Source organism: Rhizophagus irregularis, chromosome 4, assembly GCF_026210795.1.
Source record: "Rhizophagus irregularis chromosome 4, complete sequence".
In the NCBI taxonomy this organism is placed as follows: Eukaryota; Fungi; Glomeromycota; class Glomeromycetes; order Glomerales; family Glomeraceae; genus Rhizophagus; species Rhizophagus irregularis.
In genome coordinates, this window is record NC_089432.1 from 5,552,498 (window position 1) to 5,795,286 (window position 242,789).

A 242,789-nucleotide genomic window follows, 5' to 3' on the forward strand; every position below is an offset into this window, starting at 1 on the left:
TCGATAAACTTTATTTTTGTAAATTAGATAAATTAGATTGAATTTATTTTGTTTTTGTAATTTTTTTTAAAAAAAATTCAAAGTAATTAAAAATAATAAATATATTATCATTGAATTTTTTTTAAAAAAAATATTATCTAAAATATTCTTTAAAATGAATGAAAGTGATGATCAGATTTTGCATAGTCATAAGCAATGGTGTTACGTTACAAAAGTCACTACTCAATACAAATATGTATATTATCACCTGGCTACTAAGTGGTATTTAGGATTTTTTCCCGCAGGTTATAAACTTAGTATATCTGGGAAGATAAAAAGTTATTGTTTAGTATATAAATGGGTTATCATCCGAAATAACTAATAAACTAGACTATTTTAACCAATCATACTAAGGTTTAATTCATGTTTGAAATTTCGAATATTCAAATGTTTATACCGACATTACTATTACTAAATTTTATAAATATGATAAATGTGTAAATCAACTGACATTACTATTATTAAATTCTTGTTTAATAACTTAATTTTTATATCGAAAGATACGAAGAAAGTCAATTACCGAAATTTGATGTATTATCTTATCAGAACTTAGGGGAAAGGATAATCCTTGATTCCATCTTTCATCAAAACAACTGTTTCAAAAGAACGAAATTAAAAAAAGAAAAGGATTTTTCAGACAAAAACCAAAACGTTAATTTAAAAAAAATCTAAAAATGAATCCAAAAAACGCCGATGTTATTACCAAACCAGTCGTCATTATTCCTATTAATCCTACCAATCAATGTTCTATAATGTAAAACGACAAATTACTTATACAATATATGAAATTGTTCAGGATTACGACTTCGAATTGGATTAAATTGGCTCTTAACCCTGGTCCTGGTGCTAATGTTATTTAAATTCATGATAAAATGATCGTTTTATTATTCATATACTATATAACATAATGTATTTATTAATGTATCTATTTTTATTTTTTACGGTATTTATTGTATAAATAGAATCATATATCAGACATCAAATTATCATTTTTTTTAATCTGTAAAATATTCTTTTTATTTGTTGTTTATATGTATAGATAAATATTTTCATAGATTTGTGGAGTAATTTGTAACTCCTGTTTACCCAATAAATTTAAATCTTATTACAAAAATATCGCTAAACTATTGTGTCATTATAACAGAAAAATAAACGAAAAACGAAAACTTGTATTAAGGGTTTTTTTAAAGCCGAATTCGACTTCATTTGGTTAAACGAGTGTCATAATATTGACTTGAATAGAAGATGATCGACTTTTAGACTAACTACTATTTTATCCGGTATTTTTATAATTGATCGATGATCAAAATATCATGTGTATCAGGTAAAAGTTTAAAAAAAGTTTGATGGTTACACTGGATAAATCCCTTATTCGATCGGCACTTCGTGGCGAATAACTATTAATAATAAACTATTTTGCTGAATCTTTTCTTCTTTTTTCCTGTAAAAAAAGTCGATCCGTTTTTTTATATTTCATCTTTTTTTCGTAAAAAGCTCGTATTCCCGGAATTAATAACCTAAATTTATCATTTTCCGTGAATGGATCCGTAAAAGGCTCATTTTTACGAAGATTTTACAGAAATAACGGATAAAATTTTTTTTATAGGGTTTGAAGCGTTATTTTTCGGGTTTAAAAATAATGAGACATGATTAGTTTCATCTGGTTCATTTGGTATAAGTGCACATGACAACAATCATTTTAAATATATTCGTAATATTGAATAACGAAGTGCCTAATAGTAAAATTAATTAACTATTCGTGTGTGTTACACAAAAATGAAAGTTTTTATTTAATAGCTTAATAGTTTGATAGTTTATTTGTCTTTTCTCTTTCTCACGAAAAAAATTTATTATATCCGGCAATAAATGATATCCGGTAATAAATGGTATCATGATCTTACGAGATACCGGATATAATTTATTTAACATCATACATTTATTTTCTCAGAAAAATTTTATATATGAATTTTAACTAAAAAAAAATTATTTTTCGCAGGTGTAGAGGCGCAGATGAATAACACATTGGACAATTCAAAGATTATTTATATAGGCTAATCTAAACGTTAGTCACACAAACACAATTTTTTTAATTATATAGATGTACTATCAAAACATAAAGGCGTACGTCTAAGCTCATATCAATGTACTATTTATTATAAGAAAAGTTTTTAAACAAATGAAGTTAATTTAGAAACTTTTAATAAATTTTATATAATATGCCACTGACTTAATCAGATGTTCAGCTACAAATTTCGAATGGCTTAGTTTTATACAACTTACTTGCAATGGCTAACGTGGCAAACTTCAATTTATTGATTATTTAGAACGCATTGCTTAGTTTTATACAACTTGCAATGGTTAACGTGGCAAACTTCAATTTAGAACGCATGGCTTAGTAAAGAACTGCCACATTATTCATTGAATATAAAAACGTAATATTCACTAATACATTTTGTGAAATATTCTAAATTTTCATATTTCAATAAAACAATCTCAATAATTGAAAAAATGAATGTCAAAACCCTTTTTACTAGTATCTTCGTGATCGTAATCATTTCAGCCCTAGCGTCGGTTTCTGAAGGTAAATAATCAAATAAAACTTATTATTTTATTACTGTTTAATTTTTCTTTTCCTTATTTTAAAAATATAATAATTTATTTTCAAGCTCGACCGGTCCCTGTAGGTAAATAATTAAACTTATTATTATTTTTTTACTGTTTAATTTTTTTTTTTCTTTTTTTAAAAAAAAATAATTTGTTTTTCAAGGTCCATGGTGTCCTCCTTTTTGTCCATGGTAATATTCACTGATTTAGTGGCTTCAAACAAATTAACCTAATTATAATAAGAAATTTTGTCTAAAATTCTATTTCTCTTATTGATAATTTCTTCTATTCATATATTTTTGTTATTTTGCATCTTGTTCACAAATAAAATAAATATCAATTATTTTTTAACTTGTATATGCTTATATCGGGCCTTTACTAAATACAAATAAGCTATTTATTATAATATACTTAATACAAACTGCTATAAATCAATAAAAACGTTAAAAATCACTGAAATCGCTACAAATCACTAATTTACTAATAAATATGCCCGGTGAAATAGTTAAGATCATATTAGACAAGATTTATAATAAAACTGTGGAAAGCCAGTTTCTCCTATACTCTTACTCTTTCAACTTTTTATCTGTAAACCAGTATCATTAAAACTATGCTAAGCATGGAGCGCAAGCTTACCATAATATGTTTACCGCAAATCTTCTTTGGCCACAAATCTTTGTAGAAAATTCTTGAAGATTATTTATTTATTTTCATCCACCTTATCCCGAATCCCAATCTGAACCTAAAGGACACAATAAATAATTATATATATAAAAAAAAACAAAAAAAAATTATATACAAAAAAAAATGTTATAAAGAAACTTAATAGTTGTTTTTTATAAAAAAAATATATAAAACATTTGATCTACTGCCAGGAAGTCTCACCTAGAAATAAACAACTAAAGAAAATTTTATATTAAATATATAAATAAATAAAGTGATAAAGTCTATTAAGAAGTGTATATTTTTAAGAAATTTAAAGTTTTTAAGGAAAATTTTATATTGAATACATTTTTCCGTAAAGTAATAAAAATGTGTTGAAGAAATGTGTATTTTTTTTAAAAAAAAGAAGTTTGAGAGTATATATATAATTGTAAAAATTTTTTTTCACAAGCGTAGTACTACCTGCTACTTTGTTAGGGAGTAAATGATTACATATATTCCATTACATAAAAGTATTTTGTATTTTCCTACTGTTTTTACTACTTCAACATAACCTGCTTTTCAGAATACTGAAAAAAAAATGTCAAAATGACGTTAGAGTTGTCAAAATGACTAATAAATAAATCATGGAAATAGACTTTTCGGCGGATACAGCTTTAAATCAAAACTAGTCATTAATTTATTTATATCAATTAATTTTATATTATATTTGATTCTCTTAGTTTTTTTTTATTATAATCTAGTAATCATTATTATTAAAAAGTACAATTAATTAGCTTTTTTGTTGATAAGTATAATCAACTGCGGCTTATCAATTTAAGCAATGTTTTTATTACCCAAACTAACCAGATTAGGTTAATATATTTTCTAAAATCAAAATCGGGCGTTTAAATTTTTTAGCAATGGAATGATAAAACCAATAATTTATATGAAACGTCATTTTTTTTTTTACAAACAACGAGCAAAAGAATTTTAAAATTAGATTTAAATGAATATTTTGGAATAATAATAATAATATATATATAAAATAAATAAACCGGTACATCCGTACATAAAAAGGTAGAATTGATCAAACCAATTTTGTAGATCTTTCCTTTTATAGATAACGTCAGCCAGATTGCCAGCTGTTGGCATTATCGTAATTCCGGCCCTGAAAAAATTTTGATTAAATTTGGTTTAAATCATTCCCCTTTTCACAGATAATTAATAAATCGGTTATTTACATTTTACAAGGTAAAAAAAAATTATTTTACTCAATGTCTGAATTCTTCTCTTTATTCTTTTACCGTTTATTATAAACAATAACTCCTACAATTTGTTTGTGAATAATTTTCTTGATTTGATTGCTAATATGATAGATACATTTACAGTAAGGTCCACTTCCTTTTACTTTTATTATTTTCAAAATAACAAATACGAATATTCTAAATCTTTTTAATTTTGGGGAATTTTTCATTATTTTATTCTGCTAAATAATTCCTTATTATAATTTTTAATGATACAATGTTGCTACTTTAATTTATTTTCTTAAATTGATTGGTAGGAATTTAAAAATATTTTCCTATTAATTAGGTGGTAATATATTGGTAGTAAGTATGGTATTTTTCTACTACATTAGTTTTGAAGTTTTGAGACGTATATTATGTAATATTTTGTCCACTATATAGTATACTGTACGTTATATACTGTACAGTATATATTTATTTCATATAATTTTTATTGATGCATACAGTATACAGTATTTATATCGTGATTAGTACAAATTCGACAAATTTTATGTATTATTAAAAAAAGATTTTTAATTAAACATATACAATTTATTTAAATTTAAATAGACAAATAAAAAAAATAATTTTTATATTACAGTTTAGCAAATACAAGCAATATAAGACACTACACAATAACAACAATAACAATATATCATACATACAAAGTAAAAATTCCACAAACATACTAACTTACAAAATTTCAATAATATCTAACACTTCTTTAGAAGATGGCCAACATTTGTTCATCAAATCTACATAACATTGTGGAGTATGTTCAATAATAGCAAAAAAAGCGTCAAATTAGATCTAATCCTTGTTAGACTAGCAGTCCAGCTTGCGCTAAGCGTCGAACTAGCAGTTCATCACTGTTCAGATTAGACCGTTGAATTAGAGCTAATCCTTGTTAGACTAGCAGTCCCAGCTTGCGCTAGGCGTCGAACTAGCAGTTCGTCACTGGCGACTAGCAGTCCCAGCTTGCACTAAGCGTCGAACTAGCAATTCATCACTGTTCAGATTAGGCCCTAATCCTATTAACAAACACCATTAATGAGCATACTTACCAATTCTTGCGGTCGCTTCTGTTAAACAAAGTTAATTATAATTACCGAAAACTTCTTTACAAAATTTCTCACGAGATGATCCAATTAGAATTCATCAAATTGTTCATTATCACGATATCTTCAAGGGTATTATATGGTATAACAAATGGTACGTACTACGAGCACATAAACCTCTATGCCAATCATATAATAGTTCACCATCCGGAAGACTTTTAGTGAACTAGCACCTACTCATGCGTCCATCGGCAAACTATTAATGATACTCACCACTTTAAAATTATGTGTCCTTTCCTTTGGTCATACCGATTCAGAATCTATGGACATGATGTTGACTATTTCATATTCTTTGATGTCATATGACAAACATTACACTTCAAAGCGGTGCTACGATCTGTTCATCCGTCACTTGGATATCTTTAGTGTATTATTTTAATAAGCGGGAAATTAGCTCTTATTAAAAATAAAAATTTATACAAGCTGTACAATGGTATTGCTTTGCAAATAATTATTTATGAACCAATTGCACGCATTAGCAATATAACTTTTTTATAGTTTCTGTTGCTGCGCCACACAAGAAAGCGAAGAGGGAATTGAAGCAGGTCTTTGGAGTAACTTCTTACAGTATACTTCTCCAGTGTTTTTATTACCTGAAGTACTGAATAGTCTATGGCCAACAGGCTTCGTAACTTACTTGCCAAAGGAACCTATACTTTGGAGACATTGTGATAATTGTAGAGGAAAAAATTTCTTAACAGGTATTGCATTGGTCACTTTTTTTGATGGGTTTTATGTTATTGTGTCGTTGTAAAATTTGCGTTGTAAAATTTGTAAAGTAATTAAAAAAAAGGTTTTTTTTATATATATATTTTTTTGTTGTCTTTTCTATGAATTATGTAATAGAAATAGTAATAAATACATAAAAAGTTAAATTGTAATACTTATAATACTTATGAAGTCTATATTTTATATATGAAAATTTTGCAATGAATCATTACAACACTGATCAAACTGGTCTTGTTGTCGCGTTGCGTAATAAATTTTTACTTTTACGCGTTAATGTCGCGTAGCTTTGACACGGCTATGTACTATACTACAATAAATTTGAACAAAAATATTGAACTACACGATTTTATTGCAACTTCGATTACATGAAAAACATTGACCATGCCAATCGACTGCTGATGAACCGGTAACTTGTCAAGAACTTTTAAACTACCAGATTATTTGTATAAATAATTTCTCTTCCGTTCCAAAATAAAAAGGAATGTTAGTATTCAATTCTGTCCTATCTAAAAAAAAAAAATCATGAATTAAATAAATAAATAAATAAATAAATTTTTTTAGTTCATCGAAAGTGTTATTCTCTTGTTTTTATCTCAATGTTTAAAAAATTAAAAAGATGCGAAAAACATTCTTTTAAATTTAACAAAAATGAAGTAATATTTTTTTTTTTTTTAACTTGAAATATTTCATAATTATCAATTTCGAAGTTATTTGTAATATTAATATTATTGAACAGTTGAAGCTCATATGGTATGAGGTGATAGTGACTAAAAACTTTGTAAATTTTGTAGGGCACTTGCATCGTTAGAAAAGATCCGATTTAATCAATTTTAAATTTTAAAATTTGCATTTTAAAATTTATTAATGGTTATTCAATACATTTCTTATTCAACTCAAGCGTTACAAGTGGAAGTGTAAGTAACGAAATTTCATTTGTTCCAATTACTGGGTTAGAACTTTCCCCAAATAGAAAATCGAGTGGAACAGGTGGTATTTCACAGTATTTCATTTGAATATTTAATTTTTATAAGGTATTAATGGATCACTTGATATTGTACTGTATCGCGAAACTCATTTATGTTAAATCCAATATTAATTAATTTTGAACTTGAAATATAGGGATATATATAATGAAAAATGTCGTTTGATATAGTAAACTTTCGTTAAACTCTTTAGTTCGAGCTATATCAAATTTATATTTTATTCACTTATTTTATTTCTTAGAGACTTACAATCTCTGATCTTCCTTGAGTTTTCCCGGAAAATTTTTTATAGGTGTCGCCGATGCGATGCCGGGATCATTGACTGTCAAGATTATGATTGTCAGGAAAATCCCAGGAATAGTATGAAGCTCCATAATGTTCATCACCCAAGGTAACCAGGATTTTGAACAGTATGATGCTTTATAGTACACTGTAGTCAATTTAATATAACGAATGTAAAGCATTTTTGGGTTGAAATTACGATATTTCAGAGTTCATGCTTTTTTCAGTTCCAAGTAGTCTAAATTCTGTAGTCTATCAGTATTCAGTAGTTAAAAATTGTAAAGCCCTTCGTGATATAGACCAGTTATTTCACGTTATTCCACATGAAGCCGTAGATATCATTGATAATCACGGTTCCGCCGCAAGCTTTTAGGTGACTTGGCTCGTTTAAACTAATTTGAATTTGGCTTGTTTCAAGACCGAGCCATATAAATTTTGGCCCGAGCTGAGCCAAGCTGGCTCAAAAAAATTTTAACTTGCAATATTTTAAGGTGCGTTAATTTAGATAATTTAGCAATTTAAAATGATTATTATTAATATTATTTTATTGAATCTTATTTATTTATATTTGAAATATATTATATTTACATTTAAATGTAAAATATTTAAAATTATTTATATTAATCAATTATTCAATGAGACACTTGATGAATAGTTTCACCCTTAAGGCTGCAACAGTTTTGCACTACTTTCTATTTCCAAAATTGTTGGCGAAGAAACCCTTTTAAAATTTAAAAAAAATTATTATTTTTTTATTTTAATAAAAACAAAATAAATCTCGATTGGCCGGTTAATTTATAGAAAAAATATGCGGCTGGTCATTAAATTATCCAGACAATCTATACAAAATTCGCAAAAAAACATTCTAAAACAAATTAATTATATATGGCTCACGAGCTAGATTGATCGAGCTGTACAAAGCCCGGCTCGAAATGAGCTGGCTTGAGATATTGCGAGCTGCGGCTCAAGCTCGGTTCGCACGGAGCCTTACTGAATAACTTATTGAAATATTCAAATATATTAATATATATCTAAATTATTAATGATAAAGTAACAATTTTGATTTATCCATTTATCAATTTATAACGAATATATAGTAAGAAAAATTTTTTTTATTTCTTTTCATTAAAAACATCGAACCTTCCTCCATTTTGTAATGTCTAGTGACCCATTTGCTTAAAACAGCCAACCCGCCACGGAACTAATGTGACTGCCCATAACCGCAGAAACAGTATTGAGGACGTGTAAAACACTAACCTCGTCCCTTCCTAGACTTTGGTTTTAAATTCTCAAGCATAACCAACTTACCCATAAGCCTTCCAAAAGGAAAGCATGTGCAATGCATATGCATGTTTGCAGTTGCAATTTCTGGTCCCCATCTCTTATTGCAAGATCTCCATTTTCAATTTCTTCACGGGTGAAAGGCAATCAAAAATTGACATTCTCAAGCTTTCTTCCAAATCTAATATTTTAACCAACGTAATCGGACGCGAACAATATAATTTTCTTTGAATATGGTTCTCTCACAACCTCTTTGTCTACTTCATCAACATCAGCTTCACATACCACTATTTCTCCCAAAAATGGGGATGCCCCGCAGGAATATTATATATTGTAAGCAATATATGTAATTAACCGAGGTGGATTCGCAATGGACGAGGAGGTATAAATCGAGGTCTCACGGTTAGGTCAACATCAACATCAGTTTCACTTCAAATTTGACATCTGAAACATTCTCAACATCATATTTCATTTACAATGTCCTCATCTGGAAGATTTATCCAGATGTGAACTATCAATGAATTTGAATATTACTTTTTTACTGCATGTATCAATGACTTCTTGGAGTTGATCTTGAATTTCTTCATTGAGAGCTGTCTTTAGATATACTCAGAAAACCCTCCCCATTTTTGGTACAACTTCTACCCTTCTCACTACTAAAAGACTGAAGACGGAGCCGTGGATCTCTTTGAAAATCTCTTTCCTGCATGTATCAATCTCTCTCCAAGACCACGCTGGCATGTATCGTATACATAGATTAAGTTTACCAAAGTCTATATAATAATCTGCCAATGGGGGATTGTCTTGATATCAACTTTACTTGGTCTTTTGCCATCCACAATATATCAAACATTAGGATTGTTCAGATATTTTCTAATCTCGTCACGATGCATTCCACGGAACAAACTACGAATGACGGGCACCCGGAAAAATTTCTTGATACGCTAGTTAAATCAAGATCTGCGCAACAGTAGAAACAGGAAAGGGAAGCACAAGATTAAGTAAGTATTTAGTATTATCGGAGATGAGTGCGAAAACAGCAAATTTAAACACATTATACCATTATTGTTAATAACTATCTCATCATTTTTGATGGAGGAATTATCTGCTTCGCTGCAGTTCTTATAGATTTCTTTAAAAGATTAAGAGAACGAATCGCTCTAAACATAATAGACGATTACTCAATAAAAGTGTGGTTTGTACAGTTGTGTGTTCCAGATAGAGAAAAATTTAACGATTTATCATTTTTTTTTATATATATAATTTTTAATCTTTGTAACTGATTAATGATATTTTAAGAAATTTTAACGATGAATTTTATTTACTTATTTATTTTTTTTTTTGGTTTAAAATTTATATTTTAAGAAAAATCAATTTACGCAGGTTACTATAAAAAAAATAGGGGGTAAATACTGTATATGAAGAGATCTGATTGATTGATTGATTAGTTGTGGCTTTTGTGAACACAAGAATGAGTTTCTTTATTGGTACAAAAAAAATAGATGAAAATCACCCGAGTTTATTTTTACGAAAAATTCTAGAGAAGCAAGAGAAACAAACATATGGTGCCATCAAATAGAGAGGGAGTATGTGGATCCTAGCTTCCTAGGCCATTTTTATGCAAAGCCCATAATCATGTTCTCTCACCTCGTTATAAATATTTTATGTTGCTAATTAGTGATTCGTATATAGGATATATTAACTGTTAAAAAAACGAACGTTTGGTTATTTATTAATTTATGACGCTTTGGAATAAAATATTCGTTATTACTTATTATATTCGATTGAATTTCAAATTCCTTAGTTTGGTTTCAAATGTTTCAAATGTTTCAAATAATCTTTTTTTTAATCACTATAATAAAATACGGGATCTTTGTGTCACCATACTATTGGTTAATTGTAATTTTTTTTCTGTGATCAATTTTTTGGTTTATTGAAAATTCAACCAACGTAATCAATTACATTTAAGGCTTCCTGTGAAAATAATAATTATTATAATTCATGTGTAAAATTTCATATCAGCTTTTCTATACCAAAGAGCTATTTCTATCCATTTTTATGACAGAAACCTAGACTACTTCAAAATTCAGCATATCAGCCATCATAAATTAACAAAACTAATAAAAACAAAATTAATAAAGTTATTGCAGATTTCAAAGTGGTTGAAATTTACGATAGGTTATATTCAAAAATTACATTCCCTCCATCAATAGATTTACGAAATGACAATAATGAAAATGGTAGTGAAAGGACAATTTCTCGTGATAATTAAAATTATGGTTTTAAAGTAAATTTATAAATGACAGCCCGAAATTCTGTAATTCACGTGATGCACAATTTCGTCCGAACTACTTTTTCAAAGAATTGTTTAAGAAAAAAAAAATATTATGACTGATACATAAATTTCTTCACCTCCGTCACATCCTTTCTGTTTTCATTTTTATTTACGGTATATAGCTTTATCTTGATCAATAATAAAAGATTCTTTGAAAAAAAAAAAGATTTTACACCACTGATCCACTATACAGTCATACAGTATCGTACAATGTAAATAAATTCTTTGAACTTCATTTTACCTATTAAATTGATCATCAATCGCTTTAAAAGTAGCCATAAACTAAAAAGATTTTAAAAAATAATGAAATAAATTATATAAATCAAAAGAAAATTTTCCCAAGTTACTCCTTAAAGAGTCTTAATTGTTTGTACAAAAAAAAAAAAAAAAACTGCACGTTTTAAAAATTAGAATTTGTAAATCAAATTTTATCTTGAGTTCTATTTAAGGAAAATATTCACATTTAAAAAATTAGAGAGAACTTAAAAATTGCTTGATTTCGTTTCGAAATGATCCATTTTCTTTTTTCTTTCTATTTACGAAGGCAGAAAAAAAAAAATGGGACGTACTTTTGAAAAAAGTTCTAATCTTTATAAACCTTGTTTACCATCGAAATCTAGTATATACTGTATCTTTGATAAGGTAAGAGGTTACTATATTGCAAAAATAATAATAATTAATAATAATAATAATAATAATTTATTATATTTAATAAACTGAAAAGAAGCAAAATAAAGATATTACTATAAAGAGAATATATGATGATGATAATACTAACATCGATAAAGACGTTGATAAAGATATTGTCTTTGTCAAGAAAGAAGAAACCGTCGATAATGCTAGTTCTAATGAAAGTAAAGATATTGTTGATGTCAAGAAAGAAAAACCGATTTATATATCAAGACCAATGATGCAACAGTTTTTCATTAAAAAGTATGTATACGAAGAAATAAAATTATCCTGTAAAGGTTCCCTCCAACAACGTAGAGAAACTCTCATGAAACGTCGAAACAACCTTTTGAAACAATCTCAAAATCGTTCTCCTGAACAAAAATCTCTTAAACGAATGCAAAAAAAAATTGTTTCTCAATATGAAGATGGTATTGTAAGACCATTTGTTTGTGACGAACCAGGTTGTGGAAAGAGATACGTCAAATCACAAAGTTTAATAATTCACACAAGATCACATACTGGAGAAAAACCTTACGTGTGTACAGTTAAGAATTGCGGAAAAAGGTATAGCCGATTGGATTCTATGAAAGATCACGTTAAAACTCATCAAGGAAAACCTTACAAGTGTAACTTTCCGGGGTGTAACAGTAGTTATTATTACTCATCTCATTATCTTAGACACAAAAAGAGACATGCTGGAGAAAAGATTAATGTTTATAAAAAAAAGCCTGAAGTAAAATTGATTCACAAGTGTATTGTTCCAAGGTGCGAAAAAAGATATGAATTTGCTAATAGTTTGGCAAGACACATGTATTCTCATTCTAAAGAAAAATTCAAGTGTGATTTTCCAGGTTGTACAAGGCAATATACATATCCTGAAGATATTTCAAGGCATAAAAAAACTCATAATGGTTTATTTCCCTACAAATGCGATAATCCCGGATGTAATAAATCATTTAATAGATCATCTAACTTAGCAGATCATAGACAAACTCATAATATTGAAAGACCTTTCGTTTGTGATATTGGTAACTGCGGAAGGAGATTTAAAAGGGCAAAATATATGAAAGTACATCAGATTAATTTACACTAATTAAGTAATAATTTGTTGAGTTGTAATTATTCTGTTATAAGGGAGTTTAAATTTTGTATCATTTTACATCATTCATAATAAAAGTCTATTTTCGCGTTTTATTGTTCATAATTCATAATCTAATTAGTTGATGTCATATATAACATTATAAATTTGTTAACCATAATTGGTATATCCTCACGCTATCACGCTATAATAAATTCTCTATCGTGTACAGAACATAAGTATATATATAAGTCATCTTTTTTTTATCAAAAAATACTTAAATACCTTGACAAAAAAAATATATTCTTCAAAAAATATTTTTTCTCTTCAAAAAAAAAAATAAATATTATTCCTGTTCAAAGAAAAAAGTTTATTTACGAAATATCGGGTAACGTTTATTTTATTATATAAAATTTTTAGGCGTCTCTAAAATAAGTGAAGCTTATTGTATTGCGTTTCTTTTCTTTTCTTTTTTTTTATAAAAATAAAAAGGTAACAAAAATGACTGCTAAATTATTTGAACATAATATGTTTTCTATGGCACCTTTTGGAACGATACCCTTCGATAACTATAACTATGATTATATTGCTTCTGAAAGTGATTACGATAACTATAACTATAACTATAATTATTTTGCTTCTGAAAGTGATTACGATAACTATGACTATGATTATATTGCTTCTGAAAGTGATTGTGATTCTACGAATTATTATGTAAGTAGAAATTATAATCGATCTTTACTTTTCTCCTTTGGTTTATTTATCATATACTTTTAATTCTTTGAAGGCCGATAAAGAATATAGTGACGACGATTTGGAAGATAGCGAGAGAGACGATATTAGTGACGTTTATACTAAAGAAGAAGACGATACAGAAAGCTTTGATAATCTCTCGGAGAGAAGTGTTGAGGATGATTTATATGGTCCCAACAATGATTTTGAGATGGATAACAGCATTATCGACATCTACGACGAACATGTTATAATCAAAATGGAAAATTCTTCACCTTTTGGCTCCGAGAAACAAGTTCCAAATTTTGTTAATCACTACACTGGAACAATTCAAGCTCAGAATCCTAATAACGAGTCGAGTGATGAAACTGTCAGCATTAAGATGGAGAGATATGAGTACGGTAGCAAGACAAGTGGCGATGAAACTGTTTGTGTTAAAATGGACTCACGTGAACTTCTTAACGATTTGGAAGATGACTTACCTGACAACACAATTAATAAAATTAAAATTGGATCATGTAAAGATTCTAACTGCGAGAAAGGAGATGTACATGAAAATTATAAACCTGTTGAAATTAAAGAAGTTAAAGATAAAATTGGATCATATGAATATTCTAATTTCAAGAAAAATGTACATGAAAATGATCGACCCGTCGGAATTCAAGATGATTTACGTGACAACACACTTCATAAAGTTAAAATCAGGCCATGTGAATATTCTAACTGCGAGAAAAGAGATGTACATGAAAACAATGATCAACCCGTTGAAATTAAAATTGAGTCATTTGAAGATTTAAAAAGTCTGGAAGAGTTTTTACGTGATGAAGCTGTTAGAGCTAAAATGAGTTCACATGAACCTTTTAGTGAAAGTAAGATTAAAACAGAGCAAACTGAGAATTGTCCATCTTTCGATAGCTTGGAAGAATTTTTACGTTATGACGAAACTATTAGAGCTAAAATGGAACCATGTGGAAGATCCTTTTACGATGAGGAAAGGAATTTAAGCGCCAATAATCAAACTGTTCACGTTAAGATGGAACCAAATGAACCTTTTTACGGCGAGGAAAGAAACTTAAACGATAATAATCAAACTGTTCACGTTAAGATGGAACCATATGAACATTTTTACGGCGAGAAAAGAAACTTATCCGATAATAATCAAACTGTTCACGTTATGAAACCATATGAACATTTTTACAGTGAAGAAAGAAACTTAAACGATAATAATCAAACTGTTCACGTTATGAAACTATATGAACCTTTTTACGGCGAGGAAAGAAACTTAAACGATAATAATCAAACCGTTCACGCTAAGATGGAACCATATGAACCTTTTTACGGCGAGGAAAGAAACTTAAACGATAATAATCAAACTGTTCACGTTAAGATGGAACCAAATGAACCTTTTTACGGCGAGAAAAGAAACTTAAACGATAATAATCAAACTGTTCACGTTATGAAACTATATGAACCTTTTTACGGCGAGGAAAGAAACTTAAACGATAATCAAACTGTTCCCGTTAAGATGGAACCATATGAACCTTTTTACGGAACGAAGGGAAACTTAAGAGATAATCAAACTGTTCGCATTAAGATGCAATCATATGAACCTTTTGGAAATGAAAGAAATTTAAGTGATAATAATAAACCTGTTCACATTAAGATGAAATCATATGAATCTTTTTACGGAGCGGAAAGAAACTTAAGTGATAAGAACCAAGCTGTTAAGATTAAAGTGGAGCCATACGAATCTCTTCACAACGAAGTATATTTAAGCGGTAATTATCGAGCTAAAATTGATTTATCTAAGCAAAAAGAATTTGAAGACAGTTTAGAAGAGTTTTTACGTTATGACGAAACCATTGGACTTGAAATGGAGCCATACGGATCTTTTCGCAATGATAATCAAACTGTAAAACCATGCAATGAGGAATATTTAAGTGATGATAGTTATGAATCTCCTAATAGTAATGGTGAATACTATAAGACTTTTAACGAAAATTTGAGAGATGGCACGACTGTTAATATTAAATCAGACAAACTAATTAGAAGTGAGGAATTAAATATTGACGATAGTAATTTATCTTTTGTTAATGGTGATAATTGCGCAGATTTTGTAGACGAACAAATGAATGAATATAATTTACCTAATTATAATAGAGGTAATGCGTATTCAGATTTTGAAGGCAATAATAATATTGCCAATAAAATAGCGGACAAATCTGAAATCAATCACCACTTTTGGAACTATGTACCATTCTTTGATATATATTCTACAACTTCACGACAATCTTCAAAAAGGAAATTTGAATATGAAGAACAATATAGTAGTGATTTATCATCTACAACTAAACAAAATGCATATACGACTTCACTAAATGAAACAACAGGAGAGAGTTCACAAAAAAGAAGTCGGTTAGCATACCGCATGAACGAAAGACACAAATGTAAATGCGGAAAATTATTTAGAAAGCCTGCAAGTTTAAACAGACATCAAAACTTGGCTCATCATCATTAATATTGCCATCAACTATAGATTAGAATTTATTTTAAGAAAATTGTATATTATTTATTAATTAATGTATTGCTATCTAAGTAAATTTTTATTTTATTTTTAAAAACAAAGAAATAATTAATTATTATTTTACTATGTTTATTAAAAAAAAGTCTTCGATTAACAACAAGTCTAGATGACTTAATCATTAGCAATGTATAAAATTCAATATTTTTATTATCTAAATTTACTAGTTTATAATCTCAACGCATTAAAAACATATATTATGTAAAATTCTATAACTTAATAAAAAATTTCTAAGCAAATTGTTTTGTCACTTATAAATTAAACAGTTGTTTTAATTTAATATAAATAAAAATTGAAGTATCAACAAAGAAATAAAAAGAATAATTAAGAAATAAAAAATAAGATACTTGATTTTTAAATATATACTATATAGACGCATTATTATTAAGTAAAATAACAACTCATGCCGTCATCTGTCCTGCATATTTAACAAAAATTAACAAAAATTACTATACATTTCTACAGACTTCAGGAATCATACAATTCTAAAAATATTTGCAATGTGTCACAATGTGGGCTTACTAATTACCAGAATTACCAGGTGCATATATTACATTTGAAGGATAGTTAAATTGTAAATATAAAATTTTTTAGGGTATTGCCGGATGTGATGGCCACTCACCGCCGGTGGTGAAATTACGATTTAATGCCGGATTAGATTTTTAATTCTGGGCAAAAGTACATCATGATGGACCATCACTATATATTATTTATTTATTAAATTATTTAATTTTTATAAGAAATTTTATAAGAAATTAGTAAATTATTATTTTAAAAAGAGTGTAATAATACTTTTTTAAAAATAAAAAATTATACTCTTATATTAAAAAAACTTAATTTGTAAGAAGGAGTGAGCTATTAAACAATTTTCAAATGTATGTGTCCTACATAGATAAATCCATCAATTTTTAACCAAATGATTTAAATTTTTTACTGAAAAAACTTTAAGGTTTGCTTTATCTTTAAAATAATCTTATAAAATTCAAAGTTTTGTAATTAATTTTTAAAGATCACCAATTAGTAAAATTTTTAGTAAAAATGTACATGTATAATTTCTGTCTAGTAAGCATCAACTATGAGTTACCAAATTTATAAATGCATACTTTTGAATATATATTAATTGATTACTAAATAAAAAGTAATATAAAAAATAAAGTATTTCTTATTATATTTTTCTGTTTTAGAACTTTTCTGAATAACAGATTATCTATTAATCCTACAGAAATAAATATAGTACCATTTAATGCATTTCATTAAGATGAATCTAATAAGCTATATTTTATCCTTCTAAAATAATTCACTGAATGATAAATTAATGCAAATCAATATTCTTGTAAAAATCGTTAAAAATAGTATTCTCCACAAATTAAATTTTTCCTTTAAAATTTGATTCAATTCAGGCTTGATTCAAACTTGATTTGATTACAAAAATAATTATTTCAGAATTTGGTAACTAATTTCAATGATCTTTTTTTAATTAATAGCTCTTATTACCTTGATTAAAATAAAAAAAAATCATCAAAATCAAACTGCTAAATCAAGTTATTCACAAAATATGTTTTTATCCTTCAAAAATAATCAGAGTAGGATTAGGACCCTGCTTACTTATAAAATAGGTCACCCCCAGGCCTAAGGTAAAAATCATATATAAATTTTTTGCAGATCCTACTATAAAAGGAAATTTTATGTTACATTGTTATGATTTTTTTTCTTTTTAGCTAATTAACCAATAGAATTTAAGAAAAAAGTAAGGTAAAAACTATTAGTAAAGGGCCAATTTTCTATGGTAACCTTTATTATAAGTAAGCGGGGTCCTGTAAAACCCCAGAAAATATATAAATAGGTAAGATTTCAAGTTGCTTAGAATTTGCCAAAAAATTGTGTAAATCTTTCCTTTTTAGATAATACCGGTCAGAGATTTAATTTCCTAATTTAAAAACTAGCTAGTATTATTATAATTCTGGTCCTAAAAAAATGCTTAGAGCTCATAGTAAAATTTTTTGGACTGGATTTTACCTATTTATGTATTTTCCAGGATCCTATTAGAGTTACACTGTGTTATAAATTGATTTATGTAAACACTAACTTAAAAATTATGAAAATTTCACTTTTTAAAATTAAATAATTTTATAAATATGGACTTTTAGACCTTAAAAATAATTTGCACATATATTCTGAATATATATAAAGTATTTTTTTTCAAATTTTTGAGATTTTAATTTTTTCAATTTTTTATTACTCTTGTTTCAAAAGTTTATGTTAAAATTTTAAGCTTTATAAAGATTATTTAAATATATATGTAAGATAAAGCCAATCTTAAAGTTTTTTAATAAAAATTTTTAAATCATTTAGCTAAAAATTTATGAATTCATTGACATATACATTTGAAAATTACTTAATAATTTACTTCTTCTTATCTGAATCACAAATTAATTTTCTTAATATTTAAATTTGATAAAAATATAAATATTAAATTCTATTTTTAAACAAATAAATTTTAGTATTTATTTATTTTATTATTTTTTTTTAATTTTTAATTTATTTATTTTAAATCCTACTTAGTCTAGATTATAATACTATAAATATTACACTATAATCTAAATACTACATTAACTACAATATAATCTAAATAATATATTATAATCTGAATACTATATTATAATCTGAATACCATATTATAATATGAATACTATGATATAATCTAAATACTACATTATAATTATTGGTCAGAATATTCCATTTCATCTAAATTTCAAATTAACAAATATTAAATAAAATTTGGTCTAAATTCAACCAATTATTGCCAAAAAAATTGTCAAAATTATTATAGACAATTTGTATAGTTTACCTACTACTTATCAACAAATTGATTAGTAGAAATTGGTAACAAATTAATAACGATTATTAATAAAACTGATTTTTGTTTATTTAGCTAATTTTAATTTTATAATAAGAATTTATTAATTCATTTTATTAATTCATTTTATTAAAATTACATATTAAATTTAATATTTATCTATCATCTATATATACTATTTACTATCTACTATTCATCATTCATCTAATATCCTCACTCAACCTGATAAAAGTCTGAAAAAAACTTACAAAAAAAAGGAAAAACAGGCAATAACCCATTTTTAAACAAAAAAATTTATTTCAAAAAAAACTTACCTAATTTAATAAAGTTCAAAAAAGGAAATCTATAAAAAAAAGTAAAAACATAATTAGTTAACTGTTTCTTTTTTAATAAAAAAATGAAATTTTAAAAATATTTTAAAATTTATCCATTCATCCAGAAAAAATCTACAAAAAAAGAAGAAACTATTAGCAAATTGTTTTTTTAATATGAAAAAATGAAGTTTTAAAAATATTTCAAAATTTACTTACCTATCCAATAAAATCTAAAGAAGAACCTATAAAAAAAGAAGACTAGTTATAAATAGTTTTTCAATAAAAAAAATGTTAAAGTTTCAAAAATTTGAAATTTACTCACCAATTTGATAAAAAAAATTTACAAAAAAAAATAAAGAAATGTTGAAAATTTAAAATTTTTTTATCAATCCAATAAAGTCTAAAAAGAAAAACTATAAAAAAATAAAGAAACAATTAGTTTAATATTTCTTTAATAAAAAAAATTAACGATATATATTTAAAAAGTAAACAGATAAATTATAATGTAGTAATCAGGTTATTTTTTTAGATTATAATATGATATATAAATTATAGTTTTTTAAATTATATCATAAATATTTAAATTTACTAGTCAAAATCATTTCTTTTAGCATTAATACCTTTCATCAAAAGTTTGTTATCATCATTATATGATTTATCAAACATTCAGTCAATTATAAAAATTGAAAAAAAATTTAGTATAAATCAACTAGTCAATTTTTGGTTGATTTTTAATTAAGAAAAACCATAAATTGACCAATATTTTTTTTTAATTAATTTTTATTAATAATAACAATTGATTTGTTAATTTTTAATAATTTTATCAAAATTAAAAATATCAAACTATTTAAATAATAGCCGAATACATATCAAAAAAGTAAAACTCAAATTTATATTTGACTTCTTTACAAAAACTTAACATTTTTAATCAATATAGAATTGATATTGTTAACGGTATTGTTTTGATATCGAAATGATAATTAAAATGACATTGAAATGACATCTTTAAGTTAAACTTAAAGATGTTGTTTCAATGTCATTTCTATTATTATTTTAATATCATTTTAATACTATTTTGATATCAATTTTTTAATAACCAATCAGAAATTATGTTACAGATTATTTTTGGTGATAGTAACTCTATAATATAAATGATTATAAAGGAGTTTTTAATTAATTTTAAGTTGAATACAGATAAATATGTATTTACAAAAAGTTGTGATTAAAGCTTCAAATAGTTTACATTTTTCAGTTCTTTTTTGATTAGTTAGAGCCTATTTTATACAATAACTTGCTATTCAGTGATCAAAAAAAACTGATCAATAACTTGTTGGAATCATCTTGTTAAGATGGTTTGAATAATACTAAAATCATCTTTCTAACATTGATAGTTGATGAGTTATTTTTTAAAAATTGGCAAAATTAACTTGCTATCTATTGATATTAGAAAAATGATTTTAGTATCATTTGAACTATCTTAACAAGATAATTCTAACAAGCTGTTGATTAGCTTTCTATGATTACTGAATGGCAAATTATTGTATAAAACAGATTTTAAACAATTAGAAAAGAATCAGAAAATGGAACTGAATTGAACTATTTAAAATTTTAATTGTGATTATATAGAAAGTAATTACATAAAGGTCTGATTATATTATATATATCTTATTTTTTTTACAAAAAGTTGTCTAAACTTTCACATACTCCTACATACTTTATATTTTACTAAAAAAAATTAAGGATAATTGTATTATTATTTAATACTAAAAATTCTATAAAAGTATATACAAATAAAATTTTCATACTTTTTTACATGTAGATCTACTGGAAAGATACATAATTAATTTATGCCTGATGATCTTAAAATTATAAAGTTTTCAGCTTTTCATAATATATACTTTTATTATCATTATTGACTTGTAAGACAAATATACATATATATTTCTGCGCTAAAAATTTAGGATCACTTTATTTTTAATAATATTAAATAAAATTTTATTCTTATTTATATGTTTTTTTTTAAAAAAAATTCTTTACATTGTAATTTCTTAAATAAATATAAAAAATTATTATATTGATTTTTATAAACTATATAATATAAGATTTTTTTTCTTAATGATAAATTTTTAACTTTTCAATTAGAATAATTATAAAAATAAGTATAAAATTTAAATAGTTAAGATTATATTTCAAATTTCATAAAGATCAAATCAATAATTATTAAAAAATTAATAATATTTTATTAAGTCTTATATATAAATTGTCAATTTTTAATTATCAACTCAATTTTTATGAAATTTGGAATATAATTTTATTATTAGCTAAATTATTAGAATTTTGTATTTATTTTATTATTATTTAATAGCATAAATACACTTGCAGAAAATAATATATAATTGTTAAAAAATTTAAAGAAAAAAAATAACTGCTTTTATTAAAGAGTTAAAATTTTACTATTAAAAAAAAAAAACTTTATTTTATATGATTTATAAATGCAAATATAATAATTTTTTATATTTATATAAAAAATTATAATATAAATTTTTTTTTAAAAAAAATAAATTATATAAATAAAAATAAAACTTTATTAATATAATCAAAAATACAATGTAATGGAAAAATTCTTTCCCATAGTCCTATACCATTCATATCTATTTTTCACATAAAAAACAAACCGCATTTTTCTTATTATATTAATAAGAAACTAACAGTTCAATATTAAGGCAAAAGTGTTTCTTGGTTTAAACAACACATATTTTATTATCAGTCTTTTACATTATCAAAAATTTATAAGAACTTATTTTCCTTTATAAAAATAGTTTTACTTTCTTGTAAAGTTTTTCTTCAAAAGAAAGCGTAAATACAGTGCATCAATTAAGTTGACAATGCCGAAAAAAGAAATTTCTATCGGCTATACATTTTTCCATTCAGTTAGTGTGAAACAGTATACTGGGGCCAACACATTATATTTCACTCGAAAAGAAAAGTCTTACATCCTTTTACACGTGAATTTACTTCAGAAAGAGAAAGATATGTTGATGATTATAACTAACAATAGATATATTGTTAAGAAATATGAATTTAAGATTACTTGTCTAAACCTCTTCAAAATTCTATGATTGGTTTCGTCAAAATTTTACTATAGATTTATTATAGTTTTGGCAGAGTTTTGGCAGTTTTGGCATTTATAATAGTAAGTTTTGGCAGTTTCACCTTTCTCCAAAGTTTTGCCAGTTTTTTAATATAACTTTAATATAGTTTCAGCAAAATTTCGCTGTTTGGCAAAACGCCATCTTGCCTAAACCCCTAGGTTTCGGCAAGCAACCTTAAATAAATATGATAAACCTTTTAAAGTTAACTTAAATAGGGCTATTATGAATATGAAATATATGGATATCAAAATATTTGACAAGCGTATTTTGTGGATTACCTATTGATTTAGAAGCTAGAAATAAATACTATTCAAGAATACATCAGTTATTATTAGATAAATTTGTCACGATAGAGATAAAATTAAAGAAGCAGGATAAGAATAGACAAACTACAATATATATTAGATTTAATTATGGCAAACAAGTATAGTATTTGAGTTATTATATTCCATGCTCTCTTTGTAGTAATGTCTATCCATATGTTATATCATGAGATAGAAAAGTATGTCAAAATTATCATCCTAAGGTAATAGAAATACCTTTACCTCTGCTGCAAAACATGTTCCAAAATTACAGTCAGATTAAATAGGTAATAAGTAAACGTATAGGTGTTACTTATACTAGTGTTTGGAATCATGTAACAGTTATTCGAATAACTCGAGTATATTCGAGTATTCGAATAAGCATAGTGGTTATTCGAGTATTCATTTAGCCAGATATAGTATAGTTAAAATTCTAATTGGGCATTAAATCCTTAAATTTGACTGAGTTAAAATCATAATTCAGGCTAAAAATTATGTAAATCATTACTATAAAAGGAAATTTAACTTATTCGAATATTATTTGAATACACTTTATAAATTTAAATGAATACTCGAGTATATTCGAATATATTCGATTCCAAACACTAACTTATACAAATAAGTAATTATGCAGTTATATATTTAAACTTGAGTTTTAATAAGCAGTTCAAAATATGTAAGGAACAAGAAAAATATAAAAAAGATTTTTTAATAGCTTAAAAAATAATAAGAATAAATGGCGGAATACAAGTAATGGTTTTGTATCAAAAACTTATATTTCAAATATCGGTTGTAAAGATGTTAGCCTTAATTATTTTTTAAAAAATTTTGAATTACGGCTATAAGATTTTTATAGCCTTAATTAATTACGGCATATAAAAATTTTGTATTATGACACTTTTTTGAATTACGGCTAACATCTTTAATCAGTTGAAATGTAGAGAAGATATTCTTAAGAAACAATATATATCAGTAAAGGAAATGAAGTTTCTTATAGATCAAGTGTCAAGTAAAACAGGATATAATATATTAAAAAAGGAAATTTTTATTAATCATTCTTTCGACAAGAAACATTTTTATGAATTAAGAAAGAAAAAGAAATCTTTATTTGATCTAGAAGATAATATTGTGACAGAAAAGTCAATTAGTTTTAGTAAAGAGGCTAAAATTGAAAACATCATGCAAATTCTGGAAGTTTTGAAAATTAGTGAGCAAGTGAATCTTGCTTTCTAGTAAGAAATTTTAGAAAAAGTGATGCTCATAACAAGACCCAAATTTCATAGAGAGTTGAATAGTGTTAAAGATCTGAATACATTAAAGTCCTATGGTAATGTGGTTAGAAGAAAGAAAAGAGCACCTGGCATCACTTATAATTATGTAATTACCTAACATGCAATTAGAGTTCATAAAATTAAAAGAGATTGTGGTGTTAAAGGAGGTTAAAGTATACAATTAGTTATTCTTGTTTTGGTTTTCTATTTTCTTTTGTGGGATGGCTAATTGTTGAGAAATAAATAGGACCCCGGATATCTAATATAAAGGTCATAATAGACTTTTGGCCAAAAACACCCCTTTTTGCTAAAACTCAAAAAATCATTTTTTGTAAATATCTCAGCATCCAGTGATTTAATTTTAATAAACTTTTTTTATTTTGTAGCCCTCATTTAGCTTTACAATTTAAAAAAGAGTTCATCAAAATTGGCCTACTGGATGCCGAGATATTTACAAAAAACGATTTTTTGAACCCAAAAAAATGGGCCAATCTGCCGAAAGTGTGACTTATAACCTGTTTTGGAGATATCCGGGGTCCTAAATAAATTATCAAAATGGAAAAAATGAATAATTATTTATTAGTTTAATAATATTTCCTATTTGATAATATTTACATAAGGCTATTTAGTTAGAAAAAAATATATATAGATAGATATCTATTGAATTTTATTTCATACATATCATTCCATATTTGATTATATTTACATATGGCAAATTTCATTTGAAAGAAAAATATATAGACTTCTTTTAAGTAGTTTTAAAGAATTATTTTTGGTACAATTGTTTGTTTATTTTTTCATCATTCTGTATTATTCCTTAAATAGTTAAACTGTAAAGGCTAAAATTAATTTTAAAAATTTGGAATTTTTACAGTATCTTAAGATCTAGTAATTATAGAAAGATGAAATTATATTTGTTAGATTCCTTTTATTAAGACGCATTTAATAGTAATAAAATCATAACTTTAAAATTGATAAATAAAAAGTTATATTAATTCATAAATTTTTAGCTTTTATAAGTTATCCTGTCACATAATATTTGTAGAAGGATAATTTTATTTCTATCAGATTTTTCTCATTAAAATGTATCAAATGGTGGTAATTTTATATTTCTAGGATTAATGGATAAAAAGATATTTCAATCTAAAAAATTTAGCTACTATTTGTTATAATTTGTCAATCATTTACTTTTAAAAAATCATTAATCAAATTGAACTTTTTTTTTGATTTTTACTTAGAAATACTATAGAATTTATTATAAAAATATTGGTTTATATAATAAAATATTTTAAGGTATTTAAAAGTGACTTTAATTAAAAAATAAAATTGCAGGCAAATTTGGCTGCAAAATAGGTTAAGGGATACATACAGCTTTTATTAATAAAGAAAGAATTATACATACATATTATTTATAATGTGTAGAAAAGAAAAAAAATATAATATTAGTAATAAAAACAAAAAAAAGAAGTCAAAGTCAAAATCAAATAGTAAAAAATGTGATGGGAAGCACATTATAATAGAACAGAGTGAGACTAATTAGCTAAAACAAATGGAATGATTTAATATTCTATTGAGAAGGTCATTGGGCAAATTTTTAGGTAGATCTTAACAGTCACTTAAAATTTTTAGTTGTATCATTATTTATAATAGTAATATAAGCATTTAGGTGACAGGTCGACTTTTTCTTCAGAGGAGTAGTCTTTTTTTATAATGCTTAGTTTTTATAAGATCCCGCTTACTTATAAGATAGGTTATCCCCAGGCCTAAGGTAAAAATCATATATAAAATTCTTTGCAAATCCTACTATAAAAGGAAATTTTATGTTACATTGTTATGATTGTTTTCCTTTTTAGCTAATTAACCAATAAAATTTAAGAAAAAAGTAAGGTAAAAACTATTAGTAAAGGGCAATTTTCTACGGTGACCTTTATTATAAGTAAGTGGAGTCCTGTTTTTATATATATTATATTTTTCTTATTTTTATAAGTTTAGTATATGTAAATAGGTATAGTTATATTAAAACAAGATCGCATCTATAGAAATTAATAAATATATATATATATATATAATTAAAAATAAGGTAATTCTAAACTTATTGTATAAAAGAGGACCACCGAATAATACTAATATAACTTACAAGTAAACTTTAAATACTGAAGTAAAAACACATTTTATGACATAATTCTGTCAATATTGATGCTATGAATTCATATAAATTTTAGTAAAATCGAATTACTGGTTATATTAAAAACATGGGTATGTAAGATAACAAAATTTTAAAAATACTCCTGTAATATGCAACTTTTGAAAAATTTTAATATAAACTCTACACAAACTCAAATGTGAGTTATATCAGTATTGTTTAGGGTTCTTATGGAAGTGTATATACCAAATAAAATAGCATAGAAAAAATTCATTTTTTTTTCTAAAACTTTATTTTTTATTAAGACATCTAATATACTTAGAAAAAAAATGAAGGAACAAATTAAAATACTTTTTCAAATATCAAATTTTACTTTAGAAAGTGACTTAGTAAACTTTTTAATTTTTTTTTAAAACAGAATTGCAAATAGTATATATAAAGATCTGTTTTATTTTACATCCTAGTTCCATCCTATTTTGCATCTTAATATGTCTAAAATATATTGGAAATATAATATAAATGTGCTCTAATAATTCAAACATCAGGACATAAAATTGGTATAAATATATTAACAATAAATAAAAAATAGTTGGGTTGCAAGATAACATACTTTTTGGCAATCAAATGACTGGTTATGATTATACTTTTCGTCAAAATGATAAAATACTAATTAAATTTATTTTGACAGACGTAATGTATTTTTTGATAGACGTAATTAATTCATAGTAATTTTATAATAAATAGTGAATTGGTCTGTTTACCAAAATATGACATAATTAATTAGTGGAGAAGTATAGTTATGATATATATATTATATAGTTGGGAATACAACAAATCATCAAGTTGTTTCAAATTAAGATTTTAAAAAATCACGTAATATATATAACACTAATTTGCGATTGGTTAAAAATTAAACCATATCGGAAATGTTTTACTTTATTAATCATCAATATTTTCAAAAATAAAATTTGAAACAAATCTTTCACAGCTTTTTTTCTTTTTTTAGCTATTTTTTAACAGTGTTGTACTTGTCTCTTTAGTCATGTTATGGAAAAAAATTCTATGATCTGCATTACCTTTCAGCCAGTCATAGTTCTGGCCTAAATTATAGAATTTTGTCAAATTCTAGCCAGAATTAGATGTTTCAAATCCTACCGTTTATTAAGAAAATACTGAACTTTGCAGGCTAATAACTTTTGATCTAGATCACCAATCAGGATAATCTTAACATCATTTTGTAGTTTAAGTTAGTAACAATTAAACTATGTTGAGTTATTTTAAATATATGCATCCAAATATTTTTATTAAATTTCTAATTTGAACAATTTTATTTGATGAATTATTGTGTCCCAAACCGTATTATTAATTTTTAATCAACTGGAAATACAATATGAATGCACTTTAATAATTCAAACTTTAAAACATAAAATTAGCATAATTATATTAGTATAGTTCCAGAAAATCAAGCAAATAATTATATGATCAAATAAATAATTAGCCAAAAAGATAAATAATTAGAAGAATAAATGATTTATATAATGTAATATTCATAGTTATAATAATGAGATCATTATAAAACTAGTTTTACTAAATTATAATAAGAAGTAATTTATCATTTAAGAAATTAGTTTTACTAGTATATAAATGAAAATACTAGATTAAAAAACTAATGTGTAAATAAGAAATAATTGTTATAATATTTGTAAAATTTGATTAATCTTGAACTTTAATTTTTGACTTAATAAAAACATGAATTATTAAAAGTTATTTTAAATATATTTATTATTCACTTAAGCCATAATTAATATTTATTTTAGGATAAAATATGGAAAAGGATTTTTAAAGTTATATTTTTATTAATCATATGCTTTATACTACTAATTTGATTTATTTTATTTTGTTATAAATTTGATTTGATTAATTTTTGCTACTAATATTTTATTTCAATAAAGATGATTTAATGTGACAATACTTTAGCAGAGATTGTAAGCTTTACCAGCAATTAATAAGCAATAGTTAAATTACAAAAGGATATACTTTCTGTCAATTAAAAAACTGGTTATAGTAATACTTATTATACCTTTAATTTTTTAACTAACTACTTTAATTAAATCAATATTTCTATTAAAATTCTTAAAATGCATATGATTTTTTTAGCATAGTAAGGCATAGTAAATTATAATAATTTTGGTTAATACTATTTCATAATTTCAGCTTGAACTTTAGACATAAAAATTTGGTATCTAAACTGGTATACAAGTGGTTAAAACTGGCGAACTAATAGAATCTTTCTGGTTCTTTACTAGTTTTATAATAGTTCTAGAAGAGTTTTAGATATTATCAGATCACTACTATAATACCAACTTAGGTTTATCAAATTATATACCAAAGATTAACTGGCATTATACCATAGTGCTAATTGAATTTAAATATGAATTTACATCATATTAATGCACCACTTAATATGATATTTTTTTTGCAACTAAATAACACCTAAATTAGCATAAAAGAGTACATAAAATAGTACTCAAACTGATACAAAAGGGAAATATCTGGCATTTAAACTAATATTCAAATAGGTATAAAGGGGTAATTAATATTCTTAATATAAAATTTGGATTATAAAGGATTCAGAAATAAAAAGAAAAGAATGGTAATTAGATTAAAGAGTGATAAAATTAAATTATAATATAATAATAAAAAATATATTAATATAAAAATGCAAATAACAGGAAAGACTTAAAGAAGTATTTAGAATAAAAAGAAATATTTCAAAAAAAAGCAGATAGATTATAGTGTAATAATCAGATTATTTTTTTAGATTATAGTGCAGTATACAGATTATAGTTTTGTAAATTATATCATGATATTCAGATTATAATATAATATTTAGATTATATCATAATATTCATATTATAGTGTGATATATACTTCTCCGCTAATTAATTACATCATATTTTGGTAAATGGACCAATTTACTATTTATTATAAAATTATTATGAATTAATTACATCTGTCAAAATACATTACGTCTGTCAAAATAAATTTAATTAGTATTTTATCATTTTAACGAAAAGTATAGACTGTATAGTGTAATATTCAGATTATATTGTAATATTTAGATCATAATGTAATATTCAGATTATAATGTGATACTATAATTTAGGTTAAGTGGAATCTTATTGTCCAGAGTGAAGCGAAGGACTATATATGTCTATGCACTATGATGATCTATGGAAATAACGTGTAAATTTTCAATCATGTGAGTTTCTCTGTCCAGGAATTCCAAGGCATTATGCTGCTAATCAGCAGAAAATTACCAGAATTCCAAGGCGTTATGCTGCTAATTAGTAGAATATCGCTACATCTTTATTTATTATACTGCATTCGACTTACAATGGTTCCCATTTTTTAGTATTTAAATCTTTTAAAGATTTAAATGTAGAATTTCACTTTATTATTAATTATTAATAAATATTCTTTATTTTAACTTTTAACTATTAATACTATTAATATTATTTCTAATTTTTTAATTTTCAATTTTTTTATAAACTAAAATATTATTATTTTTCTTATCCCTTAAACTATTTTGCAGCCAAATTTGCCTGCAATTTTGTTTTTTAATTAAAGCCACTTTTAAATACCTTAAGGCATGATCTGCCTAAGAACGGCAGCAAACTACTATATAAATTCGGGGGAAAAAATTAAAACCAAAAAAAGGCATTATCTCGTGATCCAGTGATTGAATTTTGATGATCCCTTTTTGAGTTTATAGCTTTTGATGTACTCTTTAAAATAAAAAAAAGATATTTAAAATTGGACCAATATATCACAAGATAATTGCAAATATAATTTTTTCTGGGCAACGGAAGATTTATCGGGGGTATCGGAAGATTTACCTGGAAAAAATCATTTTTTGTGATTATATTGTGATATACCAGTCCAATTTCGAATTTTTTTTTTTGTTTTGAAAGAGTGCATCAAAAGCTATAAACTCGAAAAGAGATCATCAAAATCCAATCACTGGATCATGAGATAAAGCCTTTTTTTGGTTTTAATTTTTTCCCCCGAATTTATATAGTAGTTTGCTGCCATTCTTAGGCGGATCATGCCTTAAAATATTTTATTACATAAACCAATATTTTTATAATAAATTCTATAGTATTTTTAAGTAAAAATCGAAAAAAAAATTTCAATTTGATTAATGATTTTTTAAAAGTAAATGATTGACAAATTATAACAAATAGTAGCTAAATTTTTCAAATTGAAATATCTTTTTATTCATTAACCCTAGAAATATAAAATTACCACCATTTGATGCATCTTAATGAGAAGAATCTGATAGAAATAAAATTGTCCTTCTACGAATATTATATGACAGAATAACTTATAAAATCTAAAAATTTATAAATCAATATAACTTTTTATTTATCAATTTTAGAGTTATAATTTTATTGTGCCTTAATAAGAGGAATCTAACAAATATAATTTCATCTTTCTATAATCACTAGATCTTAAGATATTTTAAAAATTCAAAAATTTTTAAAATTAATTTTAACCTCTACAGTTTAAGGGATAGCATTTTTTAAAATTATTTAATATTATAAAAATTTATTATTTAAGAATTAAAGTATATATTATGATAATTTTAATAATTATATAATAGAAATAATAATTTTAAATAATATATAAAAAATTGAATTAATAAAAAAAAATAATATATACCAAATATCCAAATCATTTTTATAATTTTTTATATAAATTATTTAGAAATCTATTATATTTTATTAAATAAAATATTAGCATTTATATAAATTTTAAAAAAACTTGTTAATTTTTTATTAATTTTCTAAATAAAATTTTAATAAATTATTATAATAATTATAAAGTAAGTTTTATTTTATTATTTATTTTCTTTAAAATAAAAAAAAAATAAAATAAAAATAATTTAATATTATAGTTTATATATGGGTTTATTTTTTATAATTTAATTTTCTATAAAAAAAAAGTATAGTTTCTGTTTTTTTATTATTAATTCTTATTTATTTCTAATAAACTATTGCATATCAATATTAAATATTTATTATTAATAAAATAATAAAAATACAATCTTTCTATACTATAAATTAAATTTTCAATTAAAATTTATTATTTTCATATCTTTTAAAATAATCTTTAAATATATATTTGATTGATAAAATTGTAAAATCATTTGATTATTTAAAAGTTTCAAGTTATTTCCCTTTATTTATTTAATTTAACATACTTTATATGTTTATTTAATTGGTCTGGACTTATAAAGAAATTTTATATTTTATTAAAAAATAATAACCAAACTTTGTGATAAATAATTTAATAAAATTCTTTTTAAGATAATAAAAATTAATTATACAAATTATTAAACTCGATTTCTATGAGGATAAATAAAAAAAACAAATTATTAACTAGATCATCTGATTGATAAATTTACAAGAAATTACAAAATTACAAAATCACTTTTAATATAAAAATTTTCTTTTGCCACAACATAACAATATACCGATGTACAAATTATGATTAATATTAAAATAATATAAAGAATTTACAATTTCGTATTGATATTTTTATAAGTGATGTTCATAAGCGGTAGTATTACGGGGCGATAGCTCAGCCTCGATCTATCATGGCGGAGTCATGATGATCAATGATATTTACGTCTTCCCGTGAAATAACTATTACTTTTATACCACGGTTTCTAATAGTCATCCATGATTTTTTTTTTATTGATATTTTTACGGATTATTAATAAAAAAATTCATTCAAGATGTCCTCGTGATATAAACATGAATCCTGATGATCAATGATATATCTATGGATAAAGGATTCTGCCGGTAGTACAAATCCAACCTTTGCATCTATGACGGTATCAGATAATGAATTGAACCCTTTACAGTAATATGAAAAAAATTTCAAATTAACGTTAAAATCTGAGCTTATTTAATTCGACAAACATATTCGGTGGATAGGCTTGTTTTTTGATCGTTTCTTCTCTATTACTGAAAGTACTCAATATAATGGCAGTTGAAATTGGCAAAAACGGTGCTTATTAGAAGACGTTATCTATATTACTGCGTTTATTTATACGGCGCAAAAATTTTTATGAATGAAATGGATGAAGAATAACCTTAACAGTTAAATATATTAATATTAATATTTTAGAAACCAATACGATTATAGTGCGTAAAGCAATAGAAACATATTAACAAAGTCTAAATTCAGATTCAATCGGAATTATTGGATTTGAAATTTACGCATGATGGCCGTTTTTATTAACAAAATTCACGACAATCGGATGAAATTGCTTCGAATGTAATGGAGAAGAATATGAACGAATGCATTGAGTATTTTTGATAACACTATTATCGACATACAATTGACATATATTAATAGTAACATAACAACAATAATAATAATATAGCGTTATAAAATCATAAGTCTCATAGTAACTTGATGAAGAACAAAAAAATATGAGTAAAGATTTAGTTTCAAAATTCAATTTGGGCTATCTGATTATTCGATTTATTGTAAAAGCTATGTAATTTTTCTAAAAAATTAAAAACCGGAAAAATATTATATAAAGATTATAATTGTACACAATAAAATAAGGTTCATTTCATATATTCCTTTTATTACTCCTTTTTTTTACCAGTTTTACAAGGGTCTAGTTGGAATTCTAATGTTTTATTTTATATGTTTCCTTAATTATTACTTTATCTTATAATTGTTCTCTTAGTAAAACGAACAATTTCTCTTAGCACAGTAAAATCTCTCAGTGGTAATAATTCGCTAGAGATTATTGACATATCAACTGATACATTTTCAATCTCAGGGAGCCAAAGCTTCTTAGGAAACTTTCATCTTTTGCATGCTTCCCTCAGTTCTATGAACGACAATAAGTGTGAAAATAAGAAAAAGAAGATACCTGTGCTATAATCTAAAAGTGTGTCCGTAATTCAATTAGTAGTTGCTTTATTTTCATAATATGTTGTCAAATATTTACACGCAATCGAAAGTTTTACCTTGATTGTTTATCCACGGATTCTCTTAGTTCTACTTAGAATTTCTCTCATTATGACCTCGACTCTTGTCTTTGTCCACTACATTCATCCAAATTCATTTTTCCTAGTAAGCATTTTAGTCTGTTGAAACACGCTTACTTATACTTCTCTTCACCCAACGTTTCCAGTCTAGCCAGAAATGTTGCCACCTCTACGCGTTGGTATACTTCTTGAGCAGTGTAGTGGCATAAAATTTGTATTGAAGCGCGAATGTACGCTAAAAGAGAATATTGCGTGAAAACAATATAATTTTCAGTGTATGGTCACGGCGTTAAATGTTTCTTTATTAAAATTATATCATTTTAACCATTTCATAAATGTGTTCAATAAAAAAAAGCACAGCAGAAATTTATTCAAGTTTAAGCGATTGCACTCAGTAATATAGTCACTCTTTACTATTGGATTTATTGTAATAAACGGTAAAGTAAGAATTTCCGGTAATAAACTGATGTATAAGTAAAGAAAATTATTTTTTTCAATTAGGCAATAATAGATACTCAACTATTAACTTTATCTACTCATATTATACTTATTTTATTACTGTAGAGCGTTAATTGAGAGTATTAATTGTATAAATATAAAGAAATAATATATGAAATTTATAATATCATCACATTAAAGTTAAGAACTTTATTATTTGTTAACTTTTGATATTAATGATTATTCTTACCTCTTCTCTAAAAAAATTGCATCTTCCCTTCCCATTGTAACAAAGACTTGTAGCGTTTTTCTCTTCCAATTTCTATAAAAGGTAAACCGAAAAAAAGTCAATGAAATTTGAGGAATATTTTCTGATGATCCTTTATTATTACAACTTGTGTAACGGGAATATGGAAAATAACTATATATAAGCAGTACATATTCGAATCTGTTAATTGTTTTTGCAATTACTCGTAGTTGCTGTAACCCTCACGCTTTTTTCGCCCGTTATCTTTTTTGTACCTTTTCTAGTAATTGAAAAATTATATTTTTGATTATAACAATTAAAAATTTTTGTTATTCATTGTCTTAGTATATGCCTTTTTCTTATAAATTTCTTTCTTAGTATCTTTTGTCCTTATATTATAGTTCTTTGGGCTATAAACATTAGTTACAGTTTACTGTACATAATTATATTGAACTATTTTGTGTTAAACTTTTTGATCTGATCATATTCCTAGATATTTATTTCTTATAAGTACCATGAATTCTCTTGAAAAATTCTTTCAAATCTTATATAACTATGATATGGCAAAAGAGGAAAACCGCAGAAAAGGAAAAGCATTTCCTGTCAAATCTCCTAGGCTCACCATGAGCTTTGATTTTCCTGACGTGGACCCACCGATCGTAAATGCACCACATGAAATCCTATTTGACATGGAAGAAACCCCAAATCTTCACGACAATAATAACGACGAAATGCAAAATCGTTCCCGTTCTCATTCAATCTCTTCATCTCCAAATAATTCGATTATCAGCATCAGCAGCGATGATGTTATGTCTGAAGACGTCAAAATGACTGATGCAAGTATTGATGGCGGGTTGACAAGCGAAAGTGACTCCAATACTTCGCCAACTACTAGAACATGCCACCATCCAAAACATAGGATATACAAAAGGCGAGGATTAACAACGAATTCATTCGTGAAGATAACGAAAAATCTTGCTTCTATTGTTGGGATTGATGATAATTTAATAATTTGCAGAGGATGTATGAAACAATCTCATCAAGACAAAGAAGTATAATATCACAGAATTTTTTTTTCTTTCATGAATTATAAAGCTTTTGTGGCTAACTCAGTTTATAAATATCTTTCTTAGTACACTTCTCATCAAGATTATATTGCGCCGAAGAAAGCCAAGAAGGAACATATGTTAAACAATCTGAAGATTGAAATGGTAGGATTTAATCAACGTGGAAAAAGAGTAACCCGTTCACATAAGCGACAATAATCATTTCGGCAAGAAATTTAAAATCCGTTACATATCTTATAATTCATAAAGTGCCGAGTCGTTATAAAATATGGTATTACGTTAATAATAATTCGTTTTTGTATTAAATAGAAAAAAATTATTCTTCATTTTTATTATCATGTTGTTTGTCGCTAATAAAACAGAATGTAAATTCCGATCAAATGAATAAAAATAAAACTTTTACGCTTGATTCAAACTTTGAGACGCTTGGGACAGTAAATATGACAATAGACTAATTGCTTTTAATTTAATATTTTAAGCATTCAATATCATGACGTACAAGTAATAAGAATTGAACCACATTGTACCCCTCATTTGTCGAGGGTATTTATAAACAGGAATGAACTTGCTCTTACTTTCTGAGCACTTTTACGATCTTTACACGATGTAGTCGGTGCAAGCAAAACGTAGCATAATAAATAAGTACTAATATCCGACCTTCTGATATTTGTATTTATTTAGATATTTGGGATAATTGTCTTATACTTACATCTAAATTTTCAAAGATTTAATTATGTAACGAAAGGTATTCTACTAATGAGATTATCGTTCATTTCCTCATTTCCTCTATATGAAAATTTGTGAAATTATCAATTGCTCGCATCGCTTTAAATATTTGTTATGCTTTACATTTTGTCTTATACTAAACACTGACATTGTCAATTAGCTGGTGTCTTATACTAAATATTAACATTATCAATTAGTTGGTTTCGCTTTTTTTTAATACATATGAAAATTATGTCACACGTAAAGTAATGTGTTACATTTGAGCAAAAATTACCTCCTCGTGTTATTTTTTTGACCCGCATATACTGTATTACATATAGGAGGGTCAAAAAGGATGTCGTACAGGGTCAAAAGCTGTTATTGTATCACTTCAGAGATCACAGTCTTAACTTTAACGGTCTCTTTGACGAGAAAAACGTGAACATATTTTCGATTAAGAATTCTAACATAAATGTTTTTTCTTATTATTGAAAGCAACCCTCAGTTTTTATACAATAAATAGTTATGGAACCTATGTATTTACCAATCTCATTTCATTACGCATATTTCTCTGATTTTTTATTTGAGCGGGGAAACGGGCTTCTTTTCTGTTTTAGCAAGCAAATAATCAACTGATCAATTTTATTATTTTCCTTTGTTTCCTTTGTTTCCTTTGTTTCCTTTGTTTCCTTGTTTCCTTTGTTGCTGTATTCTATTCAGTCGCGTTATTAGAGATGTATATTCGTCCTGTTGAAGATGTTGAAGAAAAATGCAAAGAAAACGCGTAATTTAAGCACGATATCATTATCTGTTATTGATTGTTTATGGTGTGACAGTATGATTCTTTTGTATGGACTAATTTTAACTTTTAGCTTAATTAATAGTCTGTTTTTAAATTTTCGTTATAACAGATACTGTACATAGAAACAAAAACATGTATGACACGTTTTACGAAAATCTTTGTGAATGATTGCAGCATGTTTTGTATATTTATAGGAAGTTAACTGTAAATATTTATTTGCAATTGAGAAGTCGATATAAGAAAAAACTTTTACTTATAGTACTATTATATTAAAAAAAATCAAATAATAAATATACAAATTAGTTTAACATATGTAATATTATTACTATTCTTTTATTATCCACATTACATCCTCTTTTTTTTTATTTCATATACACTTTGAAAACAAAATTTTTTTGTTATAAAAAATATATTTTTCACATTTTTTTTTTTAAAATGTCATATATTTTAATTTTGGCTAGCATTATATAATTTTGTTCAAAAATCAATAGATAATAGATAAATTTACTATATATTAAATAATTTTTTTTAAAAAAATAACTTTAATTTTTATTCTAGTAAATTTTTAATAAATCTAATGATTTCAGAATTTTTTTAATTATAATGTAAAAGATTTCCAAATGTAAAGATTTTATTTATTACTATTTTCAAATTAGTATTATAATTTATTATAATAAAAAAAATAAACTTTAAGAAAACTTGTGATTACTTATAGTTGCATTTTTCCATTTAAAATACAATAAAATTTAAGTTAAAAATTATAATTTTTAAATACAATTTTCAATTTTAAATAAGTTTACTATTGAAATGATAATATTACATAAAATTTAAAGGATACTTATAAGTAAACTTACTTTAAAATTGTAATTTACATCTTAAAATTTATGATTTTTAATTGTAATTACACCTTTTTTATTAAAATTTAAATAATTACAAGTATCCTTAAAATTTTTTTTTTTATTAATAATATTAAATCATATTAATTTGAATAGCAATAAATTCATGATATGTTTTATTTAAAATTTAATGAAAATTACAATTATAATTATAAAAACTTAATTATATAATTAAAATAAATAATTCTATAAAATTATATAATAGGAATTATTATAGTAATGAAGTTGCCAAATAATAATACTTATAGAATAATATTTAATAAAATTATAAAATTAATTAATATTTTTATATATATTTTTTTTACAAATTATTTAATAAAATAAATAAATAATTTATTACTATATAAAATATAAAAAGCATTTAAAATACTGTCAGATATTACCTAATATATTAGAAAAAAAAGGGTAACTAAATATATATATATATAAGTTATATATAATACTATATAAGAAATTATATATATACTGTATATATAATTATACTTCTCCGCTAATTAATTACGTCATATTTCGACGAACAGACCAATTCACTATTTATTATAAAATTACTATGAATTAATTACGTCTGTCAAAATACATTACGTCTGTCAAAATAAATTTAATTAGTATTTTGGCATTTTGACGAAAAGTATATATATAATATATCTTACCTAGGGAGGAGGGGTAAGCTTTTATATTAGAGTAATATTAGGTAATATCTGACAGTAGTAGTACCCTTATATATATAAATTTGTATTATTCATTACTTAGCAGAAGTTATATAATCTCAAACAAATATTCAAATAAAAATTATATATTATTAGTATTATATTTTTATTTTTATTTTTATTTTTTAATATTGAATCATGTACTACTTATTAGAATATATTTGGATTATATAATAATCACAAATATTCTATGAGTGATACTTCCAGCTCCAGGCCAGTCTAATTAAACATTAGATATTATATCAGCAATAAAATTAAGAGTAAAAATAAACAAAAAGTAAGCTAACATAACATACTATAAACTGGAAAAAATAAAAAAAAATAAAAATAAAATTAATAATAAAAATAAATTAATAATAAAGTATATTTCTCAAATTATAAATAAAAATAAAATTATAAATAGAAATAAAATTATAAATAAAATTATAAATAAAAATAAATATAACTAAGAATAGATAAAAATTTAAATTAATCCAGTAATTTTTTGCTAATCCTTATATATGTATTTCTTTATGAAGGTATCTATTGATTTCTTTACCAAAAAAATTGACTTTTGTAATCAATCTACTTTTCTTGTTTGTAAATCTTTCACTTTATCTAAAGTTGATTTAAATTGTTCTTTACTTTAGATTCTGAAAGTATTATATTTTTATTAAAATAAAAATTATTATATAATTTTTAAAAAAAGTAATATATATTATATTATTATTAAAAAAAAAAATTTTATAATAAAGATGAAATTTAATTGAAAATTTTTTTTAAAGAATTTATAAAAACAAATTTAAAAATCAATTAATTATATAAAATTATATTATTATTTTAGATTTACTTTTTACTATAAATTTATTTATATAATATAATATTATATTATTATATTATTAAAAATAAATATACAATTCTTAAAATTGAAAAAAATAATATATTCTAAAATTATTATATAATATAATAACTTTAACTAATATAATTAGTATACTTATAATAAAAGATATAATTATATTAATTGTAATATTTATTAAATTGTATTATATATATAAATCAATCTAATTATGTTAAATTATTATCTACTTATATATAAATTGTTATTTACCTATATATAAATTATTATTTATATATAAATTGTTACCTATTTACTATTTTTGACCTGAAATATAATTGAAGAAATGGGAGCAAATGGAAGATTTTTTCAAATTGAAAAATAATTAGATTAAGCATTTGGCAGAAGACTTTGGCACTGAATCTGAGCCAAACCCAGTGCCCAGATCTCAGACTTTATTGCCTCAGCATAAGAATAGCGATTATAAACCCTTTGAGTCACAAATTGTGGAAAATGGCGAAATATCTAAAATTACCAATATGTATAACTACTAAATTTTACTACGAAGCAGTGATCATCCTGTGCAATAGCTAATTCGATTGAAAAATCTTCTAACTATAAAAAATGCATACAGATAATTTACTTGATCTAAATTAATACAATTTATTCTAAAGTCTTCTGATTCAGGATCTCAAAAAATGTTGTAATATAAATGATATATGGGAAAGAGAAGTGAATCTTGAATGGTCCAAAAGAATTAGTCTCAGAGATTTTCAATTTGGGAAATTAGTTCAAGGCAATAATATGGTAAAAGACTTTTATTCGAAACTAAAAGAGTGCAAAGCATCATATATGGATTAGATTTACTAGCGTTAGATGAGATGGTCGAATGTTTAGTTTGATAAAAAAGGGAAAAGAATTAGGGATCGATATTACGTCCGTGCATAAAGATTATGTTATTAATCGACAATTTATTGATAATCAGGATTTGTTATTTGATAGGGGTGTTAAAATATCATCCGAACTGCGAATTTATACATTGATTCTTTAACCTGATCAATGCCAGTCTAAAGCAGCTCAGAAGAATTTTTTGCTGAGCCGCATACATGTACTCATATGCGCCTAAACGAGCATATCTGCACAATTGTTAACCCCCTTTTTCAATTGAAAATTCTTCTTATATAATCAATCTATTAGCAAAATGTTTGACGAGGATATAAATGCTGAAAAGGAGAAACCTTCAATGAGTTTATCAATGAATACAGTCAAAGAGAGGAGGATTGGTGTATTGAGCTGGCTGGGAGGAACTTTTTTGCGACATCAAAATCTATTGGAAGACAAAGGCAATCAGGCGTTGGAGAAAGAAAACCCTTGAGAAATTTGTATATAGTCTATCCAGTGTAAGGAATCCAACATCATTATTCGATGATTGGTTATTTGGGAATTTGGTTTGATTATCTATTTAGAGGCTCATTTGATTGTGTTAAAAAAATTGGTCATTTTCGTTATTGAAGTCCTGTGGCTGTATTCAATCCAATGCTCTTTATCTTCCGCAAATTTAAAGCTTGATAGAATTGCCATATAGTGCTGAGGAACTTAGATTGGAAATATGGCCGGATGGTATTGATACAGACGATTAGGATTGGATGATGTAGATAAGTTACGGTGTGGGTTATTGTTTCAAGGCAAAGACTCAATAGCGGATTATTATTCAAAGGTAAAGAGATGTAATGATATTGTCAATCTCTGTAAAAGACATCTTGAAAGTGAATTCTTTGATGGACCGACGCCAGAAAATAAAAGGCATATTGCAAGATCTGGATTTTATCATGTTCATGATCTTGATAAAACGGTAGAAATGCTTATTAAGAAACTGTGCCTGATTTTATTACCGCATTTAATGATTTTCTTAGACAGGCTGGTGGTGCTCAGAATATTATTATTTCCGCATTTCTTAGTAGGGAATTAACACAGCCCTTTATGTACTCTACCGATCTAACTAGTCTGATCTCCAAGACTTTTTTGCTGAGCCACAAATTGTGCGAAAAAATAGATGATCACCAAACAGATCTGTGCGACATATTAATTTTTGAATATTAACCTCTGTTCTTTATTTTTTCCCAAACAAATGACCAGAGGAAGAATAGTGTGAAAGAAGGTTCACATGCAACACAGGACCTTTCCCACATCTGGAAGGTAAGTAAATAATGCCGACAAAAGCATATGTTATGAAGGGCTGAGGAATTCGCAATTCCGAGATCGCCAACTTTACGTCTTTCTGGTAGAACTTGGGTCACTCTGTGACCTCTCTCCATGTGAAGAGGTATGAAGTTTCCGTATTCATGTGCTTTTGCTTTAGCACCTTTCGGCCATAGCTGATCACTCTTCTTATCTCCTTCAGCAAGATATAAAGCATGTAGGAGTTCAGCCAACTTTCCCGCGAAAAACATTACTGCAAAAATAACGCAAATGTGTGTATGCCAGAAGTTATATATGTATGGGAGCGAGTTTTAGTTTACGATCTCACTATGGGCTCATGTATTTAGGAAAAAAAGATGTCTTCCACCTCCACTCTAGTTGATAAATTAAAGAATATGAAACGGAAAGTCTTATCAGGAAGATCCCAAATTAAAAACGCATAGAAGTTGGTGACCTTTTACGAAGCTTGAGGAAGAAAAAATCACTGGTAATTCGGGAATACGGAATGACATTAAAGACAAGCATTAGAACTTGAGGATTATATTAAGGAGCTGGGTGGGTGATTAATTTAGTCTCAGGCGCTTTGCATAAACGTTCTAGCTGAAATCTAATGAGCGTTGTTCTGACTGTCATTACCTTTGGTAACAGGTGTTCGAAAAACTATAACAGATTTAAAAGATTATCTTCACCCTCAAAAAAATAATTAGTATTTTTATTCACATCATGTAAGCGATCTATTCGCAAATTTATTTTTGTATCAGTTGCTTTCGGCACGTAAATAAAGTATTATTATTTTATCGAATACACACGAGAAGCGAGTCACGTGTAATGATACAGAGGCCATCATGAGCCCTTTCACAGAAATAATTTTATAATTTTATCCGAGCTAATATCCCTATAAAAAATGTTATATCTGAAACTAATACTCCTGCTTCCACCTCTACCTCTGTTGCTGGAAATGAGACGGTCACGCTAGCGGACGATATTAAAAAATATAAACGAAGGAGCTTATCGATTTTTTGCGACTTAGAACTTGAGGAAGAAGACTTGAAATAATTCGCAAGCAAAGAGTTAATTTTCAAGACATTTACAGAAAATTTCGCTCACAATTCTGTCCTTTATGCAAAAAATATCATGAAGATCTGATTTGTGAATGGTGGATCGATAGTCAAGAAAATAAAAAATGTTATTTGACTTGTGATAATATCAAAGCACCGGGAAGTCCGGGAGCTCCATTTGAGGAGGTATTAGAAGCATATTCTGAGAACACAGTCCTAAATCAGTCTATCCTTTGAAGCTACGCTCTTAAGTTCCCTGATAAAGTATAGAGTATAGCAGTAAAGGCGTGAAAACATATATAGAGAGGGTTATTTTATTTCATATACAGTATTGCAAGAGGCAACATTTATTGCATAATATGTAACTTTCTTAAAAAATGTTTCGCAAATATAAAAAAGTGTTTTATTTGTATGAATAAGTCAATTTTAATTTTAATACATTAAAATTCGACTATTTCGACCATTTTGAGGGTCAAAATTAACCTAATTTCGGTTTTATGTATACTTTCTATATAAATATATACGTATTAGAATTAATATTAATCCTAACTAAGCATCTCCTATTGAATAAAAAAGATGTCTAAAAAAAAGATTTGCAAGTTTGTCATCATATGATCATAATTGATTTCAGATATAAATATGTCTAAAGTTCAAAATTAAAAGACAAGGCTAGATTTTTTTTTACATATAATATATGCTATAAAATTATATAGAAATTTGCAAATCTTTAAAAAATAGTAAACCTGGTAGAATAAAACTAATTTGAATAGATATATTAGCAAAATAGGTTATAGCTTTATATTTTATTAACTTTATATAATAAATTTAAATGTAATTAAAAACTGAATCACTTTTTAATATTAATTTATTACTAGTTTTTATTTTTAAAATTTAAATTTAAATGTTAATAAATTTATTTTACTTAAATATATATATTTAACTTTATTTTAATTACTTTATTAATAGAAAATATTAGACATTATTATTATAAATGTTTTTATTGAAATAAATTTAATATTATAAGTAATATATAATATAAATAATTGTTATATAAATTATTTAAAATATTTAACTAGTGATGGCAGGTTCACTGTACCAGCATTATGATGTACTTTTGGCCAGAATTAAAAATCTAATAAATATTGACTAGCATTACATCATAATTTTATCATCAGTACTGGTGATATTTAGCAATACCCAAATATTTATATTAAATTATTAAATAATAAAATAATATATTACCATTTTTTTAAGTTTGCAAAATTCTATAATAATCATATGGCTGATTATTCACTTTTTAGTTAAGTCAGCTGACCAAAATAATCGAAATAATTAAACGTGTTTCTGCAAAATGACAAAGAAGATTACGGCAAAGACGAATATTATGGCAAAGAAGAAAAGAAAAGATGATGACAAAAAAATTCTACTACCGCTATTAAATAATAGAGCGCTGTTTTTCAAACCGATTAAACATTACTAGGTGTAGGAACGATATCAACTTTTATTATTATTTCAATTTAAAATTAAATATTTTTTTTGTAAAATACATTAAAAATATATTTATATTTAATAATTAGTCAATCGTTTACCTGAAAAAGTATAAAAATTAAATTATTTAAATAGTTTTGTGCCACCAAACATTACTCTCGGAGATGACATACAAGGGCGTGACAGATAGATACTGTAGAGAATTAGAGTTATTAGACCCAGTTAAAATAGTTAATGTCGATGTGAGTAAATGTATTTACAAATGAAAATAAGTTTCGGTTAATTGGTATACGTTGCTTTCAGACTAGTGATTTTCTATGTATTTACTAGTAGGTATTAGAATATGAAAGAGTATTTGTATTTTATCCGGAAACAAAAAACAATCAAAAATAAATTTACCTTTTTAGTAAAAGTAAAATAACAATTTTACCAAGAAATAAATTCTCACAGTATTTGTCACTGTCAGATTTAAAAATAATACTAGAAATCCCAATGTAAATCCATTAATAAGCAAGTAGTCAAAAAACAATTTTACCTATTTTAGTAATAAACATCATTTAAAGATATCCGCAGTACGTAAAATTAAAAAAGTTCCTTTTTTTTCGAATCAAAAAAATATTTTGGTTTGGTTTGAGAGGTTTAGATCCTCAATAATAATAAAAATGTTAAATTACATTACTCAAACCTTACGTGCGATATTTTATGGTACGGCTTTATTCAGGTTCGAAATTTTACAACTTTTTTAACTTTTTTTTTTTAAATAAGAATAACTTTTACTTTTGCCCGAGATGTATTTTATAATAAAATGAAAATAAATTGTTAAATTGTTCTTTGATTGTTCCTTTTAATTTTGATAGTTTTGCTATTAGTATTAATATCGTTCAGATATGTTCTATGTTATTGATACCGTATTCAAGAAGACTAGTATGGGACATTAATTCTAGAGGGGCTGCTCAAAGCATGTGGTGGGTCATGCAGGTACGAATATCCTAATTTCTTTTTATATATATTATTCTAATTATTGTCCTCAAAAACTTGAATTTTTTTATCTTCAGATCTATAATTTTTTTCTTTTACATTAAAATACTTAGTATATATTTGAAAAAAAACATAAAGGAAATATTACATTTTCAGGTGATAAAGTTCCACCAGACGAAAGTGCTGTAGTAATTAGTAATCATAGAAGTTTTACAGATTTTTACATGTTGCACTCAGTTGCTATTCGTAGGAACATGTTACCTCACGTTAAATATTTTTCCAAAGATTCTTTAAAATATGTACGTATAATATGAATATATGTATATGTATTTATATTTTTATTTGGAATTGAATATTTAAACATTTTTATTTTTGATTTTGTGATGTAGATTCCTTTCTTTGGATTTGGTATGTGGGTAGGTTGCCATTTTATTTAATATATTATTGATTTTTCTTTATTTTATTTATTTATTTATTTATTTATTTTTTTTTGAGATTAACTTATTTCTTTTAATATTTGATTTAGCTTATGGGTATGATTTTCATTAAAAGAAATTGGACTCAAGTAATTATAACATTAGTTGTTGATATTAGTAATCAATTAATCATTCTATTGAAATTTTTAACAAATTCCTTACCTTCTTTTTGTTATGGTTAGGATGAAGGACAGTTAAGGAAAATATTTAAAACAATTAAAAGATATGCTGCACCTATTTGGGTAGTTAATTTCGTCGAAGGAACTAGATTGACTCAAAAGAAATTACAAGAGGTAAGTAAATAAATTTTTTTTTTTTGATTAGATCGTATTGTATAAATTAATAAATTATTACTATTATTATTATTTAATTAAAGAGTCAAGCATTTGCTAGAGAACGTGGATTACCTATTTTACAAAATCTTTTGTTACCAAGAACAAAAGGTTTCGTTGCATGTATACGCCAATTAAGAAATACTCATGTGAAATACGTATATGGTATTTATCTAAAACTCCTTCCTACTGAAATTATTCCTTTTTTTTTTTTTAATTATGTATTAATTTTCACCGCACATTTTTGATTTTGGGTGATAAAGATTTTACTATCGCATATCGACATATTAAAAAAGGATTGCAATGTCCACCAAATTTATTACAAATTCATTCACTTCCGATTATCACACCTCCGTGGTATTTTCATGTACATGTAAGAAAGTATTCTATTGAAGATTTACCTAGTGATGAAGAAAAACTAGCTGAATGGGTTAAACAAGTTTTTGTTGAAAAAGATACTATTTTAGAAGACATGAAAATAAAATGGACTAAATGTGAAAAATTAGGTGAAATTCGTACTGAAAAATATTTTTAAATAACTTTCTTTTTTTAAGGGAAAAAAAAGTTTGTTATTATGAAACAATAGAGTGAAGATGCGTATGAATATAATTTTTTTTTTTTTTAGAAATGCTAAAACTAAACTAATAATTAGTAATTAATAATTTATTAAAATTAAATAAGGGAATTCTTAATTCACATTTGCAAACATTGCTAGGAGGTTTTGATAATAAATAAAACCAGATCGGCTATTTAAGTGATCGACAGTTATCCATTTTAATCATCTTATCATTTTTATCGTTTTATCAATGAAAATTTGAACGTACGAATTTTTATATTTAAGGAATCTATCAATCAATATTACTAAAATTTTTATTATTCTTTTTTTCTTGATATTTTAAAATCTTTAAACCCTGTAACAATTAAATCTTAAATAGTGTTTTTTGCTCATTAATATAAATGATTACTTCCTTATAAAAGAAATAATGAATGTTCTTCAGGTTCTTAATATTTTTTTTTTTTTATATTCTATATAATATATAATATTGAAAATTACTATTAAAAATTCTCTTTTACTTGAAAATTTTTCTTGACTGAAATAAAAAAAAAAATTGTTCAATAAAAAATGTCTTTTAAATAATTTAAATATATTTTTTTTTCTCTTTCCTTTTTTTAAGGTTAAACTAGGAATGTTGTATCCACATTATGGGCAAAATCCCATATGATTATTTTTTGATCCTGAGAACAGCTTATAATTTTAGTGGTATTGAATTGAAGTTTAAAAACTCTTTAAAAATAAAAAAAAAATTATTTATTAAAAAATGAATAAAATATTTTACTAGACATTTTAATCAGAAATTTAAATATTTACCTGCTTGTATGTCCATGAATTAGATTAGATTGTAATTCTCCTGTTTTAAGATCCCAAACTCTAAGGGTTTCGTCATAACTTCCACTAACAATCCTATTTTTATCAAATTGTAGGGTTCTTACAAGATCAGTATGACCAGCAAGAGTGGATAAACAAGCTCCTGTATGTACATCAAAAACTTTTATAGTTTTATCACTTGACCCAGAGATAATAATATTTCCATCAAATTGGATACAGGCAATTCCTCGTGAATGTCCATCAAAAGTACGAAGACATTGTCCTGATGCTAAAGACCATAATTTAATTGTTCGATCTCCCGAAGCTGAAACAACATAATCATCTTTAAATTGTATAGCATTAACTGCTGCACGATGTCCGCATAATACTCGAAGACATGACCCCGTCTCGCGTCTCCAAATTCGTACTGTTCGATCTTTTGAACAACTTACGATATGATTTTCATTAAACCGTAAATTCAAAACACTTTCACTGTGACCCTCCAATGTACGTATAATTTCTCCCGTAGCTAAATTCCAAATGATAATTGTAGCATCGCTACTTCCACTAACTATTATATCATCATCATATTGTAAACATAAAACAGATTGTCTATGTCCACGATATGTTCTAATGCAATAGCCAGTTTTGATATCCCAAATTTTAATTGTATCATCACGACTTCCACTAATAATTTTATGTTCATCAAATTGAACACAATATATGCTTTCGGTGTGTCCTGGTAACTTTCGAATTGAATAAATACCTTTACGCCAATGATGTTCTAATAATGATCTTTGTTGATACAAGTATTTCCAATTAATTACAGGTTGACCAGATTCATTTTGATGCATAGGAAGAATGGGAAGATTATACGGAACATAAGCAGATGGAGGAATGAGGAAATGAGAAGGAAGAGGAGGTGAAGGTAATTGTGTAGTTGGATGATGTAATAAACTCGTGGAACGTCTTATAAATTGATTGTCGGCTGAAGAAGACCTATCTGAAATTGGAGCGGAGACAGTTGATAAAGATGTTGACGGAATAGCAGATGGTATATTTATGCTACTCTGATTAATTTTGGTTCTTGAGTGTGATGATACACCATTCCATATATCTGAATTCAAGTCTTCTTGCTGCGAACCGCTCCCATCATTTGTTGGAAGCAAATTTACCTGATATGTTGAAGGATAGTGAAATGATTGTGAATCTAAAAGAATCAGATAAATTAATTATTAACAAACTTAATTTTTAACCAATTATACTTTCAATAACTCACTTTCATTATTGTATTGTGAATTTAGATCTTGATCACTTTCAATAAGATCATCATGAATATCATCCAATTCATAATCGTCATCAGCTCCCAGTTGTTGTTGAGTGGATATTGTTTGATCAGGATTTTTCCCTCGGTTAAATGGTGAATTCGATCTGTTACATATTGGTGTTTGAAGGTACAATTCAACCATTTTTGTATTCACAGTCCATCCGTTTTTAAAAAATAAATTTCTCCATAATGACCCATCAGAACTAACTTTTCTCCATTGTTTAGATACACATGCGGCTCGACCAAGAGTCCGTGCATCAAGAAAAGAAAGAATGTGGATTGCCAATTCATATGGCAATAACTAATTTGGTAGAATTAATGTTGAATCTTTAAAAAATTTCAATATAAAACGATAAAAGCTTTTGTTAAAAAGAAATGACATACGGATAAAAAGTCTCGATGGAACAGGGGAGACAAACGGTTGTGCAACTGTGCGATTTTGGGGGTTGGAAGCGTCAAAAGAAGCTGAAATGCGAATTCTGATTTTAAAATACCAAGAACAGAATTAGCAATAGAACATTTAACATTTCACCAATCAAAGCTATAAAAAAAGTCTTGAATACAAAAAAAAAAGAATTCGATAAAAATTTCCTTCTTGAAGTAGGCGTAATTCAGTATATCAAATCAATAGACAAGTCTCAAGACCTACAGCTTTCTTGATTAGCGGAAAGACGAAGAAAAAATCAATTCGATATAAAATGAAAGAAAACCTTACCAATTCTTTGTTCTTCGCTAAGCGAAGCTATCCAGGAAGGAATTTCGAATTCATGTTTTACTTCTTCATAACCATCGTTATATCCTTCATCGGTTGGTGATTCTAGGAATGTAGTAACCCTTTCTTCAATCACAGTTTCCGAAATACAAGCTGGGTGGTTTTCAATGTTCATTTGTGAAAATTTAACGGACGATTTAGATAGGACGAAATCTATAGTGAAAGCTAGTTATTATATATATATGTGATCAAAAATTGAACAATGATAACGGTATGAATGGAGATTTTAAAAATCAGTAATTAATTGAATTACAAACAATGAAACATGAACTTTGAGCCGTTTCCTAATTTAGTTAGTTCGTGAATAGCTTGTTGCAGATAAAAAGAACCCTTAACACAGCCATCGCTGTATGGTTGACATATTAAGTTTACAGACTCATTATAAGCACGTGTTGAACCTTTTTGGAAAATAAATCAAAAAAATTTTAAAAAAAAATTTTTATAGGTTTCTTCTAGATTTCCACATGGTCTATACACCGAAATTAGTTTCGCAAAACAAGTCTTATCTTGTAAATAACGTTAATTCGTCCTCGTCTTATCAAAGCAATGAGGGCTTCAATAGTAGTAATCAATGGCTGCGAAGGCGTTTAGAACAAAGTCAAGAGATTTCTTTCGCGTCTGAAGAAGATCAGTCTTCTCCGTTACTAATGCGTGGAAAAAATAGAGCACGATCTACAAGCTTCCAACCTTTTAACATACTAAGTCCTGTATATGAGCAAGTAACGTCGTCTGCGTCAACATCAACCTCTCCAACAACACCAACAGCACCACAGTTCCAGGGCTTGTTCGGAGAGCATTCACGAACACCACTTCAATCAATACAATCTCAACCTAGATCAGATATTAATACAACAACAGGACCTACAATAAGAACTTTTCAGAACACTTTTCAACAAGATACAAGTAGGCCTACGTCTGTTGCGCCAATGTCTCAGAATGTAATATTAAATCAGTCGCAATCTCGGGCATACGTGCCTATCACTCAATCGGGTGTTACACCGATAAATTCACCAATGTATACTAGTCCTGCTGGGGTTTCAGATTCGACCTTTAATGTATTAAACAGTCGGTTCGAAAGACAACAAATTCCAATATATTCAAGTGGGACAAATTTAATTGGACGTGATATTTCAAATGTGAATGCTCGAATAGCGGAATCTCCCCTTATTCAATCAACACCTGCACCTAAACCAAGACACCAACAAACACCACCACGTAAAGTGGAGAAGGTGCCATATCTTGCGCGTCTCCTAATGATCGAACAAGAATTACCAAAGAATGAATATGAAGTGGAAAAAAGTAATAGTATTAAGACATTGTTTTTTAACTTTTGTTTAGGGATTTTTATAATATTTCTTACTTCTACTAAACAATATCGGTATGTTTATTTCATTATAGTTATGTTTCCGTTTTATTATGTAATACTAATTGTTGTAGTATTTAAAAAGGCGATTTGAAAATTATTATACAAGTGTCGTAGGTAAGTTTATTTAATTTGAAGATAACAAGATTACAAGATTTAAATTATGGATTTGACAATTTATCTCTTATTATACAGGATATTTAATGTTTTGCATACCTGCATTCTACATACTTAAAGTATTTTACACAAATGTTCAATGGGCTAGAAAGAAAAAACAGATTGATCAACTCAGAGAAAAATTAGGTAAAATCACATACTTTATATCATCAATTAAAAAAGAACTGTTCCCAAGATAATCTTTTTTTTCGCCCTTAAAGTTAAGGAATTGGAACAAAATAGTTCATATGATACTTCAAGTTTCACGATCAGTCCATCAGGAAGATCCCAAATTCAATCAACACCACGACCTTCAAGAAGCACTACTACTCCATTGACAACTGTGCAAAATACCGTTGTGTCATCAATCCCTTCACAATCTACAATACTTCCTTCTATCCCTTCTACGTCGATATCAACATCAACATCAACATCAGTTATGGGTCCACCTTACACTGGCGGCTCAACATCTACTTCAACTATTGTCCCTTCCACATCTTCAGCAAGTTCATTCATTAATGCTTGGGGTTCTCCTAGTGGAGTGCCTTTTCCACAGCGAATTCCTCCTACAACAAAGTATCGGCAAGCACCATATGTAACTCCATCAAGGATTGATGAAAAATTGATTACTATTGGTGGTATTTCAGCCCGGTTACCACCAGAACCAAAACCTTCAGATCGAGAAACCTGAATTCGATGCGTAAATGATAAAAATCTGTATTAAATTTTATTAGGATTATTACTATATATATACTGTAAAATAAAATTTATTAAATTTTAATACATGTAAATGAATCATATATAGCATATATTTATTTAAGATTTCCACTTTTAAATACTACCATATAACATGTTCTATTATGGTATGTTTACTCTAAATTAAATATTAAAATTACAAAAAATTTTTTTATTCTAATATAACGCCACAAATTCAATGAATTTCTATTGACATGTAATATGTATATGATGTATATAATAAAAATTCCCTTCAAATTTGTAAAATATGATAGACAATTATATTTATGTTGGATTAAAAAAGATAAAACAGAATAGCAAGCTACCACAAAGTCCTATTTATATAATGTAATTTTTACTAAATAACCGTTCCATTTACTCCCTTTACAAATCACTCGTTCCCCGTCTCTCGGTAACCAAACACTTGTTGTAATCTCAAAAGTTTTTGTCTATACGCAATGTCTAACAAATAAAATAAAAAATTAATAAGCAAAGTAAGAAAAAAAAAATTTATTATTATTATTATTATTATTATTATTATCTTACCTTCCGATTGGTTTACATTCTCTGTATTATTCTTATCTTGAGGAACTAAAAAAGTTATGATACATTAATTGAAGCTAAAATCATGAAATCACAAAAATTTTTATAAACACTTGAAATAATAACATACATAGATTTTTTTTAGCTTCTGCGATAACATTTGCTCTTTCCTTCTCTTCTTCCTCTGTAGCAATGTTTGCAAGTCCACGTCGGATATAACTTTGGAAGTGTGTACCGGTCCTAGATAACTGTGTTGTTATCTTGCCTTCCATTTCAGGGTGTTGTTTTTGAAATTCATATAACTCGTAGATACCCTAAGCACAAAATTTCAATAATTTAATCATAATAATCTCGATGCAATCTCAATATATTAATATTTACCTTCTTCGTTTCTTCCCTTGATCCAATTTTAAGAAAAATTTGAGTTAGACGTGCATTCATTTCTACCTCATGCGAACCTGATGAACGTGCACTTGTAGTTGGTGTAGGAAATTTTGGGGTCATTGGAGTGCGCGGCGACGCTGGACTTACTGGCTCTGAAGCATTTGACATAGTTTCATTGATATGACCAGGCACATCAGGTACTGGAGAATCCCTTGCTGGTGGGAAAGTTCTTGTTGGTGGTTCATTTATAGGGGAATTTCTTGCTGGTATTGAATTCCTTAATGATGTTTGAGTAGGTGTTCTTTGTGGAGATAAGTCTCGTGCAGGAGAGGCACGTGCAGATTCTGTAGTAGAAAATTGTATATCGGAACCAACTGAACTAATAGATCGAGCCGATGAAATTGAAGATGGACGGCTTGATGTATTATCAGCGATTGCTTGGCTGCCAGCTTGTCTATCCTTCTTCTTGGTAGCCTCAAGCATGTGGTGTAAGTAAGGATAAACATAACTCTTCTGTGGATCTTCAATAAGATCCAATTTTTCGTAGACACTTTCACCAAGACCTGTTACTAGTTCGAGCAATAATGTCTTAACCGTACGTAAAGGCAATTCACCTAGTAACACTTTTTCTTTTTCTCTCCTTTTCCACTCAGCTGGAGGTATTGCCATAAAGAAATTGTTAAGATCACGTAGCAGCTGATTAGGCAATAGAGTACCAGCCTTCAAATTTTCCTGGACTGACTTTGCCAATTTCCATAAACATTTCATAATTAGTTCAGTAAACTTTGTTTGTGTGGCAGCAGTTTCTGCATCAACTTCACGCAAATTTGATGACGATTTCCCTAGTATTGATATTAGTGCACTAAAGAAAAGTTAAAGGAAGATATTGTAAAATGAGTAATGATAATCATATAGATTGATATTACTATAATAATTTTTATTACCTATATGTTCTATTACGATTGCTATGTTCAAGTACTTTAACCATTGAAACATTAATTGCTTTGGATAATTGTGAACCACCGTCCACTACTGTAAGATTAGGGTCTAACAAACGATGTGCTAATTCGGAAAGTAAACGGTCGAGTGAATCTTGAGATACAGCTGATGCTAAGTCTTTATTTGAAAATAATAAGACTAAAGCATTAACTAGATGTTTACACAATCGAATTAAACTAGGTGATTGTGGTTTAAGTTGTGTATAGGAAATTCGAAGCTGGATGGCTAAAGCATTTACAAGCTCGTCCACATTGCGAATAATAGATTCAGGAGAAGTGTTCAATTGTTTATCTAATTCTTTCAATGCTTCAATGCTTTGTTGAAATTCTGTACTCAAAATTTTAGTAATAATGATATCAACCATAAAAACACGCTGTTTAGTAGGTGCATTCATTTCACTATTAACCGACTCGAATTTATCAACTTCCATACTGGATAAATCTTTCTTAGATTCGATCTCATCAACTGAATCATTCGAAGATGCTGGAATTTGTCCATTTGCTCCATTCATACCAGGACGAGCTCGAGAAAACTGTAATCTTGATGGAGTTGCTCCCCTACCAATTCCGCTAGGAATTCCACCTCTTTGGAGAGGTGATTGAAGCCTACTAATACCAGAGGGCGGAGGTCCACTAAGTTGAGAAGAAAGTCCATTTGTAGGTAAACTTGATGTATTAGGATTCGCTGCAGATAGTGGATTTGCCAGTGAAGTTGTGGGTTTGTTAAGTGTAGAATTAGCTGATGGCCTAAGAACCAATCCTGGTGGCAATTTTGCTGGTGGATCGTCATCTTCCATATTTTCCTCATCTGTATCAGCTTTGTCTTTGCTTGATGGTGCAGCAAGTCGAGATTTTGCCTTTTTTGTGTCCTTTTTTGCGGCAGGACCACTAGGACCAGTTGGTCGAACGGCTTCTATCATTGGCATAATTGTCTGTTTTACGGCACCTTTTAAATCACCGCATTTTGCAACAACGTAATCAAAACCGGCACTCTTTACTATAGGACTTAAACAAGACTGCGCAGCTTTTCTAACTTCACCATTACGATCTTGTAAGCAGGATAGAATTGGTTGAACCATAGGTGATAAATCCGGTAGAGCATTCTTCTTATCACTTTCTGCAGCTTCTTTGAGACGTTCGGAGAGCCAACTCAATAAATCCTTCCTCAATAAAGGATTTTCGGTGGCAAGGCTCGTTGAAAATGAACCAATTAAAGAATCAAGGCCACAAGCATTTGCCAAAGCATCTAACGTGCTAATAGCACTACTACGAACCGTTGCTTTTTGATCTGTAAGTACAGCAGTGACAGGCCCAACTAATATTTTTACGTGCCTCTCAAATGGTTTGCCCATTGCAGTAGCAATCTTGCCAGTTATATCCAAAGACATCATTTGCAAATTTTTATTACTATCTCCTAATCTTGATTTAAGGATAGGAACAAAATCACCTATAAAACAAATATTATAGCGCTTTTTTTAGTTAATCATTAAATTTCTTTTATTATTATTATTATTATTATTATTATCATTATTATTATTTATTCATCTATATACATACCCAAGTTCGGTTTAATCTTCTTGTTAGCATCAACAATGGCAAGAACTTGCTCAAGTGCATCTTTTCGCACTTTCCATTTATCATCATTACATTCCTAAAAATATATTTTATTTATACATTAAATTTCTATCAGGCAAAAAAAAAAAATATTCTATTACTAAAATAGAACTTACAGCCATCATCTTACTAGTAAATTGCGCACCAATATCAACTTTAGGAAACAACTCTTCTATGGGATTTTTTCCACTACTACCTGTACCTGTAGCTTCAGCCTTTATGCAAATAAAAGAATAGTTAAAATCAAACAAAATGACTATTATAAATAAATCCCTAACTTTGCACATACACTCGCCCTTAATGATTTCGGAGGTTCTTGACCAGCTACTTTTTCAAATTCACTATCAATTGTAGCAAGTTGTGTAGGATTTAAATCTTGAACAAATGTTCTGATGTCTGCGAATAATTGATTAATTAATTGTTTAAACATAATTTTTTTTAAAAAAAATTATAATCATTGTTAATTTTTTTACCTGGTCCTACAAAAACACGCAATGCTCCCAAAACAGTGACAGCATTTGTACGAACGGATGCATTAGAACTTCCTAATGTAACTTTGAGAAATTCAATTAATTCTCGCACTTGAAGACCCCCTATTCCAAATTCCATAATAGCACCATGAATCCATAACAAATTATCAGCCAATATTTTGGGTGCTTTTGCTTTATTCAAGGGATCGTATGCTGTTAAATTTTTTTTTTTTTTTGGAAAAAAAATGAAGAAAAACAAAATTAGCAAATTAGCAAACATTAAATATTTAAAAACCATTTATTAAATACCTTGTGAAAGTACAAATTGTAAAGAAATTTTCTCGGAAAATGCCATTAATGCATCCCCTGCGCTCTTTTTTAATTTAATATCTCCTAATTTTTCCACAAGTACTGTAATATGTATATCATATTAATTAGCGTTCACTAAAATAATAAAAATTAATAAATAAATTTACTCGGTATTGCCAATGTTGCCGCTGGTTTTCCAAATGACGGAAATTTTTGACTAAGCATCTCAATGATATTAAATGCTTTCGATAAAACCTACAATAGAACTTATGTTAATCAATAATATAAATTTCATATAAAAATTGATATTCAAACAAAGTATTAACCTGAAAATTGCTTTCTTTCCATCCAGGCTTTTTAGAAAGAAATCTAACGACCAATTCAGCTTCGATTTCAGATGATCTTTCTTCCAATGTGCTTTGAAGATTCTCGATGGCTGAAGTTAATGGCAAAAATTTGTAAAAGCCTTTTATAACATAAACAAATACTTAGAATAACATACCTTCTAAACGTAATTTCCAATTCTTTTCACTTAAATTAGCAGTCTGGTCTTCAGGTACAAATTCAGCAAACCTTTCTTCAGCACCTTCGTTAGAAAATTTGTATGTGATAATTTCTTCCTTCACTTTTCCGCCCTTTTTTGGAGGTGCGGCGGCGGCACTCGAGGCTTTTGCTGGTGGAGCTTTTTTTGGAGGGCCTCCCGGTTTTGCAGCTGCCTTCTTGGGTGCAGAACCCTTCAAAACAAATTCCCCATAAAGGGCAAAATGAGTTGAAATATCTTACAATAATATTAATACAGATAAAATTGACTATTCCAAAAATATGACGCACAGCTTCTTTTTTTTTTGCCGCAGGTTTTTCCGCAGGCTTTCCTTTAGGTGCTGCAGCTGGAGGCGGTGGTTTTTTCGCAGCTGAAAATTTTATTTTGACTTCGGCTTTATCATAATATTCTTTAATTTTTCCCTTTTTAATATCATCAAGTCCTTCCAAGAAAGTGTTCATAGCTTTCTCACCAATGACTTTCATCATTGTTCCCAGTCCTTCAAAAGCCGAAATACGAACAGGTTCAAAACTGTCCTCAGAAGCCTTTACCATCATTTCAGTTAAGGCTTTGATTTCGGCCTTTTGAGGCGACGTTCTTGTATTTTTAATACATTTTACTAAAAATTTCATGGATTCTGATTTAACTTGCGGATTCTTGTGTTTTCCAGCGGCTAATACATCCTCAGTGATATCAGAAATTGTAACCTATTTGGTAAAAAAATTAAATGATATAAATTGAAAAAAAAATTCTATTTATGATACTTACGCTTAAAAATACTGCATCCAGCGCTGCGGACAAAGCATCAACAACGCTTTGTTTTCTTTCTTTGAGTTTTTCTATCAAAGGAGTCATGACCTAAATATGAAAATAACGTTATTAAACAGAAAGTCCTTAATTAAGGTAAATAATAAAGTTGAATATGATAAGTTTACCGTTGTTTTGTATTTTGCGAATGGTTCACGTAAACCCAAAGCCAATGCCTCAATAACATTAGCTGCGAGTGTAACTACTAGAATATTCGCATCTGAAATACGCTGTAAGTTAAAAAATATAAAAATATTAAAAAAATACACTTTTTTGTAAATAACTTTGTCACAATTATGCAATGATATTCATTACAAATTAATTTCTATGCAACCTTTGCAAGTGCAGCAGTTAATTCAGAATAATTGTTATCCGCAATCCTTGGCGTCTTACAGATTTCCAGAAAACCTTCCAAAGCTTCTTTTCTTTCTTTCCATTTTGAAGACCCCTAGTAGGACATATATAACGTTTAAAAAGAATTTACTAAAAATATTAACTAAATGTCATATAATATATATTACCAATAGAGTATAGAAGTCTTTGGACATTTTTGAAAGAACATCAACTGGTTCCGCTAAATCATATGCATCAATCTCTTTCTCTTCCTCAGCTTCAGCCTCATCACCTAATATGCAAAATTCAAGCCATGTTTAATACAACATAACCAAAATACAAATGTATTGCGGACATTACCTTTACCAGCTTCAGCTGCCGCTTCAGCCGCTGCCACTTGTGAACGTAATAATCGTCCTTGTGTGGGTTTTTCTTGTGGTAATTTTTCAAATGATTCATTCAGTTCTTTTATCTAAAATCGATAAATAGTAGTGTGAAATTTTGATGTTTCGAATAATCATCACATCCTAAATATCTTCGACTTTTACCTGTACTGGTTTTAACTCTGATAAATGAGGATCTATTGCTTTACCCAACCATTTATATAATTCTATTACTAATTGTGTTCCCTATACAATAAAAAAGTCAATTGTATTTAAAATGATATTAAATAATCATTATAATTATTATTTGATTATTCAATTACCTCACTTCTCACATTCTTATCTGTGTGTGCAAATATTTTTGGTATAGTTTTGAGAATAGGTTTAACATTCACAGTTTTTGTACCATAAAGTCTGGAAAAAATTAAATGAATTAAATTAGCATAACCATACCACTAATCATCAATGAATTGGAATTTTTCTACGATTTGATTGAGTAGATATAGAAAAGATAATTATTTCAAATTTCAGTAATATAGATGTAATACCTAATTATCTCTTTAAGTGCAGAAACAGTTGTAGCAACCAACTTAGGTTGTTTGGCGCTTAACCCCCCAAGGACATCCCCCTAAAGTCAAATAAACAATTAAATATATTTAACAAAATTAACAAAATTGGCTTGAAAATAATTATAAGTTTACGCACTACTACGGGTTCTGGTGAATCGACTTCTATATATAATAGTATAAGTTCTATTGCTTTATTTTTAGTCCCAGCACGAGACGAACCAAAACCCTTTTCTACAACTGCCGGTATTATAGAATTCCTGACCCTGCAATTTGAATGGAGATCGTCAAGTTAATAAATTTAAAACATAAAATATGTACCTGTATATAACAAACTATTGACGCGCTAAAATACTTGAATAAACTAGGTTATTGGCGAGTAAGAACCTTAAACTTACTTTAATGGATTTGGTGCGTTCTCCACAAACGCAAGTAAGGTCGTTAGACCAGTTTCTTGAGCGACTGCATTAGAGTCTGTGGCGATGTTTTTCATAAAACCCTCATAAGGCTTAAAGTCGCTTTCATTATCTGATTTTTTGAATAGTTTCGTAAGTTCTTCATAAGCTCCAACCCGAACTTTCCAAATCTAAAGTAGTAAATCACCAAAATATGATATATATATCTCAATTAAAATAAAGTGAAATAATTGAAAAGTTTTAACGTTAAAAACCTTATGTGTGACTCGTTCAGTTAGAGGTAATGATGAATAGTCCTCCTCAGGTGCTGCCATTTATACTAAAATACAAAAAGACGCGGATTTTAAGTTGTATATTAAAAAAACTCTGAAGGAAATTTTTGTAAAGTGGTTTTATAAAGGTGTAGTGAAAAAAAAACCAAAAAAAAAACGACAAGCACTGTAAAAGTAAAGAGAAAAGATATTAAGAAAGGAGAACGGAGAAACGAAGTTGTAATTGATATATAGCTGCTCGGGCGTTGTTATAAATTTTATTTGGATATCATAGACACAAATACAAGTAGCAAAAGCCTAAAATGGTTAGCTTTAAGTTATGTAACATATCACGTCATCCGAATTTTAAGATCATGTGACATGACGGTGTTACATCAAATGATAATTGTGGTACATTAATATATACAGTATCCCGTAATAAAAAAAAAAAATTTTTATAGGTTGTAACATTGCAATATTGGAATGCTGTGTAATTATGAAACATAAAAAAATCTTGGGTTTTTCCCTCAAATTTATTATGTGCGCCTTGGCAGATTAACCCAGAGCTCCTTATTTAGAAAAAGGTTAATGTCTATAAAATGATAATATAGTCATTTCACGCAGAGCAAGAACTTTTTACTTAATAACTTGACTTGAACAAAATACTGGACGGATGATTTACAAAAATCCAGAAATAATTTTAAACTAGTGGAGAAATCCGAAAATGAAACAAAAACAAAAATGAAAGGATTATTTAATGAAACAAAAACCAAAAAAATCAAAAACAAGGGTCAAAATGAAGTAAAACAAAAGGATCACTAAAAGAATCAACAACAAAGCAAAATATAATTATATAACCCAAAGTAGGAATTAACCTAAAAAGTACCAGCGTGGAAAATCTATTCTAACAAATGCCGGAGATTTTATTCACTTCACTTAAAAATTACAAAATAAACCCGGTTACATGCTCCGGTTAAAAAACTAATTTCTATGCTTTACCGGAATCTCTCCGAAATTTTTTCTTTTTTCCATGCTGAGTACTTTAACCAATGCGTAATAAAAAACAAACGAAAAAAAAAGAAAAACTAGTTTCTCACTTTCTCTATCTACGACTAGTGAACTACAGTATCCAGACAGGTAGGCCAGTCTTGCTATTAATATCATGCATGCAGTACCAAAATGTTTTAAGAACACAATTATTTTTGAAAATCCTAATTCTATATAAATGATAAAAATTTAAAACGAGATATATTACATTTTTTGAGTTTTGATTTCTATCTATACTACTATGAATCACAGCGAGATTTCCAAATTTCTATTATTATCTACGTCAACATGAATTGCATTACTGAAGTGTATCATGTGATAAATCACATGTAGAAAAAGAAGTAAAAAATTTTTTGCGAAAATGTGAATATTTGTTTACAGTAAACAATTTATCGCGTAATAATAGCATATACCTAAATTACTAAACTATCTAGATAGGAAATGAGTATTCCTTTCTTTCTCACATGTTTATCATATTTTTACCAATGGATCAACAACAAAAATAATCCAGTTTTTTCCTTCTATAATAAGTACTTCTTTTAATTATCAAATATGTTTTATATGCCAAGTTTTTAATTCGAACGATAGTCCCAAGTTGACGATTGCCCCAAATCAACGATCGGCCTAAATTATCGGCCCATCTTTATAATGCCTTAAGAATTTTCAAAGCATTACTTTTCACATATAGTAATCATCGATGATTATCGTCAATTTGGGGCATATTGAGATTTGGGGCACAACAATAGCAACGATAGCGATAGAATTGATTGATCGGCATTTTGATCACATGTTTCATTGGTTGATCAACCAAAGACGATCGAATATCATTATAAAATCTTGTTATTAGATCGTATCAAATAACTCTTTATATTTTTATTTCAAACCTATATTCTAAAAAAATTTAAAAAAAAAATATCAAGTAAACCGAATTACGCAATCTTTTTTGACCGATACAATAAAATATATGCCATATGCCAATCACCTATATCGCGGTGAATTAAATAAAATTTAGAAAAATAAACTAAAATTTCGTAAGGAAAAATTAGAACATTCAAATTTTTTGTTACCTCCTCCGTCCAATTTTTGAATATCTTCTTGCGATACGATTTTAACTTTGTCATCATCATATTGAATCCAATCATCTGTAAATAAATAGAAATGTTAACAAATTACTAAATTTCGAATTATAATAAAAATAATTATTAACATACCAGAATTATCTTTACGCACCCATCCCATATAATGTCCTAAAATTATAATTTCATTAAATTAATAAAAATTACCATTAAATTGGGTAAAACTTCTTATACTTACCAGATTCAGCTGATCTTCCGATGTGGGTAAGAACTGCACAAAGATCATATAATCCTGATACATTAGCACCAATATCTTTATTTAGGTCAGGATCAATAAGCTTTTTGAGCTCCTCCGCATATGTTGTTTCATCATTTTTTGAATCCGCTAAACCTTGATCATCATTATCGATTGAAAGTTTTGCTTTATTCTAAAGTAGAGTTTTTTTTTTAAAACAAAAGTTCAATACTGTAAATCATTGATCAAATAAAAATCATACAATAATAACACCTTTGCACTTTCTCTTTCTTTTTCCAATTCGCGTAAACGATTTTTAAGTGGTAAAATTTTATTTTTTAATTCATCAGTACAAAAGTCTGTAGCATCAAGTTCCATTGGAAATTTTACTTTACGTAAAATTTTAGCTTTAACATTTCGGTCAGCTTTCCAAAAAAATCTTACAAATTGTACCGTAAGGTATGATGGCAACCGACTTATACGTGAAGTTTTATTATAAATTGCCGTTCTTCCTAATGTAGGAGAATTTTTTTCAATCTGTTCATCTAAATCCTAAGTAAACAGATGAGTTGATAATTAAATTTAAAGACTTTTAAAAAGATTGTATTATAAGAATTTAAACAGCGTTACCTCCAGAACTCCATTTTGCATATAATTTATGGTTTTTGAGATATGACAGTTTAATTTTGTAAAATTTTCTTTTACAATAGTTGCTTCCTCTTCGGAGGCTTCTTCACATTTAAGACTAAAAAAGTAATTTTAAATAATTGTTTCCAATATAATGTGAACATATAAATTAATATAAATTATTATAAAAGATTATACTTACGTCGAAGTAAATTCTCCTGTCATGTAACGATCAATAAATGATCCCGATGTTGTTTCACCTTCTGATGACAAACTAGAATCTTGGTTTGGTATAGGAATATTTGCTTGTTTCAGACTAGACACAATTTGGCTCCAACATTCTTCGGCATCTTGCTGCATAAAACCAGTAGCATTCCGTTGAGCAAATTGAGGGAAAACATTTCTAAGTATCTAATAATAATAATAATAATAATAATAAGTACTAAAACTTTTAAAATAAAATGAGATTAAAGTTAAATTACCTGAAGAAAATTAAGTGGAGTAGCACCTTCAGTGGTTTGACTCATATTACGATAAAGATCGCGCAAAGAGGTTGTAAGGTTATTAGCAGCAGCAGCAGCAGAAGATCCACTTGTAAAACTATGATGATAGATACATAAACGTTAACTATTAATTTTCTTAATAGATGATGATTTATTATTATAAAAACTATGTTTCACCTATTCAGAGACTCCTGCAATTCTGGCATTACTCGAAGACATTGTAAGGTTGAATTCATATAACAAGTGTTACCAAGATTTCGGAGACCAGATGGTAACTTTAACTATAACGATTATAGATGAAATTAAATAAATAGATTTAACTAAATGATAGGATTACACAAATTCAAATTCATACGGTTTCTGCCAATTGTTTATCCGACATATCTTCAATAAATAAAGTTTTATTTTCCGGTTCTTTTGGCAATTCACCAATTGTTCCCATCATCTAAAAATATATTATAGTACAGATCAATACTAGTAATATCTCAAAGATTTACATGAATCAATTTATCATACCATGAATTTGCTGCCCTATATAAGACATGTATAAAGATATACGTTAATTTTTAATAAACAAAACCGAAAATGATAAAATCCAAACCTCTTTAATATTCAAAGTGTTTAAATCAGTATTCTCCTATATAGGAAATAGTAAATTAATAACAAATGTACAAATAAATATTAAATAAAAAAGAACGCTTGATTAATAAAAAGAATATAAATTACCGTCAAGGTTTTTCCTTTAAACAAGAGCTTTTGTCTGTCAGGTTGTACACTTGTCATGGTGTACAGCTGAGTCTTAAGTAATTCAACAGAATCATCAGTATCAGCTTCCAATTCATAGTCAGTTCCATTCCATTTAACATTAACTATAACAAAGAGGAGCGAAGAAGTAAAAGTCAAGAAAGAAAATTTTAATTAATAATCAAAAAGTATTGAGTAACAAACCTTTAACTAACGGCATTTCCGACTTGTTTTGGTTGCGAATCGAATTTAAAAAGAATTAATTTTTACAGATATCAGTCATCATTATTTTAACCAATCACGTGACTTTGATAAATGTCCGTAAATGGTCAAGCAAATTTATCAGCAGATATTCCAACACGAAAAACAAAGCACGCGAACAACCATTTAGAAAAAATTTAATCTTTTATGACAGTAAATCAAAGGAAAAGATTATTGAACAATGTTTTTAAGTAAGATTAGTTACTGGGTGATTAGTAAAAAACGCAATTTTACTAGAATTGCATATATTTTTAAAAAAACCAATTTTACGTGATAATAATAATTAGAATCTTTGACTAGTTTTATTTAAATTTAATTTTTTCTTCATATATTCAGGTATAAGGCAAATTTTTTTGCTTTTTAAAACATGTTACTAATAAAGTACGGTATACTTAGCATCATCAGATCACTTTTAATCGAAAAGACCGAATCCCATATCCTACGATTATAAAAAAAAAGATAAGAATTCGGAATTTACAATTTAGATTTTAATAAATTAAATATATTACCTCATCGGATTCTTCTTTCTCTTCTTCTTTCTTAGCATCTTCAGCGGGAGCAGCTTCAGCAGTAGCATCGGTACCAGCTGCAGCACCACCACTAGCTGCAGCACCACCGCCTGTAGGTACTGAAGATAACTTCGACAATCCCGAATTAACCAACTTAAAAATCATTATTTAATAAATTAACTACTATTCGTTTAAATTAGTATGAAGAATTAATTTATTTTACAATAATACCTCATCGATGTCTTTTCCATCTAATTCTCCTAATAATTGTTTAAGTCTTGCGCTATCAGTTTCAATACCAACGGTATCAAGAAGAGATTTGATACTACTTTCGTTGGGCGTTTTACCAGCGAGATTTAATAACAAATAGGCTGCAAGGTGTTTCATTATTACTAAAAAAAGATTATTATTCTTTATTAATCTAAACTGTCAAATATATTTAAAACTAAATAATTTCTCTTTTGATACCTAATATTTTTCGAGATATTTTTTTTTGTCGCAAAAGTCGATACGAATTCTTTAACTCTAATTAGAGAACAATTACGCTCTTAAAAAAAAACTCGATGAAAAAACTTTTTTCCTTGAGGATACAGACCAATTATATTGTAAATCTTATTTTGTCATGTGATTGATTGATTAGATAAAAAAATTTTTTTCTCATCTTTTGTAGTCTCTTGTTTCATAAAAAATGCATAGCTTAAATATACGTAATTTATATGTTTTTTTGTTCGAATTTAAACCAATTCAACCAATACGACAGCATATACAATATCATTCACAAATTTTACATACTCGTCAATTTAATACAGCAAATTGTCGTGGTTATCCGACAAGTATCGAAACTAACAATAACGGCAGTAATGGTGTCGGAAATAGTTTTCATTCATATTATAAACAATATCAAAATACAAGAAATAAAAGTAATTCATCATTATCTTTTTATAATTCATTACCAAATAAAAATGCATTTATTCAAGCATTAAGAAAACAGTTAAACGAAGATGTCAAGATAAAACCGAAAATTTGTAAAGAAAAAATCAAAATAAAATCTCAAATGGAAGTAGTGAAAGTAAGGTTTGTCAATATTTAATTAATTTAATCCGATTCTTTTGAAAATTGGAATAATTAAATTAAATTTTTTTTTAGGCAATTGGACTAATTAATGAAATGATAACAAAAGATACAATAAATCAATTAACATCATCACATATTTTATCATTTTATATGAAATTTAATTCATTGTATTTTACCAAACCATTTTATTTGGATTTAATTTCTTATTTGTTACGTCAGTGCTCTAAACATGACAGATTGGATTTGGTTAACGTTATTTTTGCTAGATTCGTTCATGATGTCGATATGAGTTCAAGAAAACATGTACTTGTCGCTTTTGTTATTAAAGTATGGAATGTTATGGCTAAGATATATGCTGATAAGGGACAGCCCGAAGAAGTTATTAGCAGTAAGTTATAAAAGAAATTACATTTTTCTTTTAAAAAAAACTAAATATTAAAAGAAAAAATCATTTTTTTAGTATATAAAGCGATGTCTCAATATGGTACATTTCCTAACGTGAAAACTTACTCAACGTTGATAAAATCCGCAGCAAAGGCAAATGATCCATATAAATGTTTTGAATTTTTAGAGAAAATTATTTCAAGAGGCGAAAAAACAAATTCTGCTACACTAAATTTCCTTTTAAAAGCATGTCTTTCATCAAAAGACGCTAATATACAAGAGAACGCAGATATAATTATTGAATTAATGTCGCATTGGAAAATTGGACCAAATGGAACAACATTTTTAATTTTATTACAACATTGCAAAAATCATGAACAATTAGAAGATATTTGGAATAAAACATTAAAATATAGATTATGTAAAAATAAAAGATTGCAAGAAGAAATTATAAAGATATGTTGTACAAAACTTTCTTTTAATAAATCTTTGACTTATGAGAATCAACATAATATGAAAAATATGAAGGATGGAATATCAAAATGCTTTGATTATTTTTTAAGATTTTATAGAATTTCTAGAGGAGAAATCCCATTAGAAATTTATAATACATTATTAAAGTATTGTACAATGAAAGGAGATATTTTTAGGTCAATGAGAATATTAGAAATGATGTGGGAAAAAAATTTGGAACCAAAAAAATCATTATATAAAAATTTATTTGATTCAATACATGATAACACAATAAATAATAGAACATATACTTGGAGATTAATAGAAGGAATGTTTTTTAAACCAAAAACTATTAAATTACAAAAATCATTATTAAGTTCAATGATTTTAACTTTAGGAAGATTACGTGATGTTCGTGGAATTATGGAATTTTATCAAGAACTTCTCAAATATAATACCAATTATCATGATTCATTTATGAATAGAACAAATAACATTCCTATGGATATTAAATTATATAATATTTTTATGAAGGCTATATCGGAATGTAAATACGGACCATTAAGCTTCATGGAAATGATTAAATATACTCCAATTGGACTTCAACTAAATCATATTAGTGTTAAATACTTATTTTCCTCTATACAGACCAAAAAAGACATTAAATCGTTTGGATCAACATTATTTGAATTTGTTATTAAACAAGAAATAATTCTTAGTAAAGATGTATTAGAAGATATAATAAGAAATACTGTACGGAATATATCAGATACGGTTGGTTATGGAGATATTATTATTAAACAATTGGTAAATGAAATAATTAGTGTGCAGGAGGGAAAGGATTTATTGGATTGTCTCAATATATTAGAGACGCCATTAAATTAGCAAAGGGACTAAATTACCAATTATAATTCTTAATTAAACTAGCTACTTGCTGAAGTTTTTTGAATTTGATCTTGATAAGCTTTTTGAAGTTCAATAACCTATTATATGAAAAAATATATATGTGTGTGTGTATATATTAAATTAATAATTAATTTATTTACTTATTTGTTTGTTTTTACATACCTCCAATTTCTTTTTCTCTGATTTCTCGTTTAAATCTGTAAGTTGTTTTTCAACGCGTTGACTATTCAAATTACAAATCATAAAATTAAATAATAATAATTTAAAGACTTATAAAAGTAATTATGTATAATTTACACACATTTCTGATTTAATGTATTCTAATCGCTTATCAACATTCGTAGTAGCTTCGACTTTATCTTGTTTCACTAATACAGGCCCAATTAATTTATAAATATTCGCATCATCCTTTAACAATTTAAATTCCTAAGAGTAAATTAATTATAAAAGTCTAAATAGTTTAGTAAGAGTCCTGACTCAGTTAATCTTTTACCTACCATAAATAACTTACCTTTTGAACAACCTCATTTTCTTGTAATTGAGAATCTAAACGTTGCCTAGACTCTATAGCATTTGACAAATCTGTTAAAATCAAAACTAGTATTAGCTCAAAGCGTGTATAATTTTAATAAAAATAATTTTCTTTCTCATTTGACCTTTCTGAATTTTTTGATATTCGCTAGTCAAAGCTTCCAATCGTGCTTCCATTGTTGAAAAGTAAATCGTGTAAAAAGGTGAAATTTTTTCACTATCTATCCGCAGTTTTTGTGCCATGTGAATATGAAAGTCCCCTGCATATGTTTGTCAACTGTACCACTCACGTGCATATGCAGATACGTTGAAAAACTTTCGTGTATATATAGGTCTCTTCAGTCTTAAACTTTTTCTTACTCTTTACTTTTTAATTAACATAATGGTATTTTCATTTCTTCATAATCTGTATTTTGCTTGGTTGATTTAGTATAATCGATGTGTTTTACGTTTAATTTTAATTTTTTAGTCTGAAGTCGAAGTTGAAGAACACTTTAAACGACTTACAAATAATAAATACGTAGAAGGCGTATTGATTGTTAATGGAGATGGACAAACTATTAAATCAAATTTAGATCCTACGTTGAATAAAAAATATTCGGATTTAATTACTAAACTTATAGAACAAGCAACTTTTTGTGTTAAAGAAATGGATGAAACCGTGAGTTTTTCTTAACAATTTAAATAATTTGAAAGTTATATCCTGATTTAAAGTAACAAATTTTAATAATTAACTAATATTTAATTATATCTAGAACGATCTATCGTTCTTACGTGTTAGAACTAAAAAACACGAAATTATGATCGTACCAGGTAAAGAATTCAATTAATTCATTTTGATATTTATTAATTTTTTTTTTTAAAGAAAAATATACATATGTATTTTTATTTATTTATTTACCTTTATTAATTAAAGATAAGGAATACCTTCTTATTGTTATACAAAATCCTGAAAAGAAGCCAAATTTATTTTAGTTTTTCTATAGTACATAGAAAGTTTTTTTTTGTTTATTGAAAATTTAATATATAGGGTTTTTTTTTTAATAAAATTATTATTATTATTTATACAACCAATCAAACTCTTGAAATATCTATTATGTCTAAATGCTAGTCACAAACAATCATGATCACATGATATATAGTTTGTAATTTTGTAATTCAAATACCGCCGTAAAAAAAAAAAAAATCTCATTCCTTAAACTCGCCTTTTTTAATAATTACATCCTTTTTTTCTAATTTATTTTTCTTTTATAAGATTTATAAAATATACAAGGTTTATAGAAAACCTTAAACCATTAAGCAATATGTCATCATTATACGGTGACCTTCCACCACCAACACATTCTTCACCAGGTGGTGGTACTGGAGAAAAAGAAGAAACTACCAAACAACAGTCCACGAACAATGCCACCACCACCACCACCAGTACTACTACGTCGTCCACGTCTGTAACGGAAATAACTTCAGCTACATCAACTTCGAAACCGACTAAATCTGCTCTCCCAGGTACAAGCAGATTCTGGCAAACCCAAATAAAATACCGCAACTTTATATTATAATAAATTAAATTTGGATCTTGTTCAGACTTTCACTTTATACTTGATAAATTTTAAGTAGTATGTTACAATAATAATGATAATATCCCAAGTTTAAAAAAAATTCACTCACCTTTAAAATAACCTTTCGTCAAAACTTCCGAAACAAATAAAAACGCACCGTTTTACCATTTTACTACCCGAAACTATCTTTATACAATATGTCGAAAATTCAAGCTGGTTGGACCCCTGGAACGTTGCGTTTTATGCCTACTATTCAAAGAAAACCTGTTGCACAATCAAAACCTAGGCTTACCTCCCGAGTTACAATTTCCTCTCCTCCGGTTCCTGCTATTGCAACTACCAATCCATCGGTGTCGAACCCTACTACTTCAAGTTCTTCCGCTACTGCCCTCACTACCGCTACTATCAATTCTACTACTTCTAATGTTACAGCGAACCTATCGGTTTTGAATCAACAACAAACGAATACTACTACCTTTTCGACTTCTGTTTCTGCCCATAATAATACGTCACCTACTCAGGCTTTGGCTTCTTCCATTGATAACCGGTTATCTATTGCTACGAATTCTACTACTTCTCCTCCTAAACAAAATACTTTCTCGGAGGATGTTAATGATTTCAAATCTGTTTTGAACGTTCAAAGAAATCAGCGTGGTTTTGATAAAGTTAGTATCTAATTTATAGTTTATTATTTTGGTATACTGTATTTCTTGTAATCATATTATTTTTTTCTCGTTTATAGAAAAAACAGTTAAATAAAGGTGGCAAAAAGCAAGCTCAGTTGTCTTTGGAAGATGACTATGACCCTACTCGACCTAATGATTATGAAGATTATAAAGAAATGGAAAAGAGGCGTAGAGATGATGAAATTTATCGTCGTCAAGAAGAACGCAAAAGACAAAGATCTATGAGCCCTGAGCGCGATAGACGTTCCCCACGTCGTTAGTAAAATTTATGACTTGTTAATTTTATTCAGGATATTATAAATATTATAAACAAACAAAATCTTTCTTTTTCTTTGGATTATAGGTTATTTTCCACCACCATTATTGTATGAAGATTCACCACCGAGTGAAGCAGAGAATACTCCCCCTGTTTCTCATACTCCTCCCGTTGCTCGTTCTCCACCTGCTAAAATTGATTTAGATATGACCGGTGAAGAAGCCTTTTTACGAAGAGCTCGATTGAGCAATCGTACTATTGAGGAAACTTCAAAGTAAATGAAAATGAAATAAATAAATATTGAAAGGTTTTTTTCTTGACCAAGCAATTAGAGTTTAATTTATGTTATTTTACTTTGTAGATCACCTGAGCAAAAATCCACATCTGGTGGATCTGGAGAGGATTTTGCTCATAGAATGATGGCTAAATATGGCTGGCAAGAAGGTCAAGGTATTGTAAATTAAATTAAATAAATTTATATTATAAAAATTTCAAGTTTTTAATTATTCTAAAACCTTAAATAGGATTGGGTAAGAACGAACAAGGTATTAGTGAGCCACTATCAGTTCAAAAAACTGATATTAGATCAGGAATTATTGTCAATAACAATCCACCAAGTATTAAAAATCATTTGTTAACATTAATATTATTTGTTATTATTGTTATCATTGTTATTATTCATTCTAAATTTAAAAATGTATTTCATAATATGTTTAGCTAAATCTGATAGTAAAGAAAATGAGATTGCTGCAAATAATCTTCCAAATACCGAACTACCCTCTAAAGTAATTCTACTAACAAATATGGTAATAGATGATGATAAATATCCGATGTATATTTTATTTAAATTTTTATTAAATGTTATTATTATTATAGGTTGGACCTGGTGAAGTAGATGACACGCTTCAAGAAGAGACAGCTGATGAATGTAATGAAAAATACGGGACAGTTGAAAGATGTCTCATTTATGAGGTAAAAAATATAAATTGTATTAACGTACTCTTTTTATAATTATTAAACATTTTCTTTTTATTTGGTTATAGGTACCACACAGAAAATTACCGGATGATGAAGCGGTACGAATATTTGTAAAATTTGAAGATATTGTAGCAGCGATTAGAGCAAAAAAAGATTTAAATGGTAGATTTTTTGGTGGTAGACAAGTTTCTGCTCAATTTTTTGATGAACAAAGATTTGATAGATTGGATTTAGCTCCATCTCAAGCGGAATTACAAAGATCCAAACAAAAAGAAAATTTTAAATAATGTGCGTTAATTTAAAATGATTTGCTGTATGTTATTATGTAAAGAATTATTGTATTGTTGATGTAAGAGAACAAAAAAAAAAGTTATTGAAATTAGAAATTAAATTTACTTAGCTTAATTTATAATCATTATTTATTTTTGTTAATATTTTTTTTTATTATTGATAATGAATTTTTATGTTTTCAGGGGACTTAGTAATTTTTTATTATATATTAAAGGATTTGGCATTTATATTTATTCATATTATTATTCTCGACATACAGTATTTTCTGTAAAATTGAGATAATTCACATTATATTACTATCTCTTTAATGAATATGTTGCAAGCGAATACTGAAAACTTTTATATGGTCAATGAAAAAGAATAAATTTTTTACTTTTTTCAAAAAACTTTTTTTAATAAGTAAAATAAAAGCCTTTACATACTTTTTCCAATCATTAAAGAAAAATAAAATAAAGATAAAGAAAAAATAATATATAATAATGCATAAAACTTTTCTCTTTAATAAACATTTACTCCAATGAATTTAATTTTAATTCCAACCACTATTAGTATTGTCTGCAGGTTCGTCGGCCCAATTACCACTACCAGTAGTACTAGTAGTAAAATCCTCTCCACCAAATGTAGATTGTGGGGCAACAGGAGTTTCATCCCAACTACCAGTGGTAGTGGTAGTAGTTTCGGTAGGTTGGGGGGCAACAGGAGTTTCATCCCAGCTACCAGCAGTTCCAGCAGTTCCACCAGTTTGTGGAGCAACGGGAGTCTCATTCCAACCACCACCACTACTACTAGGATTAGTATCCCAGGTGCTAGTTGTAATTGTTGTAGTTGTTGTAGCTGTAGTTTCTTCACCCCAACCACCACCACCACTAGGTTTGGTGGTAGTTTCACCTTCCCAAGTATTTGGTGCATCACCACTATCCCAACTACTACTAGGTTCTTCAACAGGAGTATCCCAACTAGTAGAATTAGTAGCAATTGCGGCTACGGCAGGATTTACACTACCGGGAGCAGGATTAGTAACTGAAGCATCCCATTCCGATGAAGGTTCATTATCCCAATTACTAGTAGAGGGTTCAAAAGTATTAAATGACGGTTTTTCAGGGATAGCTTCTGCATCTTTTTCAGCCTCTTCAGGATCTCTGTAAAAGAACATATCAACCATAACATCCCAAGGTGTTTCACGCGGAATGGTGGCTCGAAGTCTTAATACTTCTCTCGCTAACAACCAATAAATTAAACCAATAGAATGTTTTGCCTTATTATTTGTTGGAATCGCTACATCAATATATCTTAACGGTGAATCAGTATCTGTTAATGCAATCACTGGAATATTAACATATGATGCTTCTTTAATGGCTTGATGATCGGTTCTCGGATCTGTAACTATAATCAATCTTGGTTCTTTAAATGATCTTGTAATGTAATTGGTAAATGTACCAGGTGTGAACCTTCCTGCGATAGGTTGCGCTCCTGTATATGATGCGTACTTTAATACAGCTCTTTGACCATATGGACGTGCTGAAATTACTACTACGTCAGCCGGATTCTCAATAGCACAAATAATACGGGCAGCAAAAATTAATTTTTCCCATGTTTTACCAATATTAATAATATGAACACCTAAATTAAAATTTAGTCGAATAAATATAAAATTCTTTTTTATTTATTTAGCTTTAATATAATATACTTGCCGTCAGCACGACGTTTCCAAACGTAAGGAGTCATTTGAACGTTCAAGTTCTTTGCACCAAGATGGCAAGTTGCCGAAAGGAGAAGTTGAATATCCTCTTCCGTGGCTATTCAAATAAAAAAAATCATTTTATTTTTTCTTCTAATAAATACTAGTTTAAATATAGGAATTTTGCAAATACCATTCAAGATGGCAGGAAATTTAGACATCGCTATTTTTTGCGTTCACGGGATAGTTTATTTTCGCTGATGTATCCGAAGAGAGGGAAATTTCTGATATCTGAGAACCTCATTTTTTAAATAATTTTTTTTTTTTTTGATCAATCTATCACGTGATTGATAATTGAATTTTTTTATATTATATACAGTTTACAATTTATATATATTCATATCAAAATATCAAAAAAAGAAAGAAAAAATATTTATGAAAATAAAACTCTCTACTAAACTATACAAAATCCTGATTTTTATAATGTTTAATTTGTAAAACTATTTAGAATCATAATTATGAAATTTAAATTCATGAAAGTTCTTTCATATTGATTCTATACGATTTAATAATTATTTCAAATATAAATAATGAAAAAAAAAATGCTAATTTGTATTAAATAAACAGATAATAATTCAAAGTTGTCAGATATTTTTTTTAAAAACATTAACCAAACTGATAAATTAAATTTTTCTCTTACCATGTTACAAAATTTTGAGATTCGGTTTGGTGATAATGTGCTAAAGTGCACGTAGTCACCGACGTTCAACTTGAAAATGTACTAGTCTTCTTATCAATAATAATATCAGCTAAAAAAGAACCTAAAATTAAAATCAAGTTAAAATTTTATTTTAAATTGTACTACAAAACCTTTAACATTGGAAGGAACTATTACCTAAATTTTATTCCATGCTGGATAGCCTGACTATCACATATTATTATATTCTTACAATATCTAGTAAATTATAGAAAAATTGTTAAATTTGCAGTAATTTTTAATGTAAAATTGGATTTCATAACTTATGCCATTCTTACTTTATAAAAAGCTATTTTACCAGTCATTTGATTTTGGTATCGGTCCCCAATTATCAGTTTCACCATTATTTTGATTGGAATTAGAGTCCCATCCTACATCTGCATAAAAAAAAAAATTCAAAAAGAGTCTCACATAAAATAGTAATAAGGATCTTTTAATTCACCATTTTTCTTATCGGTGGAAGATTCACCCCAGCTTGGATTGTCTATAAATTAAATGATGATTAAAAATATTAAATATGATAACTCAATCGAGTCAAATAATAATTACAAACCGTTATTCCAGTTGTTATCTTTTTCTTGCTCCGTTTGCTCTGCCCAGCTGTTTCCGCTGCCAAATCCTTCCTCAACATCAACAGATTTATTGTGAAAATCTTTATTGTTTTGCTGATCACTATATTTTCTTCCTCCCCCGCGTCTATCACCATACCCTCCACCACGATTACGTCTTCCACCGCGATCACCACCGCGATCACCACCTCCTCGTCCACGTCCACGACCGCCCCTTCCTCCATGTTCGTTACCATGAGGATTTCTTCTATAATTTCGATTATCGTTTTGAGATCCATTCCTATTGGAATTCTCATCACGAGAACCATTCTTATATGGATTTCCTCCACCACGCGAATTGTTTCTTTGGTTACGTGAATTATTCCATTCAGGTTCTTTTTTCTCCACATCCCATTCTCGGTCATCACGGTTCTTGTTTTTACGTGTGGCATTTTCTTCGCGTTCATCACTTTTGGGTTTAAACAATAACATTTTTAGATATTGAATTAAACCGAATAAAGAAACAAATATAAGCAAACATTATAATGCATACTCGATTTGTTGCTGCAAATGTCTTTGTTGAACTTCATGTCGTCGCTTTTCTTCTTCTTCTTCCTCCAATTTTCTCTTCTGAATCTCTAAATTTTCTGATTCCTTTTTCCTTCGTATTTCATCTTCCTTCTTGAATTGAGCTTCTTCTTCTTCGACCACCTTCGAATTGCGAAATTATTATCAAATAAATTTATTTATTAAAAAGAGGTAATAGTTTATTAATTTTAATCTTTATAAAAATTACCTTACGCTTTTCCTCAATTTTTTTATTTTGCTCCTTCATTTTTTCAATGCGCTTGGATAATTCTTCTTCATTATATTTCTAAAAAAAATTTAAAATAATGAATAAAAATAAAAATAGAAATAAAAATTTATGTATAACTTACTTGACGAGTATTGCTACCGGACAAAACTCGATTTTCATTAACATAAGGGACAGAATCAGATTTAGGTGCCGAATCAGAACCAGTTTTTAGAGCATTATCATGCCTGGTAGCAGTGTCAGATTTGGGAGCATGAATACTATCGTTAATGGTACTAGATTTTCTTGAGGACCTAGAATCATTGTCTTTTTCTTTTTTTTCATTCTCATTATACGATTCAGGGTCTAAAGAAATATATATTTTTTATTATCGATATTATCGATATAGAATTTTTATTTAAGATTTAAAATGAATAATGTACCTTCATTATTTTGATTTCTGCCACCTCCGCGTGACTTATGACTATGACCTCTAGAATCATTATCTCCTCCATGATCACGTCTGTGATTATTATCACGTGGATATCTTCTATTGCTACGGCCTCCTCCTCTTGGTCTATTCCAGCGTCGTCCACCGCGCGTCCCACGATCACTGCGATCACGATGTTTACTATCGTCTCGTCTTTGTTGATGATGATTATGTTGAGTTTGTTGAGTTTGTTGAGTTTGTTGACTTTGCTGATTATGTTGATCATTAACCCATTCAGTTGTATTTCTGATAGTTTCATCAGACTCTTCAATATGATTCCATGTATCATTATTTTCCGTAGTAGTAGTGCCCCAATTATCATCTCCAGCATTTTTTTCATTTTTTTCTTCCCATCCACTGTTATCTGGTGGATTATCCCAACCTGTACCTTCTTCAGTACCCCAACCACTCGTATTTTCGTTAGCGACCGGATTGACATCGGTTGGGACATCATCCCAATTGTTATTATTAGTATTTGTATCACCATTATTATCCGGTGTAATACCCCAATTTTCTACTTTATTATAATCGGTTTCATAATTAGACGAATCATCCCAGCCGCCTGTATCCTTATTTGTGGGAGCAGCTCCCCAACCTTGTTCTTGAGTTGAAGAAGAGTTACCACCTCTCTTTTTGTGCGAGTTACTTTTTCTTCTATCGTCGTTCTTCAAACTTGAGGACGTATTAGCTTCCCAGCTATCTTTCGTAGCGTCAGCAAGCTCGTCAGTTTTTTCCACGGGCTGAACCCAATCGTCAGACTCAACAGCCGCAGACATTAATAATCGCTAAAGAGTAAAAATATGTTATAATTTTAAGCGAATAAAAAGAAACTAAAAGTTTTTTTTTTTTTTTTTTACGGAAAAACTCCTATCGTACATATCTGAAATACAATTAACACGTGAATGAAAATAACAAAAAAATTGTGTAGTCACCTGAGATCTTTTTTAAATATTGTGTAACTTCTTTCGTGTCGTGAAGTTATTGGTTACATACGATTATTATCATTTTTTGACTACGTGAAAAAAAAGAATGGAAGGAAAAGCCTTTGCGATTGTATTAAACAAGCATATATAATGGTGCTTGGTTTAGATGTACAAAATCAGGCCGCACTCCTTAAGGTCGTCATTCTCGGCCTTATTTCTTTTGTGGCCATAGCCAGTAGATTATTTAGCATTATTCGTTTTGAGAGCGTAATTCACGAGTTTGATCCTTGGTTTAATTACAGAGCAACGCGATATCTAGTTTCAACCTCTTTTTATGAGTTTTGGAATTGGTTCGACGAGCGTTCATGGTATCCATTAGGTCGTGTTGTAGGGGGAACTGTTTTTCCAGGTTTGATGGTAACTTCGGCTACCATCTACAACATTCTCCATGCGCTTAATTTTCCTGTAGATATTCGTAATATCTGTGTCTTGCTCGCTCCAGCATTTTCAGCCTTTACTGCCATATCAGCATATCTTTTAACAGCTGAAATAAAAGACTCCTCAGCTGGTCTTTTGGCCGCTGCTTTTATTGGCGTAGCTCCGGGTTACATTTCGCGATCCGTTGCTGGTTCTTATGACAATGAAGGCATAGCAATATTTTTGCTTATGTTCACATTTTATCTATGGATTAAAGGGCTTAAGGAAGGATCTGCTTTTTATGGTGCTTTAACCGCGTTATTTTATTTTTATATGGTAGCTGCATGGGGTAATTATTAAGACTAAAAAACGATATTTTTTCAAGTTATTTCCCATTTATATTGATTTCATCTTATTCTTTACAGGTGGTTATGTTTTTATAATCAATTTAATTCCCCTTCATGCATTTGTGTTAATATTAATGGGAAGATTTTCATCTAGACTATATGTAGCATATTCATCTTTTTATGTTCTTGGTACATTAATGTCAATGCAAATTCCATTCGTTGGGTTCCAGCCCACTCGAACAAGTGAACATATGGCAGCTTTGGGTAAACCATTTCTTTTCATATATTTCTCTTTTACGTCTTTTAATCTTTATATTTAAAAACTAAAAATATTTGTATTTCAAAGGTATATTTGGTATATTACAAATAATTGCTTTTGTGGAACTTGTAAGAACTCATCTTGCTTCAAAGATTTTATTCAAAAGTTTTATTGTTTTTTCATTCGTTGCCATGTTTTCTGCTTTGGTATTATTAACTCTGGGTGGATACATTGCACCATGGACTGGCCGTTTTTATTCTTTATGGGATACAGGATATGCAAAGAAATACATACCAATTATTGCATCAGTTTCAGAACATCAACCAACTGCATGGCCTTCTTTCTTTTTTGATTTGGAAATGCTTATTTTCCTTTTTCCTGTTGGAATATATTTATGTTTCCGCGAACTAAGAGACGAACACGTTTTTGTAATTTTGTATGGAATTACTGCATCATACTTTGCTGGTGTTATGGTTCGTTTGATGTTAACATTGACGCCGATTGTATGCGTAACAGCAGCTGTTGCTGTTTCACGTTTATTGGATTTATATCTTGACATAAGTAATTTGGAAACGGATCGATCAGTAGATAGATCAGAATCAGATATCAAAGGAAAACATAAAAAGCCTAAAGAAGGTGGATCTCGTTCATCACTCAACCAGTCTAAATCATTTGGAATTAAGGGCTTTGATACTCGTGCTATAGTTCTTATTAATTTCTATTTCTTTTTGGTCATTTTTGTTTGGCACTGTACTTGGGTTACATCTAATGCATATTCGTCACCATCAATTGTTCTTGCATCAAGTCATCCTGATGGAACACAATTTATTATTGATGATTTTAGAGAAGCTTATTATTGGCTTAGAAAAAATACCGATTATAACTCAAAAGTGATGTCTTGGTGGGATTATGGATATCAAATTGCTGGTATGGCAGATCGTACTACTTTAGTAGATAATAATACTTGGAATAATACTCATATTGCTACAGTTGGAAAAGCTATGGCTTCTTCTGAAGAAGTTGCTTATCAAATTATGAGAAGACATGACGTTAATTACGTTTTAGTTATTTTTGGTGGGCTATTGGGCTATTCAGGTGATGATATTAATAAATTTCTTTGGATGATAAGGATTGCCGAAGGTGTTTATCCCGATGAAGTAATAGAAGCAAATTTTTTTACTTCTCGTGGTGAATATAGAGTAGATGATGAAGCTACTCCAACAATGCGTAACAGTATAATGTATAAAATGAGTTATCATAATTATAATGAACTTTTTGGTGGACAAGGTCAGGATCGCGTTAGAGGTGCTCGATTACCTTCTGAAAAAATTAAATTAAGTACACTTGAAGAAGCTTACACGACTGAAAATTGGATTGTAAGAATTTACAAAGTAAAGGAATTAGATAATTTAGGACGTAGTTTGGAACAAGCGGCTGCATTTGATTCAGGTAAAAAAAGACGCCGAACGAAAACTAAAAAGAAGTCAACAAAAAATGCAACAAATGGATAATCTTTAATTAAAAATGGAGGTTTAATTTTTTGATTTGCTTATTCAAATTACTACAATATCTATTGTACAGATTTATTTAAGTTCTATGAATTCTTTCTTTTTAAAAAAAAAATTATTATTTTAATACAATCACACTCAAAAACAAAATATACAATCCTATATTTAATAAATTAATAAAATACTAATACAGTAATAAATTATGTTGCAGCGGAGCTATCTTCCAAATTAGAATTCTGTTGTGCTTCCATTTGTTGGAAATAAGATTCCCATAAACTAATTATCTGAATAAATAGATGTAAATATAAAATGCTTATCCTCAAAATAATAAAAAATAACCATTTTAACTTACCTCCTTTTGGGTTTGAACCACTGACTCTAAAAAAGCTTCAACACCATTTTTAAAATCCTCCACTTTTTCCTTATCAAATCTATCTAACTCATTTTTAATAAGTTTAGATACTTCCTCGAACTCATTTTTACAATCTTCAACCTTATGCTCAGCCTAAGATTAGGATATAATTGTTTAAGAAATAATTATTCAAGGATAAAAATCAAAGCAAATATATACCTCAGCAATTTGAGTTAGCATTCTATCTTGACTGAATCTTCCTTGGGATTTTGATCTTTCATAATTGGCTTTTTTCTTTTGCAAATCGGAAATGGAATTTTGCCACGTCTGATGAACTTTAGCGCGTGAATTAAATGCAACCTTTATTAAATTTTTAAAAATGTAAATTATTTTTTAAAAAAAAGAAAAAGAAAAAAGAAATAAAACCTTCATTAATAAAAAATAGTATATACGAACTTTAATCGATGCAATTATACGAATGTACTCTCCTACAGTATTTTCTAATGTAAGGACATCCTGACGTGCCTAATATGATATTAAAAGCTTTAGGAATTTTTTTTCCAATTTGCAATGTATCTTTTGCTTTAAAATTAATAACAAGAAACCTGTTTTTCATGTAACTCCTTGATTTTTTGCTGTAAATTTCCTAAAATTGTTATATTACTGGCCAATGATTTGTTCAGCTCAGCACCAGCCAAGGACAATAAACTGTTCCCAAAGTCAACTGTTGCACTACCTAAATCTAAAATAACCAATATTTATTTAATATCATTATATCTAATTAACTAATGAAATATGAAATTAATACCTTTGCGTTGTTTGACTATTGCCTCAACTGATTTTAGCAATGTTTTCAGCTGTGATTCTAGAATGTCTAATTGATTTCTTCGACTTTCAAACCACTGAAATTAATGTCTTGTCAATCAATGTTGATAAAATTTAAAATTATAAAAGTTAATTAATAACTCACTTCATCTGTTTCAGTAAATTTGTTAAAAGTAGCTGCATTCGACATTGCCTCGCCTAGCGATTTTAAAACGCCTTTAGATTCATCTTGATTTTTCCGTTTAACCTAAATAAAATTATTAAAATTCTTCGCAAAGAATACATATTTTCTTTTTTAAAAAAAATTAATACTTACATCAATGGTAAAAGTGTCAGACTCCAAAAATAATTTTAAATCTGGATCACGATATAATTTAGGATGAGAAGTAATTCTATTCAAACATTTTTCAAGAGCTTGGCGTCGATTTTCCACGAATTCATCTTGAAACCGACCTAGCGATAATTAAAAAAAAAAATATTATTAGAATTTATATGCTAAAGAAAAATTTATTTTTTTACTCTTATTTAATGAAAATACCAATAGCGTGCTTTTCTGGTATAGGAGGAACAATGACACCAGGATTTCCAAGAGTTAACCGATTATAGAGCCATAAGAAATCGCGATATCGTCTTAATACAGTAAATTCTCGACTTCTGAAAGCCGTAGACGTAGTCTAATTATGCAATAAGTTAAAATAAAATCATAAATAAATTTACCCTTGATAGTTCTAATAAAATTCGTACCCGTGTTCTGACTCTATAAATTATATGTGCACTGATAGGATCACCAATTTTTTGAGGGTCTTCAACCGTGATTTTAAATGTTGGTATTGAGCCATCAGTCTAAGAAAATAATAATATTTAGAATTCATGTTTACAGTACAATTCAAACTCACAGGCTTCTTACCTTACTCGAATTATCAACACTTGCTAAAAATCGATCATTATGAACTCTTCTGGTGGCAGTCTCATCAAAGGACTCTTCACCGCTACTTTTTTCAGTAATATGGCTCTCAGTGGAAGCTGACGAAGCAGCATCTATTCCTTTTATGGAAGATACGTCTACATCTTCGAATTCCCTTTCAAGAAGTTTGGAAGAATATATTGAAGCTTGAGGATCATAATCGGAGAGAGTTTGAGAGCTTTCTAAAGGGTCTATTGAACTAGGCACACCATTTTTGTTTATACGACTATTTAAAGTGTTATGATCGATTACTCTAGTGTCAGAGGATCCCTCCGATGCGACCAAAGGTGATATTACATCATGAAATGGATTAGAAACATCCATTTCACTTAAAGTTTCGGATATAGTATTGCCTGAAGGCTTATTTATAAGGTCATCAAAGTTGTTTTCAAATTCTACATTAGCCATCTTTCTGACTATAAAACTCCAACTTTGAATTGCTCGCGTCGAAAGATATGCAGATCCTTAGAAATCCAGTAATTTGGTAACCAGTCAAATGAAATTTTTTCTTTCGTGAATTTATTCCCGTTTCAAATGGCTGCCGGAAGTACGCGGACAATATGATTGGCCGCTGATGCGGAAAATATGTAGATATTTATATAATTAACACCAACTGCGGTTAGTACAACATCTTAATTTACTTCTTTAATAAGAACAGAAGTACAGAAAACTCTCTACTATTTTACAACACCGGCAATTTATCTTTCCTTTTATATATTATCTTGACACTTTACGCTCCCTCTCCCGTCTTTTCTTTAACTTTACAACTCATTTTTTGTTGAAAAGGTTTGACCATTAATTTCTATTTATATTTTTTTTCCTTGTAATTTAATTTTATATTGTTAACTTTTTTCGTGATCTTTAATTGCTTTCATCTTCTTTTCCCATACTCGTTTTAGACGTCTTAACCAACGTAATAACTAGGTAGTCTCTACGGAATAAAAAAAGACAAGTTAAAAGAGACAAATACTTCATATTAGAGTTTTTTTGTCGCAACTATGATGGCTTCCGCAGTGAGTGAAAACTCAACGTCAAAGCATCTAGGTTTGTGTAGTCTTTTTTCGTTTTGTTGATATCCTGAATATCTTATATCAAGACTTAAATTCCTTTTAACTTAAAAGGGATTACTGAAAGTGTCGTGGAGAAAAAGTCCGAAAAACATTCACAAGTAGTTGAAAGACGATACACTACTCCTAATAACGTTGTTGAGCCATTAAATATGACTACAACCACACAAACAACCGAAATACAAACGATATATTCTTCGTCGCCACCAAATATATCAAGTAAGATAATCACAGAAACTATAAATATTACCGGGCAAATATCATCAAAAGACAATCGTGCAAAGAGTCCTTTAAGAACTCATTCCGAACCATCAGCTATAAAGCCTACTACTGATGAAAAAAGAACAGTTAGTTTTCCTGTAGAAGTTACGTCAAAGTCACCTAGTTCCGATGGTTTAGATAGTACACTTGAAATCGATACAGATTTGCAAAATGATATTTCTGTCGAACCAAAAACGCCTAGAGGAACACCCAATCGAAGTTTTACTACACCGATTCCTAAACCAAGACCTAATAGCATGACTGCTTTGACAGATGAACAAAATCAAAATGTCCCTCAACGTTCAGCTACTACAGCAGGGAAAGCAAAAAAGAATATATCGTTAATAGAAAATAGAAGGAAGGAAGGAAAGCTTAAAAGAAGGAACACTTTTAATGCAATCGGATTGGGTGGGGATATCGCGTTAGACGAAGAGACACAAAAAATGGCAGAAAATGTCAAAAGGAGATTATCAAAACGTAGAACTCGTGAAAAGGATAAAGATGATTTAGACGAGGGGGTCATGATTGGTACAAGAATCGGGGAAGATCACGTTAACTATGTTCTTATGTACAATATGTTGACGGGTATTCGAGTGGGCGTAAGTTTAATTTGATTTAATTAATTGCAGAAAGTCAATGTCTGTAGGCTGATCCTATTAATTTTCAAGGTATCCCGATGTAATGCAAAAATGCATAGAGAACTAGTTGATTCTGATTTCAAGGCTGCACATAAATTTTCATTTGATATGTAAGAAACAATTACCTATAAAAATTCGTAATTAACTGACGGATATTTTGAAATTAACCAACATATGTTTATACAGAACGGGAAATGAACTTACACCTTCAGCTAAATATGACTTTAAATTCAAAGATTATGCTCCATGGGTTTTCCGTCGTCTTCGTGAATTTTTTCACATTGATGCTGCGGATTATCTTGTTTCTTTAACGAGTAAATATATTTTGTCAGAGTTGGGTTCACCGGGTAAAAGTGGAAGCTTCTTTTATTTTTCTCGAGATTATCGTTTTATTATAAAAACGATACATCATACCGAACATAAATTTTTGCGTAAGATTTTGAAGGAATATTACGAGGTTTGTCAAAGCTATTTTTGGATATTTGAGATTTAAGCTTATTTTTAATTATCATACTATATTGAATTATCTTTATAGCACATAAGAAACAACCCAGATACATTACTTTCCCGCTTTTATGGACTTCATAGAGTGAAATTACCACGCGGACAAAAAATTCACTTTGTAATAATGAATAATATATTTCCTCCGCATCGAGATATTCATGAAACTTATGATTTGAAGGTACTTCATACTTTTATTCATAACAAGTTCTTCAAATACAAATGTATGATGTTTTTATTTTATTAGGGGTCAACAGTGGGACGTGAATATAATGAAGCTGATGCGGCAAAGAATCCGCGCGCCGTTCTTAAAGATTTGAATTGGATTAAACGAGGGCGACATCTGGAACTTGGCCCCGAGAAACGTAAACTTTTCGTCGAACAGCTTGAGAAAGACGTCGCAGTAAGTTTTAATTATTACATGTTTATGTCTATAAAATTTACATTAACACTTTTCTCTCTGGTTCAACATTTGTCCATATTTTATTTTTATTTTTTTTAAAGTTGCTTCAACGTCTGAATATTATGGATTATAGCCTTTTAGTAGGTTTGCATGATACCTCTCGTGGTAATAAAGACAAAGTTCGAGAAGATTTCTTTGTATTTCAGGTATGTCAAGACTCAGGCCTATTTAAATATATCCGAATATTTCATTTTTTATAAAACTACAATCCTTTCTTTATCTAGCCAAATACCACGAAAATTGAGCGTATTCCATCAAGTCATAAGCGGGAAAGTAAAGCTTCAAAATTACGTAAGGCTGTAGGAGAAACTGAGCCATCGAAGCTAGGTCCTTCAACTACTAAGCTTGTGCTAAATCCTCATAATGAGTAAGAATTGGATTAAATATTTATTTGTACTTGTTCATAAATTTCTTTTGTCGTAACTCCAAACTCCAAATTCTAAATTTGCTAGACGCCGTAAGTGTAGATTTTACATGGACGATGGTGGTTTTTCTGGAACAGATGAACATGACAATCCCACCAATTATATTTATTACTTGGGAGTTATCGATATTTTGACACCATATAATACGGTTAAGAAAGTTGAACATGCATGGAAATCATTAAAAGACGACAAGGTGTTTATTTAATTTTGACCGTATATATTTTTCGACAGTTTATATAAATATTTGAGTAATTCATAAAAAAAAATTTTTTTTCAGCTGTACATATCTGCTGTACATCCACAATGGTACGGAAAACGCTTTTTTGACTTTATGTTTAAGACCATAAAGTATAATGATGGTTCAACAGAACAAACCAAACCAGAAAATACTGAAGTTTAACAATGCTGAAACTCTTAAATTGAAAAATATATATATATATATATATTATATTTTTCATTATCCTTCATCTTTCCCCATTCTCATCCCTATTAATAACATATTGGTTTTAATTATTTCTTTCTTTTATTACTCGTTTTATGAGCATTATAATTTTAAACTCTTATTTATTTCTACAATCAACGTCACATATTTTCAATCATTTTTCTAAGTATGTTCTCATGTTCTCAACCTTGTTAATGTTATAATCGATTTTGGATGGGTGAATATGTTTTGAGGAAAGTGGATACTACAAGGTCAATGTCTAATAATTCTTCAATTTAACTTATAATTACCTATACGCGTCGATTGGCATTTAAACAAAAAAAACATTCGTTTTTAAAACATTATCATTTTCATAATTCACAATACCATCACATTTATAAACAGGTATTTATACTAAAAGCAACTATACACTTTTCAGTTTACTGACTAATTCAAATTATACATTCTTTATTCACACCTCATATTTCAGCCTACAAATTTTTGTAAATGGCATTTTATTTATTAAACGGATAGATTAAATCTTTTCGCTTAGCTTCAATGTTTTTCTGTTTAAAAAAAACGTTACACTTTCTTTTTCCTTGATTCAGGTCAAATTAATTAAAAATTTTTATATTTTATATTGTACAGTTTTTTTGTCTGACTTTAATAACAATTATAACTATATATCGTATGTGGTTTGGTTTTTTTATTCCTTTACATTATACTAGATGGTTATTGTTTCTCCTAGTACAAATAGTTATAACTTACAATTTAGCCTCTAGATATACAAAATTTTGATTAGAGAAATGTACCTTTTCTTATTATATATATATATATACACAAAAAAAAAAAATTGAATATTTGTTTGCAATTTTCCTTCAGAGGGCATATATTATTATTATTCAGTATAATGTTTGTTTATAAATTCTTTGATAAATTTCTTTAATTATTGATATCTAGTTTTATACAAATATATTCAAATTATGATACATCTCCCGAAATTCTTTACTGCAAGTAGCAGCAAGATCAAGTTTCTCAAACCCTTCTCTATTTTTGCTTGTATATTATTTGATGCTTTATATAAAGTGAAAATTTTATTTTGTAAAATGGGTAAAAAAAAAAATTAAAAAAGCTGAACAATTTCTTCAGATTTAATTCAACAAGTTACAATATAATAAAAGGAAAGGAAAAATGGAATCAAATCCCAAATATGTCACCAAACACAAAAACAGAAAATAAAAAATCTCATACTATAAATCGCAGAGGGACATAAAGGAAGACGTGAGAAAATTTAGATAGTACATTAATATATTTAATTCATATTATTATTAACCTATAGCATAAGTTCTAATTTGGCTATTCGTCCCCTAAAGCTACCATTACACTAATGTAATGTAAAAAAAAATTTACGGGAAAAGGAAGAAATTACCGAAAAAAAATTTTTATATTGAATTTATATTGATATTTTGTAATTAAATTTTTTTTGTTTTGTCAGTGATAGCGTGATAACAATTTATTAAATTGTAAACAAAATGCAAAACAAAAAAAAAAAAAAAATATGCCAACACGGGTGGTCATATAATTAGTTATACTCACTAGCATATTTGCGCGTCCATTCTCGAGCAGTTGCTTCATAGCGAGTACGATCAGTCTTGTACACGTGAGCAATTTCAGGTACAAGCGGATCGTCTAACGTTGAAAGAAAGGAAATAAAGATTGGAATCAATAACAATCAAGAGGTGTGGGATGTGGGCATTGAAATACCATATACCTGGGTTTGGATCAGTCAACATTGAGCAAATTGACAAGAGCACTTGAAAAAAAAATATTTTTTAGTATTGATTAATATTCAGAAAAAACAACAACTTTCAAACGAAATGAGATAAATTACCTTTCGAAATGGTAAGCGCTGGCGACCATTGATCTCTTAGGATATCCAGGCATATACTTCCATTACTGTTGATATTCGGATGGTAGATTCTTGTTGTAAAGTTTACCTATATGTAGTATGGTTATTGTGAGAATAAATTCACATTTAAAAATATGCACAAGTATATATAAAAATATACCTTTGGTGGTTTAAACGGATAATCTGTGGGAAAATGAATGGCAAGGAAAAATACCCCACCAGAGTATGGAGAGTCGGACTAATTCAAATTAAAATAATTAATAATTATTCGAGAAATATATAATGATCCAAAGCAAGAAAAGCAAGAAAACAATATAACAGTTAATAATTTATTTTGTACTAGAAATCACAATAAAAAGAATGGAGAAAAATTGCTTACGGGACCCATGATTGTCGCTTGCCAGTGGAAAAGGTCATCCCCAATAGGACCAGCACTACAAGACGACGGTGGGTCACGTCCTAAATCGTGCAATTCCTAATAATATATAAATAGCCAAGAATAAAAAAAAAAAGAATAAATTAGAGTGTTATTGCCGCAGTTGAAAAAATTGTAAGAAAATTATAATTTTATATTTAAGCTAAAACTTTATGGATGTAAATGCGAAAACATATGTATATTTGGTATTAAACTAAAAAAAAAACATTCTAAAACTTAATTGTTACCAATATTTTGGTATATATATTTAGTAGTATTTGACTTCGTTAGAAGACCAAGTGTATACTACGAAAAAAACATAATCAAGGCCCTGATCCGGTTTATTGACACATCCTTTTGCTTAAAGGTATCTCATTTACGTAAAACGAAACTTAAGGATTTGTAAAGTGAAAGAGCACGACGGCAAAAAGCCACCAAGTCCATAAAGACAACGTCAACGCTGAACAAAATATGAACAAAAAAAAATTCTCTTTTTTTACAAATATCCTATAAACTTACTTTGTTGATTCTTTTAAGTGCCATTTCGTTTGTTAAAAAAAAGAGAAAAAGATATTTGTAAAGTGGTAAATTGCGTGTTGTAGAGAGAGATGAACCGAAGCTTTTTAGAAGTTACAAAGGCTAGAATACCGCGGGGTGTGGTATTATAGGCAAAGATTGATCAACGAAAATTTGGGGGGAGTGACCAAAGTTATTTATATAGCAATAATATGGATTCTCGTGCCACACTTTTTATGATTGGCTGTCTTTTAAGCCCGCAGCCTTTTGTTTGGCTTAATATGCAAGTGTTTTCTTCATAATGCATTGATCACAATAACTCTGCAAAAATGGGATAAAAAAATTAAATTATGTCTAATTATTTTAACTCTTCAAGAAATTTTTTTGAACTCCGTCAATCATCCACAATGAATCCCCAAAAAGGAATTTCTAAAAAAAAAGTTTAATTAGAAATTTTTCACACCAAGCGATACATTATGTTTCTGGTTGCATTGCTAACTGGCTGAATTACACGATTAAAACCATCACGTCCTAATATTAATATATTGTTTTACCGAAATAGTCAAAAAATAAAAAAAAAATATTAATACAAATCAATAAACAATTTATATATATATGTTAAAAAACTATATATGTATAAAAATTTTATACAAGTCATCTAATATTTATAAACCTGTATTATATTACATAAAATACCTGCTTTAAATCTTTATTAAATTAATTTTACTAACTGCTAATAAATTTATAAAATTATACAGTATATAGTCTGGAATCCAATATAAATTTATCAAATAAATTTATTAAAATTAAAAATTTTTGGATCTCAATATAATTTAATAAATATTAATTAAAACTAATTATTAGCCTATAAAATTTAAATACTTTTTCAAAAGAGCATTGCTAAATCTTATCACAGGTAATTTTCACTACATTAGCATTAGCAAATATTAATGAGTGGAGTTTCATAACTAAGGTAGGTTACTTGCCTAAATCTCTTCAAAAAAATCTTATATAAATTAGTTTTTCTAAGATTTTATACTGTAGTTTTATTATAATTTTAACAAGGTTTCAGCAGTTTTAGCATTTATAATAAATCATATTGGCAGATATCAGCCAAACATAGTAAATAAATTAGAAAATTAGATTTTTTCATTTCTATAATAAATTTGTTATAGCAAATGATATGTGATAAAATAAATTCGCTGATATATTTTGTTAGGTTTTATTTTCTCCAAAATTTTTAATAAGACTTTCATATAGTTTTAACAAAATTTCACTATTTTGGCATTTTATCAATAGAAATCCTTAATGTATACCCTATGAAAAAATATCATCCAATTTTTGTACAATATTTGTTCAAGTCCGTGTGAAAATTGTACAATTATTGCAGATTTTTGGATAAAAATAGCTATGAAGTTTTTCATAACATATTAAAAGTATGCAATTTTTGTACAACTTAAATTTAGGATATAGAAAATATTCAATATTTGTGTGATCTTTATACAACTTAAATTTAGAATACAGAAAACATTCAATTTTTGTACAAACAATAAAGTAGGAGCCAAAAAGTTTGTTGCTATTATGTCAAATAATAGCTCAAATGTTGCAGTAGCATAAGATACTGTAATTACCAACAATTACCCAAATATAATTAATGTTCGATATATTGCATATTGCGTAAACCTGATAAGACCGGATTAATTAAAAAGTATGTTTAACATAATATATAAGCTTACAACAAGAGAGGAAAAGGATTATTGAACAATAATATATAAGTTGAACAAATATAATTTTAGCCAGAATTATCTCTATTCTAACCAAAATTTTTATATTTAATAACTTCTGAAAGAAATTCAAATAATGAGAAATATATTTTTAATATGTAATAAAATTGTATATTTTTATTGCAATTATATGTTTGTTTATTACAAAATATTAAAAATCTCTCTTTCTTTTTCAATTATTAGTTTTGATTTCAATTCTTTTAAAAAAATTTTTTTTTGAAGTTTGACATATACTATATAAAGGAAATACAAATTTATATTTTGATGTCATATGCATCAAAATATCTACTACCAATCCTTAATCATATCCATACCAATAATATATGGGTGTAAGATTCTTTCATGATGAATAATATATATGCTAGTTCTATTGGTAATTCACATGTAATTTTTTTACATACAAATAAAATGTTATATAATGCATGATCTTTGGGTACTAAAGATAATTCACAATTATAATCCCATTCATCAATAACATATTGAAATTGAGATTTTTGTATTACTGTTAAAGCCTTTTTACTATAAAGATATCAGAATTTTTTATATTGAAAGTATTGAATAATATCACAAACTTTTGTATTTGTTAAAACAGCTGCTGATACTCTTTCTATACTTTTTATAGCCATCATTAACATAAAATGAAATTGTTCAGCTATATCAGTATGGTATACAGTTTCAAATTTTTTATAACAATCTGTATTAGTTAAATTTGTAAAAAAAAAAATTTTAATAATTATAATTAAAAACAAAATTTATTAAATAATTGATTAAATATATTTACAATTTGATGAAACAGAATCTAGTAAAAATTCTATATTTTCAAAAGTATGCAAAAAAAGTTGAATTGGTTTATAAATATCACAATTCATGTCATGGTATTTTTTAATTAAAAAAACTTAATTAAATTAATATATAAAAAATGTAAAAAATTATATTTAATCCATTTAAAATCTTACTTGAAATGAATAATAACAAATTCTACAATGCATTTTAAGAAACACTTGAAAATTCTTTTTCTTTGATAAAATGTCAGCAGATGTTTTAAAAATATTTAATAATTTATCAATCTCAAGGATAATTTGTTTAATAATTCAAATATTGAATAAATAAAATTTAAAATTAATATTTTTTTTAAAAAAAATTAATATCTTAAAAAAATTGTCAATGTTTTGATTATTTACTGGTTCATAATATTGAAAAAGATTTTCATGCAATACTAATCTCTTAGCAGCATTTGTTAAATATTAAGTATACAATCATATAATCTATTTTTCAAATTTGTATTTTTATTTGCAATAGCACAAATTTCATTAATGTATCAGCTTTTTAAAAAATCCCTTTCAAATCTGCGCTTATTGATTCTCTCATAATTGCAATTTCCTAAAGTTCCAAATTAATAATAAATATAATTCGCTTTGCAGGGTTTACCTAGCTGTGATATGATACATAGAATTCTGAACAGATTATCCAAATTCAGGTAACCTGACAGGTTGACCTGAATTTTCAGATCAGGTTTAGCAATTGCAATTCAGCATCAATTCAGGTTGTAACATCAGTATAACCTGAATGACCTGTTGACCTGAAACTATAATTTTATATAAGTGAGTTATGGTATTATAATTCACTTTTTATATTGATTTTATATAATAAAAGTGAATTGTGATATTGGAATTCACTTTTTTATATCGATTTTATATATAAAAAGTGAATTGCAATATCGGAATTCACTTTTTTATATCATTTTTATATATAAAAAGTGAATTGCAGTATCAGAATTCACTTTTTTATATCATTTTATATATATAAAAAGTAAATTGCAGTATCAGAATTCACTTTTTTATATCATTTTATATATATAAAAAGTGAATTGCGGTATCAGAATTCACTTTTTTATACCCTATAAAAAGTATTATACTTAAAATATACTTAAAATATATTTAAAATATACTTAATTTAAAAATTGCAAAATACTTATAATATATTTTTAATATATCTAAAATATACTTAAAATTATCTTAAAATATATGTCTAATATATTTAATTTTTGCCCATATACTTAAAATATATTTAAAATATATTTAAATTAAAATTTAAGTATATTATAAGATTATTATAAGTATATTTTTTACATACTTAAAATATACTTAAAATATATTATGAAATATATTATAAGAATATTTTAAGTATGTAAAAAATATATCTATAATATACTTAAATTTTAATTTAAATATAATTTAAGTATATTTTAAGTATTTGGACAAAAATTAAATATATTAGAAATATATTTTAAGATAATTTTAAATACATTTTAAGTATATTATAAGTATTTCGCAATTTTTAAATTAAATATATTTTAAGTATATTTTAAATATATTTTAAAAAGTTTTTAATTATATTTTAAATATAAATACTTTTTATAGGGATATCTTTTTTATATCATTTTTAAAAAGTGAATTGCGATATCGGAATTCACTTTTTTATATCGATTTTATATTTAAAAAGTTAGTTGCGGTATTGCGATTCACCTTTTTATACAATTTTAATATAAAAAACTAAATCGCAATATTTCAAAAAAATGTTTTGCACAATATAAATCCTGAAAATTTTCAGGTTTCAGTTCAGGTCAGATCAAACAGATAATCTGATATAACCTAACCTGACCTGATCTGATCCATTTAGAACTCTAATGGTGCAGTACGTAATGCAATAAGAAGATCATCATAAAGAAATAAGCAAATAAGAAAAATTTAAACTGAACCAAATGTAATTTGATAATCAGGATCACCATCAGTATAAAAACAAAAAATAAGTGGAATAAAAGTATAATGCAATTGAATTGTATTAAAAAATTCAGTTGAATATCTAATTACATTACTAGGTTGAAAAATAGTGTCTTTATATAAAACAAATACATTTTCATAATAGAAAAAATCTTCAATGGTTGTTAGAATATTAATAAAAAAAATAATTGAAGGGATAAGAGATAGTTTTGTAAAGTCATAATGGTCACTTGCCGCTAATGTTGAATTTACACCAATTAGACTCTTCTTATTACGAACACCAATAGAAGAAAAATCAATTCTCTTTATAATCACACATTTGGGACAGTCCATATTTGGTGATTATATTTATGAGCAAACAGTCTTATGACTTTATCTTTTATTATAATTTTTAAACGAAAAGTACAAAACTTAAATCGAATAATATTACAAACGAAATATAGAAAAGTAAATATAAAAAATAAAAAGAACTAGCTTCACGATTCATACAAGTAAAGAAATCTAAACAAAATAAAATTGGAAGAAATAAAAACTAAACTATTACAGAATGACCTCAACGGCAATTCGAAGGCGAAAAGTGAAATAACTATCCAGTAATATGCCCTAAGATCTAATCCGTTACCAAAAAGAAATTCTAAGTAGAGGCTGAACTGTTAAGCGGCGCCAAAAATCCAAGTGCGAGATCCAAGATCCACCACAGATTATAGAAGAGGAGACCCAAGAAATCCAAGAATCCAAGGAAACTGTCGCCAAGGAAGGTGTCGAAAATTCAGGAGAAATTGGTGAGGGAGGGTGAGGAATAGGAGAAGGTCTAATAGCGGACGATTTCATTTTATTAGTAATGCTTTGAGCTGATTCCCAATGATGAAAGAAAACAGAACAGCACAACCAGATTTGAACATAAAGATCAAAGTGAAAGTCATGTAAAGGTGTATCTAAAATAAACCATATAACGGATGATGAAAAGTAAGTTTCAAAAAATCCTGTAAGGGATATCGGTATGAGACCACGTGAGTTTCAAGCAGAAAAGTGAAGGAGGGTCATATTCCCAACAATCAAGAGCCGTAAATTCTGCAACAAAAGAGTCCAGTAAAGGTTTCAAAGGAGTCGCGAAAAGAAATTTCTCAAGATAAACAGTTCTAAGGTCCAGCAGAAGTGTTTTGAAGGTATTAAAAGGACTAAATTCAAGTAAAATATAAGGACAAGTCCATAAGTGGTTTAAAGTCTCAAGAGAGGAGTTGCATTGAGAACAGGGCCAACTCGGATCATAGATATGAGGCTTTCGTTTTTGAAGAGTTGTGAGTGTCGGAAGCATATCCAATAAAATCTTGATACGGAAAGCACAAAATTCAGAGCGGCCATTTTGATGGGAAAATTGTAATTGTTTATTATTAAAACAAAATTTGGTACAAGCCCAATTAATATCTGAAATAGAGGAATTAAGATTGAATCTTGGTAATAAAGCAAAAGTCAAAAGATTCTTGGCGTCAAAAATTTCTCCAATGAATTTCCGGATATTCATATCCACAGGTAAAGAATTAAATTGTAAAATGCAAGGAGCCAAAAGTGCAGGCGACTGAAAGGAAAGACGCGAGTCCATATGAGCAGTTTTCGCTAAATCATCAACGTGATTATTCAGAGAATCGTCAGCGTAAGCAGGAACCTTGATTAAAGTAACTTCCAGTTTCTTTTGTGAAATAATAGCTCGTGCCAAAGACCATAAAAAGTGATTGGATTCTTTATGCATTCTAGGAATGAAGGGAGCATCCACATACGTAGACCATAAGGAGATTAATTGAGCACAGTCAGTAGCAACTAAGGTTGCTTGCCGAAACCTAGGGGTTTAGGCAAGATGGCGTTTCGCTGAAACGCAAAATTCTGCCAAAACTATATTAAAGTTATATTAAAAAACTGGCAAAACTTTGGAGAAAGGCGAAACTGCCAAAACTTATTATAAATGCCGAAACTGCCGAAACTCTGCTGAAACTATAATAAATCTATAGTAAAATTTTAACGAAACTAATCGTAGGATTTTGAAGAGGTTTAGACAAGCAACCTTAGTAGCGACAGTAATCTTGGAATTCCAAGGGAGGGAGTCCAATCCATGCAATAAAGCAAAAATTTCAGAATGCAGTGTAGAAGGAAAAAGAGAAGGAATGGTATTATAATGAGATTCAAGAATAAATCCATCAGAATCGATAGCAGTCCATGCATAAGCCATTGAAGGTATCGAATGACTAAAAAGAGGAAGAAAGAGCCATCGATATAGAGTGTAGACACCGAAGAAGGAAGTTAAATATCAGAAATCCTAGAGAGTTGATCGTTCATAAGAAGTAATCGAACCGGAGCAAAAAGATGAAATAATAATAGAGATTTGGGAGGCGGAAAGTAAGACCGAACGAGTGTCCGCATGTATATAAGTACGAGGCTTCGTAGGGTAACGGATAAGATTTGATAAAGGCACATAAGAGAAACACTTTTCAGAGGGACATCGTTTAAGCAATGTCTTGGAAGTAGAGGATCGCGGAATAGCAGAGACACAACCTTGGCATGCAGTGAATTCAGATAATAAGTCATCAACAGATGACGCAATCCAATGTGAAATAAGAGCTTCATTTCGTGGAGCAGGATAAGTAATGATCACACGGCCAATAAGGAAAGAGTTAGTAATGCGATTAAAAGAAATAGCCCATTGTGGATTAAACAAATAATTTCGACTTATATCTATAGGAGAGATAGAAGCTACAGTATAGGAATTAGGTATTCTAAATTGCAGTAAAACAAAAAAAGAAGGAGAATTAGAAATAACAACAAAATTAAATAAATAAGTAAACCAAGCAGGCACAGATCCTTTGTTTGAAACTTGTTTAAGAAAGCGTAAATCTTTCCATGAAAGAAGCCGAGAGCCACATGGAGTAACCAATTGGACAAGAAAACGAGTACAAAATTTTTTCCGAACATTTTTCATGGAAGTAAATAAATCTTTTGGTAAAATAGACCAGAGTGGAATCGCCGGATGTAGATCCTTTCTCGGAGGTCGGAACAATAAAGACCATGTGATATTCAATCGAGAAGAGAATAATAAAGAATTGAACAAAGAATGGAAAATGTATGGGACCATGGTTCCAAGTCAATAGTAGAAGGACAGGCGTCACAGTCCAAAAATCCTTGGAGATAAGTAATCATATAGTTGGCAAAAAGCTTATATGAAGGGTAAGGTTGCTTGCCGAAACCTAGGGTTTAGGCAAGATGGCGTTTTGCCGAAAAGCAAAATTCTGCCAAAACTATATTAAAGTTATATTAAAAAACTGGCGAAACTTTGGAGAAACGCGAAACTGCCGAAACTTATTATAAATGCCGAAACTGCTGAAACTCTGCCAAAACTATAATAAATCTATAGTAAAATTTTGACGAAACTAATCGTAAGATTTTGAAGAGGTTTAGACAAGCAACCTTAATGAAGGGTGAGAAAAAATTCTTTGCCATGAAGCCACATGAGATGATAGAAATCGACCAAATGCTTGTTAGATAGAAAACGGCAACAATGTGAAAAGCGCAGAAAGAGGAGTGACTGAGGCTAAACCAGCCTTCTGACGAATAAGAGAAAGCATTGGAGAAACCATGCGATTAATGGTAGATTCAGCAAATAATATGGTTTGTAAGCGAAATTCTAGCCTTGGAAGTAAGACAACGTTATAAAGATAGGCCACATGTTGTGCCAAAAGTTTTTTAGGACTGAGTAGAGCAGCCATGTCTTTGATTATGAAAGTACATTGATCATGAACAAAGCGAGAAGAAGCCGAAAAATAAAACCAGACACCTAAAAAACGGAAAGACTTGGATAAAGCTAACGCCTTTAAAGTAAGGGAACAAATTGGGATTAAGGAAGATGGAAAAAGATCAAACACTATAGTTTGAGAAAATTGTTCAGAAGAAAGAAGGATATATTTTGCTGAATTTGCTTGAGTATTATTTAAAGTGTAGAATTCAGCAGTAATGGAAAGGCGATCTTCAATTTCTCGTTTAGATGAAGCAATCAAAGTAGAATCATCCATAAACGTAATATGTGAAACAGGAAAATTATGTTGTTCATATTCAATCAGAGAACAATCCAATAATGCAGAGGATTTCAAAATAAAAGGATCACAAGCTTCTCGATTAAGTGTTGTGAGTAAAGGATCTAAATAAATCACCCATAATAACAGGGAAATCATAATTTCACCCTGGTCAATACCAATCCTAACTCTATATCCAGGAGTATCACCATAATGGGTAATAATTTTATTATTGCGTCTTGTAAAAAGATTAATGATAAATTTGATCAACAAAGGTGGGATATGCAAACGCATTAAAGCCAATTTAAGCATATTTAGATCTATCGAATCAAAGGCTTTTGAAATATCTTGGGAAACAATCCATAACTCTTGGTCATCAGTTTTATGAAAGCAGCGTTGATGAATAATAGCATCAAGCATTTTAATAGGAATGTCAGTAGAACCGCCAGGTAATCCAGCAAAATTACCACCTTGCAATACTTGGTTATCAGCTAGGATTTTTGAAAGACGAGTTGTAACGATCTTAACCACGCATTTTCGTACAGTTTCTAATAAAGTAATAGATCATGTATTCTTTAATTAGGCGTCAAATTCATGAGGCTTCGGAATGGGATAAACAAGCGCTTCACGCCATTCAGCAGGAATATCTCCATGAATAAGGCAGGCATTGGCTAATACAAGGGACAAATTGAAAGCTTCTCCAGTTAAATGTTTGAGCATCTCATAAGAGATCTTAGAAGGACCAGAGGCTTTGTTATTAGGCATAAACTGGATAATGTTCTTCCATTTTTCATCCAGAATAGGAGACATGACCGAATTATATAAAGACGAGTCAATATCAAAAATAGGAGTATATGCTCTTTACCAACGTGAAGGAAATTCATCGATAGAAGAATACTGGACCAAAGGAGGAGTAACAACCGATTGAAAATGTTTGATGGCAGCTTGTTTGATATTTGAAGGCTCAGTAAGCAATGTAGGTTTGGAGTCAATTACAACCAAGACTCTATCAAGAATGATAGAGCGATGTTTCACTGACAGAGCTGAAGAAATAAAAGAACCCAGCGACATAGAGAAATGTTCATCTCTAAGAGCAGTATAATATTCAATGGAATCCACACGATGTTGATGAAATTGCGTGAAAAGAAAGGCGGAGACCAAAGCTTTTTGTGAACGCAAAAATTTGACAAAAGCAGGAAGTGGTGTTGTACTATAATCAGGTATAGTATAATCTGTTAAAAGAGATTTCAAAAGAATCAATTGTATAGGCAAAGAATTAATCATTTGCAAAATTTGAGCGGGACGACTAATCCTAGATGTGGTCAATTTAAACAATAATCTATCCAAGAATTTGTTGATAGCAATAAGCATTGTAAGTTCGGGAGGATATTTATGGTGATGAGTATTGGATACATGTTGAAATGGTAAAGATTCAATGGCACCACCAAGAATAGAACGTTTAAGAGCGTGCCAAAGTTTGTCCAATGAAAGAGCTGAAAGTGAAAATATGGAAGGATGGTGTGTGGCCAAATACAACTCAAGACGTGAGTTTACTTCATCAGAAAATATGTCCCAAGTATCTTCTTTTATATTCTTATACAGAAAAATGGTGCGCTTTTCACTTTTCTGCTTTAATCTAGCTTTGGCTAAAGTAGCGAAATAAGAACTAAAGTCGAAGGTCGTAAAAAGAACACAGTGATCAGTAAATTGATTATCATTCAACTTGGGATAAGATTCAACATGAGAGAAAAGACCGGGAGCAGGAAATCCAGGGGATGACCAAATATAATCAAGTCTTGAAGAACCATTCTGATGATAAAAAGTAGAACTAAGATCTGAAATTGAAGAAATATAGGATTGATGATCCGTAAAATATTGAGAAGAAAGCGATCGTAAAATTTTCAAATGGTGTTGTGAAAGATGTGAATGTGAAAGTTCATCTGCGTTAAAGTCACCAAGGATAATTACATGATAATTATTAGAACGGGCTTTATCAAGCCATAAGTTGAGTTGTGCAAAAATAGCATCACATTCTTTATAATGAATAGAATGGTAAGGAGGAATATAGATAGAAATGATGGAAATTTTTGTTTGATGGAAAAAAAGATCTAATTTTAAAAGACGACCTTTCCAAGGATCAATCTTCTGGACATGTTTATGTAAAGAATAGCGAAGTAAAAGGCCAACACCATTATGTGGTCGTGAATTAGAAGGGGAAGGAGCCCAATAGGACTTAAAATTATATTGGAAATGTTCATTTTGATAAATAAATTTAGCACTAGAAGAAGTAAGATGAGTATCATTTAAAGATAAAACGCCAAAAGAAGAATGGAGAAAATAGTTTAACAAATGCAACTGTCGAACAGGAGAGCACAAACCATTAACATTGATTTGTCCAAAATTAATAAGAGGGGAAGAAGAAAAAGAAGAATTATTACTACTATTAATATTATGTATCGCTATCGCACTATTAGAGGGGTGAAATCCCTGTGATGCACCCAATATAAATTGGTGTTCAATCATTGGAAGGGGAGGGTTTTGAGGGAAAGAAGAAGTCCAATTTTTCCATAATCGAACCAAGTTGGACAGAAAGATTCTTTTGTACATTAGTGACACTAGAAATTTCCAATTGCAGACGGGAAGCAGTAGTGTCGGAAGTAATGATAGTAGGGCGGGAGTTAGGTAATGGGACATGTCTGCGTGATAAGACGGAGTTAGAATCTAGAGCTGAGAAGGAGGCATCAGGAGAAGTGTCTATAAGAGAAGGAAAAGTATGGGGAGGAAGATTGAATTCAGAATTCGTGTCTTGAGTTGGGGCATCATCCCATCCATTATCATAAGAATGATTTTGATTTTCATGATTATCATGAGGCGGATACAAATCAGAGTCACCAGGATTGTCATAATTCATCATTGATTCAAGCTCAGATAGCCTATACTCATGGGCCGTGATAGTATCATTCATCCAAGAGACAGTTTCCTCTAGAGTATTGAAGGTGTTAGCAATCTTTTCGATCTGCGCCTTTAACTTATCAATAATGTGTTGAGAAAGCGTACAATTAGGGTTGTTACTCGGAGTAGTAGATGTAGAACTATTAGGATGAAGAGTGTGCGAAGATTAGGTAGAACTAGAAGAATTTGCATTATTTCTAGAATTGGTATTATTGTTACTGGACTGATTGTTACGGTTAAGAACATTGGGACAGGAAGTATTAATATTATTATTGTTATTGTTGGATCTGGATGAGGACGAATTATTACGGGATCTAGAGGTGGATCTCGATCTTGAGCGGGAAGTGGATTTATCACGTGATTGGCGTGAATCCTGATGACACGTCAAGGACCAGCATTAAAGCGTGAATAGAGTTTGTTAAGGCGATCATCTACTTTGCGTGTGGGACAAGGGTTACATACAGAAGGGGAGCAGCCCGAACGTCCGCAAACATGACATAAAGTGTGAGCTTCATTAGGAGGATGCCAAGTTAAACCTTTGCCACAGAAAGCCATGAATAATTCTTTCGCGGCCTCAAGGGTATCAAACGAGGAGAAGTTTAAATATACATAAGGTTTGGGCTTGTAAGAATTAATAGAAAGGGGAACATTAAGAGCTTTAGCGTTAACTTGAGTAGCAATTTCTAAAAGGTCAGCTTCTTTGATATTTTTTGGGATACAGGCAAGGATGGCGACATGTTCTCTTCAGCTATCACGTTGGAATTTCGAGAAAGATGCTGGACAGACACGTAAGGAATTACTTAGGCAAATGATCGCCCAGATGTCGTTGAATTGAGTAATTGCATCCGCAAAGGAAAATTGGATATGACCATTATAATAATGTTTCTTGGGGTGAGTTTGCACTTAATCACAGTGCCATATCGGGAAAATGCCTGGCGGACTTGCGTCTCGTTTAGAAAAAGTGGGATGTCGGTGACAAACAAAGACTTCGCTTCGTCATTGAGTTTGGCATCTGCAGGGAATAATAAGTGAAGACTAAATTGAGAAGATCTGCACATGGAAAGCTGAGTGGAAGCTGACACAATCGGTAAAATTATGCTGATCATTGAAGAAGACAAAGATCTTTTTGTTATCGCCTGATCCATCGCAGCATGCGCGGGTGCCATAGAAGGAATATCGGGAGAGTGAACAATCCACTTCGTCACACATAGAGCGATTGGTAGTAAATTTAGCTTTGAATGCATCAGGCGCATCACGTAGATAGGCCGCAGCATAATAATGAGATGGTGCAGACTTGATAGCGGCAGCATTACCATCGGGGGATAGCTAACGTTCTGGGATATCGAAGACAACAGATTTACCCTTATCATTAGAGGAAGGATTTGTAGAAACGGTGTAAACTGTCGAATATCAAGCACGAAAAGATGATAAAATTCAACCACCAAATGTAATTGCCAAATATCAAGAACGAACAAATTAATTATGAATTGGCATAGATGGATAAATAATTAGCCGAAAAGGATAAACATTTAGAAAGAGTAATGATCTACATGATGTAATGTTTGTTGAATGATTAACAAAGAACCAATAGGATAATTAGAGTCGATCAATTGCAGCTTAGCAATCTTTAACAATAAGAGCAATTAGAAAGAATAATTATAAGCCACAAAAGATAGATTATAAGCAAAACATATAAAGCGAATTGAAAGAACATATAAAATAAAGTCAGAAAGATTAAAGAACGTAAAATAATATAAAAGATAATATAAAAAGATAATACAAAGATAATATAAAAGATAATATAAAAAGATAATACAAAGATATTATAAAAGATAATATATATAAAAGATAGCATATTAAAAGATAGCGTATTTAAAATATAGATAGTATATTAGAAAGATAGTTCAAAGATAATATGTAAAAAGAACATAAAAGATAGTATATAGATAGAATAGAAAGTAGCATAAAAATTGTATAAATAGAGAGCGGAATTCAAAGTAATTCCATAGTTCTTATCCACAGAACTCAATAAAAATATAAGTTTCATTTAATTATTTGTTAGTAAAGTTTAATGTTAATTAAAGGTAATAGGTTCGCCCTAAACTTTAATTAATGTTCGCTTAATTAATTTTAATTAAAACAAATGAAAATTTTAAGATGAATTAAATATATGTTTTTGAAAAGTAATAATTCGTAGCGAGAGCTATCGAAGTTTGAAATTAAAGGTAAAAGTGGATATAATTTGGGAAAAATTTAGAGAAGTTAATTTTATTTTATATTGTTCAACGTTTTATATTACTAACGCTATTTATGTCGTGAACCAAGAATGTTGTTGTATATTGTTCGTTGATCATGTTGTTGTTAATTATGTTGTTAATTATTTGCTTGTTCGTTCAATTGTTCGTTCGTTCGTTTATTCGTTCGTTCGACCATGAGAATGCCCGTTCGATGTGGCAACTCTGTAAATTGATGACAGAGGGAATTGGGGGATCTCAACGGGAAGGGGTGTGCATATATAGAAGATTCTAAAGATGTGTTAGTAGGAGGAGGTTGAGTAATAACTGGAACTCTATTGACAGGAAGGCCAGAAGGAACGGTGGAAGTGAGGTTGGGAGCAGGAGCAGAGGGCGAAGTTATATCAACATTCATAGCGTCATCAGAGACAATACGCGAACGTTTATTAGGCACGCCAGCGGTGTTAGTAGGAGACAAGGGTCAGTCTCCAGATGGAGCAGAAGTGTCAGAACGCAGTGGCGGCAAAATATCCGGGTTAATAACAGAAGGAGCTGGAGGTGTAGTCATAGTATAAAGCTCAGTAAAAAGGAAAGCAACTGGGAAAGTATTAGTATTTGAACGAGCACTTAGAAATTTTTGAACGAAAATTTCAAAAATAAATTTTTATTAGTATTTTCAAAATTTCAGAAAAGAGTTGCGATAATCCTCGGTGATTATATTTATAAAGAGATGTGACTATATAAAAAATTTCTTATATTAGTATATCATAATTCTGGCCAAAAATTAACATAATTTTAGCTAAAATTATACTTAAAACTTTATTGTATCATAATTCTGCCAATATTAATCATAGAGAGATAATCTTACCGCCATTCGATTCATCTCGATGAGATGGTTCTAATGGTATAAAATATATCAAAATCCAATCACTAGATTAATTTTCGAAATTAAAAAAATATTAATGGTTTTTGTGTAATAATTCTGCCAATATTGATCTTAGAGAGACGATCTTACTACCATTTAATTCGTCTTGATGTGACAAATTTAATGGTATAAATAAAGATGTAGTATGTAATTGATAATTACTACCTTATGTTGTAATAGTAAGGGTTGCAATCTATTACTACTTTTAAAATTAAAGTGTTGTAATATTACAACACTTATGATTATTCAAAAATTTTCTTTTTGAAAAATAAAAATTACAAAAATAAGTTTTTATAGAATAAATATCATTATAAAAAGAAATAATTAATATATTATAATACATATTTGTATAATTAAAAATAATTACAACTTACAATTTTATATAATAATACAATTTTAATAGTTATAATATTGTATACTATATAATAATTATAATATTGTATTGCAATTACAACAAAAGTGTTGTATGTATGTTGTAATAGTTGCAACCTTACAACCTTTTAAAAATAATTACATATCACATCAGTAGGTATAAATACATTGAAATCCAATTACTATATCAATTTCCAAAATTAAAAAATATTAAATGGTTTTTAAGTAGTAACTCCGTCAATATTAACCACAGAGAGATGTGCTTACTTCCATTCGATTCGTCTTGATGAGGCGATTCCAACGAGCTATTAATCGTCCTTTTACAATCACTAGGTACCGAAAAATTTAGCAAAATGTTAAATGGCACAGTACAGTCTAACCTCGATATACCGATATTCGATATACCGATATACTATTAAAAACTTGTTATACCGATAAAATTTTATTTTCCCACTATATGTGAGGACATATAAATATCGGTATAACTTTGATATAACGATATTTTCTAAAAATTTCATATATGTCCCGACATATCGTTATATAAAGGTTTGACTGTAAATGTAAATCAAAAAATATAATAATGCCGATGCTTAACATTTTATCAGCTAGTGGTCATAAAAGGATAAAACTACCACCATTCGATTCGCCTCAGTGAGATGATTCTAACAAGCTATGTTACATCTTTGTATGATTATTAGATGCCAAGTTATTTAATATATTCTTTATATAACTGTAATTATAAACGGTTTTTTTTAATATAAGATTTTTGAGAATAGATGTGATAGTGACTATAGATAGATTGTGACTATATAGGATAGATTTTAATAATAAAGTGTTTTGAACATTCAACTGGTGTAACTATATAGTAGAATGTGACTACAGTCATGCAAGCTTAGTAGAGCAATTAAATTTGATGAAATTTAAATTACTACTATTCATTCAAAAAAAAAGATAAACATAAAGTATAAACGTACAATGATAAATCAGATTAAGCTTAATAAAACTATATTTTTAAATTTCCTGTAAAGTATTTTTTAATAAAGTAGTAGCAATTCAAAGTTGAAATATTTTACTATTGAATTAAATATTTGGCCATTTTATTCTGACCAGAATTACATGTAAATCTGGTCAAAATTACTAAAATTATATATAATTCTGGCTAGAATTAAGAAAGAGGAAGTTGACTGTAGCTACATTTTCTTCAATTTGAATTTTATGTTTGTCATTTGCTGCAATAAAGCAAACATAATCACAATAAAAAATTGAAAATTTATGCAAATAATGAAAAAGACAAGCACAATAATATGCATCTGGATGGTTTTTACATAATTGTTAAGCTTGAATTTGATACTTAATTTGTGATTTGTATAACAATCAGAGAAAATTACTATGCTAAATTGGGTGAAATTTTTGTAGATCATTTAGTATAATGAAAAATTGCATTTTTGATGTATTATAAAAAGATCATCTAGCCCATAGTAACACACCCAATTTATTAGCCAATTATAGTCATCATGATGTAACGTTATCTAATTTCTATTTTATCGTTATTTTGAAAATATTTTTAATGACTTTAGTTTGAGGGAAAGACAGATTCCAAGCTAATTTGAACTTGCGATTTCAATAATGGCAAAATTTAAATTTTATAATTTTTGTAATATTTTTATATATTCTTTTATAAAACTGTTTATATATTATTATTTCATATTTATTTTATTATTTTATTATTTATTTTATTATTTTTATTATAACCGATACCTCTCCTAACATATTAAAGACATTTTTGCCATTTTTTGACGATGTTGTGCCAAATAACAAGATATCCAACCTTAAATAGTTTGCAGTTTTGGAATTTCTTTTTTATCCAACTCTTCTTCTTCGACTTTTCTTCTGGGATTTTCTAGCATGGTGGCAGCGGTAAATCTTTTACTTTTATTAACGTTTCCTTCCAAAAAATATTCTTCCAAAAGTTTTCACACTCTTTTAGATATACGTTTTTCACCTCCTTTTTTACCATATTTTTGCTTACTTTTTAATGCCCATCCTGACTCCAAGGAAAACTCATGAAAGAAATTCCTATTGAGTAGGTAAGTTTCTAATTAGTAAATAACTATATACAGTATGTATTCAAACAATATACTTACCATATAACATTTTGATCTTGATTTTCAGAAATATCTTTTTCAAAAACAAACAGTAATTAGCATTTGTTTCAATATTTCAGATAAATTCTTTCTTGCCATTTTCCATTGTTTCTGTTTCATTAGCCAAGGCAAGTTCTAATTCTTTGATCAACTCATCTCTTTTAGCAGTATTGACAACATTGATATTTCATTTTTTCAATTCAGATAATAATCATTCTCTTGTCAATCTTTTAGAATCAATACCTAGATTGGAGGCAAAATGAAAGTTGGATAATATTCACAAAAAGATGAAGAGGTAACGCACCTGATACGTTTGGTATAGCAACTATCCATTTATTTTTAGGAGTTGTATGAATTAATACCACAGGTTCTGGAATTTCAATTTGCTTTTTCTGCAAATTAGCTATCTGTACTGGTGAAAACTCTATCCATTCTCAAATATTAGGAATCTCTCGACTAAAAATATAACCTGCCATTGATCCTTCTCCCGGCCAAGTCCATTCAAATAAATTAGAATTGCCAGAAAGAGTATTTTTCGTCTTCTTATTTTGGTCTAAAGTAAGTCAAAATTAGATAATATAATTTTTATTATTTTCATTTGATCTAAAACTCACCTTTTATTAGATTTGATTCCAAATATGCAACAAATGTTTCACAAATATCTTTAATTGCAGCTTTGATATCAGTACCCTCCATTATATCCAATCCAAGACGTACTTGATGTTTGATTGCATGGGTAATCTAATGTATTGATACTCATTATATAAGTAGGTCATATCTCTTATTTATTTTTGTTAATACTTGGGCTATACTTCTCCGCTAATTAATTACGTCGTATTTCGGCGAACGGACCAATTCACTATTTATTATAAAATTACTATGAATTAATTACGTCTGTCAAAATACATTACGTCTGTCAAAATAAATTTAATTAGTATTTTGTCATTTTGACGAAAAGTATAACTTGGGCATGATGGCTGTCAATAGTTGTTTTTGCCTTTCCTGCTTCCAGGAATATCCATTTCTTTACATTTATTTGATATCATTCTAACCAATTTCCTAAAATCATCATTAGATCAGTATTGTGATAGTGAGGACCATTATCTGAAATAATTGTGATCCACTTCGGCTTATTTTCTAGTGATTCAATTACAGCATGATGAAGTGATGAAGCTGTAAACCAAGAGTCTTGACATGCATCCATTGACCAATAATCATAAGCATGAACATCAAGTTCTTGATACCCTGGCTTTTTTGTATATATAAGAATTGTATGTAATGTCCAACCTTTCTTCCCAAAGAATTCTGCTTTTATTTCTTTAGCACTTTTTGGAAGTATTTTCATTTTATAATCAACCACTAATACAGCGCTATTCTCATCCAAATCCAATAGATTAGCATTAAATTAGACGTTTAAATAAACTTTACGAGCTTGATGAGCAAGATAATATAACAGATGGTTTTGATATTCATCAAGATCTTTGTGCAAATCTATAGAAATCTGATTTTTAAGATGTCTAAAAAAGGTAAATAATTCAGCACATTCTTGAGATGCATGTGTATGTTGTTCTGTGTAAATTCCAAATGCCCACAGTAAGCAATAACTAATACAAAGATTATGTTTTGTTATTCCTTTTTTATCAACAATCAGATTTTTTTCATAATCTCTTTTCAAAAATCATTGTAACCTTTTCAACTCATCAAGAAATTGTTTCTAAAATCAATGAAATGTATGTATAAGAAATTATCTTTAAAAATAAGAATTTTATTATATTAGCCAAGTACCTTATTTATGCTATCCATAAACTTATTTTCAATAAGCTTTCTAATATCATCAAATATTTCATATCCATACCGGCTCCACACATTACATAAGATATAAGGTCAAATATTTTGATGGATCATAGTACTTGAGACAATAGGTTAGAAAGAGGAACAATAGATTAGATAATAATATACATAATAAAAAGAGAGTTAGATGCAATTCTACATAGTGAAAAGAAATTTTTTTGAGTTTTAGAACATTGGTACATAATATTAATAGTTTTAGAAAAACAATTAAGGAAAAAAAAATAAATAAGGTTTAAATATTAAAATTTTATAACAACTTATGAAAAGTAAATAGAATTCTTTAGGCTAATTAAAGAATTCTAAATATTTCTTATTTATACTAAATAAAATAGTATTATTTCATATTAAGTTATATCTAAATTTACTTTGATATTGAAATGTTAAAAATCTTAAAAATTAATTTACTACCTACTACTCAAAAACAGAATAATTATTAGTTTATTTGAAATAATAAAGTTTAAATACAAAGTTTTGCTAATATAATCCTATTTATAACTATTATTATAAAAAATATATAAACATGTATTACATTCCTCATTTTATTATCTCCAATTAAAAAGTCATGATTATATATTATAAGAATTTTTTTTTCCCTGAAAATGCGAATAAATCATGTATGATTTCAAAGTAAATTTTCTTTACAAAATTCTTCTTACATCTCATGAACTTCCGCCACTTTCCTCTTTAGAAATACCAATTCCATTAACGCCATTAGATAAAAAAGATGGTTTTATACATCTTTCAAATTCCACGCAAGTTATACAAACAGCAGTTAGATTTTTTGGTAACGAAGATGAAATTTTAGTATTGAAAATATCTTATAATCAAAATGGCATAAAAGAAAATGTTAAATGGGAAGCACCACCAGAATTAGAAGAACGTTTCCCCCACTTATATGGTGATTTATTGATTAAACATATTATAGATATTGTCCAAGTAAAAAGTTTGAGAAAAGGCGGAGATGAAGGGTTTGAGTGGCCTAAAGGATGGTTGGAAACATAATCGTTACATGATTATTTCTCCAGATTTTAATTAACAATATTGTATAAATCCTAAGATAATTACATCCTTGTTATCAAGTCAGATAGTTATTATAATTTCAATTATTGTGCTAAAATGTCCACCAGTCGTTTAAATTAATTAGAATTAGGAATTTTTTTTTTTATGATAATGATACAGATATATTGATACTTAAAGCAATAACACAGACTTTTATAAAACCTTTAAATATCTATTTTACAAATAAAAAATTAAATAATCAAATGCAAATTAGTTCAATCAATTAAATAAAGTGTTTGAAATATAAATGTTACGTGTCCAAAAAGCTGTACATACAAATCCGAATTACTTATATAAAAAAATGATTTTTGCGATTCTTAATATAAACACTGCCTCTACGTACGTTCGAATCAAATATATGTTATGGTTGTTCCTGCCTTCAGAGTTTGCCATGATCTGACCAACCACTTATAGAATTCGTTGCGTAATTTTTCTTTAATATTTGTTCTGTTTGAAAACATGAACAATATCATGATGAAAAAAAAGATTCCAGGAATTGACATTTTTGACATCATCCTTTGCAAATACAACATAAAATATTCCACCATACGATTAAAAGAAGTTGTAGATGATGTTGATACTATACGATTAACAGCAGATGATGTTGGTGATGGAATCTGTCGATTATCTACAATGTTTCTACTATTTGTTGTTATCGCCGTTGTTCTCGTTCCAGGGTGTAAAGAACGAATGAATTGTTTATTGTTACGTATCATCATATTTGACGAAAACGAAGACGTTCCATTATTAACATATTTTTGGTTGTTATTTGCAAACATTCCCAAACCATTTATATGAGCATTTTCTGTTCGAGTGGTAAAGAAGCCATTAACATGATGACCATTGGCATCTTCCTTTTTTAATTTATCTTTTTTTAATTTGATAAGTTTAGGTGGCGTGGGTTTATTAGACTTCTCTTTTAATTTCAAGAGGGTATGCTCATAAACCTTTGAACGAAGTCAACAAATAGTTATATTTAGTACTAGAATCTTTTAAAAAAAATGTTATTAAAATCCGCTTACTTTCTTGCGTTCATTATTAATAACTTCGTTATCAGCAAGGAATTTTGAAGCTAAATCCCAGTCCCTCAATTTTGGCAGCACTTGTAAAACATACAATTCCACGACTTTTTCATAAGATTTTAAAATTGGGTCATCAGTTACGCCTTTAGAAGATATACGTTCAAGATGTAATATTAATTCGTCTGAGAGTGCATTAAGCCATTCTTCGATTATATTGCGTCCGTTTGGTGCTTGTTGTTGATTTAAACAAAATAGGATACTAATAATTATAATTTTTAGTTTTGAACCATCAAAAATAAACATACAAAAAAAAGAGTGGTTAATCGGTTAATCATTAAAATTCATATTGGTAAAGAAAAAATAAAAATTAACTTGATTATATATTATTTGTTCAATAATAATAATAAATTTATAACATACTGTGCACATTTACCATTATTATAAACTTCTTACCCACCATGCTACGACAACTTCACCAGGAACTTCGCCAGTTTCCTCGCCATATCCTTCATTAATAACTTTAAGCCATACGTCGCTAACAACTTTCTCAGCTGATCGTTCTAAAAGTCTCTTAATCTCGAGATCTTTTGTTATTATTGGCGGTTTTTCTGCAAATACAGCTGCAATTAGATTAATATAGAGGATCCAAATTTTAGTTTGTAAAATTTTTGCTGAAGGTGAGGAAGAAATCGGTGAGAAATTTGTGAGTTTAGAGATTGCAGCGGAACATAGTGAATGCGCAGAATCATATTTTCGTAAAAGAAAATCATCTTTTGCCTTTTGATATAAGGAAGTAAGAGATTGTAAGTCTATAGAATTTGAAGGAGACATTATATGGTTGTGTTTTACTTGAGAAGAAGTCAAGAATTGTGGTGAAGAAAGATGAGAGTCAACAGAGGGAGTCTCAGGAGGAGCCATCGTTAAATAAAATATTCAGTATGAATAAGAAGCGATACAAGTATATATAGTCGCCAAACTAATTGAAGATCATACTATCTTATCGTTATCATTTTCCATCACATCACATAAATAACGTGATTCTTTTTATGATTAAAAAAAGTTAAGCACAGCTAAGTTTTTTTATATTAATATAAAGATTAGTCAGCTCACAGAGCATAAATCAAAGTAATAAGAATGTTATAACAAAGCCAAACTATATTATATATTCTAAAACATTCAATTTCAAAGGAGTTGAATATGATGAGATCCAAGTAAGAAGTTAAAGGGAAATAACAATTCGTAATATTAAAAATTTTTTTTTTGCCCGTAAAATAATATATATAAATATATACACAAGCACAACTTGACAACTTTTTGACTATTTTAACCATAATATTTTTTGTTTTTTTATCAACATGGATAAAAACCCCTCACACCTTACTAACTTATCGTTTTAAACTAAGTTAAACCCAATTTGTTGATGTACTAACTAGAATCAAATATATGAAAGAAAAAAATAAAAAATAAAAGAAAAAAAAATTTCACACGCATACGCAAACTCCTCCCAACCAGATATACTTTTCCTCGTCATAACACTTCAACAATGAATTACAAACTGTAAAACCGGAGAACATTATATAATTTCGTTGTTATATAAAGTATACATTAGAATTCATCCAATGATACTTGTTCATCCAACAAAAAAATTCATACATACTTTCATAAAAAAAAAAAATTTTCAAACGCTCGGTCGCTTTTTTCTCTATTGCAATTTTGTATAGGTTAATTTTTAAAGAATAATCAAAAAAAAAAAGAAACATAAAGCAAGAAAAAATATATATATGAAAGGTGAAAATTTGAAGAAAAAAATATATATTTGGAATTCCATGAAAAAAAATTGTTATCAGATTCAAATAGTAAAAATATGAATGTTAATAAAAAATTATGGATAATTGTCAGTATGTAATTATGGAACTTTGGCCATTTCCTTCTTCTTCTTATTGCGTGGCGGGGTTACTGGTCGTCCTGCCTGCATTCCGCCATAAGTATACTTCTGTTTCTTTTCAGCTGGTTTGAGGATCTTTAAAAAAAAGAGGAATTAATATTATTTGAAGAAATATAATAAGTCGAAGTTCAATTTAATCTACCTGAAACGAGCACATAAGAGTCTCGTCTACACTCATCATTGCACCAGCGTTATCAAATTCGCCACAGTAGTTTGGCGCCGAGAACAATGTAACTAGCTGCCGCTTGGCAAAGAATTCGTAACCATCTTCCACCACTTGATGTGCTCTACATATCAAATCCATATCGTGCTTCTGTAAGAACCGACTAACAACGTCCGGGCCGAATGTAAAAGACACACCACGATCATTTTCGCTCCAGCCAGTAATATCTTTATCGGGATCAGACCACAATAAATCGCACAATAGGCCTAATCAGAATTAAATAATCGACATAATTAGTTATATCGATTAAGCAATAAAAAATGTAAATATATTAAAAAAGAAAAAAAATTTGAATACGCTACCAGTGTCAGGCACATCTGTGGGTCGCATAACTCTTCTAATTTGTTCCATACTTTGAAGATCGGGTGATAAACCACCATGCATAGTGAAAATCTTTTCGTCAATGATTGCAGCAATTGGCAAACAATTAAAGCAATCCGTAAAAGTTTTCCACAACTTGATATTGTATCTTCGCTTGCCTAAAATTTGTTTATGTTAAAATAAATTCACACATATACTAAATAATCTGGACCATAATCCTAAAAATTTAACTAATCGTTATTTACTTACATTCATCATAAAAACCATAAATACGATTAATGCTTGCACATTCATGGTTACCACGCAGAATGAAAAAATTTTCCGGATATTTTATCTTATAAGCCAACAAAAGACAAATGGTTTCTAACGATTGCTTTCCTCTATCAACATAGTCACCAAGAAAAAGATAATTGGCTTCTGGAGGGAACCCACCATACTCAAATAATCTTAAAAGATCATAATATTGACCATGTATATCGCCTAAAGATAAAATACGCACCGATTAAATTCTTGTGATGCTAAAAAAATAATTTTTCAAATTTTTCTTAAATATCCTCACCGCAAATTTTTATTGGGGCTTCAAGTTCGAGAAGTATAGGTTGAGAAATAAAGATTTCTCTCGCTTTTGTACAAAGATATTTAATTTCAAACTCTGCAAGCTGCACTTGTTTACCAGGTCGACACCCTCTTACTAAAAATAAAATAAACAATATTTTTCTTTGGCGTAAGTTAACGATCGTAACAGGTTATTTTTTTCTGTTATTGAAAATAGTTTGTAGTCCTATTCTAAAATACATTTTAGTAACCTAACCAAAGTCCTAATGAAATAAATAGAAACTAAAAAATACCTTCCAGAAGTCTGTCAATGACGGAGTCTATGTCTATTTCGGCAGGATCACTCATATTCCCTTCACTCTCGTATTAAGATTTTGCAAGAGTTATGAAAGCTTTAATAAAGAAGGAGTTTGTGTTTACGGCGTCTTGACACAGCGGCACAAATAATTAGAGGCACTGAAAACCAAAAATATAAAGATCGAGTGAAAAACACGTTAGCAAAGAGTTTTGATGGTTTGTTTAAACAACTATTATTTAAGTTAAACTGTCCAGATGAGAGTAGTCGATGGAAACTGCAACACGAGTTAACGGCAAGGGTTCACTAATATTTGTGACTGGGCTGTGTACAGGCATCCAGCATAATATACGAAGGTGTGGAGGAAGTCATGGGTAACACTTTTTTATTCTGTATTTTTCAATTTAACTTTCGTTTTTCCTTTTCATTATCAAATTTAATACATACAAATAGGTAGCGAGACAGGGAGCGAAATGGTCGGGCAGAGAGAATGCGTTTTTGTGTGGGATAGGAAGACGACGAGTAGGTTGGTTGGCCTGAGTTGGATGAGTAAGCAAAAAAAGTAGAAAGTGAGAGCTGGATTGGACTGTTTTGTGAGCGAGGATGAACTCTATGGTGCTGATTACCCAAAACAGAATTTTGGTGACATGAATGATGATGCTTTGATGCATCATTCGTACTTGTTACCACAACTCTCCTCATTTTATAGCCAATCTCCCTATAATCGTTTCAATTTCAAAATGATTTAAAAGATAACGGATTTATTTTTCCTAAATTCCAACCTTTTTTTTATATATATATCCAAAACAACATAAATATAGCTCAATTATATTTTATATCATTAAGATTTACCGTTATATTATATAAACCTCCTCCCTTTAAATAAAATGATTGACAATTAAAAGGTGGCGAAAGTTAAGTTTTATAAACGAATGATTTTGCCAATGGTTATTCTGCACTCTGCAGTGATTATATTATTCTTGCAGAGACATGGTTATCATTTTGATTAACTTTGCCTTTAAATAAGATGAGGAAACGTAGTTTTTCAATGAGTTCATATGAATTTAAAAGGTTATGTTATAATTAATTATTCATCAGGTTTTAAAACAAGATCTACAGATTGGTGGTCAATATATAAAAACAATATATTTTATTTGTCCATTTGTTCAAATATAATTTAAAAAAATATTATTGCTAATAATTAAAATTTCAAATTTAAAAAAAAAGTATATTTGAAAATAATAACCAGCTAGTAAAGAATATTAGTATTAAATGTATTAAATTGATTAATAGATTTTTTTCAAATTAATATTTTTGGCTTTAAGAAGTTTATTCCTTTTTATAAAAAATAAATTAAAGAAAATCTAAATCTAATAACAAAAAGTATTGTCAATAAAAATAAAGTACTTCTACTATAAATTACCAGATTTTATAAAATTTACTTATTGATTTTTAATTTAATAAAATTCAGCCAAAATTTTAGTTTTTATATTAAATAAAAAAAAACTTTTTAAAAAATAAATATTGAATAATTTTTTTATTATAAAGAAATAAAAACATAAAAAAAATTATTAAATTAGTATAATAAAATAGTTTTTTTTTATATTTTAAAAATCAGTAATTTTTATACTATATAAAATTAACCAATTTTTTTTTATTTAAAAAAATGTTTTTTAAACATTAAAAAATTATTTTATTACTAATTATAAGTAATAAATTTATTATATTTCCATTTTTTTGCAATAAGAAAATTTTTTATTTTTAAAATATTTTATTTTTATATTTAAAAATAATTTTAGATAAATTTATTAAAAAATAATTTCTATATAACTTGAAAATTAATAAGTAAATTTATAAAATAGGATAATAGTAAAATGTATTATTTGACATTATAATTATTTATAAATATATTTTATTATAATCTTATAGTTTAAAAAGCTGTTAATTCAAAATAAAGAAATATTTTAAGTTATTTATAATATTAAAAATAAGCAAAAGAAATTTTATAAGAAAACTCATAAATTAAATGAACTATTGGAAAAAGTTTGATATATATATCTAAAATCCCGCTTATTTATAATAAAAGTTATTATAGAAAATTAGCCCTTTATTAATGATTTTTACTTTTTTCTTAAATTTTATTGGTTAATTGGCTAAAAAGAAAAAATCATAACAATGTAATATAAAATTTTCTTTTATAGTAGAATTTGCAAAAAATTTTATATATAATTTTTATCTTAAACTTGGAAGTAACCTATCTTATAAGTAAGCAGAATCCTATATACTTGTAATACAAATTTATAAAATATTTTCTTTGAATAGAAAAGTTATTGTATACTGTTTTTTTTTACTTGTTAAAAAAAATTTATAATAAAGAACAAGAAATTCCAAAAAAAATTTTTTTTATTAAAATCCTGTAAAATTAATTATGAAATGTTGATCATTTTCTCTGGTTAAATAATAATTTATCTCTTAAACATATTAGATTTATAAAACTATATAAAGAAAATAATAATAATAATAGTAAAGGTATATCAAAAATCAGCTGATTTAAAAGGATTAAACTTTAAATCAAGTCTATATATATCATGTGATATTTATATATTTAAATATTAAATATAACATATGGGCTAATTTTGCTTATCTTCAATTCTATTATATACTATAATGATTATATATATATATTAGTTATATCAGTTGTACATAATTTTTTTCATGTTTTATTTTCAACATTATTTTCTATAGTAATAATAAAAAACTAGTTATCTATTTACTGCAAATTTTACTTTAAAATTTTTACAACTTGTCAAAAATTACTTGTTCATAAAAGAAATAAACATTTACATAATAAAATAATACTCTATTTTTATTCATTATCATCATAATGTTGGACTAACTGAAACCTTATGTTTACTAAATAGCAATATTTAATAAGCATTAAAATTTTATATTTATTAAGCAATAAATGCTTAATATATTAAATAAATACTAAATTTTAATATTTATTAACTATTTGATTTTTTAAGCATTTTATTAATATTTTAAGTATAAAATACTTAAATGCATTTTACCAATCTTAATAAGCATTAATAATAAAATATAAATAAATTATTTTAACTAATATCATGATAAATAAATATTGTCTTATATTATTTTTTTATAATTTTTATTAAAAAAAAACTTGGTTTCTTCAAACATTTTGTTAGAAATAAATGTCTTTATTTCAATTGAAAATTTTTTAGAAAATATATTTGTATATTTTTTTAAAGATGAAGAAATATTTAAATACAGCCCTATTCAATACAAATATTAATGTATTTTTGAAGAATTTGCAGGAGAAACAGAATTTTATTACAAATACTATGAGTTATATTTTATTTAAAAACTATAAAAATACAAAATATATATTAAATCAAATTTATATAAAATTATTAAACAGTATTATTAAAAAATTTATAATAAAAAATTTAACCTGTAATTTTTACTGATTCTGAATAGTTTCAAAAAAAGTAAATTTCTATATAATTTTTGAATATGTTATTTTTTATTATAATAGTGGGAATCACTAGTCAAAATTGTCCAAATCAGATAGAAATCGATCATCTAATTTTAATCTGATTTATAACTCAATTTTGACCGATTTTTTAAAAAGGCAATATTCCGTTTAGGTTCTGAGTAGTTGCCACTCAGATATAATTCAGAATAAGAAATTGGATATAAATCGAATATAAATCAACAAATACTACTAAATTCGACACTATTAATTAGACATAAATCAACTAAATTTATTATATAATAAATCAGATATAAATCAGATATAATTCAATTACAATTCAATTTATAAATTCAGATATACTATAAAATATATTATAATACGCAAAACTAAAAAAATAGAGTAAAATAAATTTATATATGCTATAAAATATAATATATAATACGCAAAACTAAAAAAATAGAGTAAAATAAATTTATATATGCTATAAAATATAATATATAATACGCAAAACTAAAAAAAGAGTAAAATTAATTCAGATATGTAATAAAACATACTATAATACGCAAAAATAAAAAAAAGAGTAAATTAATAATAAAATAGAATTCTGAAATTCCAACCATTAATCTTCTTGCATAAAACTTTCAGATTTATCCGCTTTATCTTCTAAAATTGCGTTTAAATCTTCATCATCAATATTTAAATCGTCTGTATATTCTGTGTCATATACCATATCTGGTTGATCAACATATGACCAATCGGGAGCATCATCCGGTGGTATTTTATCATAGCATTGTATCTCGTCATCATAGTTCCGAGGTCGCAATTGCTGCGCCATTTGTCTCACTCTTACATGTTTATCGAGAACATTTCTTAATAAAAGTCTCAACTAAAATGTAAAAATAAATAAAATCAGAAAATGTAAAAATAAGTAAAATCAGAATTAGTGAAAATAAGTAAAATCGGAATTAGTAAAAATTTATAGCAAAATAAATTATCAAAATAAAATAAGTAACCTCTTCTGAGCGCCACAATAGATCATAAACATTAATGACCGATTTTGAACCTTTATCTTCAGTTTTACTCACTTCCAGTGAATGATATGCATGATTTGCCAGAATTTTTAACAGATCCCGTTTTCTATAACTCATAATTCGGCTATCCTTTTTATTAAAGAGATCTTTCACAGCCTTTATCCTTCGCAATTTTTTCTGATTGATAAATTTAAAATGAGTTAATATGGATTATTAATTTGCCGCTGGATTACATTACATACATTATCATTTAATCTATTATTGGCATGAACTCGTCGATTGTTCATGCTTTCTTTGCCGGATATCCTCAAACTCAACTTAGATCGTCGAGATTTATGTAGGCTACTTAACCACCTTGTTACTTGGTTAAAGGATGGTCGATAATTTGGAGCAAGTGATTTTCAGATTTTGGGAATTAATTTACATTGAATTTTAATGTTTTTTGCACTGTTAAACGTTTCATTGTAGTTTAAGTTATATTTATCATTAAGTGTTTTTAAGATTGATTTCATTTTGATCTAATTGATATTTAGAAAAAGAAAAATTAGAGAAAGTATTATGAAATAATAAAAATTAGCAACAAACAGATATATTAGTAGAAAATTCAGTATAAATTTGTGGTGCCAAAAATGTTAGTTATTGAAATTAGTAATTATAAAGTTAGTATACGAATTTGCGTTGAAATTAGTAAAAAATTAGTAATTATAAAGTTAGTATACGAATTTGTGTTGAAATTAGTAAAAAATTAGTAATTATAAAGTTAGTATACGAATTTGCGTTAAATTAGTAAAAAATTAGTAATTATAAAGTTAGTATACAAATTTGTGTTAAAATTAGTAAAAAATTAGTAATTATAAAGTTAGTATACGAATTTGCATTAAATTAATAAAAAATTAGTAATTCGTAAAAGTTAGTATATAAATTGTGTTAAATTAGAATTGTGTTAAATTAATAAAAATTTGTAAATTGTCGTAAAAGATGAAATTAGTATTGAAATCAGTTGCAAAAATTAGTATCAAATATGATTGTCAAAACTCAACAAACCCTTGCTTCTCTTTCGTTAGGCTCTTCGGGTGATTCTTCAGTTGCATTCGATTTGGAATCCATCAAGTCGTCATCAACATCTTCGTCTTTATCGTCATCGTCACTTATTTGGACTACGCTTCTTTTGCCCTGGCTTTTTTGGAAAGATGCTTGGATTCGATATCATTGATCTCACTTGTTCTGATTTTTCTTTTTAATTCTTCATTTTCTGTACCGAATGCATCGTTAATTTCCATAAGCGTACTGAAATTCTCTTTTAAGCTTTTTAATTCCTTAGAAATATCTACGTTTGTTTTCTCTAACTTCGTGTTTTTATTACACAAATTGGTTATTATTGCACGTAATTTATGATTTTCTAAAATTTATTAACCAAATTCGGAAACAAACAAACTTTCAATGTAAAGCAACCAAAACAGCAACCAATTTTAGCAATTTTGTTATAATTATACCAGTTTCCAAAGATGGATTATCATTATCAAGGTCTAAATTATGGCGAAGTTCCTTTTGCTTTTCTAAATAGGAATCTGGAACCTTGAAATTTTTATATTGTTCTTTCATATGCTGAACTTTTGATTTTGAAGTAACGGTCAATTTGCTAGTGGTAGCAGGCGCAGGAGTAGTTTCGTTGCTAGTGGTGGCATCAGGAGGAATTTCAGAAGCGCTTTTGCTAGTGGTGGTTGCGGTGGCAGCAGGAGTAATTTTAGACGGATATTTATAAACTTTGGTAATTTTTTTTTTTCTTGTTGGAACATGGTGAAAGTAAAAAATTAAGAGAAAGAGAAAGAAAAGAGAGATGAGAGAAAAAATTCAAAATTTAAACTTTTATAGCTTAAAATCAGTCGAATTAAGCTTTTTTCTTATAAGCTTAATTACAATCAAATTATCATGATATTGTATTTACCGTCGATTTCTTAAAAAATTTTTAACAATTAAATTTATCCTTTAAATGATTAAATGATCTTTTTTATTCTTTTGATTATACGACGAATTTCTTATATTGTTCTTTAAAAAAGGATCTAATTTAACTCCTATGTATTACTTAGATTATATGGCGAATTTTTTATATTGTTCTTTAAAAAATAATTTTAATTGAATAATTGAAAACATATTATGGCGATTTATAATGTGAAATTGAATTTGTTCGATTTGTAGCGCAGCAGGAATTTACTTTTTAAAAAGAATTAAATTGACATTATTTAAAAATATATTGAGATAAATATTGTAAATTTTTATTTCATAAAATGAGTAGACGAAAGAGATCAGTTTCTGCTTTACTTAGCAATGATGAAGAATCAATTACAGCTCGCTCTTCTCGTAAAAGTAGAGCGATCTCTAGAGCAATTGATGAAGAATCTGAAAAATCTACTTCGATTATACATACACATGACAGAAGAATGGTTTCTTGCAATTGTTCTAAATGTAACAGAAAAATAGTAGATATTCGTACAAAATTGAACCATGAGGCTGATCGAGATTCGGATGATGACCAAGATTCAGAAGTTGTTCAAGATTATAGTAATCCTTTACCATCATCATTTGAAGATTATAGTAATCCTTTACCATCATCATCTAAAGATTATAGTAATCTTTTACCAGAAGACCCAGTATCGTCTGACGAAGATTCAGATAATAATTGGAACGTAATTTAACGAATGAAAATGGAGGAAATAGACGACTTATCAACTGATTTACTTTGTCGACAACATTTGAGAAGATACGCAAATCAACAAGCAACAATTACCGAAGAAGAAATTCCTCCAGAATTATTCATAACTGATGAAGAATCAAGCGAAACTGATGAAGAATCGAATGAAACTGACGAAGAATCAAATGAAAGTGAAATCAATAACGGCAATAATAATGATTATGAGTATACTGAAATTTTGAGAATTATGCCCCACCTGTTTATGAGCAATTTCAAGATCGAATTAGTCCAGACACAAATGCCAATAGACAATTTTTGTGGATTTTGCTGTGGATAATGAGCTTTCGCAAAAGATTTAATATTCCAGAAACAGCAACAGAAGCGCTTATTCAATTCATAAAGCTGTTATTGATAGAAATTGGCGGTTTTAATTTTGAAGAATTTCCTGGCTTTTTATACTTAGCAAGAAATGTTCTTGGGCTAAAAGATCAATATCATAACTTTGCGGCATGTCTGAAATGCCACAAATTATATAATAAAAAGGAAGTAGAAGAATTTCAGCAAAATAAAAATCTTACAGTTATGAAGTGTAGTCATGTCGAATTTCCTAATTCAACATCCAGGAGATTAAAATAATGCCAGACGCCTTTAGCAGAAAGATTAACGTTATTACATGGCCGTATTAAAATTCGATCTGAGAAGATATTTCCATTTACTAGTATCAGAAATTAATTAGCATCAATGTATTGCCAGCCGGGATTTGAAAAAAATTTACGTCACTGGTCTGAACACAAACGATTTGACAATATTTTAACTGATATCTATGACGGTCAGGTCTGGAAAAATTTTAAAGAAACAAGCAATGAAAATTCGGCGAAATTTTTTCGAACTGAAGTGGCTGATTCTAATCTTGGTTTAATGTTGAATCTTGATTGGTTTCAACCATATGATGGTGTTATCCATAGTACCGGAGTAATATATGCCGCAATTTGTAATCTACCACAGGATATGCGGTTTAAACGTGAAAATATGTTGGTTCTTGGTTTGTTGCCCAGTCTAAACGAAGTGAGTCTCCACTAAATTAACCATTATTTGGCGTCAATTGTCAACGAATTAGTGTTACTTTGGGACGGAGTGACGTTTAATAACACTTTTGAGTACCAAGAACCAAGAAAAATTTGAGCGGCACTGATACTTGTTTTGTGTGACATTTCCATGGCAAGAAAAATATGTGGGCATATTTCAGTCCTTTCATCATGTTATAGATGTGAGAAGAAAGCAAATTACGAAAATCATAAATATAATTTCGCTGGAATGGATAATATGAGTGAATGGTTCATCAATCGAAATTCAGCACAATTTTGCGAGAATGCCCTTGGATGGCGTCGCTGCAATTCAAATGCTGCAAGGAATCACTTTGTAAAAACTACTGGCGTAAGGTGGTCTGAATTGCTGAGATTGCCATATTTCGACCCAATTCAGTTTTTATCAATTGATTCAATGCACTGCCTATTCTTAGGTATTGCAAAGTGGATTGTTAAGCGGATTTGGGTTGATGAAAATATATTAAAACCGGAAACTCTAAAAGAAATTCAAAAGAAAATGAATCAATTCCAAGTACCAGCTGACATAGGTAGGATCCCGGGAAAGGTGAAATATGGCGAAGGTTTTGCGAATTTTACAGCCGATCAGTGGCGAATATTTTTTAACATTTATGCCACAGTGTCACTTTGAAAACACCTTCCTGGCATAGATAAGAAGATTATTACACGTTTTGTAAGAATTTGCTCGATTTTGGTAGAACGAATTGTTCAATCCAATTTAATGGATGAAGCTCACCAAAATTGGTTGAAATTGTAAAAATAATTGAGCAAAATTACGGTCAAGATATGATAACTCCGAACCTTCACCTTTCGCTCCATTTATACGAATGTGCAAAAGATTTTGAGCCTCTTTACGCTTTTTGGTGTTTTTCGTTCGAGCGCATAAATGGCATACTAGGTAAGATGCTGACATTTAAAAATATCCTTTTTCTTCTAAAATTAATTTTAAATTACATTCCTTTATTTATTTTTTAGGTTCTTTGCCTAATAGCCATTGGAAAATTGAACCAGAGCTCATGTGCCGAATTATGAACGATAAACAAATTAATAATATTGTTAGTTCTGGAATAGTTGATACAAAAGGTCTCGATATACTTGATACCAGACCTTCAGTCAGTTCAATTTCAGAACTCGACGAATTTACTTCAGTTGAAATGGAGCGATATTTGCTATACTCGCAAAATATTAAAGAATCTCTGATTGCTGGATGCGAAGCATTTCCAGGAGAAATGCTAGGCCCTTCCTTGGAAAAAGTTATAATGTCAAGTGAAATGCTTGACATAATGGTAGATTATTATAATGCGACCTACCCAGCAAATAACTTCTGAAAACCATTTGAAGAAGGACCCAAAGATTCAATTATTATTCGTGTCAGAATGAATCAATTCGGAAGATGCAGAATTAGTTCTGAAATATTCGGCTCAAAAATGTCGTCTCGTCATGTAAAAAGTTCATTTGTTACGGCAAAATTTATAACGATTGACAATGATGTTGACGTTTACCCTGGTCAAGTTCAATATTATTTTATTCATACAGTTGACCTTCCGAATGGTCCTGCTGAGCATTTTTTGGCTTATGTCCGATGGTATAAACATGCAGGCTCTAGAAATATTCGATATTATTTCAGTAGTGATAATGACATTAATACTTGTAATGTTGAGCTATGGTGTGCCAAATTTTATCAAGAGTCACGTGACTGTATTATTCTGATTCATCATATTTTTAGTCGATTTATTCCAATAAATTACCAAATTTCAGATCAAAGGAATGCAAGAGAGTATTTAGCCGTAAATCAAATAAATAGAAAATACTATATTCGCTAATAGATTCTTATTTGTCAATTTATAGATTAAAACTGGATTTATTATGATTTATTCGGATTTATTAGTATTTGATCGAGTTTGGGAGGATAAGAATTAACTTTAACAATTTTATCATATGCTAATTTTAAATTAAATGTCAAATTTATTATGATTTATTATATTTATTATAATTTATCCAGATTTATTGGGTTTGGGAGGATAAGAATTAACTTTAATTAAAGTTCAAATGCCGAAAATGCCGAAATTAGGCTGAAACTCGGTCTTAATTTTGGCCAAAATTAAAATTCAGCCGAAATTAATGATTTTATCATATGCTAATTTTAAATTAAATGTCAAATTTTTATTGCCATAAATCAGAAATGCCGAATTGTGTAAATTGTCTGATTGTTATAAATCGGAAATGCCGAATTGTGTAAATTTTCTGATTGTTATAAATCGGAAATGCCGAATTGTGTAAATTTTCTGAATTTTAGCTGAATTTAGTTTGATTTTCAGCTGATTTATCACATGTCTGATTTGCCTTATTTCGACTAGTGGAAGTAAATATCAACAAATAATAATTCTATTTCAAACCTTATTATTTTTAAAAAATTTTGTTATATTTTATCAGCATTAATATTTTACATTTAAATTTCTTGTAAAGTATTATTAATTAAGTAATATAACTGATGATTTTCAAATTCCATTATATCATGTATTACAAATTTTCCTTTAATCTTACTATTTATAGGATATGGCTAAAGTGAAGCTAATGTAGCTCAAAAAATTTTCTGGATTTCCTTGATGTGGCATGTATGATAAAATATTTACCTGTGGCGTTCAGCTGGCTTAACATTGAGCTGTGATTGAGCTTAAAGAGTCCTTCGTGAGTATGGCGAGTGCTCGCATAAGCTACACAGCTGCAAAAAACTGGTCCTGCTATATCACAGTGACACTATTATGACGGCTGAGTTATAGTGGTAAATATTTTCCTGCTATGTGCTATCAGAAGAATCCAGTACAAAATTTTTTGAGCCACTGCAGTCCTACCCCACTTTAGCTGTACTCTATTTATAGTAGTTCTACTAAAAAATTGTTATTATTATTAGTATTAAGGTAAAAAGAGTTAAAGAAACAGTAAAAGGAGTAAAAGAAACATGGATATTATCGTTAGTATTAAAGTACAAGTAAAAAGGAATAAAGAAAACATAGATAGTATTGTTAGTATTACGACATAAAGAATTGAATTTAAATAAAAATAAAAAATAAAAGTAAAAAATTTGTTTAGTGATATAATTAATACAATTATTATATATAATATATATATCTGATTATAGTTTTGAAGTAGAAAAAAATTGCAATTCTAAATTTTTTTTCTTTAATAAGTTTTGCAAAATTCTGAAATATATTAAAAAAAAACATGTATATAAAAAGTCTTCTTTTCTATATAAATCTATTTGTAATTTTGAATTTATTTATCTTTGACTTAGATTAGAGTTCTGAACAAGTTGACCAAATTCAGGTAACCTGACAGATTGACTTGAATTTATCAGGTCAGGTTTAGCAATTGCAATTCAGTATCAATTCTGGTTATAACATTAATATAATCTAAATGACCTGTTGACCTGAAACTATGATTTTATATAAGTAAATTATGGTATTATAATTCACTTTTTATATTGATTTTATATATAAAAAGTGAATTGCGGTATCAGAATTCACTTTTTTATATTGATTTTATATATAAAAAGTGAATTGCAGTATCAGAATTTACTTTTTTATATTGATTTTATATAAAAAAAGTTAGTTACAATATTGTGATTTACCTTTTTATACAATTTTAATATAAAAAAGTGAATTGCAATATTTTTAAAAAAAATGTTTTGCACCATTTTTTTTTGATATTTTAATAAAAATCCCAAAAATTTTCAGGTTTCAGTTCAGGTCAGATCAAACAGATAATCTGATATAACTTGACCTGACCTGACCTGAAAAAAATTTCAGGTCAGGTTTATTAATTAATCTGACTTGACCTGACCCATTCAGAACTCTAATTTAGATTATAGAATAATTTAACTCATTATTTTACTTTATTTTCAAAATTATTAATTTCAGAATTTATTAGATTAGGATATTTTAAAACCAAATATAAATTATAAAAATCAAGCTATAGTTTTTGAATATTTTTACCATGTTTTCTTAAAATAAAATTAACAATAGGAAAATGTTGTAAAACCTTTTTCTTATCAGGTCCTGTTAATGAAATCCAATTCTATTTATTATTATTTGATCTTGATTTAAAAAATTCAAAATGAATTTTAATTAATTTTATGGTTTATTTAATTCAATTTTTATTTTTTATTCAAATTCCTTTTTTTTTTAAATAAATTATTAAAAAAATATTTTATTATTAATGCATCTGAAATGCATAATAATAGATATAACTTATTTAAAATATAATTTTTTTTATTTAATAACTGAAAATAATGATGGTTTTTTTTAATTTATTAGAATTTTACAATTAGAATAAAATTAATTTAATAAAAATTATTTTTAATAAGTTTACATTTACATTTTATATTTTTATTAATTGGCTAATATAAATTCATATTCCAGTAATTACTTGCTTTACAATTACAATATAAATAAAAATATTTTGAATTTGGAATACTTAATTCCATTATATTATACATAAATTTTATTAACCAATATATATTATTAACAGAAATCCTATTTTCTTGAAAATCTTGAAGTTGATATTTAAATAGATTTCCAATTTTAACCAATATTTCATATCTTTTTTTACCTATATAAAGATAAATACTAATTTACTATTTAATAATAAATACTCTAAAAAATTTATAAAATTTAATACTACTATATTGATGGTCTGGTTTTAATACTTCATTTTTTTTATTTAATAAACAAAGAGTTATCATTACAGTTTACAGTCCACATTTCTTTCATCTTCACTAAACTTCAAATAAATTGTATTTGAAGAATTGGCAAGTTTGATCTGCTTCAAATAGGAATAAATATTCTAGGAAAATTTTTAATAAATCAATAAATACTATTACCAATTTTTTATTATCAATCATGATTCCAATAGGATTATCTTAATATTTGTTATTATTATTAAGTATGGGTTGTTAATTTTAAAGATGCTTGCCAAAACTATTTTTTTAAAATTTTAGTATAGTCAAAATTCAATCTGAAACTATTTTTTTAATAAAATTAGTTGCTTAAACTGTTTTTCCTTTTGTTTTGCTTGATAAATAATTAGTTTTACTTTTATTTTTTAATAAAGTTTGAACTATACTCTATTAATTCTTAAAAAAAAATTTTAAAATAATAGGATTGTAATACTACTTATTATTGTCTACTGGTACTGGTATTTCTTATTTTTATTTATAATAAACAAATAATTATATGGACCAAAAATAAGTATCTTGTTATGGACTTGGAATATTTAAGTTTTTGATGCCTCATTATAACAGAACTTAAATATCTCTTATACAATTTATAAAGTTCCAAAAGTAACATAATAACTTGGTTATATTGATGTTCACTGAACTATATTTCTTATAAATATGGGTATGTAGGATAAAGAATTTCTAAACTCTTTGCAAACTCTAATGTGAATTATAAAATTAATATTCAAATAATAAAAATTTGTTTACAAAAACTGGAAAATTAAAATATTAATTCTATTTTAAAATATATGATAATTTTATTTTCGATAGCTTTGTAAAACCATAGAATAAAAAAACTAATATCAAAATAATTTAATTGATTCAATTAAAATTCGATTAACATATTCTTAACAAGCATCTGATAAAAACAGTTTATTTAAGGCTAACTATTCAATTAAAAATTTTGAAAATTTTAACACTAAATTTGTATAGTTTATTTTTAAAAATATGACCCGAAATGACCGCTCATTCATCCATATCAGCATTGTCATCATCATTAGCTTCTTTATCATTGGCTTCTTCATCAGCTGCATTATCATCGTTGGCTTCCTCATCATCATCATCATTGGCATCATCATCATCATTGGCATCATCATCATCATTGGCTTCATCGGCATCATTGGCTTCATCATCATCGTCATCATCGGCTTCATCGGCATCATTGACATCATCATCATCTTCCTCCCTGCTTACTATATCATCTTTAGGCTTTTTTAACTTTGAATGTTCGGTTTCCTTCTTTCTTCGTTGTTTCCCACATTGTCCATCATATTCATTATCTAACATATCTAGGTCAACATTTGGATGTATGGCCAATATCATTTGACCAGATCGTCCAGTAGGTGGTTGTTCGTCAACAGGTTCAGTGTATTGTTGATCATCAGATTCTTCAGGACCAATTTCATCATCTTCAAATGACTTGTCAGCAATTGGTAACAACCAAGCATCCTATATTTTAATGTAAAAGATTAGTAATTGTATTACTTATATTAAATCGCTAAGAAATTGAGCAATAATATATCACCTTGATCAATTGTTTCACTACTTTCTTAAATTTTGTTTCTTCGGCTTCAATTGATTCTTCGCTTACAAAATCGTTTTCATGTTCTTCCAAGTACCATTGAATTAATTCATCTTCGCCACACGCTAATTTAATCGATTACAAATAAAATTATGAATAAATAAATACAATAATATACTCAAATAAGTAGCCGGATGGTAAAAAAAAATAAACTCACATCTTTCTATTTTTAATTTAGATATAATCTTATCTCGAATCTTTGTAAAATCTTCGTACGAAATTGTATTTTCCGAGCGCCTCGAACGTCGTGAAGTTGATTGATTTGAATTCGAGCCACCATCGTCATCTACTTCCATTGTATCATCATTTTGCTGACGTACATCATCGTTCTGAGCTTCATCGTCATCATCTAATAATAAATCATCATGATATACGTGAATTATAGATTGCTGTAAAAGATTACACGCTTCATTTACGTAGTCCGGTATTATCTAAGAATTAGCATAATTCGTTAAAATATTTATTATCAAATCAAGAAATATTATTATGAAATTTTTGCCTTACCTCATTACTACAATGAGCTTTTGCAATAGCCTCAGATAAACGTATCATACTTTCTAGTTGACGAACTGTAATTCGATAAGAACTTCTACCAGCACCGGTTGCATCGTCTTGCCGAAGATCTCTATATTTCTCAGCAAACAATTTTGCGGCTTCTGAAGTAATCTTTTAATAACACATCACATTATTTAATTTATTGTAATTAATATTATTTTCGGTTAGAAGAGTTTACAAACCTTTGGTTTGAAGGTTCGTGCATAACGTATATATCTTTGAAGTTTGGCGGTATCAAAATATGGATTTATGTTATCATCTCCGCGTCGATGGGTTCCAACTATGTAATCCGCAATCATCTTGTCTACATCCGGTTTACATTCATCAAGTACAACAAAGAATAAATCAAATCTAGACATTATAGGTGCTGACATAGAAATATTTCTCTAAAAAATGATAAACATATATATTTATTTATTTATTTATTTATTTCAACGAATGAATTTACAATGCTTGCAAACTTACTCTTAGCGTTAATTTCTTATTGTAACGTCCATCTCTAGGATTAGCGGCTGCCAATATAGAAGTTCGAGCGTTCAAAGTTGCATGGATACCAGCTTTTGCAATAGTAATCGTTTGCTGCTCCATTGCTTCATGAATAGCAACTTGATCAGGTATGTCCATCTTATCGAATTCATCTATAGCGCATATTCCCTGTTTAATTTAAAGCTACTTGAGTTTATAAATTTGTAACTTTAAGGTAAACACTCGTTAATTACATTATCTGCCAACATCAAAGCACCGGCTTCAATGGTAAAATCACCAGATTCTTCATCTTTAACGACAGCAGCAGTTAAACCGGCTGCAGAAGCGGATTTACCCGACGTGAACACCGAACGAGGGTTCATCACACAGGCATATCTGTACAATAGAAATAATGAATATACAAAATTATAACGATATGGGCTCAATAAATAATACTTACTTGAGAAATTGACTTTTACTAGTACTAGGATCTCCAACAATACACACGTTGATATCTCCCCTTAATTTAATTCCTTCTGGAGTAATTTTGTGGACACCTCCCAAAAGTTGAAGAAGAATCCCCTTTTTTACAATTTCGTGCCCTAAGGTATAAAAATTGTATTAATTTCATATAAGTTATTAATAAAAGTTTAGGCTTTGGCGACGTACCAAAAATTGATGGAGATATGCTCTTCACTAATTTTTCAAAGATATTTTCATCTCGGCTCATCTCAATTAATTCGTTCTTTTCGTCTTCCGTAAGTAACGAAAGGAATGCTTTCTGATCTTCTTCAACATTTTCATATTCTGAACTTCCAAGTGTCTTACCAATCTGTTTTTTTTTTTTGGATTTGAAATCAATATTGTGATAAAAAATCATTCATTATTAAACATTAAAGCCCCTTTTGTTTTACCTTTTCATTCTCAGTATGCACAGTACATGCCATGAAGGATATTTTGTATGATAAATCCCTAGCACCAAGAGCCTTTAACCCGGTAACTCCTTCGCGAGCTAGACCATCAGCAGTACGATTGCTACGATTATCACGTGATACCTCCGCACCAGCACCTGGAATACCAAGTTGATTGATATCCGGGATAACAAGAGGAGTACCCACGAATATACACTTATTACCGGGTTTTGCTTTTTCGACCATTTCTTGCCGAACGATTACTTCGAGACTTGAATTTATATTTATAAAATTCATGATAAATATTAAGACGGCACTATTTAATATTTTTATTTTAATTGCAACTCACGTTCGAGGCATACATCCAGTTGGTATTTCGTTAGGATTTTCTTGTATACGAATTCGTTGCCAGTCTGTAAAAACGGAATGGTCACTATCGAGAACCCACGCAGTACGATTGTTACAAGTGGGAGTTTGGCACAAGGGAGGCTACAAGAAATCAATGTTTGTAAACGATTAATATTGTACATAATAAGATAAGTTACGAAGAATTCTCATATGTACTTCAGTATATCTAAATTGTTGTTCCACGTTAGGTACGTCAATTTTACATTCTTGACAAGTAAATTTTCCAAAAAGTAATTCCGGTCGCACTTCACTAGTTCTTGTTACAGTGCCGCTGATACTCATAAGACATCCAATTCTTTCAGTTTTTATCTCTCTGATATGTTGTATAGCTGGCATACTATGAAAAGCTACTAAATAATCAAGAGCATAAGATCTTTCTAAACTCTCTCGTGCTGACTCATCTTCATCTAAATTATCCATCTTTTTTCTTTTTTTATCAACTGTATCGAGGATCTCGGTGTCATCCTGATCCATGTCAAAATTATTTTCATTCTTATTATTTGAAGTTTTGTCTTCCTTTGGAAAATATTTATTAATAAGAATTTCAACTGCCTTACGAAGGTATGGTTCAATTCTTTCAATTTTTAGAAAAAATAAGATTTAATATTAATATACAAATTAATTTTAAATCAACAAGAAATAACCGTCTACATAAATATTAAATACCTATAATACTGATATAAGATTGCTTGCCATAATGAATTGGTTTCTTCCCAATTAAAAATGTCATAAAAATTTACGTAAAATACGTGTTTATCTTCATTCACCATAATTTCTAATTGTTTAAGATATGGATTAAAGCCTGGTTCAGTCGTGTTCTTGTAACTACAAATATTAACCCACAAGTTAGAATATTCTTAGTTTTTTTTCGAATACCTGAAAAATAAAACACATACTTTTCAATAAACTCGATAAATAAATATCCGAATTCTGAAGCAAATTCATCTTTTGCTTTCTGTATTCCTTCAAATAACTTTTTTTGTTTACGAACACCTTTTTTTGCAGAGACTTCCTCAGCTTCGCCGTTTCTATCAACTTCTATCATATTTTTGTGAAAGAATGAACAATAAGGAAATACACGAGAAATTACAAATTTTCAATTTTTAAGGAGACGCGCATTTTCTATACTATCTTGGCAGTCCTATAAGTCCGATATTGTCCCTATTGGATTGTCATTTCAAATAAAACGTGTCAAGTCACAAAAATAGTATATGAACAGGAGATATTAAGTATACAAAGATTTATAAACGATTATCAATTTTTTCGCGTTTATGGCGTAGCATTATTTTAATGTAATCTAGGCTTAACTAGCCGATCAAATCTTCCCGTCAAAAAATAATATAAATTTTTTTCTGAATAAATACTGGCTGTGCCGCTTCGCCCTTCGGTTCCGATTTTATCAATTCAACCGAAATATTTTCCGGAAATATTTCAGAATTTAATTTTTTTAACGTTCGTAAAAGATTCATTATTAAAAAATTCATATTTAATGTGAAAACGCAATCACTACTAAAAAAAATTCACTCATTTGACCTAATTGATCTGCGATCTATTATTATTTATTGATTATCAAATTTACTAAAATTTTCGTGAACTTAATAATCGGTTTGTTTTAAAATATCTAATCGATCTATATAAAGAAAGCGGAAATCCAAAAATAGATTACCAAAGCCTATCTTTTGAATTTGTGCGACTAACCTCGATTGATAAAGCCTCTTTCATTTAGATTTATAGGCTGAATAACTTCAAAAATTTCATTTATTAAATTTTTACGCCGTCTCGTTCCTTATTTTTTTCTTTTTTCTTTTTTAACACTTTTAGAATTTTATAAATTGATTTTATTTAATTTGTTTTTTTTAAAGACTTTTTAATAAACACGATATTAAAACGTATGAAATGGCGCATTCTCAAGGGTATAACGCTAGCGGTCAATTTCTAGAAGAAGCTTCTGCAATTGATCAAGGAATTAAGAAAATTCAAGATAATATCGGACGTATTCAAATGTTGCAAACATATATTATAGTTAGTACCTCAGACCAGCAAGCAGATACACATAGAAAAGAACGTGAAGGTCTCATGACTGAAACAAAGAATTTATTATTTGAGTTAAAGGATCGAATTAAAAAAATCCAATATGAAAATGCTCGATTACCTAAAAATGATCTCAACTTAAACATTCGTAAACAAAGACATGAAGTTCTCCATGAAAAGTTTACCAACGTACTTGAAGAATATCGAAACGTTGAGGATGAATATATGAGACACCAAAAAGATCGAATGGCCCGTCAATACAGGGTGGTTAATCCTGAAGCGAATCAACAAGAAATAGATGATTATTTGGCCAATCCTTCTGGTCAATCAGTATTTCAACAAGCAGTAATACGCACCGGTGAAGCTAAAGCCGCGTTAGCAGAAGTTCAAAAACGACATGGAGATATTAAACAAATTGAACAAACCATTTCAGAGTTAGCATCTCTTTTTAGTGAAATGCAATTGCAGGTAGAAGAACAAGATCCTGTATTAGCATCTGTTGAGGAAGATGTGACTGAAACTCTGGTAAAAATTGAAAAAGGTAATATATTTTTTTAATATTGAATTTATGAGAATTTAAATTTTAATTAAACCTTTTATAAAAATAGCCGGCGATGCACTGACTCACGCAAATAAAGACGCAATAAAAGCTAGGAAGAAAAAGTGGATTTTACTTGGAATCATATCTTTTATTGTTTTTATTATAGTAGTTATAATCATTTTTCAATTCAGGCATAAGTCTTCTGATTCTAGTGCACCACCTGCTACAACTACAACTATAACTGCTACATCTAATACGCTTGCCACACCTACACCTACATCTACCTTATCACCACCTTAACAGATTAAAATTATATAATTATGTGTAAGATAATGTAATTAATAATTATGTATCGTTAAATTATTAAGTTTATCTATAGCTTATATATATTTTTGTATATACTATAAATGAACAATTTATAAATATTATTATAATTAAAATATTGTAAATTTCTTTTATTCATGGATAAAGTCATCATTTTATTTGCATGCTAAATTTATAGTGTCCGAATATGCAATTTCTCTTTTAACTGTCTTATTGATGACTAAAGTTACATTTTCGATGGGTTAATTTCAAAATATTTCCAATCCTTTTTTTGAAAGTTATACGCAATGAATATTAGAAGAGAGTACTAGTTACTATAAATATTTACTAATGTTACCCGTTATGTAAATGAAGTCCGGAGAAAAGATCTTAAACTAATTAAGATTATTGTGCAATGACGGGAACCAATCAACATCGACTCAATTGTCGGAAGTTAAAAACTTTATACAAGCTTCATTTTCATTGTCTTTTAAAATTAAATCATTTAAAACGATCTCATCTTATATATAAAAATAAATCAAATAGCCATGAATAATTTAATTAAGATAAATTATTAGGATTCAGTTCTGGGGAAATCAAATTTGTGTCAAAAAAACTTTCCAAGTTGACCGACATTAATAAAAATGTGTGGCTTATGTGATAATCATTGTGTCGTCAAATGGTTTCATTGTTTTTAATCTATTAGTCACGGGTTTTTAGATGCTTTATTATATAATTTTTTTTAAAAAAATAAAATGGCGGTATTACCAATATATCACCTAATCATTAAACTTTCTCTTGACGTTAAAGATTAGGTAATGAATTATTCTAAATTTGGAAAATAATTTCATTTCTATTATTATTTAAAATAAAACATAATTTCTACTCCCCACAAAATGCATTTCAAATGGATTTGTTTAATTCTACAATCTTTCATTGCAGATTGCCAATATTAATTATTTAGAAAGTTTAGGATTATTTTTTTCTTTACATAAATTTATATATTTTTTTTAAAAAAAAAATATTTATCTTAAGGGAGTGGTGTGCTTTATTTTAGGAAATTACACATATTATATATATAATTTAACTGATCTAGGCCATCCACCCATCCTGTAGATAGTGCTTCGACCCGGATGAAAACCGTCATCCGGATTACACAAAAAAAAAATCCGGATTATATCCGGATTGACCCGGATTTTGAATCCGGATCAGATAATCCGGATAGAAACCGGAAACCGGATTGGATTTACAAATGATCGGCAATAATTCTGGCCAGAATTCATAACGCCGGCCAGAATTACAAATTGTGTAACATTAAATTTTCATGCAAAAATTTTTTGCCCGGTGGCTAAACTATTTTTCCGGTGTCACGTGATGTTAATTTCGGCCAGAATTACAAATTTGGCCAAAATTATCCAAGACCACGAAATTTACATAATTCCAATTTCATTAAATACTTTTATTTAAAACAATTTCATATTATTTCAGCATTGTCTCAGACTATTGTTTAACATTTCTTTGTAAATTAACTAATTATGAAATTTTAAACAAGATATTTTTATATACAGCTAAAGATTACTATAAATAGATGTGTTGGGTTAGTAAGGCAATTTTTTAAGGATTTGTTTCTTCTTTCAAAAATTAAAGAATCATTTGAATCAAATTATATAACACTAGTTTTAATTTTTAAAAAAGTTGTTATAATTATATAAATTTATAATATTGAACAATTTTTCATTTAAAACAATAATTATTATTTTGTTGTAACAAAAATAATATAAAGTTTTTTTTCTTTTGAACGTTTGAATGTGAAATCTAAAATTATTTGTTATTTGTTAATGTATAAATTTAAATAAACAAATCTGATACAAACTTCAATAAATAAATTATAACTGAAAAATCTTCTTAAACTTACTGTATTAAAAAGTTTAATATAACAAATATAAATTTAATAAATTTTAATAAAAAAATTGGTATTAGGCGCAAAAATAATTAGCCATAATATCATTTAGATATAGATCAGCAAAATTATTATTAATAAAAAAAAAATAATAATAATTTCATCCGGATTCCGGGTCAAACCGGATATTTTTCATCCGGTTTATAATCCGGATGAAAACCGTGAAAATCCGGATATCCGAAAAAAAAAAAAATCCGGATCAATCCGGATTGATCCGGATACGGGTCGAGGCACTACCTGTAGATATTTCTAGTTAAAGCATTAATATTATAAAGTTTAATCAAATTGAAACATTTAAACTTTGTATTATTTAAATAATACTGTAAATGTTTAATATATTAAAAATCTGATTTTTTTTTTATTTATTATTATATATATTAAGTATAATATGGATTTTTATTTGAGTTTTATATTCTAATACACTAAGTCCTTTTACTTATGACTTTACTGTAACCACTATATATTATACCTCTTATATAACTTTCTCCCTTAGTAATAAATTATAATGTTTTAATAAAACAAATAAATAAATGTAAAATTTTATTACTGTATTTTTAATGAATATAAAATTAATCAGTAATATTTAATAAGAAATTATTTTCTAACTATTTATAGTTTAGATTAAAACTTTTGATTGTAGTTAGCAGTTAGCATAATAACTTATATTTAATCACAGTATATCAATTTATCGAGGTAAATTTAAATATTACTTAACCCAATTATTAGATAATATTTGTAGGTGAGCAAATTTTTATCATTTGTACTACCGAGTGAACGATCAGCAACGTCTTTAAAAAATTAGTCTTTGTTTTAATTCCAAGCCATTATTACTTGATATTTTCCTTGTTATTTTGTTAAAACTTGTGAACTGAAAAGTTTCATATGTATAACACAGATAAATTGGTGGCGCCAAAAAATGACTGCGGCTTAGCATTATAAATTCGCCAATTCTTTGTTTATCCGAGAATCTATTAGTTTTTGTTAAAAATAATTCTATCATAGGAAATAATATAAGAAGGTATGATCTCTATTAATAGCAGATGTATAATAGATCGGCCACTGAATTACCGCAGTTTGAGACGTCAAATGAATTTCTATGCTCATCTATACGTTGCTTATAGTTACAATTTTTATCCGGATTTCTTTTTCTTGTAGAAAGTTTTCGCTATAAGTTCATTCAATAAAGTTTAAGGTGACAAAAGAGGTATTTCCTTCCCATACCCTTCCTACCCACCTCTATATTTTTTCCACTCACTCTCTTCCTCTTTTAAGAAAGCCCTGTCACCGATCTTTCAACAATTTTATTTAGAGGCCATCTTAATAAGTTCAACTAACTTTCTCAAAGACAATATTCATCAGCTTCGTTTCCATCATGACTACACAACGCCCTGTTAGCGAACAATTTAACCTTCAACCAGCAAAATCGGGATCTAACTCACAGTATCGACAATCGGCTGACCTATCTCACTTGAACCAGCAACAGACAAGTCATAGGAGCTCAAGGCCAACTTCCGAAATATTCTCCGCAAATAACCACAATACATATCAATCACCTGAAGGTAAGAAGAAAGGTTGTTCCTATATTCCCGCCAAGAGAGATTTTACTTTTGTAAAATATAAAATATTTTAACTAACTCCTGTGGGAAAGAAAATAATTTATAAATTTTTATTTCGAATAAGAATTCATCTCAAAATTTCGTTTTTTAAGCTGAAGCAATCGATAAATGGTTTGAAGACCTCCAACATTACGAACAAACGCTTGAAGAGATGGCTACAGCGAGTTTAGATCAAAACTTCAAAGAAGAACTCAGTGCAATTGAACAATGGTTTCGAGTATTATCTGAAGCGGAACGAACTGCCGCATTATATAGTTTATTACAACATTCAACTCAGGTACAGATACGATTTTTCATAACGGTACTTCAGCAAATGGCAAGAAGCGATCCGATGGGAGCTCTCCTATCGCCAGCAAATCCTGAAAAAGGTGAGATTAGATCTAAATTGTTTTCTTAACGATGATCTCTACAAATAATTTTTCTGTTTTTGAAGTTATTATCTATCAATTGATATTTATTAATTTTAAATGCGTTATCATATAATCGTTTTTAAAATTGTTAGTAATGAAAATTACGCGTGATTTACTTATTTTGGTTTTTTTAATTATAATCACTAGATTTAATGCAGGCACAATTAGCTGGCGCTATGGCCAAAGCTGAGGTTGAGGCCAAACTAGCTGGCATGTCTCTTAAATCACCTACTAGTCCGACGTATCCACGTCGCTTATATGATCGACACTCGGGCGTAGAATTCTTGTCTCCCGAGGCTGCAATTTATTCGGATCCTGCAGCTGCTCTTGCACAACAAAGAGCTAGACTTCAAGCCAATACGGGTAATCGATCGGCTTCTTTGTATCCATCACGTCCAAAATCTATGGCTTCAGAAACGGATCAAACGGTCTGGGCTCCTACTAGCGCTTCTAGCAATAGCAATAATAACAATAATAATAAAGACCGAACAAGTAACGGTCGACCGAAATCAGCTGATCTTAGCGCTCTCCCTTGGACTCCGGGTTTCCCATTACGTTCACCTCGACCTGGCACTGCATTTGATGGCGAGCTATCTCCTCTTGTTGGTGGTAGTTGGGCTAGTATGGTGTCTACGCCCGTGGTACCAATGTTTGCAGAAAATAAAAATAAGCCAGCTACTGATGTTGAGTTGGTAAATAAAAAATTAAACAATTGGAGTATCAGTAATAGTTCTGGAAATCGTGTTGTATTAGAAAGTGATGTTAAAAAATTCCGTCGAAATCATGGAAAAAATAACAATTCTGGTGTTCCAGCAACAGTCCAAGAAGAGAAATATAATACAGCGAATATCGTCTTGTCGATGTATGACGCTGACGGAAATGTTCGTTCACCCCAACATTCTCCTCTTCCGAGTCCAAAAGCTATCGGATCAAGACAGGGTTCTCGCCCTACTTCGCCGAATCCAAATCCATCTGGTGGTTTGTATCCTATTCATCATCCTGGTTGGGGACCTCCAAATAACAGTGGTAAAGGAACCCACTTAACACTACCAAGTGTAGTTCCATATGATGAGAATGGTGAAGTAGGCGGTTATCACAGTGATCATAGTGATGCCTCACATAATGCTAATAATACAAAAGGTCATGGTAACACTGGCGGTGGTAAAAACAAGAAGAAACAAAATGATGATACAGTTGATTTTAATCTATTACAAGGTTATCCTTTTATTCACACATTTAGTTTTTTAATGCACTTATGAGAGTTTAAACTTATTTATTTCTGTTTATTTAGACATTCCGCAATGGTTACGAAGTCTTCGTTTACACAAGTATACTCCGGTATTTGAAGGAATGAATTACACAGAAATTATCGAATTAGATGATTCTCAACTAGAAAAAAAAGGAGTAGCGGCCCTTGGAGCTAGACGTAAGATGTTGAAAGAATTTGAGAAAGTCAAAAAAGCCATGGTAACGACTTAATAATTCCTTACTTTAGTTTGAAATTATATGATCGAAATTTAATCATTTATTTAATTATAGACTGAAAATGGCTCATAAAATTATTTAGTGCTGGTTATGCCAATTCTTTTTTTTTTTCTTTTTTATAAACATTCATTATTTGATATCTTCACTGTTTTTTTTTTGTTTCTGAGGAATACCAAATGCCGGGCATCATTTATATACTTTTTCTTGTGAATAATTTTTTTCTTTCCCTTTCCCCAATTCAAAAAAAAAAAAAATTAATAATAATAATAATTTTTTATAGTCCTGTACATTTAGACCTTTTTTCCAAAGGACAGGAGCCTTTTATAGTCGTTTAATAGTTTTTATTAAAAAAAAAAAAATTTGTAAGATTTTGGGGACAGGTGCTCCACCTTTTTTTACTCCTATTTTATATTTACAAAGGTTATGGGTATTTGAAGTGTATTTAGGCTTACCTCCGAATTTGTTAATAACTATTATACTATAAACTATATAATTTTTATTCTTTTTTTATTTTAAATTTGAGTTTAATTTATTTATTGAGGTGAGTGTTATGATTAATGTACTATACAAGGTAAAAAGTATTACTTACAGTATTTGGATAGTTATCTAAAGCGTGTAGGAAAAAGGAGATCTTTGACTAGTAACGCAATGGTAAATGTTGGATTAGATTATATTTTGTAGTTATAAAGTTAGAGATGATGTTTTTCGTTTAACTATAAAATCATTATTACTCATTTGACCGATTGATCTTGTTTGTAAAATCTATAGCTAGCTATTTAGAATCTTTTTTATATTAACAATAACAATATATTTTTATTACTCACATTATTATTTCCTTTATTTTTTTTGTGCTAATGTAATATTTCAAAAAATTTTTTTTAATTAATTGTAACTGACCTAACCAATAAATATAATAAAAAAATTTTATCAAATTTTTCTGTTTTTATAACAAATTACTAAATTCAATTTTAAATCCTAAATTAATTTACTTTTAATATTTCATTAAACTCAAATAATATAGCAATATACTTTATACTGTATGTTGTGAATTCTATTTTATTACTTATTTATATTAGTTGTAAGTTGATTTAGTTTTCATTAAAAGTAAAGTTATTTACTATATGTATTTTTGCATTGTTTATATTTTTTGTCTTTCTTTTATAAATAATATTTGTAAAAAAACCTTTAATATAATTATTGCTTTATTGGCTTTAAATTTTATTTTGAAATTTTTAAATGTTATTTTTTTTATTATTTATTTTGTTTTTTTTATTTTGGTTTTTTTTTGCAAATATTAATAAATAATTTCTGATAAATTTATTTAAATAAAATTTATGAAAAGAAAATTTTATTTATTAAATAAATAATATAATAAATAATATGAAATTAATATAAAAAACTTATTAAATAATTTAAAAATAATTTATATATTATAGCTTTATAGAATTTATTTTATCAAATATTTAAGTAAATTAACATTTTTTCACTTTAAAATAATCAGATAATATTGAGGTTACTTGCCTAAACCTTTCCAAAATCCTATGATTAATTTCACCAAGGTTTTATTATAGTTTTATTATAGTTTTAACAAGGTTTTGGCAATTTTAGCATTTATAATAAGTTTTGTTAAATTTTGCTTTTTTCTAGAGTTTTGCTAACTTTTTAATAGGACTTTCATATAGTTTTGGCAAAGTTTTGCTATTTTAGCATTTTGCTAACTTGCTAAAACTCTCTAATTTCTCCAGCAACTTTAAATAATATTAAAATATATTATATTATTTTATTTTTTTATTGAAAATAAAAGCATTTGCTAAAAATATAACAATAAATATTTTTTTCTAATTTAAATAAAAAATTTTTATTTATACTTAATAGGTATTATATCTTAATTATTTGATATAGCAATTATAATTAAAAATAGAAAAAATCCATTAATAATTTGATACTAAATTACTAAACTGTTAAGGATTAAAGAGGTAGAATAGGATTCTAAATATATTATAAAGAAAGTTTATTGTGATAATTGATGTAATACTATCTATTAAATTAATTAGTACAAAAACTTTGTATTTATATAAAGTTACACTTATATCTAATAGTATTAAAAATTTAATCTATACAAACAAAAATGATATAAAATAAATAGTTGATATAATCATATTTAAAGTTTTGGCAGAATTTAAATAATTACTGTAATTTAAACCAGTTAGGCTGAATTAAATTACAGTAATTATTTGAATCATTATTTAACATATTTAAAGTAATATTAAAGTTTACTTTAAATAAAAGTTAATAGGCAAAATAAAAATAAATAAACTAATATTTTAATATGCTAATATGCACAATATATAATAATATACAGTGTGTAACAAAAAAAATTGGAATTAAAAAATTATCTGTAACACCATAATGATCGCATCAAATTATATGTAAAATAGCTTATTCGAAAGCTGAAAACCTGTAGATTTTATCAATAGTAAATTAAAATGGTGTTTAATGCAGTAATTTCTTTATAATTAAGCTTATAATAATAATTTTTTTAGATTAAAACTTTTTTATAATTAATTTAGAATTAATGTGTATTTCATTGTATAAAATGCAGTAGATAGTCAAAAAAAATTTTTTAATTTATACTTTTCTATTAGTTTTGATAATATTTGAGAAATTTTCAATAACTTTGTATTCATTATAAATTCACAAATTTCAAATTATATTTTTTCTTTAAAAATCAACACCTGTAGTTAATTTTCTCAAGAAGTAAAAAAGCATTATGATCATGAAAGATATCAAAATGTAGTCCTGATATTCAAGTTTATTTTGCATTTAAAATTGGATTTATTCTGAGTGAACTACATGCATTTTGTACATTATTCTTAACAATATTTGAATATTTTTAATTTAAATTCAATATTCAAATGCTTTGTAATCTTAATTTATTTTTTTATTATATTTTTCTGTTCAAAGTAAATATTTTACAGTAAAATTTTTCAAAAAAATAATGAAGCAATTATAACTTTAAAAGATATCATAATATAGATCTTGGTTATAGATTTATTATCCAATTTATACAAAGAAAATCAGATTTATTTTGAGTATATAATACATATTTTTATTACATGAATGATATTCCAGTTTTTTTTTGTTATACACTGTACTTTCAAATTTAGTATATTTATATATAAAACATCTAAATGAATATTTTTTTTATTAAAAAAGAGATTTTTTAAAGATTTTTTTTTTATTTATAGTATACTTGGGCCAGGTTTTATTAAAATTTGAAATTGTACAATATTACAAATATGAAAAAACTCTCCACTCCCGCTATGCAATAAAAATCTCCAGATGCACTTGTATCAAATGATATTTTGTACTAAAAAAATAAAATAAAAACAAAAATAAAAATAAAAATAAAGAAAAACAGTCAGTAACAAAACCACTCTATCTACAACTATTACACTCTTAAAATTAGACTCCACTGATTATTCTGTACAGAATTTCTCAAAATACTTCTAATTTTTTTTAGTATCGATCTAATATCAGCTAAAACAAAACCCCAAACATTATATATAAAACTCAAATCTAGATTCAGATTTTTTAATATAACTTTATACATGTAGTTTTATTAAAGCATCAGTAAATTTTTTGGACCATAGATACTTAAGGATTCCTTAAATTGTCCCAGAATCCTTAAGGATCTTGCAATTTATAGAATTCTTAAAAATCCTTAGATAAATCATAAAGATCCTTAAGGATTCTATGAATTGGTGGATTCTTAAAGATTCCTAAACAAAAATCTTTAAGAAATCCAAGAATTTTTATTTTATTTTTATAATATAGACAAGAACTGGGAAAAATAAAATAAAATTAATATTGTATCATGTGTATTACGTGATAATATTACCAGCTGATAATCTTACCAGCTGATCTTTTTTTTTATTAAACTTTCACTCCCGTCATCTAAATTTTTAGTCTTTCCTTCATCCTTATCACCCTTCCCTTCTTGCTTTTCCTTTCCCCGTCCTTTATCTTCACCCATTCTTTTCCTCTCTCTACAAAATCTATAACGCAACGTTGAGTAATATTTTGCTATTTTTTTTTTAGTCAACACTCGGCAGTCAGATTCCGGTAAGTTTTTATTTTTATTTTTTTAGATTTAACTATTTCTTCTAACGAGCAGTTTCTAAATCATTTTCTTTGTTTTTTTAGACAGCAGTAAGTTTAAGTTTTTTTTGTCTATTTCTTCCATCTTTTAACGAATGGTCTCTAATAGTTCGTTACTTTTTTTTAGGCAGTTCTTTCAGATTTTCTTGCAGTAACTGGTAAAAGTTATTTTTTAAAAATTTTTTTTTTATTTTAACGAAACATTAACTAGTACAGTCAACTCTCTATAATTGCACACCCTCCGTACTCTACACGTGCAATGATTTTTTAGTACGATTATATTGTCCTATTCTCCATAAATGCACGCACGTGACTTTCTGAACCTTCTGAACTTATATAATAACATGCAGTGCGCGCAGTACGCACAGTACGCACAGTTTGATTAACATCTCGCATTCTCACTATGCCTAAAAAAAACATTTCTTTATCAGATATTCAGAAATATGAGCTTTGTCTTTATGCTCGTGATAACAAGAAAACTCGAACTCAGTATATGGACTGGGTTGAACAAAAGTGGGAGGTCAGAGTTAATGAATCTACAATTACAAGAACCTTGCAAAGTAAAGAGAAACGACTTACCACAGAACTTGCAAATCCAGAAGCAAAACGTCATAAACCTGTTGCTGTCCCAGAACTTGAACTTGCCCTAAAAGAATTTGTTTTATGCTATCAGCATAAAACAATTTTAAGTGATCGTTATATTAATTGAGAAGGCTAAATTACTAGCCAATGAACTGGAAGTTCCTCAAGGAACATTACAAGTTAAACATTTTTTTTTAATAATTTATATTTAATAATTTATTATAATGTTTGTTTGATCACTATTTTATTATTTATTTATAGTTTTCCAACAGATGGCTCCAAAAATTTAAGGAGCGTAACAGTATTCGTCAAGTAAAGTTTCATGGAGAGGCAAATTCTGCTGATGAAAATGCTATTGCTGAAGCTCTACCTTTATTACAAAATAAATGTGCAGAATATCCTCCTGATCGTATTTACAATATGGATGAGACAGGGCTTTTTTATCGGTAGGTATTTAATATTTATATGTTATATTTGTAATCTCTTCTCATTATTAATAACTAATACATATTCTTTTAGGTTAGAACCAGACTGAACATTAGCTACAAAGCGGCTTTCTGGACGTAAAAAAAGTAAGGAATGGCTATCAGTTGCTTTATGTGCAAATGCTGATAGATCACATAAGCTGCCTCCTTTAATAATTGGTAAATATGCAAATCCGCGATGCTTTAAAAATGTTAATATTGGCAATTTGCCAATGTCCTATCAGAATAATGCTAAAGCTTGGATGTTAGCAACCATTTTTCAAGAGTGGCTTCAGGAATTTGATTATCAAGTTGGCATAAAACATGATAAACAGCGTGTTTTGCTGCTTCTTGATAATTGTACAAGTCATAAAATAAATAATTTAGTTCTTGAAAATGTTGAAGTTTATTTTTTGCCACCTAATACGACTTCAAAACTTCAACCAATGGATTCTGGAATAATTATGTCTTTTAAAAAGCATTATCGGCATCACCACATCTGGTAAGTTGGGTTTTTTCAAATCTACTATATTGCAAATTTAATATACATATTTTATTTTAGATGGATATTAGAACAAGTTGAAGCAGGCTAGCTTATACAGGATTTAAAAATGAATGTTTTGCAAGCAATTCAATATATTATTCAAGGTTGGAATGAAGTTACGGCTGATACCATCAAAAATTGTTGGAATTATGTCAAAATCCTTTCAGATGCTATTCCTAGAGATAATGACGAAAATGATGATTCAAATATTGACAGTGAACTTAATAGAGCAATTGAAGCTCTTCATTTATCTGACATGATGCAAGTGAAAGAATTTCTAACTATTCCTGAAGAAGATGTAATATATGAATTTCTTAATATTTCAGAATTTGAAGATATGTTTAAAAGTAGGACTACAGATCATCTAGATGAAGTAGATGATAGTTTTGAAATGGAAATCATTCATATCAATGAAGCATTACGAAGCTTGAAAACTGTAAATTTGTTTTTACTTCAACAAGAAAATGCAGGTGAACAGATAAAATTAGCGGGTAAAATTGAGAAATTTATTAGAAAAAGGAAATTCAATTCAATGCAGCAGACTACTATAGATCAATATTTCGTATAAATGTTTTAATTTTATAATGATAATAGTTTTAATTTTGTAGTTTTTAGTAATAATTCATAATAAATAAATGTGACGTTACAACTTTATATAAAAATCACGTGATATATGTAATTCTATAATTGCACACCCTCTCTAATTGCACGCTTACGCTCAGTCCCAAGGGTGTGCAATTATGGAGGTTTGACTGTATTTTGTTTTTTTTAGGTTCTTTCAGATTTCCCTGGCACGCTGCATTACGGTAAGTTTGAACTTTTTAATTTTTTTTTTTATTTTAGCAAAACATTAACTAACGTTCCGTTTTATTTCCTTTTTTTTAGACATCCTTTTTTTCGGGTACTTGAACGTGGATTTTGGCAAGTAAAAAAGTGATATTTCCTTTTTATTAAAGAACTTTACTAAACTGTTCTCTTTTTTTTAGACGGCAGAGTTTTCAGGTATTCGAATGAGACATTTGGCAAGTAAAATAGAAAAAAAAAATTTTATTTTTTTATTTTAACGAACATTATTAACTATTCGTTTTTTCTTTTTTTTAGGCATTTTTTTTGAGCCTCCGGACGTGGGACTGGTAGGTAAGAAAATAATATTTTTTCATTTTTTTCGAGTTTTTTATATAAACGAACATGACTAACTGTTCGTTTATTTTCTTTTTTTTAGGTAGATTTCAAATATTTTCTGGACGTGAAATCCTCTTTTTTAGGCTGTTTTTCAAGTCTCTCTAGACTTAGGATATTGCCATATTGGTAAGTAAAAAAAAAGATTTTTTTTTATTTAATTTAACGACCATTATTAATTCATTTTTTTTTCCTTTTTTTAGGCAGGTTTTCGAGTCTCTCTTAACGTAGGACCGGTAAGTAAAGCTCCGCATGAGCCGGCTTGAGCCGAGCCACAGTCTGGCTCAGCTCAGCTCAAAAAAAAAAAAAAAAAAAAAAAAAAAAAAAAAAAAAAAAAAAAAAAATTCAAAAAAAAAAATTGGCCTGAATGCATTGTAATGAGCCATAAAAATTTTGGCTCAAGCTAAAGTGAACCAAGCCAAGCCATGAAAATCATAGCTCGAGCCAAGCCAGGCTCGAGTTTTATCTTCACAAAAACGTTTCACAACGTTTTTTATTGAAGCATTGAAATAAACGTTGCGAAACATTTTTTTCTAATATAATATAGTAAAAAAAACGTTTTCGCAACGTTTCTTTACTAAAGAATTTAAAAAACGTTGCGAAATGTTTTTTTCTAATATACCATAGTGAAAAAGACATTTTCACAACGTTTCTTTACTAAAGAATTAAAAAAAATGTTGCGAAACGTTTTTTTCTAATATAATATTGTGAAAAAAACGTTTTCACAACATTTTTTATTAAAGAATTAAAAAAATGTTGCAAAACGTTTTTTTCTAATATAACATAGTGGAAAAAACGTTTTCGCAACATTTTTTTACTAAATAATTAAAAAACGTTGCGAAACATTTTTTTCTAATATAATATTGTAAAAAAAATGTTTTCGCAACATTTTTATTAAAGAATTAAAAAAACGTTGCAAAAGCGTTTTTTTAATATAATATTATACAAAAAAGCGTTTTACAACGTTTTTTATTAAAGAATTAAAAAATGTTGCGAAATGTTTTTTTCTAATATAACATAGTGTAAAAAACGTTTTCGCAATATTTCTTTACTAAAGAATTTAAAAAAATGTGTGAAACATTTTTTCTAATATAACATAAAGTGAAAAAAATGCATAACGCTTTTTTTACTAAATAATTAAAAAAATGTTGCAAAACGCTTTTTTCTAATATAATATCGTGAAAAAAATGTTTTCGCAACATTTTTATTAAATTAAAAAAAATGTTGCGAAAAAACGCTTTTTTTAATATAATATTATACAAAAATGTTTTCACAACGCTTTTTATTAAAGAATTAAAAAAATGTTGCGAAACGCTTTTTTCTAATATAATATCATAAAAAACGCTTTCACAACATTTTTTATTAAATGAATTAAAAAATGTTGCAAAACGCTTTTTTCTAATATAACATGAAAAACGCTTTTCACAACATTTCTTTACTAAAGAATTTAAAAAAGCGTTGTGAAACATTTTTTTCTAATATAACATAAATGAAAAAACGTTTCTACAACGTTTTTTACTAAATAATTAAAAAAAATGTTGCAAACGCTTTTTTCTAATATAATATTGTGAAAAAATGTTTTAGAACATTTTTATTAAAGAATTAAAAAACGCTCAACAATTTTTTTAATATAATATTATAAAAACAAAAAAGCGTTTAACGCTTTTTATTAATTAAAAAAAATGTTGTAAAACGCTTTTTTCTAATATAATATTGTTTTTGCAACGTTTTTTATTAAAGAATTTAAAAAAACGTTGCAAAACGATTTTTCTAATATAATATTGTGAAAAAAATGTTGCAAAACATTTTTTTAATATAATATTATACAAAAAATGTTTTCGCAACGTTTTTTGCATGATAACTCAAGCCAGCTCAAGCTTTTTAAGCCGAGCCTATTACCGGCTCGAGCTCTTTTCAAGCTGGCTTGTGAGCCACTGAGCCAATTTAATCGTGGCTCAGTTCGGCTCAAATTGAAAAGCTCGAGCCAGCTTGTGGGTTGGCTTAGCTCATGCGGAGTTTTACCAGTAAGTAAAAAAAAAATTTTTTCTTTTTTTATAGTAATGAACATTACTAACTTCATTTTTTTTTTCTTTTTTTAGAATGTTTATTCAAGTCTCTCTGGATTTGGAATATCAGTAAGTAAGTAAGAAAAGATTTTTTTTCTTTCTGTTTATTTTAATGATATTAACTGTTCGTTTTATTCTTTTTTTAAGGCTTTTTAAGGCTTTTTTCAATATGGGGATACTGACAAAGTAAAAAGAAAAAATTATTTAAATTTTTTTATTTTAACGAATATTATTAACTGTTCGTTTTTTATTTCTTTTTTTAGACAGTTTTTTGTATCTCTGGACATCACAGGCAGATTGTGTTTATAACGAAGTAACAGAATGTTCTCACAATAAAATAACATTGTGACAGTCATGAATACTGGCAAGTAAAAATAAAAATTATTTCAATTTTTTTAATTTAACAAACACTTCTAACTGTTCGTTGTTTTTTTCTTTTTTCTTTAGGTGTTTTTTTCAGACTGACAGTTTTAAACTACAGTATCTCAATTATAATTTGCGGAGATTCTTATTAATTATTTCCAAAAAAAAAATACTAAGCTAAAGGTTTTTCAACAAGAAAAAATAGAATAATATTTTATAACTGAAGTTACTATGATTTAGAGATGATGAGTGTTAGAGTTCTGAATAGGTCAGGTCAGGTTATTGATAAACCTGACCTGAAATTTTTTTTCAAGTCAGGTCAGGTCAGGTTATATCAGGTTGTCTGTTTGACCTGACCTGACCTGAAACCTGAAAAATTTCAGGACTATTTTTATTAAAGTATTGAAAAAAAACGGTACAAAACTTTTTTTTTTTTAATATAATATTATGAAAAAAAACGTTTTTGCAACGTTTTTTATTAAAATATTGAAAAAAATATTGCAAAACGTTTTTTTAATATAACATTATGAAAAAAATGTTTTCACAACGTTATTATTGAAATATCAAAAAAAAAATGTTACGAAACATTTTTTTAATATAATATTATGAAAAACACGTTTTCGCAACATTTTTTCTTGAAATATTGCGATTCAACATTTTTATATTAAAATCATATAAAAAAGTGAATCCCAATACTGCAATTCACTTTTTTTATATAGAATTAATATAAAAAAGTGAATCGCAATATCGCAACTCACTTTTATTATATAAAATCAATATAAAAAAGTGAATCGCAATACCGCAACTCACTTTTTTTATATAAAATCAATATAAAAAAGTGAATCGCAATACTGCAACTCACTTTTATTATATAGTAAAATCAATAGTTTCAGGTCAACAGGTCAATCAGGTCAGGTCAATCTTCATACCTGACCTGAATGTTTTCAAAAATCTCATACCTGACCTGAAATTCAGATCAGGTCAGGTCAGGTTACTTGAATTTGGCTGACCTGTTCAGAGCTCTAATGAGTGTATTTTTTTATTTAGAATTTTTAATCAAAATAGATCTTTCTAATTATTTTATATTTTATTAATTCAGAAAAATATGTAATAAATTAAATAAATATATTAAATAAATAAATAAATTAATGATAAACCTATTAATAAATAAATAAATATAACAATAAATATTGTTAAGGATTCCTTAATGGTAAATTTGGGATCTTTAAGGATTCTATAAAAATTTTATGATAGGGAATTCTCGCTGGTGGGAAAGGTTCCTTAGAGATCCTTACTAATTACAGGATTTTTGGAATCCCTAAGGATCCGCGTCCCAAAAAATTTACTGATAAAAGCTTTATACAAAATCGGCATATAAGTTTAAATTTTACTATAAAATATACAATTTCAGATCTGAGTTTATGTAAAATCAAATTTTTATTTAATACATTAGTTTTGTGTAATTATACAAATTATTTCTTCTTTTTTAAAAAAATTGTAACAAGTTTTTGCTTTATCTGATAATTGAAGAGTATTGTCAAATATCTGTATATTCTATATATCTAAATGATAAAGAACATTTTTTGGACATTGATGTGTAATTAAAACATAACCTCCTTCAATCTCAGCTGAAAAAATATTGCGAATAGAAGTAAAAACTTTTAGGGTTAAATATGATATATTTTCAATATCTGTAATTAGTTCCTGATTATAAAAATGATATCCATATGCTTTGTAAAAACTAGAAATTACTTATCCAATACAAAGTTGTATTCCATAATAAATTATAATGTAATCTTGTTCATTAAGAGAATTGTCCTGATTAATATTTGCAAATTCTATATTTTAACTATAAATAAAATTGAATTAAAAAATTATAATTTTAATAAATATTAATATAAAGCAATTTAAACTTACTTAAATGTTGATTACTAGATAAAATTTTTTGCCATTTTTTTGATTGTTCTTTTTCATAAAAATTGGCAATAGATTGACTTATAAGTTTTCATTCATTCTTCCATCTTTTTTCTCACTATTTAATAAACCACATTTCAGCATTTCCATTTTTAGTAACAAATATCATATCATCGAAATCTTAAAATAATTTAAAAAAAAAAATTTAGATTTTTCTAAAAAGAAAGTTTTAAATTTAATATATATAATAAAATATAGCAACCTACACTGATTGTATTTTCTGTTTCATTTAAGTCAATAAAAGAAAGTTATTTTCTACATTCATTTAAAGACAAGTTTCTACTTTCTTCATCTATATCCATTTCGTTTCTTTTATTTTCTTTCTGTTTCAAAAGGTCCACTTTTTTAGCAGCATGACTAATTGTTTGAGAAAGACTACTATTTGATAGATTTTCATTTGAATTCTCACTATCCTGCATATTTTCATCATTTGAATCAGAAATTTCCATATCATTAGAATTTATTAAAACATATGGCCAAAATGAATTAATAAGTACAATGTTAGATATTAACATTTCCAAATATTTGGCAAGATTGCATGCTATTTGACGTGATTGATCAAATATATAATGAATTTGATCATTTTTGATAAAATTTTGATTATATTTGAATTGGTACCTTAAAATAAATTGAATAACTTAATTTTAATATTTTATATATACTGATATATATTATAATATATATAAAAAAGTGTTTCACTAATCTTCACATACAGATTTATCTTTGTTAAAAGATATTTCCTTTGAATTTAAAGCTTTTATATAGTGACCTATTTTTGGTACCATTTCTAACAACTCTGCGAAGTCAAAATCAGCATTAATCTGTCATACTGCACCAAAAAAATGCTCACACATTTCCAAACCATGTATCCAAGGAACAAGGGGATATTGATTATAGAAATCTCTATGAGCTTTTACAAGTAAAACTATTAAAGTAAGTATTGCAAATATTTGAAGTGCAATAAAGTTCTAGTTGATAAATATAAATTTAAGGTATTTTTATGCTAATGTGTTTATATGGAATCGCTAAATCTGTAAAAAAAAATAGGATATCATCACCATTCTTATTCGTTCAATAGGAGTAATATTTTGATTCAAATAACTATCAACTAATTCACTTACATCATTGATAAAAGGTAATTAATTTTAATTTATCATTTTATCATAAAGTGTTTGAATATTTACCAATTATAAATAAATATATAAATGTTTCTTCAAATTCAGATTTAATTTTATTATTAGAATCAAGACAACACATCAGATTTTTAGGACAGAAAATTTGATAAGCAGCGCCATCATCTTGTCGATCAAATTTATATATATCACTTTTATACATAGGACTTTCAGAGTGAGTGAGCAATTTCGCAAAATGTTTAAATCCCACAGTAGAACGATTAAGTGTAAGAACCTATGTACCTGATACGTCCCATTTTTTTTGCATGTTTGGGATCCTGGATTCGTATTACTGGTCTGACACTTAGAAAAATTGGACAATTAAAATCAATATTATATGGTATGTAACTTATTCTAAGTCTACTAGAAGTTGATATTTGTTGAACTTGGGTTTGTGTATTAAATTCAACTTGTGTACTATTAGAGCCAATCAAAATTATGTGTAATTGTATATCCAATATTAATTTCGTTTTATCAGATCTAAGATTAAGAAGAAGACTAATAATAACAAAAGGAAATTTTGGCAATGGGACCTAATATTTGATTTAAGTTATCAACTGTATTAACCCTAATGAATTATTAATTTCAATTTTAACTTACTTGTAATATATATGCTCTCACATATTTGGCAACAGCATTATTCTCTTTAATTTTATTAATTGTGATTGAAATATCATCATATGTATTAATATTTGTTTCATTATTTGAAAATGTAGAGCCAATAATACATCCCATTTGTGACGAATATCAAAGACGAGGTCTTAATTTAGTATTGTCTGACATGGCTGCAATTGGTCTATTATAACCAACAGAGTCCAAAAATCATTTGAACTGAGCCATATTTTCAAAACAGAGAGTTGGATTTGTTAGCATGTCTTTAGAATTAGAACGCAAACGCCTAAAAGTAAAATTCATTGTTATAACATATATAATATATTTATTATACAATAAATATATGTTTCCATATCTAATACTTTGAATTGTTAACCTCTAGATTTTGCCAAAATAAATCTACTAATACACGTACGAGAACTATAGGTACCAAGAATCACAAGAAAATTTTTAAATTTCTCGTTATATTTCAAATTTCATGTAGTTATATTTTTTTCTTTTTGAATTACAGCTTGTAATATGTTATTACAAAGATTCTCAAAAACTGGCTTTTTATCAAAAGCATCTTGGATTCCTTTTTCTGCCAATTTTAGCCAAACATCAGATGCTGTAGTGGATTCATTATCTTTGATCATTGACCAAATGATAGTAAGGTCAGAATACTTCAGATAATTTTTTAGAGGGTTATTTCGTAATAATATTTTGCGGTATATTTCAGCTTTGAAGTGAGTGGTTTTACTATAGCAATTCGATTTTGTAAAATTTTATTATATTTTAAACTAAAACTAAAGCTCCGAATGGGTCGGTTTGGTCCGGATTATAGACAGTTCGGATTAGAGCCAAAATCCGTAAGAACCGAACTGAAAAACTGGCGGTTCGGTTCAGTTTAATCCGATTTTTATAAAAATGCGAAAAATCGAATAGCCGTCCATCTAGTGATCGTACAAAGTCGAGCCATATATCATTGGATTCGTCTCGACGAGACGCGTCGAATGGTGGTAAGATCATGTCTCTAGCATCGAAAGATCACACGTTAACCCACGCTAAATTATTTATAAATAATTGGAATTAGCAAGCTATCTATCGATGCTAGAGACATGATCTTAGCATCATTCGACGCGTCTCAGTGAGACGAATCCAATGAATATAAATTCGCTCGTGTATGACCACTGGATGGCGAATAATATCAAGTTTCGCATTTTTTTAAAATTTTTGAGCGTTAAAAATTAAAAATTCTGATACATGAATTTATTCGTCGTCCAATGGTCGTACAAATATAAATTAGGACTCATTGGATTCGTCTTAATGAGACGAGTCGAATGGTGGTGAGATCATGTCTCTAGCATCAATAGATCGTAAGTTAATTCACGCTAAATGATTTATAAAAAATTGGCATTAGCAAGCTATCTATCGATGCTAGAGACGTGATCTTACCACCATTCGACTCGTCTCATTGAGACGAATCCAATGAGTCCTAATTCATATTTGTATAACCATTGGACGACGAATAAATTCATGTATCGGAATTTTTAATTTTTAACGCTCAAAAATTTTAAAAAAATGCGAAACTTGATATTATTCGCCATCCAGTGGTCATACACGAACAAATTTATATTCATTGGATTCGTCTCACGGAGACGCGTCGAATGGTGCTAAGGTCATGTCTCTAGCATCGATAGATAGCTTGCTAATTCCAATTATTTATAAATAATTTAGCGTGGGTTAACGTGTGATCTATCGATGCTAGAGACATGATCCTACCACCATTCGACGCGTCTCGTCGAGACGAATCCAATGATATATGGCTCGACTTTGTACGATCACTAGATAGCTGGCTATTCGATTTTTCGCATTTTTATAAAAAATCAGATTAAACCGAACCAAACCGCCGGTTTTTCGGTTCTAATACCCGAACCGAACCGAACCGAATTTTGAGCCTGTTTTGGATCGGTTCCCCGGTTTAGCCCGAACCATTCGGAGCTTTAACTAAAACACTCATTACAAATCATTTGAGTAGTATATCCTTTGCATTTCATAGAACGAACACAATTACCTTGATTGAATTAATAAAAAATAATTAATCAAACTTTTCTTGTATTATCATACAACTAAAAACAGGATTGACTTACAATTACGATCAATTTTCCATACTGCTTCTGCATATAATTAACGATTTAACTGACATTTTTGTGAACAATCCAATTTCTTACGTGAAAAATTACTTGGAAAAAGATTTGGAAAAAGTTCTTTTGCAACAACTTCAACTCTTCTGATTCCACCAAATTAAGCAGGAGTACGACTGATATATTTACAGATAACATTAGATCAGTATTAGATCTAAGTTCAGGACAAGATTTTTTGATAAAGTTATCATATCATCATCACTTAAAATTTTATCTTCACAATTATTTTCCACATCACTTATTTCGTCAACATTAAACAAATCATCATCATTCATTTTTTCATCATCGTCACTTTTCCATTTTTCAGCACTGCTAACATCATCATTTTTAATTTTTTTGATTTAAAAACTAGTTTAAAATAATTTAGGATCGACTGAACTCCTTATTTAGCCAAACATTTTTTACCATTAACATGAATATTTAAAAAAGTTTTATCATAGTGATGACCTAGTTTGATAACTTTGCTACAATGACAAATAACTTCTTTCATTCGAACAATATGAGCACAATATGAATGTTTTGCAAGTCTTTCTTTACTATATTTTCAAAGTAGCGGCATTTTTCAAGAAAATGTATACCAATTTTTTTTTCTGATCCATTTTTTATTTTTACAGAAAAGCAACGGACTAAACTAAAAAAGTATGTAACCCATTAATTATAAGACAATAATCATAAAATTAGAGTATTGTAGTGAACTTGTATAAACAAACCTCCTTTCATAAACAAAATCCCTCATTTGTAAACAAATCTTCTATTCGATCTATAATTTTTGAAAAACATGTGAATTTTTTTTAGATAAATGTTTATTTTGCTTCGCTTTATATATACATATATATTTATTTATTTATATTATATTTTATACAAAATAAAATCTAATTTGCTTTAAAAATTATTATTATTATACAAACAAATTTCTGACTTATCAAATAATTACCAATTGGCTATACAAATTCAAACACATGACTTATCAGAAAATTACATAGTAAGTCTATACAAAATCAGATTTCAGTATCATTATATATAATGTTTGGGGTAAGGATGGGTCCGCAAATGATTTTCAAATTCCGCAATATTGTGGATTTTGGAGTTGAATTGTGGTTAGTAGCCCACAATTCTGCAATTCTAATTGCTGCCTATAACTGTAGTTTCGTATATTTATAAAAATGCCGGAACTATGAGTTCTGGCGTTTTCTTTTATTTTTTTTACATAAAAACGCCGGTACTATGGTCCCGGCATTTTCTTTTATTTTTTTTTACATAAAAACGCTGGTACTATAGTTCCGGCGTTTTCTTTTGATTTTTTTTGCATAAAAACGCTAGTACTATGGTCCCGGCGTTTTCTTTAGAATTTTTTTGCATAAAAACGCCAGTACTATGGTACCGGCGTTTTCTTTTGTTTTTTTTTTACATAAAAAACGCTGGAACTATGGTTCCAGCATTTTCTTTTAACTTTTTTTTACATAAAAATGCTGGAACTATAGTTCCGGCATTTTCTTTTAACTTTTTTTTATATAAAAACGCCGGTACTATGGTTCTGGCATTTTCTTTTAACTTTTTTTACATAAAAAATGCCGGTACTATGGTTCCGGCATTTTCTTTTAATTTTTTTTTACATAAAAATGCCAGAACTATAGGTTTCAGCATTTTCTTTTATTTTTTTTTACATAAAAATGCCGGTACTATGGTCCCGGCATTTTCTTTTGATTTTTTTTTACATAAAAATGCTGGAACTATGGGTTCCGGCATTTTCTTTTATTTTTTTTTACATAAAAACGCCAGTACTATGGGTTCTGGCATTTTCTTTTATTTTTTTACATAAAAACGCTGGAACTATGGGTTCCGGTGTTTTTTTTTTTTACATAAAAACGCCGGTACTATGGTTCTGGCGTTTTCTTTTGATTTTTTTTTACATAAAAATGCTGGTACTATGGTTCTGGCGTTTTCTTTTAATTTTTTTATGTAAAAACGCTGGAACTATTATTTCCGGCATTTTTTTTTATTTTTTTTTTATTAAAATTGCCAGAACTATTAGTTCTGGCATTTTTTTTTTGCAGTTGTAATAAGAGAAAATGCCATTTCTGGCAGTTTTTCCAATTACCAATCCATCTTTTTCTAAAAAATAAAATCATTTTTATTTAAATTTTATTAATGAAAAATGATTTTTTTTTTATGATTAATAATAAGAGGAAATATATTTTTTAGTAGTTAAATTAAAAAATTATATTTCATTAAAAAAAAATAAGTTTTTTTTGTGGACATTCCTCAAATCTGCAAATATTCTGCAAATTCGCAAATATTCTGCAATTGAATTGCGGTACTTTGGATATTTGCGGATTTGCAGAATATTTGCGGGATTGCAGACAATTGCGGATTTGTGGATCTGCAGATTTTAGATTTAAAAATCCGCAATGTTCCGCAATACCGTAAATCGCAATTATTCCGCAATTACATATTTGCGGCACCATCTTTAATAATGTTGATGTTAAACATTTTGTTAAATAACTTATCAGCCAGTGATCATAAAAGGATAAAACTACTACCATTCAATTCGTCTCATTGAGACAATTCTAACAAACTATGGTACATCTTTGTACGATTATTAGATGCCAAGTTATTTAATTCGTGATTCGCCGATCACGGGATGTTGATCATATATGCATGTAATAATCAAGGCAGGGATAATCAATATATTTGAACGAGTATACTTGTAACAATCTGACAACACGTTATTAAATATTATAACAAACTGTTTAAACATGTCAAAACGGTGGAAACCTTCAGTAACATTGATTGCTACTGGTATAATTATTCCCGACTTACACTTTGGGCCTTTTTTGAGAAACTGGTGGCATGTTAGATCGTTACAGGAGAACGGAATGAAAGTAGAACAATACTATCCTTTTCGAATTGGTATGAAAACACAGGTTGAGCTGAAAAACAGACCTTTTATTATTCGAATAGTTCAAGGAAATAAACATAACAATTTGTTACCGGGATTTTTTTGTGAATCTTTATCTGAATCTAATGAAGAAGTTGAAAATGACCCTACTAGTGCTATTTCAAACCTCTATAAAAGAATATTTCAAACTGAAACGCGCTTTTCTGGAACATTGGTAATGGGTATGGATGACAATGACATTCTAAGTGAAATTGTATCGGACTTGTCCTTTCTACCTTTTTCAATAAATATGCAAAAGATCAATATAACAATACATTCAATTGGCACGTCAACAAATAAAGGAATTGGAAGTGGATTCGCATCATCCTTTATCTATACCAGGTCTAAAGAACGTGCATTATTTTTCCAAACTGTCAATGAGAATGAAAGTTCCATTTATATTTACAAAGAAAACCAACTATCTGAAGAATTTCATGGATCAGATCCTAATAGTGTGTGGAAAAAAATGGGCATGTTAAAAGAATGGTTAGGCGAGACTTTATTTGGCTTAGATAATTCTAACGTAAAAAAAAAACTAGAACAATTGAAAAAATTTGTATGTTTTTATAATGAATGGCACGATTATTCAAAAATGGAGCAAATATTCAGATATCATTTACAAAAAAGAACATGTAGTCAAGTTGATTGGTATTTATTATTTCGGGAATGGAAAGAAAATAATTGTCCAATAATTGAATTACATAGTCAATTAGCTTCGTTATATCCAAATGGTTATATTTTCTCAGAAAGAGAAATGAGAGCATGGCGGGCGATGTTACGTGCTACAGGATGTATCAATATAACACCATTTGATAAAGAAGAATCGGAGGTAAGCTTTTAAACAAATTTATTACTTTCAATAGCAAAAATCTCACATTAATATTTCACGAATCTGGTAGTGATGGTAATAACTAATGATGGTGGTATATCGTGATATAAATTCTGTGATGAACAGCACATGTTAAATTTTGTTCTATTATAAATAAAAAATAATGTTCAACTAATAAATTTTCTTACCAATTATTATAGTATGAATTTTGGACGCGATCATCTGATCCTGAATCAGATAAAGCAATGATAAATATGCTTTATCAAAATGGTTTTTTACGAACAATACCAAGTAATATGTTCAATGCTACAGAAGTATTCTGGGAAAGTTTTGAGCATAGTTTGAGTTTAAATAAACGTGGCGCTAATGGAAAACAAAGAATACTTTCAATAATTGCAGATAAGTTTCCTTATAAGGAATTACAAACCAGACTTCATGTAATTATTTTATAATTACCTATGAATAAATTTTTCGCTAGTTAATTCATTATCTTTTGTAGGTTTCTTCACATACAATTCACAATGCAAAAATACATGAACGTATATTTGGCCATGGATGTCCAGCTGCACCTAAGCCACCAATGCGAAAAAAAATTATGCCTCAAGAGCATGAAGATCAATTCGAATGGTTCATGAGCAGTAAAGAAAATGTGAATTTAAGTTCTTACAAGGTCGATGCCAAAACAGGGTTGCCATTAAAATACCTTAGTGATCAGAAAGAAGCTCTTTGGGAAAAATTTCACAAATTGTACCCTGAAGGAATGAAGAGATCAGCATTTTTGGAAAGATTGAGAAATGGACCATTTGTATATCAAGAGGATTTGGGCGGACTTTGTAGTACTTGTAGTACGTATGGATATGATGTATTTAAGGATTTGGCGAATCTAATTATACAAAATATTGAAAATCAAGAACTACAGGTATTATTCCGTCCAATTTTTGTTTCTATAATTATAAATATTCAAAACTAATAACAAAATTGTAAATTAGACGCGTTTACTTAAAAGTATTGAAAATTCTAAACGATTTCTCAAACGTGATTATCCAAAACACTTACATGTGACATGTGATGGAAAAGTATCGCATGACCCTTGTATTAATCATTGCCTACCATTTGCATTTGGTAATTGTAATGAGGATCATATATCAGAGTGTGTTGAATATAACGAAATCTTCAATTTATATGAGGAATTGCGATTATTACTTGGAGATGAACAACAAGAAACATTGAGAGAATTTCAGGAAATGCTAGAATACTACCTTGCGCACCTAACAAGAAAAGGGTATTTGAACAGTCAATTCAATGCAAATCTTTTGCAACTTAATAACGATGGTATTCTTATTGTGGTGGACTATAAGATGCGAATACTACCAAAACGAATTCGAGAAACAAAACAAGACTTCTATGCAAAACGTGGATGTGCACTGCATACTGTTTTGGTATATTCTAAAAATCAAGAAAGCAACGAATTAGAAATTCAAGCATTTGACCATTGGTCAAATGATAATAGACAGGACGCATGGTTTACTGCTTCATCCTTTGATGCAGTATTTACCTTACTCGATCCAAAGCCAAAATGGGTTATCGTAATAAGTGATAATGGCTCACACTACCATTGTTCAGAAACAATGGCATTGGTTTCAAAATGGGCAGAATGGTATAATATTGAATGTAAAAAGTGGTGTTTTTTAGAGGCAGGCGAAGCTAAAACCTCAATTGATAGTCACCATGCACAAGTAATAATCATATTTACTTTGCTTTTTTTGACAAATATATTCATTCAAGCAATTCTCATCTCTTTTAATTCAATCAATCTAAGATCTCACATGCTATTAAGAGATATGTTCGATTAGGGTTTGATTTAACTACTGGTGAAGATATTGAAAAGGCATTAGATGGTTTAAGTGGTACAGCAATAGCTTACTTGAAACCTAATCGTGATCAAAGGAGTCAAAGTAATGTTAAAACTATACCAGGAATTTCTAATTGGTTTGAATGGTCTTGGCCAACGGAGGGTCCCTTAGCTGGATATATTTGTGCACGCGACCTTCCCAATTTTGGAGAAATGATGACTTTTTCTGTGAGTAAATTTACTAAAACAGAACTTGTACAGCCTGAACCAATGGTGGGTGAACATTCCAAGGCTTCTTTAAAATGGACAATGCCAATATATCGAGCTTCAGGCAAGCTTATTTTTTCAATGGCATTAATGGCGTTTCAATTTAATAGATCACACTTATTGTATGATTCATTTGAACAATTTTCATTTGGTAGTGACAAATACTAATCATTGGGATTTAAGAAGATGGACAGTTGATAAATTAAAAGATGAATTGAACAGAAGAAATATTCATTTTGATATTGGTATGGGACGAGGTGAATTAGTGAATTTGTTGAAGCAAGAAATAGGAGAAGAATCACAAATTGGTGAAGAATCAAGAGAAGATTTCTCAAAAACAGATATAGATGAGTGAGTAAAAATTGGTTTTATTATGTAAAATAATTGATCAAATGCTCAAAAACTTTCAAAATATAATAGGAATCAAATATTTCACCTACAACTTGGATGGGCACTTAAATGCAATCAGAAATATGGTAAAAAAGGCAGTGGAAAAAGACTAGTAAAAGAAGTAGTAATGGCGTTAACTCACTTTTTTATGGTTGGACAACGTGATCCTAGTGACCGATACACTGCAAAGGATATGCTGGATGGGTTGAAAGAAATGGCAGAGAATGGCGAAATTACAACTGAAGTAATACCTTCTCTAAAAACGATAGAAAATTGGATTACTAGATATTCAAGTTTATCGAAAAAAGAACATGCAGAACGGTTTTTAGAAGAATAAATGCATTGATAAATAAATTGCGAATAAAAGATTGTAATAAATTTTACATTTTAAAATTGGTTATCCCGGACAACCAATAGTTTTGCTACAATGAAAAATACCTTTTTTGATAATATGAAATTTGCGTTTGACTTTCAGAAATTTCAATAAAAATTTGCCAAAAATAAACAAAATATGACTTTTTTATCTTTTTTTTTATTATTAGAACAAGTTTATTAAAATATAACCCCAAAATTTGAACAAATATTAGAATTGTAAAGATCGAAATTATGAAAGAGCCTATATATTAGAGGCAACAATCTGACATTGTCCACTAATAAACTTTTTGAAATTAAAAAACAAAATTATCGAAAAGTCATTTTGATTGAAACATGTGGTTATGGTGACGTATTTACAAAAAGGAAGTGGCTGAAAATTGCATATAAATTTGTGTTACTTATTGGCTAATTTCCGTAATTTTCCAGAATTAATTAGTGATCGGCGAAATTTTTGCCCCACGTTATACTGAGAATTTTATGTTACTGATCAGCGAATCACGAATTAATATATTCTTTATATAACTGTGATATAAACGGTTCTTTTTAATACAGTCAACTCCCTCTATAGTCACTCACGTTATAGTCATATTCTACTATATAGTCACACCAGTTGAATGTTCAAAACACTTTATTATTAAAATCTATTTTATATAGTCACAATCTATCCATAGTCACTATCACACCTATCCTATACCTCAAAAATCTTATATTAAAAAGAACCGTTTATAATCACAGTTATATAAAGAATATATTAAATAACTTGGCATCTAATAATTGTACAAAGATGTATCATAGCTTATTAGAATCGTTTCACTGAGACGAATCGAATGGTGGTAGTTTTATCTATTTCCGATCACTGGCTGATGAGTTATTCAACAAAATGTTCAACATTAGCATTATAATATTTCTTGATTTACGTTTACAGTCAACTCCCTCTATAGTCACTCCCGTTATAGTCACATTCTACTATATAGTCACACCAGTTGAATGTTCAAAACACTTTATTATTAAAATTTATCCTATATAGTCACAATCTATCTATAGTCACTATCACACCTATCCTCAAAAATCTTATATTAAAAAAACCGTTTATAATCACAGTTATATAAAGAATATATTAAATAACTTGGCATCTAATAATCGTACAAAGATGTATCATAACTTGTTAGAATTGTCTCACTGAGACGAATCGAATGGTGGTAGTTTTATCCTTTTCCTGTGCAAACAGTCTTATGACTTTATCTTTTATTTATATTTTAACATCGAAAATATGATCGAACAATATTACAAAAATAAGAAAATAGACTAATAAAAAATAAAAAGAGTAGCTTCACTACTCATACAAGTAAAGAAATCTAAACTAAAATAATTTAAAGCAAAGAAAAACTAGACTATTACAGAATTGCATACCCCAACTTTACCCGAAAGCCAGTGTAAGTCAACTATCCAACATCCAAAAATCCAGTCTGTTACCAGAAAGAAATCCTAAAAGGTTGAACTGTTAAGCGGCGCAGAAAATCCAAGTGCGAGATTCATGATCCACCCCAAATTATAGAAGAGGATATCCAAGAAATCCAGGAATCCTGAGAAACTGACGCCAAAGAAGAGTTGTGAAACTGTGAAGAAATAGCAGTAGAAGGAGGTTTTGGAGGTGGGCCACGTAATTTGGAAGCAGCCGAGATACCCTGTGACTCTTCCCAAGCATGGAAAAGAACATTTTGACATAACCAAATTTCACCATATAGTTCGACCTGGAAGTCGTTAAGAAGAGGAGAAATAGTCTTGTATATAACAGAGAGAGAAAAGTATTGTTTCAGAAACGTCATCAAATGCACAGATAACAATCCTCTAGTAAGCCAAAGACAGGATGGAGAAGGAGTTTCATAGTTCCAACAATCTAGAGCAAAGAATTTAATTTGGAAAGTAGAATCCAAAGGGTTCAATGATAAGAATGAGGATAAACACGAATCTCTGAATTTAATAACTTCAGAACGATGTGTTAAACATGGATTAAGTTCCGGAAGGATATAAGGACAAGTCCACAAATGATTTAAATCTTCAGGAGCAGAATTGCATTGTGGACAAAGCCAATCCGGAGAATATAAATAAGGCTTGCGTTGTTGAAGAGTAGTTAAAGTAGGCAGTATATCCAAAAGAAGTTTGATACAGAAGATCCAAAATTCAGGACGACCATTCTTATGTGAAGCAAAACCTTTGATTTGTGAAAGGCAAAAATGTATACCAGCCCAATCAAAAAGTGAAGGAGGGCCAAGAGCAGTGAATCGTGCCATTGAACAGAAGGATAAAAGAGCGCGAGCATCCGCTATAGAGCGGAGGAAGTGATGAATATTCATATCAATAGGCAAGGAATTAAAAGTTAATAAGCATAGGACGTGACAAAATGCCAAAGGTGAGACGGTAGGTTGCAAAGACAAATGAGCATCTTTTGCCAGAGAATCCACTTGAATATTGTAGAGGTCATCTCCATGAGCAGGGACTTTAATCAAATCGACTATAAGGTTACGATCTTTGACGAGCTGTTGAATGGAAAGCCATAAAAGGTGATTGTGTTCACGAAACAACTTCGGTGAGAAGGGGACATCAACAAAGCGTTTCCATAGTGAAATTAACTGACTGCAATCAGTATAAATAGAGATTGAAGAGCCATAGGAAAGAGCATTTAGTCCTAATACAACAGCATAGATTTCAGAACGTAGGGCTGAAGGAAGACATAAAGGAAGTTGCAAAGATGAAGATTCAAGAATAAGCCCATCATTGTCAAGGGCAAGCCAGGCAGAGGTCATGGAAGGAGGTGAAGAGTCTGTAGCAACATGAAAGGAACCATCGGTATACAAAGACTGCACAGAAAGTGGCAAAACATCATCTTCAGTCTTATCCTTAAAAGAAGGAGAGAGGGCGGAAGAAGTAGGTAAAGATGGTTTGGTCAAATGAACAAGAGCCAGAGAAGTAGCATAACTCCATGAAGTAGATAAGGTTATGGGAAGGTAAGCCGCAAATACTTTAGCGTTTCTGGTAGGATAGCCTACAGTTTCTGATAGGATTACATTAAAAAAACACTTCTCGCTATTACAGCGTTGCTTGATTGCAGATTTCTTGGATAAAGCGGGGATATTAAAGGAACATCCAGGACAAGGATTGTAAGATCGTTCATCAGCAGAAGAAGATACAGGGAGCCAATGAGACATGATAGCAGAGTCCTGTTTCTTGTAGGTGATACAGACACGGCCCACAGATAAAGTTTGGGTAGCAGAATTAAGATTAATAGCCCATTGAGGATAAAAATGATAATCTTTAACAGTATGATCTAATAAACAAGGAGAAGCTAAAGTAAAAGAAAAATTAATAAAATACGAAGACAACAATAAAGAAGAAAAGGAGGAAGAAAGAAAATTGTTTATAATAAAATTAAACCAAGTAGAAATCCGTTTTTTACGACCAACGATACCAAGGTATCGAAGGTCAGGCCAATTCATAAGATAACGTCCACAAGGAGAAGCCAACTGGGCAAAAACAAAAAGATTCAAATTTTTCCAGAGTTTCCAAGCAGTCTGAAAAATTGAATGCGGTAAAATGGATCGGAGTGGCAAAGCTGGTTGTAAATCCTGCCTCGGAGGTCAGAAAGGGAGAGACCACGTGATATTCAAACGCGAAGAAAACAATAATGAATTAAACAAAGTATGCGTTCAAAGAGAAATGACTTGTGACCAAGGTTCCAAGTTAATAATAGTCGGGCAACTTTCAGCACCCAAATATCCTTGAAGATAGGAGATAGCATAGAGGGCAAAATCTTTAAAGTCAGGATGTGTGAATATTTTTTGCCATGATGCAATATGGGAGGAGAGAAACCGATAAAAAGCATTCTGAATTGAGAAGGGAAGTTTAAGAAATAACAAGGCCAACGGGGTAGTCGCAGCAAGTCCAGCTTTTCTTCTAAGTATTGAAAACATAGGCTTGACTATTGATTGAATAGTACTTTCAGAGAAAAGGGTAGTTTGAAGATGAAATTCCAATCGCGGAAGAAGGACAGCGTTATAGAGATAAACCACATATTGTGCTAATAATTTCTTCGGACTAAGAAGAGCAGCCATATCTTTAACCATGGAGCGCGCTTGTTTAAGAACGAAATCAGAAGAGGCGGACAAGGAAAACCAAACTCCTAAAAAATGAAATGAAGTATTAAAAGGTAAAGAAGAAAGGAAAAGAAAAGTAGTGGGGACTATAGAAGAAGGTGAAAGTTCAAAAGTAATCTTCGAAGAAGGCGAAGAGGATGAAAGAAGAACATATTTTGCTGAATTGGCTTGAACATTATTTAAAGTATAAAATTCAGCAGTAATAGAGAGACGATCTTCTATTCCAGATTTTGAAGAAGCAATAAGTGTAGAAACATTAAATGTGAAATTGGTAATGAATGTTGTTCAAATTCAAGTGGAGAATAATTTAAAAGAGCTGAAGATTTTAGAATAAAAGGATCTCGTGCTTCATGATTCAAAATAGTAAGTAAGGGATCCAAATAAATAACCTAAAGAAGAGGGGAAATAATTTCTTCTTGATCGATACCAATACGTACTTGATAAGCAGCTGTATCGCCATGACAAGTAATTATCTTATTATTTCGTCATGTAAAAAGATTCAAAATAAATCGCACTAAAAGTGCAGGGATATGTAATCTATCTAAAGCTAATTTAAGCATATTTAAATCCATAGAATCAAAAGCTTTAAAGATATCTTGAGAAACGATCCATAGTTCCTGATCATCAGTAGAGTCATGTTTTTGTTGATGGATAATCGCATCAAGCATTTTGATAGGGACATCAGTAGAGCCACCAGGTAAACCAGCAAAGTTACCTCCTTGGAGAATTTTATTATCAGCAAGGATGTTGGAGAGACGGTTTGTGACGACCTTAACTACACATTTTCGAACTGTTTCCAGAAGAGTAATAGGTCGAGTGTTCTTAAGTTGAGCATCAAAATCGTGAGGTTTAGGAATAGGATAAACCAGCTTCACGCCAGTCAGCAGGAATATCACCGCGAGAGAGGCAGGTATTGGCAAGTAGAAGAGAGAAATCCAAGGCTTCACCGGACAGATGTTTTATCATCTCGTAAGAAATTTTTGAAGGGCCGGAAGCTTTGTTATTTGGCATAGAGGAAATTACGTCAGACCATTCTTGTAGGGAAATAGGAGCAAGAACAGGGTCATATAAGGAGGCAGACACATCAGAAAGAGGGATGTAAGCTCGTTGCCAACGAATAGGAAATGAAGCGATAGAAGAGTAATGGACCAACGGAGAAGAAACAATTGATTGGAAATGAGTTATAGCAGCTTGCTTGATATCCGAAGGATCCGTTAACAAAGTAGGAGTAGAGTCCAGGATGACCAAGACGCGGTCAAGAACAATTGAACGTTTTTCAACTGATAAGGCAGAGTCTATAAAGGTGCCAAGTGAGGTCGAAAAGTGTTCGTCACGTAATGCGGTGTAGTATTCTACAGAGTTCGTAAGATGTTTGGCGAATTTAGTAGATAAAAAGGCAGAAACTAAATTCTTTTGTGATCGTAAAAACGATTCAAATCCAGATACAGGAGTTATAGAATAAGTAGGAACTGAATAATCAGGAAGCAAGGATGCAAGATTCTCTAGATAGGAGGGTAAAGCAGCAGTCATTTGTGAAAGTTGAGTAGGCTGATTAGGACGACGAGTCGTAAGGCGATATAAAAATCAATCTAAAAACTTGTTAATGGCAATAAGTTTAGTTAATTCAGAAGAGTACGAATGTCGGTGCATATTGGAGACTTTTTGAAAGGGTAATGTTTCAATTGCAGCACTAAGTATGGCAGCTTTCAATACATGCCACATACGATCAAGAGAAAGAGAGGAGAAATCAATATTAGGATGATATTGTTTGTCTAAATATACTTCAAGAGAATCATCAACTTCAGTGGTAAAATTATTCCATTGTTTAACTGAAGTGGAAGCATAAGAGAAAATAGTACGCATTTCCTTTTTTTGTTTAAGACGAAATTTAGCCAAGATAGCCAGGCAAGAACTGAAGTCAAAAACAGTTGTGAGAACTTTGTGATCTGTAAAAGGACGATCAAGGAGATTGGGGCAAGTAATCACTTGCGAAAAAAGACCAGGGGCAGGAAAACCAGGTGAAGACCAGATATAATCCAGTCTAGAAGATCCATTATCATGAAAAAAGGTGGGATCGGGACCATCTGTAGAGGAGTGAACTTGATGATCGGTAAAAAACTGAGAAGAAAGCAAGCGAAGAAGCTTAAAGTGATTAGATGAATAATGGGAATGAGCGACTTCATCAATATTAAAGTCGCCAAGAATAATTACAAAATAATTATTAGTTCTGGCATAATCCAGCCAAGAAAGGAGTTTAGCAATACGATCATTACAAATAGATTGATGAATAGAACCAGAAGGAGGATAATATATAGAAATAATAGAAATTTTAGTTTGATGAAAAAACAAATCTAATTTAAGAAGTTGACCTTTCCAAGGGTCAATTATTTGAACATGCTTATGAAGAGGATTACGTAGCAAAATACCAACACCATCATGAGGACAAGAGGAAGATGAACAGGCCCAATAGGACCTGAAGTGATGTTGGGAGTGTTCATTTTTAAAAATAAATTTAGCATTCGAAGGGGAAAGGCGAGTATCATTAACAGATAAAGTACCGAAAGAAGAGTGGAGAAAAAAATTAAGCAAATGTTGTTGTCTAACTGGGGAACATAAACCATTAACATTAATTTGACCAAATTTAATAAGGGGAGAAGGGTGGGGAGAAAAATTATGTTTCTTATTGTCCATCATTATTATACACTGATAAAACGGTAATAAAAAAGGGGAAAGAAAGAGAATAATTAATGATTAGCTTGGCCGTTTTGGCGAGCTAAGATGAGGTTGTTTTGTTGGATTCCTTCTTTAATCGAGCCAGCCAAAGAGGCAACAGTATCAGAAAAAGAGGAGAGACGCTGTTCCATATCAATAGGAGAGGAAGAAGCGACGTTGGAAGGTGGAATAGAAGCAAATTGAGGAATCGGAGTAGATCCATATGTTGATTGTAGAGGAGGAGAATTGATATCAACAAGAATATTACTGTTAGTAGGATTCACTGAATCATCCCATCCTTGCATAGAGGAAGGGATGTAGGAGGGTGGTTTTGTGACAAAAGGTCCTGGAACAGGAGCACGAGCAGCCATAACAGATTCCAATTTGGTGATGTGGCTGTTCATGGTAGCAAATTGTGTGGTAAGGAGGGCTAATTCTTCAACTACTTTTTCAAGAGCTGCACCAATAGATTTCCAATCGGTAAGCACGGTAGGAGGGGCAGGATATGTAACATCCATGCCATCAGCATAGTGATCAAGTTCATTTGCATCAGGAATACGATGACGTTGATTGTTATTGTTATTATTGAGATTGTCGCGATTCCATGATCGACGTTGAGAGCGAAAACGAGATTGCTGTTGATTATTAGGTCTGGAATTAGAACGATGGCGAGAGACACTAGTATGGCGATGTCCATCATTATTATTATCAGGGCGGGCAAAACGATTATGTCGTTTAGCAGGGTGAGAAGGAGGTAAATGTTTATTATATAAAGCACGTAATTTATCATTAGATTGCCAAGGGCGAGAAGGGCGATTAAGTCTAGATGAAGAACCACATCGATCAGGGTTACAATTAGGGTGACCACATCGATGACAGAGAGAAGTGACTTTATCTGAAGAATGCCAGGTAAGGCCAACTTTCTTAAGGGCACATGAAATGGATTTAGCATTTTCCATAGCCGTTTCAGAGGCAAAATGGCAATAGGCGTAAGGTTTGGGATTATAAGAATTCATAAAGAAGGGAACATTGATAGATTTAGCGGAAATTTCATCAGCAATTTCAGCAAGATCGACCGCTATAGTACCATGCGGAAGACCAGCAAGTAAAGCAATGTAAGCACGTCTTTCAGCGCATTGGTCAGGTGAGAAAGTAGCGGAGCAGATGCGTAAGCAATGTTCACCACAAAGGACGTCCCAGGTAGAGTCAAGGTTATGTAATGCACCAGGAGATTCAAAGGTAATGTATGCAGTACGATAAAGTTTAGATAAACAGGTATGGCAGCGAGTAATATTGCCATAACGAGAGAAGGTATTACGCAAAAGTGCGTCAGTTATAAAAAGGGGGATATCTGTAACCACCAGGGTACGCGCGTGTTCATCTGCCTTAATAGCCTGGGGTCATATACATGAAAATGCAAGCTGAACAAAGAATCCATAGGGGAAGCTGTGGCTTTGTCAAGATCTTCCTTCTTTCAGAAATGGACGATGATCCTCTTCAAATCGTTGGATCTACTACACGTGGCACGACTACCATAAGAGGAGAACAAGGAAAGTTGTCAATCAACCGCGTTGCACGTGTCGCAGTTCGAAGCGAAGTGAGTCCAAAAGCCTTCAATGTCATTAGGAGCGGCCGAGGCGTAAAAAAGTGTAGGTTGGGATTGTACTGCAGCTTGGGACGCGTCCAGGGAGGCAGCACGTTTAGGGAAAGAAACTACCACAGGTCGAAAAGTGAAAAATCAGGCACCAATCAGTCGCCAATCAGGTAGCTGATTGGTGACTGATTGGTAATCGATTGGTCTTCGATTGGCATTTTCGCCAAATACCGTCGCAATCAGGCAGTTTGCTGCTTTTGATCCAGTGATCAGAAAAAGATGAAATATAGCTCATTGGAATCGTCAACAAGACGAATCTAATGGTAGTAAAATCGCATCTCTAGGATTAATAGTTAATAAAAAATCAAATAAAATATAAATGATACATTTTTATTTTTATATTTTACTTAATTTTTCATCAAGTATTAATCCTAGAAATGCGATTTTACTACCATTAGATTCGTCTTGTTGAGACGATTCCAATGAGCTATATTTCATCTTTTTCTGATCACTGGATCAAAAGTTAGCAAACTGCCTGATTGGTGACGTATTTGGCAAAAATGCCATCAGGTATCAATCGGTCACCAATCAGGTACCTGATTGGTGACCGATTGGTGACTGATTGATGCCTGATTTTTCACTTTTCGACCTGTGTACGGGAGTAATTTCTGGGCTTTTGCCTTTATCGTTGTTATTAGTAGGTGCGTGTTGAGAAGCGTCAAGAGAGGAGGTATTAGGTTGAGAAGGTATCTCAGCAGAAGTTGTTTCAACAGGGCCAGGAGGCGTGAGAGGTTTATCAACATCCATGACAGAGTCGTCAGCACTGACTCTGGTACGTTTATTAGTAGAGGTGGTCAAAGGTGGAGTGCTCGAAGGGCCAGACATAGAAGAACCTTGACCAGAAACGTTGCCAGTTGGAGAGCTAGAGGCAGGACGTTTAGAAGTAGTATCATTGTTAGATATGTTATTTTTCTTTTTTTTATCTGTAGTCATTTTGTAGAGTGTCGTAGCTATCTAAAATAAAGAAAATATAAAGAAAAAGTAATAAAAAACTTCAAAAAAATTTTTTATTTTTTTCGTAAATATTGTCAAGTGAGCAGAACGGGAGAGAGTTAGTTTTATCCTTTTTTTAATCATCCGTTTTATCTTTTTCCGATCACTGGCTGACGAGTTATTCAACAAAATGTTGAACATCGGCATTATAATATTTCTTGATTTACGTTTACTGCGCCATTTAACATTTTGCTAGATTTCTCAGTACCTAGTGATTGTAAAAGGACGATTTATAGCTCGTTGGAATCGCCTTATCGAGATGAATCGAATGGTGGTAAGCTCATCTCCCTGTGATCAATATTGACGGAGTATTACTTAAAAACCATTTAATATTTTTTAATTTCAGAAATTGATCTAGTGATTGGATTTCGATCATTAGATTCATTTCATCAAGACAAATCGAATGGTAGTAAGATCGTCTTTCTAGGATCAATATTGACAGAGTTATTATACAAAAACCATTAATATTTTTTTAATTTCAGAAATTAATCTAGTAATTGGATTTTGACATATTTTATACCATTAGAACCGTCTCATCAAGATGAATCGAATGGCGGTAAGATCATCTCTCTATGATTGATATTGGCAAAGTTATGATATAATAAAGTTTTAAGTATAATTCTAACTAAAATTATGTTAATTTTTGGCCAGAATTATGATATACAAATATAAGAAATTTTTTATATAATCACATTTCTTTATAATCACCAAATATGGATTGTCCTAAATGTGTGACTATAAAGAGAGTTGACTGTAACTAAACAAATAGAACAAGAAATTGATATTAAAATTTATACAAATGGAGCCATGAAAAATTTATCAACTTCAGATATTAAAATGGGCAGTGTCTTTTTAATTGATTCACCACTTAATATAGAATTTAATTGTAGGATTGAAGATAATCCATTATCCAATAAAACAGAGTTAATTGTGATAGCTTTTGGTTTAATAGTATGTTCTAAAGCAGCAAATGTTATGATTTACACTAATTCTCAATGGGTTATTACTATACACAGGTTGAAAAGTGAAAAATTAGGCATCAATCAGTCACCAATCAGTCACCAATCAGGTATCTGATTGGTGACCGATTGGTGACTGATTGATGCCTGATTTTTCACTTTTCAACCTGTGATATTTGATAACTTGTACACAATGTCAGTTTCAGAGATTGAAAAATTAAAAGTTAATTATAAGATTTTATGGTTGTAGTTGTTTAAGATGATCAGAATTTACCATTTTAACATAAAATTAGTTAAGATTAAAGCGCATGGTAATAATGAAAATAATAAAAAAGTAAACAAATTAGCAAAATTAGGTATGAAAAAAGAAATTCTGATAATAGAAGATACTCTATTATTATATAATAGTACAATTTGTTGGCAGGATATGCTGGTAGAACGTAATTCTATATTAATGATAAAAGGAATTAAGGATGCTCAGTTTATAGATGAGTTCTTAGGGTTAAATAGAAATGAAATATATAAGCAACCAGAATTATTGGAATTAATAGATTGGAAAATATCCTTAAAATTAAATTGTATAGATCAACATAATACATTATTTGAGAACCATTTTTTACAATCATTTAGAATCAAAATCTGTTGTAATGAATTACCAACATGTGTAAATCTTAAAAAATGAAACTGAACATTTATGATGAAAGTTGAAAATGTAATTTTTGTGGTATAAAAGAAGAAACGATTGAACATTTATGGAGATGTGATAAAATTCAAGAAGTCGTGCAGTATATAATTAAAGGATTTAAATTATTTTTAGTGAATATAATTTTTGAAATTTCAAAAAAAGATTTAGATAGACATCAAATTGAAGGTAAAGTTGAAGCATTAGATATATGAGATCTTAATAGTTTATATGATTTTACATTTTTATTAAAAAATCAAGTGAGTCATCAATTGGTTGATTTATTGAAATTAATAAATATAATAACAGATACAAAGGTGCTGAAAAAAATGTTAAAACTAATAATTAGTAAAATAATTTTAGATTTTAAGATATTGATTTGGGAATATAGGAATGAGTTACAAGTGAAAAAAAAGAAAAGATGTAATATTAATAGTAAAATGAAAAAAATGAAGTTGAAGTATAAGAAATGTGAGAATAATAACGTTTATGTAGTAAACTTTAATGATGAGACTAATTGGAATAAATGGAATGATTTAGCATTCCATTGGGGTGGTCACTGGGTAAATTTTTAGGCAGATTTTGACAGTTACCTGAGAATTTGGGTTGTATCATCAGTTTTAATAGTAATATGATCATTTAGGTAACAGGTCAACTTTTTCTATAGAAAAGTAGTTTTGTTTCATAATGTCTAGTTTTTATATATATTTGTAATCTTATTTTAAGTTTATGTATGTAAGTAAGCGTAGTTATATTAAGACAAGATCGCATCTAAAATAAATGAATAAAAAAAAAATAATAAATAAAAATAATAATAAAAAGAAAAAAAATTAAATTAATATATATTTGGTAATTTGCAAAATACATATTATAGAAAAATCTATTGTATTAAGTTTATTATATACATTTTGCAGATTAATATTTAAAATTAAAGAGTAAAATAATTTTTATTATTATTATTGATTAAGTTTACATATAGATTAGGTAAAATACAGTCAACTTTTTCTATAACAAAATTTGATATAATAAATTATATGATATAATTATATAAAGTTAATAGAATTTGTTAAAATACTCTTAATATAATAAACTAATCAATTAAAATTTTCAGATTCTTCATTATAAAATTATAATATTTATTATAGGAAAAGTTGACTGTATTTTTTTGAAAATAATAAATAATTTACTAATAATTTATATGACTATATACAGTCCCCGGCGAAAAGAATGGTGGTGCGAATATCATTTGTTATTTTGGATATGAGATCGGAATTTTCCTATTTAAATTAAAACTTATAATACCCAATGGGATTTTTAGAATACTATTTTAAAAAGCAATAAAAAAAATGGAAATTTTATTATTGTTTTTACGCCTATTTTACCTTCTAAAAAACAAAGAAATTATAAATTTAATAGAAATCAGAGAATAATAATTTGCCATGAATTTTTTTAAAATGCACAAAATCCTACATAATAATAAATTCCATTTTTTTTAAAAAAAAACTACTTACTTTTAACTGCCAAATATTACAATTGCATTTTGTTATATTACATTACCACAGAGAAATACTACCGATAATTTTTACATTAAAATTTAATTTGATATGAAAGTTTGAAATAAAAAGTTTAAACTTCATTTTCTCATCAACCAAAGCTTGTATTGAAACAAAATTACAATTATTAGATTCCTTGCAATTACGAAATTTAAATAATGCTCTTTTATTATATTATTGAGTTTTTATATTGCTTATGAAAAATGATTATCTTTATGCAACATAAAAATTCATCATACTCACTATTATACTTAAACTAGCACATTACACAGATGCCACACTGGAATTTTAAGACCACCATTCGAACCACATAGTCAAGAGGAATCCAATGGTGGTAATTTTGTCTCAATCTGACCTCTGGATGGCAAGAAAGTTAAGAAAATATTAAAATATCATAATAAAAGAACGCTAGTTAAGAGTGCGAATAGTACACAATAATAAATTGAAGCATTTATTGACACGGAAGATGATCATATCAAATATTAGTTAAATAATGAAATATATGTATTTTCTGTTTCTCTTTCAGAAAATAAAAAAAAAATTCACATTTTACTATAAATTGCATTTATGATATCAAAAAAACTGACCGCCATTCTTTTCGCCAGGGTCTGTAAATTTTACTTCAATAATATTCTATATAAATAAGTTTTTAAAAAAAATTTAATCAAATTTAATTTGATAATTATAAAATTTTATTTTTAATAAAAGTATATTTTTTTTAAAAAAAGATTTAATATATATAATTAATTTTTTTATAATTATTTTAAATATAATTATATTTTTTTTCTTATAAATATATTTATATGAGTTTAAAGTTAAAAATTAAAATATTATTATTTAGTTAAATTTTAATTAAATTTTTTTTTATATGTAATAAATAGATAATTTATTATTATATAATATTTAAAATATATAGAAAATTTATATACATATGGAAGTTGATCTAGAAAAATCAAAGTAAAAGAATTTTTTGGTTAAAATTTAAAAATTGTATTTTAATTTAGTTATATCAAAAGGATAAATTGTAACTAAGACAAAAGAATTTTTTAAAAAATTTCAAGAAACTGCTTATAACTTAAAATTTTGTCTATGAAACTGTCTTAAATACATTAAGTAAAAGTTTTCCAATTAAATTTTGCATATAAAAATTTTATTTGTGAAACACATATTAAATTTATTATTAAAAAAAAATAAAAAAGGATGTTACAAATAAGATATGTAACAGGCTGTTACAAATACATTTTTTCATATCAAAAAGTATAATGCAATAAAAATCTCAATTTTGAAAAAAAATTCTCTAACTTGATCTTTCCTATATATAGATTTGCATTACTTATTACTTAGTAAAAGCCATATGGTCTTTAACAAAACTTTAATAAAAATTTAATATAATGATAATATTTCATACTTTCAAAAGGAATGTTTTATGTATACATAAAATTAATTTCTATAAAAAGTTACTGCTTCCAGTAAAAAAAAATAATACTTTACTTTTTTGCTATATGAAAAGAATAAGAAAATTTTTAATATTATATTATATATGCAATATATTTTTTAATAAAAAAATTTTAATAAAATTTACCTTTTATTATATATATTATATATTCTTTTTAAAACCCATTTACTTACAAATATACTTAATCTTTTTAAAAGAGTATGAAATAACTCAAAATATTCCTCCGACTGATAGTAGTCCTAAATTATTTTAGGCGGGCTGTCCTATTTTGGCAGAAAATCAGTGTAATACTTGTGTAATATAACGAATTGTGCTTCCTGTTCCTGGGAATTTTTTTGTAAATATTTAAACATTTTTTCTGCACTCAAATGTTTTTTATGCAATCAATCACATGGTAAATCTTTAATTATTTTTATTTATTTATTTATTTATTAAATTTTTCTTTTATTTTATTTTTATTAAACACTTTCAAAGCACTAAAAATATCTCTATACTTATCAAATAATTTTTATAAAGAAATTTTCCTTTTTTTATAAAATTTATAATATTTTTTTTTTATTTTTATTGCTGAATAATTCGACATTTGCATAATTGATTATCCTAAATGCCGCATAAATGCATAAAAACTAACTGTTAAGATTGAGATCATCTCTTCTTATCAGTTTAATGTATCATACATATATATAAGAAATCAGAGCGACATTGGATCAGGACCCACGCTAATTGAATCCCGATCCAGATTTTCAATTGATCAATAAATACAAATATTCCCACGTATTACATCAAACAAATAAACTTTTATTGATTTTTTTATATATTGATTATTCTATAAACTTTATTTTATATTTATTGCATAAAAAAAAAGACATGCCTTTTTTTTTATTTATATATTGTTAGTTAAAATAAATTTCGGTGAGAATCATCATTTTACTCCATATGGCAAAATAAAAAAATGTGTTTTCTTTTGCTTTTTTTCCGAAGATGGGAAAAACACCCCGGGACCTCATTATTCTAATTTAGTTTTAGTAAATGAACACTATATTTTGAATTAACGTTTTCTTTTTGATCAGCTGTTTACAAAAGAATAATGGGTTATATAAATATATCCATCACAATGATATCACTTTACTTGAAATATTTGAAAACGTATAAATTCACACTGAATTCGTCTAGATTTCCAACTTTTTCTCATTTCATTTTCCCCTTTTTTTTCCTTTTCTTTTTTTTTTTTAATATATTAATATATATATACCGAAACTTAATACATTGTCACTATGCCACAACAAAAAAGAAAAGCCTCAACAATTGCTTCAGCCAAAATTGCCGAGGACGCCGGTAGTGGTAGAAAACGTAAATCCGATGCTAAAGAAGAACATCATAAGGAAACAGATAAGGGTAAAGGTGATGTAGAAACTGAACAAAATGTATCCGATGATAAAAAAGTTAATGAAGCTCCTGAAAATAAGCGTCGTAAGAAACAACCTGTTGCTCAAGATATTCGTGAAGACAACGGTACTAATGGAAATGAGCCACCCAGTGAACATGATCAAATGTTAATTGATGAGTATGATAAACATAACGGTAAAAGCGAACAGGCCATTGACAAAGAAGTTAATAAAGTCCAGACCGAATTGAGAAAGGAATTAGAGAAGAATATGGCTCAGAATACTGTTGAGAAGGGTCACATTTGTTTCTTTTATAGACCAAAGGTAAAAAGAGCAAGATACTTTAAATCACGTGAACTTAGTATTCATGTGATATTTAACTCTTTTTTTTTAGGTTGGTACCGAAGAGGTACATAACTCTGATGATGTTCAAAGAAGTTATATAGTACTTATACCATATATGGTGAGACCGTCGGTATCCGAAGAACCCGTGCTTAGCTGTTTTCAACAAGCCAATGATGATAAAAAACCTGAATCTGACAAGCCTATTCCTGGTAAAATTCGTATAATTACGATTGGCAAGAAAAAACTTCCTGAAATTAAGTTTCATGTAAGATCTTGGGCCTATGTGGTAAGTATTATACAGAATATTAAATTTATAAATATTATTATTTAAACAATTATAATAACTTTTTTTTTTACTTTAGGATAAAGCTTTTACTGATTTAGATGAAATAAAAGAATTCGTGAGCGGGAGAAAATACCAAACTAAAACTCGAGGCGAGAGATCACTTGGTTCGTGCAGATTATTGGGAAAGGGTGTGTATAACATCGTTGAACACAAAGGACATACACATTTAGCGTATGTTTTGGAATTTCCCGAGGAACCAACTGAGGTTCAAGATGATTTTAACATTAAACGTGAAGGAAGCTATGTAATTAGTGTAAAGGTAATAAATCTCATTGTTTATTTTTATTTAAATATATAATTGTCAAGGTGAATCTAATATTTTATAAATATCTTTAAAGAATCCTGAAACTACAAGTCCACCAAAAACAGGACTTCCAGAATACGAAAAAGTGACTTATCCAGCTCATCTTAAAGAAAAATTTGCTGGTCGGCGATTCCTTTCTTTATCTACCACTGAATTTATGGATTACGATGGAGCCGAATTATTGCTTATTGGTGCAAAAGACGAAATTGCGGAAGAATTGGGAGAAGCCGGTGAAGAACTTGAAGAATTATCAGATTTTGAAACTAAAAAAATCACACCTTTAACAGCTGAAGATGTTATCTTTAAAGAGTTAAATTTAGAAAGAGTTGTCTTGCCCTCTGAACCACTTCACGGTTTATGGAAATAAATTTGAACTTAGCTATGTTACTAATTTGCTGATATCACATTTGATCGCGTTATTGATTTTGATGTTAATATACAGTTTATATTAAAAAGTAAATAAAATCAATTCTTTGTAACTTTAAAATTGTGATAAAGTTGGTCTGTGCGATGTCTGAGTTATAAGAATGTAAAGCCAAAAATGTTAAAGCGCGGTTTTAACAGCAGGATTTTTTTACGCTATATTTATTTTGGCGTCTTTGTAATACGATAAAAACTGAAAGAAGTTCAATTGATTTAGTTGATTTTTATTCTAGTTACTTTCTCGTTTCTTTAAAAATGCTTTCCAAGAGCACACCAGCAACCGCTTCCATGCGTAAAAAAGATATATTCTCTCAGTTTATAGATGTATTTTCATATGAAACTTTTATTCTGCATTACAAAGGTACAGTATTGCTAAACGTACTTGTACAAGTCATAGCATTTTCAGCATACTCGTTGTGGTATGTTATATTCGCGGGACATGGGTTTGCACCAGTATTTAGTAATTCACTTATACCTATATTAACCATCGTAACTGCTGGTATGATTGGTTTGAGAACTAATAGTAGTTATGATAGATTTTGGGAAGGAAGAAAATTATGGAGTGGTTTAGTGGCTAATATTAGGAATGCTACTAGAATACTTTGGTTTAGTGTAGCTAAAGATGATAATGACGGTGAAGGAGAAGCAAATGATAATGAAGAAATAAAACAAGCAATTCGATTATTTATTGCGCTTGCTATAGCTATTAAACATAGACTTCGTGAGGAAAACGGAGTGGGGTATTTAGATTTAAAAAATTTAATACCTTATGCCTATAGAAAATTCGAAGAAAAACATGAATATGTTTTAGAAGAACATGAATCACAAAATTCTCATTCTTCTGAAGCTGTTATAAGCGAGAAAAGGAATATGAATATAAGCGATAATATAAAAAAATATTACGAAACTCGTAATATACCTATTGATATTACTCATATGATATATAATTATATAAACATGTTTAAAAAACAGGATAAATTGGATTCTAGCACTTTTAATACTATTAATTCTTTAATTCATTCTATGACCGAAATATACACTGGGTTTGAAAGAATTTTTACCACACCAATTCCTCTCGCTTATTCTGTTCATTTAAAAGTAAGTTATATATACTTTTTTTAATATTTGAAATTTCTTTTTTCTTTTATTCTCATATAATTTCTTTTTTGTATATTAGCAAATGATAACATTATATATCTTGGCATTACCACCGCAATTATATGAGAAATTAGGATGGTATACAGTTCCTATAACTGCTATAGCTACATTCACATTCTTCGGTGTTGATGCTATTGGCAGTGAGATTGAGAATCCTTTTGGTTATGATATTAACGTAAGTTATAAGAATTAACTGTTCGAAATTTTCTTTTTCTACTCGAAACCTTTCGATACATTTTTTTTTTAACATTTAGGATTTACCCGTTGATGATTATTGTTCAAATCTAAGAAAAGAAATTGAAAGTTTATTTGAAGAACGTCCTTTAGATCCATGTCAATGGAATAAGAAAACTGAATAAATAAATTTTATTTTTTTCTACTGGATTTACCATTTAACGACTGGTATAAAAGACAAATCAGCTTGGCAGATATATAAAAGTTTTTTTTTTTGGCTTAAATTGTAATGGCTCGATAAAAGGTCCAAAGATTCGTAATATTTATTATCATCGGATAAGTATTCTTTATTTTTTAAACTTTTAAATATTATGAAAATGATAATCATGTATTATAATGTATAATTAAAAATAACAATCCATAGCATAATCGTCATTTTCATCTTCAATCATATCCGTTTCAGTCATCATTTTTGTAGTGACGTTCTCCAAAGCTTCTTTATATAAATGTTCAACATCTATAGTTGCTTCAAGACGTTCAAAATCGATCATACAAATGTTTTGATAAAAATTATAATACTTTTGTTTCAATGAGGTTGATTCGTCAATTAATTGTTTGTGTGGAATTTGAGAACAACTGATAATCGTAGCAAACGGTGACGGTAGTAGTCCTCGAATTGTTGGTAATTCTCGATATGGGATTATCCTTTCAAGATAATGTTTAAGTCGTTTAAGTATTGCAAGTACTTCACTACGAACTAATCGACTCGAATCTTCTGCCTAAATAATATATAAAACAAATTGAATAATTTATTCTAATTTGTAAATAGATAAATTAATTTTCATTGACTATACGTACAGCAGCGACAAGTAATTTATCTCCATCCAGCCAATAAAACCAAGAAGAATCTTGACCTATCAGTAAACTATTGCCACTTATATCTTTATTATGTTTTGTTTTCTTTTGTCCGTAATTTAATCGATCTTGTTCACAATGATCCCATACAGATGCCAGAAATTGACAGCCGTTAATTCGAACATAAAAATCTGGATCATCCATAATTTTATCCATTATATTTGGACTAATAGTTATTAAAAAAAATTAGGTTTTAACCAAAAAAAAAGAAAAAAAATCCTTTTCAAAATAATACATACTTCATAATTTCTGCATTACGATCGTCCAACAAAATTGTGCCGCATTCACGTTCAACAATGAGACATGTCATTAACTCCATCACAGCTCTTCGTACGAAAGCTTCAGAATCTCTCATCATAAAAGGTAGCTTTAGTGCAATATCTTCTTGCAATTGTCCAGATACAATATACTGCCAGCCTTTTGAGTTTCTAATAATTGTCTATGTTTTAAATTTTTAAACAATTAAATCAGCATAAAAAGCATAAATATGTTACCATCAAATAAATTAATAAAAAATTGCCTTAATTGCTTTCAAACATGAAGCACGAACGTATGGTTCTTCGTCATTAATCTTTGCAAACACAATATTAAGTAAATCAAATTTTATAATAAAATTCACCCCAGAACCAACATTTGACGACTAAATTACTGAAGGTAAGTAATATCAATATATATAAAAAAAACATTATGGGTGTAAACTTCAAACCTTATCAAATAATCCACCTATAAATTCTAAAATTGAATCACGAATATCCCAACGCAAATCACAAGCTCTAAATATTAGGACGTCAGCCCATTCCTTTGCATATTTACTGTATAAAATATATGTTCCCATAACGTTTGCACAAAGCAATTTTTCCATAGTTTCAAGTAATAAAACCATCCCACGACATTCTATTTTTGAATCTAAAGCTAAAAATTGAATTGCTTGTAATGTCTATTACGATAACGAAAGAGTTATATATAATTTCATGGTAAATATTAAAGTAGATTAGAGAATCAATTAATTTACAGGTACCTTATTCACGATTTCTTGATCGGTTATTTTATTATAGTCTATTTTAGTGAAAAGTACAACGGGTATTATACTAAGTGCTTCTTTCATAATACGCTGATCTGTATTAAACTCTGGCATAAACAAAATATCTAGTATCATGCATATTGATGATGTGTTCTAAAGAAAAAAGAAGAATTTTTTTATTTGATAAATATACAATCGTTTCACAAATTGCATTAAACTTTAGATACTTTACCGCAACTGCAGCAGCATTTTTTTGTGAAATAACGCGAATTGTATGCAATATGTTGAGAATCAATAATTTCCGGCCAGCAAAATTTCGTTTTGTTTGGAAAAGTTTCTTTAACTGTATACAATAATGAATGCTCACGTGAATATTTTATTTTACTATAATATATTATTACAATTTAATGTACCTTTTCAAATGTACCATTCTCAAATATGACTTCGAAATGCACATAATTGTGCCGAAGATATTCAAATTTTTCAGGATTTTCTATATTTTGTTGATTTGTTGCAAAACCAAGCAAAAATATCAATAAATCCATAAAGACTGATGCTATTATAATTTTTCCTTTAGAAACGCGTTCAACTAATTTTATGGAAGACTCAAGTACATTGACTGCCATTGTAATCATTTCAAAACTAGAGTCAGTATTCCACAACGGGAAAACGAAATCATTTATGATATAATTCAAAGCTATATAATCAATGTAATATAAAAGAATATTAGGATCATGAATAAAAAATTTAAAAAGGAACATCATGTTTCGAAAAATTTCATACTTTCTGTGACAGAGTCTTTAGTATCTAAAGATCCTGATCTCTTAAATAAAGAAATCGGATCAGGAACCCAATCTAGCACTATGCACAAAATGTCGTTTGCTCTTGCTCTTATATTTCTATCTGGATCAGTTAACAAAACATTCAACCTGTTCAACTAAAACCAATTGAAACAATAATATCTTTAACATAAATGAAGACATAATATACATAATGTTTTATTTTAAAAAAAATCTTCATTTACCAGATGCCCTTGTTTTATAAATTCGATGGCATTGTTTGTCCGTGAATTTACTAATTCCCAAATTATCTGCAAAGCTTCCAAACGACGCCTTATATCAACAGATGAATCAAACGCAAATTGATTTATTTTATTGAAAAGATCAAGTGAAGTTATTAAAGAATCCATAAGGGCATCCTGTGTTTCAGTATTTTTCCAATTCGTAGTTAAAGAGAGTTTTGCGAATAATGAACAATTGTTGATTATAGTTAAGAGTAGCTTAGACGCTGTAACTGTTACCTTTAATCAAACGTCCAAACCATCAATAATTATATTTATTTATTTTTAACATACAAATATAAAATAATGAAATTTACATACATATGTACTAGAATCATCGAAACATTTTGCTACGATTTGATGGCTTTTATTTGATTCGAGAAACCTTCAATTGATTTCGTATATTTGTTAAATAATAATCTATTACACAAATTGCACGAAAAGTTCTTAATGAAATACCATTTAGCGCCAAGGTTATAAATTACTATTTGTTCTAAAGCCTCAATACATGAAAGACGCATCAAAGCTTCTTCGTTAAATACATTGTCTAAAATAAAATGAAGTATACCCATATAGTTTGTATGTAGCTGAGAAAACAATGGAGCATGATGCCTATCATCATTGGCCAAAAGACGCGCAAGAAAACGAATTGATAATGCCATAATCCTGTAATCTTCGTGCACTCGCATGATGCAAGACTATAGAAGTTCACTAATTTATTAAAAAGAAATAAAAACATTATAATTGAAGTCTTTATTTTGATAATTACACACACGTATTATATCCAGGATGTCCCATTCAATGAATTTGACCACTGTTTTTGGACCTTGCGACGCGTATTCTGATAAGTATGATAACACTTTTTCATGAATTGTGTCGTCCACTATGTCTTTAGACATATGTGGCAAAGATTTCACAATATTTTGAAGTTTTTCCATTATGAAGTTAGTAATTTGTGTTGAATTCAAAAATATATAAGTACAATTATTCACTGTAAAAAAAAAAAAAATTGAATTTTTCCGCGCATTTTTATGTACGACAATTATATAAAAATTGTGATCGGCATAAAAAAATTTTTCCTCCTCCTTCGTCTCCTCTTTGTAGGATAAGTATAATAAAAAGTCAGCCAAAATGGGTCGTATGCACGCTCCCGGTAAAGGTATTTCTGATTCTGCTCTTCCGTACCGACGGACTCAACCTACTTGGTTAAAGACTACAGCCGAAGACGTACGTGAACAAATTTTCAAATTTGCAAAAAAGGGTATGACACCTTCACAAATTGGTGTTCAACTCAGAGATTCTCACGGTATCGCACAAGTGAAGAGCGTTACCGGGAATAAGATTCTTCGTATATTGAAATCAAATGGTACGAATTTAATATTTTTAATTTAATTCAAAAAAAAAGAAAAAAAAATATTTTTTTTTCTTTAAAAAATAAGAATTCCATCCATCTAATTCCTTCAACATTTAAGGATTGGCACCTGAAATTCCTGAAGATTTATATCATTTAATCAAGAAAGCTGTTGCTGTTCGTAAACACTTAGAACGTAATCGTAAAGATAAAGACGCCAAATTTAGATTGATCTTGATTGAATCTAGAATTCATCGTCTTGCCAGATACTACAAGAAAGCTGGTCAATTGGCTCCAAACTGGAAATAGTATCCTTAGCAGTTATAATGGTTATAATTTATAAATGATCTTGATTTCGTAAACAAGAAATATTTTCTTTCTGCATTCTATTCTACATGGTATTATTATACCTTAACTTGTTTTTTTACAGCGAATCTTCAACTGCAAGCGCCTTGGTTGCTTAAGTATATTGAGTATTTTATTTTTTTTTTATTATCAGACTTATAATTCAAAATGAAAAAATTATTTTAAGGATTAGATCTAAAATTCTTACTTTATTAAAATTAATTAATATTCTACGATTATTCTTTAAAAAAATATTTATGTTGTATGATTGTTTTTATTGAGAATTTGTAATGATATTCGATCGCGTGCTTTGTGGATAATTGTCTTTTCTATTCTTATTTGAGACATGGGATATGATGAACAAAATAATACTGAAACTTTATGTTTAATGAAGTTATCAAATATTAAATATTATGTATTCACACTGTCTGATCTCAGTTTCAAAAAAGAATTGATAAGTCGAAGCAAAGTCATTTTGAGTTGAATGGAGGACTTTTTTTTAAAGAATTATTTTAAAGAATCACTGTTAAGAATTTTATAATATAAAAAATTTTAATTATATACAAATGAATCTTGCACGTGTAATAAGTCATCAATATTTATGCGCGTCTAAATTCAGATTTTATCTCCGAAATCCCAACGGGAACACCACCCTTTGAATATAAATAAGTTTAAACATCATAATTTAAATAAAGTAAAAACAGATGGAAAGTACCTTTTCATCATATTCGGCCCAATCACCTTCAGTAAGATCAATATCTTCGAATACAGTTCCTGATTTGATACCTACAGCTTTAAAACCAGCCTGATAAGTTAAATCGTGAAATTGTGTAACACGTGACCAATAACAAAAAAAATTTTTTTTTAGTAAGTTGCGTCGACTCGAATTAAAATTTTAAACACAATAATCATATATCTTTACTCTAGGTTCAAAATCGATTAATTCTATTCCTCTGCATTCAATGATTGCCATTTTAGCAAAACTTCCATTATTTTCAATAGTATAAGGCTTAATTGGAGATGTGTCAAATTCTACAAATGTCAAAATTATATGATTATAGTGTTAAATTATTATAGTAACAAATAATAAATGATAGCTTACGTGCTGAACTTTCTCGTTTGCAGAATTTACAACGCATTAGAAAATTCGCAGTTCCTCTCGACCCTGGCAACTCATTTTGAGCCTATACAAAATTAAACTTGAATCAAAATATTTGAACCATATGAACGAAAAACTTACCAATCGGTTCACTCCAACCCAGTTGTCATTTTCCTCGTTACAACTTGTACATTTTACCTTATAACAAAATTCCACAAAGAATTACTCAATAATCAAAAATCTTCGAACTAAAAAGCGAGTTAAAACCTTAAAATGCCACTCATAATCATCGTCACCTGGACCAACCTCCGTCACGTTTTCAAGTTCTGCCTTAAAATGAAGAGCGAGTTTCTATACAAGCCAAAAAAGCTCAATTGCTAATTAAGAAAAACAAAAAAGAATAATAAAAATGAAGGAAAAAAGCTACACACCACCATTTTTTGTTATGGCATACGTAAAGATCAATTGTGTCTATATATATTTTGAAAGATTGACAATGATCAGTACGACATATTTAGAATTTTTAAAATTTATCCGATAATCATTAAATTTTATCTTCAAATATGCGAAAAAGTAACCAAGCGATACGTTCTTTGAGCTCTTTTTCTCTATTTACTCACAAAAATATAGGCTTTACCTCTTCATTAACTCGTTCAAAAAGACTTTTCCCTTCACAATTTATTCCAGGGTTTACGTTACGAGTTTCAGTGTCATCATCTTCACCTTCTCCACCAGGTCCACCAAAAGACCCAATACCCACACCTGATCCAACTGATATAAATCCTCCGATTAATAATTTACCACCCCCTAAGAAAACTGGTTATTCGATAACTTTTCGTGTGTAATCTTTTATCTTTATTTGTTAAAGTCAAAAATTAAATAGGATATAAGGATATAAAGCAAAATACTCTTTTATTTATTATAGCTTGGCTTTACGGTAATCAATCGCCACGGATAAAACATTATCCATATCCAATAACAAATTTTTGGACTTCTATAATATCATTATTACCAGCATTTTTTCAACATGAATTATGTAAGTGGGCAATGTCGAGGATGTTAAAGAGCGCGGTATCCGCTGAATATTTTCCAGAACAATTTCTGCAAGGAGGTATAATATTCTTTTTATAGAACTTAACTCTTTTCGTACATAAGTAATAAAAAAATCTGTAAATTTCAGCCGCATTTGCTGCACGACAAGTATGTACATCTCTTTCAACTCCATCTGAACGCGATGAATTACAAGATATGTTGACTACTAGATTTTATGATAGAATTATTACTGAACTTGATAAATTAGAATCAGAGAAATCTAGTATAACCATTGATATGTTAAAAATTTATGGATTAAATATTCGTGATGTATGGATGTCAATTGGACCTAAAAAGGCATATTCTAACACAAAAAAAGAATATCGTATATTAAAATGGATGACAATGAAATTGGCTATTCGTAATACACCTTCAGAAGGTGATTTTAATGAATCAAGAGCAAAAGTAGCTAAAAGCTTTAGCGATGGAATTAATTTTAAAGTAGATGTTGAAATAGATGCTGATATGCAATACATTCTAAAATCGGCAAAAAATGAGATTTTTATAAATGATCAATCAAGAAGGTTGGTATTATTTCGATTTGAGAGCCTCTATTTTGAACCTGCTGATCGAATATATTACAAAGTATCTTCTGATAATGGCGAAGAGTCAAATTGGACTTGGCGTGTGGGAGATATTGATTATTTGTTGGAAATTGAAGATTTAGAAAACGAAATGAGAGAAGAGAAAGATTCGAATCATTCAGAAGATTGAAAAAGATATGATTTCATGGATTTCGCACAAAATAGTGTTATTATTTTTATTTGTATTTCTTAATTTACATATGATCCGTGAATTAAGTTTCTAACCATTCGAGAAGTTGAGGAGTATAATAAGTTATGATGAGATTTGCACCTAAAAAAAATTGAAATAAAAAAGAAATTAATATAAGAAAAAAACAATATACGTATATATTATTATAATATTCACCCGCTCTCAAAAATCCTTCCATACTTTCGAATACGACAGCACGAAGATCAAATACTTTTGCTTCAGCAGATCTCCATATCATCGCGAATTCGCCCGACACTTGATAAACAGCTATTGGAACGTCAGAACTAATTTCTTTGGCATCACGTAAGATATCCAAATAAGGCATTCCAGGTTTAACCATAATGATATCTGCTCCTTCCGTAAGATCACGTCTCTAGTATTTAATGTAATATTGTTAGTAATAAATTATCCATATAATGAGAATTGAAATTTTGACATACAATTGCACGACGCGCTAAACCGCGTGCATTTGGTGGAAGTTGATAACATTTACGATCACCGAAGGCAGGAGCTGAATTTGCAGCATCTCTAAAAGAATTATATTCTTTGAGTTAAAATTTTAAAAAAAAATATTTAAAAGAAAAAGGAATTTACCTGAATGGACCATAAAAGTTAGTAGAAAATTTCGCACTGTAACTCATTAAATTAACCTTGTTAGTAAGACCTTCTTGAATTATAAGATTTTTAATTGCTCCAATTCGACCGTCCATCATATCGGATGGGGCGACACAATGTGCTCCTATAAAAAGGAATTTATTATTAATAAAATTTAATAATTTTTTTTTAATGTAAATTGTGAAACTGACCAGCTTTAGCATAATTTATTGCAACTTCTGCTATTCGTTTTACGCTTGCTTCGTTATTGATAGTACCATCCTCATTTAAATGTCCTATATATTAATAAAATATTAATGCATATTTGATATTATATGTAACGGCGCAGTAACAGAGAATAATATCAACTTGCCACAATGACCATGTGAAGTATATTCACAAAGACAAACATCACATGCAATAAATAATTGTGGAAATTTCGAACGAATAAGTTTAACGGCTAAAATTACTGGACCATTTGGATCATCTGCACCTGATCCTAATGGATCTTTTTCACAAGTGGGAACACCAAATAAGAGAACTGAAGATAAACCTTTTTCAACAAGAGGCTTAAGAAATCCTTCGATTTTATTAATTCCCAATCTGAAAATCGTTAATTAATCCGATGATATTTTGAATTTGATTTTTTAATTTTTAACAAATTTAAAATACCTTTTTTGACCCGGCAAAGAGGAAATTTCACTTTCAGAATCTGGCTTGTCTGTAATAAAAATTGGATACATTAATGAAGATTTACGTAAAGTACGTTCAGAATGCCATTCTCTAGAAACAGGATGATTATGTCCTCCTTGAAGGAATGAAGAAAGTAACGGCATAGTTTTGTAATCTTTTTTAGTGATGTAATACTGACAAAAAAGATGACTGAAATTTTTTTACAGTACGCACGTGTTAAATAATGTTCGATAGATCAAAAAAATCTATTTGTTTGTTACATATACATGTGAATTTTTCCGATTAAATACAAAAAAAAACTGCAAAAAATTATTTTTTAAATTGTCTTTGAATGTCCACTTTTAATCAACAAGCTTTTTTCCTAGCAAATATTAACCCAATAGATTTGACCATGTCGGATACTACAGATATAACTAATATGCCAAATATTAAAGTATCTACAGGATCACCGTCGTCGTCTTCACAAATATCGTCTCCTCCACCTGTTGACTTTTTATATTCTACACCACCCAGTATAACTCGTGTTTTAACATACACTTCACCATTTGTACACTTTTTTTCATATTTTTTATCTTTGGTTACCTGGTCAACGGGAAATCCTTCAGAATCTTGTTTATTAGTGGCTGCTTGGTGGACAATTTGCCTTTACCCAACAGAAATTATAATATATGGAACTCATATACTTCTATTAGTTTGGATAGGTTGGAAATGGGTTGAAAAAGGTAAAAGCGAAAAACTTGGAAAACCAAGCTCAGCTTCAAAATCCACTTCACAACTTGATTTGAATAGAACAGTTTCAGAAATACACACTATATCTGATAAACTTACGTCATTTCACGCTCTTATTAATCTAATTCGTTCAAATGTTGATTGGACAAATTCTTCACAAACTCAAAAAGTTGTACGTGGATTAATATATTCATATCCAATTTGGTTAGTATTGACATATTTCGTTTCATTAACATGGATTTTCATTATTTTGGGAACATTTGGATTAGTATGGCATAGTCCATGGTTTAAATTTACTCGATATATTCTTATTAAATCACCGATATTTCATGGAATTATGGATTTAATATGCGTATATGTTTGTGGAGGTAATTTATCACAACAAGGAGAAAGGGGAGGATTTTCTGTTAGAGCTTTTGGAACTTTGATTAGTAAAGCAAAAGAACAACAAAAGAAACTTGCAGGTAAAAAAGATAATAATAATAAAGATGAAAATAAAACTTGTACAGATTTAATATTTAGATTTGTTATATATGAGAATCAACGTTGGTGGTTAGGTTTAGATTGGACCACAAATTTATTCTTAAATGAAAGACCCGCTTGGTCTGATGAATATAATGAACCAACAAATCCTAAAAGTTCATTTGAATTACCACCAACTACTACAATTAGTGAAACACCTGAAGATTCAAACGTTCTAATTAAGAAAACCATGGAATGGAAATGGGAAAATTCAGATTGGTGGATTGATTACGATGGTGATGTTGATAATGATGGTTGGCAATATGCTGATAATAGGTGGAATAATCTTTCTTCAAAAAGTGGTTTTAGAAAATACACACGAAGAAGAAAATGGGTTAGAACTGCAAGATTAATTGAAACGATTGAAAAAATTGATAAAAGCGATGAAAGTAAAGACGATGAAGATCAACAAGATCAACAGGATCAACAGAATCAAGAAAATAAACAGAATCAAAAGATTACAGAAATATCAGAAGATTTTGAAACTAAAGAGAATAATAATAAACCTCCTCCATATTCCTTATCGTTAAATTCAAGTAATTCAAGTGATAATAAATCTAAATCTTTACCACTTATTTCAAGAAAAGCAAATGGAAAATTTGATTCTGAATCTATTTCTTTTACTGTTTCATCTGAAAAAGAAAACTAAGATGGAAACCCGATTAAATAGAGTTCTTCGTAATGAGCATATACATATACATATATTTCATTATTTATTTACGTTTTAATATAATAAAAAAAAAAAATAACAATAATAAATAAAATAATGGTTGTTATAATAAACTTTAAATCATGAAGTTTATTCTCAATTTAATGTCACAATTTCATGTAATGAATGTGAAATAAGTTTTTTAGGCTGAAATGATAATATTTTCAATTTTTAGATTTTTCGGATTTTTCATACTTTTGTTTATCACTTGTATCAGAATGATTAAAAGTATTAGAGGTCTCGGTAGTTGAAGCAGCCGTAATTTTTGACACATCTGTATTTTTTGCGTCTTCTGTAACTAGATCGATTTTTTTTGCATCTTCTGTAACCAAATTTGCTTCCTCTTCTGTATCATCATCATCATCATCTAATTCTAAATTCTCACATTATATTAGATTAATCCTAAGTGAAAGTATATTATTAAAATAACTATACTAACCATCACCATACTCATCAGGGTGTTCTCTAAAACAATCTTTCATTTTCTGAAATTGTTCCAGACAATCAACACCTTTTGGTTCCGCCTTTGAATAAATAAAACATGAAAATGCTGCTTTAAATTGCTCTCCACAAGATCCTTTAGCCATTCCTCCTAGACATGGACAATCCCAATTAATTTCTCCAGTTTCTGGATTGAATGCATCAGACTGTTCATTTTCATTTTCATTTTTTGAAGGCGATAAGGTTTCTTGTGAAATTTTTGCCGTTTCTACATTCGTCTGTTGTGTGGAGGTCATTATTATATTTTTTTTTAAAAGATCTTAACGGAAAATTTTTTAACTGGTATAGTTTTTCACGTGCAGCAGTCAAATAATAGTCATATGATTGTTGATCTATTTGAATTATATATTTATTATCATTATTTTATATTAAAAAATGATATTACATACAAAAAAAAGTCTCTATAGTGAATTTTTATATAGTGAATAATTTGCTATAATGAAGAAAACAGATTTTTATTATATATAATAAAATGGACCTAATCTCCAGCCCATGGGATTCACTATAATGAGGGTGAACTGTATAATAAATATTGAAAACATAATAATTTTTTTAAATGAACAATAACTATTTTCTTATTATGGAATTTATCAATTGGCAAACCAAACGAGTCAGCACCTAAAAAAGAAATCCAGCAAGCCAGTCAACTTCTCTAACTAAACTTGCAAACATTCCCGCCATTCATTCCTTTATATTAATTTACTGAAAACTTGCGGCAGAAAGACACTTCACCTCCTAGTTTTTAAAAATATTCTTCTTTCCCTCAAGTCTATTGGTTAAAGATTGAGAGCAAAGAAACTACATTATTTCGCAATTGCCAGCAGTGCGAGTCACAATTTCTGTTATCTTATTATTTATCTTATCTAACTCTGCTATCGTATTATCTATCCCTTCTCTCAATAAAGCTCCCGTCTTTGAAACCAACCTTGAGTTCGACGAACAACTTTCTCTTCCAACTCCGCTAATCTCTTTTTTTATTCATAGTCAAGTTTTTAAATTCTTCTAAGTTTAATCTCATTCAAACCATCCAAATTCGCGAGTTTGTATAAATACTCTTCACGAGTACTTATCCAAGTTACCAGTATTTTTCATGACATGTCTCGTCTAAGTCGTCTTCATGCCAACCTCCCTTCCTCAATATCTTTTATTGGAGGGGTTACATGCCGTAATTACTGAGAAATATCATCGCTCATTTTTGTTATGTCCGCATTTTTTAAGTTTACGAAAATTAATAAACTTAATAGTTAGTACGAACTATAGTTGTATACTTCACTACCATCTTTATCAAAATAGTTGTCCTTATAATTCATAAACTTCCATTTCTTCTCTAGTAAATCGCGCGCTAGCGACAAACAATATGATTTAAGCCGTCGCGACCAGCATAAGCCGCATCAGCAATTTTATTTAATACTTGCAATCTCGATGGCATCAATTAGTGTTTCATTAAATTGGCATTGTTAACAACTTTTCTGTTATGGATATTTCTTTTATACTTTTCAAGTCAGTTTGTTCTAAACAATTGTTACACAAAGTGTATTTCTCGTCCAATCAAAAATTCGATTGGATGTTTATTGTGGGGCGTTAAGGATGACAAAACTATTTGTAATCCGCAAACACGTTTTCATAATATATAAATTCGATAAAACATCGCGAAAATCGCGCAAGTATTTTGAACTCAAACCTGAGCTTTCAAAGTTTACCTAGCTTACTTTTCGAGGCAATTCATAATAAAAAAGAATTTATAATAGTTAAAAAAATATTCTTTATTCATGTATAAAACAAACCTTATTATATTTTATATTTTCAAACATGAGTAACCAGGATTATTTTGCGAAAGATTTCGATCCTAATAAGGTCACCATAAAACGTCTAAAAGAAATCTTAAACGCTCATGATATTCCACACAAGGGTATTGCAAGGAAAGCTGAATTCGTACAGAAATTTCAGGAGTACGTACTTCCTGAATTACAAAGAAAGGAAGAAAAAGAGCAGAAAGTTTCTACAGAGCAAAAGACTGCTAAACGAAAAAGTGTCACTGAACAGAAACATGCTGAAGAAGATAATATATCTTCTATCTCAAATTCACAAATTAAAACTCCAAATCAACGAAAGAGGAAAGTAGGACGTGTAAGTAGTAAAAAGCAAAAGGAAGAAACGATAACACAACCACAAATCATTCAAGATGATGGGCAGTCCTCAAAAGCAATAGTTATAGATGACGATAATATTAATAATAATGCACAACTGACTTCGATTTCACAAGAACAATTGAGGCAAAATTATTCTGAAAGGATTTCTCCGCCACGTCCTTTAAAAGCTCCAACATCAGAGACGCCGTTTTATCCTATGGTTCCTCCGTACTCTAGAACTCCTGCATATCCTTTTCTAGAGCCAGAAGAACTAGAGAAAGTTAAACTTAGAGAAAAAGAACTACAAGCGTCTTCGGAAACACCTTTATATCCAATTCAAGAAGGATCTGAAAATATAGAGGATAAAATAAAACATTTTGAACGGCGTGAAGCGTTTGCATATTGTTTTAAACCTCGAGCTCCCAAAAGAAATATCGATCGTAGACCGCCTCCCGAGTTTGTTAAACGTAAACAGAAGATCCGATTAAGTTCAGGGATAATTTTCCTTATTTTCACAGTCACAACCGTTATTGTATTGTTGAGTTTAAAAGCACAAATTGGCTTTTGTGATAGCGTTAAACCTGATTATAAGGAAGTTGAAGATTCACAATCATCATCTCAATTCGTAATTAACTTAATGTGCACGCAATGTCCTCCTAAAGCAACGTGTTCAAATGGCATCATCACAGAATGTGAAAAAGGCTTCAAACGGGAAACTTCATTTTTTCGGCTAGCTAAGCCTTACTATACGCATTGCGCGATTGATAAAGATCAAATGACAAAGGCTAGGAAATATACTAAAGAATTCAAAGAAATTATTGCTCGCGAAATGGGAAGAGTAACATGTGGATATGAAGATAAAGATAACATGTTGTATGAAAATCTCATACTTCAACTTAAAGACATCATGCCACTGCAAGACTACAAATATATCAATGTCACATACGAGACCATTTGCGAGGATGATGATATTAACATTGAGAATAAGGACGGGGAAAATTACATATTCTCCAAAAAGCCAACTTTTAGCTTTTATTGCCAATTATCTTTTGCCATCGCGAAACTTATCAAAAAGTTTTTCGATAATCTATCTTATTCATTGACAGTTCTGTCAGCATCATCTTTGTTAGTATTTGGATTCTGGTATATTCGACAACGGATATGGGAAAGACGCCAAGTGAGCGCTGCCTTCGGCTTAGCATTAACGAGATTAAATGAAGAAAAACGAATAATCGGTCAGGAGTTTCGTGAAGAGGCATTCGCTCATGTGAAAGACCCTATGGTACGTCAAAAGCTTTTCCAAAAGCTTGATGAAAAGGTCCGGACAAACCCGTATGTTCGTGCTGGAAACATTATCTACGACGGGTTTGAAACAGGTGTCTGGGAGTGGAAAGGTAAGTATACACATTTATATCTTCTTTAATCATCTAATCATCATAAACATTCATTGACTTGTTGATTCATCTTTTAGGTCCTTATACTACTCACGTTAATCCAAGGTAATCGGATTTTGATATGGTGCAATATTATTTCCTCATTTGCAAGGGTTCTTGAAAATTTTCTTAAAAGTTAATAATAAAAAAACTTAATGTAAAATCAAACTTTGGAGTTCCCAACATCTTGAATTATTAAAATGTGATTGTAGTTATAAATAATAATAACGCGCCTTTTATTATCACGTGAGCAAAGATTTTTGTATATGTGTCATAACTCGAAATCCAGGATTATAAATGGTTTATGAAATTGTCATGTGATTTGGAGAATGCACATGCACCCCGAGATCTCCTTTTATAAAGGGGACGGGTTCAAAAATTCCTTAGAAAAGATAAAGCACAGTTTTCTTTTGTGGTGGTCAAGCTTTGTTTTTATTCATTAACGTTCTCTTTTGAATAAAGCTAAAAGTGCCTAAAATTACCCTGCATCGTAGTGGATTTACTACTTGAACGAAGATTTGTATTGCTTTTTGAACTTCTAAACAGGCAAGACGTCGTCTCCAAAGCATAAAAAACGCAAGATTGAACCAATGTCGGACATGTCTGACGAAGATCTCACGTTCGAAGATTCTTATCGAGACTCAGGTATGTTATTCAATGTCTTTTAATGTGCTTGTTCTTATCAATCTTATTTTTTTTCAAAAGAAAGTTTAAGCTGCGCAAGTAAAATTATACGATTTTAATAATTAAATTCTATTTTTTTTTATATTTGTAATTTCAGACGAAGATGTCGAAGATGTCGAAGATGAAGATGACTATGTAGATGACGATGATACCGATCTCAACTTTACGGACGTCGTAGCGGAAAAAGACCGTAAAAAAAATTATGAAGTGGACTTTATTGTTCACTCTATTGAAGGTATCGTGAAGAATCAAGACGATGAAGTTACTCACGTATCCAATATTCTCGGTATCCAGAAACAACATGCTGCAACGTTGCTTCGTCATTTTCGTTGGAATAAGGAGAGACTTATTGAACGGTACATGGAAGATTCAACTGAGGTCTTAAATAAAGCTGGTGTCATAACTGATAATGCCAGAACACCAAAATTTATAAAGATTCCTGGTTTTATTTGTGATATTTGCTGTGATGATGATGAAGATTTAGATACCTTAGCTCTATCTTGTGGGCATAGATTTTGTAAAAATTGTTACGAACATTATTTGACACAAAAGATCAAAGAAGAAGGTGAAAGTCGCAGAATTTTATGTATGGCTAGCAAATGTAACGTAATAGTAGACGAAAAAACTGTTGAATTGGCGGTGAATAAAGATATACATGAGAGGTTTATATTTTATATATATTAATCATTGATTTTTTTTAGTAAATAATATTTATCCTTTATGATTATTTTAAATAAATAACTTTTTGTAGATATCGTACGTTACTAAATCGTACATACGTTGATGACAACGAATATTTACGATGGTGTCCTGCTCCTAGTTGTGAATATGCTATAGAATGTCATGTACCTCAAACTTCACTTACAAGCATTGTCCCGACAGTCGAATGCGTATGTACACATCGCTTTTGCTTTGGCTGTGGTTTCCCAGACCATCAGCCCTCCATTTGCGTTCTTGTAAAAAAATGGATTAAAAAATGTGAAGATGATTCCGAAACAGCTAATTGGATTTCTGCTCATACAAAAGAATGCGGAAAGTGTCATTCAACCATTGAAAAGAATGGTGGATGTAACCATATGACTTGTCGTAAATGCAAATATGAATTTTGCTGGGTTTGTATGGGTCCTTGGTCAGAGCATGGCACCAGCTGGTACAATTGTAATCGTTACGACGAAAAGACTAGCATAGATGCAAGAGATCAACAAGCCAAATCTCGTGCTTCTTTGGAACGGTACCTTCATGTATGTATTTATTGATGATGTTTATTCATGCTTAATTAATTAATTAAATTATAAATATAATCTTTTTCGCTTTTAGTATTATAATCGATTTGCCAATCATGAACAATCAGCGAAATTGGATCGTGAATTGTATAACAAGACTGAGAAAAAGATGGAGGAAATGCAACAAACCTCTGATTTATCTTGGATTGAAGTTCAGTTCCTTAAGAAGGCTGTTGATATTCTTGTTCAATGCCGTATGACACTTAAATGGACATATGCCTTTGCTTTTTATCTTGCTCGTAACAATCAAACTGATATCTTTGAAGACAATCAACGTGATCTTGAGATGGCAGTCGAACAGCTTTCAGAGTTATTGGAAAAACCTATTGAAGCCGAAAAAATTGCAGAATTGAAACAACAAGTCTTGGATAAAACTGTTTATGTTGGAAGCCGTAGAGAAGTATTATTGGAAGATACCGCTAAAGGATTACTTGAATCTCGTTGGGAATTTCAAGTAGATATTAAAAGTTAGAATTTTTATTAAGATTTTTAAGTATATTCACAAAGAAATTCTAAAATAAGGGAAGCTACTTGGGCGGTTAATAACTTTAGTTCTTTAGGAAAATTGTGTCAACATATAAAAAATTGGAAGTATGAGTACAAGTTAATGTTATATCATTTTCACACAATTTTTTTGCACTATTAATTTACTAAAAAAAAATTATCATTCACAAATAGTTCATGAAAAGTATAATTTATATAGCATTGTTTGAATGAAATAAAAAAAAAGGTAGTTTAAACAACGAAATTGATCAGGAAAACACAGGTTTACGAATATTAATCGTTCATCATTACAAATATCCCAAGTTCTTTTAAACCAAATGTTTTTTTTCTCTTGTAACTTTTCCTTTGTTTAATATTTACATTTTTCTTTTCTTTTTTTTCATAAATGGTAGCTTTTTTTCCCTCTTACTTTCTTTATATAAACATTTTATAAAACTTTTATGTTTGGTAGTTTAAATAACTTGGAATTGGTTTTTTCCTTAAAAGATACTATTTATAGACCTGTGTAAAAAAAAATTTTGAATATACATGACTTTTTAAAACTAATAGTATTTAATGGATTATTATTGTAATATTCACTTACAATACGCTAACATAATTTATAAATGGTTATTTATTAACTACAATAGAATCAAGTGAAGTATCGACATTTTCATCATTTGCATTATTTGTTAAAGAACTGGTAACATTTTTAAAATTATCCCAAGCACTTGGATAAACAATTGAATCCCATTTTTGTTGTAAACCATCAATAATTTCACTAAAAGAAGAATTCCTTTTTACAACATGACGAAAATAGGGTTCAATAAGATCATCGTTTTTCGGATTTTGAGGACGAAATTCGAGACGAACTTCTTCCTCCGAAGGATTAGGATGATGAAGAATATTAACATAATCAAGAAGAGATTTGTTTTGGTGTGAATCTAATGTTGGCAAAAGATCAACAACTACGTCTGGGATGTGAATATGTGATGCTTCATTTTCGTTGTCAAACAAATGAACTTCAAGTTTTATATATGAATGTGTACGAATCCATTCAAGGATTTCTATCAAAAAATGTTAAAGTTTTGCGTTTTTTTTTTAAAAAAAGGAAACTTATCTTCAAATTTGCTTACCTGGTTTAGTACCAAGGATCACGAATCTTGAAGAATTTACCACAGATAAACTAACCACTTCAGGTATTTTTGCGGGAGTGATTATCTTTCCTTCAGTCGCAGACTTGTTACCAATTTGTTCGCCTGAAATATCAATTTAAAATAAATATTAAACATTGTCAATTTCTTTGTCATATTCTAATTAGTATAATTACCAACCTATCACATAACCATACTTTAAAACCATTTTTAAGTATATAAGAGTTGTAAAAACAGTTTTTGAACTTTATATACTGCCAAGATATATATGGTACATTCCGAATCTTAAGTACAGAATTTGGGGCATGTTGATACGCGTCGTCTTTATGTATATCATTAACTAATATTAAACTTTACTAATTTAATATATCGTATATCATGAGTTAGAATCAGGTGATGCCGATATACTACGGCAAGTATAATTTTTCGGGGGGTCGATCTTCCCCAGTATCACCGACACTTTTTCCACCCCCACGTGATTTTGTAATATTCATCACCGGCATCACACCCCACCGCGTTTTCACTGTTTATATTTATCTGAGGGACTTAGTTTTTTTTTTGCCTCACAAAATTATTTTTTTCACATCCCTTTAAATGTCACCGGTCACATGGGGGTGGAATTTTAATTATAAAAGTGTCGGTGATACTGGGGTAAATGGGGGGTCGTGTTCGATCACGTGACTTGTAAAAATTTATTTTTTACAAATAAAACTTTTTCGCCAATACATAAAACTTTCAAGTTACACATAGTATGTGTATTTTAGCCTGCTGTGCAAGTTTACTTAGTGCGCAACATGGGGTTTTGAACACCGTTTTTGACTTATTTGAATTTTTTCATTTTCGTCATCCATTTTTGGATATGATCGGCAAAGATTATTCATTCATATGTAAAGTCAAAAACAGTGTTTAAAACCAGCTTTTTTTCACTAAGTAAACTTGTAAAGCAGGCCAAAATACACTTATTATACTTACATTAATCTTAGTTCATAAAAAAATGGCTTATTCATAAAATGTCAAGTCACATGATCGAACACGGCTTTAGACGACCCCATTTTTCGGCAAATGTATTTATGCACTATGACGTGGGACAGTGTCGAATTATCATGGCTATAATTCGAGCTACCCGGTAATAATTCACACCTCTTTTTTATTATACATTATGAAATTTATTAAATTAACAAAACAAGGAATAACTAAATGTATACTATTAAAATTATTAATTAGTAAACTAACCTGCATATAAAGTACTCAATATAACCTACTAACCCCTCCAGCGTTATTAATTTGTCCAAATAATAATGAAAATCGTTGTTTAAAAAAATCTACTGAATACGCTTTTAATTCGATCTCCTTTCAGTAAAGGAGTTAATAGGCTTGATTCGACACGTTCAACAACAGGTTTGACTAATTTAGGTTTTTCCAAAGATTTCTCATTGGATTTGCGAATTAATTCTAATCTATATTCATTATCTATTTTCCGCCAAATATTTAAAATATCAGCAGCTTGATCACTAGGACACATTGCCAAGGCATATCCCATGAGAATCATTTGCTTTTCCAAATTTTGAAATATGTCTTGCTTTGCAACCTCATAACAAATTCTCCAAGCAATATCTTTAACAGAATCTAGTAGAGTCTCCTTTTTATCATTATTTCTCATATTTGAAATTGTCTTTATTATCTTCACAATATCGATACACATATTGTATGCAAAATTGAGATTAGAATCACGTAATGCAGCATCAGCAAGCATGGCCATAACTTTGACTTCCGCAACTTTATCATTTCGGTAACCTAACTTCTTTGCAAGTTCCATAATTGATTTAGAATCATAATATGCATCTTCATTTGTACTTAATAAACGAGAAATCAAATCTAATTTATTTGGTGCAAGTCGAATTTGCATAGGATGTATCAGAATTCCAGGTTGATGATAAACTTTTTGTTCTGTAAGCATATGAGTTGCTTCAATGAACTCAATTTCAGATTGAAGAGTATCAGAAATGGGCAAAATTTGAAGACTAAAAAATAAAACACATTAACAACAATATAAGGAAGCCACTTTAGTAAAAACTTACGCCTTACCATTCATATGCCAACTTCATATATCCATGATACATATTTCCGGAAGGAGCATTATCAAAGAATTCTCTTGACGCATCTATAACAAGTTGCTCAGCTACCGTTATATCTAAAGGTTGTGGTTGATCAGTAGGCAAAATAATTTTACGGGCCAAATTAAATTCTAAAAGAGTATTGTGTTATAGGTAATATAGTTTTAAAGTATCCACTCAAAAGAATAGAAATTTAGCATTCACAAAATAGATAAAGGATACTGCCATAGCTCAATAATGAAGAAACAAAAATCTTATATATTTCCTCTGTAGATATTTTACTCAAAACGCCTTTTCCATTTTCATGAAGATTAAGAATTTCCTTTAATAATAAGGTCCATTCATCTTCATTTTTAAACCTATCTTCATCATTTTCAGGTCCACTACCAGATCTCCTTGCTAATTGAATACATAATTGCTTTTGTAAAATATAATCGTTCGAACTCTGTAAAAACCAACATAAAGGTACAGCATTGTCATATCGAGTGAGAATCTCTGCAGCATTCAAATGAAGTTCAAGAGAATCAATTATGCCTTGAAGTTGAATTTCATTTTTAGACTTGAATAGTGAGAAAAATTCATATGGTGTATAATTCTGGAGTGAATTAATGTCAAAACTTTCATCTGATACTTCATCAAATATCGGAAGACATTCATAAATACGAGTCATATCCTGCCAATTATCAGTTCTAGAATTTCCGTAAAGACAAGCAAGAGCTATTCTGGCAAGATCTTCATCGGAAACGATAATTCGTTCTTGCGCATCCAAACTCGGTTTTGATGCTTCAAAGATAGTACAAACTAATTTTAAATTAGATGATGAAATATCTAAGATATAATTGTAAAGCAAATCAAGTGGTTTACTCTCTGGTTCTGATATTGGTATTTTATCAATAATATCGTCTTTAAGAACATGATTTAATCGAGCACGACGAGAAGGCAATATTCTTAAAAAGGGAATGATAAATTTCTTAATGTCACTTACAATCCGTTTTTCATCAGTATATTGAAGGAATACTCGAATAATTTCCGCTTCAGTTAATGCCTCAAATTCCTTCAATGACATGCTTTTACTAACTGAATCCAAGTTTGGATAGCAATCATAAACGAGTTTCGCTAACATATCAAGATTTTCTTCCAAGGTCTCCAAATTCATTACATTTTTCCTGATTCCATGATGAATAAGTTCAAGAGCTTTATCCACTTGTCCTGAAACACTATCTATTTTATGAGCACGATCAATATACCACTTTGTAATTAAAGTTGATTGTGCTGGATATTCAACTGGGTTTAATTTTATTCCTCCGACTTCTAATTCCTCTGATACATTAGGTAATATTCGTTGCTTTAAAATTGGGTTATCAACCCAATCTATTTCTCTCCATGGTTGTTCATGCCACAAACGTTCAACAAGTTCACCATTGCTATTTAAGATAACGCTAGGTAAGAAAGATTCATAATCATCAGGGTTAACCGTTTCCGGAATTTGTTCAAGGATTGTAAAACGATAAGGCAATGTTTCGGAACCATGATGAGTAAATAGAACGTTCAAACCCTTGAAAAACTCTTCGGTTGCATAATCCATAGCTAAAGCTGCAATGTTCAAATCACGAAATACTGCATAATCATCAACGAATGTTGAAGCATAATCAACAAATGTGACCCAGCCATCATTGTCTTCAAAATCCTCCATAGATCCATTTTCAATGTCATGCTTTTTTTTTTCTTCAACGATAACCTCATATGTACGCAACCGATCCAAGTACTTAAAAAAGTAATGCCTATATTTACAAATAATAATATCTTTTTCAGATATATGTAGTTTGCCCAAAAATTCTTTCACCTCAGAATTTACTTTAAAAGGATATTCACGAAGCAATTTAATTATTTCATCTTTGTTAGACGATGCTCCATTATTTAAAATCTTGTCCAAAATATCTGTGTCTTTCAAACCATAATTTAATAAAAGTCTTAATAAATCAGGTTTATTGCTAAATGTACGTATACAAGCAGAGAGTACCCATTCTCTATCATGTATTTTATCAAGGTAATCATGAATTGCAGACTCAGAGACTTCAGCATCCTGCCATTGAGCCTGATATATAACATCTGTATCTAGATCGTACGTTTTTGCTATTACCAACGCGTCATCATAATCTAGAGCATTTATTTTGCGATTTAATAGCTCGAGAGGAGAAATTTTAGAAATACGATTAAGACGATATGTCTTTCTAGAAACTGTTACAATTTTCCCACGGGATTCCGTGGTATCATTTTCAAAGTGCCATAAGAAAGTATCAGTCACATAATGTAAAGAATTTGCTAAAGCACTTATTAATCTGCTTAATTGAGATTCTGCTTCTTCGGATTCTTCATCATCAATATCTCCTTCTTCCTGTTCTCTTGAATATCGAACGAATCCATCATTAATCATTCGAGCTTTAACAGATTTAACCTCATGTTCAATAACAAGGAAACAATTATTACATTGACTGGTAATTTCACGACAAGATTTAAAAGATTCTGGAGATTCACCTAATATATTGACCATTTCTGGAAGGCGGGCAATAATCATTAAACCGTATTGGTAACCAAAAATAAGGGCATCATTTGACCACCAACCAATTGATACAACCTTTCCATTATCAAATCCTGGAATACTAGTAAAATCACCACCCTCATTTTTAATTTCTGAAACTTTGTCAATAAATTCTTCTAAAGACAGATCTCTAAATTCTTTACCTCTAGCAAAGAAATTAAGTTCAGATTGATTGAAAGATCTATTTAATTCGAGTCCTTTATTTAAGGACAAATTCCATAACTTTACTGCACCAGAAAAGTCCAAAGTCAATAAGTGCTGCTGATTTGGTGATAAAACCATGTTATGAATTATTTCATCTGTGAAATTTTTGTTGGTATTACGCCAGGTTGAAAAAATATTTATTAACCGATAAAAGAATCCCGAGTAATCAGCTGTTTCTTGACTTAATTGTGATGTATCATCTATAGTTCTACTATTTGAACCTTCCAATTCTAGTTTTCGATAAAATGGTCTTTCTGGCAATAGCATCCAACATGCAACAGAAGACAAGGTTGTCTCATCATCATCCTCAAAGCTTGATTTACCGCCAAGACATAACATTAACCCATTTAATGTTATGACAGCTCCGCAAGCAGTAGTAGACAACCACTGCTTAAAAGAAAATTTATGATAATAAACAAAATAACCAGGATCGGAAGGTCCTTCACGCGAATAAGTAGCATTAGGTCTCAAATGAAATAAAGTTTCTTTTCCGTCCATGGCTGCTGTCTCTGTTGTGTTAATTAAATAGCTACGTAAAATACCATCAAAAGTGACTACCAGCAATTCATACTGGTATATGTATCCCTCAAATGATAATATCTTATTTGATCCACGTTTTGGATCAATAAAACATAAAAAGGCTACTGGTTCAAGAAAAAAACTCGACCTGCTCTGTGCATCTGTTTCAGCATCAGAATTAATGTTTGTGCTAGATAAAATGACACAAACTAAATTTCCATTTTCGTCAATGATCTCAATTGTTCCATCGCTCCTTGAAGCTGCTAAGATTTTAGAATCTGGACTCCAGGATAGACGTCTCCATTTTGGAAATGTGTCTCTATCTCTTTTAGAAGTAAAAATTGCGTGATTTGTTTCAAAGCCACTTTTACTCGTTCTAATTTCTATTTTATGATCGCTCAATGCAGCTAGGTACTGGCAATTGGGCGACAGCTGCATAAATCTATCAGAAGCTACTTTTAGACGTGCCTGAATAAGTGAACGTGGTACCGTAGTGGAAATCGCAAGTTTCTCTAAGCTACGAACGAGGCGGTGTGTAACTTGCTTGAACACATGTTTTGGTATCTGAGAATAAGAAGGATCATAAGGGTTAGCATGTAGTTTGACTTGGGAGCCGGTTTCCTGATCTAATTCATCCTCTGGTTTCCAAACAGCAACTACATCTATATCATAAAGTATGCGTTCTGAAGAGCTTTTGGTAGGTTCTATTTGTTTTGCCATTATTTTCCAATTTTGCATCTGCGAATATCCTAAATTTTGATTATATCAATCGGTAATACTATACAAGCCAATCAATTCTGCAGTTGAATCGTATGTATAACCTTAGCTGCATGACCGCATAATTTTAAAGATAATCAAATTCAAATTCTTCACTTTATTCACTTGATTCTTTTAGACGATGGTTTATGAATTTACGTTTACGTTACTATATGATTTATTTTTACAATTTGGTTCACAAATGTTATTTTTTGCATTTGGATGGGTTTATTTAGTAAAGAAACTATTTAAAGACTATGAATCGTCTATTGACCGACATGACGTCCAATTCGTTCAAGCAATATTTTCACTTACTTTCAGCACAAGCTGTGCTTTGTTCGAATTGATCATTTTTGAGATCATGGACGTCATGCATAAAGAGTAAAGTTCTCTTTAATAATTTTTATTATTTATTTTTATTTATTTTTATATAAAAACATTTTAACAATGTTAAAACGTAAATATTTTTAGTTCACGATATATATGTTGGAAAATAACCCTCTACGTGTCACTTTTCCTCGTAATAATATTGATTCCAGCTTATCAATTATATCTTTTAATAACAAATATACAAGAAAGTTTACCCAAAAGATATTCTATAATCATCGCACTTTTATGTTGGTTAATATATTTTTATGGTTTTTGGAAAGTTGGAGATTTTTTTCCAATTAAAAATACCGAAAAAAGTAAGTTTATTCGTTATAATTTCGTTCCTTAATAAATAAAACTGATTTTTAAATTATTTGAATAGAATCTATACCCGATGATACATTGATACAATTTGGAATGAGTCGCGTGGGAGTACTTGGAGTTACTATAATGGCAATATTATCAGGATTTGGGGCAGTAAACAGTCCTTATGCAACATTATTTTTCTTCTTGAGACAAGTTAAGGATACAGATATTCAAGCAGCCGAAAAAAAATACCTTCAAACTTTGGATATAATATTAAATAAGAAGAGAAGAATAATAATTTCACAGCAACAAAGAACTACAAACGAGCAAAATTCAAGAGTTGGTGGATTTGTGCGAAGAATGTTTAATACAATGGCGAATGGGATCGGGATTAGTAGTGAAAATATTAGCGTTTTAAGACAAGAAATAACAGGACTTGAAAATTTTGGACGACAATTATTTTTAGATATCGAAGATTTATACCAAGAGAGAGATCGAATACTTTATTCTAAAACATGGCAAGGAAAATATTATAATTTTATGGGTTATAATTTTTCAATTTATTGCATTTACAAAATCGTAATGGCAATTGTCAATATTATTCTTTCGCGTGTGGGAAAAACTGACCCAATTACTTACGGGTTAACATTAGCAATTGCTTATTTTAACATAAAAGAAATTGATATTGATTTCTGGTATCAACAATTAAGTTTTTTCACAGTTGGAATAATGATATTTTTTTCTATTCGAGGATTATTAATTCAATTCCTAAAATTTTTTAGAGCAGTATCAAACCCCGTATCGAGAAACAATATTGTGTTATTTCTTGCACACATAATGGGAATGTATTTTCTTAGTTCAGTTTTAATGTTGAGAATGTCATTACCAGAAGTATATAGGAATAAAATTACGATTCTTTTCAAATCGATTGATATTGCATTTTATCACAGATGGTTTGATGTAATATTTCTTGTTAGTGGAATAGCAAGTATGGTTTTCATATATTTTGTACATCAAGCAAACAATAGCAATGTTATGTTATCTACCGCAATGACTCCTTCTGGAACACCAAATGGAAGTTTACCAATAACTTCACCTATTTCACCTGGAGATGTGAGTGGTATAGGCGGTGGTAGTTTAAGCGGAAGTGGATCTAGCAGATGGACTTCAAATAATAATAATTTATATTACAGAAGTTAATCGTTTATTATATATAATACTTTAATAATTAAAAAATCACAATAGAATTAATTTAATAAAGGTTCAAACATTCCGCTATCTAATTCTAATAAAGCTTGAATATCTTTTTTTATGTTCACGTTATTTTGTACGCATACCAATTTTAAGAGTTGACATATGTTACATAGTGATTTTTTTAACATGTTATTATTAACTTCAACACGCATCACTTGATACCATGATGTTGCCACTGATTTCAGTATACGACCCTTGTATTGTGGTATTCTTATGTACATAGAATATATAGTTAACAGAGATCGAACAAATAAACGTTCACATGAAAGGATGAACATACTACATACCTGGGCCAGCATGTACTAATAACCTTTTCTAAACCTTTTGCTGCTGCATAATGTAACCCTATGATTTGCTCCTTATTTGTAAACTCAAAGGTTACTTGCAAAGAGTCACATATAGTTTGTATTAATTCTCCTAAATATTTAACCATAACTATACCTAGTTCTTGACTTAGATTAGGGATTTGTTCTAATAATATTATACGAATTACAATTTTGTCACCCGAAAATATGAACCCCCTTACAACATTATTGGATAATATTTGTTCATATTTAATAAAACGCGCTTCAGAATTTGGTTTTTCGATTAAGGAGATTAATGAAATTATAGCAGAAAAGCTTTGACGTAATAATGAAACATGAGATTCCTCATTTTGATAAGTTAAACATCTACTTAATGCTTCGTGAAAAACTTCACCTAATCCTGTTCGTTGTATAATGTCAGGGGTTAATTCTTTTAATAAATGGTCCAGTAAAGAGACACCTCGAGTCTTGAAATTCACATTATAATCATCAATAAGTGATAAAGTTGGAGGAATAATAAGTCCAATGGTCTTCCCAATCTCTGCGTTCTTTCAATGATATCAACCATTTTTTTTAGACGTCAATTAATTTATTTCTCTAAATAAAATTAAAATCACTTACTTTCAGATGTAAGATGCACCACCGTAAAATATTAGATCCTTTTGCTATTTCTCCTCTCCATGATTCATTCCCAATATCAAAATCAACAGGTTGTTTTTTTAATTTTCCACTTCTCTTTTCAACATTCACAGGAGTATGCTTTAGAAATACTGGTTTTACATATTTTTCGAGTATTTCAGAGGAAAATATTTGAATCATTCGTGTAACAGTCGGAAACCGCTTTGGTTGCAAGGTAATCAACGAGTTGATTGTTGCTTAAAAAAAGTATTCCTACATTTAATATATAAAAAAAAAAAAATTTTTTTTTCGAAAAAGCAACTTTACCAATTGCACTTTTATTTAAATCAGAATTTGTCCATGATTCTTCTCCTATAAACGTTGCACATGTTACAATTATTTGTATTATTTCTTCATCATCTAGTTTGTTATCTGTGGCATTCTGGATTAAAGTTTGTAATTCTTTTAACGCCAATTCAGCTTGAATTTTAAATGTATTCGCTAGTCTCGATATATCAGTATCTTTAAATATTAAAAGTGCATACATAATTTAATACAATTTATTTTAAAGATAAAAGGTAAATAACAAAGACAACACCTGTTGCATATCCATCAACAAATGATAAATAAGTTGGAACTCTTAATCTTTCAAGTAATTTAACTAGTTCACTTCTAATACTTGACATTTTTCAATAGTTAACTATTGAGGTACCCAATTAAAAAGCCAATAAAAAAAACAAATAATATAGCAATAAAGCAATAAAATCTGATAACTTTTTATCAGATCCGAAAGTTATCCGCTGATCCGATGATCCGACACTGATCCGTGTCATTTGAACAAATATTTTACTTTGCATTGTTTGCATTGTTTGCGATAAACTTGGGTAAGCTGTACAAAATACGACCCGAAGAAATTAATTATCGTTTACGGAAGCTTAGTCTTTGAAGGAAACTTTGCTGAAATGTTTACAAAAAAAGTTGCAAAATCATTTGTACGATCTCAGACTATTTTTTCATCTGTTTTATTTATTTCTCCATCTTTTTCACGCAGTTACGTTTCTAAAAGTAGACAACTTTCCTCTTCATTTGCTTCAATAACAACTTCTCAAACTTCGTTACCTATAACTTCACTAAAATCAAAGGAAAATCCGCAACCACCTCCTCCGCAAATCACTTTTCAGGGCCGTAAATTACCTGATCACTTGATCAATCTCGCCTCACCTTCTGGCAAGGAACTTTTTAAACAAGCGCTTAATGAAAGTTATGCCGAGGGTTATTTTAACTTGTCTAGTTGTTTTTCACATCAGATGGAACCAGCTTATTGTGGTTTAAGTTCTTTATCAATAGTTCTTAATGCATTACAAGTCACAGGTGCTCCGGTATGGAAAGGTCCTTGGCGATGGTGGTATGATGAGCTTTTAAATTGCTGTGCTGAAATCGAAGAAGTGAAAAAATCTGGAGTTACTTTTGATCAATTTGCATGTTTAGCAAGATGTCACTGTTACACTGTTGCTAAACGCGCTAATAAAGTGTCAAAAGAAGAATTTATTTCTGATTTAAAGGCCGTTTGTTCTCGTTCCGATATTTTTATGATAATCTCTTTTTCAAGGCAAGCCCTGCAACAAACTGGCGATGGTCACTTTTCGCCAATTGGAGCATATAATCATGAACAAAATATGGCTCTTGTATTAGATACTGCTAGGTAAAACAAATTAATTTTTTTTTTTGAAATATATTATACTTTGAACCCATTTCTTTCCTCTTTTTTTAATAGATTCAAATATCCATCGTACTTTGCTTCTGCTGATTTATTATACGAAGCTATGCTCCCATTGGATAAGGAGACTAACTTGCCACGAGGTTATTTTCTCCTTTCTTCGTATGAACCCCAAAAACCCATTTCTCTCTGTAAATTGTCTCAAGATGCAATAGTAAACTGGACTTCTCTCGGAAAAACTTTCTGTAAGGATCTTCCTGACAGATTAATTACCGAAAGGCCGAAAACTTTAGAGGAGGCGGTAAAAGTGATTTTAAATGATCCGTTTATTATGTCACTACATGATTCCATGCAAACTGATGTAGATAAGTCCAGTTCTGAAGGGAATCCGGAATCTGGAGAACAATACTTTAGCACTTTACTTAACGATATCATCATGTCTCCTTTATATTCAATTGTTAAATCAGTGTTTAAGAAGCAATCGCCGCCTCCAAATCAGTACAACGAAACTCAGATCTCCTTTGCTACCCTCTTCCTTCTTTCATTTCCCACCAATTTATTCACGAGTTTGTCTACAGAGTTAGTAATTGAATTGGAACAATATCGCGATCATACTAAAATGTCTTCTGTGTTAAAACATGAAGTGGAAAAGATAAATGAAGAAGTTACGGACTTGATTGGGAATTTTTGCTCTTGTAGTAAGACAAATGCAATACTTTCTAACGATTTGGATAGTTCTAAAGCAGATATAGTATGCTGTCAAGCTAAAAACTAAAAATAGTTTGTAAGTAAATTGTATATTAGGCCGAATCAATTAAAAAATGTTTCAGATGTATGTAAAACTTTGTATAACTATGTGTGATATTACATAATCATATTTATAATTTAATAAATTAGCCACGTTTATACGTATATCAATTTTGAAAAATTTTTACAAACTCGACAAAATTAAACAACTGCCATGTTTTACTCAATACATGACTTCGTTATAGGTTTAATTTTAATATTTTTATGTTTTACAACAGAGCATTTCACAAAAGCTTTTTCGATTTCATGGGTTTACGAAGATTTATTAGCACATCCACAGTATAAAGTGGTCATATACGAGAACCAATCAATCCCAAATAGTAGTTTAGAAAAATTTGCGTTTGATGATGCACACACGGTAGATATTCATTTGCCATATTTTAACAAATAAAGAACTTTTTAATAAATCGTCATTTTTACAGGAAACTAGTCGAGTTCCTACACTATCACAAACAAGTTCAGAAGATAATGTAGAATCAAAGTTAACTTCAGTTATAATGCGTACAGCAACTGGACAACCATATGTTTGTCAGATACCTTATGTTGTTAATCAAACTTCGATTGAAGAGGCACCTGAAGATAATAAAGATGTTGATCTTATGAAAAAAGGTTTAGCATCATTAGAGCCATTACAAGACAATTGTCTTTATTATGTAAGTTTGCAAATGATTCCTATTAAAAAAAGGAATTATTGTTGTATATTGAATTTCTGATTAAATTATTTAGTATCATGGATGGTGGACATACGAATACTGTCATCTAAGGTAAATGGATGTCTAATTAATTTTTTTGCTAACACCAACGAATCATAACTATTATAATTTTTTTTTAGTCATGTTAAACAATTCCATACTCAAACCATCCAACCTAATATGAAACCTATTGAGGATAAATCAGTGAATTCATATTTTTTAGGAAGATATGATCCTCGTCATGCAACTTTACCGTCTTCTTATAAGGACAAAAAGGGTTCAAAGAGTCAACAACAGCAATTAGGGACAGATTTACAAGCTGTTGGAGGCAAAAAATACTTGGTGCAAAGATGGAGTGATGGTACAAAATGCGATCTAACAGGAAAACCCCGTAGGGTTGAAATTCAGGTACATTTATTAACTACGGAACAATATGTGTTTAGAGGATTACTTTTTAATTAATATCAAATGAATTTAGTTCCATTGCAGTCAACAACAAAATGATATGATTGCGGTCGTTACGGAAAAGTTTACTTGCCATTATCTCGTGGTTATAAATACGCCAAAATTATGCAATGATCCGGCATTTCTTAGTAAAACTTTAAATAAAATTAATCATATTGAATGTAGGCGAGTTATTTCGGATGAAAAATTCGCACAGTATATGGATAAAGAACGAAAAAGTTTAGAAAGTGGAGAAAATGAAAAAAAAATGAGGTAGTGTCCACCTAATTCTGATATGTAAAATGTAATGTTATGATAACCTTTTTATCATTATTAGCACAGAAAAAGATGATAATCAACATGATGATGAACAAAAAGTTGATATCCGTGATTTTTCGGGACAAGAAACTCAAACGGATAAATTGTTTGATTTTATCTCACAGGTCGCTGAAAATTTAAAGAAGCAAAAAGATGGAGTAATTGAAAGTGATAACGATGCCAGAGAAAAACCAATCCAGATTTATCTTATGGATGAAAATGGACAATTGGCAGTAGTTGATGGAAAAACGAATAATGAAAAAAACGAGCCTAGTTACACGGATTATAAAAGTGTTCTGGAAAGCTTATTAGCGCAAAATATTAAATTTCATTCTAATAAGCCTATCAAAAAGAAAAAATCAGATAATTACCAAAGTCATCAAGCAAAATTAAGTTTAATTTATGAAATGGACTACGAAGATGAAAAAAGTGTTAATTTAGATAATAGTAAAGATGATAAAAAAAAAGAAAAAAATAATTAATAATTGATAAATTTACATAAATACTAAATGAAGCTATTTAATAACGTAAACTTATGTATAATTAGTATTATTTATTTCATGGGGAATTGAGGTTTTTTCCTTTCGGGGGAAAAACCCCTAATGTTCCCCTTCCCATGAAATAAATGGGTAATCCCCTGGAGCGTGTCACTCATTAAATATTAAAATTAAAATTAGTAATCTCCCGGCTACCTATATGAGGCCGGGAAATAAGTAAACGATCATTTATAAACTCAGCTAAATCACTCGCCAGGGGATTACCGTAATTACGTAATTACAAAAAGTTGTATCATGTAAATCATGTGATTTATCCACAAGGCGCAGTAAAACTTTAGATACGTAAAACAAGAGATTAAAATTAAATGGTTCATATTTTCTCGTTTTGTTTGACTTGATAAAGTTAAATGTGAGTACTCTTCGCTTGCATAATTAATACCGGCTGGATACCTTACTAATAACTTATTGCCGGTCTTAACAATAGGACCAGAATAAATTCACAAGCAGGAAGTCGATCCCGTTCTCGGAGCCGTTCTCGTAGTCCACGCTCGCTTTCAGGATCGCGTTCTAGAAGTCGTTCTTATTCTTCTTATTCCTCAAGAAGCCGGTCACGATCCTACTCTAGAAGTCGATCGCGATCTTTATCGTACTCACGTAGTCGTTCCCGTTCACCTTATTCACGCAGACGGCGTTCTTTATCTCCACTTCCTACGAAGATTATGGTCAATAAGTTGACAAAAAATGTTACGGATGCACATTTACAAGAAATATTTGGTGCATTTGGACGAATTCATCGTGTGGAAATGGCTCTTGATGATAAATGCAAGTATTATAATTTACTTTTTTTCGTACATGATTGATTTTTAACCTAACCTTTTTTTACGATCTTTACTTATAGGGCAAACGAACAAAGGAATAGCTTATATTGATTATGAAACTAGGGCTGAAGCAGAAAGAGCTATTAGTTATATGGATGGAGTACGTATGGACTTAATTACAAAGAACAAATGCATTAATTAACATTTCTGAATCATTTATTTATTTAAATTTTTTTTTTGTATAAGGGTCAACTGGACGGCTCATTATTGTCTTGTACATTCGTGCCTCGTCGGCCGCTTTCTCCATTACCACCTAGACGCAGAGGTATTGTAATAAGTAAAAATATCGATGTATGGTTAATAGATCTCATTTCTAGAAATATTTCTAATTTTCTTAGGTGGAAGATTTAATTCATCACCTCCACGCCGTTTTATGGCGAGTAGTTATCGCGCTCGGGGCAGATCTCCATTGCGTCGCTATTCAAGATCCAGATCAAGAACACCAATTCGTCGAAGGCGTTCATATTCATACAGTTCATATAGTTCACGGAGTAGATCAAGATCACCCTATTCCAGAAGTCGAAGTAGAAGTTACTCACCAAGAAGCCGATCGAGAAGCCGCAGTCGAAGCAGAAGCCGTAGTCGTCATTGAGATTCTATGACTCAGACATTTATCTTCTTTTTTCTTTCTTTTTTTTCAATTACACAATATTTTTTTTTGTTTGTTTGTTCTTTTGGTTTTTTATTTGTCTATGCTAAAAAAAAAATTTCGAAAGTTTATAACCCTTTTCTTTCCTGTTATAACCTATATACTTACTTAATACTTGATTCTAGGAACTTTGATTTACCGTGTGTATGAAAACTGGAGAATCGATGATAGATTATTTGTGTAAATGGTTACTTTCCTGCACACTATCAGAATTTCAATTTGAAAAAACGTTATGCAATTATTAAAAAATATTTTTTAATCTTTCCAGAGATTTCTGTAAAATTTCCGAGTTTTTTTTTTTAAACATTAAAGAACCAGCGCAGTTTGAATTAACTAAGAATCAATGTAAGTTCATTTTGTTCATTTATTTGTGTAATTGATTTTAGCGGATGAATGTTACTAATTTTTGATTGATTTTGTGTAGAAATTTATTTTATTTTTTTTTTAAGATAGGAACTTAATACAGGCAATGTTTATTTTTATATATTTATTGTACTCGTGCAATAATATTTCTTTTTTTTAAAAAAAAATAAAATAAAAAAAATAAAATAAAAAATGAAATATTTAATAATAGTTGATTTCTTTGGGATTTTATTGTTTCTAAATATATTTGTGACTTTCGAAGGATTATGCAGTTATTGTGATAGTTTTACGTATTTAATTTCCGTATTATAAATAACTTATATAATATTAATGATTCTACATTAAAATACTTTTAAATAACTTTTGATTCGTTTCTTACTCTAATTTCGTATTGTCCGGTTAAAGATCCTTATAAAGAAAAAGTTCATTCTTTTAACTCTATTTCAGATGAATTATGATCTCTAAGTTCTACTATACTGTAAGCACCGCCTTTTTTATCGAATTTTTCTACATGAGCACTTTCCAATCTAAAAAAAATCCATAACCAACGTCGCATAACCTCTAAGAGTTCCATTAAAAAAACACCACCTTCCAATTGATGTATAATATGTAAATGAGATGATAGTTTCAAAGACCACGTAAATCTAAGTAAAAAATCTATAAATATTGCTACATAATATATAAAACTTTCATTGAAGTGCAAATTCGATCGAAGTTGTAAACCAGGTATTAAAGTGCCTGGATATGCTGGTGAAAAGAAATCTAGTTTCCAATCCATTACAACATCCCAGTAAAAAGAATACATAGAATTAAAAGCTACTGATATTATCCTAATAATATTAAAATATATCTTTAAATTTAATCAAATTAAGAAAGAAATATTAAACCAAATCAAAAATTATATATTTACCATAATCTAAATAAAGTGGAATGAGAAATCCATACAATTGATTGAGCTGTAAGAGCTTCATATTTATACCATTTTTGTAATACTGAAAATAATATGACGGGAAATGCTGAAGCGTATTTAAAAGCATTAAATAAATGACGTTTGTCGTTACGATTAGATCCGATATATTCTGTCATACACTGCTTAAACCTAATAACGTATGGAATGCTTTTCAAAAGAGTGTAAAATATCAGCTATAAAATGCGTTACGTGTAAACCGAGCGTGGCATAAATTTAATTACCTAGTAAACAAAGGAGCTATTATATAATTCCAACCTCTATTTCCTACGTAAACTTCATCACAATGTAATAAAATACGTCCTGTGGCATATAAATCGCCAAAAACTTTGGCAAAACTAGTTAAAATATCTGCCATTATTACGTCTGCAAGAGGTATATCGCTACTAAAAGAAAACACAATTCTTCGAATACACCTATTTGAGAATAATGTTAGAAAATTAAGTATATAAAGATTTTTTAAAACAATTGGAAGCGTTAACTGACCGCAAAAATCTCATTCTTTCTTTTTTCCTACAACAATTGAAGGGGCATATTATGATGGCAAAAACGATAACATAACAAACTAAAGGAATTGAAGTCCATTCTATTATTTCTGTTTCAACACCACCAGTTACTTGCCAAAAGATAACTAAATTTAACCCAATCCAAGACGTAAATATGAATGCTAAATTATAAATGGCTTTATGAGAAGAAGGAGTATTATTATTTTTATCTAAAAGATGTGGAACGTCTATAGAAAGCCAAGAAAGTATTTGCAAATTAGAACCCCATGCCCAAAGGCCTATTACGGAAATAATGAGCACACGATAAGGCAAAGGAAAAGTATTTGAAAAGTTCCACTCTATGGTGGACATTTTGGTTTTTTTATTTGTTTATCGTAGAGCCATGTATTTTAATGTAGAGGCTGCCAAGAATATCATCTATTTACAACTAAATTAATTATAATGATCTAAAAATATCTCAATTTCAATTATTTCATTATTTCAATTATACTAATTTCTAAATACGATGCATATGTATTCGTGCAACCGCCGATCTCAAACACGTACGATAATTACGAAAATTAACTTTGTAGATTAAAATATTATAAATATTATTAAAGTCATCTATGAATTAGCAATAATCACTTTATACTTTTACAAGAATAACTGTACAACAAAAGGGAGTGTTAAATTACCCTGCAATTATTGATATTCTTAACCTACTAAGTGTGAAAAATTATAATAGTATATATCATTAAAATCTTATAATTGTCCTTATTGTTCTCAGTCTTCTTCGGAATCTGTTGAGTCATCATTTAATTGTGTTAATCCTAAGTTTTCTAAGCGATTTTCTTCATCAAAAGCATTGAATAAAGTCGCATCTCTCGTTCTCATTAAAGAATCGCGTCCTTCTCCCGATATTGATGATCTTAAAATCCCAGTTCCAGTTTGCATTGATCTAAGTCCATCATTTTTTGCTGTATTTAATAAATATACTCCCGCAAATATTGTAAGGAATCCACAAAATAAGCTAACAACATTCATACTCTCTGTATTAAATCCTCGAAAAAGAAGAACTGATGCGAAAATCGTTGATGTTGTAAAAAATACGTAATATATAGGATTTACTCTAACGAGAGAAAAAGAAGAAAAAGTAGATAAATTACTTAATTCCTATGTAAACTTTTTAAAACATTATGAATTATTACTTACATATTAGTTTCAAATTGATCTAAAGCTTTGTTAAAATAATTCATTTGTATTAATATGCAAAGAGTAGATATGATGATAAACACATACGTTGATGGATGAGTTAATTGATTATTGCCTGCAAAAGTGAGCTTTAATGCAATGCCAAATCCTTTACAAGACATCACTGATATTGATCCAACTAATGAACAAATTGAAAGATACACCAAGGGATCTTTTCTGCCATATTTAGGTACAATATGATATATAGCAAAAACCGTATAACAACCGACTATTACAATATAAATTAAAAATCCTATATAGTTTTTTTTAAGAAAAAGAAAAATTTAATTAAGTTGTCCGAAAAAAAAATATATTTAATTAATTAAAAATAAAAAACAGTCGATATACCAGGTTTAAGGGCAAATTGTAAAATTTGGTCGACAGTTTTAATTTCTTTATCTTCAGGTGAGTGAAGCACTATCATGATAGATCCGATTAAACATAACCCACAACCAACTGTTCCTATTCGCCCAAGACTCTCTTTAAGAAAGAATGATGCCAAAACAGCTCTGTTATATAAAATTTTTAATTAAGATATCGATCATATGTATATGAAAGTATTCAACTTTCTACACTTACCCAATCAAAACACTAAGAGCACCAAGAGGTGTTACAAGTATGGCAGGCGCAAAGGAGTATGCCGCAAAATTTAACAATTCTCCAAAAACCACTATTTAATTAAAATTAATTGTTTCGTTTATATATTATTTCTATTCTTAAATATAATATAGTCAATGAACCTACTTGTTGCCATTCCTAACCACCAAATTGGGTTTTTTAAATAACTATGATCATCACCAGCGAACCCTACAGGTAAATAAAAAATTTAAAACACTTGTAGCATATAAAACAATTTTTGGAAAGAAAAATATCTTTTAAAAACTACCATGTCTATCGTTTGCATCTATTAGTCCCTTTTTTGTTATAATAAAAGACGTGCCAATCAGCAGACTGGAGGCGACGGCTAACGTCAACCCAATGTATTTATCGTTTATGCTCATTCGTTGACACTTATATGTGAAGTTCAAATTGCAAAAAAAAAGAACGATTTGTCTATAGACACGTCGGTTTTTTAGAAAATGTCGCCAGGACAAGTAATATGGAAATTGTAGAAAAGCAATTTGAACAGGCTCAAAAAACTATATAGATCAAGTAAGGCGATGTAAAAGAATGTTGTTATATTTCCCTATTAGATTAACGGGAATAAATGGTATGACTGCAAGGTAAATAAACCGGGTGCGTAGATACAGCTCCGGTAAATAATCTGATCGTTATAATTTTTAAGGAAGAGGACTCTTCCTATAACAAGTTTAACGAACTTTTAACAGATTTTGAAAAGGAAAATATCTTGACAAAATTGTTTTTTTTTGATTCGTTGAAAGGGCCGAAATTGGCTGCATCCGGCGAATTTGTCAATTTCGGAAATTTTGTCATCGATCTTTGATAAAAAGAAACTACTGTAACAATTTGAAACAAGTTTTTAAACATGTTTGCAATTTATTCATAATATATTTAGAATTTTTAATTAACTGCTAAAATCACATGATTTTGTACTATACATATTTTAACTAGATCTTGTAACACATGAAATTTGTCTATTAGAAAAAAATCTTTAAACGCGTTGAGATAATTTTAATCGCAAGTTCCTTATAAAAATGAGTCGTTTCACCCCATCTAAACCACTCTTTAAAGATAGCAAAGCAATCGATAATTATGTTTTATACAACTTTGGACAAAAGCCAACTTCGGGCCAAATTAAACATTATTGGCTCTCTATTGCAAAAATGTATTTTAGTGTCGAAAATTACAGTATGACCGCTGAATTTCTCTTTAGACTTATATTAATAAGCCCTCAGAATTACGAGGTGAACTCTTGAAACAAGGTCATTTTTATTTTACGTATGAAAATATTCATCGTATATTTACTAACGTATACAGCTGAATAGGCTTTAGAATTACTAGGTACAACATACAGAAAACAAGGACAATTGTCAAACGCATTAGAATATTACGAAAGGTATATAAAAGTTATTCAAAATTGCCGCAACCCTATTAAATTCTTTATGTATTAAAATTAACAATTTTGTACAGAGCTCTTTCCACCCCAAATGCACCACAAACTCTTGCGCATGATGGTAAAATTTCTGTTATCATTCTGGATATATATATATTTTTATTTGTATTAAATATACAATTTTTGAGTTTATTTAATCCATAAGCTGCTGAGCTCTGTATCCAACTAGTGAAGAAACAAAAAGAAGAATCTGAAATTAAAAATTTGATGACAAAAGCTCTATACTGGATAGAAAGGTTCGGCGTCAAACGTAAACTAAAATTCAAAATTAATAATAATTTTTACATGTTTGTTAATTTTTAGGAAACGTTCATTGAATAATAATAAATATGACCCTCAGGCAGTTCAATTGTTGCAAAAAATATATGTTATTTTGGTTCGCCATGCCGAAAAGCAATTAGATAAGCGTTCATGTCTGAAACGTCGAGAGGGAATTCCACCAGGTTTTAATATTTAATTATTTAATTATTGAAACTATTTAAATTTATTTTGTTTACTTACAATAAATATTTCTAATAGTGGTGAACATCAAATGGATTGATGAGTCTGTAAAAGACCTAATCTCATCAGAAGAAACACTTATTGACCCATTATTACATATACTGTTGACCAAGAGTTTGCTTAAAATTCAAGATTATCAACGGTAGAATTGCTCGGTTTTCGATTTTTAATATTTTAAATATATTCCCGAAATCTATTATTAATTATTTAATGATTATTATTCTTATCTTATTATTACTCTTATACTTTGTTAGAGCATGGAAACACGTAATGCAACGGCGGTATAATTTTGTTGATAGTCTAGAATGGAATACTTTTGTCAAAACAACATTTCCAAAGTATAAATTGGAGGCTACTATCGATAATCAAAAGGAGCCTTTACATGAACCCACCGAATTGATATTTTTTGCAAATGATAATGTTGTGAGGTTATCCTTGAATATGAGGTAAATCGTTCGCAAATATTCAATTTTTTTTTTGTTTAATACCACATTATTATTTAATTTAACATAGGTTACCAGAAGAATCTGATAAACTTGTGAATGAATTTTCGGAATTAGTTAAAACTTGGGAAATTCCAAAATCGCAAAACGCTCAGTTATTGGAGAAGTGGACGCGTTTTCAACAGGTTTTTATTATCATCATTTATATTATTGAAATTATTGAAAATTATTATTAATATATGAATCATAATTATTGATCATTCAATAAAGGAGTATCTTTCAAGAAGTTTACGACATGACGGTTACTTCCAATTATATCTTTCCACCTCTGATTTAATACAATTTCAAAATGCTTCCACAATACAAAAAAATCAAGACCACCTAAATGTTGCTTACTTAAAATTCAAGTCATGTTTATATTTCCGGCGTGAAACTTTCCGCGATCCTGCACGTCCGATTAGCCACTTTATTTATCTAATGTGCCAGCGCATTAGCGATGTTTCTCATCAACTTCTTGTTTTATTGCAATGTTTTGATTATTCGTGGTTAAACAAAAAAGAGGAAGCGGATAATATCTTTAGGTTGTGTTCTGAAAATGAAGATAATATTACACAAAATTTCGTTTTGCCTGGTCATAAAAAGTTTCTTAAAATCTTGTACAAAGAAGTTGGCAAAGAAAATCTAACAGAATCGAGTACATTAAAATGGTTATCTAAAATGGCACTCCAAGTGGATAAAATAGCATTTTGTGCCCCATACGACTTGGATAGGTACCTTCTATCTATTTTTTTTTGTACATATTTATATTGCCGCTAATTTAATTTGGTTAAATTATCAGATTCTTAATGGCCGCAACTTGGTATATAGAAAATGGAGAGATTAGAGATCTTCTAAGACATATTTTCCCTAATTTACAAGATTGTCTCAAGGTTTTTTTATTTTTTTTTTATGCAATATAAATTAATATATATAGTTCAATTGTGTTTAAACTTGTTTATTTTAAATAGATAAAAGATCCAGAAAAACCTGCAAATAAGCAAGAGTCGCCTGTAAATGCTTTAGCTTCCTTATTTGAAAATCTATCTACACGTGATCGACTTTTGACTAATTGGGAGAAGTTTTTATCAGAAAGAAATGTTACTACAATGAAAAATTCTATCGTTGAAATTCCAACATTGGTGGACATTGAATTTTTCCTCTTGATTTTATTGATACAAAGGCAATATCATTGTATTATCAGGTTAGGAGCCGAAACTTTAGGTCAAATTTTATATTTGGCATCAAAAGGTTGTTGGAAAGCCAGTACAAACCAGAAAAAGTTTTGGCGAACGTTGCTGTCATTTTACGGGAAGGTATGTAATGAAGACATTAAATCATTATTTAATTTTTAGGAAAGATTAATAAATTTTTTTTTATGTGACAGAATGATCCGGATAAGCGTATTTATACTGGGGATCTGATGTCTAATGAAGAATTTACACAATGTCTTCGAGAAATTCGTGGAGATATCAATATGCAGGATTATGATTATATTGATGATCAAGTCGTGAATTTGCAAAAAGACTTATTTTTAATCATGGCCGTATTATATAAGGTGCGTACATAATATTTCCCTTAAATTAGTATCGATTTGATAAACTAAGATAGCGAATCCCTATATGATGGAAATATAGTCGATGATTACTCATCATCGCAAATCACGATCTGCTGAAGGTCTACGTTGTTTAGAAATCCATCAAGATTGGTCGAAAAAAGTATCTGCTAGCTTTTCGTTATCTGAAAAACTTATTATTTTTGATACCGAAATTGAAGAACCGGGATATCGAATGTGAGCCTATGAATAATTTCTGGGATGATATGATTCATTATATTTATATTATATAACCATCAATATTTTTTAGGTTTATTCCTGATAATAAAGATCCAGGAGCAAACGATTTAACCGAACACTTGTCATCAATATTCAGTCAAGATGAGCTTGTAGTGCAACAAGAAGACGTATCGATTGACGATTTTGATACTATTTTAGAGGAGGATTCTGTGATACACCAGACGGTTATCCCATTCGAAGATAAAAAAGATGGTGATGATGAAAATGTCAAACCTATAATAAAGCGCGTTGTTATTTCAACCGAACCCTTGAAACAAGAAGAGGATATCATTCCAAACGAACTTTCAACCGAACTCTTGAAACAAGAAGAGGATATCATTCCAAACGAACTTTCAACCGAACCCTTGAAACAAGAAGAGGATATCATTCCAAACGAACTTTCAACCGAACCCTTGAAACAAGAAGAGGATATCATTCCAAACGAACTTTCAACCGAACCCTTGAAACAAGAAGAGGATATCATTCCAAACGAACTTTCAACCGAACCCTTGAAACAAAATAAGGATATTATTCCAAACGAAATTACTAACGAAGTAGAGTTAGCTGGTTTTGATGATAATTTAGAGCCAAGTGAGAATTTGGATGAACAATACCCCTCTATGAGTTTCAGTTCAAAGGAAGTTTTTGATATCCAGGATGATGATGATGATGATGATGATGTGGATTTGAGTCAAGACGAAGATTTAATTCAATCTGGTCAAGATATACCCATACATCTAAAACCTTCAGCTGGTGCCGATACCTCGTTCGTATCTTTTGATAATAATCAATTCGAGGAAAATTTGGAAGCAAGTATGATAGAAAATGCAGGTGATGATAATTCTTTCAAAGATAATGCTCCTAAAGTTGACGATGTAAGTTATTTAGAAATTTAATTACACAATAATTTGCATTTATGTATTATTCAATATAATATTTTAATATTTTGCAATTTCAAATTAGTCGCTAAATAATAGTTAATGCACAACAATTTGGATATGATTATTCAAATTATTCAAATATCTCTTATATAGAAACAATAAATTTGCTCTTCTAAATACTGTATAAAGCATAATTTTTTATTTTATTTCTACGGTCTAGCTGCGAAATTAATGATTTTTGGTTTCTATTGCTCTCGATTCTCATAACTTTGTGAAGCTTCCAAGGATTTTTGCATATCCATCCTTTTTTAACTTTTATTAAATCATGAAAATGTTAGCGAAAACGGAATGTTGGCAGAAATTATTTGTATAGCCGCATGTATAGCGAAATAATTCGGGAAAGAGCCCTGTTAAGAATCGAAACTTAAAATGTCTGCTATTCCAATTTTCTTCATTTTATTAAGGGTATTTTTATTGATAAAATAAAGATTATACTTTAAAATTTTAAATTGTTAATCATACTGGACCGTTGTAACCTAGATTATGATAATTGATGTAATTTATTAATTAAAGAGGAAGGGAATTGATTCAAATGAATTTTGAGGGAGTTAGGATAATGGATTTTGTTATGAAGTTTTAAGTGATCCGAATTTCGATTATTAATTAACGCTATTTTTTGTGGATTAAGTAAATTTGTTCCACAAATTGAACAAAAAATTGAGTGTTATATTTTTAAGATATTAATAGAAATTTTAACTATTATTTCAATATACTTTATTTTTTAAATAAATTTATTTTGTTATAATGTATATTGTATTATTACAAATAGTTAAGAAAAATATTTGTTATCTATTAATTGTAATAAATTATTAGATCAAAGAGATCTTGAAATTTACAAGTCATAACGTGCTAATTATTTTTTCACTATGATACTTCGTAATAATACATTAAAGTATAATAAACAAACTATTTTAATGTTGCAATAATAACTAAAATTTCTATTAAAATCTTTTATTTTCAATTTAAATCTCGCAATAATTATACTGAACTAGGAATGGTAAACCACTGGTAAACCATTATCAAGTCCGAAGCGCAGTTACAAACATGATAACACGATAATTTTTTTTCGCATAATTAAATTAAACGTCAATCCAATCGAAGGGAATTTTAAAATTTTAATATCAAATTAAATAATGATATAATTGAATAATGGAAATTTCTTACGGTATTTTCTCGTTTAATGGTTTTTAACTGATAAAGAAAACGAGCATGTTTGATGCTTATGGCATCTTTCGAAGAATGTAATAAATTTTGATAATTTAATTATATACTGTATCAATGCTATTCTCATTTAATATGCATGAAAAAGAAATAACACTATTGAAAAAAAGCTAGCGGTTAAACTACTTAAACAAGATTTGAATCTTTCATCGTAATTTGACATTTACATTTGATAAAGCAGGTGGTTCGTCTTCTTAAAATTAGAACTATTCGATTCATGGTCATGAGTTCAATACTCGAATTTTTTTTTTACTATTAACATGCCAATTCTTACTATAATTGTTCTATTGAAATTTTAACTCTACTATATTAAGTCAAATCTGGACCTAATATTTAATAACCAAAAAGTCCCACATCCGAGATACAGGCTTGGTGGCTTGTTAAAGTCAGCTGATAATAATGATTACATAAAAGATTTCTGCAAAAATTTTTTTCTTTTTTGCAACCCGATTCGCGTTTAAAAATTGGTTTTTAATATGACTTTACCAAGTGAATTACCGTAAGTTTCCTTTCCGTTTGTTTTTTTTTTATCACCGTAGAAATTTGTCTGTTTATATAAATTTAATCTCAGGCTATTATCAAATATTTCAACAGTAAAGACGACCTTGTGGAGAAAACGCAAGGTATTCATTTTATACCGTTTTATAAATAAATTAGTAAATTATTTTTAATTAAATATTACATACTTTAGTTGCTTTATCAAAATTGAATTTAACTGCTGACCAAACTGAGGAATACACGGAAAATTCAAATAGTTTTCTACTGCCACAATACAAAGATATTACTAAGTTTTTAGATGAAGCCACCGATGGTACTGTTAATTGCCTTAATTCGTCTAGGAATGTTTTTTCATATTTGATCTTTGAAACAGAATCATCATCAATATTTTTATGATCTATTTGTAAAAGAATAGAATTCGAAATTGGACAGCTTGTACACCTTGAATCATTTGGATTATATGATGCGATGAGTTCAATTGAGGTTTTCTATCTTGTATTTAATAAATTTATTTATTAAAATTTCGATTTTTAAGAGTTTTGTAATTTATTTAGATAATGGATCCAAAAATGGATAGTGGGATGATATTGGACAGTGATTTAAATAAACCACCATTTAATTTACGTGCCCGTTTAAAGCCTAAGGAAGTTCTTGGAATTATAGATCATTTGTTCAATTGCGAAGTAATTGACTTCATATATTTGTTATATATATCATTATACATAATTTAAACCAATTATATTCGATATATTAGAATAAATAAAGATTATATATATATATTTTTTTTTTTTTTTTTTTGCTACAGATGACATGGCATTCTGGACATTCCCTATCTCAAACGCTTTTTACCTGCATGTATTTTCATCATGTCTCGGAACTTAATCCAGAATTATTTATTAATAGCCCAAATGATGATTCTACCGATTCCGATTCGCCTATTGAATTTGTGATTTTAGTTTTGAAATCGTATGTTCTTGGCACTATAAAATGTTGTCATTTAGTATGGGATGAGATGACAAAAGGAAATGTATATGAAGTAAGTTATAAATTATCTTAATATGCTTATAAGTAGTTAATTTTATATATTTACTTATTGATTTATCTTTTAAGGAAGAAGATTTTTCTACAAATAAATATGGTATCTCGATGTATGAGAATTTTCCAGACTCGCAATGTATAAAATTAATAGAGGATGCTGAGGCTTGGATGGAACAACATGGTTGTAAGTGGATTCGCCAGAAAGGTATTGTAAATATATCGACATGATAATATTCACTAGGCTATTTCTTTATAGAATTGCAATTATTTATTAAATAGGGCAGCACGACTGTGAGAATGTTATCCGAGCAATTCTTTCGCGTCTTCATTTACGAAAAGTATTTATTATTTCTATGTACATACATGATTGTTGGTAATATCTTTGTTCAGATTTATTCGTTCGGTTTTTTAGGGTTTTTTGTAGCAATATCAGCCCAAAAATTATCAAAGACAATCGATTATTTACGAAATAAAAATAACAATAGAATGCAAAAAAAAAACGAACGAACGAATTTGAACATGGCCAATATATATTATGAATATCAATTTTATTTGATGAAAAAAATTTATGAATATTTTTTTTCTATTTATAGTCCTTTCTTTTAGTTCTTTTGCATATGTCGCAGTCACACTGTCAGCAATATTTACAAGCGCAACGGCATCTTAATACGTCAATGCAGTTGTTAAATGGAATTAAAGAAGGAGCAAGCATTAACTGCTTGAACTTAGGAGTTGACGTTTCAGGAGGTATGTGTGTATTTTCGATTGTGTGATGGTAATAATGTTTATACGGTAACTTATTGTTCGAAATGATTAATCTGATTTCTTAATTCCTTAGCTTTTGATCCACTTATTAATAGGAAACTTGTATCTCAAACTCCACCAAGACCAATTCGACTATTAACAATGCAAGAGGTGAATTTTCTAGCCAATGATTAACATTTTTGTTCTTAATATCTTTATATTCAATAATTAAACTTTTACAGTCTATTAATGAAATGATGAATATGCTTAAAAGTATCAATGCTACATGCGAAATTATTAATTACAAATCGGCAACTAGTTTAATGGTAAGAATGAAAATAGAAATTATTTAAAAAGTCTTCTACTGAATAAAGTTTGTATTAGCTAACATTATTTTAGAATTTTTTAGTTTATCATGCTAGTCAGCAACCACCACCTTGTGCGTTTTCAAGGTCAATATTACAAGTATGTACGGGAAAAATTTTATATAATTTATAATTTTTTATTGATAAAGTATCACTAATTCTTTTCAGTCAACTATATGCACTGAGAATCGTATTCTTGGTAAAATGTCGATGTTTCAATTGATAAAAGATTCTGTTACAGAATTGACGAATCCGCCATATGTATACTTTGCACCTAAAATAGACATAAATGCATCATCAAAAGATGATCGTATTGATGAAAATAGGTCCGAAATATCAAAATTGGTTCATAATTTTGTTGATAGCACAGTTAAGGTACAATAATACTTATTGATATTGTATGTTTGTTATAAGATTTGTTTGTATTGATATAAGTTATTACAAAATACTTTAGCCGTTGACAGACCTTTATCGGATTTTGTGTCATAACCGCTCAAGACAACGCCGAAATATGTGTAAAGTTTTGACAGATTGGGATTTGTTACAAGAAGAAGCAAGTGTTTTATTTACATGTTAATGTCAATTTCTTAAAATTTAGCTAAATATTATAATAAATCATTAGGCAGAACATATTGACACAAAACTGCAGTCTTTAACCAACGAGGAGCCTATTATAACAGAAGTATTTATAAATTATTTCTTTAATAGCAATATAAAACAACTTTGAATTAACTTTAAAAATATGTAGGAAGGACCTTCATATTCCTTTCATTTGTCTTCTTGGGTATATCATCGAAAATTAGTATTACTAGAAGACATATTATTTCTCGGATTTGAACTGGATTTGTATGGAACTCATGAATATGTGATGATTTATTGGTTAGTAAAATTATTTTAAATCATATTATTAATATATTATTATATCTATTCTAAAATTTCCATTAAATAAATTTTTAATTTTTATAGGTATATCGATTATTTATTAGGTGTCCATTATCAGCACTTAGAAAGAACTCACATGCATGTTACTGGTAATTTATTTTAAAGATAAGGTTAACTGAATACCAAATAGATATTTACTTCCTTTTTATATTTAGAAAATAAAAAATCAAAGAGCCAACAAGAAAATCTTCGATCAGCGCCGCCTCCAACGTCCACAGTATCACTATTAACTAGTCAACGAATGATGATAATAGCAAAACAAGATATATGTCGGGGAATCCACAGAGTAAGATTTATTATAATTATTTGAATAATTTCAACAAATTAATAAGGTAAATTCTATTAAAGACCGTATCGGCACTTCGGAAAACTGGACACGCAATATTTTCATGTCTCGAGTTTGATGACGAAAGCACTAGGTTTTGGCATAGATTTAGAATGTATAGGACATTAGGAAGTCCAACAATACTGTCTTATAAGGATTTCAAAGATATGACTCAATTTGATAACATTACGGTATGTAATTAAAGTGTTGAATTTTTTATCATATATAGAATAGATTAATTTATATTGTATATCTTTCAGGCAATGGATCTTTTCAACGTGTCTTTGCAAAATTTTCAGGCAGCTAGATCTTCAATAGAGAGATTGTTAGCAATGAAACCTCCAGAACTAAGGACGGATCTTTGTCATGCTGATTTCACAAAGGTAATAATTAATGGAGTTGGGAATTACTTAAATATACCACCATTAAAAACTTTACTTCTAACCTAATTTAGGAATTACAAGCTATGCTGCGCGTATGTATTGCAAATATAGTGAGTCTGCATAAAATTATTGAAGAATGTAAACCTAAGCTTGAGCCAAATACCATTCAAGAAAATGAAATTGTTACAACTAGCCATAAACAACAAAAACAGAAACAACGACAGAAAAATAAGAAATCATTAACCTCCCCCTCTGTTCCACCATCATCATCATCAATACAAACGCAAAAATTGATTTCATTGCGGAAGGATAATAAAGTAGCAAACTTTGAATTTAAGTATCATCCTTGGTATCCAGTAATTACATTAAAATAATTAAAATAAAATACGTTATATATTCATAAAGACACACTGAAATAAATATTTAAAGTAGACGTGTGAAATTATAAATGCTTATTCGCTTTAATTACTTAAGATAGTCACTTTTTGCTGAAAATAAATTAAAAATTATTTATTTATTTCCTCCTGAGTTGTAAAGTAATAAAAAATTAAAAAAAATATTAATAAAATAATCCAAATATTTAGTCGATTATGTTTTCTGACAGAAGAATTTCGACGCGACCGACTACGCATTTGACTATCAACATTAGTGTATCGTAATTTTGTATCATGTAAAAAATCTTTATGATAGTTATGATAGTCTTCAAGATCATCATCATCATCATCATCATCTAAACAGTTATACTCATTCTTCAATTTTCCAAATCTTTCACGTAGACCAATAGGCCATTTCCGTGGCAACAAATTCCATGTACGAAATGTTTCCAGATTTACAAGACGTTGTTCAATAATGTCTAAAGATATTTTTCTATTATTAAGTAAATCACCATCAAAACATAATCTAATAAGTCCCGGAGAATACATAGTTAAACATCTAATAACAGCATCTGTTATATAACTCGATTCAAGAGCTAATAAATTGTTTTTACAAATTGATATCAAATTCATGAGTTCTTGTTCATGTTTATTTCGGGAAGGTAAATGATTTAGTACATTTGTTTGTTTTAACCTTTTACAATGAAAAATTAATTAATTAACATAAAATAAATAAATGAATAAATTTTTTTTAAAAAAAAAACATACCATAAATGTCGAGATGTATAATGATCAGCAATTAAGGGTAATAGATTGGAAGTAAAATACAAATTAAGTCCTGAAATATCTAATTTTTCTAAATTAGGAGTACTACATAACATTCGTTTCCAGCCAGCAAGAGTGAAACACTCTGTAACAGGACAATCACATTCCGAAATGAAAGAGAGTGATCTCAAAGTATTTGAGAGGGCACACAAACCATCCAAAGTAGCATCAGTTATCTCAATATAATCGTCTACGTATTTTCTTTCTAAAACTAATTCTTGTAAACATGAACAATTATTAAATAGTTCTAATACCCAAACATCAGACAAACCTTCAAAAGATAAATGGGCTCTTGTGATCTGAGAACCATATCTTTCGGTATAATGATTTAAACAGAATACTGATTGAATGACTGCATGTATTAACAATCCCAAATCTGATGAATCCAAATTATTTCCTTTAAATGAAGGAAAATAAATTGGCGCCAAAAAAGTAATTAACTGTGCAGAGCAAGTTAATTTCAAAGATTTTGATCGATTTTTACGAAGACTTTGACTGAAACAGGGTGGATTAAATTCTAACAGTCCGGGTGTTTGTTCTAACACAATAATATTAAAATTTTCGAGTCGATCACAATAATCGTCTAGTATTATCAATAATGCACCAAGCTGATCAATAAACTCTTGAGAAGCTCGACCTTGAATATTCAAGGTTCCAAAATATTGTCCATACTTTGGAACTATCGTCTGTAAAAAGAAAGGTGAGATATTGTAAACAATTACAGTTTTGAAAAGATAAGTAGGGGTAAGAGAATATAAGGAACGATTAGTAAGGGAAAGTTGTTTAAGATGTGCAGAACCAAGATAAGAAATAATTTGAAAGAGTGTTTCAGTAGGAAGTGTAAGGAGAGACGCTCTTGGTTTTGTCATCGTAAAAAAATTTTTGAGTTGAAAATATTAAGTAAAAATCTAAGTAATAAAAATTCGAGAATGGCTTTTTTAGTTTTTTCATTGATTCATTGTTTGTTTTCTTGAAACGTAACACCAGCCACCAAATATTTGTATGGCCACAGAAATCGATTCGTTATGATTTCGCGTCTTTAAAACTTGAACCTAAGCTTCAAAAAACATGTCTGTTAATAGGTAACACTTTTTCACTTTATCATATACTTTATCGAGCGATTTGTCAATAAAACTCGATTGAATTTCCTTTAGTTTGTCAACTTCAAATCCCAAAGAACAAGAACAGAAATTCCTTAATGATCATGAAACTCAAGTGTTATATGAACTTCGTGGCATTTTGAATGCTATCGAATCAATGTAATAAATTTATGTATATTTATTTATTTGTTTGTTTGTTTATTAAGGACAAAATTTTTTTTTTTATTTATAATTTAGAAATCGAACAATATTAGATGCGATTCAATTAACTTCATCTGGCGGAAGACTTTATGAAGCACAACAACGTTCAAATACTGGGTTGGATGACTTTAAGAAATTAATTAGCAAATAAATAAATATATTCATTCAGTTTTCCGGTTAACCGATTTAAACAAAAAGCGAATTGGTTAGTTATAAATTGCAACTCAACCTAAAAAGAGTTAGCAAAGAAGCGAAAATTCGGTTTCTTTTATAGGTGCTGTTCTTCCAAATATGGAAAATTAACTTATAAATAGTTTGAGCATTATACATAGTATGATTTTTTCAAGAAATATCCGAGAGTATTATTTGACAATATAAAAATATAAAAGTGAAATTATTAAAGGCTTATAATAAAAGAATTTTGTTTTGCGAGATTATATGTAGAAACTTCATAGTAAATGACTGAAACTAAATACTGACCAACATTTAATATTACAGATAAATATTTAATACTAATTTTTTGTAATTTTTAATTTAATAAAATGAAGCAAATTTTTGTCAGAAATATTTCATATTTATAGGTATTATAGGTATAATAAATAACTATTTTAACTTTTCATATTTTGTTACATTTATTCAAATTTAAATCATATCAAAACAAATCAAATGGTGGCAATTTTATAGTAACAATAAAAATATTAGGTTCCCAAACATCTCTTATCTATATTAGATAAAAATATTATATTTCATAAATATTAATGTTAGAAAAATAAAATTATTACTATTAGATCCTTTTTATTAAAATCAGATTATTTAAGAAAATGCATATATAGAATATCATAGGACTCAAAAATATATATAGGTGATGAAAACCTTTTTGCATTTCTGAAATCTGTGACAGGTTATTGTCAATCAATAATATAATAGGAAGGAAATAGAAAGGAGTGATGTTTACATGTCACCTGATCACATGCAGCCATGAGTTCAAAAACACTAAGTATCTGAGGAACAGAGAATTTTTTTCATGCCAAAAATTTATTTGTCACCCATTATCTATCACCATGATCGGCATAACTTGTCACAGATTTCAGAGGTGCAAACTTTTTATATACATATTTTTTCAGGGCCGTAATTATGATAATATCAGTTAGTTACTATAATAGAAAATAAAATTCTGACTAGTATTATTAAAAATTATCTAAAAAAGAAAAGATTTTTATGATTTTTTTAGTTCAAAATATGCAAACTCAAATATGATCTTTTTATATTTCTGGATTTTTATAGAATAAAAGCCTTTAAAAATATTTAGAGCAAATTAAATTAAATAGTGTTTCAATACTTATTACATTAGTTTATTTATAAACTTTTCAAAAAATTGAGATGAATTCTGATATTTCTATAAATATTTAGAAATGAAAGGAGATTGAAATGAACTAAATACATCTTTCATATAAGAATTATTAATTTTCTTTTTCTTTTCTTTCTCTTTTTTTTTCTTTTTTTCACACTTTTCTCTTTTTTTTTCTTTTTCTTTTTCTTCTTCGGAATCTTTTAATAATAGTGCAAAAAAACTTTATTTAATGTAAAATAAATGTGCAATACTTATGTATTTAATAAATACATTTATATAATTATATAATATATAAGGGGAGTTACATATATTATGTAATATTCAGTTTATCGCTATTTTCGATTTAGTTGAAACTGATTAAATTATAAATAAAAATAATAAAATACTGAAAACACTTACATCACATATTGATCAACAATGATCAGCCAATGAAATTTAAACACATAATAATTTACTGAATAAAAAAATTATTTTTTGTGTTTAAACGTTTAAAAAAAAAAATTTTAACATTATGCTTTTTACAACCTTACAATAATTAGAAAATTTCACCAACCATTTAAAAACAATAATTACTACTTTATAATATTTTGATTATCTGTAATTTGATTTGAATAATTTTTTATTTAAAAATTTAAAATTTATATAATTATAATGATTTTTTTTAAAAAAAAAAATCAAAATCTTAGTGTTCTGTTAATTTATAATTTAAATAATTTTTTAATTTTTGAAAAAAACAAATCTTTTTCTAATCATAGTCCAAAAATTGCCCTAACTCAAGTACCCGCATTTATCTAGCTATAGATATAAATATTTATCTCTAGCTGTATATAAAAATATCTTGTTTATCCAACAAGATCTATAATAAAGTGAATAAAAATAAAAAACAGTAATTATTACTTACTAATATTATACAGTATAGCCAATATAATAATAAACTTAGTTTACCTTTAAAATAATATTAAACTTTGCAATCTAAAATACTGGCAAATACTTTATTATTATTTAATAAGTATTTTCAGTTAAATACTCCAGTTAAATAAAAAAAAATAATAATATTTAGTGTGAAGTTACAGTTTTCAGTGAGGGACTGCTATTATACTCCCATTTAATATATTCAGTTAGAGTTGAATCGCTAGTAATCTCCCATTAAAACATTACAAAAATAAAAAAAAATAATAAAAATAATACAGGAGTGGCTTAGCATGATGCAATCAAATAATCAAAATATTTTATATGTTCATATGTGAAACGTGATGCTTTATTAGTACAGTTTCACAAAATTATGAGTTTTCAGTCTTTTTATTATAATTGATCGACAAGCTGCAGTTTCAACCAAATTGAAAATGGTAATAATATAAACTTACTCCTTCCCCCTCTTGTTAGATTTAATAATCAATCAAATTATAATATTTATAAATTATATATTTTATTAAATATAACATAAGATTTTGGTTACCTCTTTCCCCCTTTTATAATTACGTAATATCTGTAAGCTCCCTAAATTATTAAATTTTTTAAAATTTTTAAAAAAATTATTCTTCAATAAATATTAAGTTTAATTAACAAACAATAGGTAAATCATATAATGATTAGTAGTAATTTGCATATTTTTTCCAATTATTTAAAGTAAAAAGGTAATTTTGCATACTGAACTTATAAAAAACTTTTGTGTATTATTAGTAAAAAGTTTAAAAGTTACCTTACTTTTTTATATATATTTTGAGATCTTATTGTAGATATATGACAGAATATAAACTGCAGTAAAATAATAAGTAATATAATATAACATAAAACTACTATTGTTTAAATAAAGTGAAGAATAACAATTTTTTATTCTTTATAATGTAATACTCATCAAATATTTACATAAACAGGTAAATTATAGCATAATTAATACTAATCAAAAAACTGCTAACTGCATAAATACAAATTAAACAATAAACAAATAAATACAGGAAGTTAATAATTTATTAATTTATTAATAAAAATAATAAACAAATGATACTGGTGGTAAACACTAATGGTTTTTTATAGCCGTAATTTTCTTTTTTGTCAAAAAATAAAAATTCTGTTATGTATTATAACTCATCATCTACTGATTGTATAAGAACATAATTTAGCTTATTAGAATTATCTAAATGATGAGATGAGTTAAATAATAATAAGATCATATCTCTAGTATTGATAAATAAAAAGATAATTCATGCTAAACATTTTTAGAAAATCAGCATTAAAAAAACATGCATCAATCATTATAAAGGTTTAATATTAAGTTTATATTTATTGAATACAATTATTTAATTAAGGCCTGACCAATTAGATTCTACGGTTTACATAACCCCCCTGTTTTTTATGATTATCGCCTGATATTATACAATATATGCAACTAATAATAATACGTAATTTGCTAGTCACATGATATCGTGATTTAAAAATCGTCAGCAGATTAGCAGATTATCAGTTGTCATATTCTGCTTTTTTTCACACAAAGTATTTCTATAATAGAATTATTTCTCGTTATTCTTTTAAATTTATATCTTAAAAACATGGCAAAGTATCTAGTAACTGTACTAAAAACCTTTATAAATGTACAAACAACATGTTATATCTTGTAGTAATAGTTACTGAAGGTATTATTAAATGTGTAATACCTGAGCGAATAATTACAATTACAGAAAATGAACAGTTTTCAGAATTGTATGAAATATTTACTTCTGGACAATTTAATAATCAAAATGTTAAAGTTTATGTTCGTCAAAATAGAGTTAACAAATGGGTAGAAGTAAGCGATGGGTTAAATAGTGATCTTAAAATTATGGAAGTTTTAGGATATAATCATGTAAATTTTTCGCTTATCACAGAATCTATAAGATAAATAGATCTGGTTAATTTTTCTGATGCATTTAATATTATGATGAGAAATGCACGACAACTAAAACTCCCATAGCATCATACTGAACATACTAGACGTGATTTATTATATAATGAGATTATTGATCTTTTACGTAATCAAAAAGCTGGTTGGAAAGGAGGTGTTCACCAAACTTTAGGAAAGGAGTTTGTAGAGCGTATTGCAAATGCTATTTGGTATATTGATCCACATTTAAAATTATTACAATCTCATTTTTGCCATATTCCTGTGCTCTTTAAAGAATTAGCAACATATGCAAATGATGATCCTGATATAAATACATACGGCAGTTTCATCAGTTCTTATTTAAACTGAAAAAAAATTGCATCAAACTAACTTATTCAAAGCTTTAGTATTAGCCAAACTCTTTTCCATCATCTTTAATGTTTTATCTTTTACCTTCTGTTTCTTGTTACTTAAACCAATCTTCTGTAAATCCTTATAAACTGTATTTTTTACTTCTAGTTATAGCCATTTCTTAGTAGTTTATTACAACTTTTAGATAGTTATAAAGAAAATATTGCATCCAAATACCTTTATATTCTTGTAAGATGATTTTTATATCAGTAATTTTATTCAAATCAGCCAAATCAATCTAATTTTTAAAATACATAATTAATTTACAGTACGCATATTCTTTTCTTAAACTACCTTTGAATACTTTACACCTTGTTGGTACAATTAAAGATTGAAAAGGTTTTTAAAATATAATAATAAAGTAATTATAGTTTCAGTAATATTTTTAACTATAGTTTAAAATCATTTTCATTCCTTTTATTATTGAAGATTCCAGATAACTGGATACTATCAGACAGAAAGATTATTTAAAGGAGTAATTTAAATTCCTTGATCCTATAGTTTTATTACTATTTGTTAAAGTTAATAGATACATTGATTGTTATATATTTCTTTTGACTCTTAATCTTTATAGTGATTATGTGATCCTATTTCTTAAGATTCAAAAAAATTTTAAGTTAAGATTAAGTAAAAAAGACATCATTTAAAATTTTAATTTATGATTGAAAGATTATAGTCAGTTATAATAAAAAATTTATTTTTCTAGAACATACTATTATTTCTTTTTAATTAGCTGAATCTTGCTAACTAATACCATATACTTATCTGCATTTTTATTCATTCTTTTATTATTAAAAAAAGTTAGAAAGGTAGGCTTATTGCTATTGCTATTTATATTTAAATTTCTAAAAGTCATTTCTGCAAAGGTTATAGTTCATTTTTTTTCTTTTGAATATAGGATGTGACTTTGGCATTAAGTTTTATAAAACTTTTTTTGGAATTTTTTGTTAAAGAAATTAGTTGCACATTATCTGATTGGTGTTCAGTATTATCAATAATTTTCAAATCCATCAGTATCACTTCATCTGATACTGGTGTATTATTAGTATATTTGTTGAAGTTGATGCTGCAATTTATTTTAAATTGTTTACTACTATGAGTTTTTCTTTTAAAGTAGCTTCGTAATCTTTGGTAACTGAAAGACAGAGATAATAAACAACAAATAGTTAAATTGTAATAAATTATTCAAATAGCTAAACAAACTATAATTGTTAAGAAATGCCAGTTTTGCTAAACTGTTAAAAGTGTTTGAGGCTAAGGATGGGTCCGCAAATGATTTTCAAATTCCGCAATATTGCGGAATTTAGTGTTGAATTGCGGTTAGTAATCCGTAATTTCGCAATTCTGATTGGCTGCCCGGAACTGTGTTTTTTTGCAATCTTATATAATATATAAAAATGCCGGAACTATTAGTTTCAGTGGTTTTATTTTTATTTTTTATATAAGATATGCCGGAACTATTAGTTCCGGCGTTTTTTTTTAATTTTTATATAAAATATGCCGGAACTATTAGTTCGGCGTTTTTTTTGATTTTTTATATAAAGTATGCCGGAACTATTAGTTCCAGCGTTTTTTTTAATTTTTTATATAAAATATGCGAACTATTAGTTCCGGCGTTTTTTTTAATTTTTTATATAAAATATGCTGGAACTATTAGTTCCGGCGTTTTTTTTTAATTTTTTATATAAAATATGCCGGAACTATTAGTTCCGGCATTTTTTTTGATTTTTTATATAAAGTATGCCGGAACTATTAGTTCCGGCGTTTTTTTGATTTTTTATATAAAATATGCCGGAACTATTAGTTCCGGCGTTTTTTGATTTTTTATATAAAATATGCGAGGAACAATTAGTTCCAGTGTTTTTTTTGATTTTTTATATAAAATATGCGGAACCATTAGTTCGGCATTTTTTTGATTTTTTATATAAAATATGCCGGAACTATTAGTTCGGCATTTTTTTGATTTTTTTATATAAAATATGCCGGAACTATTAGTTCCGGCGTTTTTTTAAATTTTTTTATAAAATGTGCCGGAACTATTAGTTCCGACATTTTTTTTAAATTTTTTAATAAAATGTGCCGGAACTATTAGTTCTGGCATTTTTTTTTAATTTTTTAATTTTTTTATATAAAATATGCCGGAACTATTAGTTCCGGCATTTTTTTTAATTTTTTTTAATTTTTTTATATAAAATATGCCGGAACTATTAGTTCTGGCATTTTTTTTAATTTTTTATATATAATATGCCGGAACTATTAGTTCTGGCATTTTCTTTTTATTTTTTTATATAAAATATGCCGGAACTAATAGTTCCGGCGTTTTCTTTTTATTTTTCCTATATAAATATGCCAGAACTAATTGTTCCGGCATTTTCTTTTTGTTTTTTCTATATAAATATGCCGGAACTAATAGTTCCAGCGTTTTCTTTTTGTTTTTATAAATTTAATAACCATATCGGCCGGTTAATTTAACGGTGTTGATAAACCGTAATATAATCCGGCCGATCCAATTTTTTTTAAAAAAATAAATCATTTTTTTTTAATATTATATTAACGAAAAAATGATTTTTTTTTAAATATTTTTATTAATAACGAACTTATTTTTTAGACTAGTAAGTTTAAAAAAATAGTTAGTTATAAAAAAAAATATTTTTTTCCCCCCGCAATTTTTTCCGCAATTCCGCAATTTTCCGCAATTCCGCAATTAATTACGGAATTGCGGATTATTTGCGAATTGCAGAAAAATTGCGGAATTGGGGATAATACATCGATTGCGGAATTGCGGATATGTGTACTTCAAAATCCGCAATGTTCCGCAATGTCGCAAATCGCAATTATTCCGCAATTGCCTATTTGCGGCACCATCTTTATTTGAGGCTGTATGAGGATCTTATTTATTTCTAATAGAGGTTTTCAGAAAAATTTTAAATTTACTAGTAATTTTATCAGCGATCTTATTGGTTAATTAATCTAAAAAGGAAAAAAATCATAACAACTTAGTATAACATTCATATAGGCTGATTTGTTTACTTTGCATTAAAAAGAGTAATTGATTGATTTTCACAATTTTTGTTACTCAAAATTGTTTTGTAATACCTCTGATTGATGATCACTTGACTAAATAATAAGTTGAACAAAAATTTACATTTGCAAAACTTAAATTATTAAATGTAAAAGAGCTGTAAAAAAATCCATTTCGCTAATAAAAACGCATTTATTTAAATATATATAGAATTTTTAATATATATTATTAAAAAGTAAGTATATTTTAATAAAATATAAAGTAAAATAAAAATTTATATAGCCTTAGTAGCTATAAATGTTTATAAAAGTATAATAAAAATATCATATAAAAGATGGTATCATAATAGATATTTTCAAACAATAAAAATAATTATTTTATGTTAGAGTTTGTATTACCATCTTTAAATGCAAATATATCAAAATTCACTGATCAGTTTTCTATAATTTTAGGCTCATTGGAAAGCCCTTGTTCTGGATTTTATAGGCGAAAATAGGGCTCTGATCGGTTTCGGTAATAACTAAACTGAACTGAACGGTTTCAGTTTCAGAGCGGTTTCGGTTTTCTAATTTACTGAACTGAATCCTTTGGTAAATTTACCGATCGATTTCGGTAATTGCGGTTTCAGTATCGGTTTTGCGATTTACCGAACTGAATTACCGAATTATCCGAATAAAGTTAGTACGGTAATTCAGTAATACAAATTGATTTTATCATTTAAATAATCTTTTTTTTTCAGACACTTCTAACACTTTTCTTATATTTTCTCTTCTATCTAATATAATTTTCCCTTCATTAATAATTTTTTAATATTTCAATTTAATATAATAATGGCGGATTCAGAAACTGACCAGGAAGAAATGGAGGAAGAAATAGACGAAGAAAATAATGGAGACGAGTCTGAAGTCAGTGAAGTGAAAGAAGACGAAGAAAATGATACTAGGCTGTCTAGTCGTAATACTAATAAGCGAAGTTGGGTTTGAGGACATTTCAAATACGAAGACTCATTAAAAAAAAGCCAAATGCGATTATTGTAAAAGTTTAATCTGTTGTAATAAAGGCAGCACTAACAAAATTTTTTTTTTAATTGTATCTTTCTTCTATTTTTTCTATTTTGTAGGTTTCTTTCAGTTCTTGGGCGTTGGATATATAGGTGGGTTTCGAAGTGAAACTTCAAAACTTTTTTTTAAAAAAATATTTTAATTTTTTTTCTTCTATTTGTAGGTTTGGCCTTCAGTTCTTGGGTGTTGAATATACGGGTGAGTTACTACTGGACTGTCAAACCATTTTAAGAGTAAATATAATATAACAAAAAATCAAGAAAAAAACAAACTCACAATACATGAAGTTATTAACAATTCTGAGGCAATTGTAAGTGATCATTTGTGGTATTAATTATCAAATATGAATATTTTTTAATTTTTCATATATTTTTATTCAATTAGGTGTACAGTAAAGAAACTTTTAGAAAATTCCTTATTGAATGGATCGTAAAAAATGATCTTCCTTTCATGTGTGTAGAATCTGAAGATTTTAGGAGTATGATTCATCTTTTGCGCAAGGATGCATTTATACCCTCTGCAGATACAATCAAAAATGATATAATATCAATTTTTGATGAAAGTAAAAAAAAAATTAATTCTATTTTACAGGTATTATAATTGTATTTTGTTAATAATATTTTTATTTAAATTCTACTAATTAATTCAATTTTTGTAGAATATATCTAAAAAAATATCCTTTACGATAGATGGCTGGACATCTTCAAACAATGTATCTTTTCTAGGCATAACAGCCCATTTGATCACGAATGAATGGGAACTAAAGAGTTTCCTTCTAGATTTTATAAAACTCGATGGTCCTCACTCGGGTGCTAATATAAAGGAAGCTTTCTTAAAAAGCTTAAGTAGTTATAATATTGAATCAAAGGTTTGTTTTTCTATTTTTAAATTATGTACCTCACTATTTATAAAACTAAGTTAAAAAAAAATTTTTATATAGATCCTTGGTGTAACTACAGATAACGCTAGTAATAACATTACATTCCTCCAGGCTGTTGAAGACGAATTATCTAAAAAATTTATTCGATTTGAAAGTAAAGATAAACATGTGCGTTGTTTGGCCCATGTTATGAATTTAGCAGCGCAACAAGTCCTTACTATGCTCAAAGCCATAGAGGATAACGAACCATCAAATGAAAATAGTGGAGGTAGTCTTATATATAAAGTAAATTTTACTTTGCGTCTTTTCTATTCTTTAATTAATAATTAATTAATTTATTAATTATATTGTTTTCTTTAGCTTCGAACTCTTATTAAAAAGATAAAAGCATTCCCACAACAACAGGAAAAATTTAAAGCTCAATGCAAAGTTGCAAATATTTCTAATTTAAATGTAATACTTGATGTGCGTACAAGATGGAACTCGACTCATGATATGCTTATGAGAGCGAAAACCCTTAAAGAAGTAAGTTTACTTATATTATTGTTTTAATTTTATTTTAATTTATTAAAAAATAATTATAATTTTATTTTTCAGCCTATTAATACATTAAGCAATAGTGACCAAAACCTTCGTACTTTATCAATTAATGAAGAGAAATGGGTTCGTCTTAGTGAAATAGAAGAATTATTAAAGGTTTAATTTAATATTATATATATACATACATATTTTTATGATTTTAATAAAAATATATATATTTTTTTAGTGTTTTGCTAAGGCAACCAAACAGATTTGTGAGGAAACTTATCTGACGCTCTCCTATGCAATTCCAATATATAATATTTTATTAAACAAATTGGAAGATTTTCGAGATACCCCAAATCGATTTGAGAATGAAAAGGTGAATTTCTTACTTTTATTAATATTTTTATATTAATTATAATTAATTTCTCTTTTTTAATAGGAAGCGGCAATCAATGCTATTAATAAGCTCAAAGAGTATTACAATAAAACTGATACAACTTTATATACAGTTTCATTGAGTAAGTTATTGACTTATTGTACATTTTATAATATATATATTAATTTAGTTTATTATTATTTTGCTAATTTTTTTTAATATTTTTTATAATAGTTTTAGATCTACGTCTTAAATTAGAATATATGAAAGATAATGAGTGGGAGAAATGTTGGATCGATAAAACAAAGAATGTCGTATGAACTTACAAATTTTTTAATTTATTTGATTTATGATTTTCTTCACCAGGCACATATTATATTAACAATTTGATAGGTATCCGAAATATATAATACGTTATATGCGCTAAAAGAGATTCAAAATACTAGGATTGAATGTAATTCCTCTGATGAAGATCTAGTTTCCCATATTTCAAAACGACAGCATATAGAATCTATAGGTAAATTGGATCGTTATTTAAAAGCTGATCATGCGCAACCTCTTACCAATGTTTTAAAGTGGTGGAAAGTAAGTTTTATTTGAAAGATTATTTATTTAATTAGTTATTTGTAAGTTGTAACATTTTTTTTTTTATAAATAGCTACATGAAGAGGAATACCCACATTTAGCAAATATGGCCAAAGATTACCTTGGGGTTCCAGGTTTTTATCTTTATAATTTACAATTTTTAATTATTTTCAATTATATTTAAAAATATTCTTATTAAATAGCGACAAGTGCGCCTTCTGAACGAATTTTTTCTAGTGCTGCGGATGTTATTACCTATGATAGAGCAAGTCTTGCTCCTGAGACGGTACGTTCAGTTATGTGCTTAAAACATTGGTATCACTCAGGTTTATTAGCTTAATTAATATATTAAGAATTTATATAGCATGGCAAATGTAAAAAATTCACTTTATTAATTCATTTATGATAGTAGGTGTAGGAATAATGTAGTAATAAAATTACAGATATTATGAATAATATGACTATGTTAAGATGCACTCATATGTCAGTATATGCTTATTTTTAAATTTTAACTCACTTTATTAATAATACATATGAATTTTTATAACATTGCGAAATAAATAACTTAATGAAAAAAAAATGTTTAATGTTAATTATTTTAATTAAATAAACCATTTTTTATTAAAAATATTTTGCAGCATCAGTAAATCAGTTCGGTTTTCGGTAATTACTGACCGGTATCGATTTTAACTAAAATCGAACTGAATTATTTCAGTTTTTGCTAATACCGATACCGAAATTTTCAGTTCAGTTTCAGTTTTAGCAAAAACCGTACCGAACCGAACCAATCGGAGCCCTAAGTGAAAAATAACTTGCTAATTGAATCATTAGATCTGGAGATATTTACGTTTAAAGTTGAGGTATGAACTTTTTAACATGCTTAAATGCAAATATCTTGGGATTCACTGATCCATTTTTTATAAATTTAGGCTCTTTGGAAAGCTTTTGATCTGGTCTATATGAACAAAAAAAGAGCTTGCCAATTGGATCGCTGGATTTGGAGATATTTACATTTAAGTTGAGATACAAATTTTTAACATATATAGTAAGTGCTAAGAATTATATTAATTTAAAAGAAATATTTACCAAATTATAGTATAATAACATTAAATAAAAAATTTTTTAATACTCATTTCCAATTTACTGTATAAGTAGGACAATCTTGGGGGTTCTGGGACAGCGGCTATCACATAGGTCTAACCATAATTTAGTGTACGCCGAACACCTACTTGCTTGTTTTCTGATATAATAACACTATACCTGTTTTTATACGACCACTAACTTGATTCCTGATATGTTATTACTTGATAGCTAAAAAAAACCCTCCAAGCGTTGTAGATAAGATTAACATCATATATTCCTAGGCATTATTACCACACATGAATCCATTCCAGGGTATCATAATTTTATGCAATATCAGATTGCCTTTATAAGTGCCAAAGGTATGCCTTACAAAAAAAAATTTTACTTAAAATATATTTAAATTATATTTAATTTTCTTTAAAATATACTTAATTTTCTTATTTTATACTTAAAATATACTGAAAATTGAATTTTCGCAAAATTTGAATTAAATTGTATTTAATATATACTTAAAATATATTTAATTTACACTTAAATTTTGCCTATTTCAGTATATTTTAAGAATATTTAAAATAAGAATATTTTAAGTATATTATTATGTACTTAAATTATACTTAAATAATACTTAATTTTTACCTATTTCAGTATATTTTAAGTATAAAATAAAATTTTAAATATATTTTAAGTATAAAATAAAATTTTAAGTTTATTTTAAGTATATTTTGGCAAAAATATTTTTTATAGGGATGAAGGACACGAAGTGTCTGTAATACCAATGGCACGATTCAGCAATCCATTGTGGCATACTATTTTTATGATACTCTAAAAGGGATTCATTCGATGATTTAAGCCATTAAATGCTCTAACCAAAAATGTATAGCAGGAAGGCAACTAGACATATTGTAAAGCTTTCCTGCTATGCAAAAAAATCTGGGACAGTGAAGTCTAACCAAAAATCTGACCCAGGTCTAACCAAAAATGTATAGCAGGAAGGCAACTAGATATATTTTAAAGCTTTTTCTCCTATACGAAAAAATCTGGGACAGCAAAGTCTAACCAAAATCCAACTCAGGTTTAACCAAAAAATGTATAGCAGGAAGGTAACTAGATATATTGTAAAGCTTTCCCTGAAATACGAAAAAATCTGATGGGACAACAGGTCTAACCAAAAGTCTAACCAAAAATCCGTCCGAGGTCTAACCAAAAAATATACAGCAGGAAAACAACTAGACATATTGTAAAGCTTCCCCTGCAATACGAAAAATTCTGGGACAATGAAGTCTAACCAAAATTTAACCCTAATCATAAATTGCTCTGATTCTTTGTCGAAGCCTATTTTTATACCGATTTTGATAGTAATAAGATGGGAAACATTTTAGAATTTATTAATTGAAGAAAAAAATTTTTAGGTTATTAGTACACAACCAGTATGGCAACAAGCAATCGAACTTGTGATAGATGTGGAAAGACTTTTGCAACTCCACAAAAGCTTCGTGGGCATCAAAATAGAAAGTTTCTATGCAAGCCTATAGATAACCCTCAGGATCCCACACCTGAGATTGTACAATTGCAACCACAACCAGAGCAATTCCAGGATTAGAGCTCCGAATGTCAGGTCAGAGGTAGGGTTAATGATAAACCTGACCTGAAATTTTTTTCAGGTCAGGTCAGGTCAGGTTATATCAGGTTGTCTGTTCATCCCGACCTGACCTGAAACCTGAAAATTTTCAGGACTATTTTTATTAAAGTATTGAAAAAAAACAGTACAAAACTTTTTTTTTTTAATATAATATTATGAAAAAAAAACGTTTTTGCAACGTTTTTTATTAAAATATCGAAAAAAAATATTGCAAAACATTTTTTTAAATATAACATTATGAAAAAAATGTTTTCGCAACGTTATTATTGAAATATCAAAAAAAAAAACGTTACGAAACATTTTTTTAATATAATATTATGAAAAAACGTTTTCGCAACATTTTTTCTCAAAATATTGCGATTCAACATTTTTATATTAAAATCATATAAAAAAGTGAATCGCAATACTGCAACTCACTTTTATTATATAAACTCAATATAAAAAAGTGAATCGCAATACTGCAACTCACTTTTATTATATAAACTCAATATAAAAAAGTGAATCGCAATACTGCAACTCACTTTTATTATATAGTAGAATCAATAGTTTCAGGTCAACAGGTCAATCAGGTCAGGTCAATCTTCATACCTGACCTGAATTTTTTTTAAAAATCTCATACCTGACCTGAATTTCAGGTCAGGTCAGGTCAGGTTACCTGAATTTGGCTGACCTGTTCGGAGCTCTATCCAGGATCCCACACCTGAAATTGTACAATTGCAACCACAACCGG

The 242,789-nt window shown here is 28.6% G+C and overlaps 54 protein-coding genes across 60 annotated transcripts; 26 read left to right on the forward strand and 28 right to left on the reverse strand.

Annotated features, from left to right (window-relative positions):
* Nucleotides 1–34,375: 34,375 nt before the first annotated feature.
* Nucleotides 34,376–35,653, forward strand: OCT59_024490 (uncharacterized protein). The gene is made up of 2 exons (XM_025310562.2): nt 34,376–35,217; nt 35,299–35,653. The coding sequence occupies exons 1-2, from the start codon at nt 34,681–34,683 to the stop codon at nt 35,428–35,430; spliced, it is 669 nt and encodes a 222-aa protein (XP_025181163.1). The 5' UTR covers nt 34,376–34,680; the 3' UTR covers nt 35,431–35,653.
* Nucleotides 35,654–44,490: 8,837 nt separating this feature from the next.
* Nucleotides 44,491–46,690, forward strand: OCT59_024491 (uncharacterized protein). The gene is made up of 8 exons (XM_025316176.2): nt 44,491–44,622; nt 44,759–44,879; nt 44,993–45,178; nt 45,269–45,295; nt 45,406–45,444; nt 45,538–45,648; nt 45,732–45,852; nt 45,951–46,690. Exons 1-8 carry the CDS (start codon nt 44,564–44,566, stop codon nt 46,220–46,222), a joined length of 936 nt encoding a protein of 311 aa, XP_025181164.1. The 5' UTR covers nt 44,491–44,563; the 3' UTR covers nt 46,223–46,690.
* Nucleotides 46,691–49,595: 2,905 nt separating this feature from the next.
* OCT59_024492 (uncharacterized protein) lies at nt 49,596–51,459 on the forward strand. The gene is made up of 4 exons (XM_025325451.2): nt 49,596–50,530; nt 50,601–50,632; nt 50,711–50,818; nt 50,893–51,459. The coding sequence occupies exons 1-4, from the start codon at nt 49,617–49,619 to the stop codon at nt 51,360–51,362; spliced, it is 1,524 nt and encodes a 507-aa protein (XP_025181166.1). The 5' UTR covers nt 49,596–49,616; the 3' UTR covers nt 51,363–51,459.
* On the reverse strand, nt 51,451–59,084 carry OCT59_024493 (uncharacterized protein; the record flags this gene model as incomplete). The annotated part of the gene is made up of 25 exons (XM_025325452.2): nt 51,451–51,868; nt 51,953–51,997; nt 52,080–52,263; nt 52,331–53,195; nt 53,278–54,778; nt 54,889–54,982; nt 55,062–55,160; nt 55,235–55,341; nt 55,419–55,628; nt 55,725–55,826; nt 55,892–55,979; nt 56,051–56,160; nt 56,227–56,458; nt 56,556–56,972; nt 57,034–57,123; nt 57,201–57,302; nt 57,407–57,520; nt 57,594–57,697; nt 57,766–57,877; nt 57,954–58,034; nt 58,112–58,202; nt 58,337–58,416; nt 58,494–58,620; nt 58,753–58,940; nt 59,025–59,084. 25 exons carry the CDS (start codon nt 59,082–59,084, stop codon nt 51,798–51,800), a joined length of 5,274 nt encoding a protein of 1,757 aa, XP_025181167.1. The 3' UTR covers nt 51,451–51,797.
* A 1,829-nt stretch (nt 59,085–60,913) lies between these two features.
* Nucleotides 60,914–63,473, reverse strand: OCT59_024494 (uncharacterized protein; the record flags this gene model as incomplete). The annotated part of the gene is made up of 14 exons (XM_025316178.2): nt 60,914–61,050; nt 61,136–61,210; nt 61,280–61,315; nt 61,383–61,572; nt 61,653–61,931; nt 62,010–62,124; nt 62,209–62,417; nt 62,489–62,606; nt 62,687–62,790; nt 62,865–62,954; nt 63,026–63,040; nt 63,111–63,146; nt 63,236–63,378; nt 63,458–63,473. The coding sequence occupies 14 exons, from the start codon at nt 63,471–63,473 to the stop codon at nt 60,998–61,000; spliced, it is 1,479 nt and encodes a 492-aa protein (XP_025181168.1). The 3' UTR covers nt 60,914–60,997.
* Nucleotides 63,474–63,778: 305 nt separating this feature from the next.
* OCT59_024495 (ribosomal protein P2) lies at nt 63,779–64,906 on the reverse strand (the record flags this gene model as incomplete). Its single annotated transcript, XM_025316179.2, has 5 exons — nt 63,779–63,953; nt 64,024–64,176; nt 64,255–64,415; nt 64,492–64,548; nt 64,816–64,906. The coding sequence occupies 5 exons, from the start codon at nt 64,904–64,906 to the stop codon at nt 63,927–63,929; spliced, it is 489 nt and encodes a 162-aa protein (XP_025181169.2). The 3' UTR covers nt 63,779–63,926.
* Nucleotides 64,700–66,979, forward strand: OCT59_024496 (uncharacterized protein). Of its 2 annotated transcripts, none has more exons than XM_066135472.1 (3): nt 64,700–65,097; nt 65,170–65,485; nt 65,558–66,979. In XM_066135472.1, exons 2-3 carry the CDS (start codon nt 65,191–65,193, stop codon nt 66,817–66,819), a joined length of 1,557 nt encoding a protein of 518 aa, XP_065991489.1. In that variant the 5' UTR covers nt 64,700–65,097; nt 65,170–65,190; the 3' UTR covers nt 66,820–66,979. The 2 variants fall into 2 exon arrangements, with proteins under 2 accessions (XP_065991489.1, XP_025181170.2); XM_025330260.2 differs by having other exon boundaries at nt 64,701–65,092.
* Nucleotides 66,634–67,587, reverse strand: OCT59_024497 (uncharacterized protein). The gene is made up of 5 exons (XM_025325453.2): nt 67,497–67,587; nt 67,352–67,422; nt 67,142–67,266; nt 67,003–67,063; nt 66,634–66,917 (listed from the first exon to the last, which is right to left on the reverse strand). The coding sequence occupies exons 1-5, from the start codon at nt 67,546–67,548 to the stop codon at nt 66,858–66,860; spliced, it is 369 nt and encodes a 122-aa protein (XP_025181171.1). The 5' UTR covers nt 67,549–67,587; the 3' UTR covers nt 66,634–66,857.
* Nucleotides 67,588–67,711: 124 nt separating this feature from the next.
* OCT59_024498 (uncharacterized protein) lies at nt 67,712–68,447 on the forward strand. The gene is made up of 4 exons (XM_025316180.2): nt 67,712–67,756; nt 67,841–68,032; nt 68,127–68,184; nt 68,288–68,447. Exons 1-4 carry the CDS (start codon nt 67,754–67,756, stop codon nt 68,344–68,346), a joined length of 312 nt encoding a protein of 103 aa, XP_025181172.1. The 5' UTR covers nt 67,712–67,753; the 3' UTR covers nt 68,347–68,447.
* Nucleotides 68,448–68,675: 228 nt separating this feature from the next.
* On the forward strand, nt 68,676–71,377 carry OCT59_024499 (uncharacterized protein; the record flags this gene model as incomplete). Its single annotated transcript, XM_025316181.2, has 9 exons — nt 68,676–68,877; nt 69,144–69,595; nt 69,673–69,871; nt 69,960–70,146; nt 70,234–70,322; nt 70,397–70,489; nt 70,590–70,678; nt 70,749–70,844; nt 70,916–71,377. The coding sequence occupies 9 exons, from the start codon at nt 68,676–68,678 to the stop codon at nt 71,135–71,137; spliced, it is 1,629 nt and encodes a 542-aa protein (XP_025181173.2). The 3' UTR covers nt 71,138–71,377.
* Nucleotides 71,344–73,121, reverse strand: OCT59_024500. Of its 2 annotated transcripts, XM_066135474.1 has the most exons (4): nt 73,013–73,121; nt 72,833–72,937; nt 72,741–72,761; nt 71,344–72,659 (listed from the first exon to the last, which is right to left on the reverse strand). In XM_066135474.1, the coding sequence occupies exons 1-4, from the start codon at nt 73,038–73,040 to the stop codon at nt 71,671–71,673; spliced, it is 1,143 nt and encodes a 380-aa protein (XP_065991490.1). In that variant the 5' UTR covers nt 73,041–73,121; the 3' UTR covers nt 71,344–71,670. The 2 variants fall into 2 exon arrangements, with proteins under 2 accessions (XP_065991490.1, XP_025181174.1); XM_025316182.2 differs by having other exon boundaries at nt 71,344–72,761.
* Nucleotides 73,122–73,624: 503 nt separating this feature from the next.
* OCT59_024501 (uncharacterized protein) lies at nt 73,625–76,183 on the reverse strand (the record flags this gene model as incomplete). The annotated part of the gene is made up of 9 exons (XM_025310563.2): nt 73,625–73,640; nt 73,715–73,744; nt 73,875–73,953; nt 74,019–74,060; nt 74,130–74,593; nt 74,678–74,835; nt 74,921–74,998; nt 75,063–75,283; nt 75,361–76,183. 9 exons carry the CDS (start codon nt 76,181–76,183, stop codon nt 73,625–73,627), a joined length of 1,911 nt encoding a protein of 636 aa, XP_025181175.2.
* A 271-nt stretch (nt 76,184–76,454) lies between these two features.
* On the forward strand, nt 76,455–79,057 carry OCT59_024502 (oligosaccharyl transferase stt3 subunit). The gene is made up of 3 exons (XM_025316183.2): nt 76,455–77,096; nt 77,173–77,358; nt 77,441–79,057. The coding sequence occupies exons 1-3, from the start codon at nt 76,481–76,483 to the stop codon at nt 78,862–78,864; spliced, it is 2,226 nt and encodes a 741-aa protein (XP_025181176.1). The 5' UTR covers nt 76,455–76,480; the 3' UTR covers nt 78,865–79,057.
* On the reverse strand, nt 78,919–81,410 carry OCT59_024503 (uncharacterized protein; the record flags this gene model as incomplete). The annotated part of the gene is made up of 11 exons (XM_025316184.2): nt 78,919–79,145; nt 79,214–79,366; nt 79,433–79,573; nt 79,670–79,738; nt 79,819–79,955; nt 80,022–80,115; nt 80,184–80,285; nt 80,355–80,491; nt 80,577–80,712; nt 80,783–80,881; nt 80,946–81,410. The coding sequence occupies 11 exons, from the start codon at nt 81,408–81,410 to the stop codon at nt 79,062–79,064; spliced, it is 1,617 nt and encodes a 538-aa protein (XP_025181177.1). The 3' UTR covers nt 78,919–79,061.
* A 590-nt stretch (nt 81,411–82,000) lies between these two features.
* OCT59_024504 (1-phosphatidylinositol-4-phosphate 5-kinase Its3) lies at nt 82,001–84,757 on the forward strand (the record flags this gene model as incomplete). The annotated part of the gene is made up of 10 exons (XM_025309209.2): nt 82,001–82,046; nt 82,124–82,929; nt 82,999–83,078; nt 83,155–83,425; nt 83,504–83,650; nt 83,717–83,872; nt 83,974–84,078; nt 84,157–84,299; nt 84,385–84,550; nt 84,635–84,757. 10 exons carry the CDS (start codon nt 82,001–82,003, stop codon nt 84,755–84,757), a joined length of 2,043 nt encoding a protein of 680 aa, XP_025181178.2.
* A 1,072-nt stretch (nt 84,758–85,829) lies between these two features.
* OCT59_024505 lies at nt 85,830–88,168 on the reverse strand. 2 transcript variants are annotated; one of them, XM_066135475.1, is made up of 7 exons: nt 87,622–87,786; nt 87,067–87,162; nt 86,848–86,925; nt 86,670–86,775; nt 86,550–86,591; nt 86,375–86,467; nt 85,830–86,162 (listed from the first exon to the last, which is right to left on the reverse strand). In XM_066135475.1, the coding sequence occupies exons 1-7, from the start codon at nt 87,643–87,645 to the stop codon at nt 86,158–86,160; spliced, it is 444 nt and encodes a 147-aa protein (XP_065991491.1). In that variant the 5' UTR covers nt 87,646–87,786; the 3' UTR covers nt 85,830–86,157. The 2 variants fall into 2 exon arrangements, with proteins under 2 accessions (XP_065991491.1, XP_025181179.1); XM_025310564.2 differs by having other exon boundaries at nt 85,843–86,467; nt 87,622–88,168.
* A 16,381-nt stretch (nt 88,169–104,549) lies between these two features.
* Nucleotides 104,550–105,560, reverse strand: OCT59_024506 (uncharacterized protein; the record flags this gene model as incomplete). The annotated part of the gene is made up of 6 exons (XM_066135476.1): nt 104,550–104,680; nt 104,750–104,796; nt 104,865–104,898; nt 105,169–105,267; nt 105,334–105,417; nt 105,479–105,560. The coding sequence occupies 6 exons, from the start codon at nt 105,558–105,560 to the stop codon at nt 104,550–104,552; spliced, it is 477 nt and encodes a 158-aa protein (XP_065991492.1).
* A 346-nt stretch (nt 105,561–105,906) lies between these two features.
* On the reverse strand, nt 105,907–106,209 carry OCT59_024507 (uncharacterized protein; the record flags this gene model as incomplete). The annotated part of the gene is made up of 1 exon (XM_066135477.1): nt 105,907–106,209. One exon carries the CDS (start codon nt 106,207–106,209, stop codon nt 105,907–105,909), a length of 303 nt encoding a protein of 100 aa, XP_065991493.1.
* A 1,076-nt stretch (nt 106,210–107,285) lies between these two features.
* Nucleotides 107,286–107,995, forward strand: OCT59_024508 (uncharacterized protein). Its single transcript, XM_025316185.2, has one exon. The coding sequence runs from the start codon at nt 107,328–107,330 to the stop codon at nt 107,715–107,717; it is 390 nt and encodes a 129-aa protein (XP_025181181.1). The 5' UTR covers nt 107,286–107,327; the 3' UTR covers nt 107,718–107,995.
* A 129-nt stretch (nt 107,996–108,124) lies between these two features.
* OCT59_024509 (uncharacterized protein) lies at nt 108,125–109,722 on the reverse strand (the record flags this gene model as incomplete). The annotated part of the gene is made up of 3 exons (XM_025316186.2): nt 109,254–109,722; nt 108,797–109,055; nt 108,125–108,721 (listed from the first exon to the last, which is right to left on the reverse strand). Exons 1-3 carry the CDS (start codon nt 109,712–109,714, stop codon nt 108,125–108,127), a joined length of 1,317 nt encoding a protein of 438 aa, XP_025181182.1. The 5' UTR covers nt 109,715–109,722.
* Nucleotides 109,723–110,058: 336 nt separating this feature from the next.
* On the reverse strand, nt 110,059–112,188 carry OCT59_024510 (uncharacterized protein; the record flags this gene model as incomplete). Its single annotated transcript, XM_025316187.2, has 6 exons — nt 110,059–110,816; nt 110,884–111,170; nt 111,267–111,443; nt 111,535–111,765; nt 111,845–111,976; nt 112,134–112,188. The coding sequence occupies 6 exons, from the start codon at nt 112,186–112,188 to the stop codon at nt 110,703–110,705; spliced, it is 996 nt and encodes a 331-aa protein (XP_025181183.1). The 3' UTR covers nt 110,059–110,702.
* A 99-nt stretch (nt 112,189–112,287) lies between these two features.
* OCT59_024511 (uncharacterized protein) lies at nt 112,288–112,837 on the reverse strand (the record flags this gene model as incomplete). Its single annotated transcript, XM_066135479.1, has 2 exons — nt 112,288–112,296; nt 112,583–112,837. 2 exons carry the CDS (start codon nt 112,835–112,837, stop codon nt 112,288–112,290), a joined length of 264 nt encoding a protein of 87 aa, XP_065991494.1.
* A 3,413-nt stretch (nt 112,838–116,250) lies between these two features.
* OCT59_024512 (uncharacterized protein) lies at nt 116,251–116,949 on the reverse strand (the record flags this gene model as incomplete). 2 transcript variants are annotated; one of them, XM_025329757.1, is made up of 3 exons in its annotated part: nt 116,251–116,517; nt 116,645–116,839; nt 116,905–116,949. In XM_025329757.1, the coding sequence occupies 3 exons, from the start codon at nt 116,947–116,949 to the stop codon at nt 116,251–116,253; spliced, it is 507 nt and encodes a 168-aa protein (XP_025181184.1). The 2 variants fall into 2 exon arrangements, with proteins under 2 accessions (XP_025181184.1, XP_065991495.1); XM_066135480.1 differs by lacking the exons at nt 116,645–116,839; nt 116,905–116,949 and having other exon boundaries at nt 116,251–116,466.
* Nucleotides 116,950–117,697: 748 nt separating this feature from the next.
* OCT59_024513 (uncharacterized protein) lies at nt 117,698–118,264 on the reverse strand (the record flags this gene model as incomplete). The annotated part of the gene is made up of 2 exons (XM_066135481.1): nt 117,698–117,835; nt 118,115–118,264. The coding sequence occupies 2 exons, from the start codon at nt 118,262–118,264 to the stop codon at nt 117,698–117,700; spliced, it is 288 nt and encodes a 95-aa protein (XP_065991496.1).
* A 1,100-nt stretch (nt 118,265–119,364) lies between these two features.
* OCT59_024514 (uncharacterized protein) lies at nt 119,365–119,688 on the forward strand (the record flags this gene model as incomplete). Its single annotated transcript, XM_066135482.1, has 1 exon — nt 119,365–119,688. One exon carries the CDS (start codon nt 119,365–119,367, stop codon nt 119,686–119,688), a length of 324 nt encoding a protein of 107 aa, XP_065991497.1.
* A 6,282-nt stretch (nt 119,689–125,970) lies between these two features.
* On the reverse strand, nt 125,971–130,604 carry OCT59_024515 (uncharacterized protein). The gene is made up of 14 exons (XM_025325454.2): nt 130,046–130,604; nt 129,816–129,974; nt 129,306–129,723; nt 129,091–129,230; nt 128,745–129,012; nt 128,500–128,662; nt 128,291–128,432; nt 128,085–128,226; nt 127,831–128,019; nt 127,548–127,751; nt 127,315–127,476; nt 126,968–127,241; nt 126,754–126,875; nt 125,971–126,677 (listed from the first exon to the last, which is right to left on the reverse strand). The coding sequence occupies exons 1-14, from the start codon at nt 130,192–130,194 to the stop codon at nt 126,195–126,197; spliced, it is 3,015 nt and encodes a 1,004-aa protein (XP_025181185.1). The 5' UTR covers nt 130,195–130,604; the 3' UTR covers nt 125,971–126,194.
* Nucleotides 130,605–130,939: 335 nt separating this feature from the next.
* On the forward strand, nt 130,940–132,213 carry OCT59_024516 (uncharacterized protein). The gene is made up of 2 exons (XM_025316188.2): nt 130,940–131,721; nt 131,789–132,213. Exons 1-2 carry the CDS (start codon nt 131,046–131,048, stop codon nt 132,019–132,021), a joined length of 909 nt encoding a protein of 302 aa, XP_025181186.1. The 5' UTR covers nt 130,940–131,045; the 3' UTR covers nt 132,022–132,213.
* Nucleotides 132,214–135,135: 2,922 nt separating this feature from the next.
* On the forward strand, nt 135,136–138,410 carry OCT59_024517 (uncharacterized protein). The gene is made up of 6 exons (XM_066135483.1): nt 135,136–135,188; nt 135,261–135,543; nt 135,693–135,968; nt 136,158–137,225; nt 137,302–137,477; nt 137,550–138,410. The coding sequence occupies exons 2-6, from the start codon at nt 135,357–135,359 to the stop codon at nt 137,565–137,567; spliced, it is 1,725 nt and encodes a 574-aa protein (XP_065991498.1). The 5' UTR covers nt 135,136–135,188; nt 135,261–135,356; the 3' UTR covers nt 137,568–138,410.
* A 2,799-nt stretch (nt 138,411–141,209) lies between these two features.
* OCT59_024518 (uncharacterized protein) lies at nt 141,210–141,531 on the reverse strand (the record flags this gene model as incomplete). The annotated part of the gene is made up of 2 exons (XM_066135484.1): nt 141,210–141,339; nt 141,413–141,531. The coding sequence occupies 2 exons, from the start codon at nt 141,529–141,531 to the stop codon at nt 141,210–141,212; spliced, it is 249 nt and encodes an 82-aa protein (XP_065991499.1).
* Nucleotides 141,532–149,076: 7,545 nt separating this feature from the next.
* Nucleotides 149,077–149,343, reverse strand: OCT59_024519 (uncharacterized protein; the record flags this gene model as incomplete). The annotated part of the gene is made up of 1 exon (XM_066135485.1): nt 149,077–149,343. The coding sequence occupies one exon, from the start codon at nt 149,341–149,343 to the stop codon at nt 149,077–149,079; it is 267 nt and encodes an 88-aa protein (XP_065991500.1).
* Nucleotides 149,344–155,551: 6,208 nt separating this feature from the next.
* OCT59_024520 (uncharacterized protein) lies at nt 155,552–159,408 on the forward strand (the record flags this gene model as incomplete). The annotated part of the gene is made up of 7 exons (XM_066135487.1): nt 155,552–156,562; nt 156,763–156,999; nt 157,062–157,481; nt 157,552–158,298; nt 158,382–158,803; nt 158,865–159,032; nt 159,102–159,408. 7 exons carry the CDS (start codon nt 155,552–155,554, stop codon nt 159,406–159,408), a joined length of 3,312 nt encoding a protein of 1,103 aa, XP_065991501.1.
* A 15,429-nt stretch (nt 159,409–174,837) lies between these two features.
* Nucleotides 174,838–176,479, forward strand: OCT59_024521 (uncharacterized protein). The gene is made up of 4 exons (XM_025316190.2): nt 174,838–175,315; nt 175,386–175,622; nt 175,699–175,941; nt 176,021–176,479. The coding sequence occupies exons 1-4, from the start codon at nt 174,881–174,883 to the stop codon at nt 176,351–176,353; spliced, it is 1,248 nt and encodes a 415-aa protein (XP_025181189.1). The 5' UTR covers nt 174,838–174,880; the 3' UTR covers nt 176,354–176,479.
* Nucleotides 176,480–176,641: 162 nt separating this feature from the next.
* On the forward strand, nt 176,642–178,282 carry OCT59_024522 (uncharacterized protein). The gene is made up of 3 exons (XM_025309208.2): nt 176,642–177,507; nt 177,587–177,742; nt 177,822–178,282. The coding sequence occupies exons 1-3, from the start codon at nt 176,665–176,667 to the stop codon at nt 177,924–177,926; spliced, it is 1,104 nt and encodes a 367-aa protein (XP_025181190.2). The 5' UTR covers nt 176,642–176,664; the 3' UTR covers nt 177,927–178,282.
* OCT59_024523 (uncharacterized protein) lies at nt 178,077–181,675 on the reverse strand (the record flags this gene model as incomplete). Its single annotated transcript, XM_066135488.1, has 13 exons — nt 178,077–178,520; nt 178,600–178,822; nt 178,896–179,095; nt 179,177–179,296; nt 179,363–179,593; nt 179,675–179,830; nt 179,910–180,020; nt 180,091–180,374; nt 180,461–180,614; nt 180,702–180,977; nt 181,059–181,122; nt 181,197–181,435; nt 181,511–181,675. 13 exons carry the CDS (start codon nt 181,673–181,675, stop codon nt 178,146–178,148), a joined length of 2,598 nt encoding a protein of 865 aa, XP_065991502.1. The 3' UTR covers nt 178,077–178,145.
* Nucleotides 181,676–181,819: 144 nt separating this feature from the next.
* On the forward strand, nt 181,820–182,680 carry OCT59_024524 (ribosomal 40S subunit protein S13). Its single transcript, XM_066135489.1, has 2 exons — nt 181,820–182,103; nt 182,210–182,680. The coding sequence occupies exons 1-2, from the start codon at nt 181,869–181,871 to the stop codon at nt 182,395–182,397; spliced, it is 423 nt and encodes a 140-aa protein (XP_065991503.1). The 5' UTR covers nt 181,820–181,868; the 3' UTR covers nt 182,398–182,680.
* OCT59_024525 (uncharacterized protein) lies at nt 182,618–184,433 on the reverse strand. 2 transcript variants are annotated; one of them, XM_066135491.1, is made up of 8 exons: nt 184,153–184,433; nt 183,964–184,003; nt 183,800–183,883; nt 183,674–183,730; nt 183,536–183,617; nt 183,356–183,465; nt 183,149–183,238; nt 182,618–182,956 (listed from the first exon to the last, which is right to left on the reverse strand). In XM_066135491.1, exons 2-8 carry the CDS (start codon nt 183,967–183,969, stop codon nt 182,954–182,956), a joined length of 432 nt encoding a protein of 143 aa, XP_065991505.1. In that variant the 5' UTR covers nt 183,970–184,003; nt 184,153–184,433; the 3' UTR covers nt 182,618–182,953. The 2 variants fall into 2 exon arrangements, with proteins under 2 accessions (XP_065991505.1, XP_065991504.1); XM_066135490.1 differs by having other exon boundaries at nt 182,819–183,086.
* On the forward strand, nt 184,058–185,483 carry OCT59_024526 (uncharacterized protein). The gene is made up of 3 exons (XM_025325455.2): nt 184,058–184,369; nt 184,458–184,643; nt 184,713–185,483. The coding sequence occupies exons 1-3, from the start codon at nt 184,096–184,098 to the stop codon at nt 185,336–185,338; spliced, it is 1,086 nt and encodes a 361-aa protein (XP_025181194.1). The 5' UTR covers nt 184,058–184,095; the 3' UTR covers nt 185,339–185,483.
* On the reverse strand, nt 185,352–186,828 carry OCT59_024527 (Aminolevulinate dehydratase; the record flags this gene model as incomplete). The annotated part of the gene is made up of 7 exons (XM_025316192.2): nt 185,352–185,479; nt 185,555–185,771; nt 185,839–185,926; nt 185,993–186,137; nt 186,205–186,288; nt 186,366–186,595; nt 186,665–186,828. 7 exons carry the CDS (start codon nt 186,826–186,828, stop codon nt 185,421–185,423), a joined length of 987 nt encoding a protein of 328 aa, XP_025181195.1. The 3' UTR covers nt 185,352–185,420.
* OCT59_024528 (uncharacterized protein) lies at nt 186,622–188,670 on the forward strand. The gene is made up of 2 exons (XM_025309210.2): nt 186,622–186,818; nt 186,892–188,670. The coding sequence occupies exon 2, from the start codon at nt 187,017–187,019 to the stop codon at nt 188,583–188,585; it is 1,569 nt and encodes a 522-aa protein (XP_025181196.2). The 5' UTR covers nt 186,622–186,818; nt 186,892–187,016; the 3' UTR covers nt 188,586–188,670.
* A 36-nt stretch (nt 188,671–188,706) lies between these two features.
* Nucleotides 188,707–189,397, reverse strand: OCT59_024529 (uncharacterized protein). The gene is made up of 2 exons (XM_066135492.1): nt 189,085–189,397; nt 188,707–189,018 (listed from the first exon to the last, which is right to left on the reverse strand). The coding sequence occupies exons 1-2, from the start codon at nt 189,380–189,382 to the stop codon at nt 188,810–188,812; spliced, it is 507 nt and encodes a 168-aa protein (XP_065991506.1). The 5' UTR covers nt 189,383–189,397; the 3' UTR covers nt 188,707–188,809.
* Nucleotides 189,398–190,805: 1,408 nt separating this feature from the next.
* Nucleotides 190,806–192,924, forward strand: OCT59_024530 (uncharacterized protein). Its single transcript, XM_025316194.2, has 2 exons — nt 190,806–192,669; nt 192,747–192,924. The coding sequence occupies exons 1-2, from the start codon at nt 190,956–190,958 to the stop codon at nt 192,776–192,778; spliced, it is 1,746 nt and encodes a 581-aa protein (XP_025181198.1). The 5' UTR covers nt 190,806–190,955; the 3' UTR covers nt 192,779–192,924.
* Nucleotides 192,925–193,079: 155 nt separating this feature from the next.
* On the forward strand, nt 193,080–195,664 carry OCT59_024531 (uncharacterized protein). Its single transcript, XM_025323267.2, has 4 exons — nt 193,080–193,353; nt 193,490–194,054; nt 194,144–194,633; nt 194,710–195,664. Exons 1-4 carry the CDS (start codon nt 193,299–193,301, stop codon nt 195,145–195,147), a joined length of 1,548 nt encoding a protein of 515 aa, XP_025181199.2. The 5' UTR covers nt 193,080–193,298; the 3' UTR covers nt 195,148–195,664.
* Nucleotides 195,632–196,635, reverse strand: OCT59_024532 (uncharacterized protein). The gene is made up of 3 exons (XM_025310567.2): nt 196,493–196,635; nt 196,295–196,417; nt 195,632–196,225 (listed from the first exon to the last, which is right to left on the reverse strand). The coding sequence occupies exons 1-3, from the start codon at nt 196,518–196,520 to the stop codon at nt 195,789–195,791; spliced, it is 588 nt and encodes a 195-aa protein (XP_025181200.1). The 5' UTR covers nt 196,521–196,635; the 3' UTR covers nt 195,632–195,788.
* Nucleotides 196,636–197,446: 811 nt separating this feature from the next.
* OCT59_024533 (uncharacterized protein) lies at nt 197,447–202,486 on the reverse strand (the record flags this gene model as incomplete). The annotated part of the gene is made up of 5 exons (XM_066135493.1): nt 197,447–197,454; nt 197,546–197,570; nt 197,646–198,333; nt 198,398–198,557; nt 198,649–202,486. The coding sequence occupies 5 exons, from the start codon at nt 202,484–202,486 to the stop codon at nt 197,447–197,449; spliced, it is 4,719 nt and encodes a 1,572-aa protein (XP_065991507.1).
* A 160-nt stretch (nt 202,487–202,646) lies between these two features.
* On the forward strand, nt 202,647–204,379 carry OCT59_024534 (uncharacterized protein; the record flags this gene model as incomplete). Its single annotated transcript, XM_025316196.2, has 3 exons — nt 202,647–202,885; nt 202,976–203,190; nt 203,256–204,379. The coding sequence occupies 3 exons, from the start codon at nt 202,647–202,649 to the stop codon at nt 204,377–204,379; spliced, it is 1,578 nt and encodes a 525-aa protein (XP_025181202.1).
* A 47-nt stretch (nt 204,380–204,426) lies between these two features.
* OCT59_024535 (uncharacterized protein) lies at nt 204,427–206,067 on the reverse strand (the record flags this gene model as incomplete). Its single annotated transcript, XM_025325456.2, has 5 exons — nt 205,955–206,067; nt 205,684–205,878; nt 205,360–205,613; nt 204,721–205,286; nt 204,427–204,643 (listed from the first exon to the last, which is right to left on the reverse strand). The coding sequence occupies exons 1-5, from the start codon at nt 206,040–206,042 to the stop codon at nt 204,427–204,429; spliced, it is 1,320 nt and encodes a 439-aa protein (XP_025181203.1). The 5' UTR covers nt 206,043–206,067.
* Nucleotides 206,068–206,318: 251 nt separating this feature from the next.
* On the forward strand, nt 206,319–207,959 carry OCT59_024536 (uncharacterized protein; the record flags this gene model as incomplete). The annotated part of the gene is made up of 3 exons (XM_025316197.2): nt 206,319–206,348; nt 206,499–207,058; nt 207,131–207,959. 3 exons carry the CDS (start codon nt 206,319–206,321, stop codon nt 207,846–207,848), a joined length of 1,308 nt encoding a protein of 435 aa, XP_025181204.1. The 3' UTR covers nt 207,849–207,959.
* Nucleotides 207,960–207,993: 34 nt separating this feature from the next.
* OCT59_024537 (uncharacterized protein) lies at nt 207,994–211,625 on the forward strand. The gene is made up of 10 exons (XM_025316198.2): nt 207,994–208,238; nt 208,303–208,533; nt 208,607–208,644; nt 208,713–208,980; nt 209,051–209,289; nt 209,354–210,240; nt 210,316–210,653; nt 210,730–210,809; nt 210,896–210,974; nt 211,048–211,625. The coding sequence occupies exons 1-6, from the start codon at nt 208,035–208,037 to the stop codon at nt 209,814–209,816; spliced, it is 1,443 nt and encodes a 480-aa protein (XP_025181205.1). The 5' UTR covers nt 207,994–208,034; the 3' UTR covers nt 209,817–210,240; nt 210,316–210,653; nt 210,730–210,809; nt 210,896–210,974; nt 211,048–211,625.
* Nucleotides 211,626–212,145: 520 nt separating this feature from the next.
* Nucleotides 212,146–213,545, reverse strand: OCT59_024538 (uncharacterized protein; the record flags this gene model as incomplete). The annotated part of the gene is made up of 4 exons (XM_025316199.2): nt 212,146–212,551; nt 212,632–212,838; nt 212,913–213,104; nt 213,175–213,545. The coding sequence occupies 4 exons, from the start codon at nt 213,543–213,545 to the stop codon at nt 212,146–212,148; spliced, it is 1,176 nt and encodes a 391-aa protein (XP_025181207.1).
* A 255-nt stretch (nt 213,546–213,800) lies between these two features.
* On the reverse strand, nt 213,801–215,425 carry OCT59_024539 (uncharacterized protein; the record flags this gene model as incomplete). Its single annotated transcript, XM_025316200.2, has 6 exons — nt 213,801–214,302; nt 214,386–214,677; nt 214,773–214,933; nt 215,004–215,094; nt 215,169–215,231; nt 215,311–215,425. The coding sequence occupies 6 exons, from the start codon at nt 215,423–215,425 to the stop codon at nt 213,957–213,959; spliced, it is 1,068 nt and encodes a 355-aa protein (XP_025181208.1). The 3' UTR covers nt 213,801–213,956.
* A 654-nt stretch (nt 215,426–216,079) lies between these two features.
* OCT59_024540 (uncharacterized protein) lies at nt 216,080–220,293 on the forward strand (the record flags this gene model as incomplete). The annotated part of the gene is made up of 15 exons (XM_066135496.1): nt 216,080–216,289; nt 216,371–216,441; nt 216,516–216,559; nt 216,644–216,734; nt 216,802–216,941; nt 217,018–217,141; nt 217,254–217,445; nt 217,513–217,627; nt 217,713–218,212; nt 218,281–218,371; nt 218,450–218,794; nt 218,866–219,036; nt 219,116–219,270; nt 219,344–220,187; nt 220,276–220,293. The coding sequence occupies 15 exons, from the start codon at nt 216,080–216,082 to the stop codon at nt 220,291–220,293; spliced, it is 3,111 nt and encodes a 1,036-aa protein (XP_065991508.1).
* A 1,657-nt stretch (nt 220,294–221,950) lies between these two features.
* On the forward strand, nt 221,951–226,285 carry OCT59_024541 (uncharacterized protein; the record flags this gene model as incomplete). Of its 2 annotated transcripts, XM_066135498.1 has the most annotated exons (20): nt 221,951–221,973; nt 222,069–222,097; nt 222,166–222,285; nt 222,388–222,455; nt 222,527–222,655; nt 222,778–223,008; nt 223,083–223,215; nt 223,290–223,348; nt 223,604–223,757; nt 223,849–223,925; nt 223,997–224,080; nt 224,154–224,219; nt 224,288–224,494; nt 224,574–224,676; nt 224,746–224,801; nt 224,868–224,998; nt 225,086–225,150; nt 225,217–225,347; nt 225,410–225,577; nt 225,647–225,835. In XM_066135498.1, 20 exons carry the CDS (start codon nt 221,951–221,953, stop codon nt 225,833–225,835), a joined length of 2,223 nt encoding a protein of 740 aa, XP_065991510.1. The 2 variants fall into 2 exon arrangements, with proteins under 2 accessions (XP_065991510.1, XP_065991509.1); XM_066135497.1 differs by lacking the exons at nt 221,951–221,973; nt 222,069–222,097; nt 222,166–222,285 and adding an exon at nt 225,841–226,285 and having other exon boundaries at nt 222,441–222,455; nt 225,647–225,769.
* On the reverse strand, nt 226,209–227,878 carry OCT59_024542 (uncharacterized protein). The gene is made up of 2 exons (XM_025310568.2): nt 226,912–227,878; nt 226,209–226,837 (listed from the first exon to the last, which is right to left on the reverse strand). The coding sequence occupies exons 1-2, from the start codon at nt 227,835–227,837 to the stop codon at nt 226,276–226,278; spliced, it is 1,488 nt and encodes a 495-aa protein (XP_025181211.1). The 5' UTR covers nt 227,838–227,878; the 3' UTR covers nt 226,209–226,275.
* Nucleotides 227,879–227,917: 39 nt separating this feature from the next.
* On the forward strand, nt 227,918–228,706 carry OCT59_024543 (uncharacterized protein). The gene is made up of 3 exons (XM_066135499.1): nt 227,918–228,050; nt 228,123–228,227; nt 228,306–228,706. Exons 1-3 carry the CDS (start codon nt 228,037–228,039, stop codon nt 228,418–228,420), a joined length of 234 nt encoding a protein of 77 aa, XP_065991511.1. The 5' UTR covers nt 227,918–228,036; the 3' UTR covers nt 228,421–228,706.
* The last annotated feature ends 14,083 nt before the right edge of the window (nt 228,707–242,789 follow it).

What these genes read in the sequence shown, in the direction of transcription:
- OCT59_024490 (XM_025310562.2), top strand. Translation starts at nt 34,681, where the DNA reads ATGAATTCTCTTGAAAAATTCTTTCAAATCTTATATAACTATGATATG. An exon ending in AATCTCATCAAGACAAAGAA is followed by an intron (nt 35,218 to 35,298) that starts GTATAATATCAC and finishes TATCTTTCTTAG; the next exon opens with TACACTTCTCATCAAGATTA.
- OCT59_024491 (XM_025316176.2), top strand. Translation starts at nt 44,564, where the DNA reads ATGTTAAATTACATTACTCAAACCTTACGTGCGATATTTTATGGTACG. An exon ending in GCATGTGGTGGGTCATGCAG is followed by an intron (nt 44,880 to 44,992) that starts GTACGAATATCC and finishes TAAAATACTTAG; the next exon opens with TATATATTTGAAAAAAAACA. An exon ending in TTAAAAGAAATTGGACTCAA is followed by an intron (nt 45,445 to 45,537) that starts GTAATTATAACA and finishes TGTTATGGTTAG; the next exon opens with GATGAAGGACAGTTAAGGAA.
- OCT59_024492 (XM_025325451.2), top strand. Translation starts at nt 49,617, where the DNA reads ATGGTCTATACACCGAAATTAGTTTCGCAAAACAAGTCTTATCTTGTA. An exon ending in TTATTATACAAGTGTCGTAG is followed by an intron (nt 50,633 to 50,710) that starts GTAAGTTTATTT and finishes CTTATTATACAG; the next exon opens with GATATTTAATGTTTTGCATA. An exon ending in TCAACTCAGAGAAAAATTAG is followed by an intron (nt 50,819 to 50,892) that starts GTAAAATCACAT and finishes TCGCCCTTAAAG; the next exon opens with TTAAGGAATTGGAACAAAAT.
- OCT59_024496 (XM_025330260.2), top strand. Translation starts at nt 64,712, where the DNA reads ATGCATAGCTTAAATATACGTAATTTATATGTTTTTTTGTTCGAATTT. An exon ending in CTCAAATGGAAGTAGTGAAA is followed by an intron (nt 65,093 to 65,169) that starts GTAAGGTTTGTC and finishes ATTTTTTTTTAG; the next exon opens with GCAATTGGACTAATTAATGA. An exon ending in GCCCGAAGAAGTTATTAGCA is followed by an intron (nt 65,486 to 65,557) that starts GTAAGTTATAAA and finishes TCATTTTTTTAG; the next exon opens with TATATAAAGCGATGTCTCAA.
- OCT59_024497 (XM_025325453.2), bottom strand. Translation starts at nt 67,548, where the DNA reads ATGGAAGCACGATTGGAAGCTTTGACTAGCGAATATCAAAAAATTCAG. An exon ending in ATATCAAAAAATTCAGAAAG is followed by an intron (nt 67,423 to 67,496) that starts GTCAAATGAGAA and finishes TGATTTTAACAG; the next exon opens with ATTTGTCAAATGCTATAGAG. An exon ending in CAGAGAAAAAGAAATTGGAG is followed by an intron (nt 66,918 to 67,002) that starts GTATGTAAAAAC and finishes TTCATATAATAG; the next exon opens with GTTATTGAACTTCAAAAAGC.
- OCT59_024498 (XM_025316180.2), top strand. An exon ending in TTAAAGAAATGGATGAAACC is followed by an intron (nt 68,033 to 68,126) that starts GTGAGTTTTTCT and finishes AATTATATCTAG; the next exon opens with AACGATCTATCGTTCTTACG. An exon ending in CGAAATTATGATCGTACCAG is followed by an intron (nt 68,185 to 68,287) that starts GTAAAGAATTCA and finishes TATTAATTAAAG; the next exon opens with ATAAGGAATACCTTCTTATT.
- OCT59_024500 (XM_025316182.2), bottom strand. Translation starts at nt 73,040, where the DNA reads ATGTCTAAATTTCCTGCCATCTTGAATG. An exon ending in ATTTCCTGCCATCTTGAATG is followed by an intron (nt 72,938 to 73,012) that starts GTATTTGCAAAA and finishes TTATTTGAATAG; the next exon opens with CCACGGAAGAGGATATTCAA. An exon ending in TTGGAAACGTCGTGCTGACG is followed by an intron (nt 72,762 to 72,832) that starts GCAAGTATATTA and finishes ATTTTAATTTAG; the next exon opens with GTGTTCATATTATTAATATT.
- OCT59_024502 (XM_025316183.2), top strand. Translation starts at nt 76,481, where the DNA reads ATGGTGCTTGGTTTAGATGTACAAAATCAGGCCGCACTCCTTAAGGTC. An exon ending in TTATATGGTAGCTGCATGGG is followed by an intron (nt 77,097 to 77,172) that starts GTAATTATTAAG and finishes TATTCTTTACAG; the next exon opens with GTGGTTATGTTTTTATAATC. An exon ending in TGAACATATGGCAGCTTTGG is followed by an intron (nt 77,359 to 77,440) that starts GTAAACCATTTC and finishes TGTATTTCAAAG; the next exon opens with GTATATTTGGTATATTACAA.
- OCT59_024505 (XM_025310564.2), bottom strand. Translation starts at nt 87,645, where the DNA reads ATGGCACTTAAAAGAATCAACAAA. An exon ending in AAGCGACAATCATGGGTCCC is followed by an intron (nt 86,926 to 87,066) that starts GTAAGCAATTTT and finishes AATTTGAATTAG; the next exon opens with TCCGACTCTCCATACTCTGG. An exon ending in GTTGACTGATCCAAACCCAG is followed by an intron (nt 86,468 to 86,549) that starts GTATATGGTATT and finishes TTTCAACGTTAG; the next exon opens with ACGATCCGCTTGTACCTGAA.
- OCT59_024508 (XM_025316185.2), top strand. Translation starts at nt 107,328, where the DNA reads ATGTATGATTTCAAAGTAAATTTTCTTTACAAAATTCTTCTTACATCT.
- OCT59_024515 (XM_025325454.2), bottom strand. Translation starts at nt 130,194, where the DNA reads ATGATAGAAGTTGATAGAAACGGCGAAGCTGAGGAAGTCTCTGCAAAA. An exon ending in AAGCTCATTGTAGTAATGAG is followed by an intron (nt 127,242 to 127,314) that starts GTAAGGCAAAAA and finishes GCTAATTCTTAG; the next exon opens with ATAATACCGGACTACGTAAA. An exon ending in TAAATTAAAAATAGAAAGAT is followed by an intron (nt 126,876 to 126,967) that starts GTGAGTTTATTT and finishes CGATTAAATTAG; the next exon opens with CGTGTGGCGAAGATGAATTA.
- OCT59_024516 (XM_025316188.2), top strand. Translation starts at nt 131,046, where the DNA reads ATGGCGCATTCTCAAGGGTATAACGCTAGCGGTCAATTTCTAGAAGAA. An exon ending in TCTGGTAAAAATTGAAAAAG is followed by an intron (nt 131,722 to 131,788) that starts GTAATATATTTT and finishes TTATAAAAATAG; the next exon opens with CCGGCGATGCACTGACTCAC.
- OCT59_024517 (XM_066135483.1), top strand. Translation starts at nt 135,357, where the DNA reads ATGACTACACAACGCCCTGTTAGCGAACAATTTAACCTTCAACCAGCA. An exon ending in GCCAGCAAATCCTGAAAAAG is followed by an intron (nt 135,969 to 136,157) that starts GTGAGATTAGAT and finishes TATAATCACTAG; the next exon opens with ATTTAATGCAGGCACAATTA. An exon ending in TGATTTTAATCTATTACAAG is followed by an intron (nt 137,226 to 137,301) that starts GTTATCCTTTTA and finishes CTGTTTATTTAG; the next exon opens with ACATTCCGCAATGGTTACGA.
- OCT59_024521 (XM_025316190.2), top strand. Translation starts at nt 174,881, where the DNA reads ATGCCACAACAAAAAAGAAAAGCCTCAACAATTGCTTCAGCCAAAATT. An exon ending in GTTTCTTTTATAGACCAAAG is followed by an intron (nt 175,316 to 175,385) that starts GTAAAAAGAGCA and finishes CTTTTTTTTTAG; the next exon opens with GTTGGTACCGAAGAGGTACA. An exon ending in GCTATGTAATTAGTGTAAAG is followed by an intron (nt 175,942 to 176,020) that starts GTAATAAATCTC and finishes ATATCTTTAAAG; the next exon opens with AATCCTGAAACTACAAGTCC.
- OCT59_024522 (XM_025309208.2), top strand. Translation starts at nt 176,665, where the DNA reads ATGCTTTCCAAGAGCACACCAGCAACCGCTTCCATGCGTAAAAAAGAT. An exon ending in CTTATTCTGTTCATTTAAAA is followed by an intron (nt 177,508 to 177,586) that starts GTAAGTTATATA and finishes TTTGTATATTAG; the next exon opens with CAAATGATAACATTATATAT. An exon ending in CTTTTGGTTATGATATTAAC is followed by an intron (nt 177,743 to 177,821) that starts GTAAGTTATAAG and finishes TTTAACATTTAG; the next exon opens with GATTTACCCGTTGATGATTA.
- OCT59_024524 (XM_066135489.1), top strand. Translation starts at nt 181,869, where the DNA reads ATGGGTCGTATGCACGCTCCCGGTAAAGGTATTTCTGATTCTGCTCTT. An exon ending in TCGTATATTGAAATCAAATG is followed by an intron (nt 182,104 to 182,209) that starts GTACGAATTTAA and finishes TCAACATTTAAG; the next exon opens with GATTGGCACCTGAAATTCCT.
- OCT59_024525 (XM_066135490.1), bottom strand. An exon ending in GGGTTGGAGTGAACCGATTG is followed by an intron (nt 183,618 to 183,673) that starts GTAAGTTTTTCG and finishes AATTTTGTATAG; the next exon opens with GCTCAAAATGAGTTGCCAGG. An exon ending in TAATCGATTTTGAACCTAGA is followed by an intron (nt 183,239 to 183,355) that starts GTAAAGATATAT and finishes TTAACTTATCAG; the next exon opens with GCTGGTTTTAAAGCTGTAGG.
- OCT59_024526 (XM_025325455.2), top strand. Translation starts at nt 184,096, where the DNA reads ATGCGAAAAAGTAACCAAGCGATACGTTCTTTGAGCTCTTTTTCTCTA. An exon ending in TGGTTATTCGATAACTTTTC is followed by an intron (nt 184,370 to 184,457) that starts GTGTGTAATCTT and finishes TATTTATTATAG; the next exon opens with CTTGGCTTTACGGTAATCAA. An exon ending in AGAACAATTTCTGCAAGGAG is followed by an intron (nt 184,644 to 184,712) that starts GTATAATATTCT and finishes TGTAAATTTCAG; the next exon opens with CCGCATTTGCTGCACGACAA.
- OCT59_024528 (XM_025309210.2), top strand. Translation starts at nt 187,017, where the DNA reads ATGTCCACTTTTAATCAACAAGCTTTTTTCCTAGCAAATATTAACCCA.
- OCT59_024529 (XM_066135492.1), bottom strand. Translation starts at nt 189,382, where the DNA reads ATGACCTCCACACAACAGACGAATGTAGAAACGGCAAAAATTTCACAA. An exon ending in CCCTGATGAGTATGGTGATG is followed by an intron (nt 189,019 to 189,084) that starts GTTAGTATAGTT and finishes GTGAGAATTTAG; the next exon opens with AATTAGATGATGATGATGAT.
- OCT59_024530 (XM_025316194.2), top strand. Translation starts at nt 190,956, where the DNA reads ATGAGTAACCAGGATTATTTTGCGAAAGATTTCGATCCTAATAAGGTC. An exon ending in AGGTGTCTGGGAGTGGAAAG is followed by an intron (nt 192,670 to 192,746) that starts GTAAGTATACAC and finishes TTCATCTTTTAG; the next exon opens with GTCCTTATACTACTCACGTT.
- OCT59_024531 (XM_025323267.2), top strand. Translation starts at nt 193,299, where the DNA reads ATGTCGGACATGTCTGACGAAGATCTCACGTTCGAAGATTCTTATCGA. An exon ending in AGATTCTTATCGAGACTCAG is followed by an intron (nt 193,354 to 193,489) that starts GTATGTTATTCA and finishes TTGTAATTTCAG; the next exon opens with ACGAAGATGTCGAAGATGTC. An exon ending in CTTTGGAACGGTACCTTCAT is followed by an intron (nt 194,634 to 194,709) that starts GTATGTATTTAT and finishes TTTCGCTTTTAG; the next exon opens with TATTATAATCGATTTGCCAA.
- OCT59_024532 (XM_025310567.2), bottom strand. Translation starts at nt 196,520, where the DNA reads ATGGTTTTAAAGTATGGTTATGTGATAG. An exon ending in AAAGTATGGTTATGTGATAG is followed by an intron (nt 196,418 to 196,492) that starts GTTGGTAATTAT and finishes TTGATATTTCAG; the next exon opens with GCGAACAAATTGGTAACAAG. An exon ending in GATCCTTGGTACTAAACCAG is followed by an intron (nt 196,226 to 196,294) that starts GTAAGCAAATTT and finishes ATTTTTTGATAG; the next exon opens with AAATCCTTGAATGGATTCGT.
- OCT59_024537 (XM_025316198.2), top strand. Translation starts at nt 208,035, where the DNA reads ATGTTTTACTCAATACATGACTTCGTTATAGGTTTAATTTTAATATTT. An exon ending in CCCGTAGGGTTGAAATTCAG is followed by an intron (nt 208,981 to 209,050) that starts GTACATTTATTA and finishes AAATGAATTTAG; the next exon opens with TTCCATTGCAGTCAACAACA. An exon ending in GAAAATGAAAAAAAAATGAG is followed by an intron (nt 209,290 to 209,353) that starts GTAGTGTCCACC and finishes TATCATTATTAG; the next exon opens with CACAGAAAAAGATGATAATC.
- OCT59_024542 (XM_025310568.2), bottom strand. Translation starts at nt 227,837, where the DNA reads ATGACAAAACCAAGAGCGTCTCTCCTTACACTTCCTACTGAAACACTC. An exon ending in TATACATCTCGACATTTATG is followed by an intron (nt 226,838 to 226,911) that starts GTATGTTTTTTT and finishes TCATTGTAAAAG; the next exon opens with GTTAAAACAAACAAATGTAC.
- OCT59_024543 (XM_066135499.1), top strand. An exon ending in TTGAATGCTATCGAATCAAT is followed by an intron (nt 228,228 to 228,305) that starts GTAATAAATTTA and finishes TTTATAATTTAG; the next exon opens with AAATCGAACAATATTAGATG.